Raw genomic sequence first — 288,358 nt, forward strand, 5'->3', positions numbered from 1 at the left:
GCGCCCGTGTATCAGACAGATTCACACAACGCAGAAGGTGAACAGAAGGAAGTGAGCTGACGCTTCCTCGGTTCTAGATGCCACAACTAAAAGCGGTCGAAGGCTGCCATCGAATGCACGTCGACTCGAGAGTCAAGTTCTGCTGAAGTCAATGGGACACCTCTGGACAAACACGTAAAGAGTTGCCCTGATTCAGAGCAAAGGATGCTTCCTTTTTGTTTTGTTTTTAAACCTGCATACAGTTCAGTGTTGGATGTACTTGACATTATATGTAGATCGCGGGCAACTGGTTGGGGTTTTTGTTTTCTTGTTGGGGTTTAATTATTTACTTGTGTTCCATCTTGTATTTTATTTTGTGAACCGCCCTGAGACCTTTTTTTTTTTTTTGAAGGGCGGTATATAAATTTTAATAATAATAATAGGAATCCAACCTAAAGGAGACGACACTTTTAATTATCCACTGATAATATTAAACCTTCTACTTGGATTTCAACACCTTACTTAGGAAGTGGAAGGGTGTCTGACTTACTTTACCAAGAAAGAACCCTTGTCACGTGCACATAAAGTCTTTATTTGCTCCCCAGTCTCGTATTAAAACAGAGGAACCGGATCGCACATTCCGATGGAAGACGTTTACTGGCAAGTTTATATACAGACCTTGGAAAGTTTTTCCAACGCACTTTTATCCAGAGGAATGACTGAACAGCGCCAAGCCCAGTTCCCCATAGAAATAACTTCCTCTCTAATCATTTCTCTATTTTAATGGGGATCTGATAAATCTCTCGATCTGGCGAACGGGCCAGATTCAAACTGCACTCCTTGGCAATCTCTCACCTGGGAGCAAGCGAGCAAGGCTTGCTTCGGAGGGCAAGATGCCACCGAAGAACGGCCTGCTGGTTTTTCCAGGGCGGGGAAAAGGCGAATCTCTCTCCTGAACCCAGACCCGAGTTCTGCGGACCCGTCACGGAGTTTGAATTAAGCGAGGGATGTTTTGATTTCGACTCCTGCCTCGTGGCAGGCTGATTACTCCCGGAGACCCCAACACGTTTGGAACCGCGTTTGGAAAGGCCTCGGAGGCAACTCGTGAGGTCTTTTCTTCGAGGCTCCTCCTTCTTCTCAGCCATGTTGTGCCCTTGCCTTTCCTGAAGACCAGAAGGTGCTGCTAAGCAGCCCGTTCATTGGGGCTTCCCTCGAGGCTCTTTCCCATCTGTTCTGCCTGCCCCCACACAAAAAACCCTCACAACTCCTGTCCCGGGAGAACCAGTCCCAGCTCCGAGTGGAGCAGCTGGAGCCACAGGAGCTTTTTCGCCAGGAGCCCCTTAACCCTCAGCCCCCAGAGTCCCGTCTAATCTGACTGAAGTAGCTTGAACCACAAGGGAGGAATAGCGACGCAGGAAGCGGGGGGAAAGTCTCGTTGGTGCCAGAGGAATTTGCGATCCATCATAGAAGTAAAAACAAAAAATCTCTCCTGAAATAAATGGGATGTGTCCTACTCAGAGTAGACTCATTGAACTCAGTGGATATGACCAACGGACCCATTAATACCTCCTCGGCTGTTACTTTTGGGGGACCCTTTCTTTCTATCCTGCCTCCATTATGGATGCACGCTTGATGAGGCCACCAGAGAGGGCCTTTTTATGGGAGAGGACATTTTCCTTTCTCTCAGACTGTGGAACTCCCTTCCACTGGAGGCTAGGCTGGGTCCTTTTATGCTCTCCCTTTTCCCAACAAATACTTTTTTGCTCAGGCAGGCCTTTGGCCACTAACTAGCTGGCTGCTGTGGCAAGGCGCAGGGAGGGTGCTGTGCCTTTTCCCCCTTCTGCTGCTAAATGATTGTGTTTAAAGTGCTTTATTATTATTTTAAAATAATATTGATTGGTTTGTCTTGTGTGTTTCATCATCATCATAGAATCATAGAGTTGGAAGAGACCACAAGGGCCATCGAGTGTTTGTTTGTTTGTTTGTTTGTTTATAATATTGTGAAAACCAATATTTTTTTTGGAAAAATAAAAAAATAAAATCATATTGGTTGTACGTTTCTAGCTGTGTCTGTTTTAATTCATGCTGCAAGCCCCACCCCCGGATCCTATATTAGGAGAAAGGCGGTATATTAAATACACAAACAAATAAATAAACCAATATCCTCCATGGAGTACAAGGGCTCACATCAACCTTTTTGCGTCGCTTAGACTGAGAGATAGATACTGGCCTAAGATCTGTCAATGAACTTCATTGCTTAAGCAGGAATTTGAATCGGGGTCCCTCTGTATTAAAATTAAGCTTAGGCTCAGACTGCTTGTAGGTAAAGGATAATGAACCTCAGGGCATTGATGGGGAAATATTTGTGACTGGGAACAGGCAAGGCGCCCCTTTGCGGAAGGCAAACAACATTCAACCATTTCCGACCTATAAGTAATTCTTATTGGGAACAGCACTGTGTCTTTGTCTCATCTGAGGCCTAAAATTAAAAGCCATTAATTTTTTAAACAGTCTTAAAACGCGCTGTTTTTTTTTCTTTATGTAGAAATTTCAGATATGACTAACATGATCCGAACGTCATCTTGCCCTCTGCTGAAATCTCAACGATGCACTAAATGGAGCCTGAATTTGGCTGGGACTATCCAGGGGGAGGAAAGGATCTCGAGGTCGTTTGTGGACATCTCTCTCCACGTTGAAGCAACATTAAAAACGGGGAGTGGTGGCGGTGGGAGACAGAGAGAGAGATTGTTAGGAACGATTCAGGGAGAGGGTTGGATAAAAATCTGCTCGTCTCTGAATGCCTTTTCCTAATAACAGAATTCTGAGTTCCCCAGGGACACGGGTGGTCCGTAGGGCTAGGGTTCAAAAGGAAGAACTATTGCAGAGTTATTGTATGGAATTTACTAAAACAAAATGTGGAGATAATCAGGCTGATAAAAAACGTTAGGGCACATTAATGGCTGATCAGCTATTATCAGCAGTTAACCATAATAGTTAAAGTGTGGGTTAAATGACAGGCCAAGTATTTCTGAATGCTGGATGACCGTGACAACCTATAATGGGCAGGAGGTCTCTTGAAGACAGGTTACAGACCCGCCTACCAAACAGGTAAGGGAAACACCAGTCCCTTACCATTCCACTTCTCCCAACGGGACTTACTCGCAGGTAAAGGGTTTAAGGTTGGGTACTATCCTGAAGCTGAGGCATGCAGTGCTGCGGAATTTTACATTTGTGACATGGCTCCTATGCATTCAGAAAGAAAGCCCCCCTCCCCTTCCCCCTGATGTCATCCTCAAGTTGAAGTCATGAATTGAAAAGTGAGTCCTCTCAGCTTCGAAAGGGCCTGGCGCCGCACTCGAAATGTATTTCCACTGGACATATGGTTTGTTTGCTAGAAATGCCTGCAAACTGGAATCTCTTCGGAGCCACAAGACTTGGAAATAAAGCTCGCTGGTTTCTGCCTAACTTCCCAAACGGTGCGACGGGAAGAGCGATGGCAGCCCGCTCTTGCCCCGTCCTTTTCTGCTCACTCGACTGCACACATGCTATAAAGTTCACCCCCGTCCAAGAATCTTGGGAGCTACGATTTACTGAGCTTCGATTCCCAGAACCCTTAACAAACCACAGCTCCCAGGATTCTTGCGGGGGTGCTTTAAATGTAGGCCCCCTATGCAGTCTTTACCCTGGCTTTTGACTCTTGAGATGCATATTTTTAGGACACTACCTTATTGTATTGTAAGTTGCTTGGAACGGTTACTGCATTGTGTTTTAATTTTTGCAGAAAGGTGGGACTATTATTATTATTATTATTATTATTATTATTATTATTATGGCGGCAATGAGGTCTGTGTCACAGAAGGCAAGGCGAAGGCCTGCCTGGCTCAAAGTCCCAAGGCAAGCCCAGCAAGTTAAGACCCGTGATAGGTGCAAGGCCCGGCCGGTTCTCGGCTGAGGCCAGGGCGCATGTGGACAGTTTTCGACGTCAGAGGCGCTTGCGTGCGAGCCGCGGCTCATCCGCACGCAGGAGCAGCAGCCTGTTTCTGCAGGCGGATTTTTGTCTTTTCTGAAAGCAGCCTCTGGCTCTGGATTTCCACTTTCACCCGCCCATCAAAATGCCTGCTGGACACTCCTCGTCCTCTCCTGCAATTCCCATTCTTTCGAGAGCCTCTGTCTTTGTTTTAGAAGTCCCTTACCAGGAGCCAGGAATAAACACGAGGCGCAGCTTTCTTAGTGCATCTGGTGAATTTCCTCTGGAGGAGAAGCGGGGCGGGGGGAGTTGTTTCAGGGGCTCGCAGAGCTCCAGCAGGGGAAAATCCCAGAGGAAACACTACAGACCCACAAGAAGAGCTGCAGGAGCATCTGTGCGAGGCGCATAAGCCGATGGCTGTGAACCACGACACGATTGCAACTGAAAGCCATATAAATAAACCATTTGCAAGTGTGCGGTTTGCATGCCTTTCTCTTAGTCTCATCAACTGATTCCCCATCCGCTACACGCCGATCTTTACACTAATCGCTCTGCATCTGGCTCTTGTTTATTGTAGCGGCGCAGATCCAACATTAATAGCTATCAGGCCTTGTTTCATTGAGAATAAAACAAAGAGAAGAGACGTTCAGGCAGATGTGGACGCGTTTCCTCTTCCTTTCTCACGGGCCCGGCATGGGAGTGGGAAGATGCCACTAAAATCCAGGAGACTCGTGTTCAAAGTCAGGGGACAGGAAGGAGCTAAGCCTGATTCGTCTCTGCAGTCGCGCATCAGCAAGGAGAGGTTCTAACCACTCACCTTCGCTCATGCGCAGCTGGATTCTAGCTAGGCTGCCAGGATGAAAAGCGCCCAGGACCTTGGCAATCTCTGCTCCTGTGAGTGCCTCCCTCCTCCGCTCAAAGTCAAAGTGAGGGGAGGTTTAAAAGCAGCTGGCTGTTCCCAGAGAGTGGGGGGGGGGGTGTCACTTTTTCTGCAGGTCAAGCCTCTCGCGAAAGCGCCAACGTGGAGCCCCACCGCACGCTTACCAGAAAAAAAGCGAGTTTCCAGCGGGCCTAACTTCCGAGTAAACCTGCACAGCGACACTCGCTGCTGCACGGTGCTTTTGAGATCCTAGCGTTTCACACACCAAAGAAAGTCTGTGTTCTGACGGCTTAATACTTTTTTTTTTTTAAAAATAAAAATCGCAAGGGTGTGCATTTAGGAAATGGTGGAGTTTTAGTCTGAGGCCGGCAGACTCAAACAAGGCAGGGAGCACAAACTGAAACCCACCTGCCTGCGAAGAAATACTGTAAAAAGTCAAGCCTACGCGGGTTATTTATAGGCTCGCTCGCCGCCGCTTAGCCATATCATAAATACGCGTCTCCAAACGAGAGAGTCGACAGTCAAACTAAGCTAGGTAAAGTGGGATTGAGTTATGGGGACATAAATCCAAACTGGAAGGAACAGATGGTGGCCCTGATCGCGTTTTACACCCACCCCACCCCGTTAAATAATGATAACGCCTTTCAGTGAAGGCGACAGGAATACTCACGGGGACTGACGCAGGAAGGTGTTAAAGGCTGGGAAGCGGAAACGGGGCCTCTTCTCTCTCTCTCACCGGCGGGGGCTGAAGAAGCTGGGCGGGCTTTCCTAGGCGATCCTCAGGTCGCGGTGGTGGAAGGAAGGAGATCTCCTAGTTCCGCGACGCAGTTTTCTTTTCGTCCCAAGACGGCGACCTCGCCGAGTCCGAGCGAGATCCGGATCCACAGGCGAAGGCTCCCCTCCGACGTGGATGAAGGAGATAACTGAGAAGCTAGAAGGTGCAGGCCGTTTCCTCGTCCAGAAGGCACCTAAATCCTCAGGAGAAGCGGCAAATTTATTAAGCACTAAGGACTCGCGGGCGTGGGGTGGGAAAGAAAAGACAAGCCTATCTGTTTACGCCATACTCATAAGAAGGACCGTTATGGCCCAATAGTTGTCGAAAAATAACCTGCTCGGTTAAGCGGATACACATATTGATAGGGAAAATCAGAACCACCCAGTTTAAGTTAATCAGAAACATAGGAATTTACCCGTCCTCGATGCTAAGCACCTGGAATGGACGTCAACTCTAAGGATTTTTGAGGAACTTTCCTGCCAAAACAAGAAGACCTCCCGAATCCACAGTTCCAAAAGAAGTGTGACTTTGATGGCAGTCAAAACTGCACACATCCCAGTTTAGTCATTCCCTTCTCTCTTCCCAACCCCCGCCATTCCACCTAATGTTTCTCGCTCGCCGTAAACCCCGTTTCTGTGGGAGCTCAGCTGGCGAATAACGCGGACCTTTTTTTATAGAGAACCATGGATGTAACAAAAGGGAAGAAGAGCCCGGCACGTTGGGGAGAATTGCGTTTTTAAAAGCAAACTATGGACAATATTTGGGGGCGTCGAGGGAGAAACAGCAGCCTAACCGAACATGAATAAATCACAGAACTATTTAGAAAACAGCCCCCCCCCTCGCATCCATACAAGTGGAGAGAAGCCTTGCTGGTTCAGAGGCGCCGTGTGTGGCATTCGTAAAATGCTTGCCTGCCTACAGAAGGGCTTCATTACGCTCCCAATAGATAACATTTGGTAAAGTCCACCCCCAGATTAAAACGCTACATAATGGCACCGTAAACGAAGTCGTGGCTTTTTGTGTGGTCTTTGTGGGGGGTGGGGAATGGAAACATTAGCCTTTCCCTAAGACCAGCCATTCCCTCCCAATTCAGCCCCAGTAATTCGCCTTCTCTCCGGCCCGCGGGGGATCTGATGAAGGGCCGGTGGGCGGCGAGAGGAAGGCGGGTGAATGAATCCGCACTTTGTACTTCGGAGAGAAAAGAGGAGGAGGAGGAAGGTGGGCTGCGAGGGCGCTTTGACACCGTCCCACCAGCTTGCTTTTTAGGGCCCAAGCCTCTCCACCCGGCTTGATCTCTTTCGCTGCGCCTTCAAAGCGAAAGGGGACCCCGGGGTCCATTTGCATGCCAGTGGGGAGCCCCTGTTCAAACGAGGTTGCTCCGAGTCCCATCAAAGGATGCTCGGCCTTTGTTGCAGCAGCACCTGCTTGGGCAAACAGAGCCAGCCAGCCAGCCAGCCAGCCAGCCAGCAGCCACAGCCTAGCTAGGCCCTTCTTGCTGGCTAAACTACCCACCCAGGGCCGCCAGCCAGTAAGCAAGGCAAAAGAGAACGGTGCTGAGAAGCCGCCCCCCCCCCGGAGAAAGCCCAGACATAACAAACACGACAATGTTGCGTCGGCCAGTTTGGAACCAGACTAAACACTCGCCTGCCCTCGTTTCCCCCGTACCAGCGGTTGCAAAGCAATATTTCCAACTCCGAGCTGCTCGTCAGGTGGAGGCCGCTGTCCAGATTGCACAGCCAATTGCTGATATCAGAAATGCAAGCGAGCGAATGGGGGGGGGGGGGGAGCTCCCTCGCCACAAACCTTGGAACACGATTTGCCTCTTAAGGAACCCCAGGGGGAAACGCCAGGCACGCACATCCCGAGCATCACTGTGAAGTCTCACGCCCTGAACCCAGGAGCGTTTTCCTGCCTCCTCCGCCTCACCAGGGGCAAACTAGGCTTTATTTTACCCGGGTCAAAGACCCAGTTTGGCACAACCCCCCACGTGCATTTGCGTGTACACACACACACACACACAGAGGTTGGGAGCCTCAGTGGCTAGTCCCCCGTAGCTATGGCTCTGGCCTCACTGTTTTGCTGTTCCTGTTGTTGGTAAACAAAAAAGAAATATAAATAAATATAAAATCACAAGATAACGAACTGGCTTGTGGAAGCCTTTTTTCAGGTTTGTGTGTATGCGTGTGGAATCAGATTCTTACGGTACTCTGGCTCTTTAGGAAATAATAATGTTTACCCAAAGAAAGGGGTGCCGAGGCTTTTCAATAGAGCATCCTAAACATGAGTTACCCATGACTTGGCAGGGCAGAATCGCATTGATTTCAGTTGGGGACATCCTTGCAGGGAAGCATCTTAAGACCGGAAACTTATTTAGAAGCAAGTGTCAAGGGAGAGGACGGGATGTTTTTACTTCCAAGTCAACGTGTGCCGGAGCGAGGTATTGAATTTTCAGAAATATCACTATCACCTTCTAACTCTGAATCCTCCCGGTGAGTCGTTACAAATGAGGCACCCAGATCTGAAGTTTTGCGGGACAGCTCCTTCAGGAGGGCGGTGGAAGTCAGCCGCGTTGAAGTCTGTGCAATTTCACTTCCAGGCGAACGAGCTAAGGGCAGGCAGAAGGGTCCGCTTCCTGTTTTCGCCGGCTGAGCACCTGCCACTTCCGGTATGCCACCACGTTTTTACAGAGATGATATGGAAAGCTTCCTTGAAAATCTGTGGCTGCTGCAAGATTCCAGGCCCTGCGACCTTACCTAGCTGGGAGTACGTCTCAGTGGGTTCAGCGGGATTTACTTCAAAGTAGACATGCACAGGATTGGTAATGTATTTCTCCTAGCACACGCCTTCCCCAAGTGCCCTTTGATATTCTCCATTGATTACAATAACCTCACGATGCGAAAAAGAACTTAAATCGCACCACCTATTTGTGCACTTAAAAAAGAAATAAACATAGACCGTAAACATTCTTAAAACGACTTCATAAATCACCTATAACGATGTGCAATACTTTCCCAAGTTTTTGTTCTGCAAGGAAATTAGTTGGAGAATGTTGTTTATTTGCTTTCCTGAAAGGAGCACTATATGCTGATCTTGAACACGCCTCAAAATCTCACCGACTTTTAGCACATTTTTTTAAAAGTTGGATTTCGACAATTACTGCATTAATTCAAAATAATAATTCCAACTCTGCGCTCCTAGGAGGCTAATCCTGTCTTACAATCTTGTAAAATAATAATAATAATACTAATATATGCATTCGCAAAATCCTTAAAGGGGAGTATTCCCTTCACTTCAGTAAAGTAGTCCTCTCCAGGTTTGGGAAAAGTAGTGTCAGAACCCAAAAAATACTTGCGGGGGGGGGGGGGCTATTCTTATTTGCAATGGAACTAAAATGTAGAACCAGAGTATTGAAACCGATCATTATGAACACTGATTTATATATATAACGTTTTAATTGTTCAGCATTCTCATAAGTGACAAACCGCCTCATACTTGTCTACCATTCTTTCAAATATTTAAAAGCAAAATGTGCGATACTTATTGTCACCCTAAACTTTAGCATGACTTCTTTTCTCTTTAATGCAATACTTTAATGATGCCCACATAGCGCGGTGACTGCAGTTCTAGTGTGATTACCTTGCAAGGTGGGCACTTATTTGCGACACCGTCATAAAAACCTAAAAACCACAAACAATACCACCCCCCTCAATTATCTATTGTATAACCCTGGAACGGGAGGAAACCCATAGCAATTGTGATGCGGTTGCAATGTAAAATACACTTTAGAAGTTCTTAAAAGAATCTACATTTATTTGATTCAAATACAAAAAAGGTGTATTTATAGAAGATTATAGCCTGCAGAAGGCTGAAATTATCCATCACCAAAACAGTTACTTTGTTTTCTTTGGTTAGTCATTGCTCGGGTTTACCCAGGTATTTTTAAAATTTATTTGTGAAGGCTTGAAAATCGTATTAACACTGTTTGGAATACCATAGCAGTTCCTAAACCAGGTTCCATGAGTGAGGGAAGTTTAATACGGTCCAGAATTTAAGCTGGTTGGCGTCATGTCTGACTAGAAAGCAAGTCCCCTTAATTCCAGCTGAACTTCCCCAGAGAGAATTTTCAAGATGGCCGCGATCCTGAGTACCTATTTAGAAGCCCAACTGAAAGCAAAGGAAAACTTTCTTCCTACTAAACCCGCATGTTTAGGGTACCAGTCCCATTGAGCAATATGGGGTACAACATTAAATGAAGGGGTGGGGTTCTTTTTTAAGTAAAAGGGGAGCCCTCCAGCATTGCTAGACTGTGGAGGATTCTTCTGAGTTAATTATTTGGTGGAATAACATTTTGCACTCTTTCTTTTCAACCACAGATTATTAATCTACCCTGGATTTAATTTTTTTTAAAAAAATCCTATTCCCAGGATCATAATTATAGGTTAGAAGTTCATAGGGCAAAGCACTAAATAGTTGAAGGTCTAAAGCCAATTGTGGAATTAATTTTGTTGAAAATTTATTGCTTTATTTTCAAAAATGTGTAAAAAAAAAGTGGTTTTTTGTTGTTTTTGTTTTACAATTAGAATGGTACAATAATACTCGGCAGTAATTTTAACAATATTCCTGGTAAAGAATATGCACAAAGTATAAAAAAAAAAGAAAAACTCCACAAGCCTATTATGATACAAAAAACAAACACAGGTTAAAATAAGAATTGATAATCTCGACTTTCTTCTGTGTAAACATGTTAATTTTTTTTTCATATATAAAAGTACATAAGACAAGTGAACTACAATGAAAGAAGATGGGTAAAGCTTCTTTTTGTCGTCCCCCCTTACTCCTATTCATCGTTATTTTTTGGGGGGGGGGGAATTGTTGTAGTTTAGCTGTAATTTAATTTAATCCTTGGACCCGGCAATCTCTGCCTTGGAATGATTTATTTAGAATGCGCGCGTCTGTTAAAGGAAAGAATTAAGGGCTACTTCTTTGCCATTTAATCTTTCTGCCTATGCAGCATATCGAAATGGCTTTGCATAAATAGGAGGTACTGAAGAGGACCGAGCCAGGTGGGCCGAAAGACAAAACAAACAAACAAAATATGGCCTAAATAAAAAATAGAAAAGTTTCTTTGCCTTCTTTAGCCGGGAAAAAAACAGCAGAAACAGCCCCACTGGTTCCTACCTTCGGCAAGACAGTTTTGTGTGTTTTGTTTTTAACAATTGGAAATCCTAGCAGTAAAGTTCTCGACGTTGGCCAAGGCTGCCCCTTGGTGCAGAGTCCCCAGCGAGGCGGCCACGGAAGACGATGGAGGCGGCGGCGAGGCGAGCGCAGGCGACGAGGCCATCAGGGACCTGGCCAGGACCGGCAGGACGGCCGCCTGCGAGGCGCAGCTGCTGGCGGCCAGGGGACTCAAGCCTCCGCCGCCGGCGCCGCCGATGATGCTCTCGATGGAGAAAGGCGACCTGGCCAGCGCGGAGCTGCTCTTGGCGGCCGCCGCCTGCAAGGAGGCCGCGAGAGACGGGCTGAGCTGCGCCGGGTAGCCGAAGCTGGTAGTCCTGGCCAGGTCCGCCGCAGGAGACGCAGCAGCGGGAGGCAGCAGCGCGGGCGGCGCGGCCGGCAGGACGGGCCCGGCGGCCGGAGGAGGCGGCGGCCGCGCCTGGGGCTGGAAGGCGAAGAGAGCCGAGGGAGGCGGGTAAGGCGGCAGCTGCAGGCCGTAGGCGCAGCTATAGGGCCCGTAAGCGAAGGGGGCAGGCGGCGGCGGAGGCGCGGGCGGCGGGTGCTGCTGCTGCCGCGGTGGCGGCGGCGGAGGAGGCGCCTGGTTGGGGTGTTGCTGCGCCGCTTGGAGGAAGGCGGCTGCGGCGGCGGCGGCGGGCTCGAGCCCCCTGAGGAGCAGGTCGGGCGGCTGCAGCATCGGCTGCCTCTTGAAGCGCTTCCTGCGGCGCAGGAAGGAGCCGTTGTCGAACATGTCGGCCGACTCCGGGTCCAGCGTCCAGTAGTTGCCCTTGCCCGGGTTGCCCGGCTCGCGCGGGATCTTGACGAAGCAGTCGTTGAGCGACAGGTTGTGTCGGATGGAGTTCTGCCACGCGGGGAACTTCTCGCGGTAGTAGGGGAAGCGGGCGCTGATGAACTCGCAGATCTCGCTCAGCGTCAGGCGCTTCTTGGCGCTCTGCAGGATGGCCATGGTGATGAGGGCGATGTACGAGTAAGGCGGCTTCACCAGGCTGTTCTTGGCGCCCGCCGAGACGCCGGCGCCCCCTGAGGCGCCTCGGAAAGAGCCCTGAGGGGAAGAAGAAGAGGAGGAGGAGGAGGAAGGCGACGACGACGAGGAGGAGGAAGGCGACCCGGAGCCGGGGGACTCTCCTCCTGGCCCGCGCGCCCCGGGCGCCTCAGGCAGCGAGGCGGCCTCCTCGTCCTCGTCCTCCTCGTAAGGCCGGCGGCGGAGGGGCTCGTCGTCGTCGTCCTCGTCGTCCTCGTCGTCTCCCTCGTCGTCGTCGTCGTCCCCCTCGCCCACCACGTCGATGTCTGTCTCCTCAGCCAAGGCGGACGCGGCCTCGGACATCTCCGCGCTCAGAGTCATCGCGGGGCGCAGCCGGGCATGGGAGGAGGGGGCTGCCTGGCACAAGGCTGGCGGGGCGGCGAGGGGAGGGCGCCCCGGCTGGGCTCACACGCTTCGCCCCCCGCCGGCCCGCCCGCCCGCGCTCCCGCCTTCACGCCACGGCCGGAGAAGACAGCGGCGCGAGCGAGGCCGGCGGCGACGAGGCTCCCCAGCTGGGCACCACCTCGGCGCTGCCCTCTTCCTCGTCGTCCTCCTGAGGAGAAGGCGCTCGCTTGCTGCTGCTGCCGCCGCCGCCGCCGCCTCCGCCTCCCTCAGACATGAATGGGTCCAGGGTGGGAAAGGGAGAGCGACTACTATTGGGGAGGGAGAGCGGCGGGCGAGGCGGGCGGGGACGGGGTGGGGGGAAGAGGAGGAGGAGGAGGAGCGGGCGGCGCCCGCGAAGTCTTGAGCAAGATCTTGGCAGCGCCCGGGCTGAGGCCGAAAGGGGGCGGCCTTTCCTCCTGCCCACCCGCCCAGGAGGGGGCCGTCACGTGGTTGGAAACGTCAGAGCCGCCGCTGAGAAAACATTCCAGGAATAAAAAAAGAAAAGAGGCGTGCGGGGGGGGGGGAGAAAGAGACTCGGAATTGCGAGCGGGAGAGGAGAGCAAATAAATAAATAAGCGCCCATTTCGCGCCTTGAATAGCCCCATTGTTGAGCTTTAGGGGTGGCCGAGGGAGCCGGCAGAGGCAGCCCTTCCATCTCCAGCGGGCTACTGCTTCCCAGTCAGCCTTGATCTCCCGTTTCACGACCCAGCTCCACCTCGACGGACCTTTCTGGCTTGGAAAGGGGTGTGTGTGTCTAATATACAGGTCCTGTATACCTGAAGAAGCGTCTCCACCCCCATCGTTCAGCACGGACACTGAGGTCCAGCGCCGAGGGCCTTCTGGCGGTTCCCTCATTGCGAGAAGTGAGGTTACAGGGAACCAGGCAGAGGGCCTTCTCGGTAGTGGCCCCCGCCCTGTGGAATGCCTTCCCGTCAGATGTCAAGGAAGTAAACAACTATCTGACTTTTAGAAGACCTCTGAAGGCAGCCCTGTTTAGGGAAGTTTTTAATGTTTGATGTTTTATTGCGTTTTGAATATTCTGTTGGGAGCCAAGCCACCCAGAGTGGCTGGGGAAACTCAGCCAGATGGGCGGGGTATACTTATTATTATTATTATTATTATTATTATTATTATTATTATTATATCCGCCTTTGGAACGCCAGGACCTCACCGACACTATACGACCTTCCCCCCAGAGAAAGAGAAAACGCTCGATCTGACCGAGGTGAGAGAGGTCTCCAGGCTCGCCCTGCGTAACGCAGCTGGCGAGGAGGAGGCGGGCAGGAGGCGGCCCCGCGGAGGTGCACCCCTGGACTGGACAAGCGGGTTTCCTGGTCCTGGGAAGCTGGACGGAGTGCCGTCAGAAGCCTGTCCTCCTCCTGCCGAACTGAGTTTACGCCGGGGAACCGGGGACTGCCGTCTGCGTCTCCGGTGCGCTGGTGCGAGCCAAGCCTCGTCGCTTCAAGGGCTGCAGCTACACGCTTGCTGTCGAGGAAAGTGAGGAAGGCGCACGCAAACACACCAGGGAGAAAAGGTTTTAGGTCCTGCAACAAATCGCCGCGGAACTGATTTCTGGGGGGACCACAGCATCCATTTGAAAGGTTGCTCCCAGTCCCCTTAAGTGATCGTGTGTAAATAATTCCAGTGAAATTCGTCAAGAACTTTTCCAAGCTTGGTCCTCCGCATAGGCAGCCGAAGGACACGATTCTGCGGGGAGTTCTCCTGCGCAAGCAACGCTCCCCATTCATTTCAAGGAGGGGGCGTGCGCGGGAGAACTTCCCGAGGGCTTGTTGTTCCGAAAGAAACCGCTCTTAAAGAATAACAAATGATTTCCCCGCACAAACAGATGACGGGGATTCGAAGCTAGAAATGTTCCAAACTGAAGAAAAGAAAATTAAACGGAGAATGTGGGAGATGAATAAGATCCTATTTATGTGAAGCACATGAAAGTATTTGGTTTACACACACACACACACACACACACACACACACACACAATTTTACACCGAAGTGAAAGCAAAACAACGCAATAGAAGGATTTCAAAATAAGAGCTCGGCACTCTGATCCTAAATGAATTCCCTCAGAAATTCCAATGGAATAAAAGAGAGTCCGCCAGAACAGGTTTGGGAGAGCAGAGAGCGCCTGATATTGTCATTCCTTTGAGGGAAGGCAAGATGAGCCGGCTTCATTTTCCCCCGCGAATTTTTCCTGCTGGGTGAAGCAACCTGATCGTCACCGGCATCCTAAAGTTCAGGACCTAGAACAAACCTCTCGGAAAATCTTATTTATTTCCTTGCAACTTTTACTTCCGACCAGAGGTGCTTCAGAAATTAAAGCTGCTTCACTGTTCTTAATGCTGCACGGTCCATTAAGGGTGATTTAAAATATGGTTTGTTTGGGGGATTTAATGAATAATTTATCACACGAGAGGGGTGTGTGTGTGTGTATAATGGCCACACGGGATTATTCAGGTTTTCTCAAAAAATAACTAACATATGTAACACGTTTCTTTTAAATCAGAACATTATTTACATAACACTGAATACAATACTACCCGCACAGCACAATCATTTGCCATATTTTTGGGGTGTGTGTGTGATAGTTTCGCATATAAAGAGTTTATCCTGAATAAAATATAATGATAGGAAACTTTCCCACATATTCCTACCGCCCCTTATCGTATGACCAAAGGTTCCTGAAGTGAAATGCTGCCCTCGTACCGGGAAGCCTAACTATTTTCTGTAGAAAGAAGATGCGCTGAAGCTATTTAGCAAATGAGTGAAAAGACAGAAGTCCCGCTCTTTCGCAAAAGTGTCCCAGGCGGTTTACAACACTATAATTTGGAGCCATCTAAGTTGTGGGATTCCCCCCTCCCCAAAGCAATGGGCCTAGAAACATGGGACGTTCGTGTCCCACTGATTTCACTGCAAATTACGCCTGTAGCCTGGCCTTAAGATCAGCCAGAACTCAGGCTGTCAAAATACAGTTAAGAATTAACAGATGTCACGAAAGTCGGGGGCGAAAGTCCCACATATCTTAACCGAGCGGGTCTTTAACATCAGGTCTTTCTACTCAGGCTTGTTTGACAACTAGTTTTATCACCAAATATTTTAGATTAAAACATCTACTCTCACAAGGAGGCGGGCATGGAGAAACGAACAATTTATAGCTATTTAGGATGAGTAAGAAAGCAAGACGTTTATTTCCTTCTTATACAGCTTTTTAAAAAGAGATCTATCAAGTTGAAAAGTCTTCTACAGTGATGATGATGATTATTTCACTTTTCCGAATGTTTGAGCGTTTAGGTTGGAATTAGGTGACCTGTGAGAAAGCAGACTTAGAAGCATTTAGTTGGAAATGTCTGATATTATGGGGTGCTAAGTAACTGCAGAAGGAGACTATACCAAAGTCTTTAAATGCAAATGAAGAATGTATCTAAATTGGGATGGAAGCGGGTGCATATTTGCTTGGAAAGTAAGTCGCATTGCAATCAGTAGGACTTACACCCAAGCAAGCAAGCCGGTCTCAGCTTTACCGCCTGAGAGTGAAGCCTGAACTTATTCACATCGCTGAGACTTGAAAAGGTTCCCCTGGAAGTGGAAGATGTCTAAGAGAGCCAGGCAGGCGTAAGTCCCATCATCGTAGCCTCAACCTGAAAGCATTTAATTGGGCACGAACCTCACCGATTTCAGCAAAACATCCCTCCAAGTAAGCGTGCTTAGGATCGCAGCCTAAACACCAAAGAAGAATAGCCAAGATTAAAATACTGAGCGATCAGGGGAAACCCACCAAAGGCCCTCAGTCAATCAGAGACAGAAATTCAGCCCATTTCCTTTGGAAAGCTGCCTGCTTTTAGGTCAAGCCTGATCTCACCCCAGGTCGTATTTCTGGGGAGGAGAAGGTTGTGTTGCTTTAGCAAAGCTCTCCAGCTGTTAAATGCGGCTGGAGAGCCGCTTTTGCCAACCGGGCGCCCGCCAAGAGTTTTGGACTACAACCCCACCAGCGGCTGGGGATCATGGGAGTTGTAGTCCAAAGCATCCGGAGAGCTCCAGGAAGGCTGCTTTGGGGCTCCCTGTTGTAGCTCATCGATCACATCTGTCTCTCACCCTTCCTCCAAAACCTCGGTGGGGGAGGCGAGGCAAACACCCAAGGCCACCCGCCAGGAGAGGGGCGCGCAGAGGGGGAGGCGGGAGTGTGGAGAGACGGGGAAAGCCCCGCTGCCCAAAGGAGGGCACTGCCAGGCTCTCCAAAAACTCCCCGCGCAAGGAAGGGAGCAGCGTCGTCATGGCCTCTGGGCTAAATCTTTGATTGCTTCAGACGGTACCTTGCGAGTGATCTTGCATCCTCCCTCTAGTGGTTGTCTTGCGCAATTACCCGCCTTCCCTCCTTGCTCAGCAAATCTCTTTTCCCCCTTATTTTTTTCCGAAGGTCCGACCTAGCAGGTGAAGAGCGCCATCTAGAGGCCACGGGCCCGCAGGGAGCGACGGGCTGCTGCGTGAAACTTGACCGGTCTCTCCTAGGGCAGATGCAAGTCAGACATTAAAAAGCATGGCCATCAGGCGTCCGCACGGCAGGCTTTCGACGCCTGTTGAAAACCGTTTTGCTTCTGTCAGCCTATCCAGACGCACGATGGGAGTTAGTCCGGGAGTGTAACCCGAGAGCTTGCCTAGCATATTGGAGTCAGAGTGGTGTGGTGTTTAGAGCGTTGGAATAGGAGATGGTCAATTCTGCCCTCAGCCAAACACTATATTCATGCGTAAACCAGGGGCGAAACGAGGCTTTATTTCACGCGGGTCAAAGACTCAGTTTGGCACCCTCCCACGCAAGGGGGAACCTCTGGAGGCTTCACCCAGGGCAAAAAACCTGGCTAGCCCCCCCTACCTTACAAGGTTGTTGTGAGGATAAAATATGTGGGGCTTTTTTTGGGGGGGGGGGGGAGAAGTCATTGGAGGAAGAATGCATGCAAACGCCTCCTGCAACATGGTGATGAAACATTTGGACAACAGAGTCCTTGTCTCTTCTTTTGACTTGCTTCCTATTCCTTCATCCTTAGGTATGTGAGCTACATTATTTTCTTATTAATAGAAATGCAGAAACAAAGTAGGACATTCCAGTTTTCACAAAGTTTACAAGCAATTATTTCACAGGAGTTATCAAAGCAGAAAAGTTAACTTAATTTCTCTAATTTCCAACCTACTGCATATAAAAATGTTACAAACTGACGAAAAACAGTATAGCATATTGGGGTTTACTTCTTCCGCAATACTTCATTAAATGTGTTCCAACCCTGTTTTTCTTCTTGAATATGTTAAGTTTGCCACGAGAGTGTAGTAGTCCCATAAATATCCAACCAGTCCTTCATAGTATGCTGACTCCATTCTTTTTGCATAAAGTATTGCTGTCCACGGGACGTGGGTGGCACTGTGGTCTAAACCACTGAGCCTAGGGCTTGCCGATCGGAAGGTCAGCAGTTCGAATCCCTGTGACGGAGTGAGCTCTCATTGTTCGGTCCCAGCTGCTGCCAACCTAGCTGTTTGAAAGCCACCCACATGACCCGGAAAAACTGTCTGCAGACAAACGCCGGCTTCCTCGGCCAGCAAAGCGAGATGAGCACAGCAACCCCATAGCTGTTCGGACTTAACTGAATGGACTTAACTGTCAGGGGTCCTTTAAAGGTAAAGAGACCCCTGACCACTAGGTCCAGGCGTGACCGACTCTGGGGTTGCGGCGCTCATCTCGCTTTATTGGCCGAGGGAGCCGGCGTACAGCTTCCGGGTCATGTGGCCAGCATGACTAAGCCACTTCTGGCGAACCAGAGCAGCGCACGGAAACGCCGTTTACCTTCCTGCCAGAGCGGTACCTATTTATCTACTTGCACTTTGATGTGCTTTCGAACTGCTAGGTTGGCAGGAGCAGGGACCGAGCAATGGGAGCTCACCCCGTGGCGGGGATTCGAACTGCCAACCTTCTGATTGAAAAGTCCTAGGCTCTGTGGTTTAACCCACAGCGCCACCCGCATCCCTCAGGGGTCCTTTACCTTTTATTGCTGTCCACACCCTAATCTCCTACCAGCAAGAGACTCCAATGGTTCCAGGGTTTGGTTTCCTTGAACAGAAGGTCAATAGAGACTGTGGTGTCTTAAGGATAAATGGTTTTATTTACACATATATACAACCTGAGGAGGCCCAGCCGATCTTGCTTCCCTATTAAGTTTCCTGGGAACCCCCAACCACAGCCAACCCTAACCATGAACACATGTACAAACTGACACACAATCAAGTTACAAAAACATGTAGAATTTCAAGCACTTAATGCACCCCACCCCATGGATCTACTCCTGAATAGACATGCATAGAATTATGTTGTGAGGCCATTTTATGCAGGCCCTGATGGTCCTACGAAGTTTTACTCACAGTGTGGGAAGATGCTCATAGTAAGTAAAAGAAAACAAAGTTTTCAGGTCATAAGATAAAGATAGTCCAAGTAGTTTTAATTGCTTTGTAGGATTAGGGTCAAAGTTCCAGCAATGCTGTTCAGATACTCCTAGGAAACCCAAAAGAGGAATAGGATGGAGATATGCACTCCCTTGTTTGCCATCAACATCTGGTAACCAAAGGTGCATTTGATTATCTGTATGGAACATTAATACATAGATGATTCATGTTTGATGCTTGTGTCTGGAAGTCATTCCAAGTCTGAGTGCATTTCACTGAAAGTACTATTTATTTTCCACAGAAATTAGCTTGCAAATAAGCATTTCAGAAACACTTGGTAGATATTGTTACTTGCATCTTATGTTTATATAAGGAAAAGAGAAACTCAAATAGGAACTAAGAACTGTTGTACCAGTGTTGGATTGCATCTCATTAGTACTGTACTTTTTGCATCTGGTGATTCTGGCTAATGTTTTTGTTTGTGAGTTTGTAACTCAGCCACATTCCTGTACCCTCGAGAGCTGTCCTCAGCATGCACAAGAAAGGGGGGGCAGATCCTAATATGATCTAGTAGACTGCACTACTTCTGGATGTAATGCTGGGCTGCCAGGTGTTTCTGCCTTCCCAACTCTCCCTGCAAGGAAAAAAGTGAGTATCAGGGAAGAAGGTTCAGCTTGCTTATTGCTGCGCCTATTTTTTTCTTGCATGGAGCTCTTTTTCCATAGGAAATATTTAAAAAGTGTGCATGTGGACTGAACTGATTTTACCTTTAGCTCTAAGAGTTCTGACAATTGCTTTGATTAAAGCTCTTGATGATGATGCCAACAATCACTTTCATTTATTGCAACTTAGGTCTGTGTGGTGTGAATCAGTTTACCACTGGGATGAAATTCTAACTCAAGGTGGTGATATATGAGACACCAAAGACATTACAACTATCCAAGGCACCTCAAATGCCACAGGACTCAGGTTCAAATCCCCACTAGGCTATGAAGCTGAGTGAGCAATATGGGACCAGTCATTCTCTCTCAGCCTAACCCACCCGCACAGGATTATTGTGAGGGTTAAATGGGCAGGGCAGGAACCATGTGCAATGCCAGACCATAGCTGTCAACCGTCCCTTATTTGGTGGGAAACTCCCTTATCCCAGCACCATGTACTGCTGCTGTCCCTTATTGATGATGTCCCTTAAATTTCCTGAGTTTCAAAGGAAGCAGCTCCTCTCCCTCCCTCCCTGCCAGCCAGGGAGGAGGGAGGCTCCAACTGTGTTGCTTGGCTGCCCGGCCCACCCCCCTCCAGCCTCCTCTCACCAGCCTTGGCCCCCAGGAGCCCCTCCCCACCAGGAGTGGCAGGAGCCTCGGGCCCTCCCGCCGCCATCCTCCTCGCGGCCGCCGAACTGAGCTTCTCTGCCCGGGGCCTCCCCTCTGCCAGTCGCCACCGCTCCCGCTAGGCCGTACTGCAGCTGCACCGCCAAAGGACCTGGATGAGATGGGCAGCGTGGTGTGGCCTATGAATTGCTGAGGAGCCTTGAGAGGAAAGCGAGGGCAACCATAGAGAAAGGAGGAGGAGGCGCGGGCAGGTGTTCCAAGGGCTAACCATAGAGGGGGAAAGTGGAGGAAGGACCGCAAGCGCTTCTCCCATAGATTTGTAGTGGTAGACTAACATAGCTGGTCTGCTCTGCGGGTTTACTTCAGGCACTATTCCTCCCCCCCCTTCCTCCTGATGGAGCTGAGAGCTGCAGATGGAGCACGAGAGAAAAGATACAGAACCGCAGCAGCATCTTCGTAGCTTGGACTTCGTTTTGAGTGAAAAGTGGTTGCTGCTTGTAGTTATTTAATTGCAGTGTTTCATCAGCTGGTGTCTTGAGCAGCAACCTCTGGAAACGAAGGGCTAAAATCCGGAGCTGCTCTCCAAAATTATCTGGTCCCTTTTAACTTCATATTTCCGCTGGTTGATTAAAATCCCTTATTTTGGCTGCCGATCCCTTATTTTCGAGGCTGCCGGTCCCTTATTTTCAAATCTGTAAGTTGGCAGCTATGTGCCAGGCCTATTTTTCAAGAAAAAGAGGGGCTGCCGGAACCCTTGTGCTCTTATAATGGGCAATGGTGTCCACCTGAGAGGTGCTGTAACTGAGTTCCAGTGAGTTCTGGCTGAAAAAAAAATGCCTGTGCAAATGCCTTGTGCTTCCTGGAGGATAAACAAATGTATTAATTCTGGAGCATTCTGAACCCTGCTGTAGTAAAGACATTAAACTGTATAGATATATAAAACAGAAAAGTAGACAGAAAGTTAATTATGTAAATACTTCAATTGTGCTCTATTAACACAGAAACCTCTCAATAAGAACTAGATGGCCTTCACAATAAATAGGTAGGCTAGGTGACCAGTTTCACTGGTTTTCCTAATAGTAGTAGTAATTTGTTTATTTATTAAATTTATATGCCACCCTATACCCACAGGTCTCAGGGCGGTTCACAGGATAAAATCACAAAATACATAATAAAAACCAACCAACCAAGAATAACTCAATCATGCACCCCTGCAAATAATCAGAGGGAAAACAGAATTTAAAACACACACGCACACAATATTTGCAATGAAACATATAAAAATAAGCACCCATCTTTGAAAAGGTAAATTTAACTGTTTTTCAAATCCAAAGATTGTAACCATTCATAGAAGCTCTTTGATCAAATCTGTTTAACACCACGATATGCCACGACCAGTCGTTGTTTTTCTGGGCGGCGCGGCGGCAATCCACAGCCAAGCTGAGCCACGACCAGGACCTTCGCTTCCTTCTGGCCCCCGGGAGCCACGCGCCACACCGCCCTGCCTGCCTGCTCCCTCCTGAAGGCGGGAGCAGAGAGGAGCGCTAACTACGCTCGCGCACGCGCGCTAAAGCTCAGACTCCGGAGGATGCGCATCGAACGCTGGGGTTCTTCGTGCGCGAGCGCGTAAGGACGTCTTGCTTTCGTCACGACGGCGCCGCTGCCGCCTCCTGTTTTCCTTTCCGGCGGCCATCTTCGTTCCTTTTCCGCGTGCGCGCATCAGGCTCCGCGCTTTCCCGGCCGCAGCCCTTCAGCTCCTCGCCCTGCCCAGGTCGGGCCGCTTCCTTCTGAGAAGGTACAAAGGAACAAACACCCGAGGAAGGTGGGGGGAGGGAGATAGGCAGGCCTGGAGGTGGGAGCAGCGGCCGCAGGTGCGCCTGGAAGGAGCCCTCTGAGGCCTTTGAGCCGGGAAGAAGCCGCGGGCCCTGGGTTCTGCGTGCGCCCGTCTCTCTCCAGGCCTCCGGGGGGTGTCTTGGGTCCCCTTTCGGCCTAGCGGCTGCTCTGGCTTGAAGGCCATTCCTCGCGGTGGCGCAGGCTGCCTGCCTCAGCTCAGAAAGCTCCTCACGGCCGGAGCCCGGCCGAGGGTGAGGCGAGGCCTCTCTTCCCTCGCCTGGGCCCAAGAGGGTGAGGAGGCTTCGGGGGCGCCGCCCGCCACGAGAACCGGGCTCATCGGGCCCTCTCCGCCCTCTTTGGTTGGGTGTCGCCCGCCTAATCGCCTCACGGCTGTTCTTCTTCCCTTAGATGAAAGAAACTATCATGAATCAAGAAAAACTAGCTAAGCTGCAAGCTCAAGTGCGCATCGGTGGGAAGGTAAGGTGGCCTCGTTTCATCTTCGCTGCCTCTCCAAAATTCGTGTTTCCTTTCACCTTGGCTGCGGCTGCTGCATTTTACAGTACTTGTACAGGCCTATTATTATTACTATTATCTAGCAACGCTGCATTTATGTTTTTACAGTTTTTCTGTAGCCTGTATTTTGAGGAAGACAATTAGGATTTTGTTGTTGCTTGGAGGGGAAGAGGAGGTTATACCCGAACTTAGGCATATGTAATATATCGTTGCATCCCACCCCAATCTCAGAGAGATTTCAGGGGTTCCAGGCACTTACTGAAGGTCTGTGTTTCCTTTTGGAACTGGGGCGCATAGCGGAGACTGTGGCATCTTTATGATAGATGGTTTTTTTACACATGTATAGAGACTGCCCCTATGATGAAGAGGTTAACAGCATCAGCGACCCAAAGGAGTCCTGTTTCTCCCATAGCTGCACCTTGGAGTTAAAACAGTCATCAGACATTGCTCTCCGACTCTCTCTCTAACTAGCTGCTTTTTCCTGTAGGTCACATCTCTGCAAACTCTCAACTCAAGCTTTTCCCTTCTAACTATCTGAGTTGAGGTTGGGGCCCCACCCATTTGTTGTCTTACATAGAGCCCCATTTCCTTTGTTCTCTTAATGACACATCACTCAGGTGCTCGCCTCAACACAGGAAGCTAACCTGGTTTATATTTCAACACTTCCTGGATCTAGGGTTTAGAGAGGATTTCGCATACAGGAACTCAGCTACTTCCCTCCACCCCAAACTCATAACGCTGTTGATGAATTAATGTAGAGTAATGGTTAGCATGCAGGACTTGACACAGAGAGACATGTATTAAATTTTTACACAGCTGTGAAGCTCACTGGGTGCATCTGGGCCACTTACCACCCTTTAGTTTAAACTGTATCGAAGGATGCTTGTAAGGATAACAAAAAGAGACGGAAGAAGCTGTTTTCCCTAGGGAGGGTGGTAGTAAGAAATAACAAAATAACTAGTTCTTAAATGTTTGATTAGTTAGCTGACTTTAAACATAATAGCTCTTCTAATGCACACTCTTCACAATATTACTAATGCCTGAACGAGCACAAAGAATGTAACTGTGTTCAAATATTGATGTTGATAAGTTTGGTAAAAGGCTGGCAGATGAAAATGCTTTTACTCATGGTGTAGGATTGCCATAGGATTTTGTGTAACAGCAAAATTTCCTGTAATTTACAAGGCTGCAGTATGAAACACATGGCTTGAGAGTGAACTCAGACTTGGCTTTTGAGGAAACATGCTTGGGATTCTGCTGTAAAGATTTAAACTACCTAATGTATATACAGCCACCAGTTTTTTACCTAATACTTTTGTCAGCTTTTATTATGTACAACTTGCATCAGAAACCTATCTTTAATCAAGGTGGAGCCAGTGGAATTTCAGGTCTGAACATAAGTGCCTTACTGCTGGAACCTATAATTTTCATTATGCTAACTACTTTAAGGTGTCTGTCAATGTAATTGAAGTAAAACAAGCTTAGCCTTTAAAAAATAGTACAAGTAATTACTATTGTGAGGCTTAAAAATGCATCAACCTACAGATCTTGTTGGTTTTGTTCTATTTAAAGTAATTTCTATTTTCTTATGCTTGCACTAACATTAAAATTTCCAAAATTTTTATTAGCTATAGCAAAGCCATGATTTTATTCTTAACAGTTAACCTGTATTTGCTTAGGTAGTAAACATGACAACCTGTTCTGGCAAATATTTATGGGCAACATAACTTTACCTCAGATGTAACTTCTTGAAAATTTTCCTAAAAGTTCTTGAAGATGACTTGTGCTGACATTTGTCTCTTTATCTTCTAATTCTGGACTGTGGTATATGAGACACATTCTGTTGTTAGTAAACAAACAAGCCTAGAGTGTGTGGCGACGGTTATGCTTAATTCTTTTTTTCTCTGGAGAATGTTTGTGTTCCCGCCTCCAGCCAGACATCTGCTCAGTTAAATTATTCAGATTAAAGAAAATGACCAAAAATGAAAAACAAAACAAAACTAATCTTAATTTGGTGTTGCAGCAAAATCTGTAGAAACAATTCCCTGCTATCCAAGAAATATTTTTTAAGGTATTTGCCTAGATATACTTGTGCTGCTCTTTTGTGGGATGTTGCTTGCTTTAGAAAATAGTAAGTGACTCTTGAGTGTTTGAAAGCTACTCTGCTTGCTTTCTGGGGGTAGATTCTTGCTTGCCAGAGGCCACCAGACAAATATCTATTTTAGGCTTTGCTTTCATAATTCCTGCGCACAGAAATTAGTTCGTTAGTGGTCATTCACTTCTCTTTAGTAGCCAGTTTGGTATTGTTACCTAGCTTCTGAAATAGACATTTTTATTATGTTACAGCCAGGAATAGAGTTGCATGCCATTTTGCTACTTGGAATTCGTACATTTTGAGAGGACTTAACATTTAGTCTCCTTATTCCTAGGGTACTGCCCGTAGAAAGAAGAAGGTGGTTCACAGAACGGCAACAGCAGATGACAAGAAGCTTCAGTTTTCATTAAAGAAACTTGGAGTAAATAACATCTCTGGTATTGAAGAGGTAACTACTTTTTTTGTTTTTATGGTGCTTTCATAAATTCTTTTTTCTGAGAAGTACTGGTTTTAACTCATTTGAGAATATTATCACTGTAGTTTTCGTATTAAAGTTCATTGTGATTTCAAAAGTTGGCTTGCTCAAAAAAAATTGTGTTGCTTTGCAGGTGAACATGTTTACCAACCAGGGCACTGTCATCCACTTCAACAACCCTAAAGTTCAAGCATCTTTAGCAGCTAACACTTTCACAATCACAGGCCATGCTGAGACAAAGCAGCTGACTGAAATGCTGCCTAGCATCTTAAACCAGCTTGGTGCTGACAGTCTGACCAGCTTGAGGAGACTAGCAGAGGCTCTGCCCAAACAACGTGAGTAGAACTTGGAAGACTCACTCTGAGAATTAAAATTATTGCACCAACATGGGGCTTGCAGTGTTTGCTTGCTTGCTTTATAATGTTCTTTTTGGCTTTGGGTGTCCACAGGAGTGACCTCTCTTAGAGAAGCCACAGAAAATACCAGCCCATCTAATTTCATTTGATGTGTGTGTGCTACTGTTGCTGGTGGTTGGGACAGCCAGTTGCTTTTCAGAAACAAGACATGATATCAAAGCTGCTTAGTCATAGTGTCATAGCCCTGATTTATACTAAGAAGGATATTATTGGTGTAAAGAAGTGTTTCCCAAATTTGGGTATTCAGCTGTTTTTGGACTACAACTCCCATCATCCCTAGCTAGCAGGACCAGTGGTTAAGGATGATTGGAATTGTCATCCAAAAACAGCTGGAGACCCAGGTTTGGAAAATGCAGTTCTCACAGTGAAATAAATAACCTGTTCAGATGTTGTCCTTTATATAACCTTCCACAGAGGATTGTACCATAGGGAGAGTGGATCCCTCCTCAATTGAAAGGGTTTTATTTTCTAGCATTAGAGGGAATCTCACTTGCGAGGGGATGGGTAGGAAAAAACTGTTTTCTGCCAGTCCCATAGGGAAATACCTGAACAAGTACTGAGAAGCTTAACCATGGCTAAATTGGCTAATTAGTACCTATATGTGCATGTAGCTAGGACAGGTCATATTTAAGTAAAATATATTTTCAGCTGTTATATTTAGAAACAAATGGTGCATGGGGTACTCTTCATTCTGTGCTTCAAAGAATCTTAGATTGAAATGGCTATTCTTCGAAAACATTTTATTTGTTACTTCCCTGAATATGAGAATGAGTTCAGAAGCTCCTCCTCTCAAAGGGATGGCTATGGGACTTAATGCCTTTTCTTGCTTGAAGGAACCTCTTCATGACTGAAGTTTGACTGCTTGTTTCTGCTTTGTCAAAAAATTGTTTTGGGGTCCTCTGCTTAGGCTGTATTCTAGCAAACAACAAAGGCTGTGGACTATGGAAGGGAGTGGTTGATGAGCACGATATTCTAGAGTGGGTACTTAGGGATGAAGCACATTTAGTAGAAGCCAAGATAATTAGAAATAAGTCATGCTGAGTTCAGTGGGACTTACTCCCAAGTAAGTGGGCACAGGGTTGTAATCAGTTACTGTGTTTTGCTGCAAATTTGGCTAGTTTTGGAAAAGCCTGTCTTAGAAATGTCTCATTTGTGTTAATCTGCTTGTGATTACAGCTGTGGATGGAAAAGCACCTCTTGCTACTGGTGAGGAAGATGACGATGAAGTTCCAGGTAAAAACAAGTATTCATTTATTTTTTTACAAAAGTAATGAGTGTGAGGAATGAACAAGGTAATGAAGAGAAAGCGTTGTGGCATTTAGTTAACAATAATAATGAAACAAAATACATCTGTGCAGGAAGAATGGTCAGTTCTCTGGTTTATGCTTAAATCTAGTGCTCTAGGTCTTGATGTGTTTTCTTCTGTGCTTACCTTAATGGATTTGGGTAGTTGACTTTTTAGTTGCTGGTACCACACTGCATTTCAAGAGCAGAGCAGAGTTCTGGTCCTGGAATGGGGTTTCCTTATTTTCTCATTCTCTTTGCAGTGTCAGAAAATCAGAGGGTTGGAACTACTGGATGGTGCATAGGGGCTGTAGTAAGAAGGGGGAAATCGCTAAAATTGTATGAGTGGAAGGGCCTTTTCACTCACACAGGACACATTTGACTTCTAGTCATTATGTTTGTTCCTGGGATATCTGATGACAATGAGATACAATAGAAAAACTGAAATAGGCCTGTCTATGGGGCAATGACTTTCCAGGTGCCGGCTGTTCACAAGCAGATCCCAAGAACCTACTTTATCTTTTAGACCTGATATCTGTCAGGTTGAGGAGGAGGAGGATGGCGAGAACATGGTGGTGGTTTACCTGTCGGAGTACATTTTGGCTAAATATAAAAACCACTGTTCCCTCATGCATAGAGAGGAGTGAGGATGAGTGTGCTAGATCTGTCTCATTCTTGCTGTTCCTGTTGGCCCACATGAGTTGAGGTATAACATCTGAAGTATGTAGGCTCCCTGTGTGATTTTAGAGACCTGGAAAAAAATCAGGTTTAAATCGCATAGGGAGTCTACATGCATAGAAAGGATCCTTACTACAGAACTGATTCCTATGGCTAATGGAGGGTGATTGGGTAGGGGCAGAGCTAGGATCCTCATCTTAGCTCTCCCTCATCATCTGATAAATTTAAAACTCCTGAATAGAGCTTAAGTTTCACTTCTACTTGCTGGATTGCAGAAAACTGGAAGGTTACAGATGGGTATAGTTGGGTACTTGTCCAGTGGGCTTTAATGCTTAATGTTCTGTGGTAGATAACTTGTTTATAATTCAGCAAACTCTGGATTTTAGGATGAAAGACTTGGAAATGGCAGTGCGGTTTATTTGCGTGTTAAAAGCCTGACTGTTGTTAACTCTCCTTTTCAGATCTTGTGGAGAACTTTGATGAGGCATCAAAGAACGAAGCAAACTGAACTGTCACTTTGAGTAAAACTTGAACATTACATGGAGCTGCTATTTTATATTGTGACTTTTTATTTGTAACATTTTTGTACTGATCTTAAGAAGTCTAAGATCTCTAATTGGAAACTCCTTCAAATTGCAGCTCTCTTCAGTTATTGCTAGTGCACGGAGCATTTAATTATTCATGGCTGGGTTGAAAATACACAAAATTGTAAAGTACTACATAAAAATGCTAATAAAGACTAAATGTTTAGGCAAATACTTTTAGTAGTATTTTGTACATAGATAAGATTGTATTTATTGAAAGTTCTGATGTGAAGTTGAACACCTTGGCTTAAACCTAATCAGAAAGTGTTACTAATTTACTGAATAACCATAATATTCCAAGTTCTTCTATCCCCATTCCTGTTTTGCTTTGTATAATTTTCAGTGATTGATACATATGCCAGCATATGTAGTACAAGCAGAGCTCAAAAGTGAAGTATGTTTAATGTCAGAAGAAGGCAAATAAAGGAGAGTGGTCCAAATCTAGCCTAGATCAAATACAGGTCACTGGCAGAAACATAACCAGATTGTCAAAGGTAAAAGCATTAATAGTTCTGACAATAGGCTGGCAGATAGTATTCCATTAGTTACAGGCATGAAGACTGGCTTAGAATAGTTAATTGACACAGGACCCTACCTTTCTGATTTACTTTAGGAACTCTCTTATTCATATGACAAGAGTTCCCTATCTAACCGCTATAATCTGTCCTTATCAAAAGCAACCATAATGTTCAGAGTGCACAAGAAGCTCGGTGTCACAACAAAATAATTTGTTCAGGAGGTTGACTTCTACAGTACACACATGCAGAGAACAATTGTGTAATCTTAGGAAACTTAATTGTGTCACTTTAAAAAATGGGCAACGTATTGTTAATTCTGTTAGTGGGAGCCGCATTGCTTCGAGTGTGGAAATAAATAGTAAACTTTATTTGCAATTTAATACAAATGTAACTCCCAGTGTCAAATTATATGAACAATTGCCTCTTCCAGCTCCTCCCCCCCCTTGTTTAAACCGTAAAGGCAGCACCTGAGTGTCAAGTTTGAGTTAAATGTTATCAACAAGGTAGTAGATGGAAATGAAGGGTGGCTAATCTTTGGCCTCTGGTGCTGTTGGACTCGTTTTCGTCAGCCTTGGCCAGTGTAGCCAGTGCTTGGGGATGATGGCAGTCTTGCTCCAGCACCATCTGGAGGACCACAGGGTAGCTTGCCCTGCTGTAAAGTGACTGCTCTTCTTGCAGCAATGGCTTGTTAAAAAAGAAATGGAGTTAGATTCATTGTGCTTTTTCTGCAAGGAACTGGAATCTGGTTTTGTGAGCCTCTGGAGAATACTCACTGCTCCTTATAGAAAAAAAAAACATTTAATAATAACTTTTCTCTTGTGTCTGAACTGCAAATACATACAGTAGGAGCTACTAGTGAGTACCTGTGTGCCATGCAAGTTAGGTTCCTGTACCTTAGAAATTGATCTTAATTTTTTTCAGCAGAACAAATAAGTTACTGTGGTTTAGTTAGCCAGGCTGTGGCACTTGGACAAAAAACAACACCCTGATGCTAAAACCCCCTTTATCAGATGGAGTACGGACATTTTGTTGTTTATTCAGCTCCTTTCATTTGAAAGCAATTTACACAAAAGGTGGTATCCAATTGTATATAATAGGTAAGGGAGCTTTTTTTTTGGGGGGGGGGTGTCAATTTTCTCCAGATCCCTAAATCTGCTTCAGTGGATCTCCTAACTTTGGCAATAGATCTAGGCCCAGATCTCTAGACCCTGAGAGCTCCGGGTATAGGGTGGTATATAAATTCAATTAATAATAATAATACATAGTGATATGGAGGATTTGTCAAAATTGCTTCTCAACCCTGTTCTGATGTATTCTTTCTCTCAATGGACTTGCACCATTAGATACCAGCCTATGATCTTATCTATATAAAGGAGACAGGAACAAGCCTAGCTATAATTGTCTTAAATAACAGTCATGGCACTTATAGGAACAAATTGAATGACTTGCATATACCAAAAGGATGAACACGTGAAGAATATCCCATGGAATAGCAGTACATGTCAATTATCTTCAACAAGCAAGAGCACATTAAAATGTCAATGGAAAGGTGAAAATGGTATAACTGCCAGTTAAGTAATAGTCTACAAAACCTACTCTGCTGATATTGGCCATGGTTATGCCCAATATTAAGTGGTTAATTAGTCTGCCTGAGCTGTTTGCTGCTGTCTAGTTCTTCTCAAACCCATTCTCCTTGCTCCAGGAGAGAAACAAGCTGTTGCAGCCAAAGCAGTGCTTGCAGTTTTATTTCCCTCCAAACAAGCCATGAGTTGAAGCTATGGTTTATTCTGACCTCTGCATCATGGCTGGTTGGGGAAAAACAGCATGAGCACTGATTATTCAGACATAAGCCTAAACTGCCCCAGGATTTGTTTCCTAGTGGAATAAACGAAGAACCCAGTGGGTGGTTCAGTTTCAAAGGAATCAGATGTGCATGTTTAAGTGCACTCACATTTCTTGCTTAAAAATAAATTCAGTACTGACTGAGAGCTCCCAAGAACAGCCAGTTACGGCAGGGCCACTGCATTTGCCACCAAATGCGAAATGCACTGAATGAAAGCCCTGCTTGCAAAGGAACAATTCAGAGTAAACTCTTAAGGGGTTCCCGGTTGCTCTTTTGCAGTTGCAGCTTTACCTGCTCCACAGTTTAAGTCAGATGTAGAGGCAGGAGGATATGATGGGGGGGGGGGGGAAATGGCCATATAGGCCAAATTATGACCCCTGGGGTGGTCTCATCTGACCTTTAAGCTATATAAAACAGGCATGGGACACCCCCCAGCCTAATGTTGCATAAAATGCAACCATTGACAGTTACAGAGGGAAAATGGTGTGTGTTTTTCATTTAGCATGCTCCAGAAGAAATCAAGGTAAACAATTTCATTTAAAAAAAGTTTATTTGCACTATATGAAGAACTCTCAAAATAGGTAATAACACCTAAGACATAACTTTACAAGATCAAAACAATAGTTTAGCTGAGCAGCTTGAGCAAAAACTTGGCAGACACATCCTAATATATAGTGCATCAAAGACGACATTTATAGAGGGGTACACTTGCATAGGTCCATGGGGGGGGGGGGGAGGAATGGAGGAATTTAAATAGTCTGCTTTGGCTAATCAGATTCTTGAGAACAGGGAACCTATTGCATGTTCAGTATTGCACAATTACCCCTCAGAGAAAAATGTTTATTTTCATTACTGGAAACATGCATTTTAAACAGATGCTAAATGCTTTTAACTTTATAATAAAACATAACATGGTAGCAAGCTCGTTTTCATCGGTTGTAACCACAAAAGGATGCCCTGTTCACAATCTGCCTTATACTAAGTCTGAAACACTTTTTACTTGGAAATAAATATTTGTTTTAATTATTATTCTAGCTCTTAGGCTTTGAGCACATTGTACTACCTAACTTTCATTTAAATACATTTACAGTTCACTCTTACACATTTCAACCTTATTTAGGCAAGCATAGGAGCGGAAGATAGTCCCACTGCTGTTTCAGACAGCTTTTAGGTACACTGTGTGAAAGGGAAAGGGTTTATTTACATTTATACAGCATTTCATGGTAATCTGTGCAAAATTCTCAGTAATCACAAGTTCACAGTATTGACCATTTGAACGTCTTGGCTCTTTGGGTATGACAAAGTCATAATGCAAGACAAGTACCATTTACTTGTCTACATTTTGGGTATAAGTCTTGACCTGTAGCAGAGGATCATGTCAAAGTTTGTGGTTCTCAAGCCTTTCAGAAAGGCTGTTAAAAGGTTTATCTTGTTTGTGTACCAGACTACATTCTCCACTCATAGTTTTAAGATCTGCCCTATATGCTCAGAAAACACAGGTGTTTCATGGAATCTAACCATTTCAGAATTAAAGGGACATGATTCAAACCTCTCATGTCAAAGAAATATTGGTTCATAGAAATCCAGCATATTGGAGAAAAGTACTGAAAAACATTTCTCACTGTTGGCAGATATTTATTTTTTAAATAAAAACAAAACAAAACATCCAAACAGGAAATTTACTCACTTATATTCTGAAGTATAACCTTGAAAGAACTTCACTACTTACAGAACAACTTTCGGCTCCAAGTAAACTAGCTAATTCAGATGACTTGGGTGGCAAAGTCAGAAATTCAGAGGTAGAGCAGCCTTGTATTTAAGCATGAGACAGCACAGAAAGGAAGCAGGGTACAAATGGGATGAAACTCTCTCGACACTCTGCCATTCACCAGCAAACAAGTAACGTATACATATAACGTAACACAGTTACATCTGTGGGCTGATATACAAGCTGATTGTAGAGTACAATCAGGGAGAAAGCCTTTCTACCCTCACCTAAGAGTACCTAGCCAGTTCTTAACTGCAAATTTTAATACATATGCTGCATTCCCTGGCACCAGCTGACTCATTTCAGTAGCATATGCACTTATGTAGTGCTCCAAGTAGACTTCTAATAGATTATGAAGAATAAGGAGGTATGTTATTTTATACGAGGTTAAATTCTCTCCAATTCCTTTGTCAAACGGAATATTCAATATTGCATGAAATATTTGCAAGTAGGATAGATGTGGTTTGACAAACGCCAGCCAAATACGTGAAACTGAATCATGTTAAAATCTTACCAATGAGAGAAGTGTTGCCTGAGCAAAGCCTCAGAAAGTTTTCCTGAATCCAAACGTCAAGCACTCTCTTGCCCAAAAATGTAGCTGAGGAAGTTTCTTACACAACAGTCCCCGTCATGTGATTTTGTACACTGTCTTTTCCTGGTATGATAAAGCAGCACTGCTGCAAGGGAAAGGCTTGCTGGTAGCAGGCCATGCTCAACACTGCAGCTTTGGTGCTGCTAACTTTTCCATCTGCACAACCAATAACTGCTTAAAACGTGCAGGCCAACAGATACTGCCAAAATCCCTGGTTTGGGTGGCAAACTAGGACCGCCTAAAGTAATGAGAGTCTTCCCCACCTGCCGTCCTCCAACAATGGTGGGACCACGGTACTGATTTTTCAAAAATCAAGTCTTTTTCATGTTGATCCATCCTAAAACCCAGTTTTTCTTCACGTACGAAGTCTTGTCTCATGAAGAAAATGTCATTATTCTTTGATGTTTTGAAGGAGTGTTAATAAGTGTGACTCAATAACCTGTTGAACTGAATCGGGGGAAAAAATATGATTTAGTGTTCAGCTCTTAAGTGGTGATCTATTCTATTTTGGAGATGTAAATAGGAGAGCTGAAAAAGTGGAAATTGCATAGAGTTTGTAGTAATCCAGAATAGTAATCCGTGTGTGTGTGTGTGTTTATGTGTGTATGAATATGTAAAATGCTTTTGGCCCCATTCACTATTGGTATATCTGATCACTGCCTAAAGCAGCACATTAAGGAAAGGCAAAAACTTCCATTGGAATGTGGCCTGCAGAACGTTGGCCACATTTCAGTCTGGCCCTTCTGGTTCCCTGTTGCTGGTCTGGCATGGCCAAGAAATGGAACTTGGCCTCTTCATACATAAATAGGGGCAAGCTCATTTGTTAGTCCTATCCTGCCCCCACCAAGTTCTAGGTAGCAAAAGAAGCAGCTATCAATCTACAGCATAAAGGATAACAGTGAGATGATCAAGGAGTGGGGGAAGGGAGCGCAATGCATGCACAGCACTAGGCTGTCTTCCCCCATATCTGCATAAACTACCACTGCTGTAAATGGTGATAAAGAAGGCCTCTCCAGAAGCAACAGTAAAAGCCTGTGAATTTTGTGAACCACCAACAGGTAAAGCGGCTGATACAGAAAAAGAGCACCAACCCTTAAAGTAAATCCTAAAGTGCTTGAATACTCACCACTACGATGGCCCAGGGCTACAGCCAGATCCATGGAATTATATCCGGAGTCTGTCTCTATAGTAGGATCAGCACCGTGCTCTAGTTAAAACAACAGGAAACAAATCGTTGATTTGCTAACATCCTGCTGTTCTTACAGTCCTTACTGGCTAATAACTGCCTTCATAATACTTACCTAAGAGTATTTTGACACATTTTACATGGTTCCCATGCACAGCATAGAGCAGAGGTGTACCACCATTCTGAAAAAGAAAAAGAAAAGAAATAATAATATCAGAATTCATTTGCACAGTTCAGTAACCCAAGCAAGCTGTATATGAACAGGGGTCCATATATTTTGGCTCCTTTTACTACCCAAAAGTTTGTAATGTGGATAGTAGCTCCAGTAAAGGGCTTACCCAGTCATACTCATTTACATCAACTCCGCAGTCAAGCAACATCTTGACAATGTCTGTGTATCCTTTACTGCAGGCCAGTGATAGTGCACTCTCTCGCCCTTTTCCAAGGATCTGTGGGTCTGCACCCTGACAGAAAGAGCAGTGGTTTAAAATGTGTTATGGGTTAGACTAATAAAAACCCTGACGGATAGAACCCCATGTGTCCAATTATATACTGTCCAGATTCTAGGTACTAGAATCAGCCCAGCCATTTAATTCTTTATATGGGGAAGAGGAGATTCCAAAAGTTCCATGGACAATTTGTACAACTAACCAGCTGTCTACACTTCTTTTTTCCTTATGTACAGCCTAAGCATGATTTGTTGCAGCTCAAACTACTGCTTCTTTTCTTTGTACCTGGCAAACAGTTCCATTGCTTATGGACTTGTTCATTCATGCCCTTTGGAAAGGAAGACTGTTACAGTGCCCATGGGCAGGGGCGTAGCTAGCTGCTCCGGCACCCGGAGTGGGGGGGCGCGGGGGGCGGCGGCACAGTGAGGTATGCACCCCTGCACCCCCCTTCCTACGCCCCTGCTCATGGGCTATCAGAACCTAGGATTTGTAGAGGTAGAACAGTTAGCAACAGATGTTCAGCCAGGAATTGTAAGTGGAAGAAATGGGTATCATCCTCAGTGGCTAGATAAAAATAAAAAATAGCCCTCAGACCTGATTTTCCTTCAGACTTTGTGCATAAATCATGCATTAGTGTTTCTCCTCTGAATCTTTTGTAACATGGCTAAAACATGGTGTTGACCAGATCTAGACAGAAAATTACAACCTGGGATTGAAACGATAGCGTAGCATTGTTACCATCTATGTAGGGCTTCACAAGAGGTCTTCAGACAACTTTCAGAGGCTACAAGCATTGTTCTTGATGGATTTAGAGCACTACAATTGTTGACTATCACTACAAATGCATTGGGGGGGGGGGAACACATATTTTCACTCACATTTTGAAGCAGAAATTCTACCACTGCTATCTGCCCATGAGCTGCAGCCCACATCAGAGGGGTAAAGCCTTCTTCGTCCGTATGGTTGATTACATTTTCTATTTAACAAAACATACAGATCAACCATCTCACTCCTGTTGTCTCCATGCGATGCTGGAATAAAGTTATGAATATTTGGGGGGATTGGGTCTCAGCTCACTATGCTGGGATAAAGAGGGATGCAGAAAAGCAAAGAATACTGCCCTCTGCTCCTTTTCAAAGGTCAGTTTAAAGTGAGAGACATCCTTCCCCCATCTTTTGAGTCCTGCAGGGGAGCGGAATTGGTTGCAAACAAAAATAACAGCTGACTACTAAGCCAAGACACAATTTGTGGATCCCTGTTATGGTGGAAATGCAAAGTAAACAATGCCATGGAGTGAATGCTGTCAGAGGTGGGTGAGAAGGAACAAGTGAGTCAGCTTCACTCACTTTTGGAAGCAAATTCTGGATGCCATAGGCCCTAAAAATGAAGACAAGGCTTGCTACAATAAGGGGCCAGGGCGAACACCTCCTACTATCTGAAATATGCCCCTTGCCCTGTTACGTAATTCAACATTAGCCTGTTTGGCTAATGAGCAATAAACATCGCATAATTCAAAGAACAAATATCACAGGATAGCTTGGATAGGAGTTATAACCATAGCATCACAGCACTAAAAAAATAGGTTTGCACTATGTTTCTTTTTTTAAAGAAGAGTGACTAGAAAACAAAAAACCTTTCTATATATATAATTTTCTGCAGTGCTGATATATAAGTTTTGACATCATGATCTACGAGGCAAAAAACATTTCAGAGCCATTTCCACAGAACAGAAATGTATGAAATAAAGCACAAATGCGAATAGGGCCAGTTGCAGGACCCACCCCAACCTAGCAGCTGATCATTTTTTGCCAGAAAAAAAAGACCAAAATAAATTCTCACCTTGCTCTATGCGTGTAGCTAAATACAGCATTTCCCCTTGAGCTGCCAGCTGGTGAACGGAAAGAGCTGCAAAAACAGCAGAAATATATCAACTTCTGTGGTGCAATGCTGCCATGATTTAGGACTACAATACTGACTGCATGTTGTTAGAGAAAAGTAACACATAGCTGACACAACCATGCAGCCTGCTACTATTTCTGGCACAGAAAGTTACTTTACAATTAATTTACCTTCACAACCATCCAATAAGAAGGGTTGTGTGTAGACCCTGATCCCAAAGGAGGCAAGAATGTGGGACTGGGATAAGAAAAAGCAGCTTGCTGAGAATTTCAGCTTTCAATGAGATAGACACAGCCCCTATGGCTACAATAAGTCGTCTTGAAAGTATATGAGCAATGCCTTACTTGGAATTTCAGAAGTGTACATGAATAAAATTTTCATTGGGTGAGGATAAGGCTTACATGTCTTTTCCCCCAACACGACTAGCATGAAAAATAATGTAGGTTTGCTCAATGTACAAATGATGAATTGGTTTACAATTTCTTGATGTTCCTTAGGCAACAGAATATCAAAGACATTATGTGTGGTGCCTTTTGCCTTTCTATTCCAGTATACTATCATGCCTAGCCCTTTTCTATTTTGAAAGAAAGCTTGGCAACCCAGAATGACAAAGTCAATGCTTTCAGTTAAAGAGATCTTACCCCTAATCAATTTAGAAATAAATAAATGACTGGCTAAGTGAATGCAAATACCAGTTTCTTGTAGTAATCCCAATGGAGGATCCCAAAATGAAAACTTAAATTTACCATTCCACGAAGAATCACTTACAGTTTACAAGCAAAGGGGTTGTAGAAACTTCATTTCCCCTGTGCTTGTTAGTTAATGTGGTTGACTGCTTTATGGGAGAAAAGTGCTTCGTAGTTGATGGGGTGTAGACATGTCTTACTTGAATTCCAGGAGAAGGAGAAGTATGGATATTGCATTCAGCTACATGAAGAAAGCAAGAAAAAGTAGTGTTCAGAACAGCTTCTACAAATTCACTTTATTTATAAAAGGATTTATATACCACTATATCATAGAAAATCAAAGTGGTGTACAATATTATTTATATATAATAATAACAAAAAATCAGAGGCCATCAACTAATCGTTATTGAAAAATGTATTCTTATTAATTGCTGTCATAAGCCTGGTGGCATAGAAATGTTCTCAGCAGGCAGTTAAAGGCTGATACAGAAGATGCCTGCTGAACAAGAAAGATGTTAAGATATTCATATGTGTGTATGCATTGTTTTGCCAATATAGCATTTTCCTGTTTATCCATCTATCCAACAGTAATAGTTAAAGCTAAAGATAAGTTTTAAATCACAACCTTTAAATAATACAGATGCCACTTCAAGGTCAGAGTTCACTTGATCCTGAATGTTTTTGCTGTCTTCTTCATTCAATGATTTGACAAACCGAGAACACACATTCATATCAAACCTATTGGGCAAAATGAATTTCATTCCCATGGCAACACTCTGAGCTGGTCCTTCTTCAACACTGGAATCGAGGTGAGGCTCCACTTTAATATCTGGCATGTGAGACAGGCTATAGCTGCCCGAACAGTCTTCCACAATTAACTGGGTTCCAACATCTAGATTTGTAGATGATTCCATCATTCAAATCTCAGTTATACGATGTGTTTTCTTATGGCTTTTATTTCAGTTTTCTTGAAATAATTAAAATAAAATCTCAACAGCCAAGGGTTATGACCATCTGCAATTGAACATAAAACAGTAATATGCTATTGACTATAATGCCACAAACATATAATGAAAATGCAGTAAAGTCCATTATTCTGAACAGATGTGATTATTTATTCTGGGGTGGTCCAAAATCCCAAGATTTTGCACTAGAACTTGGTGCAAAAAAATTACTCTTAGAATTAAATAATTCAGAGTCTAGCAATTTGTTCTGAGTAGCAGAACAAAAGCGAGTTCGCAACCCTTCAGAACAAAAGTGCTCTTAATTTTAGTAATATATATTTAAGTGGTGGTGAGTCATCTTGTTGCTGCTACTGTTAAACAACTATGAATCAGAGATCCATGCTAACCTATTGCAAATCACCTACAGATCTAGCAGCAGATGCAGATCTACTTACCTCTATCATAGAACTACCTTCTGTGCATAAGAAAATCCCCAAACAGCCACACAAATGTTGATATAAACATTTTTTTTTGTATTGCATATAAAACTTTAAATCACATTGCCTTCAATTTTTGATGACTGGGTAGGGGGCAATTTGCACCCCCAGTGCTATGCATACTTGCTTTCTTTTTACCATTGCTACCAAACTGGTGGGGTCTTGCAGGGTCAGGAAAACTTGCTGTGTGGGGAAGGGGAGGGCTTGATTAGGTCCCCAAACTGGGAGTTCACCACCAACCACTGTTAAAGCTTCTTCAACATTATTGTGCATAATTCAGTGATTTTAATGGAATGATTATGGATGCTCCTAGCCTTTGGACAGAAAACCGAAACAAATGCGTGAGTGAGTTTGGCAGAGCGCACGCTTTGTATCCAATCCCTGGCAACTCGTTAAAAAAGATCAAGTAGCAGCTGCTGAAGAAGATCCCTGCACGGGACTGTGGAGAGAGGCTGCCAACACGAATGGAATCGGACACGGCAAAAGGCAGCTTTTTATATTCGTGCTTCCTCAGACAGCACAGAGCTTACTTATGGAATTTGCTGCTTCAAGGCGGGGCCATCAGTTTCAACTGCTTTCGAATGAGGGATTCAATAAATCCATGGCTACAATTACTACGATGCAGGGGATGGCCTACGTGCAGTATGAGAGAGGCGCTTTTACTCCTGCAGAGCAGCTGCCGGGCGCTTCAGTCTCGCTCGGATGCTGCCATTGGCCATGGTGGGAGACGGGATGCTGGTGCAGATGGAAAGGGCTTTGCGCCTAAGCGGGGATTTGAACCCATGTCCCTCTAGGCCAAGAGTGGCGCTCCAGTCTGCACAACTCCCAGTCTACCCGCTCCCCGTCTCCGCCCTTTTACCTTCCTATTCTCTCGTCGTTCCTCACTGACATCTTCCACCGCGGCGCTGTTATTGTTGTTTTGTTGCGGCCCATATCGTCACTTCCGCTTAGAACCGGAAGGAAAAAAGTCAAGCTGCCTCGCGGAGTACACTTTAGGGGGAAGAGGAGGAGGAGGAGACCGGTGTTCTACGTCACCACAAAAAGCTCCTCCCTCCGCTTTCCCGACATAGAGATAAGGAAGGTGGCAAGATAAGGAAGGTGGCAAGCCCCAGGCTCTGTGGTTTTAGACCGCAGCGCCACCCGTGCCCCTAAGGGCGGGAAAAGGAAGGCCTGATAAAATTCCGGTTTCAGGATGAATTATAATAATGTTGAGATGATATGAGCTGAATAGGACAGAATTGTGAGCACCGCCAGGCAGCTCTCTTGCGCTGGGTTATGTTTGTGCCCCTTTCCGATAGGAACCCGAAGTTTAGTTGGTGTTATTTTCTTCCTATCTCTAGGACGGGGATCGTGAGTAGAACACAACGCGCCGTTGTTGACGGCAGGGGCGGCGCGCTGCTGATGACGTAAGCATCCTATCCGGAAGCTTGAGCGCGGCGATGGCGGCCTCCATAGGCGGCAACGTGACTCAAAAGCGCTGAGGAAGAAATCTTCAAATTCTGAGGTAAGATTAGTCCCTTGGTTGAAAGGCTGGAGGTCTTGGCCCGCAGGAAACATGCGCTGGCGAAACTGCCCCTCAGTTTCAGGGAAAGCTTCAGGAGAACCCTGCTAGACCTAAATTTAGTCCATTATCTTATTTTCAACGAAGACAGAGAAGCCCACAGGCAAGGGATTAATGGCAGCAGCATCTCTCCACAGTTGTCCGTTCCTAGTATCCTGATGTATAAGTGAATACTGCCTTTGAATGTGGACATTCTGTTGAGCTATCCTGGCTCATTGCTATTGATAGCTTTCTGAACTAGTGACCATCTCCAGCACATAAAGAAGTACTTTTATTTGGTCTATTCTGAACCTCCAGTCCAATTTCATCTGGTGATCCTAAGATCCTAATATTATGAAAGAGGCAGAAAATGTTCTATTTACTTTCTCCACGCTATACATAACATGTGTTTCTTTCTCTCTCTGCTCCACCTTCACCTCAATTACATTTTTTTGGGGGGGGGGGGAGAAATGACCCCAAAAGCTTCTCTTTTGGCTATGCTGAATTGTAATTATTGAAGCTGAAGTCCAGCAATACCTGGAGTATCCCAACACATTGACTATTCCTGGTTTGTGAAGTCAGGAATGTTGTTCTGTCTTGTAAATAATAATAATAATAATAATAAATTTTATTTATACCCCGCCCTCCCCAGCCGAAGCTGGGCTCAGGGCGGCTAACAACAATCAAAATAATGCAACATTCTAAAAACCTTTCATTATAAAAATTAATTAAAATCAAATTGATGGCAACCATTAAGCAAGATTCTGTGCAGATTGCCAGAGGAGGGGGTCAGGCTGCGCCCTGACCAAAGGCCTGGTGGAACAGCTCTGTCTTACAGGCCCTGCGGAAAGATGTCAGGTCCTGCAGGGCCCTAGTCTCTTGTGACAGAGCGTTCCACCAGATTGGAGCCGCGGCCGAGAAAGCCCTGGCTCTAGTTGAGGCCAGCCTAACCTCTCTGTGGCCTGGGATCTCCAGGATGTTTTTATTTGCAGACCGTAAGCTCTTCTGTGGGACATACCAGGAGAGGCGGTCCCGTAGGTATGAGGGTCCTAGGCCGTATAGGGCTTTAAAGGTTAAAACCAGCACCTTAAACCTGATCCTGTACTCCACCGGGAGCCAGTGCAGCTGGTATAGTACCGGATGAATGTGATCTCGCAGCGAAGACCCCATAAGGAGTCTCGCTGCGGCATTCTGCACCCGCTGGAGTTTCTGGGTCAGTCGCAAGGGCAGCCCCACGTAGAGCGAGTTACAATAATCCAGTCTGGAGGTGACCGTTGCGTGGATCACAGTGGCTAGGTCAGGGCAAGAGAGATAAGGAGCCAACTGCTTAGCTTGGCGGAGATGAAAAAACATCAAGTTCTTTGTAAGCTGTAGTCCTAAACATGCTTATTAACTATGATGTACTTATTGACTGAGAGTTTTGTTTGGATTGTGCTAATATTTACTCTACCACCCTTAAGAAACTCAAATGGCAGTGCTCTGAGTTTTTTCTTTTCCGTAGTTTTATCAAAGGGCTGTAGCTCAGTGGTAGAGCATGGAAACATAAGGTTATTGATTCAACCTCTTGCATCTTCAGGTAGGGCTGGGAATGTCCCCTGTCTGAAATTCTGAAGAGCCAGTTACTGTGGACAGTACTTGGCTAGATATGTCAGTGGTCTGACTAAGTATAAGGCAGCTTTCTATACTCCTATGATCATTTACTCCCTAGTCTTCATGTCAGTTCAGTTTGTGATTGCTTTGCACAAGATCCTGTGATCCTGGAGAACCTTAAGACAGTTCAGAGTTGTTTTGAAACCACTTGTTGCTTTACAAGTTCAGGATATATAGGTTTTGTTTTTGAGGCACAATACTGATATGTACTGAGTTCCGTTAGAAGGGTTTGGACAGCTATTCTAGTCTGCTTTAGATACAGGATACTGCCAAATATTGAAGCTGTATAATGAGGAACAAAATACTTGTTTTAGATGAGGATTAAAATGTATCATGTCAGTCAAAATGAGGGAGAGTAGGTTAGTTCATAGGGGTAACGAATAGTTTGTGAATTGCTTTAAAATTTGCAGTACATGTTTGCTTAGTATTATAGATAGATTTCAGTGTTTTGTGTACTCTTGTTCTCCCCTCCTCAGAAGCCTGTTCTACTTTCACCATATGAAATTTGCAACGCTGGAAGATTATATTTTGCTACTTGAAGAACTTTTACTGTACTTAAGATAAAATGGCTGAGTACAAACCTGTTAAAGTTCAGTCTTTTCCAAAGCTTGGTGAGAAAGTAACAAAGGATACTTCGTACTGGAAGAATTTCAAGGTAATAATACATTGTTTCAATCTCACTAATTTGACTTGGAGATTGAAAGAGAATGCATGGAAACTTTGCATTTGAGTTCTGTACTTCCTTATATTAGAATAATATGTGGGGTGTGTGTGTGTGTGTGTGTGTGTGTGTGTATATATATATATATATATATATATAGTTTTCTTAAATAGGTGTACCTCTGCCGCAATTATACTGCTTTGTTATGACACTAGAGTGCAAAGAAAAATTTAAAACCTTTTAAAAACAGCTATAATGAAACAGAGAAACAACAATGCAAGAATCAGGAGTACATGAATTAAATAATCAGATGAAATCCTGTACATTCAATTCCATATAGGAGTTATAGCACTAAAACAAATAAAACCTAGTACATTTTTGAATGGTTTTTAAAAGTTTGTAATCTAATAAATATTTTAACATTTTGATGTTCTTCTCTCTCACTTTTGTAAATATCCTGTTAAAGGAACTGTCTTAAGAACACAATGTTAATTATGTTACCATTTTTTTTAGGCTCCTATTCAGATAAAGGAGTTTGGTGCAGTGAACAAAATAGACTTTTCTCCAGTTCCTCCATATAACTATGCTGTCACAGCTTCATCAAGGGTAAGGTTTAAAATATAGTCCAGTTTTCATAGCCTCTTCTTGTACTTGTCTTATATAGGGCTCTGCTAAGTTCGCTTGCACACTTATTTTGTCTGCTTCTGTTGCAGCTGCGGAAGTAACACCATAGGACTGTGCTGCCTTTATCTTCAAAGGGCCTTTACAATCTCGTTTGCCTCCATAAAGCCCTGTTGAAATTTTTGTTGTATACAGATAATTATCACCTGATTGTTTGGGGCATTGGGATACATGCATTATTTAGAAAATAAACTTAAAAGGGATGAAACATATGCTGGAAGTAAAAGCATTTCTGGCAATGGAAGGATGGGGGAAAACCTATTACTTAAGCAGCAAACGTTTATTTATATATTGTAATTCTTGATGACAGGGATGCGGGTGGCGCTGTGGGTTAAACCACAGAGCCTAGGACTTGCCGATCAGGTCGGCGGTTCAAATCCCCATGACGGGGTGAGCTCCCGTTGCTCGGTCCCTGCTCCTGCCAACCTAGCAGTTTGAAAGCATGTCAAAGTGCAAGTAGATAAATAGGTACCGCTCCGGTGGCAAGGTAAATGGTGTTCTCTCTCCCATCCCTTGCAAGCCAAATTTGACAGGTAGGTGGGAGCACCTGTTTGTCAATCACCTGACATCACAATGATGCTTGCATGGTTTGAAATCAAATCAAATGTATAGCCTGGAAGTGGTTCACAAAACCCAGTAGTCCACTGAGTGTTGCACTTTTACTTTGTCCCGTGTAAGTAACTGGTTGCCATTCAGACCAATGGGGTGGGGGTGGGGAATGAATTTTTCAGGGCTGTCATTGCATTAATGGAAAACCCTGCCCCTTATCATCATCCATTTTTGACACTTTATGCTCAAATTCCATAGAGGAATATACCTTTGTGCACAGAGCCTACAGGCACCAAATCTCCCCCTCTCCATCCTTGAAGGGCCTTGTGCTAACAATAGATGGAATGAATGGCTGAAGTCCAGCAACAATACTGCTATTGGGCAAAAGAGATAGTTTGGTATTTCAGTTGCTTCTGGTTGTCATGCTCTCCATGTACACATTGCATTTTGTTTTAGATCCACATTTATGGTCGATACTCTCAAGAACCAATCAAAACATTCTCTCGCTTCAAAGATGTAGCATACTGTGCTACGTATCGAGATGATGGGAAGTTGCTGGTTGCTGGCAGTGAAGAGGGCAGCATTCGACTCTTTGATACCAGTGGGAGAGCAGCGTTGCGACAGTTTGATGGACATACCAAGTAAGAGAGCATATTTTACTTAAAACAGGTCCATTCTGCAAAGATTTGTGTTACACTCTGCAAGGTCACTGGGTATTGAAAATGCATTTAATGAGTGCTTTTTGTGTAATCACAATGCATCAAGCTTGTAGCCTGCATTTTGCACTGAATTTTTCTTTGATGACTTCCCATTTGAACCTTCCTGCCAACTTGAGCTTTGTGTGCCTTCGTCTTGAGGGCTTTGATTGCTAGAGATCCAGGCAAGGCTTTGTCAGTTATGGTCCTGCTGTTCTGGAATACTAGTCACCTAAGGAAACTGGCTCACACCTCAGTCCATTCCAGGTGGCTCACTTTAATATGTCTACTTTTCTTTTTCATGATATACAAAAGCAGGAAATTTCATTTAGCTTTCTGGTGAATTCGTCACATCAGACCACACATCCAAGGTCATCTCAGCAGAATATTCTCAGGATTTCCAATTCCTGGATTGGCCTTGAAAGCTTTTGTGTCTAGGTCCTTTAGACATTTGTCAGTAGTAAACTGCCTTACAGGCTTGTTGTGAGGATAAAATGGGGAGCGGAGGCCCATGTATGCCTCCTTGAACTTGGAGGAAAGGTGGGATATAAATGTAGCCGTCATCACCATAAATAATCCTGGAGATGAATGGAAAATTCATGTATGTGACCAAACGTTCCAAAGGACTAATTTGGGGAACTTTGAATCTTTCTTTTTAGAGCAGTACATGTTGTGGGCTTTCTATCCGATAAATTCCGAATAGTATCTGGAGCAGATGATTACACATCAAAGGTGTGGGACATTTCATCCGCATCAGAAATTGTATCCTACAACGAGCACACAGACTATGTGAGATGTGGCTGTACTAGTAAACTGAATGCTGATCTTTTTGTAACAGGTTGGTGGCTCACTTTCTACTTCTCTGTGTCACTGCTGGGCACACTTTTTTTACAGATATTGCAGGTTTACCATAAAACAGAGCTGGAGAATCAGGGCTGGAGGCCAAATGCAACCCTTCTTGTCACTCTATTTGGCCCTTGGTTCTCTCTCCCTATGCCCCCCCTCCAGCACATGATCTGGCTAGGCCACACCCCTCACCAGCCCCATTTCATGCCCTCCTTGAGTGCTTTTGCCTGGCTGGAATATGTCCTTGAACTTTGATAATGGCCACTTTGTTTCCTGGATGGGAGGATAGAGAGGTGTATATGTGAGACAACTAGCCTGCTCTGCACAAAGGTACATTTATTGCTCTGCCCACTTTTGCCCCTGACCCCACCCACCACTGGCATTTGGCTCTTGGGAGGTTGCCCAGAAAAGAATGTGACCTTCAGGCTGAAAGAGTTTCCCCATTCCTGCTATAGAAGGCTTGCTTTCCCTATTGCTCTGTAACCGCCATTTGCTTCTCTAATTTAATGCCTTCTTAATACTGTGTTAGGGGACACGGGTGGCGCTGTGGGTTAAACCACAGAGCCTAAGACTTGCAGATCAGAAGGTCGGCGGTTCAAATCCCCGCGACAGGGTGAGCTCCTGTTGCTTGGTCCCTGCTCCTGCCAACCTAGCAGTTCGAAAGCATGTCAAAGTGCAAGTAGATAAATAGGTACGGCACCAGCGGGAAGGTAAATGGCGTTTCCGTGCGCTGCTCTGGTTTGCCAGAAGCGGCTTAGTCATGCTGGCCACATGACCCGGAAGCTGTACGCCGGCTCCCTCGGACAATAAAGCGAGATGAGCGCCGCAACCCCAGAGTCGGTCACGACTGGTCCTAATGGTCAGGGGTCCCTTTACCTAATATTGTGTTGCTTGCAAATTTTTGTGGCTCTGTTCAGGCAGAATGATTTTCTGCTTAAACTGAATTTTTTTTTGCACTTGCGTTTCCTTTTCTTCATGCTTCATCTAAGTAGAAGTCATTGCATAAGAAGACATAATTGTAGTTGGCTCATTTAAAAATATTGCAGCCCAGACATTATGGGCGATGAGAGAGGAGTCACTAAATGGCTTCTCCGAATTAAAATCACAAATCAAATGAACACAAGATTCAAACCCACAGGTGTTTGCTGCACTCTTTTTAGTGAGCAATTTATTTTAGACTCTAACAGTAATTTCTGGAATCATGCTTGGGTAAAGTGGTGTGTCCCTTCAGAACAGCTGCTTTCAGTGTGATTTGGTGTGGAGGGGCGAGATGTGAGTTGATCATTGATGTTTTATATTACTCCCATGGCTGTTTCAATAATACACCGTGCTTTGGGTCTGGGCAGGGTGGAAGTTGCACCTAGAACAACATTCCATTATTCTATCTCGGGGTTGCATCCAGCTAAGTCATATGCAGTACAGACTCATTGAAATAGTAGGCTTGTAGTCATGATGTCAACTGTTACAACCCTCAAACTCTTCTTTTTCCTTATTTCTGGGATGCCTTCTAGGTTCATATGATCATACTGTGAAAGTGTTTGATACACGGGCAGAAAAAAGTGTCATGACGATAGAACATGGGCAGCCGGTTGAGAGTGTTAATCTCTTTCCTTCCGGAGGTCTTCTTGTGACTGCAGGTATTTTCTCAAACGGGCAGTTTCCCTCCCTCCCTTCCTCCCTCCTTCGAACCATACAGCTTGTTTCTAGTTCTATCTGCAATGATTCTCTTATTTATTTCCCTCTTTGTAATCGATAGAGGGTGCAGACCCTAGTGACAAGAGTGTGCTTCTGCAAGGTTCTGTACTATTTTTGGCTGAAGCCCTGTGCTTGCTAGATAGTAGCTTCTAAGTCTTTTGTCTTTTTTCAAGGGTATATTGAAATGCTGTTTTCAGTTTTGGTTTTCCATCATCCTTTTAAGAAAAAAACATGCAAGATTGACTTTGGAGTGTCAGAGGGAGATATGTGTGTCTTTCCTTTTGCTGCTGTTCATGTAGGTCTCTGTGTATAATGCAGTCTGTATGGGAGACAAGTGCTTCCTACTGTAAGGGGATGTTTTATCTTCTATTAGATCATATGTTCTGGGTGGGGAATATGTGGTCTTCTAGAGATTACTGTGCTACAGCTCCCACCATCCCTGATCAGTGGCCATGCTAGCTAGGGCTGATGGCAGTTGTAGTTCAGTAACATCTAGAGGGCCATAAGTTCCCTCACCTATCATCCCTAGCTAGCAGGACCATTGGTCAGGGACGATGGGGATTGTAGTCCCCAAAACAGCTGGAGATCCAAGTTTGGGAAACCCTGGCCTAGAGGGAAAATTGTGGCATGCCTATGAAATGCCTTGTTTACTATTTGTGTACAAATAATCATTTCTTTTTAAAAGGTGGTCGTTATGTTAAAGTCTGGGACTTCCTTAGAGGAGGACAGTTACTAGTGTCCTTGAGAAATCACCATAAGACTGTAACCTGTTTGTGTCTGAGTAGCTCTGGTCAGAGACTGCTTTCCGGCTCACTAGACAGGTTTGTATTTTTCAGTTTCTCTTACTGGCTTTTTAGAGAGCTTTCCATGTAGAAGTGTAATTCCATACACAGAGCTGTGTGTTTTCTGTTTTGTCTTGCAACTGGTTAAAGGTGCCTTTATCACCATTAGCTTTCAGAAGGAATTTCAGAAAAAATTCTTTTTACCCAGGAATTTGGTGGAATTTTGCTCCTGGCAACACGAAGATCGCTGGATGGAAGAATGGTTGTTGTTGTTTTTACATGCAATTGTTTTCAGAAAGTTTTTGCTTTGTTTTTGTCTTTAAATTGTGGATTTGTTTGCTGTCTTGGGCTCCCTCGGGAGGAATGGTGGGTTATAAATTCAATAAACAAGCAGACTGCAGAATGTAGAGCTGGATATACAATTTAGCAGCGTTCCTAGAATATTGACTTGAGTGCATTCTTACTCTACTTCTGGTTTCCCCCCTTCACTAAAAGATATGACTTGAAAATATGGGTTTAGTCACATATTTTTTAAATATGGGGTTTTTTTGCAGCAACTGGGTGCAAGTCACATTTTCATGAAATATTTAACCTACTCTGAAATCACTATTTTTGTTTTTTCTTTGTAGGCATGTGAAGGTTTACAGTACAACTTCCTACAAGGTCGTCCACAGCTTTAACTATGCAGCATCTATTCTCAGTCTTGCCTTGGCAGTAAGTACTAAAATAAACCTTCTGGCAAGTGATGACTACCTGACAATTTGAAACTTGAGCTTAGACACACACTAGGTCACACACTGGCTTCTTGGATTGGTAGGCACCCCAAGAGGTTTCTTTCGGTTGTGCTTGCAATAATGGTATGGAAGCAATGTGCACCCCCCCCCCCCCGGAAAGGGGTCTGTCTGGAATGTATTGCACCAGGTTTTCTTTCATATGGATATTGTTTGCACCAGACAGGTGATTACAAGTGAGGTGACAGTACTGCCCAAAGCCATCTTAGATCGCCTTAATTGTCAATAGGTACATGAACCATCAAATTTGGCAAGTTAAAGGCTGTTGGCACCAATGCCGATCACTTCAATCCCTCAAGCACTGGACAGCACAATCCTATGCATGCTTATCTTTAAATAAACCCTGTGGAACTTGCTTTCGAATAAATATGCATAAGATTACATTATTAGACTAGAAGAAGTTGCTGGGGCTTAGCCTCACCTGGGTCACAGCTCCATCATACATTTAAAGCTCTCTTGTTCCTCTTTAAGAGTCATCCCCACCCCCAAGAATGCTTGGAGCTATAGTAGTTGTTAAGGGAGCTGAGAGGTGTTAGGAGGCCTTTAAACGGAGTACGGTACCCAGGATTTTTTGCAGGAGGGAAGCTATGACTTTTAAAAGGGAATGAGAGTGCCTGAAATATGTGTTGTGGATGTAGCCTAGGCCAGGTAATTAGGGACAGCCTTTAACTTGATTCCATTCTTGATGTCTTTTCACAATTGCCCTCTGCTCAGAATAGGATATTAGAAGCCATTGTTTCCTTATTTTATATACTGCCCTGATACCTAACTGCTGAAGGGCAGCTAAAAAAAAAATCTCTTAATAAAATAAATGTTACCCAAGGCAATTCTTCTTTGCTGTAAATGGGAAGCTTGAAACTAAAGACAGAGAACTAAAAATGTGTGTCTGAGTTACAGTTTCTGGGTAAGCAAGCCTGTTTCTCTTTCTTTTTAGCCTGAGGATGAATCTCTAGTTGTAGGCATGACAAATGGAATACTGAATGTTAAACACCGGAAGCATGAAGGTGCAAGAGAGCTTCTTCAGCAGAGGAGAAGGCCCGCCTATAGGACCTTTGTGAAAGGAAAGAACTACATGCCGAAGCAGGTATGGAACAAAAGGATGCACAGAGCAAGTCCTGTTTTCTACTAGCCAAAGAGGTGCCTTAACAGATCATGTTTTTGAAACTGAGTAACAAAGACTTAAGGGGAAGTTAGTTAGGCTGCAACATTTTATTGACTGATCAGCTGGAGGAATTTAGGAAGCTGCCCTATACTGAATCAGACCGTTCCTTACTTTTAGTGTACAATGGTACCTCGGGTTACATATGCTTCAGGTTACAGACTCCGCTAACCCAGAAATAGTGCTTCAGGTTAAGATCTTTGCTTCAGGATGAGAACAGAAATCGCACAGTGGCAGCGGGAGGCCCCATTACCTAAAGTGGTGCTTCAGGTTAAGAACAGTTTCAGGTTAAGAACGGACCTCCGGAACAAATTAAGTACTTAACCCGAGGTAACACTGTACTGGGTGTAGGGGGAAATAAACTTGACAAGAACAAAATGTATCTGGTTTTGCATTTCTATGGCAGGATAAACTATGCAAACAATACAAAGGTGATATTGAAGTAGGTGGGATGGTGATTTGTGGGTTTTATCATGGATTGTCTCTCCCTTCATCTTTTAGGAGGATTTCATTGTCAGTAGGCCTGCCAAAACCTATTTGAAGAAATATGATAAGCTCCTGAGAAGCTTCCAGGTTTCTAAGGCTCTTGATGCTGTACTTGAGGTAAGCTAGTAGGACTTGAGTCACCTTTTAGATTGGGTGATTCTGTTTCAGTTACACTATTGTACTGTAAAACTCTTTCCAGTGAATCTGCCATAAAATGATCCATAAACAAAGGCCTTCTATTGTTCATAGGGCTGTGTACAACTAAATAATTGTGCAGAATGACTCCCACAAGTACAACAGAACTTGCCCTTCCTCTGCTCTGGGGTCCCTCCAGCTCTGGATCAGATTTGGGGGTACGTGGAGGGAGGAGAGGGAGAGGCTGTTCCATTGTGTTTGCAGTAGTCATCATGTACAGTCAGTAGAGATAAAACCCATAGTTACAGCATGGATGTTAATGCCAACAGTGGGAAATCTCATGAAAAGCTTGTTGTGTATTTTTGTTGTTGTTGGCATCCATCTGTCTTGAGAGACAGTGGCGTGCACCTTCGGGGGTGAAGTCAAACTCTTGTGTCAGCAACACCAAAGGGACCTCCCCGTGGTGCAAGCCTGAGCAGGGTGTATGGAGGTCCTGGGCTGCCCAGGCAAAAAAAGACCGCCCACTCAGTCTCGCTGATGTGGTCCAAAGCACAGCGAAGCAATACGTTTGGCACCAGCTGCAGGAGTTGTCGGAAGGAGGCGTACAAGGCGCCACCCAACTGTCTTAGGGACCCCACTCCATTTGTGTAGGGTTTACTCCTGAGCCTCAATGAACTAAAAAATACTCAAGTACCTTTTTATATTTGATGAGCCATGCTTTCTTCTGTTTTATATACTTACTTATACCAGAAAGCAAAACTCACAAGTGCTAGTCTTGGAGCAACTGTAGAGTGGTCCTTTCTGCCTGGCCGATGATGGCCCTCCAGACCTTTCCATCTGGCCCTGGGACTCTTCCCAGGCCACACCCCTCACCAGGTCTGCTTTCCTGTGTCCTTGAGTGTATTTGCCTACTAGAATGTGTCCTGGATCCCTGATTATGCCACACATTCTTGGACAGAGGGAGATGAATGAGAGTATGTAAAACTAATCTATACATGTCAAACTTTTCATTGCTCTACCTATTTTTCTCTCTGGCCTCACCTAGCGCTCATATGTGGCCCTCAGAAAATTGCCCAGAAAGAAATGCAGCCTTCTTGCTGAAAAACATTCCCCAGCTCTAGTCTAGCCAAAATCTACAGACTCTTATCACCACTGCTGGGCATGGGCTCTGTTTGTAGAAATAACATCTTATTTTGGTTGGGAATAGAAGCCAGAGTTTCACTTGATGGTCCTTGAGCAGCTCCTTGCTATTAAAGGACTGACACAGGAACTGGAGGCTTAGAAGCCCAATGAGCTGTCCCGTTAATGAATTTTAGATGCATTCTGAATGCATTCCCTTTTCTTTATGGACAAGGCATGATTCAAATTGCTTAAGTTCATGCAATCCCCTTGCTTTGTGCTTCTAGGATTCTGCGAGGAAAAGGCCACCTGAAGTTATAGTCACGGTCTTTCAGGAATTAAACCGCAGGGGAACCTTGAAAAACGCACTCGCAGGGAGAGATGAAAAACAGCTCAGTGTCCTCCTTTCTTTCTTGATAAGGTAATTGCTTTCGTAATTGTGTTTTCTGGGCCAAAAAATTGTGCTACAGATTGGGAGAAATAGCACTGGGCATTCTGCTTTCTAAAGCAAGGCTTTCAGACAGTTCTGCTATGTCAAAGTGGAACAAAGAAAGGTCAGCTTGTGAAGGTTTGGGTGGGATGATCACAGGAACCCAGTCCTGGCAAAGCACTGCTTAGCTTCTATGTACACATCTGAAATAGATGCCTACAGCCAGAGAGCCAGCAAGTTAGGTCAGATCGGCACATGCAATTCAGTCCCACCCCCACCCCACGCTTTTAGCTCTCACCTCTCCTCTTCGGATTGCTGCAGCTGGCAGAGTAACTGGAGGAGCAGAAGGAGCTATTGAGACGTTTACTGGGCAACAACTCACCTTATCCTTGGTCATTGGCCATCCTAGCCAGGGCTGATGGAAGTTTGAGTCACTGCAGCATCTGCAGTTCATAGTGTTGGCTACCCCTGCTTTTTAGCAACTTTATAGCCCCATAACTTCCTTTCCCTGCCTGGCGCATGGCATCTGTTCCTTCTTTTCAAAAGTCATTGCGTTTGCAAGCTTCTTAAAAAGAAACCCTTTGCCTGAAAGTTGTGGCTCTCTTCTCCTTTTCATGCATCACCTCTGGTTTCATGAAGCCCAACTATCTAGCTGTTTAGAGGTGGAAGTCCTCCATGTACATTAGTACCTCGGGTTAAGAACTTAATTCGTTCTGGAGGTCCGTTCTTAACCTGAAACTGTTCTTAACCTGAAGCACCACTTTAGCTAATGGGACCTCCCTTGCCACCGCTGTGTGATTTCTGTTTTCATCCTGAAGCAAAGTTCTTAACCCAAGGTACTATTTCTGGGTTAGCGGAGTCTGTAACCTGAAGCGTCTGTAACCCAAGGTACCACTGTATGTGATTCTTTTATGGATGTTGGAATGGTATAATCCTTAATTCTTATTCTGAATACCTAGCTCATAGAAGAGAGGTGAATATGATTGGTAGAAGTATCCTCACTTCCCCTCTTGTTAACAGAAGTAGGATGGAAGGGAAGGAACTTTGGTAGCCAGCAGTTGTCCTCTATTTCTCACTTGCATCTCACCATCTCCGTACAGCACCTTCTCCCTATGACAGAGAACATAGCCTTCAGTGTGTTTCTTCTACAATAGTGAAAATTGCTAACATCTGGCTATTGACTTGCAGACACGTGACTGATGCAAGATTTGCTCCTGTGCTGATAAACATTGCAGAAATGATTATAGGTAAGTACTAAAATCTGACAATACTAATAGAATGGATTCATACCCAGGTAACCCAAGACACCCTTTTTCTGTTCACAAAGAAGGATGCCCATGCTGTGTATTGGTATGGCCTTTGCTTTGTGTACAAGGCTTTCTTACACTACCATGATAACCAATTGAATAGAAGTTTGTGGTCTGAAGGCGCACGATGTGGGTCGGAATCTGGTTAGTGACTGGATGAGAGATCGTCTGATCGCTGCATGTGCCATCCTGAATTCTACTATAGAAGAAAGATGGAAAAGACATGGGGTCAGGCAAGGGGCACTGCAGTAGGAAAGAGGAAATTGGCTGAAACCGAGCGGAGACACCTTGTGCAAGGGGCCTGATTTTTATTTCCTTGCTCCCACTGCAGCACCACTTTTCATCCCATGGCATTTCCCAGGGGGCCCCGAATCCATAGTTCGTGCATCTTCAGAGGGCCGCAGTGGAGAGGAGGGGATGGGGAAATCCCCTTGCATGAATGTCCTTATGCTGTTGTGCCTCTGGATGCAAACCAATAATTAAACTTTACTTTTTCTTAAAGGCCTATGTATATTAAAAGATATTCACCTGGTATGTAAAAAGTGATTGGCTCTGGGGTCTTCTTTGAGCAGAAGACCAAGGACAGGGTGCTTCAATTGAAAAGATGCTGAGTTCACTTGCCACCTGCCCGATCTCTGGGTGGCTGAGGCACCTTGATGGTCTGATGGAGATCATAGTTACTGGGCAGTTTGCTGTGTGAGAAGCTGACCCTTTTAAAGGCGACACACACAGTTTTGCTTGTGGCTGGATTTAAGCCCTTTCATAGAAAGCCTTCCATGCCAGTCCTGTCCTTTTTTTTGCTTTCCACAGAGACTAGATAATTTATTACGGTCAAAGACCAGCTCACGTAACATAACAATAAAAACAGCATTCATAAAGATAAAAAATACAATTGGAGCAGATTGCAGCAATAGCTCATGAGTTAAAATTGAGATATATACATACACCCATACAACTGAGATTTGGGCTACCATAAAAAAAATTGACCCTGAGACTAATTGAAAGCTGGTTGTGACTTACGTTGCCAGCTGCTTTGGAAGCTTGAGCAAAGCACTTTTATAAATGTGTTGATAATAATAAAAGGTTTCCTTCTAAAAAGCAAAATTAATAAAATATCTGCTTATAACAGTTATAAGGGTAACTGTTAATTGAACAATTTTGAAAGCACTTTTAGACCTCATTTTATTTTATTGAAAAAGCATTGTCTTTTTTTATAAACAGTGACCGTCAGGATGATCATAGCTTTTGTATTGCATTTATTAAACTTCTCACTGCCTCTTTCATTTGATGCAAGATGCCAGCCTGCAAAACCTTGCTGTCTTCAATAAAATGATTTTAGACTTTTTAAAGGTTCGGCTGGAAACTTGTTTTAGGCTTATAAGATGTGCTAAACCCCATTAAGCAGGGAAGTTCCATTTTAACTTGTATCTCTTCCTTCGCAGAAATCTACATGCCTGTGGTTGGACAGTCCTCGGTTATTGACAGGCAATTTCTAAAACTTCAAAATCTCATTGAAAAAGAGATTGATCTCCAAGAAGAATTACTAGAAGTCTTGGGGATGATGGATGCACTGTTTGCTACCATGGCAAGAAAAAAGCCCATGGGACTGGAGAAGGACAGTACTGATGGTTTATAGAGGGCACTGGAACAATGTCCATTGCTGGACAACTTCACCTGAGAGTTCATTGCATTTGTTTCTTATTTTCACTATACCTTTCCTCCCAAAAAAGTATTGCTTTGAAGCAGGAGAAAAATGGCAGGGTATCTTTTCGAAGGGTACAAATTACTGGTGATTGAAGAACAAAGACCCTTGGGAATTATTATTTTTTGCCACAAGGTTTTTTGTGTTGTTTTTTTTAATCAGAAGCAATTTAACTTAAAATATTTCTGCCTATATTGTGTAAAGTTGGACTTTATTTATACAAACCCATTGGGCCCTCAGTTATATGGTCACGACAGATAATTCAGGTATCTTCAGCTTTTTCTCCTTGCTTTCTTGAAGAGACATTTATGGAATACCCAGCTATTCAAATAGAAAGAAATATGGCAGTTTCAGTGAAATTAGATGGCGTCGTATCCGATTTTAAATTTCTCACATGGAACCATTGGTGGTCAGTAAGGCCTGATTTCATGTTGGAAAACTATATGCGTGTTCTCAGCTTTTCAACAGAATTCGTTCTATGTGTGTTAAATATGAAAATGACATCATGTTTAAATAGCATCTGATGCTGCTTATGATGAATATATTTCCCTTTTTTAAAATAACTTTAAATCCTAAGGATAAATTTTTTAACATCAACACTGACTTTGGCTACATTATTTATTCCAACTGATTAAAACACATGTTGAGTATTTGCTAAATACATGGTTGATTTCTCCCCCGCATCACATCATAGGAATAGGAGCAGTGTGTCGACGAAGGGCTCTGGTTATTCATAACTCTTTCTAATCCAAATGACAAGTCTGTATTGTACAGTGATGCCAGGATTGCCCAATGGTGGCTATGTATGTTGATAATTGCCAAATATGTAAGAAGTTTACATTTGATCTGTACCATGATACTGTGCTTCAAATCAGCAAGTTATAACTTAAGGTCTGAATATACTCGTTTTACCAAAATAGGAATATCATCGTTATCAGGGGAAAAATGTGTGCCTTTTTAAAGGTGAAAAGGCTCAGAAATGGGACCACCTCTTGTAACTTTCACACCAACAAGCAGCCTCTTCACTTTTAACATCTTTCAGTGCAAAGAACCCAGATGCTGGAAGCTTAGTAAATTGAAGAGGCTATTTCTGCTTTTGTTCTACACTGGTGGAGGCACATGATCACTGAATAAGAAGCAGTTACTACCTAGCAAGTTAGTACCAGCTGGGTCCTCATCTCTTTTAGCCAGGGTTCTGGTTTAATCTAGTATATTTATGTTAAAAAGGTAATGGTAAAGGACCCCTAGATGGTTAAGTCCAGTCTAATTCGACCATGGGGTTGCAGTGCTCATTTCACTTTCAGGCCGAGGGAGCTGGTGTTTCTCCGCAGACAGCTTTCCGGGTCATGTCGCCAGTGTGACTAAACTGCTTCTGGCACAATGGAGGACCGTGACGAATGCCAGAGTGCACGGAAATGCCGTTTATCTTCCCGCCTCAGCGGTACCTATTTATCTACTTGCGCTGGTATGCTTTCGAACTGCTAAGGACAAAGCAATGGGAACTCAAACTGTCACATGGATTACAATCAGCTGGCCTAAGAGGCTCAGTGGTTTAGACCACAGCATCACCTGCTGTTAGCAAGTTATATGTTAGCAAACTAAAAGCAAAACATGCTTTTTATATATGGAAGATTTTTTTCAGAGGTTGGATGCATTGAAGAAGATCTTGCTCAAACTAGAACTGCAAGCCATAAGGAAAATCTTCATTTGTATCCCTTCCTGGTATGCTTTTCTTCGTTAATTACATTGGCAGGGGGAATACAGTGGTACCTAGGTTTACAAACTTAATCCGTTCCGGAAGTCCGTTTTTAAACCAAAGCCATTCTTAAACTGAAGCACGCTTTCCCTAATGAGGCCTCCCACCACGGGTGCCCATTGACCATTTGGATTCCGTTCTTAGACCGAGGTAAAGTTCGCAAACCGGGACACTACTTCTGGTTTTGCGGAGTTCGTAAACTGAATAGTTTGTAAACAGGGCTGTTCTTTAACTGAGCTACCACTGTATCTGGATTTCCCCCCTAGAAGGCAGGGCTGATGAGAACTAAATGTGAACCTATACATCTGTTTAGAAAATATATGTGAACAGAGCTTCTGGAAGTAGCTCTTGCTGTCCATTGTGCTGTGGTCTATTGCTTATCTGTAGTTTTACTGAAGGGCTGTAACTCAGTGGTATCTTCTTTGCTAATGGAGCTTGTATGTGTTTGCTACCATCTTTGCTTGTGCTGAAGCCTGAGATGAGAGCTTCCCTTTTTTTGTAGGTGCTCATGCCACCTCTGCAGAAACAGAATGCTCACAGGTAAGTCTGAAACCTTGCCTTCTGGTGCCAGTAACCTGATATAGTTAACACATAGCCTAATTGCCTGTTTCAAGGTGAGTTATTCTTAGCTCAACTATGAGATGACGTGGCCTCCAGATGAATCTCAAGTCCTGGGTCACAACAATGTTATGTTCTTTTCATAGGAAACCTTCAAACTTCTTCTAAAAATTATGACTTTGCAGTGAAACAGGTGGCTGGTTTCGTTAGCGGTGGTGTAGTCTCTTCTCTCCGCCCCCCCCCCCACTCCATTGCGCAGTAACGCAGAGAGATGGTTGTGAAATACAACCCAAGCAGTTTCAGTGAGAGAAGGAAATCCAAGATGCTTCCAGGGTCATTGGGAAAGCTTGCGTATGGACTTGGCATGTCAGTTGCGAATTCACCAGGGCTAGCCGTTCCAGTAGTACAGCTTCATGACAGTTACAAATCACACAATCTTAAAGCTTAATTTGAGGTTTTCTTGCAGAGAAACGTGTTTAAAAACATGTTTTATTTTGTGAAAGTATCCTTTTTTTTCTGGAGGCCTGTAATCTTTCATTGGTGCAATTGTCAGATGAATCGATCACCAGAAAACTTTAGTTGCTTTCTCAATGGGGGCTAATTTTAGTTGGTGGGATGGAGAGTTAAGAGCGCAGTTGGAAGCAGGCCATTTTGGTTCCCGTGTACTGCTTAAACAGATGGGCGGTGGGTGGGGAGGAATGTGATGATAACCTTACTTTCCAACAATCGCTAGGGGTCCTTGTTAAAGTCATACATTTATCTCATACTGCTTTCACTGTCTGAAAAGATACCTGCCATGAAGATCCGTAATTTGCATATTTATTTAAAGATAATAAACTATAATGGCCTGTTTTTTTGAACCACAACCATCACCAATTTTATCTACTACATGCATTTTTAGAGAAAAGTGCAGCCTTTTAAAAATAAAAAAAGTTGCATTACTTTAAGTGGCATGTCTGTTTCCAGTAATTTATATACAGATGCATGATGTTGGTTTCACTCCTTTGATTTTCAAAGTCCCAGCTTAGGAATGGGGAAACTTTGACCCTCCAAATGTTTTGGGGCCACAGCTCCCAACATTCCTGATCATTGGCCATGCTAGCTGGGGCTGATGGGAGTTGGAGTTCAGTTACCTCAGAGGGCCACAGGTTCGCCATCCCTCTCCTAACCACACTAATAGATTGCTTGATTGACCCCCTAAGATACCTAATTGAATAGCCTGCTGTTTGAAAGCGATGCTTATATATCTGATAGGATTCTTTATTAGAATGCTAAGTCTTTTGGGAAAGAAATTCAGTCTTACCCAAATGGCTTCAGAAACGTTTCAAAGAAATCAGAAGTATAGATAAACAGGAGTGAGATTTAATAAAGATAAACTGAGATGGAGTAGGAAGGAGAAAAGTAAATTAATTGTAAATGGAATGACTAAGAATAATACACTTACTGCTAGTTAAGTTGCTCAAGGCAGGAGATACTCCTATTGAGATTGATGTTTCCCATGCATCACCATCTATGTGACTAGGAATATTTTTATAACTTGCTTCCAGATGAAAAGTTTGACATGGAGTAATACTGATTTATGGTGCAGAACTTCAGTATACAGTGGTACCTCGGGTTAAGAACTTAATTCGTTCTGGAGATTCGTTCTTAACCTGAAACTGTTCTTAACCTGAGGTACCACTGTATACTGAAGTTCTGCACCATAAATCGGACCCAAAGGGTGCTCATCAATGGTTCCTCTTCATCCTGGAGAAGAGTGACTAGTGGGGTGCCACAGGGTTCTGTCTTGGGCCCGGTCTTATTCAACCTCTTTATCAACGACTTGGAGGATGGACTCAAGGGCATCCTGATCAAATTTGCAGATGACACCAAACTGGGAGGGGTGGCTAACACCCCAGAGGACAGGATCACACTTCAAAACGACCTTGACAGATTAGAGAACTGGGCCAAAACAAACAAGATGAATTTTAACAGGGAGAAATGTAAAGTATTGCACTTGGGCAAAAAAAATGAGAGGCACAAATACAAGATGGGTGACACCTGGCTTGAGAGCAGTACATGTGAAAAGGATCTAGGAGTCTTGGTTGACCACAAACTTGACATGAGCCAACAGTGTGACGCGGCAGCTAAAAAAGCCAATGCAATTCTGGGCTGCATCAACAGGAGTATAGCATCTAGATCAAGAGAAGTAATAGTGCCACTGTATTCTGCTCTGGTCAGACCTCACCTGGAGTACTGTGTCCAGTTCTGGGCACCACAGTTCAAGAAGGACACTGACAAACTGGAACGTGTCCAGAGGAGGGCAACCAAAATGGTCAAAGGCCTGGAAACGATGCCTTATGAGGAACGGCTAAGGGAGCTGGGCATGTTTAGCCTGGAGAAGAGGTTAAGGGGGGATATGATAGCCATGTTCAAATATATAAAAGGATGTCACATAGAGGAGGGAGAAAGGTTGTTTTCTGCTGCTCCAGAAAAGCGGACACGGAGCAATGGATGCAAACTACAAGAAAGAAGATTCCACCTAAACATTAGGAAGAACTTCCTGACAGTAAGAGCTGTTCGACAGTGGAATTTGCTGCCAAGGAGTGTGGTGGAGTCTCCTTCTTTGGAGGTCTTTAAGCAGAGGCTTGACAACCATATGTCAGGAGTGCTCTGATGGTGTTTCCTGCTTGGCAGGGGGTTGGACTCGATGGCCCTTGTGGTCTCTTCCAACTCTATGATTCTATGATTCTACCACTTTAGCTAATGGGGCTTCCCGCTGCTGCCACGCCGCTGCCGCGTGATTTCTGTTCTCATCCTGAAGCAAAGTTCTTAACCCGAGGTTCTATTTCTGGATTAGTGGAGTCTGTAACTTGAAGCATCTGTAACCTGAGGTACCACTGTATAGTTAAGAATGCTGAACTCTTTTAACAGTAGACAAGATACTGTTTTTGTTTATTTATAAAGCAAACAGAGTGTTATTATAGAGCTGTTGTTGCTTGTGCTTCATTTGTTTGTTAAACCATCATTTGATTAAATGCTATTCACTACTTCTTTTTTTGGTAATGCTTCATAAACTGGCCCAACCTGTTTGATTAGCTGTAACAGTGGCCAAAAGAAATAAGTGGTTACTTTCAACTGTGGAAAGGGCCTTTGAACACACAAATAGGTTTGGGTGGTTCTTTTGTGTGAATACTGGTCATTGACCATAATAAAGAGACTGGTTGATTGGGTCATAATGTGAGAATCCATGCCCATATCAATTATTTGATCATAATTTAAGCCATATTAACTTTGAGTACATAGTGTAGGGTAATTCTTCTTTCTCCATAAATGCTTCCACAGCTGCATCAGTGTCCCTTGTGCATCTTTGTGGCAGTGCTCCAGGGCTGCAATTACGTGCTAGCAGCAATGCTACGCAATCCAGTGGAACAATCCTAATATTTTCCAAGTTGTGAGTCCCATGGATGTCTGTAATCAAACTAGGGAAGTCCCAACTTTATTATGGGATGTCTTGCACTTGTATCCCCCCCCTCCCTCTTCCTCCCTGTGAGGCAGATAAGCGCATGAGGAAAGTGGTCTCCTCTTCCCCAGTCATTTAACCTCTACCCTCAATGGTGCGCAAATATTCTTTTGTTGTGTCTCTTCGCAAATAACAGGAACAATCAGACAACTGCAACAGAATCCTCCAGGTTCTCTTTGGACTATCCTTGACCGTCTCATGAAGTCCAGCCTGGGCTGGCCTTAAGCTTATGCCCTGTGTCTCATAAACCGCCTGCTGCCCCCAAGGGCGCTTCAATGCAAGAACTGGAAGCAAGTTTCAACTGGCAGCAACGAATTTAATCACATTTATATCTCAAGGTGGTGTACATGGTTCCCTTCCCCCCTTGTATCCTCACAACAACCCTGTGAGGGAAGAATAGGCTGAGAGGCAGTGAGCGGCCCAAGATCACCCAGAGTGGATTTGAACTCTGGACTCCCAGTCTGTGGTTAGTATGACACGCTAACCACTACACTGAACTGCCTCTTTCTTGAGCCAAGCCAGCCCTGCTTCCAGAAAATGGCCACAAGCCTGCCTCTTTCTTATCTAAGGCTGGATTCCCGGAAAGGAAAGAAGTGCATGTGGAAGGCCCCAGGTTCGAGTCCCAGCATCGCCAGACAGGGCTGGGATTGGGCGGGGGGGGGGGGACACGCCTGTCTGAGAACCCTGGAGAGCCACTGCCAGTCAGAGCCGGCATTACGGAGGTATAGGGGTGAATGGGCATGGACCTAATCCACGGGCACTAAGTACACTTGGCCTGAAAGCTTCTCCCTCCCAAGCCACCATTTTGGCAGCAGAGGCGACTCCACATTTTGCCTCAGCTTGTCCCGGCACCTTTCAGGGCTTTTTCGTCGCCCGGGTGCAGCCGTTGCGTGGCGCAGGGCGGCCCGCTAGAGGTCGCTGCCCGGCTCCCGTCAGCGGCCCGGGAGAGTTTTCACACGCGCTCTGGGGAGCCGAGAAGCCCAGCCGCTCCCTGGTCGCTTGGGGCTGCCTTGCCGGCGCTCGGCAGCAACAAGTCGGATGGGGAGGGAGGGAGGGAAGGATGGGCGGGCAGGCGGCGCCCGGCTCCGCCCCTCGGGAGCAGCAGTAGCTGCAGCAGCAGCAGCAGCAGCCGGCGACGGTGCCGGGCAGGCAGAACCCCTCGAGGGCGCGCCAGCTCGGAGGTGGCGCCGGAGCGCTTCTTCGGCCCCCGGCTGCGCTCCAAGGGCCACTCCGGGACTCCTCTGGGGAGCCAGCAACAGGTAATGCCCACACCGGGGGTTGGGACTCCGCTTTCTGGCCGGGCTGGGGGAGAAGGGACTTTTCCAAAGTCTGGCTTTCTGCTGTTTTTCTCAGCAGGTGTCTTTCATCTCTCTCTTTCCCATGGCGCCTTTGGCTTTAATAAGTGTGAGATACAGCAATTCAACAGGCACAGCTTTTTTTTTTTTTTTTGCTATGCCAAGGCACTGTTTTGGTGGTTTGGTGCCTCTCCGCCCGCCCGCCCGCCCTCCCTTTCCTTCCCCTGGCAAAAGCTTATCTGCCTTTGTTGACAGTGAGAGGCAGAAATCCAACCGATGTAGCTTCTTGCTGCGGCAAGGCGTGATGGGGGAAAGGCTCACCTCTGCGATATCTGGCTGTCACGTAAAACGGTGGCACAACCTTGTCAGTGTGTGGGGTGCCAGGGAGAAAAAGGACTCTCTTCAAAAAGATTAGCTGAACTTTCAGTGGGATATGCGTTGCGGTGGTGGCATTTTGTGTTTGCAGCCAAGTTTGCCAGGTGTATATACTCTGAAACAGGGGCGGGCAGACGGTAGATTGGGATCTGCCTGGTGATCTGCTGTAGACTGGGGAGGGTTTCTGATTCCCAGTAACAATTAACAATAGCAACAAGAAAAGCAACTTTCCTCACCTAAATTAGGCTGCTGAAATGAGGAAAGCCAAGCAGGTGTGGATTTTTGTGTGTAAGGACAGTCAGCTCTGTTCAAAACAAGTACTAAAACACCTTTCTAGGCTTAGCATTTGCTCAGAGGTGTTATTTATTTTCTGTGTGTCTTTTGCATAGGATTCTGGCTGGTGGCTCTCGGGGTTGAAGTTAAACACAAACAAAGCTCTGAGAAGCCTGAAGTTTGCCCAACTCTTCTCCAAAAGGATTAGCTACTTTCTCATTATGTCTAATGAAATGTTCTGTGTAATTTGAAGGCTTGCATGCACACATCTACGCAACAGAGTGAATTTCGTTTAGAAAAATAACATATTGCTTTATCTTATTTTGCGGATCCAGGAGAAACTCAACTGCTTAGTCTAGGAATGGGGTGCTTGTGGCCTTTCAGATGTAGTTGGACTACAACTCCCATAATCCTTGACCATTGGCCAGGCTGGCTGGGTTACAGATCCCCTACCTTTGACCTACTCTAAGGCAGATTAGGCAAGGTGCATGTAATAGTCGTGGTGGTGTTTGGGTCAGTGTGCCTGTGAACACCTACTTTTTCCTTCTGCCTGATTAAGAGTTCTGTGTGACTCAAAGGGATACATAGATGCATATGTCTTTGCAGCACCTATTTTCCAGGTCCAGTACAGCCACATCTGCTAGCTGGTCTCAGTCTTGTACCATATAACCTAGCTTTTCTGACTTGGGACTTGTCTGCACTGGTGCCATATGTAGCATGTCAAACTTGATTTCACAGTGAATTTCATGCATGGCTCACCTGTGGTATCTGCACAATGCAGCTGGCGTCTCAAAATGCCTGCGCTAAAAACACCACACCACCTTCCCAAAGAGGTGTTGAAGAGGCTTTGAACAATTTACAGTGCAACAAGTTGAAATGCAAACAGATTTTGCAGTTGACCAAAATGAACTTGCAGCCCTAAGGAGCCTCCTCTGGTGTCACCTTTGTTGTAGGATCAGGGCTCGGCCATCCCAAGCCCTTATCTCTTTGCCTCCCTCCGTCCCTCAAAGGCATATACTGTTAGGCCTCCTTACTTTGGGTGGAGTTCTCGCCTGTCAAGTATCTTGCAGTCTAGGTTGCTGGCCAAACTAAGGGTTGTTGTTTCACTTTCTTTATTTTATTTGGCATACTGATTTCCACCTAGAACAATCGCCACCCTTTCTGGTTGCTTCTGACCATGGACTCAGAAAGGGTGATACCTGTCAAGCTCTAGCACACTCAACATGACCTCAAGCCCGACATGTCAGTCATTCTCCAAACTGGCGTTGCATGAGAAATAAACGAATTAAATTATTAAAGGAGCTTGCAAGGAGAAGGCTGCTCGTTTCATCTCTGCATGTTTGAGCGGCTGCTTTCTCTCCACCTGATTCCTGTCAGCATTGTGGTTAGGTCATTCTGTCCCTTTTGCAGGGCCAATTCAGTCATCCAGTGGCTCTCATTGCAAAGACATAGCAGAAGTATCTCCCTCCCCCCCAGTGCTCATTGAGGAGGAGGAGGAGGAGGAGGTCTGTTGCATTTCTGTATGAGTGACCAGTGTTCGAAATTAGCCTGGCGCCAGGTGCCTTTTGCACCTGTCTATCGGCCGCAGGCAACTAAGTGAAGATGCCTGGGTGCCAGAATGGGTCACCATCTGGAGGTGCATGCCTGGGGATTGTTGGATCTTGACTGTTTTCACACACAAGCAACACATCCTGTAGAATTCTATTTGCTATATTTCATTTGAATGCTCGGAATGAATTTTGGGCACCGAAATGCTTTTTCTGTGCAGAAAAAGAGGTAGATGTAGACTGATATATATGTGGACTGTCCTTGGATCAAGTGACTTTTCTTCTTTTAAGTTCTCAAAGTTCTTAAGCGAGCTCAAGGTTGTCATCTGAGCTAGCCAGATGTTTAACTGAGAATCAATCACAGTCAGCCCATCATTTGAAAAACAAGACTTTAGAGCTGTCTTGCTCAAAAAATGACAAATAGACATTCCATTTTGGTGACTGTATCCTTGGTATAAGGAGCCATTTGGCCCATAGCTTATATATCTGAGTTTCTAACACTGTCAGAATGACTGCTCTGTGGTTGCCTCCTGCCAATCAGCATTTGCTATGGGTTGGGTCGTTCTGTTTCAGCTCTGAATTGAATCGTTCAGTCGTACCTGATGTAGAGAAACAGGAGACTAACCTGCCTCCAGGTTAGGCAACCTATTGTATCTCTGTATGAGCCACTGCTTTGCGATTACCATATCCTAGTCAGGAAGCCTCCCCCCCCCCCGTGCCATGCCCAGAAATGCCGCATACCCAACTCCCTCCATCAACAGCCACCATTGCCAATGGTCAGGCATAATGGGAATTGTAGTCTGGCAGAATCTTGGAGGGCCATAGGTTCCCTACCCCCGATATAAAATAACCACCCACTGTTCATGTTGCATTTCTGCAGAGTTTGCACCCATCTGTTGAAGGTGATGCATTCTGTGTCCTGCTGTAGAGACTGAATTCCAGGACATGTGTGCTTGCGGCTTTCCCCTTTCAAGTGTGTGTAAGTTATTAGCAACCACACGTGTACAGTTTGAAAAGGGAAATGCTCTTAATTTTATTGACTTTTTCATCAATAAGTTTTCCCCCCTGCCTTTCACTGTAAAGTGACCTCAAGGAGGCTTATAATAATTAAAGCATTATGCAGTGCTGGGATGCAGTAAATGCAGTGCTAGCAAAGCAAGATAAAGCAGCGAAACCTGCAGATAAAAACAGCAGATAGAAGTTTCCACTAGGAGCTCTTGTATACCATGAAAACCTTGAGAGAATTTAGACATGGGATGTGCCCTGCAGTACTGATGCAAATGTATATGGTTTTTATTTTGTTTTTTAATAGAGTTTGCAGTTGGAAGGTATCTTCTATGACTCCTGCAACCAGGCAGATGCTAAATGTATTGCTTTTCCTTTGGGTCACATCAGTGAGGCCCAGAGGGTGGGGTGTCTTGTCATCTGGGCAGTCCAAGACCTCCTTAAACACTGCCCAGGAGAGGTCACTTGCTGTTACCCAGGGGCGCCCAAACTTTTTTCAAAGAGGCCCAGATTTGATGAAGTGAACATGCGTGAGGGCCGACCACAGTTATTGAGCCTTTTTAAAAACAATTTTACCACAAAGTTGTTGAGCTTTTTAAAGGCTTTTACCCCAGGACATATACTGCCACGGGGGCCGGATTGAATCGACCGGCAGGACAAATTGGGCCCACGAAGCGGACTTTAGGCATGCCTGCTGTTACCCAAGTATAAAACCTCACTGTACGAGGTGGTGCTCAGATGACGCAAATCGAGTAACAGAATAAAGATGCATGCTTCTTTAGGAGTCAGCCACATCAAAATGATTGCATAATGTCTATAGATTTGCTGGTCCATTAATTAAATGCTATGCAAATTCTCTTGGCACACGTTCGCTAAGCATTGCTAGTTGGAACGTAGGATTATGTTACAGCACATTAAACTGTAAATGAGAATTATTGCTACTGAACCAACAAGTTCAGTTCCCACAGTTAAAGGGGGAAATGTAAATGAGGAAGCTATCATAGTTAGAGAGTTGTAAAACACAACCCTCAGCCCCCAGTCTACCTGGTGTGCTTTTTCTGTGCTGTTTGGCTTGTTCGCAAGATTTAAATTTCTGGCTTGCTTGTTCCTTTGAGCAGACTAGACTTCCCAGACTGATTTGCTGATCATTATTTCTAGTATCCAGCGTGCAAAACTGTTTCCTCTTTGAAAGGCTTGTCGCTGCTGCCCCCCCCCCCCAGGAGACAGAAATGGGAATAACTTAAGATGCTTTTATGTGTGATGCTTCTGTTGTTGCTGTTAAAAGAAGGGTTGAAGTAGCAGGATTTGAAAAGGAAGCAATGTGCGTAACAAGTGGCTTGGCAGGCTCACACCGAGGATCACTTTTTGACCTAGAAGAAGGAAGTGTGGAAAAAGATAGAGCTTTGAATGGAAACATGAACCCCCTTATAGGAGACGCAGGGAAGGGGGGAAATACGATGCTATGGCAGGGGGGGGAGTCCAGTGAAAGTAGGTAAAGGTAAAGGGACCCCTGACCATTAGGTCCAGTCATGGCCGACTCTGGGGTTACAGCGCTCATCTCGCTTTATTGGCCGAGGGAGCCGGCGTACAGCTTCCGGGTCATGTGGCCAGCATGACTAAGCCACTTCTGGCAAACCAGAACAGCACATGGAAACGCCGTTTACCTTCCCGCCAGAGCGGTACCTATTTATTTATTTGCACTTTTGATGTGCTTTTGAACTGCTAGGTGGGCATGAGCAGGGACCGAGCAACGGGAGCTCACCCCGTCGCGGGGATTCGAACCGCCGACCTTCTGATCAGCAAGTCCTAGGCTCTGTGGTTGAACCCACAGCGCCACCTGCGTCCCTCCAGTGAAAGTGGGCAGTGCTAATACGCTGATCTGTGCATTGCAAAGGATACCTCTATTGCATTAAGAACCACCAGACACCCATATAGATACCACACGAGATGTTTAAAGACCATTTAAATCTCCCATATGAAACCACTCATAGAGTCAGGTCAGCAAAACATTTGCTATATAGACTGCCAGCACAGGGAGTCATTGAAACAACTCCTTCCAGCACACTTGAGTCAGCAATGGAGAATGTTAGAATGGTATGTTCAGAATATGAAAGTCAATCCATGCATGTGTTTTGGCATGGATAGAATTGTGGCATTTATTGAATGATCCCAACACATGATGTGGGATAGCCATGATTTCCCAATATTTTTTTAAAGCTACAAAGCAAGCAGGTGGATGGCCTCAAAGCAGTAGAACTTGGAGAGGTGTTTAGCCCCCACCCCTATGCTATCGTCCCAGTTGATACACCTGCTTGTTCTTCCCCTTCAGTGAGAGTATTAGTAGCCTCAAAATGGGGGGGGGGGAAGGTGGAGGAGAAAAGGGTTAACACTGCCCTCCTCACCCGCAGCCATGGTGCAGTTAGGTCATTATAGACTATGGGCTTAATAGACTGGGGTGCTCTTTAGATGATAACATACATTATTTCACAATGTGGCAAGCCAGCCTTGGTTCATTTGGGGACCCCCCTGTTCTGCCGAGTGAGGGGTTCTGTATTCCTGCCCCTAAGTCTTGCCTTGTTAAGGCCACATCTCCAAGTGAGTTTTTCCAGGCACTTGCAGCTGCTGCTAAGCACTTAAAAATAGTTGTCAGGAGTCTAATCACAGGTAGTTTGGTGCTTAGCAGCTTTGTAATTTTGGACAGCTCTTATTAAAATTTCCAGGAACTGATCTTTAACTTTAGGTTCCCCCCTCGTTTACTTGTTTTCAACATTGGGGTGATCCCTCAGGTGAACTCTGATGTGTTTGTATTGTGTTTGTGTTGTGTGTTTGTATTGTGTTTTCGTTAATGACAGTACGTGAAACACCAGAAAAGAAAGAAAGGGTAAGATGTGTCTGTTGGAGTACTTCTGCTTAACTCTTAGCCAATAAAAATGTTCCTGCCAGGTTTCCCCCCTGCTAATGTGGCCATGGGAGAATGCCCAGAACCCTTTCCGCTTTTACATATTGCTAATGCAACTGTCAAGTTCTGATTACAGAATCTTTATTATTAGTGGCAGCCTGTGAGCTTATGAAATGCCACACCCTTGGTTAAGAAGCTATTGCTGATTCACCAATTGGGTGTGGTGGTGAGGAATAGGACTCCTACCTATAGCTAAGCAAATTTGGTCCTAATTCTCAGAAGCAATCCTTTATTTCTAATGTTGAGCAGTGTTTTTGTGAACATTTTTGGTTAAAAAGCAAGCTCCCGCCTTCTTCATAAGGTGGAAGTAAATGCTACAAGGGGTATGGGGCTGCCTCCTCCCACTTGTCTAGTACAGCTGACTCCATGCTCTGATGTAATTGCACGGCAGATGGAATTCAGCCTGGGGCTGCCATATTTGATGGTAAACCCATGCCCTTTGTAATGTTCAGTTACACCCTGTGATGATAAGGGTTGAATGCATGTGGGCAATGCCTGGTGAAAATTCAGAAGGCAGAGGTGCAGTTTGGAGCTCAGTTAAAGGTAAAGGGACCCCTGACCATTCGGTCCAGTCGTGGCCGACTCTGGGATTGTGGCGCTCATCTTGCTTTATTGGCCGAGGGAGCTAGCATACAGCTTCCGGGTCATGTGGCCAGCATGACTAAGCCGGTTCTGGCGAACCAGAGCAGCGCATGGAAACGCTGTTTATCTTCCTGCTGGAGCGGTACCTATTTATCTGTTTGCACTTTGACGTGCTTTCGAATTGCTAGGTTGGCAGGAGCAGGGACTGAACAATGGGAGCTCACCCCGTCGCAGGGATTCGAACTGCCGACCTTCTGATCGGCAAGTTCTAGGCTCTGTGGTTTAACACAGTTACTCTTCCATTTTTCTTACCTCTAGAATTTTTTGCAATACCGGTGTTTTATTTTTATAAATTTTCAAATGCCATTTTTCTTATGTGGCCAAATGGGCAGGATGTGGAGGAGAGGCCAGACTCCATGTATCCCTCTTCAGAAGTTATTTTGCCATCACTGGGATGTTGTGTTTAAATATCTGTTTTCTTTTGCCTTTCGGTTTACGAAGCAGCTGGCAGGTGGTGTTGTGCAGTTCCAAACAATAGCAGCATAAATGTTTCTTAGGGGGAAGAAGGAAGGATAAATAAAGTTAATCTGTACATGTGATCACTTAGCCAAGTATTCTTCCTTGTTGTGTACTTTGCTTAATCTGATTTCTTTAATGGTGCACAAACTAAAATAATCTTCTAACTCATTCTTTCCGTTAAAAAATTGTTCTCATTTAGTATCTCATCACAATGTGCTTTGTTTGACACTTCCAGTCAAAACGTACCCTTTCTTGGGGCTCTGGCAGTGGGGAACTTTCCTGATACGGAGTGCTTCTAGAAAACTTTAAAATCCTTCATCCTGAGAGCAAGCCCCAAACTGGTCTTCTGCTGAGCAGTTTCTCAGCCCATAGCTGGCCTTAACATAAGTCACCCTGAGCCACTTGTCTCAGGTGGCAGTTTGGTGACAGTTTGCCCAGACCCCAGCCTCATTGCCAGCCACTGCTGTGCTTCTGGAATTCCCCTGTTGGTGGCATCTGCCTCAGTGGGCATCTTGGCAAAACCTTGTGAGACCTGGGGTGGCTTCTCTGTGGTGCAGTAAGTAGCAACCAGCAGTGCTGTGTGGTGTAGCATTGGCAGGTTCTGCCTTGCCTCAGGTGGGAAGTTCTGCCTTGCCTCAGGTGGCAAAAATGGTTTGATCTGGCTTTGGTCAGGCCTGCCATAACTTAGCTTTAACGGGAAAGGGGCTGCTTTCACCCTAAAAGGCAGGCAATTATGGCAGCTAAATTGCTCCATACAAGCTGTGGTTTCATGGCCTGGTTAAACAAGAAGTCTGAACGGCAACAAGGGATGATGATGAGAGGAGGTGAGAGGAGGGAGAGTACATCCCCAGAGGTGGCCAACAATCCTTTCAGCTGTGATTTTATTTATTTTTATTGTATTTTTATTTATTAATTTTATACACCGTCCTTCATTCATAAATCTCGGGGCAGTTCACAACATAACATTACAATATAGAAAACACAAACTTATAAAAATAAGAACAAAAGCAAACCAATAATCCCCCTCCCATAGCACATTTAAAAGGGCATTGGAGGGCAACCATCCAGTGGCCTGACTGAAGAGGAATGTTTTTGCCTGGTGCCTTAAGGTGTGCAATGAAGGTGCCAGCCGCAACGCCCTAGGGAGAACATTCCACAAATGGGGAGCCACTGCAGAGAAGGCCCATTCTTATGTTGCCTCAGAGGATGATTGACCCCCATTATATCTGCCCTGTCCTTCCCACTTCATCTGTTTCATGAGTTTCTCCATCATATGTTCCACAGGCGGAAATTGTGTGGTTTGAGAGTTCTGTAGCCTGATCTTTTTTCACAGTCTTTTTAGCTGTTTCTTTAGAGTATCTTCATTTCATCTCTGAGGCAGCACATGCAATCCCCCCCCCTTTTGCTGCTGTAAATGTCCCCGAAACAGCATATAGATCAACACTGCTATTTTTCTTCAGATGTTAGTAAGATCTTACACAAGAGCAGGAAGCCAAAGAGGATCAATTATGCGTCCTGTTGCACGTCCCTTTCAGGAAATACCATTATTAATGTGTGACTCTACGGGTGCTTGCTTAAGTGAAATAATGAGCATGTTTTTAAACAATGGTTGCTGTCCTTTTGCGTGGAAGACATAATATGTTCCTGAGGGTGCTTGGTGTGGGGCTTAATGCTGCTTGAGATGCAGGCGAGTGTAATGTAAGAACAGCTATCACATGTCTGTTCCATTGCCAGGATATGGGTGATAACTAACTCTAGCTATATTCAGAGCTGGCCATTGAAATTAATGGTCCATTAATTCCAGTACTCTGAATATCACAAACATAGGGTGATGTGCAAAGTTGTTCTTGTGTATGGGATTTGTTTGGGCAAATAAATTATTATTATTATTCAAAGCGATAAACAACTACCTGACATTCAGAAGACATCTGAAGGCAGCCCTGTTCAGGGAAGTTTTTAATATGTGACATTTTAGTGTATTTTTCATCTTTGTTGGAAGCCGCCCAGAGTGGCTGGGGAAACCCAGCCAGATGGGCGAGGTACAAATAATAAATTATTATTATTATTATTATTATTATTATTATTATTATTAAGCAGCATTGTGGCTGTCAATAATTTTAAAGTGTCCCTAGTTGCATATCTTAAAGAGCAGAGTCGGGTCAAATGGCTTAAGGATGCAATCCTAAAACCATCTCCTTTGGGAAAGGGCCATGGCTTAGTGGTGGAGTGCATGCTGGTAACACAAAAGGCCCAGGATTCAATCCCTGCCATCTCCAGTTAAAGAGTTCAGATTAGCAGGTGATGGTGATAGACCTCTGCCTGTTACCATGGAGAGCCAGTGAGAGTCAACTAGTGTTCAGCTGCTGTATTGGGACTAGGAGTGGAAGAATCTGTGTTAATTTCAGTTCTCTCCACTTCTCATCCTTTCCAGTGTTAAATTTGGTTTCCGTGCGCTGCTCTGGTTCGCCAGAAGCGGCTTAGTCATGCTGGCCACATGACCCTGAAGCTGTACGCCGGCTCCCTCGGCCAATAAAGCGAGATGAGTGCCGCAACCCCAGAGTCGGTCATGACTGGACCTTATGGTCAGGGGTCCCTTTACCTTTACCTTACATTCCTGCAGCAGTCTGAAATTTTCTTTTTAAAAAATCCTCAACTGTGGTGAAATGGCATTGTATTTCTATTTAAATTATAGTAATTTTTTAAAATATGCATCTACACCTATAAAGCAGCACATGCAAAATTTATGCAAATATGCACCCTCTTTTCTCCTTTTTTTTGGTGAGGCACTTCTCTTTTGGGCAATGTTTATTAGAGGCTACCATAATAATAAGGAACCCTGCACTCAATATATCTGGACGTGATCAAAGCAGAGGCATGGCGCATGCTTGGGTGATATTTAATGGTAGAGCTATACGGAGTAGACCCAGTGAAGTTAATGCACATGATGACAACGCTAGGTTCATTAATGTCAGTGGGTCTACTTTAAGTAGGACTTTACTGAGTACCACCCTTTGTTCTTCGACTTAGAGTTCTGCACAGCATTCGTGGTCTGTTTGCTGCAACTTCGTTAATTGGGCAGCTGCTACTTCTGTTTGCTAGCTTGACAATGGCCTCATGGTGAAAAGAAAGTTTGCTCTGGGCTTCCTCCACCCTATGTGGAGCTTACTTCTGTGTACATAAGTAATGTAATGTGTGAATCGGTCCTTATTAGCCCTTTGTAGCGTTCTAGCTGGGGCTGATGGCAGTTGTAGTAAAAAAAAAATCTGGAGGGCAAGAGTTTAGTGAATACTGCCTTACAGAAACAAGGAATTAGTCATAGAAACAAGGAATCAGTTTTGTTTTGTTGCAGTGGAAATGGCGCAGGTAGATTTGCATCCACAAGAGAAGAAATGTTTAAACAATTTCTGACTCATTGATGCCACATGGTATGAAATAATAGACTGTGCAAAACAGAAGCATATTTATTTTGGAAAATGTTCAACTTGACTAACAAATCCATTTCTGAATGAAGGTGACCTCCTTTAGGGCAGACTTTTTGTTTCAGGTCCAATTTTTGTTCCTTTTGGTGAGAGTGTTTTGCTTAGTATATTTATCAGCTAAATGATAAATCATTCCAAATTTTGTTTCCACACCCAACCTGAACGAATTTCAAATAAAATATTTTTGAGGCTGCCCACTGTGGCTGTGATGAGAGAAGGAAGGCAAACTGTTCAACGTCTTATAACTGTTTATATTTTTGCCGAATGGGAAGATTAAGTTACTCAGTTGAAAACTCAGTATTGCAGTCAACAGGTCTACACATCCTGGAAATGCTACTCCTTGCCATTAGGTGAGGAGCTTCAGATTGCTTTCCATTGCTTTCTGAACATTTGCAGCTCAGGAATTACTCATGAGTAAATGCTCAGCTTGTGGGACTCGACAACTTGTAAGTACAGTGGTACCTCTGGTTGCGAATGGGATCCGTTCTGGAGGCCCGTTCACAACATGAAAAGAACGCAACCCGCAGTGGCGCATCTGCACACGCGTGGGTTGCGATTCGCTGCTGCTGCGCATGTGCGTGACATCATTTTGCGCTTCTGCACATGTGTGAGTGGCAAAACCCCGAAGTAACCCTTTCCAGTACTTCTGGGTCGCTGCGGGACATAACCTGAAAGAAGGACGTAACATGAGGTATGACTGTAGTGATTATAAGTAGATTAGCTGCTGGAATAGAATAGCATGGCAAGCTGGGAATCTTAGAATCATAGAATTGTATCACTGGAAGGGACTCCAGGTGTCATCTGTTCCAACTGCTTGCAATGTAGGAATCACAACTGAAGCATCCCTGACAGACGGCCTTGCAACATCTGCTTTAAAACCTCCAATGAAAGAGGTTTTCCGTAAGCTGATTCTGGCAAGCAAGAAACCTGTGGTCTAGTCCAATATCTCTCTTGGGAAAGAGTCTAAAGAAACAGACCCCCTTCCTTGAATGAAATCAATTGTATGGGGATCTGCTTTGCAGATCAGCAGGGGGAAAGGACTCTAGGTAACTTGTTATTTGAAGCAGGAGGTTCCTACTTCAGCCTAACTGTGAGTAGAATTACTTACAAATAGGGATAAGGGAGAAAAGTGTGCCTACCTAATGTGAACTTTCCAAAACAATATGCGAATCTTTCGAAATTAAATCCTTATTTGAATTTTGCAATGCAGTTTTCCTGCTGAGTAATGCTTACAAAACTGGATATACTAGATTAGTGTGTGCTTAATATAGGTATGTTACTGAAATTAGCATACAAAACCACATCATATTAGGGTAAATTGTTTTGCAAATATGTGTATATTAGACAAAATCCACACACAATGGTGGTTATATTAGGAGAAATTCACACTACAATGCTGATGAATTTTCAGGAGGACTTAAAAAAATCACAAACAGATGTGGAAATATGGAGAAAAATGAAGAAGTGGCAGATTCAACCATACCTACTTGCAAACAACCACCCTGCTTTGCTGTTTGAAGTGTAAAGCTTGCTGGGGGCAGTATAAGAGTTTGTGCAAAATGATGGGAGAGGCAGCAGGTGAAATGACAGAGCATGTTGTGATAATTGCTGAAGAACTGCCGACTTCTCTCAACTTATTTTAAACTGTAAGTTCAGAGCAATAGTTTACTCAAAATATGTTCGCTCAATCTATTAATAAAAGCAAGCACCCCTATCAAAAATATGGTCAATTCCTTTTTAAAAAATGCAATGTAATTTATGTGAATGAACACCAATGGATAACTATGACAGGTGAAAAATGTATGGCATTATTAACTGAAGAATTTTAAACTGATTTAGCATACTTTTCACCTGTGGTAAGGAAAACAAGAGCAAAATAATATCGATCCCTGGATTTTTCACCACATTTACTGAAAGTATCCTATTTGTTCACTTGGTTAGAGCGTGGTGCTGATAATGTCAGTGCTGCAGGTTCAATCCCCATATGTGACAGCTGCATATTCCTGCATTGCAGGGGGTTGGACTAGATGATCCTCAGGGTCCCTTCCGTTGCTACAATTCTATGATTCTAAACTACAGATAACAATGTACAGGGCTGAAATAAGCCAAGGTACAGGTTTATAGTGAATAATTTCATGGAAACTGAAGCAAATATATATTGATGCTCTGCAAATGCATTTAAATGTAACCAGTTGTTTTTTAAACTGGTATAACTTCCCCCCTGTAATTCTACTTTTGTACCTGCCATGTTCCCTTGGTTATGGAGAAATGCACAAGGAGGCGTGGCTTTTACAGATTGCTTGCTTGGAAAGCAATTCAGATGCCATGGTGATAGGCTGAGCATTGGATTCAGAACAATGCACAGAATAGTGTCAATGCCTTGAATTAAAGTGTGTGCTAATTACTTTGGTTTCCTCTATTTGTAGATGCTGCAATGATGGAACTGAGCTGCACTGAAGTACCTCTCTATGTAAGTTCCAATGTGTTAGGCTTCTGCCCTAAAAGGTCCTTTTGTTTTCAGGAAGGTCTTACTGAGAAGCAGTGTGAATGAAGCAGAAATTATGTTCCCTGCTTGACAGAGGCTTTAAGCTACTGAATGCTACTATCTCATTTGAGCTGGTGTAGCAGTAGCAATATTCATGCATATTGGGGCATGTGTTTCTGAAGTAGCTTTGAAACAGTTTTCACATTCTGACATAAATATTACAGCACTTTTCTATCCTTTCAGCTGGCAGAATTTGGAATGGATATTCTAACTGTGGCAGGAAAATAACCTCCCTGGTTTTAGAAGATAAACATTTCTATTATGGTTGTTTTTCTTCTTCTTTCTCCTGTCAAAATAGTTCTATATGTCATGCTAGTGACAAGTAAAGGGTATTGTGACTGAGGTTGGCATACAATTGTTAAACGTACAGGCCTTGTTCAGACGTAAGGGCAAACCATGGTTTCTCCGTACAATATAGGGGGCAGCCAATGTGGTGACAGCCAAATGTTGCTGTACTACAGTTCCCATTAGCCTGATGGGAGTTGGAATCCAGAAACACCACCGTGGAACAAGCCATGGAAAGGCTTGAGATTCTGCACTATCATCTCATTTCTACTCTTCTTTTAGGTACCAGAAGTGGAGACTGGGAGTTTCTGCTCCCAGTTTAAGCTAAACCCAGTTTCCCATAGTGTTCAAACTCTGAGAACTTTGGTTTGTTTAAACTGTAATTTATTATACAGATCAGGATTGGAAACCATGGTTTGACCATGGTTTGTTCTCACTAACTAGAACAGGGATGAGAAGCCTGTGGTCCTTAGTCCAATTTTATGCACTCCTCAGCAATTTCAGGAGGTGTCAGAAGGAAGGTGGGGTTGGTGGCAAAGCCAGAATGGATGGAGCAATTGGAAAAGAGGTAGTAAAACCTTTCTAAAGAGTTGTCTGTATAATTATTACACAACAGCTTTGATCAATAGTTTTGGGTTTTAATGTATGTTTTGAGTTTAGTTTGCCGGTGGTTTTTTTGTTTTTTTGTTTTTTGTTTGCTTTCAGTCGGGCTCATGTTGAGTTCAAGACACCTTACAGTGCAACGCTATGCATTCTTACACAGAAGTAAGTCTGACTGATTCAGTGTGATTTGCTCCTTAGTTAGTTTGCATAGGATTAAGCAGTGGTGTCCAAACGTTTTCCAATTTGATGAAGTGAAGGGCCATGAGGGCCAACCAAAGGGCTGTTGAGCTTTTTGTAGAGTTGGAATTGTTGAGGTTTTCTTAGGGTTGGAATTGTTGAGGTTGGGTTTTTTTTTAGGATTTTGCCCTAGGAAATAAACTGCCACAGGGGCCGGATTAAGCCAACCGGTGGGCCAGATTAAGCCCCCGAAATGGACTTTGGACACGCCTGGATTATGGCCTTTCAAAGCAATCCTAACTATAGGAAGCCATCTTAACAAAGACTGGCCTAATTTACCCCTATTGCAAACTCCATTGAGGAGCCTCTGGGAGGGGCTACTGCTGGATGTGCTGGCGTGTGAGTGTGGGCCTGAGTTTTGAGGATTGCTCCCTAGGTCACATGACTGATGTGAGCAGGTTTTGGAATAGGTGCAAGTCTCTCCTTACCCCCTTCCTGGAATGCCGCCTTTCTTGAGACTTTCACTAGCATAATTTATGCTGGTTTAAGTTCTGCTGCCTGAGCCTATGTCCCTTACATACTTTGTGCCCTCGTGTGCTGGCCTAAATGCTGGAATAGGGCTTTAAAAAAACACCAAATAAAAAATGTAAATGCTATAAATAAACCATTCTCTAAAAATTTCCAAAAACAATATCATCGTTTTATAATTGTAGGCATCCTGGTTTATTATGAGCAGGTGTACACAGGGAATATCAGTCACAATTGCCCCACTGATGAAACAGCAAAAAGTTGTGCCAAGGCTGGCCCATTGCTGGCTTCTAAAGCAGTATATAAACCACTTGGGAGTTCCTTCCATTTGAGAAACTCCTGCCTTATTAGTGTGCCTTTCATGGGATACACAATCAGACCTGTATTTAAATTAGGCACTGAGAGTGGTTCCTTTGTCCGTTCTCATGGAATAGATTTCTGACCTGTTGTGTTTGGTTGAAATTCTATACATTTGGGTTTCTGAAGACTACAAAGTGTCACGATATTTTTCTAAGGCAGATGATGAAAACGTTCTTTTACTTGAGTTTCCATCCTTTTTGTAAAGTGGCGTAGAATCCACATAACTTTGAAAAAATTGATATTTTCGAACCAGATGCAGACAGGACTTCAGATTTGATTTTTCAGCGGAGGCAGATCATTTTAGTTGAGGCTGATTATTTATGTTGACTTACTGCACCAGGAAGAAATTGACCTAAATATAACTCGATGTCAGGTGAGTCAATAAAAATATTGTCTTGAAAGCTAGCAAGATGGAAGTCAAAGGAAAGTTGTTGAGTTCAGTGTTTTAAGTTGAGAACTGTGTTGAATGTGGAGTGCACGGGTTTTGAGTCAACTTCAGCCTTAAACAAGCGTCATTTTATGAGGTCTGAAGGAGATTATCTGCAACAGACTGGTGTTATAGATTGACAGTGTTTGAAGTGAATAATTAAGACAATAAAATATTTTTATATAAGCCAATAACTTCATCATGAAAAACTGATGCTTTTTATTTTTATAACTGTCATGCTTACTGAGGTAGTCAAATTCTGATTTTGTTGTTGTCACTATAGAATTCATGTATTTTTCCAGAAATCATGTAGTTACAGTGGGCACAATCCACCATGCAGGCAGAGGTTACTGATAGAACTGTATCTATACCTACAAACATTCATGGATATGTGTGTCATGGAAGCAGTGTGATGGGAGAGAGAAGAAACAAGAGTCTAAGGAAGGGATAGCTAACAACCATTTAGGACTACAACTCACAGCATTCCTGCCCATTGGTTACACTGGCTGGGGCTGAAAGTAGTTGTAGTCCAAAAGAGCTGGAGGACACCAGTCTAAGGTCTGTGCACAGACCCTTCATATCCTTATCCATCCCTCTCCCTGCCTTGGAGAACAATTAATTTGGAAGGCATGGAAAGGGAGGGATATAGAAGGCATGGACTGGTATTCCTTCTAACATCCATTGTGTGGCCTTTATTTGTGTGTGTGAGAGAGAGAGAGAGAGGGAGAGGGGGAGAGGGAGAGGGAGAGGGAGAGGGAGAGGGAGAGGGAGAGGGAGAGAGAGAGAGAGAGAGAGAGAGAGAGAGAGAGAGAACAACCGGGCTCCATTGGATCCTTCCATCTGCTGGCTCTGCAGCCACAGTGCAAGTGGATTATGGAATCAAAGATATAATTAAATGGAGTTGCTTATGCATCACATATCATGCTGTTAATTGTGGCTCAGGAGAGACAGTACTATTTGCCACAATCTAATTAACCCAGAGACACATATAACCATCTCTTTGGTACTGAATTCATCATAGCCTTTCACCTCCCCTTCAAGCTGTCTGGCAAATTGCTTTAGAAACTCATGGCTGGTTCACATCATTCCCTGATATATCATGGTGGTGGGCAAAGGAAGAAGTTGTGCATTCCCACTGGCCACATAGAAGAATCTGAGTGCATGGAACAGGTTTTCCCGATTGTGGTCACTCTAAATAAATACTGATCTCATAGGAACAGATGAAGTTGGTCAGACTACTTGTTCATCTAGCTCAGTATTGTTTAGTGCAGCCTGCGGACCTCCAGTTGTTGTTGGACTCCAGGTTCCATCAGCCTCTGCCAGCATAGTAAATGACCAAGGATGACAGGAGCTGTAATTCAGCAACATCTTGAGGGTCATTGGTTCCCTATTCTGCTTGTTGGCCTTTGGAGCTAAAGCTCTCCTCAGAAGTTGAACTTCATACTTAATCCCTGTTGGAGGAGTGTGTTTTACCCTGGATAAAAGCACGCTGAGCCCCTGAGTTTAGGAAAGTAAGAAATCTTCATTTATTTACTAGAAAGGCATGCTTGATAGGAAAGTTCCTAGTTGTATCTAACTGAGGTGGAGATTCCTTGAGCTATGCTTTCTCTTGCGTCTCAGCAGCAGAGACACACAAAATGTCTCCTCTCCCAAGGTGAGGATGAAGATGGAAGTAGAAAATGAGGTCAGTAAGAGTATCAGTTTAGCACCTCATGGAAGGTCAGCACTGGCTAGGTCAGAAAGAACAGTCTAGGAAACTTGGAGGTTTCTTTTTCTGTCTTCTACTCTTTCCCATACAAACACATCAGTGTCCAGTACAAACTGAGTTGTACCCCAGCACTTCCAGTACCACTCTGACTGTCACCAGCGGCCTAGAATCTTGTAGATTACCTGCTGCCACCTCTTTTAGCTGGAGATGCCCATGACTGACCCATTAGCTTCACAATGGAGCTCTGGTCCCTCCCCAAGGTTCCAGTCATTTAAAAGAGTCAATTGGTATAGTAAGACTGATGAGAAACCCAATATAGTTTTTCAAATCTCTTTAAGACAAGAGGAGTACAGTCAGACCTCGGCTCCTGAATAGCTCCGTTTTGGAACGTTTTGGTCCCTGAACGCCAAAAACCTGGAAGTAAATGGTCCGGTTTTCAAACGTTTTTCAGAAGCCAAATGTCCGACGTGGCTTCCTCTGAGTGCAGGAAACTCTTGCAACCAATCTGAAGCCACAATTTGGTTGTCAAATGTTTCAGAAGTCTTCCGGAACAGATTATGTTCGACAACTGAGGTTTTACTGTAATGAAAAAGCCTTGGGCCACCTCTGGCCTTTCCACACAGATCAGACATCCCAGTGGGTAAGCACAAGCCCCTTGGCATGCTTGAATCCCAACACCAACCTGCTATTATGTAAAATGCCTATTATGTAAGAGGACTTGCACTGCACTTAGCAATGTTCACCTTGTTTTAGAAACAGCATCACCCCATTTTAAGCTCTCTAAAACTATTTCTCCAAGGATTTGGATAAAATTTGGCCCCGGGTTGGGGTCATTTGAATGCTGGGCCTTACAGGAGAGGAGCTGGAGGCAGAGAAAGACCATCAGTGTGCAGTGAATGCTCGGTTTGTGAACGTGATCCGTGCGGGAGGCACCTTTGCAACCCGCAGTGCTGCGTCTGTGCACGCGTGGGTTGCAATTCGGCGCTTCTGTGCATGTGCAAAGCACGATTTAGTGCTTCTGCGCATGTGCGAGCGCCGAAACCCAGAAGTAACCCGTTCTGGTACTTCCGGGTTCGGCGCGGTGCGCAACCCGAAAACACGCAATCTGAAGCGCCTGTAACCCAAAGTATTCCACTGAGAGATTTCTGTTATGTACTGTAAATAGGGAACTGGCACCATAGACAGGCCTTAATATGAGTTAAAGCTGATGTAAACCCTATAATCACTTACCAGTGACAGATGGATGCCAACACCAACAACTTTTCAGTGTGCTATGTCCAAGACCTGGAATGCATGAATAATAAAGGAGGGTTCTTAAGAACATAAGATGAGTCTGCTGGATTGCAACCAGGTCCAGCATCCTGTTCACACAGTGGCCAATCAGATCCCTGTGGGAAGCCTGCAAGCTGGGCATGAGTGTAGCAGCACTCTGTTCACCAGCACTTCCCAGCAGCTGGCACCCAGAGGCATGTTGCATCTGACAGTGAAGGTAGGACTTAGCCATCATGGCTAGAAGCTGTCAGTAGCCTAGTTCTCCACGAATTTGTCCAAACCTCATTTAAAGCCATACAGGTTGGTAGGTACCACCACCTCCTGTGAGAGCAAATTGTGTAGTTTAACTGAGTGCTGTGTGAAGAAGCATTTTTTAAAATCTGTTCTGAGCCCATGCAAAGTGCTTTTCCTTAACTACTGAGTGACTGCAGCTCAGCCTACACATTTGGAATTAGGAAGGCTTTGTATTCATCTACACAAAGTTAGATTTTAATTCTCAAGCTCAGTCATGGGCACTGGCGCACGTTTCAGAGAATGCAGTTGGCCCTTTCAGAATAATGTTAAACTTTCATGGAACAAATATTAGCAGCTCCTGTCTGCTGGGCAGCCATTCTTGCTCAAGCCCTATTGAAATGAATGTGAGTTGTACAAATTCTAAAGAGTGCCCTGGCACTCCCAAGAGGTGTGAGTTTTTAGTGTGGACTGGTTAAGCCCTGTATCATTACTAGCAGCAAGCGGGCTTATCAGGCAGTGGGAAATGTGTGAACTAGTTTTAGAAAGGTTATTTTATCAGATGACAATATGCATTTATTCTACAATGACAAAGGCACACATTTATTTTAGTGAACTATTTTTTGATATGCCTAATCTGTTTCCCCCCCTCCTGTACTTGTACAGGCATTGTGAAGTTCTTTTGATCCCTTTGTACTTGGCAGATAACTTACCTACCTTGTTGGTTTTGGTTGGCAAATTAGAATTGTAACTATATTCTTATCAGAGTATTTGTACAGTTCAGTCATGGAGTTGTCAAACTTCACTAGGACTTTTCATTTGATCTCTCTGTTCTAGTTTACGCAGAGTTCTTTTGTGGTGTGGCAGTTATTACTGCATTATTTCCCCCCTTTTGCTTTTTATGAAGATCCTAGTGAACATGTAGAAATACAAATCTTAAATTGCAGAAAACCAACATGTATTGCAATTCATTTATTAGACTCTTCTTATACGCACCCAGATGTAAGTTTTATAACCAGTTTCAAACCCTAAGGTTTCTGTCTGTCCTCAACTACAAATGTGTCTCAAGTGGCCTTTAGCTCTCCTTATTGTCAGCTGGTAAGGAGAGAAATTAGTAGGCCTGGTCTCTGTTACCCCTCTCTAGTGAGTTCTAGTTACTATAAATTGGCCCACCCTTTTTGGCAAGAGTGTCACATGTCAATATCAGATTACTACTATATTCAACTATTCACTATGCTTCATAAGATATATAAGAGCCCAGTGTGAAGTGGTAAGAGTGTCAGACTGTGACCTGGGAGGTAAAGGTAAAGGTAAAGGGACCCCTGACCATTAGGTCCATTCATGACCGATTCTGGGGTTGCGGCACTCATCTCGCTTTATTGGCCGAGGGAGCCAGCGTACAGCTTCCGGGTCATGTGGCCATCATGACTAAGCCGCTTCTGGTGAACCAGAGCAGCGCACGGAAATGCCATTTACCTTTCCGCCGGAGCAGTACCTATTTATCTATTTGCACTTTGATGTGCTTTTGAACTGCTAGGTTGGCAGGAGCAGGGACCAAGCAACGGGAGCTCACCCTGTCGTGGGGATTTGAACCGCCGACCTTCTGATAAGCAAGCCCTAGGCTCTGTGGTTTAACCCACAGCGCTACCCGCATTCCCCGTGACGTGGCAGACCAGGGTACAAAATTTGAGTCAGACACGAAGCTCACTGGGTGACCTCTTGGGATGTGGGATAGTCATGGTCTCCTGGCTTAACCTACCTCACAGGGTTGTAGTAAGATAAAAAGGAAGCCATATATGCCATCTTGAGCTCCTTTGAAGAAAGGTGGGATATAGATGTAATTTAAAAAAAAATGGAGACATGCAGCTCTCCATATCTGAATGATAAGTGGACCCTTCCCTATGAAAGTTTGTGCTGAAAGGAATTACAGTAGGTGTTAAGTTAAAGCATTGAATGTTTTTGCCCTCTCTTTGTGACTCTCTGGGCTTGGCTTGGTAGTGTTTTCTTCATCACCACCCCATTTAGGTCATGGTTGTTTCAATACCTGCTTAGGTTTGCTGTATCAAATTTCACTCTATTCATACAAGTAGTCACATGGCTTTGCTTAAACAAAACATCAGCAAATGTTCCGTAGGCTCTAATCTTCCCATGTATTGACTCACAATTGTAAATTAGAGGCATTTTGTTTAATTCTTCTCTTTGTTTTATTCTTTCTTCTCCGTGATATTTACAGGCTGCACGGTTGCTACTTGATTTGGGTTACTAAACTTCCACTCCTTCCTTCTTTTATTTCACGTCTTTGATGGTTCAGGTTTTTCTATTCTTGCTCGTAGCAACCACTGGGCTTATTAAATTGTTCATTGATTAGTCTACATATGTACCGCATGCACGCAATCACAACAGCTAATTATTTTTAAAGTATCACTAAAGCAATAAAAGCAATCAGTTAAAACCAATTTCAACATGTTTACAAATCAGCTTATGGGCAAAAGGTGTATTTCAGTAACAACGTCATGCTGGCAAAAGGGCTTTGGAGATGGGGCTATCCAGGCACCAGTTAGCACAAAATTCTAGAGCCTGGGAGCAACCACTGAGAAGGCCCTATTCTGGATTCCTGCTATAGGTTGTTAGGACAAACAGAAGAGTCTCCTCCAAAGATCTTAAAACCTGGGCAGGCTCATACGGAAGTATGGTGTCTTTCAGATAGTCTAGTCCTGTTCTGTTTGTATTTTCCATTTCCTCCCAGGAGCTCACGTTTGTAACCACCTTGCTTTTGTCAACACAACAACCCTGTGAGGAGGATTAGGCAATGAGATAGTGACTTGCTCAAGGCTGCTCACATTCATGGTTGTGTGTGTATTTGAAGCTGTCTCCTAAGTCCTAAAAAGGTAAAGGGACCCCTGACCATTAGGTCCAGTCGTGACCGACTCTGGGGTTGCGGCGCTCATCTCCCTCTATAGACCAAGGGAGCCAGCGTACAGCTTCTGGCGAACCAGAACAGCGCACAGAAATGCCATTTACCTTCCAGCCGGAGCGGTACCTATTTATCTACTTGCACTTTGACGTGCTTTCGAACTGCTAGGTTGGCAGGAGCAGGGACCCGGCAACGGGAGCTCACCCCATTGTGGGGATTCGAACTGCCGACCTTCTGATCAGCAAGTCCTAGGCTCTGTGGTTTAACCCACAGCGCCACCCGCGTCCCCTCCTAAGTCCTAGTTCAACACTAATAAGTCTACCATACAGATGTCTTACCATAGCAGTTTAGGTAACTATAGGTAACTCTAAGCTAAAGCCATAGTGTGTGTTTTATTTGCTAATCCTGCACAGCCCTTATTTGAAGGAAATGTCCTTTATTCTATAGCAACAGAGATCCATCGAGAAGACACTGCAGTTCCATAGTAATGGTTGCTAAATTTTGATCTGGCAGAGCACAATGCCCTCGGTTGAGCAAAAGGGGTAGGTATCAGCTTTTAAACGTGTCAAGCAAATATGACAGTATTGAATACTGAAAGATTTTGCCCATCTGCTGCTAAGCCTAAAACTTGGAAGGCCACTTTTGTCCCTGGCTGGTTTTGAAATTCCAGGTAATATGTTTGGCCAAGGCAAACTCTCTGTGTCTTCATCTGGCTAGGCATTGCAAACTTTTTATTCTAGATCTGGGAAGACCTTGCGACAGCAATCTCTGTGACTATGTGATTTTTTTCCAAGCAGGAAGATGTCAATAGGCTTCTTAAGACATATCACTTTCAAAGAGTGTTCTCAATTAAACTCAGCCTTTGAAATTACTTTGCCTGGAGCTCAGATTTAATTATAATTTAATTATAACAGAGGTGTGATGTATCAAGATCTGGCTTGGGACTCTGTTATGATCTCAAAAGTAAAGTTGCATCAGAAACCAAGTGTACACAATTCAGTTCCAATCCAGTCTTTGTAGCCAAGCTGAATGAAAACCAGGTGGTCCCATACTAAGCAGATGCCAGATGAGGCAGTTGGAGACTTGGTGAAGATAAGATCAAGACAAAGTGTGAAGCTGGAGAAAGCAGGGAGAAAGGGCGAACACTGATCAGACCAAGCAGAAGCAGGAGGAGGAGGGAGAAGGAGTGCTCTCTGCCTTATTACTTCCTGCTGCTGCTGCTGTTTATTTTTTGTTCCTTTCGGAGCTTCAACATCTCATCATAAGCAAAAAGAAAAAAGAAACTGGACCATGCAGGGTTTTGCTCTTTGAGACATGTGGTCATGGTGGTGTGCTTTACCAGGGAAAGGGCCTTCTTAGTGGTGGTGCCCCAATTGTGGAATGCTTTTCATAGGGAAGCTTGTCTGGTGCCTACTTGAGTGTGGTTCAGCCCCAGGCAAAACCCTTTTAGTTTTCTCTGGTCTTTTAATTTGATTTGCTCTGTTTTTCCTTGGCTGGAAGGTTTTTATTTTATGCTGTTCTTATAGATTCTTCTGGTTTTGAAATCTGTAAGCCCCCCTGGGAATTTGGGTAGGCTGTATACTTACTCAGTTAACAACAACAAGAACAACAACAACAGGGCTGACTATATTGAACCCACTTTTCCTTTTCTTTTTAAGTTTGAACTGGTGGGGTTCTGCACAGTTGAATTTGGGTTTGTAGACCCAGTGAGATCTAAATGGACCCCTTGAGACACAACAGAATAATAGAATCATAAAATTGTAGAATTGGAAGGGACTCTGAAGATCATATAGTCCAGAGCTTCCCAAATTTATTTGGCCTACTGCCCCCTTTTCAGAAAAAGCTAGCCAAGTTCAGTTCCTGGCGTTTCCAGTTAAAAGGGTTAGAGTAGGCAGCTCCTAATGCCTGAGACCCCCTAAGAGGTGCTGCCAGTCAGAGTGGACAATACTAGGCTAGATTATTGGCCTAGAATAGATAAAATTGTCGTCTCCTGTTTCTTAAAAGCCACTGAGGGTTATTGCCAGGTGAGCCTCTGTGGGTAGAATTTCCTGCAGACAAGGCACCACAACAAAGAAGGTCCATCCCCTGTTCATTACCCACCCGGCTGCCAAGGGCAGAAGAACTGGAAATGGGCAGGTTCCTGTGAGAGAAGGTGCTACTTTGGATGGTTCCTTGTAGGAGTCTTTCTTTTGGCCCAGAGAAGTCCTGAGGGGAATACAGAACAACCTCAGGAGGTGCAGGTGGTGTTAAAACAGGTATGGCAAGAACAGGGAGTTGAATATGATTTAGATCAGCCTCTCTCAGCCTGAAGCGTTGGTCTGTAGTTCCTTTCATCCCTGAACAATGACCACAATCGCTGGGGCTGATGGGAGTTGTAGTCCAAAAGATCTGGAGCGCATGAGGTTGGGATGTATCACTGTACATGAAGTAGAATTACAGTACTCTTACGTAAAGTGGCAGGATGTGCTCTGCTCACCTGTAGGCCTCAAAAGCATTTTCCTGTGTATAAACACAGATATGAAGGAGATGTAGGGAAAAGCTGATTCCAGGTGCAAGGGTGTGTCAGCCTGACAGAAATGGAGTTAGGTGTCACCTCCAGGCCAGGAACAAACACACACACATATCACACACATACATTCTAATTATGAAAGTCTTTTATTACTACTGTTTGGATGCCAGATGCCAGCATTCATGAGATACTTGGAGGAATTTGGATATAAAACACTTTGCTGCACGTATGGGTTGTTTTTTTTGGGGGGGGGGGTTAATATTTGAAATGATTGTGTGGTGCTTTGGTGTTTATCCTGTGAGCACTTACTAGGGAAAAAAAAGAACTGCAGTTGAGATACGTATGCCAGTTAACCATGTAACACTGTGGGATGGCATTTGGGAAATGTATTACCTAAATTTATTAGTGAGGTGCCCAGGGTTGACTTTAGGTTTGAGGAAGTGTTGGGCAAAGTGTCCTGTAGCGTTCAGAGTGCACTACTTGTTTATTTTAAAAACTTACATACTGCTTTTTGTTTATGAATCTCAAAGTGATTCAGAATATACATATGACCCTTTGAAAACAAAAAAAATTCAGATAGTCATACTCATGATATAGAATTTCAGCAACTGTAGTAGCCAGAACCAAAAAAGAAAACTGTATCAACAGTCGAGGAAGGTGTAAACAGAAAATAGTAACTATGGTTTACCATGGCATGTGATTGTATCCGATGCCTCTGAATTAGCTTTGCTTGTGTTTGATGATGCTGCTACATAGACAAATCTAATTAGCTGCCTGATAGCTCTCTTACTAGAAAGTTGAAAAAAGCTGTTTTCCAAACAAAAATAGTGCCAAAGCTGTAGCCATTTGGCTTGCAAAGAAGCAGCAAACTGGTGTGGGAAAGCTAAACACACATGTGCACACACTCACACAGAATATTTTGAATTTCCATGGTGAAAAAGCACTCCTCCACAGATTAACATCCAGGTACATGAAGAATCACTCTAGTTATGCGTATCTGCAGTGGCGTAGCGTGGGTTGTCAGCACCCGGGGCAAGGCAAGTAATTTGCGCCCCCTAACCCCCAGATGTTGCGCCTGGTGCGGCCGGCCCCCCCTGCACCCCCCACGCTACGCCACTGCGTATCTGATATATGTGCTAGGAAAGGCTTACATTATTGGTATCCTCTGCACTAGTTTATAGTCATCATTTCCTGATTCATTATCCATTAGTGCATTTGCATCCTATTCCCTAATCATACACAGATAGAAAATGAGATTGCATGACCAAGTTTGGATAAAAACTGCAGTTATAACTGAGTGTTGCCTTGGTGTGGCACTTTGCACCATGTTTTTGATGACTTTACCCGATGGCCTCAGGCCCAAACTACATATTGCAAGGAATCTGTGGCTGCTGCTCACCTGTATCTCTTTAGTAAACTTTTAAAGGTAGCAAGATGTGACATCTTCACAGTTGTTTTTTTGTTGTTGCTTCAATTTATTTGATATGCTGTTTTCATGGAAGAGGCTTGGAAACCCTGGATGCAATGATGTGATGTGGAGCATTTTTAACCAAATGTTATCAGGAGACCTGAGGAGATGGTTTGGACTTCATGGATGTTCAAAACACAATTACGTAGTACTGATACACATCCAATGTGATAAGTTCTAATTAATGGCGGAAATGGATCCTGCCAAGCTTAATATTCTCCCCAAATGGAGGTATCTATCAAGATTGTTTCTTCCAGCAGCTGGCAGTGCAGCCCAGAATTTGGTATCACCTAGCAGAGGCTAATCTGATTAAGTCTACCCAACTCCCACAACTTTCCCCATGTTAAGACTGCTTTAGCATAATGCCAACTTTTGCTCTTTCCTTTCCTCTCCCTCATTTTGCTCAACGTTCTCCTTGATAGCTTGTGACTTTTTGGTTGATCCGAGTAGGGATTTCACTATAGATTTGGGGAGTATCACAAGATGGATCTATTTCCTGTGCCTCAGGCATGATGCCACAATAGCAATACCAGTGCATTCAGTTCATTGTGTTGCTGTAGCATCTTGTTGGATTGAGATGCAAGCTAGTGTTTTGCCTTAAATTTCTCATGAAAGCTCTTTTCTGGTTCATTGACCTACAGCACACATGGGCAACCTGCGACCCTCTAGATGTTGCCACTCCAACTCCCATCAGCCTTAGCCTGCTTGGCTAATGGTCAGGGATGGTGGGCATTGTGCCCCAAGAACAGTGGAAGAGCCATAAATTCCCCTTCCCTTACCTAGGAGAACTGTCTTGGGATGGATGTGCTAAAATGTTATTTTTAACAGTGAATTCCTTGTCAACTCTTTACGCAGTTTGTTTTCCTGACCAAGCTGCTTCAGTCACTTCAGGACAATTCTGTCTGAGGTTTATTAAAAGTAACTGTAGCAACCAGGAACTCTTTGTGAAGCAAGCAGTTCTTCCCTTAAGCCTTAAGGAAACATAGTTCCATCTGAATTTCCTCCCTGAAATATTCCAGATGTTTTGCTGTTGTATTCTGACTTCTTCTTTTTTAAATAAATCTTTTTACTGTGCTTTATTGTTGTTGCATGAAGGGCTTGCCTTGACTTGTTAATTTCAGTTGCTTAGAAGATGTGTGGGTTGATCTCTGTTAGAACTAGCATAAATTTAGAAGTGTTAATATAAAAGCAGCCAACACAAGTTTTATCAACAAAATGTTTAGGATTTAATCAAATCATTTGGAATAAATCTAATATGTTTTATATATAAACGTATATGCTGAAGGTATTGTACTAAGTGAGCCAACATATTGTTTTTACTTGTTTATATGTGTTTAACAATTTTTTTAAAAAATAAATCTGCTTTGAACTATAGTGGTAGGAATTGGTTTGAACTGAATTAAAAATTGTTTACCTATGAGGAGGCATAATCTAGCTGAAATCCCATTGATTTCAATAGGAAAGTTTTATGCAAGTGTTTTGAGTTTTCCGATTATATCAGTAGAAGTTCAAAGTAGATTATTGCCACCTCACACATGTTACCTTTTCTTTGAACTGATAGGTTATTTATTTATGTATTTATTTAAATATTTATAGACCACACTTTTCATAAGAATAATTTTCATGATGTAGGTTTGAAAGAAAGGCAGACCTATACTCTATGATACAGCTCAACAAAGTTGCATTGCTTTTCTAGGGACAGAACACTATATATGGAACGTTTGACAAAAATCTCCCGGAGGATGCTGAATTCTACTTTGTTTACAGTGGCTCAATCCAGAGACATGTGGTTTTAGCCAAGCACATTACTGATAAGTCCCTCGAATCTATTGTTCCAGGTGAGTCTTGCAGTTACACCACACATTCTGACTGTCTTCTCGGTGTTTTTATTCTTGCAAGGGATAGCCAGTGAATTCTGATGTTTTTATGTTTATTGTGACAGAAGGCAGTTAGGGAGCTGCCACAAAAAGAGATGCTGTGGCTTCTCCTCACATAGCAAAGTCACTGTGGCAAACTCCACTTCACTCAGTTTGTGTATGGCAAACAGGCAAATCTGGTTGCTGTTGTTATTAATAATACTGATAATAAGTACTGCTTCTAGTATATGATTTATTACTATGAATACTGATCTTATCATCCCTCCAAGGGAATGCGTGGCTCATCTCTGTATCCTCACAACAACTCAGAGGTAGGCTTTGTATGTGATACATGTTGCTTTGGATATAACAGCTCTGCAGAACTGCCACAAATAATGTTTTTGGCTTCAGTTGCCCTCTCTTGTACTTCTGGCTGAAGCAATCATAGGAAAGGCTCCTCTGCCCTCACTTGCCTCATGCAGTGGTGGTGAGCTGAGAAGCAGGCAGAGTTCTGATCTGGATGGCTAGACAGCCTCCTATTGCCTGGAGCAGGTTGGCTTGCTCTTTAGCAATTGCTGCTGCTGAGCAAAGAAGAGGAAGGTACTTTTGTTTTTATGTGAAGCATCCTCATCGCTACTGCAACTTTTTGTGTGCTCTGCATGCTTCTTGGTTACACACTCACACCCAGTGCTTTTTTACTAAAAAAAATGTTTAGGGGTACTCTCATTTTCCTATTCATATTGAAATACTGCCCCTCAATGAGGCCAAACTTAGATTCACAAAATGATTAGGGGTATGCGTACCCCTGTATCCCCCCCAGTAAAAAATCACTTCTCACACCTGTAGGAAGACATATTTCTATAACCTGCCTTAATCCATGAAATCAAAATACCTGACAGAATTCTCTTAATCATGGCTTAGTATGCATTGATTTCAAAGGGGGGGGGGGGACTGTGCCAAGGCAACTGAAGTTTCTTTTTACAGGTAGGTAGCCGTGTTGGTCTGCCATAGTTGAAACAATTTTTTTAAAAAAACATTCCTTCCAGTAGCACCTTAGAGACCAACTAAGTTTGTTATTGGTATGAGCTTTCATGTGCATGTATCTGAAGAAGTGTGCATGCACACGAAAGCTCCTACCAATAACAAACTTAGTTGGTCTCTGAGGCTCCCTTGGCCAATAAAGCAAGATGAGCGCCGCAACCCCAGAGTCGGTCACGACTGGACCTAATGGTCAGGGGTCCTTTACCTTTAAGGTGCTACTGGAAGGAATTTTTGTTTTGTTTTGTTTTGAAGTTTCTTGCTCTTTACTTAGTTTGCATCATGCAAACTGTCATGTGAGTAGCATGCATTTTGCAAACTCAGTTAATGGGTTTACAAATCTTATAAAATCTATGCTGCTTCTGCTAATCATTGGGAGAAAAAAAAGCATTGAGGCATTGAGGACCCAATTCCTGAAACCACTGAAAAATCTGTTCCGCTTGCTCTCTCCACTGCCTCTCATTGCCCTAAGCATTGGCTGCATACTCTAAAGCACATTGTTGTAGTCTTAAAGGATAGAAACTTGATTTATTCATTTCTTGTGCTTTTTTAAAAAATGAAAAGATGGGACTTTGTGCTGAGTACAAAGTTTTGTGCTTGCTCAGTATGAAAACAAAATTATAGAATGAATGAGCAAGGAGCCCTTCATGAACCTTGCAGCAGTGAGCCCTCTGTACCTGGGTCCCAGTAAAAAAATCCAGAAAACTTCCCTTTTCCAGCTAGCTAGAAATGTTAGAAACTGGGTGGGGAGGAGAGACAAAAACCTTATGAACAAAATAAAAATAAATAAAAATACTGACTTCACTTTTGAGCACTGTTCGAGAACAACAAAGAGTCTCTGTTCTCATTGAAGGCTAAGACAAAAAAACAAACAAAGCAAAACTGGATATGGGGAAGCCACTTCCACAGAAGGGACATTATAATTTCTTGTTCCACCTCTGACTGGAGAATGGACTAACCCAGGGATGTCCTTCTGGGTGTTGAGGATTCCAATTCCCATCAGCCCCAGCCAGCAAGGCCAAAGATGAGGGGAGTTGTATTCCAGCACTAGTTGGTGGGCTACAAGTCTCCTGTCCCTGGGTTAATGCTTTCCTGTATGATGTTCTGCCCTGGGACCTCGTTTTCTAGGATTCTGCAACTTCTGCAGCTGTCTGGTTATAGGCCCAGGAAAGGGAGGATGTTAAGGAATTGCGGCTTGCAGGAGAGATCCCTGCCACACTAGTAAAAGCTTGTCATTTGGGGAGACTCTGGATCCTTTGTCATCTCAGTTGTAGCTGCCTTGTTTGACTTGAGCAGTCCATCCCCCCCACACATTGGGCTTCTGGTCCATGAAGAGGTTGTAAGTGGGCCCTCTTTACCACCCATTATTCTCTCTATTGGCTTAGAGGGAAATGAGATCAACGAGGTCCTTGGGGATCTACAGTAGGTCTCTGAGCTGGTTGTTGTTGTTTTGTATGGCTGAGGTCATGTCCTGAGTATGGGAAGAGCCTCCTTTTCAGGAAGGACATCAGACTTGCTGGCCCTGCTTTCAGCCAGAGGATGGGTCAAAACTTTCTTGCCTGTTCTCCTGCTTAGAAGTTCATGATAAGTCTAACTTTCCATTATCTAAGACAGTGTGTAGGAATGAATCTGTTTGTCTACCTCCTGAAACCATTGAGTGTTTAATGGCTAATATTTCTTGTACTTTTTCCCCAGCTCATGGAGAACAGGAAAATGTTTCTGTCTCTGCGGTCATGTACACAAAAGAAGGCATACTTGTGACTCTGGGCTTTGCATCTGTCACTTTCAAACGGGACACGGCTTATGAGCTAGCATGTTTTCTGATGAGCCAAGCTGATTGCCTCACTCCCTCCAGTCACCAGACACTTCTCAGCAGGTTTGGTTTAATGGAGGAGGATTTTCAGTCCCTGGATCATGATGTCATGCTAGCTATGGCTCATGGAGATTTTCCACCTGCTTGGAGCACTGTTGGGAATAGTTCTGGAGATGGTAAGTGGTTCTCCCTCTTTCTCCCACTTTGTGCCTGATTCTCTATAATACGTGCCATATCTCAGGGGTTCAGCACATGCTTTGTGTGAGTAGGTCCCATGCTCAATCTCTGGCATAGCCAGAGGGTTGAGTTTCCTGGTGATTCCCTCTGGGATCCCTGGAGAGCTGCTGCCACTGTTGATAATACTGAGCTAAATGGGTCCATGGTCTGGCTTGATATAAGGCAGCTTCCTGAGTTTCTTATGTCAGAGTCATACTTTTTTCGTATGGCTACATCCTCAAACAATAAGAGCTTCAGGGACAGCCACTTCAGGGTTTGGTTTTGTTGTAATGTCAGATAGTTGGAGATGCTAATTTGCAGTTCCAATCAGCCCTAGCAAGCATGGACCATGGCCAGGGAGGATAAGAGTTCAGCAGCATCTGGAAGGTCAAAGGTTTCCCACACCTGCCCTGAGCTGCCAGCTACTTACCAAACACAGTTTTCAGCTTTGCTGGTTGCATTCTGTAACGCCCAATTTGTTATTTCTCTAATTCCCCCCCCCCCCCAAGCTGGTCATGTGGGATGTGTCATAGCCCATGCACACAGCCTACATTTAGAGCAACACTCTCCCCTCTGAATCCTGGGAACGGTGGCTTGTTAAGGGTGTTGGGAATTGTAGCTCAGTGAAAGGTAAACTACATTACTCAGGTTTCTTGGGCGAAGAGGATGTGCTTTAAATGTGTGGTGTGTGCATCATAGCAGCTAATCAGAAATGTTCATCAAAGAAACATCTTCTAGCTAATGAGGAACTATCGTCAGCTAACACTGGAGAGGTTGGCTGATCATAGCGGCGGGGTAGCTGTTTCCTTGTGGTTGGACAAAGGACATAATTCCTTTCCCATACCAGCATTGCTGAAGTGCGAATTAACATTTAGAAATGAAATTGAAGACTATAAACTGACTGTCTTTTATGTTTCTGCTACTATGTGAACATTATCATTCAGATAAGGAAATTTAGTTGTGTATTACAAAGCCTTTATAATTACTACTGTAATTTAGTCTCTCTCCTTTTTTAAAAAAGCAACAACCACCCTTTGTTTCCTTAGTGGATTTTATTCAGTTTATGAATAATGCTTGTCAACAACTGATGAAAACTTTGAGCTTCCAAACAGAATGAAGATGTTGGTAATAAAATGTCTCCACCTTGATTCCAAGCAGTTGAAGTGTTTTTATTCAAAAATTGTGATTACACAAACAAAAGGAGACCTTTATTGTCTTTGAAATAGCCGAGGGAATGTTGTAGTACAGGAATTTTGGCTAGCTAGCAGCTTATTTACTACAACACTACCCCCAAAGATCTTCCACACTGGTTGTTTTAACCTTATTGGATATGATTCACATTGAATCATGTTACAACAAAGGCATGGAATATAATTAAAGGCTTATACTTATGTAAATAAGTTTGGGGTTATTTTTTTTTGTTTGCTTTAGAGGAAGTAGAATTTAAAACATTTGAAGTGTGTTTCTTTTTTCTTTTTTTTTGAGTTACGCTTCTAACAGGCAACATCTAACAGAACATGGGTGGAATCAAAGTGAGATTACTGTATTTTTCGCTCTATAAGACGCACCAGACCATAAGACGCACCTAGCTTTTGGAGGAGGAAAACAAGAAAAAAATATTCTGAATCCCAAAAGCCAGAACAGCAAGAGGGATCACTGCGCAGCGAAAGCAGCGATCCCTCTTGCTGTTCTGGCTCCTGGGATAGCTGCGCAGCCTGCATTCGCTCCATGAGACGCACACACATTTCCCCTTACTTTTCAGGAGGGAAAAAGTGAGTCTTATAGAGCAAAAAATACAGTAATCTATGAAACTGGGTTTCTGAAGTTTCCAGCTCTCTATGCTGCCCCAAAAGCCGCTTTCAGATTTGAGGACTATCTGGAGTGACACCTGATGCTGTTTGAGTAGCTGTGGATGGAAAAAGAGAAGCACAGGTTTTTGTGAGTTTGTGACAGCACTCGGGTGCTCACAGGAGTCTTTGGATCCTGTGCCTTATGTAATAAACACGAGGTCAAGTTTGTTTGGTTCCAGGTTAAATGGGATGTTTCTCCCTAGGTAGACTACTCGATTCTGTTGAAATTGCTATATGGAGCATAGTTACACAAGTTTCACTAAACCCTTATTGGGTGTGATGTGACTAGTTATGAATGACACAGTTCCCCCCCCAACCCCCTGCCTTGCCATGGCATGTTGCAACACTCACTTTTAAATTGGTTTTTAAATCATTTGGAAGTGGTGTGTTCCTTGTGCTGTATAATATTGTGGTGAGAGATGAAACTGACAAGGCTCCCAAGGAAAGTCTGGGTAAGCCCTTTGTCAGTTTTGCTTCAGCAGAGGCACTCTGGCAGAAGTCTTAAGGCAAAATCTAGGTGGTGATATGAGTCAAACCCTTTCCTTGCTGTGGCATGCCACCACAGGAGTGCTCTTGGCATCTGCCAAACACCACCAGTGCCAAATCTGCTCTTCCTAGTCCCCTGCCTGTAAAATGTGTCCTTATTCGTGAAACCTTTTATCTTGCCATTCTCTCTCCCCCTCTCCATTTTCTGAATAATGTACCAGTTGCTAGAAGCCACAGGAGGGGAGAGAGTGTTATTGTGCTCAGGTTTTGCTTACAGGCTTCCTACAGGCATCTGGCTGGCCACTGTGAGAATAGGATTCTGGACTAGTTGGGCCACTGGTCTGATCCTGCAGGCTCTGCTTATGTCTTTATGGAGGCGGTCGGCTCTTTCTGTTGCACAAATCTAGTACAAGGGACAGGCAGAGATCACCTGCATAGCCACATGCAGCAAAACTGCTCTATTCCTAATCTAGGCACACGGCTGGATTATAGGCCCTGAAGTATCTGTATTTGTGGGGATTTGTGGGCCTGTCAAGTGGGGAAAGAGAAAAGTGATTGGTGGGGCATGCTTTGACTCCTTGTGTGCGGGAAAGCCCTTAAGGTTTTCAATGGAAGCTCTGTAAAACTAGACTGGCATGTTTTTCATGAAAAGCAGTGTTGGTGGAGTTTTCCCCCCTGTTGGAGTGGGAGTGTTCAAAGATTAGGTCAACTAACAAGCCAGCAAGCCTACAGGGGAAAAAACCCAAACCCCTCCAGGCCTGTCTTTCCGGCCCTTGAGCCTGTCCCCAGGCCACATGGCTCACCAGCATCCTCGAGTGCTTTTGCCTGGCTAGGGTATTTTGTGGCCTGTGATAATGCCTCTTTCCTACCATGGTGATGCCCGATAGGCATGTGAAAGTATGTGTGTTGTTGTTTAGCTGTTTAGTCATGTCCGACTCTTCGTGACCCCATGGTCACACACCAGGCACTCCTGTCTTCCACTTCCTCCCACAGTTTGGTCAAACTCATGCTGGTAGCTTCGAGAACACTGTCCAACCATCTCGTCCTCTGTCGTCCCCTTCTCCTTGTGCCCTCCATCTTTCCCAACATCAGGGTCTTTTCCAGGGAGTCTTCTCTTCTCATAAGGTGGCCAAAGTATTGGAGCCTCAGCTTCAGGATCTGTCCTTCCAGTGAGCACTCAGGGCTGATTTCCTGAAGAATGGATAGGCTTGATCTTCTTGCAGTCCATGGGACTCTCAAGAGTCTCCTCCAACACCATAATTCAAAAGCATCAATTCTTCGGCGATCAGCCTTCTTTATGGTCCAGCTCTCACTTCCATACATCACTAGTGGGAAAACCATAGCTTTAACTATACGGACCTTTGTCAGCAAGGTGTTGTCTCTGCTTTTTAAGATGCTGTCTAGGTTTGTCAAAGTATGTGTAGCAACCTCTGAAAAAGTAAGTGTCACTTGTGTTCCTCCACTCAATTTTGTCTCTTGATCCATGCATCATTGGCATCTATTCTCCTTCCCCCCAAAAGGTTGACCCACTATTGGGCTCAAAATGGTTCCTCACCCCTGGGGCACTTATTGAAGTCCATAATATTTTTTGAAGCTTACTGAACCAAGAGGCTCTGCCTCCTTCTGCATATGCTGTGCCTCTGTTATGGAAAGTCATTTGAAGCCAATATTTTTATGTACAGTGGCATGGTGGACTACAATGAACTCTGGGTCTGTGTTTGTCTTCGTTTCAGGCACCACGCCAGCAAAATAGCAACTAGTTCCCTTGAAAGGAGATCATGGCGTCCCTTTTACCCTCTGAGTCCTGCTCAGGGCCAGGCAATCCTGTCATGGAGACAGTGAGGATACTGCTTGGTTTTATTTTGGTCATGGGACATTGAATAGGATTAAAATGGGACACCTATTGATGGCCAGGCCAGGAAAGTTATGGTGTCATGGTTGGATGGACCTAGCGAGTAGGACACACCCTTGCCCTTCTATGAAATGCACACCCATTGTTTTGTTAAACAATGTAAAGGAGCAGTAATAATACAACCACGACTTTTGTTCCTGCTTAGTTCTCCATCCAAAGTACAAAGGGCACTGGTTCCTAGTCTGTTTCCAGGCCGAATTTAAAGTATTAGCTATAACCTTTGAAATCCTCACTGCTTATAGGAAGAGGCCATTTTTTATTCATTGTAAGGAATGTTTGCCGCAGAGAGTAGATGCAAATGGAAGGTGAGAGTACTAGATTGTGTGATTTCTTTTCCTCAGTTATGAATGTTGCGTGGAATCACAGAGTTGTAGACTTGGAAGGGACCCAAGATGACTTGGGAGGGACATCTAGACCAACACTTGCAATGTAGAAATCTTTTGCTCTACATGGGGCTTGAATCCATGACTCTGAGTCCCAGGCTCTGCTGACGGAGCTATCTAAGTATGATAAGGGTAAAAATTTAATAAAAGTGTTAAAAGGGATTAGAAGGCTGGGTTTTTTTAAAATAAAAATAATAGAAAACACTGCTTAACTTTTCCTCATGTTTAGAAAATGCCTTATTCATTTCAGAAGTCGATAAATGTAGCGAACTATTTCTGCTTTCAGAAAAGTGGCTGTCTGAACTTGTTGTCATTGGAGTCCCATGGAGAGACTGTGGTCACACGCTGGTATCTGTGGTTGTGGTGGTGGAGGCCAAACCTCTGGGGCTGGGCAGGGCAACCTTTTGTCCTCCAGATGTTTCTGCAGCTCTCATCAGCCCAAGGTGGGATGTGTAGTTCAGCAACATCTGGAGGGCCAAAGGTTCCCCACATCTGTTCTTGTAGCATATAAGTGTTCTTCATTATGCCCCACACTCTTAAGCACAACTAATCTTACTTAATCGTCATACTTCAGTAACTTTGCTGCAAAGTAGTTATTGCGGACTGTAGCAATGTCAGCTGGCTCTACATTAAGATTATTTGGGTGGCTGCAACTGCTTGCTAATCAAGTAGATAAGCATTTGCTGTTTCCTCTATCCTAGGATGTTGATTCATGCTTGATAGGAATTTATAATATTTCAAAATTAGATTTTTGCTGAGTTTTAATGCATGCTAAAATTAATTATAGACTCTAACTAAAAATGTAAGTAGGAAATGCTGCCTCTTATTTAATTTTCTGCCAGAAATTCAATTGATTTCCTGTTTTTCACTAATGCAGCATAATGATTTCTTCTTAAAGCACGCTGCCGGCAAATCATTGCCGAGTGTATTTATCGTTGGGTTCTGTGGGGCTCTTCCAGTTTCTCCATATCATTGCACACCCATTCTGTTGTAGTTTAATTGTTCTAATGTAATAACAAGTTTTCAGTCCAAGTTTTGAAATCTGGCTTACTTCCACCATGTTTCGTTAAATAAGAAACCAGATCCTGCAGCTTCTATGCACACAATGCCCGCTTACATCAGTGAATGGTGGAAGAATCTCCTTATATGTTGTCTCTGTTGCCTATCTTTTTATTTCTCTCCCCTGCAAAATCCTTGACCTCCAGCTGCATTCTTCTCCCCTTTCTGCTAAGCACTACCCCACGTTCTCTAGCATATGAACAGATGGGTCATTTCTGGTCTGTGTCAGGTTTGAATATATTCATCCATTTGTTCTTGTGTCGGCACCAAGCTGTTGTTTTAAAGAAGGTCATAAGCCTCCCCCCCCAATATGCATTATTTGTATGCATTTTATCCTAAAATACATGTTTGGGTGCATTCTTTGAGCACAGAACTGTATTGCAACATTAGAACCATGCGTGTGAAAAATCATAGAATAACTACAATTTCTGGTCCACCACCCCCCAGTTACAGTTTATAGGTATAATGTAGGACTGTGAAGTGCAAAATAGGAAACGAGAGTGGCAGAAATAGTAGTAAATGCAATTTGCAGTTGCTGTGGATTATTCAGACGTGGGCCAACCAAGCCAGGCACATCAGTGGAAATCTTCCCAGTGTTAAAGCACTCTTATAAGAATTCTTGGGACGGGGGATTAAGAGCAGATTGAGGATGGCCTCAGGTATATATGTGACATACCAGCCTGCCAGATCTGCTGTTTTGTGGTTAGCTGCCTGGGTTCGTATGATCTAGGAAGACCACATACATGGCAGTTGCATCCTTCATGACTTAGAGGTGCTGGTGGCCAATTTAGATTCAGGTCCATGGAAGGAGCCTGGTGAAGAGCATCTGCTAAGTTCATAGCTATGAGATCTGAGTGCCAACTTCTGTTGTTCGTCGCGGATTAGTACTAAATTAATGGCTCCAACGAGACAAGGCTGTTGACATGTTTTCTTAGGTTTAATTACTAGCTGCTCAAAAGTAATTATTTTGGCACAAATACTTTGATGTTCTAATCAGCATTACTTCTGCACTCAGAAACTGGAAAAAAGAATGTGAGTTGGCTCAAATAAATAGAGGGTGTGAGGGAGCGTGGATAATATATACTTTACGTCGTCCCCTTCGTGTAAATAAAGGCTTTCATCTTGCAAATGTTTATCTTTATAAAAGGCCATGCTGCTTATAGTGGATTGTTCTCCCGCTGCCCTTGTTCTTGGCAAATGTGTCATCCTAAACAGGGGTGGCCAGCTGTTTTTCTGTCAAGAGCCATATATCGGGGATAATCTTATCAGGGTTACATGCTGGTAGTGAGTGGAGCCAGAGCCAATGGTGTGTGATGAATTAACTAATCTGGAACATAGGGTGCCCTCCTTCAATTTTCAACATGGCTACCTCAGCTCAGAATCCCCAGTTTTAGGCAGGTTTATCCAGGTCTACCTGGATAGCTCAATTGGTTAGAGCATGGTGCTGATAATGCCAAGGTTGCAGGTTTGGTTCCTATATGGGACAGCTGCAGGGGGTTGGACCAGATGATCGTCAGGGTCCCTTCCAACTCTATGATTTTTCATAAGTTAGTTCCATTGGGCTTGATGGGATAAGTATAAGTAAATAAGTATACAAATGATCTTTTTCATATGCCAGGCCCAGGGCCGACCCAAGATACTTTGCTGTTGTAGGCAAAATGCTCCGACGCCCCCCTTCCTCCCCCAGCACCGCTTGGCAGATCCTGGTCCCTCACTCCCTGTCCTCATCATCGAACCCTCACTGCTTCCAGCCATGTCACTGTGACTGTACCATGACCCATACCTATGCTGCTGCCACAATTCAATAGCAGCAGCAGCAGCACCACCACCAGCAAGGGTATAGCAGTGAGTGCAGTGGGGCTGTGTTGGTGGCATGGGTGGGTCTGGCAACAGCACATTGGCGGGTGTGTGGAGGAGGTCAGATCTGCAAATGGCTCTATCTTGCCTAATGCATGGGCTGCCCCTGGACAGACCAGTGCAGCTGCTATCCTAGAAAGCCAGTGAAATAAATTCCTTTCTGACTTCAGTGTGCTATGCACAGAGACACATGCATGTGTAGGGAGAAATCCCCCCTTTCCCCAAGCCATACTGACAGGAAAAAAGGTTTTATTTTTATTTTCTCTCTCTAATAAAACACTACTCACAATTTCTTTGAAACAGTTTTAAAAGCCAAGATAAATGACCCAGAAAGGAGGAAGGAAGGGGTGTAATGGAAGAATGGGGCAGCTTCAGGAGGTTTGTGCAGGGCCCGTAAAAGAAGACTGGGCATTAGGTTGCCCACATAGGTCCCTAAACCAGATTCACTTCTCCTGTTTTGACTACCAACATAAACCTTTCAAAATAAAAGGACTTAGTGCTGGCATGCAAACTTATAGCCTGTTCTCACAGCAAACCATTCAGACGACCTGTTTGCAATGAGGAAAGGCAGCTAACTACAAACAGCACCGTCTCGGTAGCAGGTTGGGTGCCTGTAGAATCTGTGGGTTAAATAATGTCCAGATTAAAAATGTGTTATTGGATGGGTACAGCCTGTCAACACAGTCTGAAGGAAAGCTTTAAGCCTGGAACAACTGGGAGCTGTCAGCCTGCTGTGATGTCTTGTCTTCCCTCCAAGACACATCCAGAGTTTTCAGCTTCCTTCCTGGAAATGAATGAGCTACAATCATCCAGGGAAATCTTAGTCACTTCTGTCAGGAGAAATATTTGTTTGGTTTTCAATTGTGTTGGGCAGGGGAAAGGATTCAGGTGCAAGGAAGAATAGAAAGACTTGTGTAATGGGTTAAACAGACTGGTTTTAGAGCTGATATTATCACTCGAATTGTATATTTTGGCTACAGGCTTGAGAAATGATGCAAAGCAACGTCTAGCTACTAGAGCCTTGCCTGGCTGCACACTGCCTTGCAGTGTCTCCAGCCCTCTATAATAAGAAGTGGCTGGTTTTATTTTCCCAAGGAACTGTTTGATGAGAAACAGTGCTTTGAAACGGGGAACCCTCTAGCTTTCCAAAATGATTATTTATGTTTTTACTTTTTTACTTTTTCTTACCGCCAGCTCTGAACTGCTGCCTTGTTTTGTTGTAACTTTTCACTGGATCTCTTATAGTTTTGATGAAAATGTACTTTGCAGGTGCCTGGAAACTTATTGATCAAGGGGACTTGCAATAGTTTTTAGGTCACTACTTCCCAATTGGTGGTCTGTGGACCCCAAGGGGGTAACCCATGTAACCCACCCAGGGAATCCGTGGCACCATTCACTTAACAAACACTACCATAGAGATATCAAAAGTTTCAAAAGTAGCAGTCCACTGGCTTGGCTTTTGAAAAACAAGGGGTTTGCAGTACTTAGCTAATTGGGAACCACTGCTCTAGCTAGCTTAAAGTCACCCTGAAAGGAACAGTCTGACCAAAGGCCTTTCAAGACACGAGTCTGTAAGCCAACAGTGTGTTCCCCAGGTTTACTGAGTGGGGGATATGGCAATGAAACCAGGTGTAAACTGTGATTCCTTGTTGGTACTGCAGAATACATGGCTGGAATGGACGCAATATAGAAATGAATACAGGCATACCTTGGAGAAATTGCGGGTATGCCTGTAAGGTAAAACAATTAATTTGTGTTATGTTAACTTTCTGGATGTTCTTTTAAATATAAAGTTTTCTTTCATAAAAGTTGAGAGTAGGTTCTGTTTGGTTGGAAAACCAGGTTTGATTGATGATTTGTATTATGTCCATGGAATACACATGAAAAGACCCATATGCTAGACTTAACCTTATTTGACTGCAGCTTTTATCTGGCTTGCTTTACAATGGCATAATACAATATGGTTGAAAAGGCAGTGGCACAGTGCCAAAGCGAGAGTGTTGAACGGTGTGCATGGATAAGAATAAAATTTGCCCTTTCATTTCCCATGTATTGTGTTTGTAACGTCACTGTTACTGTTAATATTGGCACATGCCTGTTACACTGGTTACAAGGTCAGCTTGCAAAACCTCCTTATTTTTCATAGAAGCTTTGATTACTAAGCTGTATAACTGGGAGGGAAACACATGTACAGTTTCACTATTGATACCTATATTTTCTTATAATAACTGAGGAACTGGCCCATAACATAGCTGGGAGACATGGAAATTTAAATATTGCTGTACCTAGGAAAGCACAGAACATATCTGTAGTCAAAATTAAACAAAGGAATATACTACATTGCACCTTACTTTTGAGATTGTTGTTATGTTTGCAGTATTAACCACCTCAATCCTGCAAAGCTAATGGAAGAATCGGCAATGACCAATGGTAACTGTCTCATGTCTAAGTTGACACCATGCACTTCTGCCAGGAAAGACTGATAGTGGGGTGCTTAACTCAAAGGGGTGCCTTTGCGTTTGGTTTTCCCCATTTTGAAGTTATTCTGCATTCTAAATCCACAAAGACCTATCCCATTAGCCTGTTCCTGGCTTCAGTGTGGGAGCTTGGGGTGAAGTTCGGCATCTAGCCCTCGTGGAATTTCATTGCTCTGACACAAGTCTATTGTGCGAGCCTCTATACTTCCCATTCAGCTTCCTGGGCCTCAGGCCATGCTTGCAAGTGGAAGGCTAAAAGGACACAGGCAGACAGAGCAGAATGAAAAGAAGCATATGGTCCACTATTTGTTGTACACCACCAGTTGGGCAACCCTGATTTAGCATTGTAAACAGTGCAGAAGCCTCATGAATGCAAGAGCCAAAATAGATGCAAGAACAGAACCTTAGAGACTGAGGAAGGGCTCATTGGACAAGTTAAAGTGTCGGATTACTTACATGCAGAACAAGGACAGCCCACCAAACTAATTTGGTTAAAGGCTGGAATAGGAGGCATTAGGGAAAACAGCACCGAGTTGCCAGCTAATGTTGACATGGGTGTTTTTATTTTAATAAATAAGTGGCCCCTTTGTTCTGTATAAAGAGCAAACAATGAATATAATGAACTCTTATGAAGAGGAAAAAGGAAGCATTCTCAACAAATGCAGTATAAATTATAACCAACCCTAGTTAAAGATCTCATCCTAGAGTTATTGTGGCCCCATACACCCACTGAAGTGAGTGGGAATCTTGGAAGAATGAAGAATGGGCACAATTGCATGCTTGCCTGTGATGTTATGCTCCCCCCACCCCTCTCATTGGCCATTATTAACTTATTTTCTCTTAGGCTTTTTTGAACAGTATGATGTAATGTGCATACCTAACTCTGCAATTGTGATTTGAGGTGGTGCAGAGCCTGCCTCAGGTGTGCTGATTGGGTTGCAGCATCTTCCTGATTTGTGTACTTGTGGCAAAAACCTCTAGGTTGTATCCAGTTGTGTCCCTCTGTTCACAGAAGGCTCTTTAGTCCAGTGGAGGTTTCTGTGAATGAAAGTAGGAGAAGCCATTTTTTTTAGGGTGGGGATGAAGAGTCCACTGCACCCTCTCCAAATCTACTCTGGTAGCCTGGGAAACTCCACAGAACAAACAGTTGGGATGGACCTACAGCAGAAAGGGGTGATCATGAAAATCACATTCCTCACCCTTCTGTCCATTGATGTCTCTGTTGGAGGAAAGAGTCTTCTATGGTTGGGTAGACACAACTGGATACAAATCTTTGTAAAGTTGCCATTCAAGTGCTGCAAAGTGTACAAGCTCTCTCATAGGGATTAGTCTCTGAGTTTGGAAAGTAATGTTTAAATTTAATGTATTTGCAACTGCAGTTTCAGTACAGTAAACCCGCAGTTTTTGTGCATTTACCTGTAACTTACCTGCATTCAGGTTTACACGCTTGGCAATTTTTTTAAAAAAAAAGTGGAAAGGGGATGCAAAGGCGGTGGCCGTACTCAATGATGTTCTCAAGTGTCCCAGCAAAATAGGAATAGAACAGAGCATGGAGATTCTGTATAAGTGGAATTTTATTTTTATAACTACTCTGGGTCTTAGTAGATGCTTGTTGTTCGATTGAAACATGCATATGATCAATAAAAAAACACAAACCTGGCTTGATTTGTTATGCATTCATGTTCATTTTTAAATTTTAGAGTCTAAATGCAAAGAAACACTTCTTCATCTCGCAATGAGACTGGGGTTGGTTAAACTTTCCCAGTTCCTGTTATGCCAGCCAGGTGGGACAGTTGCAATCACTCTACCTAATGAAGATGGGTTCACACCTTTGGACTTGGCTTTACAGAATGGGCACTTGAGGCTTGTTGAGCTCATTTCCAGGTAAGTGGTATGCCTTCATATGAGTTTTTAATGCTATGGGCCAGATTTAATAGCTTCTATCATGTGTATGCTTCTTTCATGTTCAACCAATACCTTGGATTGGATACTACATAATATGAAACAAGTATAAAAATGAGAAGGGGGGAGATCCCATCCTATTCACATTAGGAAACAGGGCAGACAAAGGGGGCATCAAAGGAGAGGCAGATGAGGTTAATTTTAGGTTAATCCCCTAGCAAATGTGCTTGATTTGCACTTAATTTATTTTCACATGTTCCTACAGGAAATTTAGAGTTTTTATGGACACTTTCTCACCATGATACGTGGATAAATGGATTGGATTTTTAAATTTCATTATCAGCTCTTAGCATCTGATGAAGTAGACCAGGCATAGGCAAACTCCGGCACTCCCTGACCACTGGTCCTGTTAGCTAGGGATGATGGGAATTGTAGTCCCAAACATCTGGAGGGCTGGAGTTTGCCTATGCCTGAAGTAGACTCTAGTCTATAAATGGTTATGCCAATTTGACATTTCTTAGCCTTTAAGATGCTATTAAGACCTTTTCATTTTATTGCAGCAGATTAGCATGATGTTTGCTAGCCTATCTCACAATCTCACCCTACTGACTACTCAGTTATTACGCAGCTCTTTTTGTCACTTTATGTTGCCTCCTTCCATTGCTATCCAATCCTCTCAGCTGTTCACAAAAGACATTGGGACAGAATAGTTTTTAGGCTCCACGCAATGTATGGCTGCTGATTTGGTCTGCCACATATTTGCCTCTGTCCATTGGTAAATCGTCACATGACACTGTTAGGAAATATATACAAAACACACACATACAAAAACAAGAAAAGTAATTTAGTTGCTCCCCCCCACTCTTTCAACAACATTGCTCTTTTATTTCTGGCTTTGCACAGTACACAGTTTGTATGAGACCTTATCCATACTTTTATTTGCATGAGAAAATGACTTAATTCTGTTATCACACATGTTGTTATGAATGTCTCACTTGTTTGGAACATTCAAACAATGCTGTATTCCCCCGAGACTCTCTGTTGCGCACTGCAATATGCTAATAAGCCTCCTGGCTGCCAGTTCAGCTTGATTGCTGTAAATGGCAATGTTCATGTGAAAGTGAGCTGCGTCTTCTCACAAATAATAGAGAAAACCAGGCATCAAACCTCCTATTATTTTATTCTGTTAGGGTAAAGGTCAGTTTGTGGGTTCATGGGGAAAGGTTTCCTGGAAAAACAGTGCTCGCTGTGGTTCCTTCATGCTATTTTGATCTGAGATTTTTTGCCAAGAATAGGTTAGGCACTGAAAAGGTGGAAGCCACGGAGACTGAGGAGTTTCGTGCCTTCTGCATTACATGCTTCCTGAGCTTTGCACTCTTCTTTTAATCTACTGAATGTGTTGTTTTCAGGAGGCAGCCCAGCCATCCATCTGAGACTTCTAAAGTGGAGCTTGGTGAGACTGCAATCCTACAATTTGCTCATTCATCAGGAACTCTGACACTGACACTTAACTGCGCGTCAGACCATTTGCTAGAATCTGATGTTCAGCTCTTCAGGAAATATTTATGGGATAGAGCTTTTCTGCACAAGGTAAGTGCCAAAACAGCAGTACAGAGAAGTGTATTTTTCTTTTCGTAGAATTTTTAAAGATTGTTTACTCACATATGGTAGTTGAATTGCTCTTCCTTGGGTAACGGAGTGGTAGGAATTAGTTCCTGTGATTTTTTTGCACAGAGTGCTGCAGGGAACTGGGAAAAGAGACAGATTCCTTGCTAGTTTCTTCTTTGACCCAGAGACAACAGCGGTGCAGACTTCCATACCAGCTGTTATGTTAGACTTCCTGGAAAATTCGTTGACTTTTTTGGCCTTAAACTGCCAGTAGCACTTACTGCAGAGGGAAGAAAGAGCATCATGTTGGATGTTTGTCAGTCTCCACTCCTTCTCCATGCAAAGCTGGGAGAGGGAAAGCAATAACAAGCAAGCATTTCGTAGCTTGTTACATGGATGCTCATTGAGAGGCTTTTGTGACACATCCTAGGCAAGTAAACAAATGGTAATTCACGAGACTGTAGCCCAATGCTTGCTTACCTTTGCAACATTTTAATTGTCATATAAAATACATTAAAAACAATTGGCCTCTGTGATTTCGTGGGTTGTTCTTGTTGTTGTTGTTTTGCGGCTGTTCAGAAAATTGTATCCTAAAATGATTGCAATGTATCCTCAAATCAGAATACTGTAGATGAGATTTCTGTTGTAGTCAGGTACAGTGACTTAACTGTGTGTTCTCCCTTCCTCTTGTCCCTTAGATGAGGGGAAACCCTACTTGTTGACTTGGGCCATGAGATGTGTTAACTAGTTAAGATACAGACATGTATGTGTGGAGCCTGAATGCAATGGCCAAGGTTCAAAAGATTAATCTATTGCGTAAAAGCCATAGAAAATTACTTCCCAGAGAAGTAGGTGATACTTAGGTACAAATCCTATTGATTCCAGTTGAGAGCCTGATTTTCTCTGGACTACCATATCTATCTACACTGGCACAGATATTTCCAATTGGAACAGAAGTGAAAAGCAATAAACATTTCATAATAAACAGTTCTATGAAAATAGGCTAGATGCAGAATTTTTCTTGGGTACTGTGGTAAATATTGAAACAGCTATTGACAGAGAGTATAATTGCAGCATAGATGAAAATGTTGCTAATGGAAGGCTGAGGAGTTGGTATGCAAATTACGGTAAATAAAGCACTCTTGCCCCTCATGTAGGTAAAGTACTTTGTGCAGCATGCATATTTTAAGAAAAAGAGCTGCACTATACCCAAGCCAACAATATGACTTCTACAATACAGTTCAAGAAAATTAGTAGGAAATGTCTGACTGAGTCCATAGTACAAAGAATAAACAGGATGTCCTGGGCAGACAAGCAGCAAAGGCTGCTCAGAATTTGGAAGAGAGAGATGGTAAATAAAGACTCATTTGGCTGCCTAAGTTTAAGAGTGCCCCTGAGAAAAAGCTGGCAGGAGCTGGGAGAATCGGGTGAAAATGGGTTTGGGATAGAATAGGCAAAGAGGACAGGACATGAATGGGGAAATTGTAGCTCTCTAGCTATTGCTGGAATACAGTTCACCCTTGAACATTGGCCATATCAGAGATATTTGGAGAACGATGCCATTTTATTGATTGATTGATTGATTGTATGTGTTACCTCCTCTTCGTTGCCATAGGCAATCTCAGAGGGAGGAGTGTACCAGATCCAAGCGATCTGAATCTACCCTGACTTCCAGCAAAGTACGTGTCTCAAATAAAGCACGTTTTTAGCATTCCCAAATTAAGTTTCTCCCATCTTCCCAAACATTACCATTTTTAAAAAATAAGAGTAATGTGATGAGTGGCCCAGACATCCCCTGAACTATGCCAAATGAGGCCTCCTTTTAAGTAAGCAAAATCTTGGGCAACACACTTTCTCCTTTTGGTCCTTGGAGTGAAGATGCCTGGAAAGGCTTCAAAGAGAGAGAGGCTGTTTTCAGGGCTTTATGTAACTATGGTGGTTGCTTCCCTCAGTTTTGAATAGAGCGCCAGTTGTGCTTTCATCCTTTTTCCTCCTCAGCTTGTAAATAAACAGATTTACACAGAAATCCTGATGAAGAGTCCAGTCTTTCCAGCCAAAAGGCAAAACTGCCTTCCAAAGGCATTAACTTTCCTTCACTCAAGGATGGAGAGATTAATGGCCTTTTGCTGGCAAATGGACAAGGGCCAATACTGCTATTGTACAAACGTCTTAACTGATTAAATTCATATCCATTCCTATGATATGAATGGGTTAATTAATTTGTGGGGCTCCTGAGGAAGCCATAGAGAACTAAAAAAAATTGCAGCATCCTTGTAAAATTACTTACTTGCATTCTTTGGGGGATACTTATTTATTCATATATTTAAATTTGAAGTATATCAAAATAGGAGCTGGAATCATATTGACATAGCTTGTCTTTTTAACTATTGCAGTCTGGCTGTCATTACATGCAGTTCTCATAACATGACATTTGGCCACAGGTGAATGGCTATAGCTCAGTGTCAGAGGATCTGCTTTTCATGCAGAAGGTTCCAGGTTCCGTTCCTGGCATCTTCCAGTAGGGCTAGGAAGGATTTCCTGTCTGGAGCCCTGGAGATACACTGCCAATCAGTGTAATCAATACTAGGCGGACTGTCAGTCTGACTCTGTAAAAGGCAGCTTCCTATGTAAGTTCTTTTTGCTCTTAACTTCAGTGAGGTTGCTGTATGCTGGGCCTTCAGACCATGGCCATGACCTTCTGGAGCATGTTAAAAGTATTATTCTCTGAGTTCGCTTTGCGTATGTGATATTGGAGATACAATTTGTTTTATCTAAAATTTATGTGTGGTTTGGGAGCTGCACGGCCAGGGAAAGAACAATGCTGTCCAGGGTTGTAAAGACTGCAGAGAGAATAACTGAGTGCACTCTTCCCACCTTAGATCAAATCTATGCTGCCAGGTGCCATAAGAAAGCGGCAGAGATAGCACATGATAGTACGCACCCCGGAAATGATCTCTTTCAGCTTCTGCCTTCTGGAAGAAGGTATAGGGTTATAAAGACCAGGACTAGCCGCCTGAGAAACAGTTTCTATGCAAATGCAATTCTGGTTCTAAACGCAGCATAAGGAGTCTCTATAGTATATTGTCTTTTAAAATGGGGTTTCAGAGTTTTTAGGGGTTTTTGAATGTCTTATGTAGATTTTTCAGTTTCATTGTTCTGTATGGGACAATGACAATAAAGATATCGCATTGTATCGTATCGTATATAGTATGCATGCACACAATATATTTTGTTTTGTTTTGTTTCCTGTGCTTTTAAGATTTTGTGGTATCTTACTGACATTTTGTTGTTACCCATCCTGAGGTCTTTGGATTAAAGGTGGGATGTGCATCTCTAAATAAATAAATAACAAGTTGGTTATTTGTTTTTTATTTTATTTTAAAGAATCTTCCTCCAAAGCAAGCTGAGACCTTGAAAAGAGTGCAGATGCCTTGCAATTCTACAGCTTCTGAAGAAGGTATGGGTTTTCTGTCCTTACTGTGGCATTTTCACAAATTAGGTGTGTAAAATACATTGAAATAATTTTTGTTTCATGTGCAGCCAGAAAACTGTTCAGTACATAGGCAATGTGGGGTGAAAGCAATCTCATGAGTAAATGTCAAGGTTCTTGCTGTTGAGTTGAATAGCCTTTAATAATTTGACTGCAGGATGGTTACAAGGAAGAAAGGAGAACAGCGTTATAAAGCACTTTGTGTATAGAAAAGATTAAGAAAGTCATTAAAATATACATTCTATTGAGAAAATTAAGTTTCCTGAAGCTGACCAGGTGTTGAACGCTGTGATATAACTGATAAGATTTGTTAACTATGACCTAGTCCCAGTAGAGGGGACCAACATACACTAATAGGTGTCTGAGCGCAGAGCATCCTGGTATACTATATGAGCAAATATGAGCAAAAAATGCTGTGGGACAGAAAGGGGCAGGAGAATCTCCAGCAGTTTGGCTTGGATTGGCTGCTCTCTTCTCAAACCAAAAATTGCATTTCTCATGCTGTATTTGTGGAACTGAATCTCCCGTATGTATGGAGAGAGAATTTCACGCACATACGTTCTTCCCCTTTCCCTTGATAGAGAAGGGGTGAGGGGTTTTGATGCACCTTTGTGATTTCTATATTTATTTATTAAAATACTTGTATACACCACAATTTCATAAAAACCACCAAAGCAGTTTGTAACAATACACAGTGCTTTCTTTTGTTAAAAATAAAAATAAGGTGCCGGTACTTGTACGTTACTAAAAGTGTTGTATGTGCCAGCATAAAATGGCTGCCATGGGCAGCAAAGGAAGAGGTGCTGGTACTCTGTGCTAGGGAGAACTGTCAGAAAAAATGGCCCCCATACATAACAGTAAAAATCACATGAATATTTAAAATTACATAGCATTAGCGACCCTGTTGGCAAAGAAAAGTTTTTGGCAAATGTTTAAAGGTGATGGTAGAAGATGCCCACTGAATTAAAGGCTTGGTTTCATGTTGATGTCAAATGAACCTCACCAACTTGAGGCACAACCAGGGACACTCAAACAGAGCTGGGATATAAGGGACAGATTTTTGGATAAGGCAAATGGGCTCTACACAGAAATCTGTAGATGTTATACCCTTGAATGAAGTGTGAAGGTAGTTAGGATCTAAATATTTTGACTCCGTATACTAAAGGTAAAGGTAAAGGGAGCCCTGACCATTAGGTCCAGTCGTGAGTGACTCTGGGGTTGCGGCACTCATCTCGCTTTATTGGCCGAGGGAGCCGGCGTACAACTTCCGGGTCATGTGGCCAGCATGACTAAGCCTCTTCTGGCGAACCAGAGCAGTGCATGGAAATGCCGTTTACCTTCCCCTTGGAACGGTACCTATTTATCTACTGCACTTTGACATGCTTTCGAACTGCTAGGTTGGCAGGAGCAGGGACCGAGCAATGGGAGCTCACCCCGTCTCGGGGATTTGAACCGCTGACCTTCTGATCGGCAAATCCTAGGCTCTGTGGTTTAACCCACAGCACCACCTGCGTCCCTGCTCTACACAGAAATCTGTAGATGTTATACCCTTGAATGAAGTGTAAAGGTAGTTAGGATCTAAATATTTTGACTCTGTATACTAGCCATCTGTAAATTCTTCAAAAATGCCAGAAGAGGGCAGAATTCCACTGATGCTATTTCAGTGTAATATATATATATATATATATATATATATATATATATATATATATATATATCACTTTTCCAGGTAGCTTTGATAATGAAGTTTTTGCCTCTCTAATTTTGAGGGCATATTTGTAATTTTGTGAGACTCACTCCTATCACTTCGAAACTCGATTTTCACAAGCAGAACTGATTCCATCAAGATTCTGGGTGTTTGCTGCATTGTCATACATCAGAGTTTTTGTAGACTGATATCCACAAAATATTATAATGTAGAAACAAAGAGGGGAAAATAATTCATAGTTATTCATTTTCCATCATTTGCATAGGAATCTTCTTCACTTTACATTCCTTTAATGCAGCAGAAAAAAATTATAGGGCATATAAAGAACACCCTGCGGATACAGACACAACACATGTTACTCAGAAGCAGGCCTCACAGTGGGACTTAAATATACTTGGGTTAAGTGTCTATAGAAGGGCAGCTTTAGATGTTCTAACTAGAGATGGTCCTTCATTTGGTTTCATAAAGGAACTATCTTGGATCAAAGGAGATGTGAAGCATTATTGCAGAGAGTCAGTGTAAGTTGTAAAGTAGGCTTGCCCAGTGGCGTAGCGTGGGTTGTCAGCACCCGGGGCAAGGCAAGTAATTTGCGCCCCCTAACCCGTGGATTTGTGCCCCCTAACCCCCAGATGTTGCGCCCGGTGCGGCCGGCCCCCCCTGCACCCCCCACGCTACACCACTGGGCTTGCCTGACACCTTCATTGCATATCTTTAGGCACCGGATGAATACGTTTCTCTGTATCCAGGCCTTTGACTGATTAACATTCTATGGCCTTTTAAATATGTTTGGGGGCATTATTGTTTTGTTTTGTTTTTGTTTTGTTATGTATTTTGTATTATGCTGTGAACCACCCTGTGATATTCAGATGAAAGGTGGTATACAAATTTCAATGATGATGACAACAACATGTATGGTCCATGGTTAGTGATTATGGGATGTTGTCCAGCAACATCTGGAAGGCTTCAAGGGCATCATTTCTGTGTTGTTTCTTTCTTAGAAACAACGCAGAAGTAATATGCTTAGCAATTGTTTTCCCCTTATTATGAGAGTGAATCTCCCATAACTTAATCACATCCAAAATGAGTGAGGCTGAAATTCCAGTCATACACTTTTAATTAACAAAACACTCTGTTTGCTAAATGAGTCCTTTAAGGGAGAGGAAATCTATGACAAATAGCAATTTGGTTTAGAATTTAGTCCTCAGGAAAGTGTTTAGAAGAACTTAGTAAACCATTCTCTGCGCATTAAAGATTAGCATTTTCTTTTTTGTCTGCAAGCACTCTTTTATCTCATTTTATCCACTGTTTGTGGCACTTGTATATTACTGTGTCAGACTCTTGCAGTCCACCCCCGTCTAGTTGGTGGATATAAAAGAAAAAGAATAAAAAGCTTTTTAATGCTCAGAAGCATTTCAGCATTGCTGTCTGTTGCACTTCCAGCAATTTGTCACTAGCAATTCATTTTGGTGCTTTTCTTGCATCCTGCCTTAGTCTGCCACCTTCAGGCTTCTGGAGGTGGGAGAACAAAACTGAATCTGTCAGTGTTTAGGAGGGAAGCCTGAACATGGAATAAGATAACAAGTGTTCTGTCCACTAGATATGGATGGCAGAGCAGTCTGCATTCACCCCTTGTTGGCTTGCCAGTTGGGCGGTTCTACATTGTAGAATATGATTGTTAGATGTAAACCTTCCTGTAGCAGGCGATTGCTAAGTGACTGCGGTGCCTTGAGTTCTGGGACACTACAAAAGGTCTAGTCTTTAGAAATGATGCTATTGGCTGTTGGCTCTGATAAAAACACATTGTGGAGAAAAATTGAATACACTGTCATGAGCATTTAATTTTGTTGCAAAAACATAGGCCAGGAAGTTGATGTAAAATAAAGCAGTGTTCAGAATGGAGGTAGTATTCCTCTGAAGGAAAGGTACGAGTGCTTTGTTACTGTGGATCAAACAAGGGCTGAAAAATCATACACAGACACTAAAGCACTAGTTTTTATAAAGCAGCACATTTCAGATATTTTTTAGAGCAGCTTTACAGGCAGAACGTCCCCCTCTTCTTCAGGTCTTTGAATTCCCAGCATTTTTCCTTGGATATTGCATAGGAAGTTGCAAAGAAGCAGTATGATTCATTTGGGCTTCCTCCACCTGCCTGCTTTTATATAATATCTGAAAGTGTTGCTAAGAGTACCAGTATTTGTTAAAAAATGATAGATTTCCATCCCATGAAACAAGAGAAGTATAATAAAAAATAACTAAAAGAAAAAATATTTGTTTGTTTAATAAAATGTATATACCGCTTGATTGTAAATAGTGGTTTACAAAAAACTCCACCAAACATTAAACAAGGTATCCGTGAAGTTTATTCATTTATTTTTAAAAACTCCATTTATTTTACCTACTCACATAGGTTGTAGGGTGAACAGGAGATTACACAAAATGTGCTTAGGCACAGAATATTCATGTCCCTCTTTCATAATGCTGGCACTGTCTGTGGCTGGAGGAAAATGAATTAAATATGGATTTGGTGCAGTATGTCCTTCCTTCACAGTTTTGAAAAGGAGCCAGGAAACAAAATAATACTGTAGTCACGATTGTTCCCTGTAGTCAAAGGGAAAGAGTTAGCTTTTAAAATGCATGAAATTGCCTTCCCTTTTTTAAAAATCAGGATCCCATGTGTATTATAAAATGCCTGTGGCAGTCTGTGCAGTTCGACAAGTACATATTAATCCATAAGGCTAGTTTAGGGTTCAGCATGCATTTTCACAGCACGCCCCTTTAAAGGAAAAAAGAGAGCTTGTTTACAATCAGCCCATTAAAACAGCACAACAGCTTGTTGAAGAAATGTCTAGTATTTCAACCACAGGCATGCTACTTTGGGAGCCGTGCTTATATCGTAAAAGAACATTGTTAGGTCTATGTATATGCTTCTATTTCTCACTTTCATTGTGTTTGGGGGGTGGAATCAACTTCCGCAATTGGCAACCACCAGATCCTAATGGAAGAACGGATTCTCTTTAAACAGATCCCATGGACTTTGTTTCTGAAGAGCCAGCTTTCAAAAATGAAGATTCAACGGTACAGTTCTATTATCATTTTATGAATGGCTAAATCCATGGAGGTTCTTCTACAGCACCTTCCAGGATTGAAAATGAAGTTGGCTTATGCCTTCCAAACAGCAGTTCTTTCTATTCTTCTTCCAAGAGAAATATCTAAGCTGCCTGAGTAATTTCAACATTCAGCCAGACAGTATGGTTTGCTATGGGGGAAGAAGTAATTTTATTTTTATTTTTTGCCTGGGATACAAAGCTACGATAATTGTGACCAGTCATATTTTAGTTGGGCATATATGTTGCAGGAATAGCCTCTGAGAACTAGGGGCTTTTATGACTGCAGCTCTGTTCTGCAGAGACTTCTATTTATCTTGTTGTGACATAAAGTCGATGGCAATAATTTACTATGTCCAAAATCAAACGTGCTGTCTTACTGATGATGAATGCAGTTAACTCTGCTTTGTGGGAGAACTAATGAAACACAACCATCTTATTCCATGCGTCTTAGAATACGTGTCTCTGTGGAGCTGCTTTGTATTTAGTTGGACCCCCCTCATTGGCACTCCTTTGTCTTGAAGCTCAACATATATCCCTGTTACCTGTGATCCTTTTTCTGCTGGTGATTGCATTGCAAACAACATGTTCTGTCACTCAGCTCTAGTCCTTTATTTTCTGTAAGAGTGCCTTGCCTTCAGTGGTGGCTGGTGGGGCAGAAGGCAGGGAGCCCAGACGGTAGATTGAGCCAGAGCCAATGGCAGGTTGAGCCAATTAATTCTAGTTCCATCTTCCATCTTCTTCCTTGCTGAGTTCTACAAGGGCAACACTGTGATAAAGGAAGGCAAGCAGGCAGGGACTGGCTTTGGGGAGACTGGTTGGTGGTGCAGCACCAGACTTGCCCTATTGGACTAGCCTTCACAGCTTGCATTTATGGTCATTTGATGGTTGCCCCTAGTTAACCAGAACAGATATCTCCAGCAGGCTAACTATGGGCTGGATTCTGGCCAATGTGTTTGCATCTCACATGGGAGTGAGTGGTTCATAGGAGAGTTCCCATGTCTTTAAATAACACTGGGGAATGAATTAGACTACACAGGGAGCAGATGGCTCTGATGTTCTGTGGTCTGCTTTGATTTTGTTTTCTTTTTGAAAGTAAATTATAGGTTGTTCGCCTAAAAGCTTTGGGGTGTGTTTTTTCTTTATCTGATGCCTATAAAAGAAAAGAGCTGGTCAATGTCAACCCCCCCCCCCCAGTGACATCCCCCTGCATTATTTGAAATAAAAAATTCCCAGTGGCCCAGAATAATGGTTGAAGCCCTGATTTTTGCTGTTTGGGAAAATTAGGAGCTTACTAAGGCAGACGGTCATCTTTTATTCTTTGTGGGTGGTTTTGCATGACATTAAAATAAAATAAAATAACAATGAGTGTTTTTGAAATACAGTGAGTGTTTTTTGAAAAACACATTGCATTCTGAAATTTTCCAAGCTGGAACAAAATCTATTTCCCATTTGTTTTGTAGTTTTACAAAGATCATGTGATTCAGCCAAGTGAAAATGAAGATGATTTAGGTAAGGAACAGCTGTGTTTTTTCAGCCCCCCCCCCCCATGCCTTATAATGTTCTGGTTATCACTCTCTCTGGTGACAAGGAGTTGCAGGTTTGGAGATGCAGTACAGAGACCTGTCTCCCTTCTCTGTCTCTCTCCCACTTTTTCCAGCTGCCTTAAAGGACCAGTACCTTGCTGTATGTTTCTGGGCTGACCACCAGGGGGGAGGTGTTGTGTCTCCGGGCCTCTTCATGTTCCGACTTCCAGCCTCCATTGTTTTCTTTCCTGGTTCAAAGTGGAGGCCGGCTCTGTCCTCAGCTCTGCTTGCAAAACAGAAATCACATGGGAAATAAGGTGCTCGAACAGAGCATGAGCTGAATGCCTCCTTATGGATGCTAATTAGTAGTTCTGTGCAATCTCACATTTAAGCATGTAAGATTAGACCATTGTTGTTTTTTTGTTTAAGCTATTTTCAGTCACAAGAGACCAATGTGGTATTAAGCAACATATTAATGGCTCATTTCAAATATTAACATAAATGCTCGTTTACATATTTTTCAGTTTTGAGAGATCAGATTCATTGAAGGTATAATATATTTGCAAATTTGTGTCTCCTTCTGAGGCGGATTGGGAAGGTTTCCCTGCCTGCAGAAGCCTTGCCTGCCGGGGTTGCATGGCAATGGCAGCAGGGGTGGGTGGGGGCATCTGTGGGTGCACCGCTCCTCAGGATTCTACCACCTAAGGCGGATGCTTCAGTCCACCTCATGCGCAGGCCGGCCATGGTAAGGCCTGACACATAGGGGAAGAGTTGTCTCCTAACACCTCTCCATCCCTGGACTCATCTGGTGCAAGCAGCGCAGAAGGCAGTGTGTAGAAGTTCTTAAAAGTAACTGAGCTGTTGCAAAGGAGTAGGGCATGGTGATGGTTTATTTGTAATGGAAAATATGCCGCACATCTTTTAAACTGAGTTGTTCCTTAATAAAAGATGAATGCTGCAGTGTTATCACACCAAATAGCTTGACGTTTTTTAAAAAACAATATTGTTTTGGGTTTCTTTCTTTCTTTGGGCATTGTTATATAAATAAGCATAATTGTTTTGGCAAGCAAAGAGCACAGCGGGCGACAGGACTGGGGGGGAAATGGAAAGATGACAATAATCAGGGGAAAGGAATGAGGAAAATGAGAGATAATGGCATCAGGGGAATGTCCAGAGAGAAAGGAACAAGAGAAATAAATAAACTAGGGAGGGATAGGACAAAGTATCTGTGTCTATGTCATAAAATTAATATTACAAGTCAAGTTATTATAAATTGTAAAGCAGATAAGGCTCTCCTCTTCTTCTGCATTACTGTCTCACTTAACAGAACATCTTTTGATTAGAAGGAATTAGAAAGAATATTAGGAATTGAAGGCATCTTTTGAAAAGCTTGTCAAGATCTCTTCCATTGGATTAACAGTCTGCTGTTATGACCTTCCGTCGCAGACAACAGCAAGACTTTTCTGCCAAAAGGAAACTCTTTATACAAGGAGGGCACTATTCATTTATACAAATGCAAGAAGCCCCTTTTGTTTTACTTCAGGTCCTTTATTTTAAGGGTTGTTTTCCTCCTATGTAGGGATCTGGAATAAGACACAATTTTTCAAAAAATGGCCTCAGGCAGCAAAAGATCTTGAGCTAGCTCTCCAAAACGGAGACACTTTCATGATCTCTGATTGTTGCAGCGACATCACTGCCTATAGTCTATTGCCACATTGTTATGCCATTACACAATGCAGGAAGTTATGTTCTGTAAAGAATCAAGTTATAAATGTGCAATTGTTTCAGTGACATATCTTTGCTTTTACTCATATATGGAAAGTTGTAGCTCAGTGGTAGAAAAATCTGCTTTGCACACACAAGGCCCTAGATTCAATCCCTGGTGTCTCCAGGCATGACTGGAAACGTCCCCCTTCTGAAACCCTGAAGAGCCACTGCCAATCAGTGTAGATCAGAGGTGAGCAACATCCAGCCTATGGGCCAACCTTGACTTGCCAAGGAGTCAAAATAGGCCTGTGGGGCCATTTTGTCCAAACCGCTCCCACTTGCCCATCCGTTGATGTCACCTGTGACACCAGCTGATGTGTAGGAGGATAGGGTTAATTCCTGCATCAGCTGTACATCCCCTTTTTCTCACCAAGGAACAGGCATGCGCAGCCAAAGCAGCAAGATTACACTCCCATGCATCAGCGGAGGAGCGGGGCTTAAACCTTGCTCAGTTCAGCAGGATTCCATGCAAACCCCTTCATGATTGTTGCAAACCCATAACTACAGAATAAGACGGTATCTTGTGTGGGGCCTTTTTCGTGAGGGCTCTGCAGAGACTGAGGGAAAAGAGAAGACGTTAATTTCTGATTTAATTACTGAAATGAGCGTGTGAATATTGCTCTTAATTGATGTATTAGGAAACTTGCTTCCATTGTATTTTTTAACCTATAACGTATAGGTGAGATTTTTCTGTTCTGTGGGTCCATTATACATTGAATTGCATTGATCTCTTCATCAGAATTGCTTCCTGCCATGAATAGTTCTGTGTAGGATAGGCCATATTGCTCAGTGTTGACTACTCTTTCTTGCACATATGTGGCTCTTTGATCGTAACCACTGAGCCTCTTGGGCTTGCCAATTGGAAAGTTGGCGTTTCGAATCCCTGCGATGGGGTGAGCTCCTGTTGCTCTGTCCCATCTCCTGCCAACCCAGCAGTTCAAAAGCACACCAGTGCAAGTAGATAAATAGGTACTGCTGCAGCGGAAAGGTAAACAGCAATTCTGTGCACTCTGGTTTCCGTCACTGTGTTCCGTTGCACCAGAAGCTGTTTAGTCATGCTGGCCACATGACCTGGAAAGCTGTCTTTGGTCAAATGCCGGCTCTCTTGGCCTGAAAGCAGAGATGAGCGCTGCAATCCCATAGTCACCTTTGACTGAACTTAACCGTCCAGGGGCCCTTTACTTTTACTGTTCTTCCTTGCAGCGATGCTTCAGAATCTTTCACACCAGCTGCATCTTAGAAATGGCAAGGCTTGATCCGGGGATCTCTGCATGCAAAGTTCATGCTTTGCCACTGAGCTATGGTCAGTGCTTCTTTGGTGTGTGCTTTCAGAAGCCCAGATTACATGTGAGGTGAGATGACGGTACATTGAACTGCATCCATTTAGAACTGAGATAGCCAGTGAGGTGCCCTGCAGATGTCTCAGACTACAACTCCCATTTACCCCAGCCAGGATAACCGATGGTCAATAGCGTTGCAGTCCATAGCATGTGGAGGGCACCATGTTTTCTACCCCTGGTAATAGATTGTGGGTAGGGAATTTTGCTAACACAGTGGCTGAGCAAGAGCTCTTTCCCCCGTTGAACTAGTTTAGCTTGCAGAGAGTTGGGTAGCATTCACAAATGGACAACCTCACAATGGCATTTCTGCAGTATTGGAAAATAGGAAGTTGCCTTATATTGAGTAAGAATATTGATCTACTGTGCAGATGGCTGTGGTATCAGACAGGAGCCTTTCCCAGCCAGGGAATGACCATGGGACATTCTGCATGCAAATCATATGCTCTGTACCACTGAGCTATGGCCCTTTCCTAGGAAGATCTAGAGGTCAGAGTTTGGATAGTGGCTTGAATTACTACTAACTTTTATCTAAGTGCTTGAGACTCGGTGTCGTGGAAGATTGCATAGTTGGTTATACGTAACAGTATAATAAGAGCAATATGTTTTTAAAAGAAAAAGTGACTGCCCTCTCCCGCCCCATCCTAAGGCTGAGGATGTATGCACAATACCTATTTTCAAAGTTGCAAAAGCTTGTTTTAACTGGAAAAACATTCATTTTCCATTTTTTTTTTTTAAAAAATGTGTTAATTGAAGTATCTGGGGGAGCGCACAGTTTTAGATAATAGCAGCCTGGCGTACAGAGTTACATTGTTCAAGTGACCTGGCAGCTGATGTTTTTTATTTTGCTGAGCTCCCTGGCTTGTATTACCGAGGAGGTGAGAGATTCTGCCGACCACAGCTTGCACTCCAGAAGATAAAAAGCACCGAGGCCAAATTTTTGGCATGCTTCATGGTGTGACCAGGGTAGCAGCAGAAAACTTAAAGGATTGTGTCTTTTGAGTTTTTTGGTTTCCTCAGTAATTCTAGTTTAATCGCTCAGCACTCTGAGCTATTCAACAGAATGGTCTGCTGCACTTTGTGAACCTCTGGGGTGGCAATGTAATTTGTGTAAACTCATGGTTTCAGTACTATATTGTATTTTCTTACCTTTATTTCCTACTCGTGATACAAAAAACTAAATCTGCTTCCCTCCTCTTCGAGTAAATCAGTTAATCCGTTTTAAAATGTTATGGGTTTCCCTGTCCCCACTCTACACAGAAGTCCTGTGTCATCCTTACACAAATGAAATACTTGTTTACTTCTCATTTGGTTTGGAAGAGAGTTTTAGGCTGCAGCTCTAACCATGAGCTACTCAGAAATGGGTTACACTGAATTCTGCGAGACTTACTGTCAGGTAACTGGAGTTAAAACTGCAAACTTAAGATAGCTGTGCCTCAGTCCAGATAGTGTGGAAAGTTGTTTTGTAGAAGAAGACTGGGAACAGATGGCTGAAAAGGGACTTAGAACAGGCCATTTCCATGGTTTCCTTTAGGGTATAGGGCAGAGCAAGCAAGCCAAGAGGAATCTTTATGTGCGTGGCTTATCTTAATGCAGTGAGCTTGCAATTGGCAAGCAGCAGAGCAAAATAGGCTTGTTGAGCACAGGCTCCTGCTCTGTCTGTGCCAAGAGTCTTTCTGTAGCACATTTAGTTCAATGTATGTTGATACCCCCCTCCCCACATAGAGATGTTGACACCTGCATTGGTGCCATTCTGATTTCATCTTTCGCCTCTCTTACACACTGGTCCTGTTTCAGAGTTATTAATGGAATCGGCTCTGGAGCTTCCAAGTCCTGACATGCTTATATTTTCAAAACAATGAAAACTGTTTTAAAATCCAGAATGTTACAGTGGAGTTTGTGAATCTTATGCTGTACTATATATAAAATAATCAATATGGGGAGTTGGGTTGCAAGAAAGCAAGTTTTGGATTGCAGAGAGACATGAGAAAATGCTCTCTTTTATTGTCTGAAAATTTATGGTTATGCAAGCGTAAACAGAGCTTAAAGAAGTTATTTCCAAGAAAAATATTAAGTGGGCACTTTATGTTCTCTCTTTTCTTGGCTTCCTTCAAACCTCAACACTGAAGAAAAGAGAGGTGAGTAAATGATGAAGAAACTGTAGCCATGCACAGTTTGGGTTCCCAGAACTTTACTAAAAACAACTTCAGGAGTGTTGCATAAAGAATCCTTTTAGTCAGATAATTCAGTCCACTTCTTTGCCAGGCTTTCAATCCCTCTCTCCTTCCATCACATATGTGAAAATACCCCGAATGAGAATGTGTGGGAAATAGATAATCCATAGTTCTGATGATATCGTAAAATAATGGAAATTAGCCTCCTTCTCTCTCAGTCATTCCTTCGTGTCAAGTTCGTAGTTTAGCACTAACCATGGTTTGCCGCTATGATTAGTGCTTGCCCTCTAAACCAGAATTGTAATCCAGGCTTTGAAATGGGCTTCTAGTTCTAACTTAAGGACAAATGTTAACCATGGTTTGCAGCAAACACTGGTTAGCACTAAGCTGCAAACTGAAGGTGGAGGCACGTTTTGAGAGAGGAATTGAAGCTCATTTCAAAACCTTGACTTGGAGGGTCATCTGAACAGAGCCAATACCTTTATTGTATATAGTAGCTGAGGTGTTTCTGTTCATGTTCCCTATCTTTTCTACTTGTTCATATTGTGTTTACCTTTGACTTACTGACTTGTATTAAATGTACATAAATTATTCTTTTTAATTGACCTTAACATTTTGAGCTGCACTATTCTAGAGAGCTGGCTGTGTCAGCAAAAAGGCCCACCCACTTAAAAAAAAACTCCATGGGGGGGGGGAGACTCCTTTGGCCCCTATAGAGCTGGGGCCTATGCAAGGAGGCCAGGACCCGCTAAAACAGCTGAATTAGCTTCATGAGTGGGACCAACTTGACCCTACATTTTTCACCTCCTTCTGGAAGCAGATGTTGAATTAGGGTCTAGGATGTTGAATTGGGGTCTAGGGAAATGTTGGAAGCGGTTTTCCTGTTGTTGGAAATAGCAAAATGCTCATAATGAGGCTAAAGCTGAAACTACAGGGAACTGGTCTGAACTAGAGACTGGATCGCTTATGCAACTGTGCCCTTAATTCATGCTGAGAATATTATGTAACCGCAGTGGAATATGCCAAGGCTTGTTCGCAGGATGTCTAGTTAATCTTGAGTTTGTTGAATAGAATCAGAGAGTGACAATAATTGACGCAGACCTGAAAATCATCTAGTCCACTCTGAAACTCTGCCCCAAGGCACGATCCTCCATGCTGCACATTTAACAACACTGTGCACTTAATTTCCACAGATTTACTGATTTAATATTTAATGCTGTAACCTACCTTCTCACCCTGCCTTCTCAAGGTGTTGTTCAGTAATGGTGCAGCTTATTTTGATAATGCAACCAGCAAGAGAGTGGTGGAAGCAAGGTGCTCTGCGTTAAAAAAAAAATCCTGCCCGGAACAAGAAATTATTTGAGCACAGTATTTTTTAACTTGGACCAGAGTGTTCTTGCCGTGATTCCTTTAAAGTAGGAGTGGGGGACCTCCAGCCCACAGGCCACACTTGGCTCACCAGTTCTCCATTTGGCCCATGAGGCCATTTTCAGGAAGCCAGGCTTATTTGTCCTACACCACAAGTCAGCTGATGGGTGGTTGGAGCATGCCTTGCGGAAGGAGGGGAATCCAGAGCACAGCGCTGAGAGGGAGAGGTGAAATCCCACCCCCGCGGGCCCTCAGAGCACACCTAGCATCACTACAAGTAGGAATGAACCTTGTTGAGAAAACCACACTGATTGGACACACAGAATTTATAAAATTCTGGGATTAATAATGGGAACAGTTAACTCCCATCATTTCATTATTAACATCGGCTCTATGCTCCATTTAAGTAGGAAAAGGACTGAATATGATATGTGAGGGCGGGGCGATATATGCTTATGGATTTAGTTATAGAAGGTAGACGTAATTATATAATGTAAAATGTAACATGGATTAATTGCTCCCTGCCATCCCTCCCCAAGTATTTACAAATTGCCAGTGGCGTAGCGTGGGGGGGTGCAGGGGGGGCTGGCCGCACCGGGCGCAACATCAGGGGGGGGGCGCTCGCACTCGCAGTGCTAAAATCCAGGGGTTAGGGGGCGCAAATTACTTGCCTTGCCCTGGGTGCTGACAACCCACGCTACGCCACTGCAAATTACAAGTCAAGTTCAGGAAACTATAAATAAATATTGACCTGGTGAGAAGATCTGAGTAGCTCCTATTACTTCCCTTTGCAAGTAAAGAATATTTTGATGGAGATTGTGTTTACAGGCAAAAAGACAAAAGAGGAAGGGATTGGCAAGTGGCAGTTTTGAACTTGCAGTGGATGTACTTTGGTGAAACTGGGCCAAGGAGTAGACAACTTTTACAGATAGCTGTGTCAATGGTTGTATGCTCTTTCTGGGATTAGTTAGACTGTGTCAGCTAGAGATGTACTCAAACCAGTGCATATTTTATACAGTACACGTATCATAGACTTAGAGCAAGGCTGAGTTAATATTACAGGAACATTGTTAGAAAGATCAAAGACATAGTGGGGCACAGTATGCAATTAAAACTCTCCAGCAAATCTCTTTGGTTACCTGAAGCCCTATGTTCTGAAAATACATAAAACTCCGAGCAAGTTGCTGATAACAGCACGTATTCTTTTAGCAGTGTATGGGGGGAGGAAGGAAAGTTTTACCTACAATAGAAGAATACTTGTACGGAGTCTGGCAAGCTATGTTAATGAATAAGCTGACCTTTCGGCAAAGCATCCATGGGAAGGAACAAAACCGACGGGATACTCGGTTGATCAGTGGAGAGCATTTACTATATACTGCTAGAACCAAATAGTCCCAATGCCAACAAAAATGTTGGAGATGTATTGTCAATAGGGTACTACCGTATTCTTTGCTCTATAAGACTCACTTTTTCCCTCCTAAAAAGTAAGGGGAAATGTGTGTGTGTCTTATGGAGCGAATGCAGGCTGCGCAGCTATCCCAGAAGCCGGAACAGCAAGAGGGATTGCTGCTTTCACTGTGCAGCGATCCCTCTTGCTGTTCTGGCTTCTGAGATTCAGAATATTTTTTTTCTTGTTTTCCTCCTCCAAAAACTAGGTGCGTCTTGTGGTCTGGTGCGTCTTATAGAGCAAAAAATACGGTATTTTTGGTAACACGGTTTTTTGTTTTGCTATATTATATCTGTTATTTTGCAATATTTTCTAAAAAACTATGTTTCAATAAAAGATTCATACTTCCCTGAGAGGTAGCAAGGTAGATTATTATAGGATTGGTCAAATTGATGGAGTATAAGGCTACTGCCATGATCTCTGTTCTCTGCCTCCACTGTCAGGTGGCTCAGAGAATGGCCCATTTAGTGAACCTGTGAAAAACAAGTAGAGCACACTGAGACAATTAAAACGAAGAAAATATCAATTTTATGTAATAATAACCGTTTTTTTAAGCTCGTGAAACACAGATTTTAGTTCCTGGTGCCGCCTTCCAAACCATTATATAATTCCATCTTTTTAACTGTATCTGAATTATTTGATACCAGCGAGTGTTTCACTGATCTGTTAACAATATGCAAGTTGGGGAATCCTTTGATCCATTATGGCCCCTGCATATTTTGGTGGTTGTAAAAATAATTGATGTGGGGTAGAGGAATGTTAACAAGTTCATATGCCACCTTCTTTTCTGAATTGATCCCCCTATGCACATTCTCCTCTCTGTTAGGCAGAACACAAAAATGCACACAACGTGAGGTGACTTTCCATGGACTTTGGTTAAAAACAATAACAAGCAGTGGACTTGTTAGTTTTGTGTCTGCTTTTGTGTTTCCACATTCAAACCGTAAAAAAAACCCCAAAACAAAACATGCAGTTTGTGTAGCGTTAACGATGGGGGAGGGGTAATGAGTTTCTGCTGAATACTAATTGCTGATGAGTTGTTCAGGGAGACTGCAGTAAGAATGGGAGACTTGTTGTAAATTAGTCACTAGCTCTATTGTAGACTGCTGGGAGGGCAGGCCAGTTCTGTAAAGGTGCCAACCTTACCAAAATCTTTCGGGTTCACTGTCAAACTGAGAGTTACTGTGAACAGAAAGCAATCGTTTTCATGGCATGCATTTTTAGAAAAAGAATGTCTCAGGTGGGTCCTCTGTCCAGGTAATAATAAGAGGGAACTATGCCCCCTCTTTAAATTTAGGAAGGATAAGAATTCCATCATTTAGCTGCTGCTTCACCCACAAATGTCTCTGATCTACCAATGCTATAAATTATAAAGGGAAATTGTTATGTGTGTGGCAGGAACAGAAGCCAGGGAAAACTGTAGCTTTCACAGACTGACTGTAGATTTTGCCTTTGGACTTCCTCAAGGCTTAAAATAATTTTACATGCTGCAAGCCAAATACAGGTTAACATTTTAATATAAAGAAAAGCTTCTTTTGTTATCTATTTGAGAGAGAGAGTCCGAGAGAGAGTTCGCCTTCTCTCGCAACTCAGATTATTCTTCATTTACATTTGGAAAATGAAAAGGTGAGTTAATGATTCATTGGCACACAGTGACCTTTCCTATAACTGCAGTCCAGGATGCAGTAGCCCCACTGCAGGCTGTTCAGATTTTGACTTGGCTGTGTCTGCCTTAATATTTGCCCACATACTTGATGCTTGTAGAGAACAGACCCCAGCTGCCTCTCTTTCTTTCTTGGTTTAGTGGGCAATTTGATCCTTCCTTCTTGGGTCTTTTTATTTTCTGTCACTTGACTTGCTGTTCAACACAACAGCAGCAGCAGCAGCACTCTCTAAAGAGGTGTTTGCTTAGCCAAAATAAAAGTAAAAAATGGACTCGGATTCTGATGCACCTTTTAATTACTCTTGGCCATCCTTACCTAAAATGAGAATTAGAAAACGGACATCCAGACCAAAAGGTAGACAAAATCTTCTTTACTTAATAATTTACTTATCTCTTAACTCTTCTTGCTGGTTCATTTTGTTGTTAGTCACATGCATGTGGGTATAAAAAGTTTAGCATTTTTCCTTTTCAGAAAAGGCTTTGAGAGATTGTCTGTGTCCCAGATACAAATTGGTTTGAAGAACAAAATACCTCTATCCTTATGAATTTATGGATGCTCTTTGCTTCATTTTTCAGCAAGTAAATGAATTGGTCTTCTGCTAGTTTTTTAGCTTCTGATATTTCTGCTATGCATGCACTCTGATCATAAACATATTTATTTGGAAGGAACTTTCCACAGTTTCAGTGGAACTTATTTTAAAGTAAGCAGTTTTGAGCAAAGAAAGCAAAAACAAAACATATGCCAGAAGTCTTAGGAAAGGATGTTCCATACAGATACAATTTGTGGAAAGTTTTCTATATGTGACTTTTTGCTTTAACTATTCGTTGTGTTGCATACAGGGTTTGCTGAAAAGAGAGCTCACCTAATTTTCAGAATACCTAATACATGAAACAATCAATGTATTCTCTCTTTCTGTCTCTCTGGTGGCTGCTTTCTCTACTTGGAAATTCGGGTTCTAGATTGTTGTAATTCTCAAGTATTTTGCATAGAAATAATGACAATTTTATAGGAAGATGTATTTTTGAAAGCTGATAAGTACCAAAATACCTTATGAAAAGCCTACTTTACTGTGATAGAATGAGAAGATAGAAATGAAGAGTACAAACTCTTGGGGATTTTTTAAAAAGTAAGATTAAGAAGAAAGCAACCCTATACACCCATGCATAAATATGTTGTGTAAATATGTTTGTTGCAGTGAATAAACTTTGAATGTTGACCCTCACATGTGAATGTTAGCATAGATTAAAAAGACACTGACAAAAGCATAATGTTATTTTAGTTAGATGCTGTAGCTTCTGTCTCCATCAGAAACATGAAGGTTCTACCGGCCAAACTAGGTATGACCTTGATTGATCAAGAGATCCAGAGCTGGATTTCCCAAGCATTTTGCAAGGGCAAATGCAGCTCTCTGTGTGAGAGAGATTTGAACTGGGACATAGTGGCAGGTTTTATCTCCTGGCTACCCAACCCATACGCCATTCATCCCATTATGGGAAACTAACAAGTACCAATATATCAACTCTGAATGTGGATATGGAAAATAATGGGAAGATGCAACATGCACTGTGGCTGCTGTTGGGGTGGGGAAAACCCCTCAAGAGATCCATTTTTAGACCTCCTGTTGTCACACATCTAGTTTATCCATATGGAGCAAGTAGAGATGGAAAGAGTTTTCAGGAAATTATCTGCTATATAGGAGTACAAGCAAGCTTTTTTAATGTAAAAGCATGAGTTTCCATATGAGCAGAAAGGCACTCTTTAAGCTGCTGATTTCTGCCAACTCTTTATTTGTCAACACCATATTAAGTACCATTCTGGAGGGTCCTACCCTGAATAGCAGTTTGGGGGTTTGTATATATGTTTGTTTTGCAGTGGGACGTAACAATGGGCTAGAATAGAAGTGAACAAAGGCCTCTTCTTCAACTGCATGTCTGCTGGCAGTTCTTGGGATCCAACCCATGAATTCTGTAGCTTGTGTGTGCCTCACCTTGGCTTATCCACAGTATACCCTAATTAATAGAGACACAAAGCAGCAGATAATCTTGGCTGTATAGATGGTCAGCTCACACTCACTTGTAAGGAGGTGGGGCTGCAAAAATAGTTTAGCCAGGTTGTGTGTGGGATATATAAGGCAAGAGACCTGGAAAGAAAGAGGTTTGCATTTGGACAGAAAGCAAAAAAAGCAGCATGAAGTCATTGGAGGTATCTGGCCAAAGCATATGGGGTTTGCCTGTTGCTCTGAAATTGAATCTGGTATTAGGGGATAATTTATTTATTTTTTGCAAATTTCTTCAGTGAGGGGGTCTTCAAAATACAATTTTGCGTTTGAGGAATTCAAATCTGTGATTATTTTTGTGATTAGAAAACATCCAGCTTGGTAAATCTACGTTTGACTAAAAGCATATCAATTGTTGTTGGAGGAAAAAAATTACCTTATGTCAGGCAATGCTATAAAAATTTTAAGATTCTCTGCATAAAACATATCCCACTAATCATATAGCATTACCTTGTAATAATAAAACATTAATGCCATCAGTTAATAAGAAATTTAAACAAGATGTTTAATTAAGTCTTGCTTTAATTCATTCTTGGACAGCATCCGCCGACTTGATTCTTGGCCTCTGATGTAGACCTCATGTTTCTCATGCCTGCTGCCTCTGTGACTTGTTTCACACACACCTCTATAGACTGAGCATGATAGGGTCACCATTGAACTTGCATGGCTCATCAATGAACTTCTTTCCTTCCAGTATAGTAAGTTTACATGCCAAAGGAAATTCATAAAGCCCATCAGATCAGGCTATCAGCTGTAACAGGGTTGATGGAAGGTGTCTTTTTTGGATGTACGGAAAGATATCCCAGTGTGTCATCATCTCCATCAACAATGTTTTGGATACCAGCTCTCCTCTCTTCACTGTTATCTTAACACTGTAGTGTCTGGATTATCATTTTGTTGAATGCATACCATGCTGAGTGCTGGATGGTTGGTAAAACAGCATCCATTACAGCCTTCTTTTGGAGCCTAATTTGCCACAGTTGAAACAAGATGTGGCTTGAGCCGTCTGCCCAATAGTGTTTTACTTTGATGTTGAACCAGCAGGGGTAGTACACATAAATTATGTATCCCACTATTGGTCTTAGTTCATTAAGGGTTTTGCGTTTAAGGCCGTGTTTCAAAACCCATATGTTTGCTGCTGTGAACCACCTTGAATAGCTTACTGGGCCATTTTCCTGTCCTTATGGCCTGTGTGATATGATACCCATACACTTGATCAGCACAGAGATACTTTATAACACTGTCACCCAGTGAAGTAAGATTTCCGAAGGGTTTTAGGAGAGAAGAAGGAGTGAAATCCTGTTGCACAAGTGGAAATCCTTCCACTGATGGAATGTGGTAATTGAATTTACTATGAGGTTGGAAAATAGCTGAAAAGCATGCGGAGGGTCTGGCAGAGAGGGCAGTGAATGATGGCATGGCGAGGTTGGGTCAGGCTGGTGAAGTCCCCTTCAGAGCCTCAAGGCACTTGGCTGGGGCCTCCACCTCTTCAACTGCCAGACGCAGGTGTGCAAGCAAGAGAAGATCAGCCTAACCCTAATTGGATGTCAGTGCCTATTAATAACTCACCTTTGGTTTTGGCATTTTCAAACTGATTTCCCTCTTCTACCATGTTCCTCTACTCATCTTCTCTCATGTGTCCTGTGCTTGAGCTTGGAAGCCTCAGGATAGGGCCTGTGTATTATTTTGAGTTATGCCCAGCACTTCATTAATTTTGGCACTCTAGAAATAATAACAGTTCTCTTAAACAGGGAAATGGTATCTGTAAGGCTGTCCTAGAGCTTCTTATGGTTTGGGAAATAGGGAATGTGAAATCAAATATCTCATTCCCTCAAGCCCCCTGCCCCCCTAACACACTTAGAGTTCACCCTTAATCCTTTCCTGTTTGCTTCTGGCTTGGAATATCAGTCTAGCATGGGTGGACTTGTGTCTTCCACATGTTTAGAGTAATGGAGAGAATTTGAGTGAATTTCTCTTTCTGGAAAGCAATTTTGCTGTCTTTTTGGAGACACTGAACTAATTTATATTTATGTTTATTTATAGCCGGTCTTTCTGTGACAAACGCAAGGTGGCTTGCGATAAAAATGTAAGTCAAAACAAAATGAAAAACAAAATTAATAACAACAAAAGACTGCTGGAATATGTTGTCATGGAACAGCATAATAAAAACCATATATCAACAGTAGCAAATGAAAAATGTATCAAAGGCTCAACTAAAAATACCCACTGGGATAAAATGTTCTTAAGAACCTGTTTAAATGCTGGCAGACAAGGAAGCCTGGTGAATTTCTCTTGAAGGGCTATTGCATTGTTTCGGTGCCACAACTGAAAGGCCCTCTTGCTTGAACCCACAAGTGACATATCTGCTACCAAAGGGACAATCAGAGGGCCTCAGTAACCAAGTGCAGATCTCTAGCAGGCTCATATGGGAGGAAGTGATTCTTGAGTTAACCTTGCTCCTTGGCTGTTTTGGGATTTTAAAGGTCAGAGCCAGCATCTTGGTTTGATCCCAGAAACAAATTGGAAGCCAATTTGATTCCTCTTAAAATCAACCTAAGCAGGCTGACCTGTGAACTCCAAATCTGACCGCCACTTTCAGAACCAACTGACATTTCTGAACTGCGCCGTCCTTGAGGACACGCCCACATTATAGTAATCTGATGTCAGCTGGAGCTGCCCTGTCCAGAGGGAAAAAGCCATCACCAGGCCCAAACTCAAACAGCTAATACTTTCTTTGAAATACGTAAAAGCGCTCAATCTGCTTTTGTTTTGTAGACCACTTAGGGCTGTTGTTTTGTTACTATATGAGTCATATGACAGTTACTGTACAACGTTCCGCATATAATAGCCTACCCAAACGAGATACTTTTTGTCAACAACTCGCATTCAGCCAGCAGATCCAGAGAGCACCATTTTGGGGAAGAGTGGTACATAAGAACTCTATCTGGCAGTCTCAGAGTGCTTGAGAATGTTCAAAGAGTTTCACGTGCAATATGTCAGTTGTTGCTGCCCATGTGTAGAAAGAATAATAGCTGAACATTGCAGGAATAAAAACAGTGAATAATATTATGTCACACCCATTCTCTGATGGTTTGGGGCTTTCTGTAGCCATGGAAGCAGAAACAGAGGTAGACCAATTTTGAACATAAGACTTTTAAATCTAGTATTGATCTAGCTGGTTCTATGCCTGGTGCAAGCTCATACATTTTATCCAGTGTGCTTAATATTTAGGATTTCTCCCTTTTTTGGTTTCATAGCTTTCATTATTTCAAGTTATATATTAACCCATGTTCAGTGTACTGAAAGCAATTCTGGGAAGCTATTTGAAAACTATTTGCCGCTTCCTCCAAGTGGGAATTAGTCATATTCCTTCTTGGCTTCTGATTTGCTCATGTTTGTATTCATTACTGAGTTGTTAATATATGTGGCATTTTAAAACTTTTTAAAATGGGCACAAAGATTCATTTATTTATGATTCCATTTTTTAATCACATAAAATATCTTGAAATGATTTCAAAGTATTTCTGTGAAATGAGTCAGCCCAGGGCTGGATTTAGGTTTGATGAGGCCCTAAGCTACTGAAGGTAATGGGGCCTTTATATAGCAGGTGGGGCCCATTACTTACATCATAGGAGCCTACACAACACAAAGCACTGTTGCTGTACGTAGGTTTTATCTTATTTGTTATTTATCTTATATTTTGGAAATGTACACCCAGTTGTTTTTCCCCTTTAATTTTCTTGGGGGCTCCCCAAGAGAGTGGGGCCCTAAGCTATAGCTTGCTTAGTTTATACATAAATCCAGCACTGAGTCAGGCTGGCTGCTCCCGCCTTTTGGTGTTCTGTAGCTAATGAGTGAAGTCAGAGCTGTGAATTATGAATGTGCTGTTTGGACACCAGGCAATAGGAATCTGTGTGATCCTAAGGAGCTGCCACTTCCCATTGCTCTTTGGTGTACTTTTCCTGCTTCTGTTTCATTTACTAGCCAATGAAATCTCTGCAGTTTGCCTTCTTTCTCCCCTAGCAATGTGGAAGCATCTTTCCTGGGTTCATCGGACATCAGCTACTCCCTAGTAGTTATTTTCTGCTAATACTACTTACACAGTAGCTGTGGGCAGATATTAAAGAATCCCCCATGGCAAATGCAAAATATGAAAACTGCAAAGAGGCATAGAATCATAGTTCTGTTTCTTCATTAAAATATTTATGTCCCACCTTTCAGCCTTGAGTGGCTCACAGCATCACTTAAAACAAATATACACCAGGAGCCAGATGTTAAAATCACAAAAGGCAGCTGGGGCGAGAGGGAGGGACCAAGCCAAAGATGCAGTGGTAAAATGACAAGAAGACAACAAAGTGAGGGAAAGCCTTGGTGCCACAACTGTAAAGGCCTTGTCCTGCATCCTCCAGTGATAATTGGATGCAAGGCAAGGTCTCTGAAGAAAATTGCAGTAGGTGAGGATGCTTGTGAGGAAGAAGACAGTCTTTCAGATATTCTGGTACCAATGCACATAGGGCAGGCCTGGCCAAACTTGGCCCTCCAGCTGTTTTGTGACTACAGTTCCCATCATCCCTGACTACCACAGGTCCTGTTAGCTAGGGATGATGGGAGTTGTAGTCCCAAAACAGCTGGAGGGCCAAGTTTGCCCATGCCTGGGCATGCACATACCTATACCTGTACATAGCACAGGTAATATATATATATATTCTGAAAATATTTCTCTCTATTATTAGAGCATGCAGATCAACCACAATAGTTGATCTCCCTTCTCTTTGTTGTATGTTTTCATACAAATGCACAGGGGGGCATATATGTATGTAGCACAGGGTGCACAACCTAAAGCTACAGCTACAGGGTTCCTCACATTAACCTCTTAAGAATGCCTTGTTGGATAAGTCCATGGTCCATCTCGTCCAGCATTTCAGCTGCAAGCAACCAGGGAGTCTTGCTTAAAATGCCTGCTATATTTGTTCTGTTTTCATGATTGCAGATTTTTGTGTTAGTAAGCGGAGTTAGACAACATCTGAGTTGGTTTCGCCTTAAATCTGGACCTTTCTATTGATTTCATTGGAATGTAGATAAAGTACAGTCTGTGAGTCACGATTTTGCCGGAGTCATGCTGAAAGGAATTTGTGGAACTGTAGGAATGTGATTTATAACCTGTATGTTTGATGTTGCTTTGTCATTTTTTAAACTGCGTTGTTTCTTTTGGTAGAAATAAATAACTGATGGAGTCAATATATAATTAAGTGTGCTGTCTTGTGAGTTTGGTGAAGTCTTGAAATACCTTTCTAGTTACAATATTAGTCTTAAGTTATTTATGCGCATCGGAAACTTGTGAGCCATTCTTTGCAAAAGAATTCCTGGTGTATTAGAAAGGGTAAGGAATCTTCTTATAGACACACAGCTGCCAAAGTCTACTGGAACTGTCAGTGATTTTAGCTTTGAAGAGATACCAACAAAAAGCATAGGTTTCTTATGATGCTCCAACTGTATTCAGTTACAGTGAATTACCCCTTTATTAAAAGATGCTTGCAACTTGATTCTCAGAGAGCTCTGTTGGCCCTTTGCATTTCAAGGATGTTTATAATGATCCAGGTCATGGTGAGCCAAAGCAAGTTCATTACGGAAATCTTTCAACTAAAAACTGGGAAGGGGTGTGTGTGAAAGGGCCCTCTGAAACTAGGGGTGAGGGGGGAGATATTGGGAGGTACAAAATTTACTGAAAATTTAAGGGGGGGAGCAGCTTTTTTATGGATTTTATAATGTCATTGTTGTAGGGAGTAGCAGATCTTTTATAATCAGTTAGTACTGCCATTCCCCTAAATACCCTGGAATGACACTACATCATGACAAAAAGTAAAAACAACCACCATACTCTTAAAAAACAACCCTAAAAATGCCATTACAAAATGGTATGCTCCCATGAAACTTTCAGCAGCTTCTGCTCCCCTGCCCCTAAATGACTGAATTCCCTCCCCCCCCCCAAAAAAAATCACAGTCTGGGAATAAGGAAGGATTATTTTTGTATATCTGAAGATTAATGCTCTTTATGTTATGGGATTCCCAGTCAATCGTTGGCTTTTAAGCATTTAGATGGCTCTTCCTGTTTGAGTTCTACTAAATAAAATTGTTCCTTCTTAATATTGTTCTTGTGCATGAAAACTTGATTAAAAAATCACTTATAGCTGTTTAGCATCAGCCACCAGTAAGGAGCATGGAATAGTTAAACAAATAAGCAATTTCAGAAGCCAACCATTTTTGTAAACTCTCTTCCAAAAGAGAGTTGAAGTTGTATCAAGGACTCTGGGGACAGCGAAGCATCATGGTGGCTGTGCCTTTGAAAGTACAGTGGTACCTCTGTTTTTGAGCATCTCGGAAGCTAAATGTTTCAGAACCTGAATGCCAAAAACCCAGTAGTAATTGCTTCCATTTTTTTCTTTTTTCTCCATTGACTTTGGCAACCGCCCTTTGCGCCTTGGTTGTCGAACGTTTCAGAAGTTGAACGGTCTTCTGGAACAGATTACGTTTGACAACCAAGGTACCACTGCATACAAACCAGCAGTTTAGGTTGAATACATTGGCTCATCACAAGGCTAAGAACCAGAAGTAAAGGAAACGTCATGTTAACAAAGCTGAAGATTAACTATTGGTGATGTCCTAAATAATGAGTCAATACAAGCAGAATTGAGTTTTACTGCCTAGCTGCTGGTGGGCATAAACCCACATCTTTATGTTGTAGAATATCATGTTTCTCCCAATCTAGGTTCCGTCTACATGATGGCTAAATTTGATATTCTCCAAAATACACACATATAGCAAGCAGCTATTGGAAAATTAATAGTAGGATAGTAACCTGGTGAAACCTGACCTCTTTTTCAATAACCTATGAAATGTATCCTAACGATAATATTTTCCATATGCCATCTTAAGACAGGCAGACTTTCCATCCTGCTTAGCCCACTTTTCTTTCTTTCTGCTGAATATCCAGCATGAGGGAGACTTATTTGGAACTCAAAAACCTGCTCACTTTGTGACCTCTTAGTCTCCAGCTCCCATTATCTCTGATGATTAGCCATGCTGACTGGGACTGATGGGAGCTGGGAGTACAGCAATACCTGGAGGTCCACAGGTTCCCCACACCTGCTTTAGCTGGTTCTAAAAAAGGCATTACTCTTGATATCTATGCTGTGTACAGACTTCTTTGTCTTTGGGAGTAGCCCTGTGTGTTAACAGGCTGGCCAACCTTTTGTACTTAACCAATAGTAGTCCCCAAATCTAATGGGTCAGAAACAGAGTGGGGAACAGAAAACCATTAAATACCAACTGATAATTTCCTGTGGTGAGCACCCAAACAGGTAGAAAGACAGGGGTCTAAATAATCCACTCACAGGGTGTATGATTTTACTACTCAGCTGTATCTAACCAGAAGTCCAGAGGAGCGGTGGAAATTTTAGCAAGTGGGCAGGCAGCACAGACTTGCAACAGGGAAGAGCACTTGCAATGTCTCACGTTTGAGGTTGTAACATGGTGTTTGCAATTACTTCATTAATAACATAGTATTTAGTCTTGCTTATGATGTCATTTTGTGGGATGAGGCATAGCAAATGCCATTTAAAGCTGACTGTGCTTTTCGTATTCCTGGACAACTCAAATGTGTACAAGTCTGTAGCATGTCGTGTGATACAAGCTAGAGGAAGGGAGGCCTGTGGCTTTGGCATTTTAATAGCTTTTTAAAAAATTAATAATTACACTTGAAGTCATTTCTGGAAGGAGAACTATGCACAACCTTCACTCCCAGCATTTCACAGTTAGCTCAGATCTTAATTTATTGGAATACGTAGTACATGATCACTTATTAACTCTATTATGTGGGTACTCTCAGGGAAAGGTTGATGTTGTCTCTATTTCTGGTTAGTTTCATGCTGGTTTTATCCAGATTTGCTTATGTCAACAAGATAAAGACTTGTGTTTGCTGCTATTACATTATTTGATAGTGTTAATGTGTCAGGTTGTATTTTTGTTTGTTTACCATCTTAGGCCTCTAGATTGGCCACATAAAAAATCTTTAAAAAATAACAAAATCAGATATCAAAATGGAGTTTGATAGAATGTTTCTTTCTGTAGTTTAAAACAGGCCATCATTGTGAAAGCTTTTTTTTTTGGAAAATGGGGGAATTGAGGCTCTTAGGTGCAGCTTGGGCTCCTCTTCAATATTTTTTAAATGCAGACCAGATATTGTTGATGTAAGTTCCATAGGTTGCATTTAGAACATTTCATGGGCTGGAACCAGCGAAAACCACAAGTTGTCTCCACCCAGTTTTGGGGGATCCCCCTCAGCCCCCTGAACTACAGCATTCAGGAGGTCCTCCTGATTCTCAGAGGAGCTGAAGAGAAGGGGGCAAGGAAATAAATTCCTGCTCCAAAGAAAGATGTCCTTTTGTTACAGAGCCTAATTAAGATGGAGGCTTGCTGTTTATTTGTGTTGATTGCATCCTGAATGAACTGTGAAAGAAAATGTGTTTGGTAGGGGAGGAATTGAGGTTATCAGGAGCTGCTGCTACATATTTTACCTCCTTTTCCTTTTTCTGTGTAATTTTTTTAAAACCACATTCACTTTCCATCTCCTCTCTGAAATACTTATAGAAAGAAAAAAAAAGCAGGTGAGGCAATGGTGGTATTTTTGTATCCTTTTATCACACCATGACATAGTCAGGAAGGTTTTGTGTGTGATGCAAAGAGCTGGAACAGCCAAGATCAAGGAGGCACAAAAGCTTGGCTAGATTACAAAGCAGGATCCTGGAAGCATTCTTCCTTCCAACAAAGTGTTTTCTTTTGCACATGCAAGGGAAAGCAGGAGACCGGGATCTATAGTTCTTTTGGAAGATGCCTAGTGGGGAGGAAACTGGCAGGCTGTTGCTCAGATTCCTTGGTCCTACTCCATTCATTTAGTTGGCAAATTGTCACATGAACAAAAAAGAAAAACCTGGTAAACCCAAACACTCTCTGCTTGGCACGCCTACAATTTGAAGGACACATACTGAGATGGTGTGTGCAGAGCCAGTGTGGTGTAATGATTAGGGTGTTGGACTAGGACCTGAGAGACCAGGGCTCAGATCCTTACAGCAACTGGAGGACCACACATACTCCATGTGTGCCCTAGTTACTTCCAAGCTAGGTTGCTGGAATTTTGTCTATATGGGGCTGCCTTGAAGGACAGGCTGGACACTCTAGTTAGTCCAAAATGCAGCCACCAGATCTGGCACCTGAACACCAGCTCACACCAACCCGAATTTACAGGATCATCATTGATTGGCTATTCCAGGGGTAGTCATCCTTTCTATACCTACCGCCCACTAATGCATCTTTCTTGATGGTAAAATTTCCATACCTCCCACCAGTGCTCGATGGAAGGACGATTCACCTTGTGCCGTAGAACCCCCTACCGCCCTCCTAGAATCCTGAAACGGCCACTAGTGGGCGGTAGGGACCAGGTTGACAACCTGGGCTATTCATTTCCGGGCTCAATTTAAAGTGCTTGTTTTAACCATTAAGGCTCAGATAACTTTGGACCTGCTGCAACATGAGCTGCCCCTCAGTTAAGTTGACCCAGTTTCCTAAAGTGAACCATCATTGTTTCCTAACCATCATTGACTCTGTTTCCTAAAGTGAAATTAGACAGGTAGATTCAAATTCACAATTATGGATTACCCTCCCACTGGAAATCTATCAGGCACATTTTCACTTAGCTGCTGAAGGTCATGCTTTTAGCACTGATGAATATTTTGTCTTGTTTATCTTGTTTCATTGAATATTCGTTTAACTCTTGTAAGCTGTACTGTGTACTTCTTAATAATAAAACAAGGTTGTATTATTTATTGCTGGCTGCCCTGTGCTCCCACTGGGAGGAGGTGTGTGATATAACTATGTGGAAATAAAATACTAAGTAAATAAACAGACAGAAGTGATATTATTGTGAAATGGCTTTATGTTTTCTTTAATTCTCATAATGAAACCAGCCCCACTTTACTCTGAATGACTATACAGGAAATAAATTGTTTGTATTTATGATTCTATGAGTCTATTCTATGGTTTATTCCAGTTCAACAACATTCCCCATTTGAGGCTTATCGGAAAACCTCAAATCCCTCCACCTTCTTTGCCGCAGCCAGACTTTCTGCCATGCTGAATGGAAGTGAAGAAGTCTATGCAAACCGCATGGTGGTGGATCAGGTAAGTCTGACAGACATGGACTCTGCTGACTTCTTGTAAAATGGGCACACTAACATCCAGACCCAGGAGTTGGAGGAACTCCACAATTGCCTTTGCCGTTTTCTTTCTTTCTTTCTTTCTTTCTTTCTTTCTTTCTTTCTTTCTTTCTTTCTTATTATATTTCAGTTTTCTAGGGGTGTGTGAAACTAACAGTCTGATCTTAGTTGTGGTTCTAAAAAACCCCAAATTTAACGATGAAGATGATTATTAACAAAACTAGCTTTCCTTTTCTCTGCATTACTGGGGTTTATATTCCATTTCTTTCTGCTTCTGTTGGTTACAGATGATATTTAATAGCATCTTAATGTCTGCTCATCCGATTACTGTATTTTGGGGAAAATGAATAGGTTTTTCTCATGCTTGTTAAACATAAGTATAACAAAATAAGAAACCTACAGGGAGATCATTTTTCAAATGGCCTCTGTTTAGCTGCTCTCCGTCTCCCCCCAAATATCGGACTTCTAGCAATAATTAAAATGACAGGAAAATGCACTGCAAAGGGTGGAATAATGGTTGCTTGAAACAAGGCCGTGTAACCTCCCCACAAACAAATCAGGATAAATGTTCAATAAACAGGTAATCTGGAAGCAATCCTAGAACACATCCTAGGTTGTGTTCCTCTAGCCAGTTTTGTATTTGGACCTCATACTAGTCTTTACAGACTGGATTCAACTTCATTTCATTTTGTTTTGCAGCTTTTGAATATCACCTAACATGTTTGGATTTCTTGCTTTAGATGGAAGACATGGGCGTCAAGTACATGAAGGTAGACCAGTCTGCTCCTGAAATGTACAGAGACCGCGCAGACTCAAATGAAGATCCAGAAGCATCAGCAAATAGCGGGGACAGCAGAAACTCCTCCCCCATCATTCAGCCTAATTTGGATGCAGCAGGTCCATACTTGTCTATCAAGAAGACACATGCATTTAGCAATCAACGGAATCAACGCTATTCCATCATTAAAAAAAGGAGGTGTGGATTTAATTTTAGCAGCGTTGTTTCGAAAAGAACCCCCCCCCCCATACAAACATGTCTTGCTCAAAAAACAGAGAGAAAAATGAATGTCAAAAAATTGTCTCCTGAGGAAATAAAAAGATAGCCGTAGGCTGCAGTTCTAACTATGTTGACTCAGAAATGAATTCCACTGAATGCAAATGGGGCTATGATTCCAACCTAAGGCTGTCTGCAAGCCCCCCTTTCCAATCCAATCCAATCTAATCCATAGCCTTCTCTTGGATTTGTGAAATGTTGCCCTTCATCCTTGTATTTTTCTGAACCTTGGTTTTCTGGATGGAAATCAGCTGATTGTCAGGACTGCACAGCGCCACACATGGCTCTCTGCAATCATTGACTACCAGCTAATCATCATTGCTCCCAGAGAGCCCTTCATGGTACTTTAATAAAGGGTTGCCCCCTCATGGTTTGATTTCAAACCCTGTGAGATAAATTGGATCACCCGACAGATAGGTGCCCCTCCTGTCGAATATGGCCTACAGCAGGTGGGGGAAATAAAAATCTGATGCACTTCAACTTCATATCCATATCCCCACTCCTGGCTTAGCACATGCCTCTAATTTCTTAGATATTTGAGCCATGCAGAAGTCTTTGGAAGGTGGCTGGGATACTGATCATAGACAGTGTCTGTAACACCCTCTGTTTAATGTTGAATAGCCGGCTTAAGTTGCATTTGTAATTTGCGGTCTCTCTCTCTCTCTGTGTATGCTTAGTTCTAGTCTTGATGACTTGGATGTAGACAATGGAGATGAAAGAATTTCTAACCGATCCCATAACTGCTACCCTTCAATGTCCTTCAACTCTTCTGCAGCCTTGGCCAATAGGGATGGGTTAGGTTCTTCAGAGACAACAACAGAACTGGATTTTAACATGAGCAGGGCTGAATCCCTTCCTTTGTCCAGCAATCTGCAGTCAAAGGTATTTGCTTGTTTTCCTACAAAGTTAGTAACTCATCTTTTCTATTTCCAGTTAGCCAAATCAATTACATTTAGGCGGGGTACCATTTTTCTTTAAACTCATTATTAAATATGGGGTTGGATGCAACCTTTAATTGATGTGAGATCGTATTTCCCAAAATTTGCCATGCCATCTTTTCATCAATAGACAAGAGTCTAGCGGAAAGCAATTTCACATAAGTACCTTTACTTACAGTGGCCATAAATGAAATAAGTGGATTGAGCATTCATCTAGCTTAGCAAATGTTAATTTGAAAAACATCAGCACCTACCTAGCAGCTAGAAAAAGGAGGAGGAAATCTGGACTTATACTGTTGTTGTTGTTGAAGATCAGTTCTCTAAAACATTGGGTGTATTTTAGGAATCCTTACTGTCTGGAATTCGGTCTCGTTCATATTCCTATACATCACCCAAAGTCTTATTAGGGAAATCACACTGTGCACGGGACTTCACAGTAGCCGATGCAAATGACGGTAAGCATTAGCCCTGTTTTCACTTGTCATGTTCCTCCTCCCCTACTCCCTGCAGAAGGATGAAGTTGGTGTCCTTTATTCAGGCCAAGTCTAAACTTCCTTTAGATCTTTAGGAATGCAGGTGCACTTGCTTAAAACTTGGGGTGATTAGAAAAACCTTGCTGCTTAATACAGTCAGGGAGAAAGGCTCCTTCTGAGTGATCCTTCATCCCTCTATATCTGGACCCTGAGCCTCTCTCCAGGCTCCAGCCCCTCCCTAGCCCCTCCCCCCCTAAGAACACCCTCCTTGTGTGTTCTTGCTTGACTAGAAAGTAGCCTTGAACTCTGCTTCTTGCTTGCCTGTGTGGAGGAGACAGAGGGATGCGTGAGTGTGTGTTGAAGCAAGTCTATTTGCTGAACACACTGAACAGCCAATCTGGCATTCGGCCCCCCCAGAAGGTTGCCTACGAGCAATGTGAAAAAACCTTGAATCTGCAATAGCTGAGGCAAAATAGATGCAGGTGGACCTCGTCCCCATCCCCATGATGTGCTGGTTTTTCCTTCTCCTGCCTTAGGAACATGCCTTCAAGCAAATTCTCTCAGCTAAAATAAGTCACATTATTTATTTATTTATTTCACAAAGTTTATATACCTGAATGAGTGCATAAATTACTGTTGATATTGACTTCCAGAGAGAGAGAAAGAGAATGGATATTTGATAGATCTCTCCCCCCCCCCCATTTGCTTTTAAATATTCAGGCATGTTAGCATGCAGTAATTGAAAAACAATAATTGGAAGTCTAGGCCTGAGGAAAATGAGTGAATATTGTGATATAGCTGCTTTAAACTTATTATTGTTTTGTAGAACAATGTGCATTCAGCTTGCCTGAACAGTCAAGAGAGAAAAGGTATGGACTTTTTAAGGGCATATTTAAGAATAAATAGTTATTTGGTTATTAGCAATAGCTATCAACCAACTGCAACTGTTTTACTTTACAACTAGATTTATTACATCATAAAAGCACCCCAGTGCCAACCTGATTAGTATTTGTTGGTAATAGCTATATAAAGTACCACACCTCATTTATGTAAAATTATGGTTCTATATTCAGATTTAGGAAATATATTTATTCTCTTCTTGTCTCCAGTAACACAGTGTATTAATTAGATACCTGATTTCAAGAAATCATGCATAGCATAATGAAACATTTCCTGGTGTATTTTTAGGATTCCGGAAGAAGAGTGGGAAAAGTATATAATACCTACAAAATCAGAATCTGAAAAATATAAAGTCAGCCGTACTTTTAGCTTTCTGATGAATAGAATGGCCAGTACACGAAATAAATCCAAGGTAATTCAATATGATGTGTTCTAGGTGACAGGTTGTTTATTTTAAAAAATATATCTTATGAATGCTGAATAGATTTTGAAATGAGAACGGCTTCTAAATGTTTGCAGATGTAACCCTGTAAACACGTATTTTCCCTGGGAAATGAGACATTTCTGCATTTGATGCAGAGGGTTGCCTTGCGTGGTTTTTATTATGTTAGTAACATAACATAATAACTTGCAGATTGCAGAACCTGCAATCTGAAGCCATACAATCTTCTTCACTAACTCAAGGCTCTACCCTCTTATTCAGCTACATGTCTCATTTCTGCCTTAAGTGAAGATAAAGAGAGAAACGGGCAGGATTTGATACAAGTAGCAACAATAATAGGACTATTTGTACAGCTGCACAAAACATCCCTCCCCTTTTAACTTTCTTTCTTTTCTTTTTTTTGCATGAAAGTAGCACTTTGGGGAAAAGTATTTTCTGCCATCTCCCAGTGATGGAAATGCTACCCCCTGCCTCCAGCCTGTTTATTGCCAGCTTAAACTGTTTTGGTCGAATTGTTCTTATAATTATTGTATTTTCTCTGAATCTTCCTATTTCTGGGGAGAATCCCATGGGGGATCCTAGCCAATCAGGTGTTACATAGTAAATAGGATGACATCACAGTTCTACACAGGCAAATCTGTCTAATGAGTTGGCATTTCTGGAAGTAAATGAAGGAGCCTTCAGCAAGCATCACTGTAACTATAATGGGTGTTTAGTCAAGGTTTAGAAGGCGTGAGACCTGAAAAGACCCCATAAACCAGGAGGGGTGCAAGGAATGTCTGTTAAATGGAAGCATGCATTTGGAACGTTGTGTTCGGAATGTACTGCCTTTATGCACATCGTCTGACTGAATGATGACAAGAGATCTGCATTTGTTGAATTGTTGTTCTTGTTGATGCTTTCTTGTGCAAAATTACCGTATTTTTTGCTCTATAAGACTCACTTTTTCCCTCCTAAAAAGTAAGGGGAAATGTGTGTGCGTCTTATGGAGCAAATGCAGGCTGCGTAGCTATCCCAGAAGCCAGAACAGCAAGAGGGATTGCTGCTTTCACTGCACAGCAATCCCACTTGCTGTTCTGGCTTCTGTGATTCAGAATAGTTTTTTTATTGTTTTCCTCCTCCAAAAACAAAGTGCGTCTTGTGGTCTGGTGCGTCTTATAGAGCGAAAAATACGGTAACAAAATGAATGTATATAAAAGATAGAAGAGTGGGGAGATTTTATAAGATGCAGCTAATTTCTCCACTTCTAAAGAACAAGGCAGTAAGTGACATGGGAAAGATAAAACTGCTGCTGGGTTTAATAATACTGGAACATTTCAAAAGCTAATGAACTTTTAATTCTTTTGTTTTTCATTCGGCTTATCAAGGCCAAAAATAAGGACGCCAAAGAGAAGGAGAAGCTTAACAGGCACCAGTTTGTTTCTGGGACTTTTGGTGGGGTGATGCCATGCTTCTCATGTGAGAAAGCACTTTTGGGGAAAGAGGCATTGCAGTGTTTATGTAAGTACCTATGTTTTATGCTGAAGACATTTGACACCCACAGATTCCCCCATATTCCATAACTCTGATTGAAAATAGCCTTAATCATATCATAGGGTTTTTATACCTCACAGTAGCACTTCTATAGATTGCACCGACATTCCTAGAATCATAGGGTTGTACCAAATTGTGTTGCTAGGCTGATGGTAAGGCTTCCATCAACAGAACAAGAAGGGAAAGAGTTTTCGGAGATTCTCCCCCTGCAGCCTTCCCAATCTGTTCCAGAGGCTTAGCCCTCGCCGCAAAATATGTTTGAGGTGTTTTAAGGTGGTTGCAAGGGAGGAGGAATTGCTGAAGAATGCTTCCTCCCTGTTCCATGGATGGAAGCCTTGCTGCCAGCTGAGCAACACCATCAGACACAACCCCACATAATCATACAATAGGGTGGGACCTCAAAAGTTATTTAACCCAATTATATTCATGAGAGGTGCCACCCAGCCTCTGTTTAAAAATCTCTAACAAATGATAGCCTACCACCTTGCAAGGGAGCTTGGAATGTTCTCCCTAGCAGGGCCTGCCTGGTGGTGGCATTAATATCCTTTTAGTTGAGACTTACCTCTTCTGCCAGCATTTGATAGACCTTTATAGAATCTGGTGTGCTGGATAGCCTGGTCCATATACTGGTGACGCTTTACTGCTGTTATTAATGTATTTTTTGATATTATTGTTTCTTGTCAATTTACTGATGACTGTTATTGTTTTTTTAATCTTTTGTACATTTTATATTAGTTTGTGAGTCACCTAGAGTGGTGGGTCAAGTTAATAATAATGCTCCCGTGTTGTGCTCAGAAATGGACCACTGTTTCCATATGTGATTGGTACAGACATGAATTTAAAGAGAAGGTCTGCTGCCATCCCATCTAGTTGGGACCCACGGGATAAAACGCACATGATGGCCTGAAAAATCAAGAAACACATTTTTCAAGGAATGTGTGGCTTCTCTCCTCCCCATGTCTCCCGGGTAACATTTAGTTAAAGAAAATGAGGGATGTGACCTCAACATATTTAATGCTTCCTCACCTCTGTTCCACTGCATTGGCTAATGTTTGCATGAGGCAGGGAAGCACTGTGTGTGGTGACATTCCAACATGTACCGTATTTTTTGCTCTATAAGACTCACTTTTTCCCTCCTAAAAAGTAAGGGGAAATTCTTATGGAGCGAATGCAGGCTGCGCAGCTATCCCAGAAGCCAGAACAGCAAGAGGGATTGCTGCTTTCACTGCGCAGCGATCCCTCTTGCTGTTCTGGCTTCTGAGATTCAGAATATTTTTTTTCTTGTTTTCCTTCTCCAAAAACTAGGTGCGTCTTTTGGTCTGGTGCGTCTTATAGAGCGAAAAATACGGTATGTGCTTAAACTAAGTGTTACTGGGGAGAAGCGGGAAAGAGAGTCTCTTCTACGCAATGGGTGCTGCTTTGGCCTTGTCCGCAAAATACTATTTCAGTATAAGATGGAATATGTGCTATACCTTTTGCTCAAGCAGCTGACTTTTTGCTGGCCCCTTTTGTAGAAAGCTACCAATCATCACACCAGGGGAACAGATTGTGTCCTGGATTAGATTATCTAGAAATAAACCTTTTAATGTTGGGATGCTAAGTCATAAACTTTACATTTTAAGAGATTTTTCTTTCTTTCTTGTAGATTGTAATGCACTTGTGCATAAAAATTGTAGAGAAAGTGCTCCTGGGTGTCCAAAAGTAAGTTTTGAAAGGGTTTGGAGATATCACTGCTTGTTGTTTGATTGCCCTATTTAAATTCCCTCCTTACTGTGTTTTTCTGTACGCTTGTGTCATTTTGCTTCATGTAATCCATAGGGTGATGAAGCTTAGAGAGTTGTCTCTCAAAATGACGTTTCATATGTTACTTCAAAATAGATAAACAACTAACGAAGGAATAATTTATTTGAATATGCCATATTCATCAGTAGAAAAACCAAGGCGTTCTTGGGGTAATAGAAAATGTCTAAAAATAGTGGGACGACTTAAATTTAGCATTTTCCTATAGCCTCTTGTTTCTACTTTTTTGGCAGAAACTTGTTGAGCTTGTTTAGGCACTGAAGGCTGTGTAATTTCACTAGGTCTGTTTCAACTTCCCTCCCCTTTCCCTGCCTTTATTTCTTACTATCTTTTTTGTTGTTGTTGTTAGATCTTGGGAAGAGGTGTGGATTAAGGTGGTTGAGATAGGGCTGGTTCTTATGATCATTTTAGAACCTTGCTATATGTGACTTTTCTGGTCACAATAAATGGGAAACTGAGGAAGAAGAAGGATGCAGATGAAGCCCACTGATTGGGAACTGAGGTCCAAGTGGAGCATTTGAATTGTAGCTTCATCTGCTCTGTTTTTCATCTTTGCTAACAAATAAGAAGAGTGGATATTTATGAAAGATAAGCCCTCAGAGTATGTACAGCTTTCCTTCATCTTTGAAATCCAGCGGCTGAATCCAATGTCCTCAAGTAGTACCAAGGGGAATAGCGCCTCCTGGTGTCCACCAACGAGGATGCAATAGCAAGATTTCCACTCAACATTACTGACCACCAGCATTAATTTTTTCAGTTCCCCACCCTCCCAAATCTAAGCTACCCTTTCCCTCTTACTTCTGAACACTTGCCACACAGATACAAGCATAATTGCATTGAGAACAAATGCATATATTGAGGATTTATTTTAATTATCTGAAATTGCTACAGCAACATGTCATAGTATTAAGACATTCTGACAGAACACCATGGGTGTATAGTGGGGTTGAGATTGTGAGTTGTGGAGAGAAGGGACTCTGTTCACTTTAATGGGCATCCAACTGCAATACTCTGAAATTTAACAAGAAAAATTTCATGGGTATATATGTTGAGGTTTGAGTCTATGCCAGCAATTGGCATCCTTACAATAGGGAAAGCACAGAATGTGAAGTGGCATATATTGTGTTGAGGGGCAGCCCTAAGCCTAGGAGTGTTAAATAACGTCTTCAAATGTTCATACTATTAAGAAAGCATTCTTCTTTACCAGAAATCCCAAGAGAGGTGCCATATTAAGAACAGGATGCAAGCTGTCCAGACAAGTAAGCACTCTAGTAAGAAAGCTAAGAGATGTAAATCCATTTTTTTCATTTGTCAGTTCACCTGTCAGTTAAAATTGTTGAATACCAGCAAAATAAGCTTAAAACGATACAACTGAGCTTCTACACAATTTGTCCCTGCATACGACTTTATCCTGAATACTTGTGAAGATGCACTCAGTGGCTGCATTCAACCAATATGCTCAACCATGGTTTAGAGAATTTGGGTATAGGCCTTGGGCTTGTGGGCTCTTTCCTCCTCCTCCCCTTGTACAAGCACCTTAATGAATCACTTCTTGGTTTCATCAAACCATTGTTTACTTATGAACTAGGATAAAATTTTAAATGTGGACATTATCTGAGGAAAACAGATATTGGTCTTTTTGAGAATGCACTAACGTCAGGGTGAACCATTCAAAAGTTTTGAGCTTTGTTGAAATTGCTAGAAATATTAGCCTGACTGAATTAAACTGTGTGAAATTCTATTTTAAAAACTGTATCAGCCTATGAAATATGAATAATGGAGGTGATATGGTGTCTAAGAACATAATTCACTTAGTATCATAGCTATGAGAAGTAATTTAACTTCATCCTTTGGTGCTGTTCACCCTTTCAAAATTCTAAATCCTACAACAATATTTTCAAAAGTGTATTTTAATCTGCAAAATATTTTTTACTGAGATCATCATTAATTACATAGGCAAGGATCCAAAGATTCATTTAGATACTTCCAGGGATGCTTCAATGTGTTCCTTGTGCAGTAGCCCTCCATGATACTTTTGATATGTTGTAGTGGATTGCAACTCAAAATTATTACAGTGGTACCTTGGTTGTTGAACTTAATCTGTTCCGGGAGTCCATTTGACTCCAGGAACCATTCAAAAACCAAGACGTGGCTTCTGATTGGCTGCAGGAGCTTCCTGCACTCAGTCGGAAGCTGTGGAAGCCTCATCGGACGTTTGACTTCCAAAAAACGTTCGCAAATCGGAACAGTTACTTCCGGGTTTGCGGCATTCGGGAGCCAATTTGTTTCGGGAGCCAAGCCATTTGACAACCAAGGTACCACTGTATTATTATTTAAATCAGCTGAGTGAGATATAAGAGCTCTTGGTATCATAGCCATAGTTTGCCATTGGGAGATAGAAAACTGCTTTATAATAAATCAAATCATTAGTCCAGGTATTAGTCCAATATTGTCTACACTGACTGGTAGCAGTTCTCCAAAGTTCTCCAAAGCCTTATGTGGAGATGCTGAGAGTTGATTCTGGAACCTCTTACATGTAAATCATGTGCTCACCCTCTAAGCTGCAGCTTTCCCCCAAAGACACAGAGCACTTTGTTAAACTTGTCCAATATCTGAAATACCTGAAACTTTTGACTTTCCAGATCCATCATTCAGAGATATTCCACAGCCAACAATGTCCTCAATGCACCCTTCTACCTCAACACCCATTGGATTATCTACTGTAAAAAAAGATGTATTGCAGCCATCAAACCCCTTATCCAAAAGTGTTCCAGGTACCAGTTTTGAAAGGTAAAATGGCACTCTCTGATGTCTTGCAATAAACATGATGCTATCTAAATGAGTCACTACACCTGCACGGTTTTGCTTTACCCTAGGAAATCCATGTCACCTTTGGAATCAGATGCCGATACCAGCAGCTGGAGATCTAGGTCTCACTCTGAAGAGCTGTTGCAATCAATAGGGACCGCTTCGTCAGTTGACTCTTTTATAATTGAAGGTATATGGGGAACTCAATGTGATACTATCGACATGTGTAAATGTGTAATATATTAACAAGAAGTGTGTATAAAATAGTACCACTTGTAATGACGAATAAGTAAACATCTGCTCCCATTTCCATTGCCATTATTCCTAATTCTGCAGCAAGGATCACAAGAGCTTTGCAAGCTTTATAGTTCTTGCTTGCAAGGACCAGCTACCTTTTCATCTCAGCATCATGCTTTTAAAAATGCATATCTATCTATCTCTTTTCTAGTGGTTTTCTTGTCTATATGGATTTATTTATTTATGCACCACCTCCTATGAAACACCTCAAAGTGATTTAACACTAAAAACAATTTAACATATTTATGTATGCCCACCTGCTAACATTCTTTCCTAGACAGCTCACAACATAGAAATGATAAAACAGCATGAAAATTCATTTGCATAAAAGTAGTTTCCAGCATAATGCTTCTTCCAGCAGAGAGAAATGCAAAAGCATATAAACTATGGTTCAGAACAATAAGACCACAGATTTATTAAGAAGACGTGGAAAAACTAAAAGGTCTTCATGCTGAAATGACCATAGGGAAGGCGTTATGTGAGCCTCTCTAGGGATTAATTCTATCATCGGAGGGCCCTCTACCAGCAGCCAACACACTTAGAATCATAGAATCATAGAGTTGGAAGAGACCACAAGGGCCATCAAGTCCAACCCCCTGCCAAGCAGGAAACACCATCAGAGCACTCCTGACATATGGTTGTCAAGCCTCTGCTTAAAGACCTCCAAAGAAGGAGACTCCACCACACTCCTTGGCAGCAAATTCCACTGTCGAACAGCTCTTACTGTCAGGAAGTTCTTCCTAATGTTTAGGTGGAATCTTCTTTCTTGTAGTTTGGATCCATTGCTCCGTGTCCGCTTCTCTGGAGCAGCAGAAAACAACCTTTCTCCCTCCTCTTTCTCCCTCACTTGGTGCATGTGTTTGTGTGGCACACCCGCAGCAGGGTCTCTGAACAGGATCTCATTACAGTGGTACCTTGGTTTATGAACTTAATCCGTTCTGGAAGTCTGTTCTTAAACCAAAGTGTTCTTAAACCAAGGCGTGCTTTCCCATAGCAGCGGGGGATTCAATTTACAAATGGAACACACTCAACAGGAAGGGGAACATGTTCTGCTTCCAAGGCAAAGTTCACAAACCAAAACACCTACTTCCGGGTTTGCAGCGTTCTTAATCCAAGTTGTTCATAAACTAAGCTGTTCTTAAACCAAGGTACCACTGTATTTGAGTCCGTATATATGGAAGAAGGCCTGAGATGCAGAATCACACATTTTCAGCCCTATCTGTGACTTCCCGATTCGCGTCATGTGCTCATGCAATCTCATAACTGAGGTCCATCAGTGTTGCTTGTGTGCACCAAAAAAATCAACCCTACGTCTGATTTATGTTATTATCTAATCACTGCCTGAGTTCCACCTTCACATGCTCATATTTATGTGGCTAGTATATTAAATACTGTTTACTTTGATAGCTACAGACGACGTTGATGCCTCTCTGTGGAGCGACCTCAGCACCGATGCATTAGAATTTGAGGCAGAATCCTGGAGTCTTGTTGTCGACCCTTCATTTTGCAATAAGCAAGAAAAGGATATTATCAAACGGCAAGATGTGATTTTTGGTTAGTATTCTAAAATTTAGTCTAATGTTCTGTATAACTAGATACAGATGATGAGGGGGATTGCTATGCCATGCCGGGATTGCTAGTGAGCACAGAAATAAGGAACCTGCTGTATGAAAACATACACAAACAGGAAAAAAAAAACCCAGGGGTTCAGGCCAGCATACAAAGACACAGTATATGGCAAACAAAGTACAACTAGTGTGTTCATCACAATGTACCCACATTTTTTCTTGCACCGGAGATAATGAAAATGTATCATTAATTGCTAAAATTGTACTTATTTTGATGATTCTGGAGTACTGCTTGCATGTACTACAGTGGTAACTTGGGTTACATATGCTTCAGGTTACAGACTCTGCTAACTCAGAAATAGTACCTCGGGTTAAGAACTTTGCTTCAGGATGAGAACAGAAATCGTGCATCAGCAGTGCGGCAGCAGCGGGAGGCCCCATTAGCTTAAAATGGTGCTTCAGGTTAAGAACAGTGTCAGGTTAAGAACGGACCTCCAGAACAAATTAAGTTTTTAACCTGAGGTACCACTGTACATGCCTTTAACCTGAGGTACCACTGTACATGCCTTGTAATAGCAGATACATTCCTTCTACTTTGCTTACCATATATAGTTGTACTTTGGAAGTCGAACGGAATCCATTCCAGAAGTCTGGAAGTCCATTCAACTTCCAAAAGTCTGGAAACCAAAAGTGTGTTCGGAAACCAAAAGCGTTTGACTTCCAAAACGTTCCGAAACCAAAAGCGCGGCTTCTGATTAGCTGCAGGAAGCTCCTGCAGCCAATCGGAAGCCACGGAAGCACCATCGGACATTCAGCTTCCAAAAATAGTTCGCAAACTGGAACAGTCATGTTCGGGAGCCAAAACATCCAAGAACTAAGTTGTTCGAAAACCAAGGTACGACTGTATTGTGTCCTTGTATGCTGGCCTTAACCCCGCTTTTTTAATATGGGATTGTTAGTTTATTGGAAGTCAATTTTGATTTATTTAATTGTGCACTTTCTTTTTCTTCACTGCAGAGCTGATGCAGACAGAAGTACATCACATCCATACCCTATTCATTATGTCTAAAATATTCAGAAAAGGAATGAAAGAAGAATTGCAGCTGGATCACAGCACTGTGGACAAAATATTCCCCTGTTTAGATGAACTGCTAGAACTTCACCAGCAGTTCTTCTGCAGTATGAAGGAAAGACGACAGGAATCATGTGAGGAGGGCAGTGATAGAAATTTTGTTATTAGCAGAATTGGAGACATCCTTGTGCAGCAGGTAAGACACTGAACTGAACAATTTTATTCATTTTTACTCTTATTAACTTTACTGTGCTCAGTGGGACTTACTATTTAGTAGGGACGGAGGAGAAATGTAATTCAATATTAGTAATCTGCAAGGTTTACAACTTGAATATCTAACTAGGAATGGGAGGAAAATTTTGATCCCGTCTGTGAAGTGAACCTCCGTAATTTGCACTTTGCAAAACGAAACGTCAACTGAAACAGCCATATTTCAAAATTCTCACTTCTCCAAATTTTGCAGTGCCTTTCTCCTGCCCAGTAATGTGTACCAAAATGCATATACTAGTGTACACAATAAATGCATGTACAGTGGTGCCTCGCAAGACGAAATTAATTCGTTCCACGAGTCTCTTCGTCTAGCAGTTTTTTCATCTTGCGAAGCAACCCTATTAGCGGCTTAGCGGATTAGTGCTATTAGCGGTTATTAGCGGCTATTAAAGGCTTAAGGGATTAGCGGATTAGCTGCTAAAAGGCTATTAGCGGTTTAGCGGCTTAGAAAAAGGGGGTGGGGAGCGAAAAAAAATCTCAAGACTCGCAAGACATTTTCGTCTTGCGAAGCAAGCCCATAGGGAAATTCATCCTGCGAAGCGCATCGAAAAACGGAAAACCCTTTCGTCTAGCGGGTTTTCCGTCTTGCGAGGCATTCGTCTTGCGGGGTACCACTGTATTAGTGAAAATAACATGCTGTTGCACGCCACTCCCAGAGGTTCCAGGATTTGGTTTCCTTCGAATGGGGGAGAGCAGAGACTGTGGTGTGTTTCAGATATATGTTTTATTTACACATATATACAACCTGACCCCAAGATGGGGAGGCTCACAGCACCTTAGAAGGTCTTGTGTCTCCCTTGGTCACAGCCTTGGATTCAGACAGAAGTCAAGCATGGCTCTGTCTCCCTGGCTTCTCCCTTCTTCTAGCCCAGCTCTCAGCTCACGAAACCCTGTGACTTCCGTCTTTCTCATTATCAGCCAGGTGAGGGAGGGGGCCCACCCTTTTGCCCTCTGGCACAGAGCAACTTCCTTTGTTAGACCATACTTAGGTGGTACCTATGGTGACAGCTATGACCTTTATATCACAAAGAACCTGCCTAGCTAATTCAGCAATGGAATCCTCATGAGATTTTAACCCCAGGAATTACAAGGGAGTCCGGTACCATGCAGACTAACCCCTTGAAAACACACACACACACAAATATGAGGGGAAATTGGTTTCAAAAATGTGAATATTATTCAAAACAGCATACAAAATGCTGGTGAATTTTCATGAGGATTTTGGGGGTGGGATGGGATTTTATTACTTAAGTTCATAATGCAGGACATAACCAGTCTCCACATCTGACCTATAAATGGCTTTACTTATTTCCTCGTATAGTGAATTAGTCTTTGTTAAAAATAATCCTTTGGATATCTTTGGCCACAATTAAATATTTGAGGTGGGGTGGCCTACATCTTAGTCTTATTACTTACGTGAAAACTCTCCACTGAATACATAAATTATAGTCAGACATGTGTAGACTTTATTTGATTCCCACTGCCTTCAGAGGTTAGCCATTAATCTGACTGATGTGCATGACTTTGTATGGTTTAGTAACATTTTCAATGTAAGGCATTTGATATTCCATGAGTACTATTTTTAATTGCTGCTTTTTATCAGTTTTCAGAAGAGAATGCAAACAAAATGAAGATGATATATGGGGAATTTTGTAGTCATCAGAAAGAAGCAGTGAGTCTTTTCAAAGAACTGCAACAAAATAAAAAGTTTCAGAACTTCATCAAAGTAAGTTGGCAATAGCAGGTGAGTTAGAATCATAAAAGTGTAGAGATGAAAGGGACCCCAAAGGTCATCTAGTCCAACTCCCTGCAATCCAGGAATCTCAGCTAGTTCTGTAGAAAAAATGCTGGAATGAATGAATCCTTAATAGTAACATGCCTGAACAAAGCTGGCGTAGCACAGAGGCTCGAGTCTGAGCTGCAAATCTGGAAGTCACTTTGTGTGCCTTGAATTCACTAGTAGCCCTAAGCAAGTCATTCTCTTTCATCCTCAATCTCCCCCTCCTCAGTCTGTACGATGAGAGATAATGATCATGGGGATACTGGATCATGTATGTGAAGCACTTTGAACACTTGAAAGTCCTATGCAAATTATTATTATTCATTAATTATTATATAATTAATTTTTCTTTAACAGAGGTTTCTTTTAAAGAACTGAATATATTACCTTGTGCAGGCACAAAATTAACCGGCATAGGTCATTTATGTTGTTGAGCTAAATTCTATTCTAAAAACAGGCCCATAGCTGTAAGTGAGGCTTTAACAAATGTAAAATTTAACAAATTGAGTGTAAAATCACTTTAGTAAAGCTTACAATGAATTTCAACTTACTATCAAAATACAGTATCAGATTTGGGGGAAACCCCCCTTGCCAAAGAAATCCACATAGTTTCTTACAAAACTTAACAACAAATTCAAATACGACAAAGTCAACGTATTTAATATTACAATAAAATCTAAATTTAATAACAAATGCAAATCAAGATTAGCAACACAAAGCAAGGAAGCTAACCCGACCCCCTTAGTGCTGAATTTTGCTGTGTTCTGATGACCCACAGATGCCTAGCTTGAATATAGTTCTGAGATATTCAGGGCTAGGTCTTCTCACTAGGCTCAGAAGGAGCAAAAGAGATATGTTGGACGCCACCAACGATAGTTAGTTGTCCTCTGCAGCATCCCAGGTCTTCCAGCCACTAGTGCTGGTCTTCTTTCGTTGGATTATTTTTATTTCAAAACCACCACAATAACCTTTCAAACTAAAGTAATAATTCACACTAGTTAATCCATTGAAGACCTTGTTTTCTATTGACCAGATTGATGATGCAAACGCTAAAACTAAGATAAGTAAAAATTACCTTAATCTGGCAGGAGATATTCACAATGTAAAAAAGAAAAGAAAAAAGGTATCACAGGTAGGAATGCTTATTTACATAAGTGTTATAGTTGCATTCCAGAAAGCATCTTCCCCCTGGATGTTGTTGGACTCAACGCCCATCAGCCTCGGCCAGCATGGCCTATGGTCAAGGATGATGGGTGTTGTATTACAATGCCAGATGGGAAGCAATGGGTTAGGGATGGCTGCTCTAATGATTCACTGACTTGGGGAACTTATCATATCCTTCAGAACAATTCAGTTATATAGTTAGTTATCTTATTGACTGCATCATACAAATGTTGTAGCTAGATAAAGAGAATAATATGAATTTTCATTGGATTTAATCAGAAAAAGAGGACCCTGTTAAACATAGGCTAAACATAACCTGCGTATCAAATACATCAAACAAGGGCTGTATTTAAAAATTCTATCTGTTTTTAAAGCTACGGAACAGTAATCTTTTGGCTCGACGTAGAGGAATCCCAGAATGTATTCTGCTTGTTACTCAAAGAATCACAAAGTACCCAGTTCTGGTGGAGAGAATATTGCAGTATTCCAAAGGTAAGCCATAATTTTAATTCACATGCCATCAGAAATTCTCAAGGTTTGCTCTGCTGAATAACACTAGGGGCACCAAAGATTTTCCCTAGTTTCTCACATTGAGAACAGGAAAATGTCCACCTAAAGTAAACAACAGGTGGATCAGAATTTCACGTCTCCCTTCCATTTGCTTTTATAGGAACCCATTTCGTCAAGGTGTTTTTTTTTCTTGAATGAAAGCAGTGGCAAGAACTGGCCTGGCCATTATATCTTCGTCACATTGATTATTACTGGGACCCAGAAGGGCAGAAGCCATATTTTCAGTAATACAAAGCAAGCATATGTTGCATGGAAAAGGAATGCAGATATTAATTCTGGAACAGTTATGATCATTATATGTGCTTTCGTCTCAAACCACATACACGAAAAGCCTCAGAACCACATATTTAATCAGAATTTTTTAGGGTGGAATTCATAGGCCATGAACTATGTACAGAAATAAATTGAAAAACATGCGCTTGGGCATCTCTTGTGAAAATCCACTCCAGTTATTTAAGGAGAAATGGTTTCTCTTCTTTGCTTATACAGAGTGTGTGTGTATATATTCTTATATTTGTGTATATATATTTGTTTGCTTCTCTATAGAAGGAACTGAAGAACACCAGGACTTATGCAAAGCCCTTTGCCTAATCAAGGATATGATTGCAGCGGTTGATTTGCAAGTCAATGAATATGAGAAAAAACAGAAATTGATGGAGATTCTCAGTAAGATTGAAAACAAAACATATACCAAGCTGAAAAATGGCCATGTTTTCAGGAAGCAGGATCTGATCAAGAAAGAGAGGACACTTCTGCATGAAGGTTTAGTCTATTGGAAAACGGCTACAGGACGCTTCAAAGGTCCTTGCAGTTTTAAGTTCCTTGCATGCTTTTGAAGAATTGTGTGTTGTTATTTCTCTTTGGCTTCTAAACAAGAGACATGGGTTTCTGACTCAATGGCATAAAAAAGTATTCTGCAGGAAAAGGTGTCTCATATTTAGGCACTGATCCATATACATGATGGAAAAGAGAACACAGTCCTCTGGTTTGCCTTTACAGATTTGAAACACTGAGTATTAAACAGATACTCGCACCATTTTCTTATATTAAATTTCCTCCTAAAGTTAAGATTGTTCGATCATTTATCCCTTTCCACAAAAATAAGGAAAGATAACAAAAGTAGTTCTGGTTGTAACATATTTGACATGAGTGGCTTGCTTTCTAATGTGATTCTTAAACCACAGTTTTGAAGAGCTTTAAACCTCCTCAAAACTGTGGGTTTAAATGTATTTGTTTTTTCACATATTTATATTCTGTATTTCAGGGTAAAGCCTTCACAAGGCAGCTCACAGCAGTTAATAAATACAATATGTCAAACAATATAACATTATAAAAAATGTAGTCAAACAAAGCCATCAATGGAAGGCGCAGCAAATTAAAAATATATATTTTAAATCCACTTAAAAGCCACCAATAAGCAGGCATTTCCTTTGGAATTTGTGCAAAGGGAATTCCAGAGTTGTGGGGCCATCACCGAAAAGTCCCTGTCCATGGTGCCCACTAATCTCATGGTTCTTAGTGGTGGGCCAGAGATCAAGACACTCTGAGATTGATTTCAGGGCAGGCAGTCCTTCTAGTAAAGGTAGCCAGACTTCAGGCTAGTGGGATATTTGTGCTGAGGTCCACCAGTCTGAGCCAAGTCTAACAGTGGCAAAGACAAGGCAGAAGTACATAAAAGTATTAAGTAACTGGATGTTTTTGAGCCTACTATATGTGCAGCCTAGAAATATGTGATCAATACTTGAACCAAGCTCACAAATTATTTCCACACAAATGTACTCCCAAGCTATTTGCAGGATGGGGAGAGAAGGCTATTTAGTTGTTGCTGCTGTTGGACAATTGAGTCAGAAACCCTTCTACTATAGGTGATCTGCTACAAATCTCCTAGCAATCTTCTAGTAGATAATGATTTACCTTCTTCCCAGCCTTGTTCTAAGCAGTCTGGTCCCAAACCATTCATGTGCAATTTACTTATTTAAAGTAAAGTTTCTGCCGAGGCCTTTGGTGGGGAGGGCAGGGGAGAATTTCCTCGAATGGTGAAGACCTTGGTAAAAATTGTTTTATCTTGAGCCTAGTGCTGGAAAATCAGTTGTAAGGCAAGGATTCTATTTGTTTCCCAAGATAAAAGAAGAAATGTTTTAAAGTCATTTTTAGAATTTTAATTTAGTCTTAGTGGTTTAGATGTAGGTGCCTTTCAGACATTTTTATTTATGTATTTTAATTGTGTTTGCTTCCATTTTTTTAATTTGTTATGATGAAGTAAGAAATTAATTGGTGATACTTATTTCCTTTCTTTTTTGAAAGATATATTAGCCCTCCTTCTAAACGACGTGATGTTGTTTTTACAAGAAAAAGATCAAAAATATATTTTTGCAGCTGTTGTAAGTATGATTATCTAAAAATGTTAATTTCACTTTTGTATTATATCGTGTAACAATGCCTTTATCCGGATTTCTTCTTTTGGTACCTGCATGTTAGTTATATCAGGGTTTCTTTTTGGTATCGGGTCTAATCATAAAACCTTTTATCAAGGTTTATTTATTTCAAACATTTATATGCTGCTGTGTAGTTTAACAAAATCCCAAGTATGCTGTGAATAAATACTTTTTTTACACAAGGGTTAAATACTTTATTTATAATATGTGAACGTAATAAACACTGGGCATGATCCAGCCAAAGTTATGTATTTTAAAGCCCAGTGCATTTAAATAAAAAGTATCCTAAGTATCTCACCCCAGAAGTCTTGGAACATGTTTATTATTATCCATTCAGTAATAAGAGTTTTTAGTATGCAAGAGACATTTTACCAGTGCATTCAATGATTTTATTCTGCAACACAAGCCACATTAAAGGAAAATGCAAGGCACATTCAGTAACATGAAAAACCATGTGCTTTCCCGAATAAAGCGAGTTATACTAGTCCTGATAGATACTGGTATCTGCAAAGACCTGCAGTGCATTTCAAACATAATTGTTCTCCCAAAGTTTCCATGATTAAAACTTGCTCTGACATTCTACCGACAACACACCCTTTTACTGTGGCCTTTGACACCTGAAATGTGTGTTTTCAGGGCCTGCCCTATTCCTGTGACTTTAATCTGTTTTAAATTCTTAATTTTAAATGTTTGTAACCTGCCCTGGGACCTGCTGTTGTAGGGTTGGTGGTGGTAGTAGAAGTAGGAGTAGTAATATAGTAATGATGATGATGATAGTAATAATAAATACTTTGTGGTTTCTTCTGTGTAGGACCAGAAACCTGCAGTTATAGCCCTCCAGAAACTTATTGTCAGAGAAGTAGCCAATGAGGAGAGAGGGATGTTCCTGATTAGTGCCTCGTCTACTGGGCCCGAGATGTATGAAATTCATACCAGTTCCAAAGAGGAGCGCAGTCATTGGATGAGGCAGGTTCAAGAGGCAGTGGAGAGGTACAGACAGACCCCTTCTGCATTGCTTTTTAAAAAACATTTATTTATTTACTTACTTACTTACTTACTTACTTACTTGAGTGTAAATCATGTCTAGAAATGCTGGTTCAGATTTGATTTTGGTTTGGCAGATTTTCTTTTATCGACGTGATTTTCTTAAGGAGACATATACAGGTAGCATGGCAGATCATTAAACTGTAGTTACCAGTGATAGAAAATACATAGCTGTTAAGGCTGCGATCCTGAACATGCTTAAGCGCCAGTAAATTCCATTGAATACAGTAGAACTTGCTTCCAAGTAAACATTCATAGGATTGTCCTGCAAGCTTATTTGCTTCATATTGTGCTCCATTTTAAAAAAACGAATCAGTTGTCACATTTCACTTCACTTCACTTTTAAGTTATATACTGCCTTTCTATATTACTATACACAAGGTGGTTCACAGCAACAAAATAATCTGATCCAATACATTTTCTCTGAGGTTATTCTTCTAAACATGTCAAGACCAGGAATAGCCATTGTGGAATGACACAAATTGAGATTTTGCATATACTCTTAAGTGGAAAGTGCATATGTTTTGCTTCTTGTGGTGCGTGTGTGTCTGCACATACACACCTCTATTTATACATTAATTGCCTGAGAGGGAAGGAGAGAGAGAGTTGGCTGTATTCTCTTTGTTTACATTTCACCCAGTTGTCCAGAGGAAGAAGGAAAAATGAGTGAATCTGATGAGGACCGAAGAATAGCTGAAGCCAGAGCAGCCAAAATTCAAAAATGTCAAGGTATGGGATTTGCCCTATGTCAGGGGTTCAGGAGAAGAGTCACAGGAGAGGGAGGAAACGGAGAGCGAGGGGGAGGAGTCTGAAGGAAATGTCAGCGATGACAGTAGTCCGAGGTCTCTGAGTCTCTCCAGTGACTCGGAGGATTCACAGAAAGGGGCCCCCATGGTCAGGGCAAGGGGAGTGCCCAGGGGGACACCTCGGGAAGAAGGGGGCAGAGGGGACTCAGAGAGTAGCAGTTGGAAATCAGGGCCCACGTCCCCCCCAGAGTGCAGTAGGGGGGAGGAGTCCCAGGCATCGGGATCAGGTGGAGCGCTGCCAGCGGGAGAACGTGAGGCAGGATTGACCACACCTCCGTCGGGGAGTGAGGAAACGGTCATTAGGAAAGTTAAACGCGCGCGCGCGCCAAGTTCAAATGTACAGGAGGGAGGCACAGTGGGCAGCCCGGGAAGAGAGCCAGGTCCTAAAGCCCGCCGAAGAGAGAGGGAGGAGTCAGGGGGGTCATCGTCAGCCTCAGAGGAATCCAGGGAGACAGGGGCCCCGGAGGGCAGCAGGACCCAGAGGAGAAAGAAGAGGTGGAGTAAAGCCAGAGTCTTAAACTGGTGTACAGGGGGCGGGGACTCAGATGGAGCTTCGCCGGTCTAAAGTCTAGACGTAGAGCTGGAGCGCTGCGGCGTGGAAATGGAAACTGTACTTCAATAAAGACTTTTGTACATAAATACCAGCCAGCGTTGGTCCTCTGTGAGCTGGGACCAGGAGCCAGCTCTGACAGTAAGCTCCATCCCAGAAAGATTTTCCACCAAGAACCTCGCAACGTGAGTCTACGTAGCGAGGGGAGAGAAGTGGTGCTTTGCGAGCTCACAAGAATCAGACAAGATGACTACAGAACAGGAATGGACAGACCTGCGAAATGCTGTGGTTCAACTCAACGCAGAGGTGCGTGCCTCCAGAAAAAGGGAAGAGGAAATGGATACAGTCTGCAAGGATCTCCAAGCCAGGTTGGACATGCTCACTAGACAAGGGCAACCGGGACACAAACCAGAGGGCATAGGGCTGGGGAAAAGGGGAGGCAGTCTGGTATCCCATTTTGACGGGAGTTTACCACAGTACCCTAATTTCCGAGCAGACTTGCTCTTTGCGCTGAATCTGCTGGAAAAGGACTTTAGAGATGAAAGAGAAAAAGTGGGGTTTATCCTATCCCATTTGCATGGGGAAGCCAAAGCGTGGCTGAGAAATTTATGGAGAGATAATGATCCGGCGCTCCAAGATGCGGATGCGTTCATTAAAGCGATGGATTCATGTTTTTTATCGAAGATAGACGTCGATCTTGCCAGAAGAGACATACATGGTCTCAAACAAGGCAAAGCCAGTGTAAGGCAGTATCATGCCCGCTTTTTTGCATTAGTCCACGCGCTGGGGTGGGAGAAGAATTCTGCTCCAGTCAGAGACCTTTTCTGGGAAGGATTGAATGCAAATGTGAAAGATGAGATTGCAAGGGGAGAGAGACCTAAGACCACTCAACAAGTGGTTCAGAGGGCGCTGGAAATCGGCGTGCGTTTGGAAGAACGTCCATGGAACAGAGACGAAGGGCGTTGGGGACGTACACCAGCGAAAGCACCTCCCCTTTTTCCCAAAGATGCAGCGCGTGCGCAATCCACACCCCCCCAAGGAGGGGGGGAAGAACCGATGGAGATTGGAGGTGCCAGGGCTCAGTCAGCTACCAGAGCCTTCCCACCGGGAGCAGCCAAAGCGAAGCTTCCTAGAGGGAACAGGAAGTGCTACATCTGTGACAGTGCCCAGCACATGGCGAAAGAGTGTCCCCAGAGGCTCCATAAGCACACTGCAGCCTCTGCAACAGTATCAAACCCAGCTTACCAGGGAGAACCACTGCAGGGAAACGGCAGAGTCTGGCTGGAGGAAGAAGCACTGGGGTCCAGCCAGACAAGTCAGTGAAGCAATCCCCAGAGATTTTGCAGCCCACAGACCCCCTCCCACCCAAACCAGTGGTGCAGCTTACAGCGTCTCTCCAACTGCCCAACGGAAGCACTCTGGAAGTGCCGATCACCATTGACTCCGGCAGCAACGCCGACTTTATAGGACTGGATTTTATTCAGCAGCACAATATACCACTGCTACCAGCCACGCTGCCCCTGAAGGTTGTCACGGTGGATGGCAGAGACTTGTTAGGGGGGCAGGTGGTGCAACAAACGCAGCCACTGGTGATGCGGATTGGAAATCACCAAGAGGTCATCAGCTTCAACGTCACCAAACTGTCGGGCACGCCGGTGGTCTTGGGCATGAGTTGGCTGCACAGGCACAGTCCAGCATTGGCGTGGTACCAGCGCCAACTGACCTTCGGTTCCTCCTATTGCGCGGAACATTGCATTCTTCCTAGCCCGGAAGAAGGAGGGGAAGACACGCAGCTACAACTAAGCACGCTGCAAGCAGTGCCACGCAAGTACGCAGCGTTTTTGGAGGTTTTCTGCGAGAAGGAAGCGGACAAGCTGCCTCCCCACAGGCCCTATGACTGCCAGATTGACCTCCTACCAGGGGCGACGCTGCCAGCCGGGAAATTGTATTCCATGTCTGAAGACGAGCTGCAGGAGCTCAAGGAGTTCATAGACCTCAACTTGAAGCGCGGTTTCATCCGGGAGTCGAAAGCAGCAGGGGGCAGTCCTGTATTCTTTGTGAAGAAAAAGGACACGCCCCAAAAGAGGCTTGTAGTGGATTTCAGGCTCTTAAATTCAAAGACCAAGCCCACAGCCTTTCCTATGCCCAAAATAGATGACCTGCTTGCAACGGTGAGGAAAGGACGCGTTTTTACAAAGTTGGATCTGCGAGGGGCGTACAACCTGATTCGCATACGGGAGGGGGACGAGTGGAAGACTGCCATGTTCACGCCCCTGGGCACATATGAATACAGAGTTATGCCCTTCGGTTTACAAAATGGCGCCCACTGTTTTCAAGCCTTCATGCATCACGTCCTGGCGGGTCTCCTCTACAAGAAATGCGTCTGCTTCTTGGACGACATCCTGATATTCTCGGAATCTGAGGAGACCCACGAGGGGGACGTCAAGGAGGTTCTGCAGCGACTGCAGGAGCATCGGCTATACGCCAAGCTGGAGAAGTGCCAGTTCGACAGGAAGGAGGTGGATTTCCTGGGCTACAAGCTGTCGGACAAGGGGCTCGCCATGGACAGCGCCAAGGTTCGCGCAGTGTTGGACTGGAAGAGCCCGCGCAATCGGAAGGAGGTCCAGCGGTTTGTGGGGTTCGCCAACTTTTACCGCAAGTTCATCAAGGGGTTCGCAATGCAGACAGCGGCCATTACCGACACGCTCAGCTCCAAGAAGAAGAAGTTCATCTGGACGGAGCAAGCGGAGCAGTCCTTCCAGAACCTTAAGCGTCTCTTCTCGTCCGAAGGGCAGCTATTGCATGTGAATCCCGGCAAACCGCTGAGAGTTGAGACGGACGCCTCAGACAGAGCCGTGGGCGCCGTACTGTTGCAGGAGGACCCGCATGGGGACTGGAGACCGTGTGCCTTCTACTCTAGGAAGCTCAGCAAGTCAGAGCAGAACTACACCATCTGGGACAGGGAGTTGCTGGCCATTCATGCAGCATTCAAGGCGTGGCGGCACTTCCTCATCGGGGCCAAACACACAGTGCAGGTTCGCACGGATCATAAGAACCTAGAGTACTGGCGCACGGCAAGGTTCCTGAACCAGCGGCACATCAGATGGGCAGAGTTCTTTGCAGATTTCAACTTCAGGATAGAATACATCCCGGGCGACAACAACATCATGGCAGATGCACTGTCCAGAAAGCCGCAATACCTCGAAGAAGCGGCACCAGCAGCAGCCAAGCACATTTTCACCCCGAAAGCGTGGGCGTGCGCTTCCGCAACCGTGGACCTGGAGGCGGTCCGTCGAGCACTGCAGGAGGACTCCTTCGCACTAGCCAAGATGGAGGAGGTGCGCAAGGGAACGGTGAAAGACAACGAGTTCCAAATACGGGACGGATTGCTCATCCGCAGAGGAGCACTCTATGTACCGGGAGACGAACTCCGTGCGAAAGTACTGCAGCAGTTGCACGACGCGCCAACCGCCGGGCACTTTGGCAAAGAGAAGACGGCAGAACTCGTTGCCAGAGATTTCTGGTGGCCCAAGATGAGGGGGGAAGTCGCGGAGTACGTCTCGAGGTGCGACACCTGCCAAAGGGCCAAGTCAGTGCACAAGCCTCCGGCAGGACTGCTCGAACCGCTACAGACCCCGAGCGAACCGTGGGAGAGGGTGGCCCTGGACTTTGTCACGGATTTACCCAGCTCAAGGGGTAAAACGGCAGTGCTAGTGGTGGTGGACATGTTCACTAAAATGGCCCACTTCATTCCGTGCGCGAAGGTGGCCACGGCAGAACAGACCGCCAAAATGTTCATAGACCACGTCTTCAGGGTGCACGGGCTGCCACGGTCTATCTTGTCCGACAGGGGGCGCCAGTTCATTTCGAGCTTCTGGCAGAAGCTGATGGGTTTCCTGAACGTCAAGATCAACCTAGCGTCGGCGAGACACCCGCAGACCAACGGCCAAGCGGAGCGCGTCAACGCCATCATGCAGCAGTACCTGAGATGCTATGCAAATCAACAGCCGACGACATGGGTGGACTACCTGCCGCTCGCTGAGTTCGCTTACAACAACACGAAGCACGTGTCCACAGGGGTGACGCCGTTCTTCGCCAACAACGGGAGGCATCCCAGAACCTTCCCGGGGTTAGAGAGACTGGGGGAAGGGGAACCACAGACAGCGGAAGTCTTGGCGGCAGAAAGTTCACGAGCAGCTTAGGAGGCAGTTAGAGCTTGCAAAGCACGCATACAAACTGCAGGCTGACAAGCACAGGAGGGTTGGGGAAGACATACAGGTGGGAGACTGGGTGTGGTTAGCGGCCCACGCAGTGCCGACCAGATCCTTAGCTAAGAAGAAACTTGGACATAAGCAGCTAGGACCTTACCTAGTTGAGGCACAGATCAATCCGGTGGCCTTCCGGTTGACACTTCCGGAGGGATCCAGAAGGCACCCAGTGTTCCATAGGTCGGTGCTCACGCCCTACAAAGCACCTCACCGATTTCAGGCGCAGGGCACGGCACCAGACCAGTATAGGGAGACCCCCCCGAGGAGGGAGTCGCCAAGAAGGGAACCCATCAACCAGGTCACAGAGATTTTGGACTCGAGATGGGGGGAAGAGGGAGTAGAATATTTTCTCGCAAGGGAAGGTACCCCGGCCAGCGCCAACAGTTGGGTGCCGGACTATGCCCTGGACGAGCCTCTCCTCAAAGAGGAGTTTCATGCCTTGTTCCCACACAGGCCCATGCCAGCCGAGTATTTCGACGACTGGCTTTTCACACCCACGCTTTCTACCAGCACATTCCAGGGATTCACCTCGGACGAAGAACCAGCATTAGAAACACGTTCACCGGAGGGTTCGCCCTCGGGGTTTGCCTCAGATCGCTCGTTTTGGTGGGACAATCGAGGAGAGGAGAGGTGGTTGAGGGGCCCTTGGCAGGCAACGGACCCAGAGGGGAACGAGGGTGTGACGGACATGGACGTGATGGGGGAGGACGTTGGGTTCGAGCATGGCGGCACGGAGATGGAAGCAGAGGAGAACGAGGTGGCCGGAGACACGGAGGACGAGCCGGATTTATCTCACTGGATGCACGCCACGGGGGACGAACCGTATCCACCATTCACCCCCACAACGACGGAGCACCCAGCACCCCCGCCGGAGGAAGGGGAGGGGGGAAGGGGGGGCTTCGAGGGGGGGATGGATGTCAGGGGTTCAGGAGAAGAGTCACAGGAGAGGGAGGAAACGGAGAGCGAGGGGGAGGAGTCTGAAGGAAATGTCAGCGATGACAGTAGTCCGAGGTCTCTGAGTCTCTCCAGTGACTCGGAGGATTCACAGAAAGGGGCCCCCATGGTCAGGGCAAGGGGAGTGCCCAGGGGGACACCTCGGGAAGAAGGGGGCAGAGGGGACTCAGAGAGTAGCAGTTGGAAATCAGGGCCCACGTCCCCCCCAGAGTGCAGTAGGGGGGAGGAGTCCCAGGCATCGGGATCAGGTGGAGCGCTGCCAGCGGGAGAACGTGAGGCAGGATTGACCACACCTCCGTCGGGGAGTGAGGAAACGGTCATTAGGAAAGTTAAACGCGCGCGCGCGCCAAGTTCAAATGTACAGGAGGGAGGCACAGTGGGCAGCCCGGGAAGAGAGCCAGGTCCTAAAGCCCGCCGAAGAGAGAGGGAGGAGTCAGGGGGGTCATCGTCAGCCTCAGAGGAATCCAGGGAGACAGGGGCCCCGGAGGGCAGCAGGACCCAGAGGAGAAAGAAGAGGTGGAGTAAAGCCAGAGTCTTAAACTGGTGTACAGGGGGCGGGGACTCAGATGGAGCTTCGCCGGTCTAAAGTCTAGACGTAGAGCTGGAGCGCTGCGGCGTGGAAATGGAAACTGTACTTCAATAAAGACTTTTGTACATAAATACCAGCCAGCGTTGGTCCTCTGTGAGCTGGGACCAGGAGCCAGCTCTGACACCCTAGTTCTCTTGAAATAAAATGGCTATTTTTAAAAAAATGCTTGGTGTAAAGAACACCCATCTACCTTGAGCACAAGGCATGCCTCCGACATTCACACCTGTGTCTGCCGCCACCCCTCAGTTCACCCTGACTTCTGAGTAATAGGAACTGCCAATGGCATTCCAGCAGTGGGGCACCTCTGGCTTGCAGGCAGTTGACAACAAAGACCCTTTAGTCTACCTTCACAGAACTCTTTCACAAGCCCCTATCGCCACATGGGAGCCATTTCTTCATGGTAAGGTACCACATGACAACTGGGTGAGGTTGCACCACTGAGAAATGGCTGTGGCTCTGCGGGAAGGTATTCTGACATAGATGTACAATGCCTCTTTAGTGTTCTGGGCTTAGCACACTAGCGTGATGCAACTGTTGAAAAGCAACCTTATAATGATAATTATAGGCAAAAAATGGAACAGTCAGAAATCAGTTTCATGAAGCCAGATGGGGTCCCCCCTCCCAAAAGTGATTCAGCATACAGAGTAGTAAGCAATAACAATGGTGGTTGTTGGCCTAATGCATGGATTTGTATCTTGGCAGGAATTTTGAGTAACCAGGACCAACAGATCTGTAGCTACTTAGAAGATAAGCTGAATATCTATGCAAAACTTGGAGACATGAGTGGCTTTGAAGATGTCCATGTAGAACCACACCTGCTCATAAAACCTGACTCCGGAGAAACACCCCAAGTGGCCTCACTCCTGGCAGCTGCTCTCAAGGAAGGTAAGGCTCCATCCATGGGCATCCCACTCTTCCCTGTGGGCATGTCCTCTCCTTTGTTGCTTGTCACACTTTCCCACATTTTTGTTTGTCTCTTGTAAAATCATCACATTCAGTGACTACTGTGTGGTTGGTCACTATAGTACAACAGCTGCTATTAAGCCGTGGCTCAAAGTACCAAAGTACCAGTTATGTGAATCTAAACCTGGGGAGCCAGCATCAAAGTGCAAAAAAGGTCTCTCTCTCTTCATGACCCTTTCTTGATATGCACCTCTTGAAAGTATGGGAGAAAGACCTGTTTCGCCTCTGGTGTTCTAGACCAAGGCTTTAAAAGACGGTTGGCTAAACTGTGGCCGTCCAGATGTTATCAAACTACTGTTCCTGACATCTATAACCATTCACCATGCTGGCTTGGACTGATGGGAGTTGTAGTCCAACAACATCTGGAGAGCACCAGCTGTTTTAGGTAAAAGGTTCAGGAGAACAGCCTTCTTGCTAAATCTGTCACATCATCAAATTACTACAGTGAGTTTTCTGATTCATTACTCAGTTTGTTCACTTCAGATTTTAAAAAACATCATGCTTATAAGCTGCTCATTAGAAAGTCGATACACCAATAAAGGTTAAGGAATGCAATGTAAAAATAACTTTAAACGATTCCAATAGTCACTCATAGTTGTTTCACATGGAGAAGAAGAAATAGTTCATAATTGATATAAGGGAAACATGCATTCACCAGCATTAATTAGAGGGGGATACCTTAAATTATTGACTGAAAGCCTAAACTTACTTTCTTTCTACAGCGGAAAACCTCCATGCGGCTGTAAGATTATCACAGATGAATGAAACAGACCTCTCAACAGAAGAGAGTACTGAAGAATCGAGCATGACAGAACGTCTTGGTGAAGCTGAAGACTGCGAATCTTTCACTGATTGTTAGTAAGCATTAATACCTTTTAATTGTCCCAATGCTAAATTTACCATGCTTATTCCTTTAATCCTTTTCAAAATGTAATGCAAAACAGGATCAGCAAAGAAAAGTGCTGCATATTCTGTATCCTTACTTGGGGCCAGTTCATCCAATAAGAGGAATCTCCACATAGGAGTCATTTGTGGAAATACGTTTTCAGGACTGTCCTGTAAATCAGTGGCAAATTTATATTGCTTTTAAAATATTTCCTCTTGTTCTGTGTTGCAACTTCACTAAATAATCTGATGTGTAGTGTGTGACTTTCTGATTTGCTTGAGTGATGTTACTCAGATATTTAAAACTATCCCTTTAAAATGTGCATGGCAATTTATTTTAATACCTTCTATTAACATTTATTTTTTAAAGGACAGATATTCTGATGAATGTTACAGTACAGGATGGGGCCAGTTCTATATTGTGGGCTGCAGCTGTCATAGTAATGTCTTCTAGGCCTCTAAACACTTGATGTGGTAGTCTCCAGTTCAAGCACAAGCTCCCATGGTTTATAGAGGGTAGGGCTCTTTGTGTCACGAATGTGTTTACATACAAACTACAAGCACACTTTGATAAATCATGTGGACAACCAATATTAGGCATGGATGCCTCAACAGTCTGCATGACCCTGTCCTCCACCGTTGAAAAACAAAAGTAAAATTATTCAAAAACAGACACATAGATTTGTGTATCTTTTCTTAATTTGCATACTTTATGCACATCACAAAATTCCTGTTGGCACAGAATTACCATATTTGTTGTTGTTGTTTTTAGAAAAACAAAAACAAAAATCAAGAGAGTTTGCTCAGTCCTCAGTTGCATCTATCATCAATCTATTTATTATTTGTTTTGGTTTTAAAATGTCAAATACAATTGATTTTTGAAGATAGTGCAGAGAGACAAAAAGCTGAAAATGCAGGTATCACAACTGGGGTAGTAGAACTCAAGAAAATGAGTTGGAGAAGTGGGACAAAAATGGAAAAAAGGAGGAAGATAGAAAAGTGCAGGGGAAAATCTACGAATAATTTATGCTGAATAGTTACATACGTGATACACTTAATTTTGTACATCTGACTCCTGTCTTTTCCTGATGGTTTAATCATTAGATACAGAACTGAAGGGGGAGAGAGAGCCTTGTGATTCAGATGTCAATGATGCAAACAGCTTCACAGAAGCTCACATGCTGGATCAGGTAAGCTACTTGATCAAAGCCATGCACATGGTGTTTCTGTTCAGGAATATCAAGGCGCCAAATCTGATACACGCAGTGCCCAGTCCTTTCCCCCTGGTTATCGCCTTCTACCCTAGGGGTGGTGAATCATTTTCATCCTGATGGCCATACTCCCCTCCAGGCAAATTCCAGGAGTCACATGCCATCAGTGTGCAGAGCCACACTGTGGGAAGAGCAATACGTGTTTGCACATGAGGCTGTTCTTTTCCACATTCGCCCATTCCTTTCCATGCTCTGTCAAGGCAACCAAGAAGCCTTGTCACAGCTCCAGGTTAGTTCAGCCAGGCAAATATATGCACGGAGGGTGTGAAACAGGGCTGATGGGGGCGGCGGCAGGGGGCAGCTTGGGAAGCTTGTGACCTGGGGGAATCCTGAGGGCCAGATAGAGCAGCCTGGAGGGCCTGAGTCCCCCCCATACTATACCCCCTATAGCCACCTTCTCCCATAGCTGTCAACTTTCAATTTGAAAATAAGGGATCAGCAGCCTCACCTGTCCTGGGGACAGTCTACGGGATATCTGACAATCCAGGATAGCAGCAGGAAGCAGCAGGAAACGGCACTGGAATAAGGGAATTTCCCGCAAAAAAAGGAAGGTTGACAGCTATGCCTTCTCCAGACCCCCTACTTCGCCTTGCCACAGCACTTTCATCGCCTGAGCAATTTAAATAAGCAACCACCTTAAACAATCCTGAAATCCACTTACTTCTTTCGTACCAAGAATGCATGATTAATTTTGTAGCACACCATTTCTAGCACACTCCATTGCTTAAAAAAAACACCCCACAACCCCCTGACATTTGCAAAATACAAGTTTTTAGACATTGTAAGAGACTTACCAGAAGGTGGCAGTCTAGGTCTACTACAAAAAAAGCTAACCTCATTGTATGTTTGTAGGAAGGAGGCAAGCATTTTGCTGCTTCTGCGCAAACGGAGGTGAGTTGCTTCCATTACAAAATCTACTAGTATTGTTTGCCTTGGAACTTAACTGTATTTTGTAAACAACAACGACAAACATTTCTTTTCTTTCTTTAGATTGTACAGACTATCCAGAATTTAACCCGCCTCTTGTACAGCATCCAGGTATTGACGAAATTGTGTGTTTGTTGCCCACAACTATCTTTTTTTTTTTTGAGAATTAGAATGAAACAAATATTTTGGCAGAAATCTGTCTGTTTATAACACCCCCTTCACTGGTCCTGGAAAGTATGGGCCTGATCCCATCCTCGCTGTGCAGGGCCCAGCAAATGGAGGTACAGAGCTGTCCAATGGCCCCTTGCTAGTTGCCGCAGGCAGGGGAAAGAGTAGCTCACGCATGGGCTACTGCCGGATGTCCCGCTGGCCGGAGCAGAGGGCATCCCATTGCCATTCCGTTTCTCCCCTTGCTTCTGCTTTGGTGTTGCTGTTGGAAGTAGTGTGACCAGATGCAAGAGGACACCTGTATCTTTTAAGAGTTGTGCGGAAGAGAGAATTACAGCAGGAGCAGTTTGCAGAGTGAGCTGCACTTGCTGAAATTCCCTCTTCCGCACAGCTATTAAAGGTGCAAGAATCCTCAGGCCCAACTGGGAAGCAAATTGGGATGATTTTCTGGACCCAGAGATGCTTCACATCAGCAACAGCCTTCTCTGCCACCCACGCAACGCTTCTACTGGGCTATCCTCCACTCTGCCTCCACCCTCCTAGAAAAAAATGTCAAGATGCTTTTGTTTCATTTTGACTGGGTACTAATTTAAAGTTACTTGTATGCCTCCTCCCGGCAACTCCTCCAGCCGAGCTGGAGCCAAACATATTGCTCTGCTTTCTTGTGGACCACTGAGAGGGGAGTCTTTGTCATCTGGGCAGCCCAGGGCCTCCATGCACACTGCCCAAGCTTGCACCCCAGGGAGCTCACGTTGGTGCTGTCAATGCAGCAGTTTGACTTCAGCCCCTGGAGGCGCACTCCATTGTCCCTCGAGACAGACAGATGCCAGCCAGTTGAAGTCACCACTTCCACCACACTTCTCAGTGTCTGTCTTTACTCTTACATAAATCCGCGTCTAACACAGGAGTGGCTGGTGAAGAGGGGGAACCACAGTACACCTGTGCACTACCAGAAGCAGCATCACTATGGGGTGTGTGTGCAAGGTGATGGGGAGGTTGGTGCTATGTGTGCACACTGGCAGAAGCCTAGTTTGGCCCTGTGGATGTGCCTGCACAGTGCTGACCTCCCTGCCACCTCACCTCACCTTCCCTCTCCTCTCCAGTTAAGCAGCCGTGACACCACAGCCAGGAGGTCAGGCACATGGAAATTCCCCTGCCTTCCTACCACACCTGAGCTAGCAGGGCATATAAAGGAATGAGGCGGAAACAATTTAGCCAGAAAGCGGTTCTGCTTCTTAGCAAGCAACCTGTCTCGCTTGAAGGCTGGACCATCTGTTCACACCTCTTGATGTCTGTGGGATGCAGGTGATGGGAGATGTGCCCCTGTCTTCTGAGAGGTGGGGGGGTCAAGCACAACATCCTTCTTTGGACAGACGGGGATAGACTCTGCACCTGACTCCAAAGGTGGGGAGGGTGGAGCAGTAGGCATAGTGGGAGCTTCAGAGCCAGACCCTAACAGATGCGCAGAGGGATGTAGAGCCTTGGCGACTGATGGAGTGTGAGAACAGGTTGAGGGAAATTCACCCCCATTTGGATCCTCCCCAGAATTGACAGGATCAAGTGCCCCTGGATGAGGCAGTGACCTCCCAAGCCCTCTGGAGTCTTTCCTAGGGTCCCCCCCTCCAGCTGTGGTCAACCCATGACATTGATTGCACCTGTCCACTGGGAGCAAGGTTTTAAATGCTGTCCCTTCCATTTGCACCTTGAAGTCTACTGGAAACTGATGCTCTGTTTGTCTTTTGGGGAAAAGGCAGCCGTAACCATCCAGGACAGCCACATTGAGATCCATAAGCTGCTCCTGCAGGAACACGAAAGGTCCAGCTGGAGTCCCAGCTTCCGTAGCACCTCCCTCCCGGAGCAAGAAAAGCACCGGAACTTCAAACCCAAAGAGGAACTCGCGAATATCCAGAAGCTGAAGCATCAGTTCCAGCAAGAGCAGCAGCGCTGGCACCGCGAGTGTGAGCAGCGGCAGCAAGAACACCAGGTGAGAGAGACCTGCTTGCTGGAGAAGGAGAAAGAGTGCCTGAACCGAGAGGAGCTGCTTTGCAAAAACCAGGGAGAGCTGGACATCCAGCTGCAGGATTACCAGCAGAACCTGGAGAGGCTGAGGGAGAGCCAGAGGATGGTGGGGAAGGAGAGGGACACAGTCAGGCTGCAGCAGAAGATCTTGCGCCACTGGAAGCACAGCCGCCAGAGCAGCCTGCCTGCAGTGATCTCCCCAGGGAACAATGAGGTATGCATCTTCTCCAGAAGAACATTACTTGGGCTATCTAGCACTTTTCCTACTTGCCTGGCGCACATTAGCTTAGGGATCATCACCCAAGCCCTCTGAGGGAGGACAGTTTCATTGCCCCTGCGTGGCAGAGGGGATGCTGAGGCTGAGAGAGAGCCGTGTGCCTCCGAACCAACGTAGTGAGTTCATGGCTGAGGTGAGGTGTGAACAGGGACTTCTCCTCTCTCATCTCATTCTCTCCACTACTGCATTTGCCCCACTTACTGTATCTTGTTTAGGGCAGCCTTGGCCAAGCCGGTGTCCTCCTGATATTTTTGGTCCCAAATGAAAGCTGAGGCTGATGGATATTGTTGTCCAAAACATCTGGGGGGGGGGGCACCAGGTTGGTGAAGGCTAGTTTATGCCATGAACCACCCTGTGAAATTTAGTAAATAAATAAAATAGCGAAACAGGAAATCAGAAAAGGATATTGGGGAAGTACTAATGGTTGAGATGACTGATTCGAGGCCAAGGCCTTTTTTGCAACATCCCTACATCTATGCAAGTGTGGCGTTCATACGGAGCCCCCGGTCGTCTCATGGACTATTGACCAGTACACCACTAATCTGCCACCAACCAGGTCCTACCTGGTAAAATCACTTCAGTCTCAGTCAGGTTCTCAAGGTAATAAAGAAGAGTGTATTTTATTTCAGACACAAACAAACTTTTACAGCATACCAAACGTTGTTACTCTTTACTTTCTTAGTCCTATTTTCCTCTCTCTATCTCTTCTACCTCCCCTCACTCAAGAACCCACTGCCCTATCCCTCTATTTCCAACTGCCTGCCAACTGCCTGCCAACTGCCTTTCCCAACTAGCCAACCCACTAAAACCAACCAACTACCCACCAACAACTCTAACAAACCTCAGCTAAGCCTTTTATACACATGTAGGCTCCACCTCCAGCTTTCCTATTGGTCTACACTTTTAACCCTTTCTTTTCCCCCTGTACAGACAGGCTCTAAATGAATGGGCAAACACCACAGCAAGTATGAGTAGTACCATTCTGACAGGCCTTGCTGTTTAGAGAAGAGAGGGTGATGGGGAGCAACCAGAGAACAATCCTAAACATGTCAATGCAGAAGTAGGCTTCCCACAGAAATAGGTTATATTTTCTCTTGCACCATGTAAACTTTGCTTCTCTCTGATTCTCTTCCTGGAAGCAGATGGATAAGACTGGTTTTTCTTATGAATCTTTGCTCTTGGGGGAAGCTGGTTGATGATAACCAAGGTGTGAGAAAGGGATGTATCGTCAGAGGATAGGATAGAGCTTTGAGTTGCTTAGATTTCCCTTTTCATTTTCTTTGCACAGATCATGGGGCACAACCAGTCGGACTGTTTTTGTGGTGAGAATTCAGTCTTCCTAAATGAAGCCATAGTACAGATGTCATTAAACCGCCTCAACAGATCGAACTCATCTCTAGTTTACCAGGACAGTGTGCGTGGCATGAACCTGCCAAATTCAGATTTAACAAGGACTCCTGAAAACCAGGTCAAACTCAACATGGACATTTCTTCCCAGCAAGCATTCATGGGTGATCCCTCAAAATCCAGTAGACTCTGCCATCATACTCTCTCCTTCAGCGCAGGTCACACAGATGCTTGTAACAATTGTAAGTGATCCTTTAATTAGCTAAATCTGGTGAGCGACATTAGACAAAAAGCCGTATTCCAAATGTTCTGTGGTCTGGCACAGATTGAAAAACCCTGAGACTCCCTACTTAACCTACTTACGTCGAGCTTCTGCCTATTATGGCTGCTGAGAGAAGCATGAACTCAGGACTCCTTTCACCCAAAGTGAGAAATATACTAAGGACCAGCACTTGACGGTCCTTGTAGGGCAGTGCTTGGCCCCTGGATTCAGAGGGTGGGTGGGGTGGGTGTAGCAATGTAATTTAATAGCAGGCTGCTTTGAAGGTGTGAGGTTGTAGCTGTGTGTAGGGCAGCGTTTCACATGAACTTCAAACTCCCATCCAATTTAAGAAGTTGCTGTTCATGGGTAAAAGGGAGAAAACCTTTTGATATGCATAAGAAGAATTCAGATTGTGAATGTGGAGTGCTTAAAGAAAAGTAAATTAGTTATTGACTTCATGGCAAATTGTTGTTTTCGGTACAGAAACTTTATGAAGGGCCTTGGGGCAAGTTTCTACAACTGCAAAGTGGAATACTAGATATTACATGCTTTGCTGAAAAGGCATGTCAGTCAACTTAAGAGCAGGACAGAAAACGAGTGAAAGGAGATTACATTCATGCTAGGCTAATCATTGTCTTCTCTTGTGCAGATAAATTAACAACCAATTTGGATAATTAGAAAAAGGAAGGAAACGAAAGCTTATATCAATGTGCCTTGAAAACAGAATAAGTTCTATTCAATTGACATGTCTGGCTGGATGCTCAGTGCAGTAACCAGATATTTAGCCAAGACATGGGCTGAAAATGAATCACATGCATAGTTAAAAACATAATGGAAATTGGTACTTTTTTTGATTGCCAAATGAACAACTTTAACATTTATTGGTATTCAGCATCTTGCTATGGTGTTTTAACTGAAAGCTTAAGAGAGAGAGTCTATTGTGAAGTATAGGCTTTATGGAAATATTTATGTAGTATAAACTGGATTTTCAGAATTACATAAACACAGTGTTGCAATGCCTAAGGAGTTCTCCATGTGTTGGTCGTGCAGCTTTCTGAAGCTGAGTCTGCAGTGCTGAAAGGGGATGGAAGCTATTTAAATAGGGCTACCCTTAACAGAAGAATTCAAACAGAATTCATACATTTTGTTTCCTAAAACTGAATAGGCTAAAATGTACCACAAAACCTATCACTTATACAATCTTTTTAGACTTCCATCAGCACCTCTGATGATCCACCATTTTAACCACTTCTTATGCATTTCTTAACTTTATATTGCCTTTACATCTCTTAACAAATCATCCTTCCCCTTCTCCATTTTTGCAATACTTCCAATAATACTCCTCACAAAACTTCTTGCAAATCTACAAACGTTGTCTGCTCTTCACAAATACTTTTCAAATAGTCTGTAAATTTACTCCAGTCTTCCGTGAATTTCTGGTCCCGCCGATTTCGAATCCTTCCTGTTAGTTTACCGTGACATGCTTTTTCATTTCTGGGATTGTGCAGTGTGTCCTCTGATGCATTTTTCCTGTATCTCCCAGTGCTGCTGCCCTAGAACAACAAAAAATGGGAGAAAAGATTCTGGGATGCACTTTCAAACAGGGAAATGGATTTGCAAGACAAGGTTATGTCAGTCCCAGCCCAGAAACTTTGCAAGCCATAGGATTGTGGTTACGCCGGCAGTTCTGTGGTTCGGGTGGCATGTAGCTTCTGCGTCAAAGCAAAACTGTACAAGCCAGTTGTGCATTGCTGCACAGCTAATGTTAACATGATCCCACCTTTTCCAGCCAATGTGGTGCAGCTTAAAGCAGCTTTCCTCAACCCACGTGCTCTCCAGATATTTTGGACTACATCAACCCAGACCATTTGCCATGCTTTCTGGGGCTTATGCATATTTTAGTCCAAAACATCCGGAGTTGTACCCAACAAAGTTGTCCCCATTAGCACTAGGGTATCTGCCTATACAATGGAGCATCCTCTCGTCTCCTTGCACCCCCATAATCTGTTGTCGGGGGGTACCCAGAGCCGATTGGGGAATATATGAAGACAGCAGGGAGAAGGTCCCATTGCACAGGCAGATTCCTTGCACTGACAGGACAACATTGTTTTATGCAGCCCCTGGCAGTATGTCTTTCTGTCTATGCATTTAATTGAACAGTACTAAAATTTGCAGGTAAACGTGCTGTCTAAGGAGCAGGTGTTTGTGCTGCCCATACACAGATAGAGCACTGTGGAAGTATCTCTGTATTATTTATTGGTGATGGTAAATCTGAGCCACGTCTCAGACCTCAGAATACAATGTTTCATGTTCAGCTGTAATAAAGCATCAGTTGCAGGATTTTTAGTGGAAATGAATCGGGGGGGAACATCTCTTGGGGAAGAACATCCCTGTTTGTTTAAGACAGATGGCAAATTGAATTAAGTCATATGACATTTCAGTCCCAATGTGCAGAAACATTATAGTCACACGCACTGGGAATATTTCAACCAGCAAAACTATTTCTATAGGGTGTTAATTTGTAGTGGATCCCGCTTTTCATGCTAATCTTCATTGAAAATCCTTCCTTCAGTCATTCAGGTTAGCCTCAGTGGATGAAGCAATATTATGCAGCTTTTATCATTATGGTACTGACCGACATGTTAGCTGCATAGACTTGGCTTATGTAAATAGAGGATTTCCTGTGCAATTTTAACCTTCCATTTTCTAAAGACTTTTAAAACATTATTTTTTTTTAAAAAAAGGAACTAAGAAAGAAAGTTAAACTAGTATCTTGTTTCTCTTGGAGGGAAAGGGACTGAATGATCATATTGTGGTTTTTGAAATGCTTTCTGGCCTCTTTACCATAGCAGCCCATTAGGTGTTTGCAAAATGTATGACTTATTGATGTGGTATGAACTGTTAACTTTTTTAAAAAGAAAAACAGCACAATGAGACAAAGCTTCCTCAAGTGCATTTGCAACAGTAGTTTCAATGATGTCAGTATTTCAGAGGGAATCATTAATTGCCCTTTAGGCTGAAGAGACAAAGGTAACCCTATATTTTAATGTATTACAACCATGTACATTTGTTAAGATCACATTATATAGAAGAGCCATGTGGGCGCGCATAGAAATTATTCATTTCCCCTCAGCGTTTCTTACATTGCAGATTTTAGTCTACATATTTTAAAAATCACCCAGAAAAATAAGAATGATGTGAACTTAACTTATCCCTTCCTTTCACACTGCTGGGTTTTATTAAATTACGGGTGAATCGATTGGCATGCTTGATATATATGGTTGTATTATAATCTTCAACAAAAGTAACACAACCAAGATGAAGGATTTTATTTTGTGATCATTTCAGAACTGTTCTTTGTCACAGAACTAATAAAACTAGGCTGTGGCATGATCTACTTAATCAGCTGTGTTTTGTAGAAGGTTCACAGCACAGGAAAGAGGCATGCATAGTTCTAGAGAATTTACTAAAAAACGCCCCCCCCCCAAAAAAATCCTAGGTTAACTTTACACAGCAAATTCTCTAATCTTGATAACTAGTTCCTGAGCATGTAAATTGAGAGTACAGTGGTACCTTGGTTTATGAACTTAATCCGTCCCAGAGGTCTGTTCCTAACCAAAGTGTTCTTAAACCAAGGTGCACTTTCCCATAGAAAGTAATGCAAAATGGATTAATCTGTTCCAGACTTTTAAAAAGAACCCCTAAAATAGCAATTTGACATGAATTTTACTATCTAACGAGACCATTGATCCATAAAATGAAAGCAATAATCAATGTACTGTACTATAAAATAAATAAAACAGTATAGTAGATGATAAAAATGAAAATTAATTTTTTTTCTTACCTGCACTGATGATAGTCATTGTTTGGATGGGGTGCTTTTATCCATTTCCGCAGTCACACAATCAATCAAACAATCAATCAATCAGTAGCTGAATTGGGATCCACACAGATTCCTCCCCCGATGCGGAAAATGCTCCCTAGAGCATGTTCCTCCCGCAGCAGCACGGGGGGGGGGGGAGAGTTGCGCGCCCGCAAACCAGCTGGTTTGTGGTTACGCAGCTTCCCTCGCAGCTGTGGGAAAGGCCGTGATGACCCCTTCTCCGCTGCCGGACAACAAAAGTGTGGCACTCAAAACAGAGGTGCACCCCTGGAGTACGTTCGGATTCCAAAAAAAGTTCGCAAACCAGAGCACCTTCTTCCAGTTTTGAAGTGTTCATATTCCAAATAGTTCATGAACTAGGCTGTTTGTAGACCAAGGTACCACTGCAGATACATCAGGGTAGATATGAAAGTTCTTTGGCATTGCATCTGTGTCATAGACCATCACTTAAATTTCCAAAGGCGTATGTGCAAAATAGCCCTTACTTATTGGACAGTGCCATAGGTAAAGCTGTACTTTTTTTGTAATATGAAAGTTACATAACTCAAGGGTGTGAGTACCATTATTTTTTCGGTTTTTAAGGTTAAACTTGCTGCACTATTTTGAATATTACGGACAGACAATCCCCAGTGTCCTGTGTTGCTGGGCAATTGCTCCACTTATTTCATCTTTCCTAAGTCCCTTATACAAAGTGTTATGAAGTGTTGGTTGGCACTGAGGTCTCTAGTCCAATGCTAAATAATGAATACCTTCTGAGCCTACAGAATATGCCTGCTAGGTTTCATTGATAATGCCAGTGAAAGTTATTGCACCTTACAAAAGTGGCTCTGAATATTCCCAGCACTGGGATTTCAATTGCTGTTTTTCTTGCGTGTAAACTCAAAATAGAAATTGAGTGGTATTTGTATGTAGGTGGTTGGCTCTAGGCCCTAGATGACCAATTGCCTGAGAACCTCTGTTACGTAACTGTTGAAAACAATGGGTGAAATATTGAGCGGGTTTTTTTTTGCCATGTCTTCAATAAAATTTGATAAGGACTCAGCTTCAAGATCAGTGAAAATAAGACTCATCTTATGGGAAAGCTAGAGAGAATGCCGGAAGCAAGCTGTAAATATGCAAATTGTTGGGATAGAAAGATATGGTGGAAACTTGTTTCTCAGATATTACACCTTTTAATGGGAGTAGTATCCATAGGTTTCTTTTAATAGTTTATCAAAGTTTTATGCACACTTCATAATGCACTTTAGAACTTGGAACAGATATACGGTGAATAAATAATTCATCCTAATGGCTGGGGAAACCCTTTGTGGACTATGAAATTTTAGAAAATAGCAAGTAGGCACAATATAATAATAAAACCATGATACTTAGTCACAAAATGTACTTAGCTCGTTTTTTAAAAAATGCCATTCAGTTTCAATTATTTATGTTAGTATTTTAGGATATTCCAGGAAATGTCCTATTGTTTTCAGTATACAATAAGGAACTTGGGTGCAATCCTGTTGACTTCAGTGCATTTTACTATTTGGCTGGAGTCCTGAAAAACCTTATTTTATGACAGCCACACTGACCTCAATAACCCACTCTGGAGTGGTTTGAGGACCATAGGGTTGAGTGTTCCCCTCATTAAACTTAGAACACTTTTTATTGTGATTTCTGAGAAAGTTGTACTATTGCTGACATTTGGGGTATATATGTGTGTCTTAACATTCATGAGTTACTCCCATACTCGGAGACACCCAACATAATTTTTCACTAAAATAATAAAATCCATATAAAAACATAAACAAACAGGAGCAGCACAAACAAACATGCCATAAAAATGGTACAAAATACCATCACTAAAAATGGCTGGCTACAAAAAGACTCAGTGTTAAACAGCCAGCCATTCAATAAATAAGTAGTGAAAACAGTAGTGAAAAATTAGCATTTATAAAACCTGGACCAATATCAGCAGCAACCATATCACAACCTTGACCTGAAATCTTCCTTGGGTGTCTCCTGCCCTGATGATCTCTTGCTTGTGAGCCTCCTGCTGGCCATTGACTGTGCTGGAGTAATTGGAGACTCATGGAGATACTGGAATAATGGGATTTTGGTGTAAGCCAGCAATTCTGCATTTTTACAAACTTTGGGCTGTATCAAATATTAGTTCTGCAAGGAATATTGAAATCGGCTTCATTAATTTTAGTGGGTCTACTTTGAGTAGAACTTAGTTAGATGTAACCCAGTGTGATTAAATCCTTTTAAGCACGTAACTATTGGACTCAAATCCATAGGGAATGCAGGGTTTCTGATTGTGGGGAGATTTCTAGATGGATTTGGCCAAATGCCCCCTTCAGGTCTTCTGGCTCAATGCCAGGAAGGGAGCGGTGGAGCAGACAGATGTTGCTGGGTGGTGGCATGTGTCTTCTCATGGCCCCTACTTGTTTTAAGATTTCCTCTACAGGTATAATGATGGAAGGCTAGAGGGCTTATGTATATTGTTGGGAGAAACTATGATCTAAGGGTTGTGTGTTACCATGGCAGTGATTTAGGTTCTACTACTGAGAAATAAAACACCTTTTCAGCTGCCCCAATTCCAGGCATGGTCAGCTCTGCCATAAGTTGGAACGTTGAGATACAGGGCAGCGTGAACAATGTCTGTGGCTGCAGAGTTAGCCAACAGTTGTGATTTCAGATCAGGGGGTCAAGTTCTCTGTCTTCTTTATTTTTTCTGCTTTAATTCAGAAAAGCTTATGTGCTGGGTATTGTGATCAGCAGGGCATCCCATGGCATGGAAAGCCATCCCCATACCCTGTGATAGATGTATAGAGATGCATTTAAACATTCCCCAGTTCATTCCTTTATTATTACTGTTATCCCTTATTGAAGCCCAGCTGTGTTTAATGAGCTGGAAATGAAGCAAGCCAATAAAACATGTGTTCATTGTTAGAAGAATAGCAATTGGACCATGTGCATGCGTGTGATTGCACAGCCAAAACTTCAAAGCTTAATATAAAGGCAGTTTAATGGAGGGGGTCATGCTTAATGAATTTGGGGAAGCAGGAAAAAGCCAGCTGGTGGGCAGTGTCCCATATGAAGGTGAGGCCAAAGGTGAGTCACGTCACAGCAGAGCAGGGTTTCAAGGAACACTTAAATTGCTCTTGCTGGTGCTCATTGTGTGGATGAAACACACATTTTCTTTAAAAACCTATTTCCAAATTCCCCAAAGAGCCGTTTGTAATCTGCGCATTGCGGAAAGATTGGTTTGGGCCTAGGCTCTGGTAAATTTCTCTTTAACAATTGCTATGGGGTTTAATTGCAGGTCACCTCCAAATGTTAGTGGCATCAAAATCCACAGCAAGCATTGTATGGCAAACAGTGAGCTTCAAACATTACAGACTTACACAATGGATTTTTTTCTTTCTTTTCAAGGAGCTTCTCTAGATCCTATAGAAAATATTCAACATTTGCATCTGGAATGCTGTCCAAATTCCATGCTCTCTAATCATCAAGTCACTCTGCACTGTGCTATGACTGTGTCCTTCCATTCCAAGAACATATAATTTATTTTCATTCATTTTTGTTTGATTAATGCACTCCCCTTTTCTAGCACACAGACGCACCTCTCCTGTCTCCCCCATTGCAGCTAGCCTGCCATAACTGTCCTGCAAATAGTGGCAAAAAAGCAAAGGTGAAAACATATTTATCATTCCAACATGCTTTGGGCCTTACTGGCCCCTTTTCAGGACAATTCAGGAAATAAAGATTTGACATTTAGATGTGCTGCCTTTTCTTTTCTCACGCTACCTTAGGACGGCCTTGCCCCCAAAGCTTTTAGCTTGTATTTCTAATCCCTTTTCTGGGATTCCCATTTTTAGCTGCTTTTTGTTCTAGCTGCAGCAAGGCTCCCACCTGCCTCACTTGCTTTTGTACGATTGTTAAGTTACTGAATCAGGATGGGGGCTGTTGTCATGGTAACGGCAAGAGGCAAGTTGCTTCCAATTCTCCGCAGAAATAATGGTCCCTACACAGCCTTAGGGCCAAACGGCACATTGCGGGAGACATGGAATGACTTGGAAATTACACACCTGTTTTGCACTTTCTCCCCTCTCCCCTGTAATGTGTGGTTTCCCTCCCCCTCCCCCCAGCGCTTGCCCGTGATGTGATATCTTCACGCTGTGCATTTCCCAGGCCCTGCGCAACATCATTAGCTGCTGATGCTGCCAGAGGGCTTGACAGCGTGATGGGTAAGCGAAGTCACATTTGTTAGGTAAAGAGAGTAGAACGTGACACAGGGAGGCTGTCACCTTGGGACTGCACGCAGGTTACAAGTATGTATGTTGAATGCACATAAGCAGAATGAGATGGTGCCCCTATTCCTAAGACTGATCAGCACAACCTCCACAACTGAGAACTCTGCCAAAAGCAGAATTCCTTGATTGTGCTTACTGTATGGATGTCTGTTGCCCTTACGCAAATTATGCTGAACGCATTTCGGCTGGGAGCAGGGCCAGTAGATCAGTGCTGCTTCCCCACCACATATGCATGTTTGCAGTGCAGTGTAACATATGTGCATGACCAGTGCTGTTTTTCTAGAAAAAGAGGTGCCGGAGCTCAGCATGAACGCCTCCTTTGTTCTCTTAGAATGGGAATGGTGACCACCTGAGAGGTGCTGGAACTGAGTTCCGGCTGAAAAAAACACACCCTGTGCGTGACCCTAGTGTCTACTCCAATGTAGGCTGTTAGGTATAATAAGAGTTCCTAATGCAATATGGCCAGCAGAGGGAGAAAAACGTTCTGTCATTCACACGAGGCTAGAAGCTGACTGTGGAGGAGATGAAATGGGAGATGGGTTTTCAGGAATGCAGTGGGAATGGCAAGAGTTGGGTGCATTATTACTCACTTATTAACAATTTCTCATTAAAAAAGAGCTTCATCTCCAGATGAGAAGCCACAGCTTGAAATAAAAAAACAAGTATCCAGCAATGTTCAGTTGCGTGATTAAAATAACAAGTTAACAGAGATTTGAAACCACATCAAAAGCCAATATTCCTTTATAAACAGTGATATTTTAATAGTTTCTTTAAAAAACCAAAAACATTCCCTCTGTTTAGCAGTGAAAGATTAAAAAGGCAGATCATTGCCAGGCTTACAGCCAGTGGGACCCCATTTATTTTTGTGTCAGCTAAAGACTTGGTCCAGAGACCTAGTTTTCTAAATAAATGGGAAGTAAAAAAGAAAGCAGCCATGATGCTTTTTTTCAAAAGCATGCAATAAAACAGGGTCAAGCATGTTGGTCTGTGAATTACATGTGGGTTATATCACTAAAGACTACAGGTGGGGAGGGATCACGTGACTGAATATGTCTCTGTAGCAATTAAATTCCATGCACATAGAAAACTAGTATTTTAAAAATAGTTATAGGGCAGTTTACAAAAATAAGATAATATGAAATATAATACATTATAAGCAAAATGTTTAAATAATTCTAATCATAGAATCATAGAGTTGTTGAGTTGGAAGGGACCCTGAGGATCATCTGGTCCAACCCCCTTCAATACAGGAATATGCAGCTGTCCTACACAGGGATCGAACCTGAAACCTTGCCATTATCAGCACCAAGCTGCAGAAACATTATTAGCAGCATTAGTGAAAATGACGTATCTGACTCTAAAGTTAGGGCGAGGTGCACCTTGTTAAGAAGGCCATTCCACAGATGCAGAGCCACCACCAAAAAGGCTCATCCACATGACCCCACACTATGCATCTCATTAAATATAGTGGCTGCCAGGAGAGTTTCCTCCATTGATCTTAATGCGCAGGCAGGTTGACTCAGAGGAAGGCATTATCTCAGATACTTTGAACCCAAGCTAGTTTTTGTGTGAAGGAGCATTCAGTCATGTGATCTCAGTGGAACAGACCCGGCAGAAGTCTTTCACCTCCGTGAGCACTAGACCCAAGCAGTGCTGCATAAGGATGGGCAAATCTTAACAATTCCATACATGTTTTTGCAAGCAGTTCCCCCTAATATAAATGCATCTGTGTCTGTTATTTTCACCATAAATAGCTGCATTTTTACACACACTTTCCCCTAATTATGTACCCTTTGTACATTTCTTTGATGGGAGGAACTGCATTGAAAAATAAGAAGTGTAAATATTGAAAGATAGTTATGATTCAGTTCCAGCATAGTTTCAGGAAGTGAAAATCAGGTATTTTAATTGGTGGTGGAGAGGAATGAACCATATTTCTCCCTCCTTTCTAGTGGTGCCATTAGGTAATTTTAGAGTGGGGATCTTCTGGGGAACTCTATAGATGACAATGTACTTCATGCCACAATGTGCTTAGCCAGCCCCACTGCGTTTGGGGCCCCCTTGCTCATTTTGGTGAATGGACCCCGGATTTCTTTCCTGAACTGTTGCCCTGATTGACAGCACTACTGTGTCCAAGTAAGAGAAGAAATCTCTTCTTGCATCTTCCAGGGTGACGGAGCCCCTGGGAGGAGGTCTGCATCTGTCCTCCATGCATCCAGCTGAAGGTGAGAACCAACTCTCTATGTTCCATTTGGAGCCTTGATTTCATCAAGAGTTTCCAATAATGCCTACAGAGTATTCACATACACACCTGTATGCATGTGGAGTCCATTCTTACCTCTGGCTGATCATGATAAGGTTTGGTGGAGACACTGTGTATGTTCCTCTTCCTGTTCCACGTTCTCAGTCAACCTGGGTTTTAAAAGGGAGAAAATGGCATATACCGTATTTTTCTGTGTACAAGACGCCCCCTATTTTGGAGGGCTCAGATTTAAGAAAATGGGGGGATGTACCTGTGTATAAGACACCGCCTACTTTTTGACATTATTTTTAAGGGAAAAAAACCTAGTCTTATACATGGAAAAATACGGTAATTGTTAACGTGTAGTTAGTGACAAGGCCTCTTGCACAGGAAGTTATCTCTCTCTTATGAGATTTGGTTGCTGTCTTGCCCCTCACCGTGAATGGTTAAAATTAGGAAGTAGCAATTTAAGGCTTGTGCAAATCTCGGTACCAAACCAGTGACATGTGGGAAGAGCCATATGTACAGTGGAGATGTTTATTTTCTTCTCTGCACAGATACCCTCTTCCCTTTCTTAGTACAGTTTTGGAAGATGCTATTTAAACTCTCCCAAGTTTCAAATACAGTTTCTGATAAGTTGGGAGGGGGGAAGCCTAAAGTTGATGCTGTCAACTTATGGCTGCCTGGTGGTAGTAATGCCCGGATGGTATTGAAGCGACAGCTGAAACATTTTAAGCTTCTTGCAACTCCGCCTGTCGAGCTGATGGGTGTGCTGTTGAGCTAGAAGGAGAACTCAGCCGTCTCAAAGTCATAATAAGCTGCCCGATGGAGGAAGACAAATTAAGAGTGAAATCTAAAAGTAAATTGAGAAATATTAAAACATGCACACATATAAGCTTCAGGTGGACTTAAGCAACCCAACATCCCCCTCTCATTAACTGTTATATTCTTAGCTTTATGACATTTATATCCTTACCTTCCTTGGAGTGTTCAGGGAGGTTATACGCTCTTTCACCAGCAGCAAGCACCTTATAGGTGATGCTCATCATCCTCCCAGATGCCCCTATCGGACTGAATGCACAGCCACCAAGGCCAGTGCAGCTTTTGAGGGTTGAGCCTCCAGCACCCTGTGCAATGTCACAATGGATCCTGGGATGCACCTCTCAGTTGGTGTATACTGCAATGCTATCCCAGGACCTTTTGCTGCCCAGATGCACTTTAGAAAAGCTTGCTATACCATTCAGCCACCAATTTTTGCCTTCTTCCCTCCTAAGGCTTCAACCATGCCCACATTTACCTGGTAGTATTCTCCGGAAAAATAATCTCTCAAAGGACCTGTTGATGGCATTTTACCATTGTACTGTTGAGAGTGTATTAACTTATGGTCTCTGTGTGTGGTTTGGGAACTGCACAGTCAGGGGAAATTTTTTTTTGTCCAGGGTTGTAAAGACTGCGTAGAGAATAATTGGGTGCACTCTTCCTACCTTGGATCAAATCTATGCTTTCAGGTGTCACAAGAAAGCTGCAGAGATAGTGCAGGATAGTGCGCACCCCAGAAAGGATCTCTTTCAGCTTCTGCCTTCTGGAAGAAGGTACAGGGTTATAAAGACTAGGACTAGCCGCCTGAGAAACAGTTGCTATCCAAATGCGATTTTGGTTTTAAATGCAGTGTGAGGTAGTCTCTATGGGAGTATATTGTATTTAATTATGGGGTATCAGAGTTTCTAGGGGGCTAACCAGGCTGGGATAGCTGGGATAGCAGGCTTGTTGGGTTTTTGAATGTCTGATGTAGATTTTTTCAATTTCATTGTTCTGTATGGGACAATGACAATAAAGATTATTGTATCTTAGTAAGTCCCATTGAACTCAGTGGGACTTACTTCTGAGCAGACCTACATAGGATCACTCTGCGCACGTATGCACATACACACACACACACACACCCTCTTAACCTGCTTGAAGTGGGAAGAACCACTAGGTTAGAACAGGGCAGTAAGGAAGGAGAAGGGGTAAAAGATAAGTTATCTTAAAATTAATAAAGAAATTTTGACTACAAGATTCTGGCACCTTTCTGTACAAATGTTGGCATTAGTATAAGCATTAGCTAGCTGGGCTGAGCCCATAACATGACACGAGGGTTTTTTTCAACCTTCATAGGCTATACTAAAATACAGAACTGGAAAGAATTGCTTTCAGCTTTGTCTAGCTCTTTCTGTTAGGCTGTTGGGGGCACTGTTGAGCTAGATGAGATGTGCCAATTTCCATTTCTATAATGCAACAAAATAATAAGGTAGTCTACAGCAGATTGGGGGAAAATTAAAATCCAATCTAAATGTAACTTTGGAAGCGATGGAATAAAACCACAAGCAGTTTTGCAACTAGTTAGATGAGCAGAGGGAAGATGGCATTAACAGCTATTTTTTAAAAAAAGGGCAAGGTAGCCTTTTCTGAATTTAATCCCTGTTGTAACAAGATTTGGCGGGGGGGGGGGATCTATTGTTCATTCCTAACAGACGATGTAAGCAAAGTTCATGCAATCCTAACCATATTTACTCAGGACAAAGTCCCATTTAGTTCAATGAGATTTTACTCCTTAGTAAGTGTGCTTATGGTTGCAGCCTAAAGCTAGCAAGCATATTGTTCCTACTGAAAAAAATATCTCAGCTATTGTACTCAAGGTTTATAACAGTCCTTTAAAAAACCAACCAACCAACCAACCAACCAACCAACCAGTGAATGCATAGGGGAAGATGGCTTGGCCTATCATAGTCCCATATGTAGGCTCTGACCACTGTACCCGGACATATCCCTGATTGATTTCACAGTTCTTCCTTAGCCATGTTCAAGCGTTTGCCTGAACATGCAAAACATGAAGCTGCTAGCATGAGGAACAGGGAAACATATACAAGCCCAGCCCACAACATCCTTGAGCGCACTAGCAGCTTTTCAGACCTTTGTGCAATTAGCGTGAAAGCATGAAAAGGGTGTTTAATAAGCATGTTCCACTGAACACACTTGGAAACTCTCTCCATGATCAGAAACCCCAGTAAGCCAAGGTTCCCACATGCAAATGAATTGCAAGTGGGATTGAACCAATTTGTAAAAACCTTTGCACTAATCACACACAGATATCAAGAGCAGCTGTTGATCCCAGGGAAGTTATGGGCAAGGCTTATATATGTACACCCCTGCCCATGTGAACTGAACAGGGCTACCGTCTCTGTGCCATCTCACATATAGAACCTTGCACACACAGACCACATCTCTGAACCTTCCAGCACAGGAGTAAAAAATGTAGTGTAGTCCTGGTTTTATTGCACTACAGCTCCCATAATTCCTGGCTATTGGTCATGCTAGTTCATGCTGATGAGAACTGTAGTCTGGAAAAACATCTGGAAGACACAAATTGGTTATTCTTCTAGAACTTCTGACAGGAATGAAGGTCCCCCTCCTCCTCCTTTAAGGTCATGATGGACTAGAACACAAGAATGGCTTTTTCTTTAGAGGCAATCCCACTAAATTGGAGGTAGCAGCTCAGGCGGAAGGTTATGAATGCCATTACATGAGCGGTAGCCAATGTGGTGTCCTCAAGGATTACATCTCCCATCAGACCCAGCCAGCATGGCCAATAGTTGGGGATGGTGGGACTTGTAGCCCAACAACACCTGGAAGGTGTTGACTACTACTGCGTTATATCACAACAAAGATGTTTATGAATTCTTGCTGGGAAGGTGCTTTGAGGATTTTCTACTGCAAGTGGCAACATGCCTTGGGCCGACCTTCTGCCTGGAGATGCTGCATGTGAAATAGCTGTGGTTTTATAATCACAAACCACTAATTGCAGGCCACATGGTTATTGGAACTATATACTGACCCGATAACAAAGTTACAGCGTTTCATCAGCCTTTGAAAGGAAAGCATTTTCCTAGGAAACATAGTCAAGAGGTGTGGGTGTCTCTCTCCCCCCTTTCCTGCTTTTAAGCCTCAAATGAAGAAGAAGAAAATCTTTACCCATGTCATCCTTTTCCTACCCACCCCTTCTCCTCAGAGGTAGCATTACGTTTCTACAAAGTGGGATTGTGAGGCGTGCCTGATGCCAATGTTTCCAGATGAGATGATGAGGTGTGCACTATTCTGAGCAATATTTCTGGAGCTCAGAATTAACACAGACAATGGGTGCCACCCACTAAGGCCTGATTTAAATGCCTTGATCAAATCCCCTTGATCACAGAGATTGGAACAGCTTGGAAACCGAGTAGTGATTTTCCGTGTTCTGTCCTGAGGTTATGCAATGATGTCCCGGAAGAACAATATCAAGAAACCCTCCCCTTTGAACTTTTTTAAAAAGAGATCATTTTGGGTTTGTTTGTTTTTTAAGGAAAGCTTTTGCTACTAGTTGTGCTAATTCTCATTGATTTTAACAACTGGGTTTTTCTCTTGCTTCTTGATATGAGAGTGGTATTTTATTGGGAGTTTTGTGAATTGTATGGTCTTACGTTTTTATTAAGCTTATGGAGAGGCAGGAGGGGGGGAGTTGATGAAAGGCTACCTGTAAAATTGTTTTAACATTTTGAAGAAAATGACACAAATGTTTCTCTTTATTTCAAGTTTGGGAAATAATGGAAATTTTAAAAAGGGATGTAAAAGAAGAATAGTAAGAACATTTTAAACATTACAGTGGGAATATGGGAGTAACAAGACTAATAATGCATGTTGTACACAATAGGGAGTAATAATAAAATTTAAAAACCAACTGAGAATGCTTTTTATAAAATATTTGATAATGTAAGAAGAATAGAAAACTCATTTCATTTTAAAAATACTTGGTCCTATAAAGTTGAAACTCATTTAAGTATAGCTAAAGTTTGTTACTAAAATTTCCCAATTCTTATCATACTATCTCTGAATAGTTTTTCCCAATTATTAACTCTTCCAAACAATTCTAAAAGGATAGTGAGACAAGACTTAATATATTCAGAAGCCACATTCACCATGGGGGGGGGGGGGCAGAAAACGTTCTTCCTCATGCTTGATAATTGTATTTTGCCCAATGCTTTCCACCAATTTATAGGTATAAAATGGAAGTCCAATTATATTCAGCCTTTTTTTTTTTGGGACAAAGCTACCATAAATGAAACATATGAACGATTGTTATGACACTTCGTCCAGGAAAATCGCAGGCGCTATTTACAAATATTGGTGGTGCTTCCCTGTGGCTGCTCCCCAAGGCATTTTCATAATGTACAAAACTTCTGGCCTGCGTGGCTGAGGCAGATTGCATTGTTACGAGCCATGCCTGCAACGCGAGTGACAATGGGTTGTAAAAGTTGGCCCTTAGAGAGAGAGGGGGGGGGGGGGCTTTGCTGCAGAGCCAGGAAAGCCCTGGACTTGGAGGTTTTCATAGCACATAAATATAAAGATACGAAATAAGTTGAGCGCTGCCCACACCTGAGCTGCTGATTTGTTGCTCCCAGTTAGTGCTTGTCGAACTATCTGTTTTCATTGTGGCATTTAACAGCCTGCTGTGCGACCAGCTGCTGCTGCCTGGATTGGACCCAGAGCCTTGTACCACGTCCAAGCTGAGTGCGGAAAGCATGGTGACAGCAGGCCTTCCTGCTCCACTTTCAGGCTGACGGTGTCGTCTGGGTGACACACTGTGCTTTTTTGTGAGAGGCAGGCCATGCAAAGTTGTACTTGCTCACTCAAACGGCAGCCAAGGGTTTGATGCTTAGAGCTTGTCTGGTTCTTTTGTTCCTCAGTCTCCTTGAAATGCTCTTGACTTTCTCCCTTGGGTGCCTTCCGTGTGATGGAAAATCCACAGCTATGTGGTAGAGCATTTTTTTGGGGGGGGGGGGTAGAACATGTCACTCAACTGTGGAACAGCTGCTTTGCATGTAGAAGGAGCCAGGTTCAGTCCATGGCACTTCCAGCAAAGCGAAAGGAACAAGTGATGCGAACAGCTTCTATCCAAGCCCCTAGAGAGACATTTCCAGACAGACAACACTGGGCTAGACAAATAGGCCCCATCCGCGCTATAGATTTAAAGCAGTATTGATTGATTGATTGATTGATTGAATTCATATATCACCCTATACCCGGAAGTCTCAGGGTGGTCCACATAAAAAGCAATAACCCAATAATAATGCCCCCCCAAGAGCCACATTTTAATTGGTATGGGATGTTGATTAGGTCAACTAAAGGCCTGGTTAAAAAGGAATATTCTTGCCTGGCGCCTAAAGGTGTACAATGAAGGCACCAGGTGAACTTCCCTTGGGAGAGCATTCCACTTAAACAGGCAGGGCTTCCCTGAAAGAATCCCATTGTTGAGTGTGCTGAGAGTTAACCACTCTGAGAATTATAGCCCTGTGTGGGGAATAGGGGTCTCCCTAACAACTCTCAACACCCTTAGCAAATGATATTTCCCAGGATTCTTTGGAAGGGAAGTCATGACTGTTGAAAGTGGTGTGAAACTGCTTTAATTGTATAGTGAAGATCAAGCCATAGTCTGGGCTGGTATCTTCCTATGCGCTTTGCACATATTAAGTTCTAGCAGAAACACGCTACTCTCCAGTTCCACAGGAAACGGCCTTATAGCAGCTCAGACCACTAGTCCATCTAGCCCTGTATTGTCTACACTGGCTGGCAGTGGCTCCCAGGGTTTGAGACAGGGAACACTCCCAGCCCTTCCTGGAGAAGCTGGGGATTGAACCAGGGACCTTCTGCACGCAGAGTGGATGAACACTGAGCTATAGCCCTTCTTCTTAAATGGTGTTCGGGTGGTAGAACGGAGAAATGCTTTTACCCGAGGAGCTGATTCTAATCTGGGACTAGCTTCGTTGGTCTTGCCCCGGCATCAAAGTGACTGGTGACACCTTCATATTTCAGTCTGCGCATCTAAAAACAACAACCCATAATATGAAAATTTTGAATGCTGCCAGGACCTCCTTTAGATCATGTTATCCGGAGAGGTGTTACCATGGCAACCCCTAGGAAAGGTACAATACAGGCCTCGCTGGATCCGTTTTCTTCTGATGTGCATTCACCCTGATTGCAGAAGGTGCGCAGGTTGTGCTGCTTATCAGTTCATCACGTATCGCTGGGAAAGTGCGCTGTTGTCTGGTACCGTATCCCGGGAGGTTGCTGGATGTTTACTTCAAAGCATGCAAAACAAAGGGTGTGAGGTCTTTTTTTTGCATTTAGATGCCGCAGGACGTAATGGAGTCTAGGTTTTTCACTGGAATTCCCAAGAGAAGCATGAACGCTCAAAGGAAAAGCACCTGCACAGACTTTGTTCAGGCACTAACCCTTCCGAGGCCCCTGGTATTGAGAACACAAGATAAGGCGCACTGTAGCATAGTGCCTTTCCCAGGTGCTGAGGTTTTCCCAAGGGGACTTTGCAGTCAGGACCAGGGATATAATTTTCTAGGACTAGCAGGAGGAAAGCGCTAGCAAATGCAGACGGCATCCTCCGGGAAAAATATATCACATCTGGAAAGATACACAGGCAGATTTTCAATAGGCCTTTGAAGCAGGTTTTAAGTGCCATTAAATGCAAATACAGTATTCCCCCCAAAAAACCTAGTGTGCATAGGATTTCTGCTTTGCAATTTTATGAATCTGAGTATCCAGCTATAGTACAATAGGACACTGCTGCGTGCTGTGACAATCCCTTGGTGTGGTCCATCAAGTTTATCATTATCTACTCTGACTGGCAGGGACGTGGGTGGCACTGTAGGTTAAACCACAGAGCCTAGGACTTGCCGATCAGAAGGTCGGCGGTTCAAATCCCCGGAACGGGGTGAGCTCTCGTTGCTCGGTCCCTGCTCCTGCCAACCTAGCAGTTTGAAAGCACATCAATTTGCAAGTAGATAAATAGGTACCGCTCCGGCGGGAAGGTAAACAACGTTTCTGTGCGCTGCTCTGGTTTGCCAGAAGCGGCTTAGTCATGCTGGCCACATGACCCAGAAGCTGTACGCCGGCTCCCTCAGCCAATAAAGCGAGATGAGCGCCACAGCCCCAGAGTTGGTCACGACTGGACCTAATGGTCAGGGGTCCCTTTACCTTTACCTTTACCTTTACCTTACCCTGACTGGCAGCAGCTATCCAAATTCTGGAACATATGTGCTGCTTACAATAGGGTTTCTTCCGCACTGGAGTCTTTTCAGCACCACTGAGGCATTGCTTTCCTATACTTATCTCAGGTGTGGTAGGTTGAGGATGCTGTCCTATCACTAGTGTTCAAATACAAATCATAGACTTGTACACTTGGAAGGGACTCTGGTCATCTAGTCCAACCCCCTGCAATGCAGGAATATTTTGCCCAACATGGGACTGGAACCCACAACCCTGAGATTAAAAGTCTCATGCTCTGTCGACTGATCTACCCCAGCAATTCATCTCATTAGAAACTGCAGCCACCACTTCTCCATCAACAATTGGGTGGGCAGGCTCCCACAGGGGCTCTGCCTCTTGGTGTTCTGCTGTCTAAGGCAGCTGCCTCAGCTTGCCTTATGGGAGGGCCAGCCCTGCTCTGGTCAAGTTGTGGGAAGGTGGAGGGGGGTGGCGCCAATTTGTCCTTTGCCTTAAGCAGCAAAATAACTTGGGCCAGCACATAAACATTTGAGACTACTGGTCCACCATTCAGTTGAGCCTTCTGTGATAAAAGTTCACCCTTACTTGCCCCATATATTGATCCATGCAGTTCTGAATTTATTGTTATTCACATTTTACACTGTATTTTATGCTGTTTTTTGTTGCATCAATTAAGTGTTTTAAATTTGTTGTTAGCTGCCCTAAGCCCGGTTTTCTGAACCGGGAAGGGCGGGGTATAAATAAAAAAATATTATTATTATTACTCCGATGAGTGGGGTTGCGGGGGAGACCTGGCTTCCTTATTTTTTCTCCTGGCTCCCTGCATTAATATTTTGAGAACCCTGGAGGTGCACATGACATTGCTAAGATTGGAAAGACAGGAGGGGAGCTTGTGAATTCCACTAAACCCACAGTTCCTCCATAGGTTGGGTACCAGATTCACTATTGTTCACCCATTTATTGTTGCTTTTCCAGAATAATATCGGGACACCTTTCTTTAAAAGTAGGTAACATCTTTTTAAATTACAGGCAGTCTTCCAAAATGATGATAGTGTTAAGTTCTGCAATAACTATATATATATATTGGTTATATTACAGGCCAGACTTCATAGATATAATACCCTGGTTCTTTTGCCATATGAACCTGAAAGACTTAGGATGGTACTATAGTTATCCAAGGACAGTGTCCATAGGTTTGCTCTCAATGATTTGGAGAGAACAAACAGCTTTTCTTCCTGAGATATTTGAACTTTAAGCCGTAAGAGTGTTTCTTAATTGATTAAGTGCAATTAACATCCACACATCTTTTTCTCATTGCCTTCGATTAAGAAATGGTTGTGAATGCAGTAAAACAATGCTATAATAACACCATTGTTGGATTTTCTCTTACTTTTTCCCCCTCTTACTTTTCTGCCCTTTTGAAATCATGGTCAAGGAAAATGTTGGTCAATTAAAACAGCATTGCTTTGTTTCACAGGCAGTTGCACAGAAGCCATGAACAGCAGGATGAACACAGCCAGTGAAGATTTTGTTAGGAATCCAGGAATGAACTCGGATCTATCACTAAAAAGCCAAATACCCAAATATCAAGGTGAGGTGTGGAACTCCAAGCAACTTGCATCTTGTTGTGTTAAACGGAACCTCATTTGAGGAATTCACACACACAATTCAGTATTGCCGTTGTAAGAAGCCAGAACGTACCTCTTAAGTTGTATTGTGACTGACAGACTCTTGGGCATTGTAGGCAGTGGCTTCTGGTCCTGTTGTCTAAGGACGCATGGCAAGGAATTTTTTGTCTTATGCTTCTACCAGTCCCATTTGTCCATATTACTTGCATTTATTTCCCCTTTGCAAATAGCATGGCAAACCACCTACACTGCCCTAAGGTTAGATTACTGGGTCCTAGCTCATTTTGTGGGATGAGAAATCATTAAGTAATATTCTAAGAGGGAACTTTCCTACAGAGCCTTGCTAGGTAAACAGCTTATCTTCCAGTAAAATTGTTTCTAGGCTGTGCTGCTACAGATTGCACAATGGGGATCCATCGTTTGAACTCCCCCTCATATAAAATAGTCCCTGTGTATAGAAAAGTAACATGCCAGGAAGAAGGGTTCTAGCTTTCAACCTGATACTCTGCTTTTCTATGTGCAGAGTTTTTCCTTTACAAAAGGAAGCAATTCCTCTGTCTGAACTCCAGAGTGGTATAGTCTGGGTACAACAGCAAAGTTTTAGGAGGGATATTTTTGGAACTTTTCAGAAACCCAACAAAGCTGAGCAACGTAGCCAAATGATTCCTAAATCATTCAATCTGATTTTATTATTCATTTATATTGTGCCTTTTAAAAAGCATGTGTTTTTTGACCTTTTCTGATTATTTTCTTCACTCATTCTAGCATTACGACAGGGTTTCTTAAATCCAGGCCAAGAACGGCCCTGAGTAACACTATACCTGTTACTTGAGCTGGCTGTCCTGGCAATTGAAATGGTTTAGTGACATGATCTATTGCAGTTTCTTTGGCTTGTTTTAATATATGTTGTGGCTTTATTTTGTATTTAGGCTCTCACACTGTGCTGTACTACACTTTGTGCCTGAATTCTTCTTGATTTCAGTGAGAAATATTCAGTTCACTGGCCAACCAAAAAGATTTTAACTCTTAGGAAAGATTAACTTATGTGCTTTGCTCTCATATTTAAATAAAAAGGCTTAACCATGGCTAGAATTTAGTCCAAATTTTTTAAAAAAATGGTATATACATTTTAAAACCTACTCTCAGGTTGCAATTATGTGATGGGTACGTGTGACTTTTTGTACACTAGTAACCAAAAAAGGGGACGCGGGTGGCGCTGTGGGTAAAACCTCAGCGCCTAGGGCTTGCCGATCGCATGGTCGGCGGTTCGAATCCCCGCAGCGGGGTGAGCTCCCGTCTTTCGGTCCCAGCTCCTGCCCACCTAGCAGTTCGAAAGCACCCCAAGTGCAAGTAGATAAATAGGTACCGCTTTATAGCGGGAAGGTAAACGGTGTTCCGTGTGCGGCTCTGGCTCGCCAGAGCAGCTTTGCCACGCTGACCACGTGACCCGGAAGTGTCTCCGGACAGCGCTGGCCCCCGGCCTCTTAAGCGAGATGGGTGCACAACCCTAGAGTCGGACACAACTGGCCCGTACGGGCAGGGGTACCTTTACCTTTACCTTTAACCAAAAAAGAGAGAGACCCATTGTATGGGGAAAAATGTATATCACTTCCTTAATTATAAAAATACCTCCAACTGATGCAATCATTAGTTAATTATATAGGTAATACAGAAAGACTGTCACAACATTATGGTGACATTGAGGACCAGATTATAGCATGCACATTGCTATACCCTGCAATCCTCTAGATGTCGGTTATCATCTGTCTCAGCCATCATGACCAGGGATGATGGGAGTTCAGGAACCTGCCCTGGACTATGAGTAGAGAGAGAATCCTGACAAAGCATTTCCCAGGGAAAGTGTTCACCTCTGTCATATTTTCTTCCCACCCTTTTTGGCACACCGCCTTTCCCAACTCCTTCCTCCAAAAGCGTTGCACCCAGCAGAGTGTCAGAAACACTCCAGGACTTCTGCCTTTATGCCTTCCATAGTTCTGCCTGGGAAGTGTTGCCATAACAGTGGTTCTCCACTGAAGTGGCCCAAGGATGACAAGCTTAGTAAGAGCAAGTTAGGGCAGCATTCAGCGTTTGCAGTTCTGTGTTTGGAAGGGGACCAATATCTGAGTCCCTTGGCGACTTGTTGCTGAAGGCTCCCATTGAAGAGTGTTGGGAGTTTGCCACATGACCCAGTTGTAGCGCACCACCTATTTTCTCGCTCCCCTGGCACCTGCTGTATTATCTTTCAGGTGCCAGATTAAGCTGCTTTTATTTTCTCAAGCATGTTAATGGTTTGTATTGTAAAGGACTGGAAAGAGCATATAATTTTGAACTGTGGAAGTGAAGCTTTTGTGCTGCCGTTCTAATGGAAATTTAATGGTGATGCCTACTGATTGGATTTTGTTGTTGCAATCTGCCTTGAGATAAATATTAGGAGAGAGGCAGTATACAAATGCCTTAAATGACTAGGTAAGCAATATGAAATGGCCACTGTTAGAACACAACACTGGGGTGTATCCAATGCTACCATTCTGCTTGAACAGGAAAACCCTCACCTCCTCCCTGCAACCCCCTGCACATGCCAAAAATCTGTTCCAGAGGGTTGGAGGGAGAGGAAAGGGGAAGTCAAATTGTGCAAACAGGATGTTGCTCACTCAACATTGGATGCAACAATCTGCGCTTGTTTGCTGCAGGTAGTGTAGGCTCAATGGTGGCATTGAAAGGAGAAACTGGTGTGGAAAGGAATAGTTCAAAGTATTGGTATATGACAAATTCAGGCCTCTCTCTCTCTCTCTCTCTCTCTCTCTCTCTCCTCTCTCTTGGTCCTTTGCTAGGGGCATGTGGCAAGTGGAGCTACAGCTTTTAACTTGTCTCTGTTTTTGTGTTCTAGACATGAATGCATTGCAGAGCCAGTGCCCAAGACCACACAGTTCAAGTCTTGTCACTATCCAGCCTCCACACCCATCAGATGTTCTGCTGCACAGTCTACCTGGTGATAGGGGACAAGATTCAGAAAATGGAGACACGGAAGAAAATATTGTTTATCTCTAAAACCTTTCCTTGTTTACTACCAGTAGCACTTTAGGATGGTTTTTCTCATTGTTCATAGTTGGTCTTTGTCCAAATTACTTTGAAGACATCTTATTTATTGTAAAACAAAAGTTTTCCAGATTCATAGGATGCATATTAAGTTATTTTTAAAAAATGTGTCTAATATTTATCTTGTGACACACATATTACATCAGAAATGCTCTACAAGCAACATCAAACATTGTTGGACTAAAATCTGCAATGACTTGTGTATGTGATGTGAACACCACAATTAGACCTTGGGTGGAAACATTTCTGTTCCCAGGCTAAGACTGTACAGCCTTTGTGAAAGTAGTGCTGTGTGCAATAGGAACATTTGAGATTTCATAATGCAACTCAGTGACTTAAAAAACAGTAGATGCATCATAGTAGACCATTCTTACCCACATGGGTGTCTCTCATGGGTTCACCACCATACCAGCCTTTGTCTCTGGATGGGGAAGCATACCTGAAATATTTCTCAAGTGACTTTCTGGATCTCCTTGGTCTCACTATGGCCTCCTTAAATGGTGCATTGCCACTATCGAAGATCTTTTGCCAAATTAACACTTTCTTTTCACAGTGAACAATTTAGTGGCCCAGTGTTGTCTCAAGATTTTATTGTAAAAGTGAGGAGCTTCTGGAAACAGATCCACATCTGCAAGCTAGATTCTTGGTGGTTTCAGATTACTCCTTGGCAGATGTCTATATCAGAGACCTAAGTCTCACCTAGCATGTATATAACTTTCTTTTCAAAGCATTTGAGGTCAGTTTTGTGATGTATTGCTTTGTAACTTGTTCTTGGCTACATCAAGTGCCCCCCTTTTTTATCAAAGCACTGAAATTCATCACATAGACATTTCTATCCCTGTGGAACGGAGAGGAGGATAGTGAGAAAAATGTAAAGTCCCCCCCTCGCCGCCTAATCCAAATCTACTGCTTTTACACACACACGGACTACAAATCAGTGTGCTTCTATCAGGACAGAGCTTTGATAACATTATAGAGGAATGAATGAAGGTGTTTTTTTCCTGTGCATTTTTCATACATAATTGTATACTTTTTTGAACTTAATAAATATTCTATATCTCCAAGATAGCTCTTCATAATTCCTAGCGTTCAGAAAATGTGTTACTTTGGCCCATTTCTGTTTCCACTATTACAATCACTACAATGATCTGACCCATGTTTTGAAGCATATGATAGTTCTTGTTCAGCAGAGGGGAAGGACCTTGCTCGGTGCAGATGCTCTCACACTCTTCCTGCATGTGAATTTCCAGGGGCCAGAGCAAACCAGTGCTAGTGTTTGGAGGGAGTTATATGCAGGCTGCTGTTGGTTTCAGTGGCCCCTTAGGTTGACAGTGACAAACAGTAGGTACTTGATGTCTACTCACTCCTATCACTTAGCAGTTGCTACTAGTGAACTCTCTTTGGCCATATCTGTGGTAGTGCAAATAGCCACAATGGCTGTTATAACAAATTTGGGGTGGCTGCCATTGCACAACACAACCAAGCAACATCAGTTTCCATGCACTGAAAGGCAACAGTGACTGGAACTTACTGATGGTATCAGTACACAGTGTTTCTTTACTACATGATTTCTGATTAAAGATGTAAAGCCTGTCCTGCAACCTCTTCTCCTACACTGTACTGTGACTGACAGATTTTGAAGTCAGTGGCTGTTTTTGGATGTAATGCTAAAGCATGGTTTAGCACTGTGTGATGATGATGATGATGATAATAATAATAATAATAATTTGTATACTTCCCTATACCCACAGGTCTCAGGGCAGTTCACAGGATAAAGTCACGATATAAAAACCCAATACATAATAAAAATAAAAACAAGAACCATACAATACCCCCCCAAACACATTTTAAAAGGGCATTGAATGTCAGTCAACCAAAGGCCTCCTGTCCTCTTCATGTTGTTTCCCTCCTTTCTCCTCCTTTGGTATTTACCCTGGGTTTAATTTCAGTTTTAAACAACCTTGGTTAAGCATTATGTTCAAACCAGAGATCCTGGGTTAAAGTCAAGCTCTGGGTTATGAAAGTAGCTTCTCAAACTAACCAGAGTTTATTTCAAACCAGGATCTCTGGCTTGAACATAGTGCTTACATCGCTATTTAAAAGTGAAAGAAAACCCCGTAGAGAAGGGACAGGGACAGTGCAAGACGCTGAAGCTTCATATGAGCTCATTGAAGCCTGTCCACATAACATGGCTTAGTGTTATGTTTGAACTAAGTCAATGTTGCTATCTTTTGGATCATGCAGTTATAGTAAACTCTTATTTAACTGTACTTTCAAGGATCTTCAGACTTTGTACATAAAACATTATCTACGTCATTCACCCATATTCCTGGTAAAAATAAATCTTGACAGAATAAAGGAGATTCTGTATTAGGAATGCATTGGCCGGGGGGGGGGGGGGAGGGAAGGAAAGATTTAAAATGTAAACCAATAAGCTAGGCAGTCCTTAAACCAACATGCATCCTGTAACTCTATCCATCATTTAGACATTTTTAATGTTTAGTTGAATTAAACATGAGCTTTTGGAAAACATTAAGGATTCAGTAACTCAGGATAAGAGTTGCACTTCTTGCACTCCCCCCCTCCCTGAACTGCTGCTGCATTAGAAAATACCCCCATCATATGGTCAATATATACTCATGCAATCCCTCTCTGGGTAGGTTGACATGTGCACTTGCACAGGGTTAAGGGCATAGGGAAAGACTGTCAAAGCAAAAATGTCTTGCAACTGCTTCCAGAAAGTGCAGATTGTGGGCGTCTGTCAAGAGGGCTGCTATTCCACAGAACAGGGGCAGCCACACTAAAAGCCCTGTTCTGAGTTAGTGTGGAACAGGCTTCTGAGATCTTTGGAACTTGCAGGAGAAACTCTCCTACTGACCACAGCAATCTGCTGGGTGTACGAGGGATAAGGCAGTCACGTAAGTAAGCTGGTCCTGAGCTGTACAGGGACTGATATCTTAGGTACCAACACACTGAACTTGGCCCAGTAGCAAATGGACAGTCAGTATATATTGTGCAAGCAAGGAATTACATACTAGTGGTATTTCCCCCCACAACCAATATAGCCACTATGTTCTGTACCAGCTGCAGCCTCTGGGCAAACCCAAGGGGAGCCCCCCATAGCATGCATTGCAGTAATCTAAACATGAGCCTACCTTGAATCCTTGCTGCCTGATCCCAGACATGTTTTATTGTGGTACTAACCAGCTTTAAGACCCAGAAAGCTGACCCACATTTTTTCTTTAAATCACTTGCTGCTGTCTGTCATGTTGTGCAAAATCCTTTCCAAGCAAAATTGAGAGAAGCTCTCTCTCGGTATCGGGTGGAGGAGGAGTGTGTGTGAGTAGCAATTTGACAAAGCAACTGCAAAAAAAGGTATTCATGCAATTATATACTGGGGGCAAGGGAAGAAGACAAGAGCAGAGGTCAAATGGTAAATCCACATCAGTGTGGATTTTTAATTTTTGACCAAAAAGAAAAGGTGTCTTTTCATGAGACTCAAATAGGTTTCAGAGAATGGCTTCTTGTTAACCTTCATCGAGTTTTCTGGGATTCCAGAGAGAATCAATTGCTTCCTGTATTTTTTTAAATAAAGAATCCAAGTCTGTTCCTTGCTGCAGTTGCTTGACAATATGGTATCCTCCTATCAAAGGAAGCAGCAGTACACAATCAGCTATGGGGTAATATTACAGTAATTACCAGGCTGATGCTCGGGTCCCTGAAGGACAAATTAATGACCTTTTCCATCTGGAATGCTCATCCTGTCTCCAGCTGGAGCCCCCAGTGTATTGCCTTAATGTGTTTCAATTAATTTGTCCGTTGTAATTACCCACCTGTAAAAGCAGGATGGAATAGCCGGAGGCCCTGACTTCGGCTACTTTTACATATCACAAAATTAGCCTCCAGCCTCATTTACTGATAAAGTTATTCAAATATATAGGAACAGGTATTAAAAGTGGACTATATTGCACCGTTCCTCTAAGCTGGTTAGAGCATGGTGCTGATAATGCCAAGGTTGCAGCTTCAGGCCCCGTATGGGGCAGCTGCATATTCCTGCATTGCACAGAGATGATCCTCAGAGCCTGAGCCACCTACACAAAAATTATCATCACTAACAATAAAATAAATAAATAACCCCAAAATCCAGGACATTTGCTTTAAAATGTAAAATCCCCCCCCCACATGGGGGTGTAGGACCCCCCAAAAAGGACATGTCCAGGAATTCTCAGATGTATGGCAACCCTATTTAGACCCAACTCCCATCAGCCACAGCCAGCATAGCCAATGATGAGGAATAATGGTAGTATTAGTCTCTTAACATCCAGAGAAAATCATGTTGGCTAGCTGTGGGTTCTCCTTCATGGATCACTGCCTTGCCGTGGCGAAGGGGCTTGAATAACTCAGAGAAGCTATGAACTATGCCAAGCGGGGCATCCAAGATGGACAGGTCATAGTGGAGAGTTTTGACCAAACGTGATCCACCCGGAGGAGGAACCGGCAAGCCACTCCAGTATCCCTGCCAAGAAAAATTACAGATCCTGAAGCTGAGGCTCCAATACTTTGGCCACCTCATGAGAAGAGAAGACTCCCTGGAAAAGACCCTGATGTTGGGAAAGATGGAGGGCACAAGGAGAAGGGGGCGACAGAGGACGAGATGGTTGGACAGTGTTCTCGAAGCTACCAGCATGAGTTTGACCAAACTGCGGGAGGCCGTGGAAGACAGGAGTGCCTGGCGTGCTGTGGTCCATGGGGTCACGAAGAGTTGGACACGACTAAACGACTAAACAACAAAGCTGTGGGTTAGGCTACAAGTCTTATCCTGTAGAGACTTAGGTTTGATTCTTGCTTGGCCATAAATGGAGAATTATTGCCCAACAATATTTGGAGGGACACATACCTGGTATTGGGCTGGATGCACGGCCGGCCAACACATGAGACAACGTGAAGTGATCACCTCAGGCGGCAGGATCCACAGGAGCATAAGATCCCAATATAGATCTTGATTTCCCCCTTCTTCCTGATATAGATCTTCACTCACACTTTCTTCCTTGGCAGGAAGGGGGGGGGCACAATTTTGTGGTTCACCCCAGGTGCCAAACTATCTTGGGCAGGCCCTGGCTAGATGGATAAACAGAAACTATGTCAGATGAATCTCCTGAGGTAAAAGAAAGTTTCCCCAAACCACCCCATCCCCCCAGTCATTTAGAATGACTGGTTATCTTAACTTTTTTAGCATGGCTTTTTTCCTAGCCTGTCTCCCGAATTCACAAAATGCCTTAGCTCAAAATTTAACAGAAGAGCTGTTTTGTGTCCTATATGTCCTTTACAGTTTCTTACTGAAATGCTGGCAAATTTTCATGGTTCATTACAAGCCTTTGAAAATGACAGCGTGCAAACACTCTGCTGCATTCCCCCTCCCTGAAAAGTTCATTCATATGCAGCCTGCGCACAAAATGATCTCCGACAGATGTAAAAGAAGTAGAGCCCCAAACGTCCTGTTATTCATTTGGAACTTGAAATATTAAAAGTGGCTGAAATTACAAAATAAATAAATAAAAAATAAAAAATTCTTGCCATCGCAAAATCTCAATCAAATGTCATTTTATTTCCAGTTTCTGGTTTCCATAATTCTGGTTCCCATGTAATTACAGAGATGAGCAGAAAAGCAACATCGATGGTCTCAAAGTCCCAGAGACCTTAGCATTTTGAAAAATTCAGATGTAAATCCAAATGTTGTGTCTTGGGACCATTTTGGACTAATTCACATAATCTAAAACTCACATGAACAGGCTATCTCAGTAACATCCAATTAAGGTGTTGAATTCATTTTTTCACTTCTTTTTCAAACACATCAAGCCCAAGTGAGAACATTTGAGTGGGGGACGTAACTGGCAGCAGAATGTAGGCCTATTCTAATCAAATGCTACAATCTGGCATTGTACCTTCTGGACGTAGACCCAGAAAGATAATTTGTCTCTGTAGTGAGGAGAAGTGATGGCAAGGAAAGATGGGCAAAAGTAGGAGTTCTCATTCCTTTATCTTATTTTACTTGTGAATGGGAGGGAATGCATGAATTATGGGAAATGCTTCTAAAAGATCTTGGGTTGGTCATCAGCTTGAATGGCTTTAAAAAGGGATTACCGTATATACTCGAGTATAAGCCGTCTTTTTCAGCACATTTTTTATGCTGAAAAAGCCTCCCTCAGCTTATACCTGAGTGAGGGTCCTTTGGGGCTGCTCCTTCCTCCTCCTCCTCTGCCTGTGCTGCTGTCGGCGGTGGAGGAACGAGCAGCCCAAAAGTAGCCCTTTTGGGCTGCTTGCTCTTTCTCCACCACTGCCGCAACCAGCCTCTGCCTCTCAGCAGCACCCTAGATAGGCAGGGGGACGGGAGGGGCAGGGGGGAGAGAGAAGCCCCCTCTGCCATGTGCGCACACACGCGCACATGCACACACTCTGGCCCACCAGGTGGTTTGTGGTGTGGTGAACCAGCTTATACTCAAGTCAATAAGTTTTCCCAGTTTTTTGTGGTAAAATTAGGTGCCTCGGCTTATACTCGAGTATATACGGTAGATTAATTCTTGTAGGATATGACTCTCAATGGCTGCTAGCCACGTGGACTCTGTTTTGCCTCCACTGTTGGAGGAAATATGCCTCTGAAAACCAGCTGCTAGGAATCCCAAGTGGGGAAATTGCTGTACATTTGGGTGCCGCTTGCAGGCTTCCCATTGGCCCCTGCGACATCAGGATGCTGGAATAGATGGGTCTTCTGATCCACCAGGGCTCTTCTGATGTTCTGACTAATGTCCATATTTGGAGTTGGGAAGGAATTCTTCCTTGGGTCAGATTGACAAATGACTTTGTTGTTAAGTCTTGTTTTTCTATGCCGCAATGCATGGTTTGACTTACTGGAAATTTTCCTCATTCTGATTTCATTACACTTCCCAGAATGACTTTTTTTTTAGATAGGTGAGAAATGAGGCATTGCATAAGCTTGGTTGCTCAAGTGGTGCCCATCCCAGAGTGGTCCCTCCCATGTGTCCTTGCTCCTGTCCCAAACGCTACAAGAGAGGCTCTTACCTGAGAGTAAGTCAGAAAGCTTCATCCAAGGCTTGCTATGGTACAGGTATAAACCAGAGAGTTTAAGAACAGCATCTGAGGTCAGGCAAAAGCTGTGAAGATGTCTCAAAGGGTCACCCCCCTCTCACCAGTTTTTAAAGGTGAGAAATGGCACACTCACTTGCAAGACTCTTCCGAGGAGACTGGTGAATTTGTGGTGCGCTTCTCCAAGAGGCCTTGGTGATGGAACAGAGGTCAACGCCTCTGACTCCTCCCCTTCCAACTGGCCAGCCTCCTCTCCTGACTGGTCCATGCTCTGCCCCATTGCTATGGAAGCTCTCCACTCCATGGATGAGGCAGGAGAGGGAGCCAGCAGGACTGCTTCTCAAGACAAAGGGGTAGGGGGGCCATCTTCCCTCTTGGGCTGCTCTGCATTGATGGTCCACTTTGTACCCTCTTCCTTGTCTTCCTCATCTGACAGGAACTGCCACACCAGCCTTCAGCCAGTTGGGATCAGGAGGCTCATGGCACAATGTGGACACTGGTGCTCTCCTTACCCATTTCCATTTCTCATCTCGACTCATACAGAAGGCAGGGTTGGCTGGAGGGGATCTGGAAACCACATGCTACGGTTGTTTAGAACTTGGAGGAATAGTAGCACTAGCTTTTCCTGGCACAAGGAACATGGTGTCAGGCACTAGTTCAGAGATAAAAAGTTGCTGCTTGTCTTACAATGGTAGCACTGGAGGCTACAGGGGAATTGTACAAAAAAAGCAGGGTATATACTATTTGCAGAGCCAACACCACATCCAAAATACCCAAGTGCTCAGGGTGGGCCTTGTTTCCAGGCTAAGCCATAGTAACTGATGTTCCCCATCATGAAGATTTATAGAGGAACACAAGACCATCTGTTAGACATGGCTATGAATGCAGGTATCTCCTCCCCTACAGAAGTCACATTGCACCAGGAGGATTATTATCACCTTTTTATTAAAGCAGCAGAATCAAGGGCATTTTTCAAGGTGAAACCCCCCCCCCCCAAGCAAACCCTAGTGCATAAAGTTATTGGAACAGTATGTTTTGCTGCTACATTGCACTACTAACTTGCACCTTAAGTCGAGACATATTCAAAGGATTCACTCGGCATTCCCATTTTTAAAGTGCATTAGGTAGATTTATCTGCCATGCAAAATAAAGCTTCCTTGTTAATTTCAAAGGGGGAGGGAGAAAAAAGAACGAAAGCAAAGAAAAAAGAAAATGTAGTATAGTATTAACAGCATGTAAGTTGCTTAATCTTCAAAGCTAGCTTTACCTTGAAATTTCCATAATCCATTCAGTAAATATTGTTTTGCATACTTCAAAAGAAAAAATAATAATTAGATTATCCTACAGCTGAGATTAACAGAATTTGTACATACCTTTGGAGTAGCAATTTTGTCTTAGTACAATAGGAGTATAACATTCTTTTCAAGTTCAGGGACATGGTGTACTTGTTCAGTGAAAATAATTAAATATCGAGCAGAAGAGAGACATTGTTTATTCAATACAAGCAAGTTCCAGATCTGCAAAGACTATGCACTTTCCATTCTGATGTCCCATATCAAGCTCATCAGTGTCCTATTGTACCGGTACTTATTAGAGCACAAGACTGAAATCTTTAGGCGTGATCTTTAAGCTCACAGAAGGTGTGCATTGATTAGTCTTCATTATACCGAGTGGATTTGCCCTGACACAATATACTGTACTTCTGTCCTACTAGTTACTTATTGGGAGATTCCCAGGCACACTAATTTGGGATTAATAAGAGAGAGAGAGAGAGTCTGTCTAGTGCCTGTCCACTGGACACTGAAAAATTAATATTGTCTTTTTAGAAATCTCAGTTGGCACAGCATCCTTATGACATCATTATCCATGAGTGCAGGGGTTCTCAAACTGTGGTCCACCCATCACCATTGGCTGGCAAGTTTCACGTGTCTAAATATATGATTCAAAGCCATAGAGCATCCAGCACAGTAAATTAACAATTGCTACAACAGGCAGAAAAATCATTAAGTGGTCTGTCAAGACCCGCAACAATTTTCAAGAGGAAATAAGTTTGGGAACCAGCGGAGTTCTCTGCCCAGGACACCTGTGCTCTTCATGATCTGGATAGGACACACCTACCTGGCCTCTACATTATTTACCAGAGGTGTTTTGGGGGGTGAGGGGGAAGCATCCCTCAAGTTGCTTTTGGGGAAACTCATTTCTTGTATAAATAAGCCTCACGCAGGTGGGATGTTTCTCAGCAAGATACATTGCATCTGTCTGCAAGCGACGTAATGAGGTAGCCAAGACCTATGCAGGGCTATATCAGAACCACATTCTTCTACAGATACATATGTGTTCACATGTGCACAGATATGACCACTCTTTACTACTTTGCATAGGAAGCCTGTCAGAGTGAAGTAGTTGAAGAGCTGGGGAACTTGAGAAATTTTGTCAGTCTGCATTTTGAAGCAAACCAACCTGACCAAAGTCTTCTGTCTAATGTATGGATCAGAATGTCCTCTGCAAGTGCATGAATGCATAAATACTTATGCATAAATACTTACTAGTGCCCAAGGAGTATGTAGGGGCAGCCAATGCTGTCTTTCCTTGGACAATGTCCCTGTGAGGACAGGTTGTCATAATATCCTGTCACTCTCAGAATCCCATCTTTGGAAACATGCAGCGGCAGCAGCTTCAGCAGTGCCAGCAGGTGGGTTTTCTAGCTGCTTAGAGTGGCTCTCCTTTTTTAAAAAAGAAAAGAACTGAACAATTTATAGGCAGCCCTTAGACTGCCACATAACAATGTAGGCTTTGCTAATTTTAAATATGAATTTCAGTGCATTTTTTTAAAGTGAATGCCAACGGAAACAGATTAGGTAAAAAGTATGTACAAAAAAACGAAAGTGGAAATGGAGCGATCCCTCCCTCCCTAGTTAAGAGGAAGTGTTGTAGCAATTGCACGATCAGCCCTATAGTCTCATTTTGTTAATTGACATAAATTATGCAAAGCAGGTAGATTTGCATAAGCATTAAGTTGTATTGTTTGCATAATAGGATTCCCCTTTCTCTAGGAAAGCTTCTGTGTCTGCACAGTGCTAGGGACAAGATGATAATGATGAGATAATGACACTAAATGTTCTCAGTGAAGAAATGAAACTGTCAGATAACAAGACCTTCCCAGATTCTTTTTGCAAAACAAGAGCTCTAAAACCAGCAAAATGTATGCTTTTATTCGACAATTTTCTGGTGGTGCAATATGCAAGCATTACAGTAGCTTCATTTTATGGAATGTGCACATTAGTTATCTTCAGTTTTCTGCTTCTTTAAATCCCTACATTTAAAAAAGTCTATTTCAGCTGAACTCTGTGATCCCCTTTTTGTTCAAAACTATGAGGCTGATACAAAGTGAGGTATCAGTTTCTGATTCATAAATCACAAGAAACAAAAGGTTATATGAGATACAGTCCTTACAGTTCTATGCATTGCTGAATTGCTATAATTCAGGCACACTTTTGAAAATGATACATTTTTGAAAATGAAGATGATGTTTCATTTGCTCCCAGGAATATTCATTGGACATCAAGAAAAGGTGGCAAATTTTAAATGCAAGGTGCCTTTAAAGAGAATGTGCCTGCTTTTATGTTCTCAAGCATGAATGCCGTTCTGCATGACAATAAGGCAATATTGTGAAATAAGGTCACCTATATAAAGGGATCCTTCTGTTACCATCAACCCTGCCATTATGGAGCTAATACAGAAATATTTCAGTAATGACTGTAATTTGAATAAATATGTAGTGCAAGGCTTTCTATTGAACATTCTGAGTCAGCATAGTCTGTTAAGCATCGTTGCTATGGTGACGGTGTGGAGGTTGAATTAATTAAGGCCCTAACAGATGCTGTGAACTATGTAGTATCATTTGTGCTTTCTACTTGTAATTAGTATATATGTGTTACACACACACTCAGGAGCGTGTGAGGTGGAAACTTGACATCATTCATGCACTTGCAAATACAATGAACAGCAATTGCAAAAAGTCATTCTCTCTCTCTCTCTCTCTCTCACACACACACACACACACACACAACCTCAAGAGAAATGTAGCCAAAATGCTGAGTTCCAAACAAGGCTTCCATATCAGATGAAAGAAAAATCAAGTTCTTTCTGCATTTCTCCTCACTTGAAATAGCTGGGGATCAAAAATCATAAGCATGCCTATTTGGTTCAAATCAAATAAACAAGTGAATTTTGAACATCATAGTGAGCCCTCAATCTTTCTGAGTTGTATTTCTGATTCTTTGTTTTTGTATTTTGGACATAAAGACACACACACACAGAGAGAGAGAGAGAGAGAGAGAGAGAGAGAGAGAGAGAATTCCTGTCTTTCCCCTCGCATAATGTCTATAACCACCAGTTCCACTGGTAAGTGATAGTGGATGATACTGGATGAAGTGGTACTGATTTTAGGGAGGAGAAGCAAGATTTCTTAGCAAGGGAAAAGACTGGCTGTTAAATATATCCACAAATAAATTGCAAAAAGGCAGCATATTTACTTAAGAGAATTTGGTGTGGCTATTTTTCCATATCTCATCATATTGACAGCAATGCTACTATAGCAATTTCAGTGATACTATCAGCACAGCAGTCTGTCCCCCCCGGCCCTTTAAAAGGAAAGTCTTTGGCACTGACGCCCAGTACCTAGGCCCATGCAGCTGCTTATAACAATGATCATTCATTGTCCCTATTTGTTCACAATAAGGAAAGGTATTCATGAGGAATAATCATCTGTGGTCTGATTGGGTTCTATCACAGACCAGCTCTAGGCATGGTTAGATATTTGTGGAGTTGAAAAATGCATGCAATACCATTTTGCATGTGTGGTATATATCCACATGTGGATATAAGTGCATTGGATCAGAGCAATTAAATACATGGCTAGAGTTTGTTTGTTTTAGATTTATATACTGCCCTTCATCAAGACACCTCAGAGTGGTTCTCAAGATAAAATCTGGGACAAAATCCCTCCTGCACAAAGAAGCTACCTTAGGGAACTACAGCTGGGCTTTGCATTTTGCAACATTGAAGGCCATGGTGTGATAATTCCTCAGATGCCACCACAGAAACTATCAGAAGATGTCATTTAAAAGCTATTCTTGCAAGCAAATCCCTTGGGGTCAGCTCCCATTTGGCATTCAGCAGCCCCATGCTGACTTTGGAAACTGTTCCCATGAAACACATGAAAACATTTTTGTCAAAAGGGATGTAAATCCAGCACTCCACTAAGACAATCTTGTGAACTAGATTGTATTTGGGCCGGAACGAGCCATAAGCAACATCAGTCCCCATCTTGCTAAAAAGTGCCTGAGAAGGTTTTGATCTCAGATGCTGTTTTAAATAAAGATGCTTCAGATTCATGTTGACTAGAGTCACTAGCTAAGCAGTATGTTAGAAAGAAAAGTAGGAAGAAATAATTGGTGCAGCTGGTGAAAAACCACACCAGCAACCTCTATTTCTTTCAGGTTCAAGAAGAAAATTTGCCCAGCCAGCAAGAATCTGTTGGGAGAGTTTGGCTTCCACTACAACACCTTAAAGTAGACATGGTGATAGGAACAGGAGTATCACTCCGAGTTTCTCTGCCTCAGGAGCTACTTCATGGTGCTGCCTCCCACTTTTGTTTCAGTCATGAACAAGTCTTTTGAAGCCCCTTATCTACAAGCGGCAACCATTCTAAACTGGCCATGCCATATTGTCAACTTGTCTCCCATAATTTCCCTTCATAGAGGGCACTTGTGATGTGAACAAGAGGAAGATCTCAATGCCAAAGTCAGAATGACACTGTGCATGTGTGTTTTTCCCAGGAGCAAAGCCCCCTGTGTTTAGCACAGGATAAAGACCTGAGTGATCCAAACATAGCAGCACTGACATAGACAAGATTATAAGGTCAGCAGAAAGATTTCTACAGTTGAGCTTCACAGCAAGTCTGTTATTCATTAAGCGGACAATTGGATTTATTGGTTTTCCAGGGCTCCCCCTCCTTTGGGTGATGTGTGCCTGATATGAAAGTGGGCTCTTTTTTGCAGATTTAAAAAAGAACAGGACAATTCTGTTGAAGTCATTCACATATCCCAGTCCAAAGCTCTGTAGCCAAGAACTGGTGGTAGGATGTCTATAATCTTTGAGAATTCTTGAAGAAGAAGTGAGCTCCCTATGGACTGTAGGTGGGCAAATGTTGTCCCCCTCTCCCAAAAAACGATCAAGTGTCTGGAAACCAGTCTTATGAGGAACGGTTGAGGGCAGAGGCATAGCTGGGGGTGTGTGTGCACTGGATGCCACACCACTTACTGTGGGGCCTGCAATGTGCCCGAGCCACGCGTCTCTCCTGGAAGTGACACGGTGGCTTGGGCGCCTGCAGGCTCCACACTGCCCATCTGCCCGCCTCCTCCCCCCAGCGGCTAAGGAGGAAGTGGCAGACGGACTCCATGGAGGCTCTACACAGCTTGCTCCACCCCCATGGGCAGCTTGCCTTGCTCCCGGGCGCCCGAGTGGCTAGCTACGCCACTGGTTGAGTTGGGTATGTTTAGCCTGGGAAAGAAGAGACCGAGAGAAGATGTGATAGCCAAAAGGGCTGTCACATGGAAGATGGAGCAAGCTTGCTTTCTCCTGCTCTGGAGGGTACGACTTGAACCAATGGATTCACATTACAGGAAAGGAGATTTTTTTCTGTCAGTAAGAGCTGTTCGACAGACTCCCTTAGGACGTTGTAGGCTCTCCTTCATTGGAAGTTTTTAAGCAGAGGTTGGATGGTCACCTGTCCTGGATGCTTCAGTTGAGATTCCTACCATGCTGAGTTGGACTCAGTGACCCTCAGGATTCCTTCCAATTCTACAGTCCTATGATTCTATAGTTCTGAAATTCCTCCCAAAGATTCCTGGTACATTAAACTTCAACTTTAATTCAATTCATGAATGTCTATGTACACACGCCAGAGCTCCTAGATTCATACTGTATTTTGGTGAGATGTAAGGTAAAGGTAAAGGTACCCCTGCCCGTACGGGCCAGTCTTGACAGACTCTAGGGTTGTGCGCCCATCTCACTCAAGAGGCCAGGGGCCAGCGCAGTCCGGAGACACTTCCAGGTCACGTGGGCAGTGTGACATCGCTGCTCTGGCGAGCCAGAGCCGCACACGGAAACGCCGTTTACCTTCCCGCTAGTAAGCGGTCCCTATTTATCTACTTGCACCCGAGAGTGCTTTCGAACTGCTAGGTTGGCAGGCGCTGGGACCGAACAACGGGAGCGCACCCCGCCGCGGGGATTCGAACTGCCGACCTTTCGATCGGCAAGCCCTAGGCGCTGAGGCTTTTACCCACAGTGCCACCCGCGTGAGATGTAGGTATGGACAAATTGACCTAAGTATTTCCTCTCCATCTTAGTTTCACATACACGCAATCCCACCCCATTTCCATTTTGCTGCAGATTCTTTTTTATGTATAAAATGTATTTAAACCTTTTGTATGTGTATTATATTATCACTATATTATTCTGCACATGTTCTTTGTTGAATATGCACAATTTTGAATGCTTTTCCGTGTTTTCCCCTAAAATACACATTTTTGCATGCATTTTCTCATGTTTTTGTGAGCAATGGAAAACTGAGAGGTTTGTGCATTCCGATATACACCTTTGTTCAAATTCACATACAAGTCTGTCACAGCAAATTAGGTGACTTTGAATCAAACAACATTTTCCTCCATTCCTAAACTGGCATATATAAAAAAAGAATGATAAAATGCTTAAGTCATCATCAAATACAGGTTTAGGTCCACTGATTTCAGGGAGTTTAAACATGTCCCCCGTTTTGTGCTGGACTGTGGCCTTAACCATTTTAGTAATTTATGTTTAGGGGACTCCAACCAGCTTTGGCCAAAGAGGATTAATCATCTCAATGACGACTTGGAGGATTAGGTAGAAACAAATGGACAAAATTAGCTGTTCTTGGGAGCTGACACAGTGGGGAAGCGCATAATGGGGGCAAAGTAAGAATCCTACCCAACTCCAAGCTCATAAACTGTAAAATATTGTAGTGTCTTTTATTCTCATCTTGTTTCCATAGAATGACCCAATCCCAGCCCCCCTTCAGTGAAATTGAATCCCAAGCATTTGCTGCCCACCTAATAATCGTGGTGTTGAAAAAAAAGTTATGAAATGGAATTATCTGCAGCTTAGAAATCTGTCTCCATGCTCTGCGTGGCTTTGTGGTGAAAGGCGATCTGCTTTCGTTCAGCTGGTGAGAAACGCCATTGAACAATGCAATGAAAGCAGAAGCATGCCTCCTGCTCATGTGCCTGTTTGCCTTACATCTCCCCATGTTACGAATTCTGCTTGCATTTTCTACCCCTTCCTTAATATTCAAGGATTATCTTGGCTCCTCTCATGGGACAGCTTCCTTGGGGTTATGGAATAATTAGAAGAGATTATGGTCTGCTTTTTGAGCGCGGCAAGATTGATTTCTATTTTTCTTCTAGCTAATGAGAAGTTTGCTTGTTCTCGTTTGATTTGAATAACTATTCTCCTCCAAGGCTCCTCACTGAACCAAGATAAAAAAAAATACAATCTGCCACAAAAAGAGGAATTGCAAGCAAGGGCGATAATACAAGACAGGAGTAGGGTGGGGGACTCCAAATGCTTTTGTTAAAGCCTAGCCATAAATGTTTTTGTGCGTTTTTTGGCAGCTTTTTGAGTTGTTGACTGGGCTGGGGACTGAAGACTGGTTCACACACGCTTGCTCCTCACTGGACAGCTGTGTGGCATCGCTGGAAACTGCAAGTGTCAATGGCTCATCACAGATTAAGCTCCATAGAATTTGTGCAGCATCTTATACAAAATGCTTTTCAACATAGTCCAATAATTCCCCTGTAAGCAGTGAAGTGATGGCCATATATTTGTGAAGCGGCCTTCACAAATCAAGGGTGGGACACCTGCAGAGCCGTGTTTGCATCAAAATCGTTACGCTCGAACCCACTCAATCGCATCCCATTCTGCATTCATTCCACAAAGTACATACTATAAGCACAGCACAATGCACCAATTGTTGATCCTGCACAACTCGTGTTTGTTTTGATGGGGTCTGTAACAGGAGAAATGCTCAGTGAAAGGCATTTGTTTTCAGTATGTAGAAGTTCTTTCCCCCTCCAATTGTTACCTCAGTTGCAGAGGCATTAACCTCAAAGGTCTTATTTTAAATTTGGGAAGAGAAGAATGAACCTGAGTTTACTTAGCATTCATGCCCTGCCTCTCTTTACAACCCACTTTCCTGAAAAATACCCTTCTATGTCCTGTACAGAAGAGTTGGAAGATCTAAAATAACTCATACAAGACTTACCCACTTCCATATGGGGCATCACCCCATAACTCCCAGGTCAGCTGCCAATTTATCCCAGAGAAAATAGGCTCCAGACCACAAATATGAGAATCCGTTAGACCCTGGAAGAGAATGAAACACATCTCATTGACACCATGGCTCTTTGGCAGAAGCAGTCCACCCTGAGTGATGCACCATCTCTGGCCATCCAAATAAGGTCAGTAGATATTATTTGTAGTGAGGCACCCTTGATCTCTGGTTCTCCATTTTGTCTTGTGGACAAGTCGCTTTGTCCCCTCAATCCACAACCAACAAGATAGGTTCTGTTTGACAGTGACATAGAGAGTTCTAGTGATAATTAAAACTGAGGCAGTTTCCTCACTCCTGAAGAAACCACCGTGAGGTGACACTTACTGTAAGTGGGTGGCGGCAGCAGAGAAAGGGGAAATGGGACCCCCCCCCCCAGGCTACTAGGCTACATGGCATTGTGGCCCTGGAGAAGGGGCCACCCTATTGTTATACCACATCTGCTCCCTTCAAATACCCAGTGTAAATTCTTTAAATGAATTTAAATGCAGCGGTTCTCATCCCCTGTAAGCTAGTACAAAATGCTTTCAGTCTGTGAACTGGAAGGATTCCACTCATTTTTCTGAGCAAATATTTTTTGCTTCTTAACTAAATTACAGCGAATCACCATTGAAGAGGGCTTGCCAGATATTGCACAAAAGGTTGTATCATCAGGTGTCCCTTAAAGCAGTAGTTCCCCAACCTTCCCCCCATCAATGACCACTTGAAAATTGCTGAGAGTCTTGGCAGACCACTTAATGATTTTCCTGCCTGTTGTAGCAATTGTAATCTGCATTCTCATTGCTTCTTTTATTTGCTATGTATTACAATCTGAAATTCGCAGAGCTGAAATTGCAGTACAATGAAAGAAGTAAAAGAAGCAATAAAATGCAATTAAAAGTTAGTGTGAATTTTGAAAGCAATAGATGTGCCGTCTCCCACCTTCAACCACAAATCCACAGACGTGCAACGGGCCACCTGAATAAAGCTCATGGACTGTTAGCAGTCTGTGGACCATGGTTTGGGAACCCCAACCTTAAAGATTTCTCAAGCCACATAGAAGCTATGTATTAACATAGCCAGGGGAACATATAGATGGCCTGTACAGTGGAGTGGGACAAACTGGGTGGAATAAGCACCTAACCAGATGGGACTTCTTATTTTCCTCTCACCAAACAGGATAGCATCTAGTAGGAGGGTGTAATTTTTAGTAAAAAGGGCTAAAAAGCCCCTTTACCACTAGTCTTCCACTCTAACAAACCATGGGGGGGGTTGTTTTCAAGCACCCAATACAAAGGCTAGGAAGACCTGTTGGCATCTATAGGACAGAACAAAGGCTGAGATTGAAAAAAAGGAGGGAGCTGTGATGATTTAGTCCAGAGTGGACCTCAGCACTGGAGTCACCGAATTTGGATGCTTGGGAGAAGCTTGTAGTGCAGGGGTGTCAAACTCAAATTCATCGGGGGCCGCATCAGCAGTTTGGTCACCCTCAAAGGGCCAGTTGTATCTGTAGGACTATGTGTCCACTCTTTATTATCATAAATTATTGTCACTGCATTCAATTATTACTGTTTTTTGTAATAATGTAGACGGTCCACTTCACATTTATTTTAAGGGTGTTTGGAGTGTGTGCGCGCGCCTCTCTCTCTCTCCCACTCACCCCACCACCACCACCACCCACCCCATATTCCCAAAGAACAACTTGATCACGGGCATCGTCGGTCCTAGAAAGGCTGGCTGTGCAAAGATGGAGAGGGAGGCGAAATGAAGAGGAAGGGAATCCCCGGGCTGGTGAAATCCAGTGCGGAGGAGAAGAGGATGCCTCCCACAGGGCGAGTTTGCACGCCAGGAAGGATCGGGAAGCAATAGCAGGACGTGCGAGGAGAGAGGGGCTTTCGAAGCCACCCACCCTGGGAGAGGACTCTCCTTAAAAAAAACAAAAAAACGCTTCTCTCCCACCAAGAGGGATTCCAAGGTGGCTGAGGATTGGAAGAAAAGGGGAGTTTGGGGGGCGGGCGGGGAGGATCCAGCATCCCCGGAGAAGATCCAAGGCTGGAATAAAAAAGTTTATCCGAGGAGAAAGACTCCCCCTGCGCGGCGCGGAGAGACCTGACCTTCCGCCTGCTCTTTTTGAGCAGTGAGCGGAAGAGAGAAGCCAGCTGCCCGCCTCGCTTTGGCCCCCGACGACGAAGGCGCAAGTTGAGAGACGCAGGGACATTTGAAGCAGCAGCCACGTCCTTAAGAGCGACGGGGGGAGGCGAGTAGGGAGCCGCACCATGTAAACTTTCTTGTGTCAAAAAAAAAATTAAAAAGCGAGAATAAAAGGTGAAGGCCGGCGGCGGCTACACGGGCCACATGACGAGGTCTGGCGGGCCGGATTTGGCCCGCGGGCCTTGTGTTTGACACCCGTGTTGTAGTGTATTTAGTGGTTTGCGGTTGTAAATTTTCTTTCTTGCATTTATATGGTTAAACTTTTTGAAGCCTAAACACAAGCAGTTCAATAAAAGAGAATAATAAGGGAGTGGGTGAAATCCATTAGGATTCCCCCCCATACATACATATTTTCCAGCGAAAGAGAAAATTATCCCACTGGAGTAAGTGCTGCTGAATATGGAAATATTTCTTAAAACCTTCATGGATCAAAAATGTATGTGCTATTTATAATAAGCGTCAAATTTCTCTTCCCTCAGAAAACAGTTCAATCATACTGGAAAAGTGAAAGTGGGTAGCTAAACTGGTAAACATATGGATATATACTGACAAAGACTTAATAGGCAATTCCAAATGTAGCTGGTATTTTAAAGACAAAGGTGTGAACTGTGTGTGTGTGTGTGTGTGTGTGTGTGTGTGTGTATTCTCAAGGCACTGAAGGTTATAACCATATTGAAAAGTAATGAACACTCTGAAAGAATGGTAGCAACAGATAACAGTTCCAGGGAAATTAGAATAACAAATGCCTCCATTCTCCGTATGAGAATCATGATGGTATGCTGGGGTTGCAGATCAGGCACAGCTTTGTATTTCCCTATCTTCTTTTCTCATTAATGGTGACAGTTTGTTTCAGGATTGTTAAAATAAAGAGCAAAGGCTGGGAAGGCATTTCTTGCATCTGTCAGTTCTAAAGAAGACTTCCCCGTTCATTTCATTTGGCATTTTAAATGTCACCGGTGCTTCAGACATTTCTGGTGTCAGGATGTAGGAGGCCTGTCCTGCTGACAGCCTCCCCCACCGCTACCTCAATATATTCAGCAAAGAAATGCAAATTATTGTGTTTCTGCTGAGAAGGAGGGTAGAGAAGCTCTGTCAAGCGCCTCTTTTTACTCAGCTTCAAGAAGATTATAAAATGTAGGGCACTAGGTTTGCTGATACACTTATTTAGTTGCACTGTGTATATTCTTTTGATCATTCACACGAAACATCCACATTTTGTGGGATATGCATGAGGCACAAGGAACTTTTCTGTCTCTGCACAACATTGTTCAGGAGCAGCCCAAAGAACATGAGAGCCCTGGACAGCAGCTGAAATCTGCTCTTGAGTGGCAAGACCAAATAAGAGTAGACCCACTGAAATGAACGGACCAAACTTCGTCGTGTTCATTCATTTCAATGGGTATACTCTGAGTAAGACCTCATTGAATACCACCCCATGTATCTTCTCATGGTGTCCATGATGCCTTTCTCCACCCTATACAATTTCTCCTTCTTATTTTTCCCTTCTCACCCACCTCTTTCCTGTGCTGAGTAACAATGCTTTTCTCCCAGGCCTACCAAACCTTCCTTTGACACCATGACACTTTCTGCCCCCTAAGTAGCCCTGAAGTTCCCACACGGCCCCTTTCTCCTGACATTATCTTTTTTTTTTTTTTTGCTCTGAGGATCCAGGTTGTCACCCTGCCTTCCTCTCAACATTTCCTTCCAAACCTGGAGATATTTAGGAAGAGCTTTCTGTGGTTGCCTAGCAACCATATCATGTCAACCCGAACCAAGCTCTGGGGAGATCCAGCTAATCTGTATGCTTAAGATGGCAGCCAATTTTCCTGCATGAATTGCCCATCAAGCAGAAGCAGCACGACAACAATGGCTCTCAACAGTTGACTTGCCCTGACTGCTGAGGGAAGATGAAGCCCTTTCTTCCCATTTGCTGGACACACCACAAAGCATCTCTCCACAAAGCTTTCTATCCACAAGTGTGTAAAGTTACATTTCTTCACAAAGATTCATTCTGGGGGTGGGGGAAAACCTAGACAGTTAATAATGTAGTTTGAGCCAGAAAAGCATATTGTTCCTTTAAAAATAAATCACAAAGGTACAGTAAGGTCAGATCCAACTTTGTTACATTGGTGGAAGTGACAAAGCCTGATAGGCCAGGCATCAACCATTGAAACAGCAATGGCTTCCTCCATCTCCTCCCCACACCCCTTTCCAGTTTCCAATTACCTTCCAGAAACCCATCTGGTAGAAATGGAACAATAAATTTGTATACAGTCTTGTCATTTTCCTCATTCAGCCATTTCCAGGATCCGTCTCAGCAGAACAGAGCCTGGGGAATTTATTTCAGACTGCTCCATGGAAAAAAAGGAAGGAGGGGGGTGAAGAATTAATGACAATTGTTTCTGTTTGGCCAAGACTTGGCTCTGTTGCCTTTGAACTGTGTCTGAAAACCAATACCTTTCTTCTTTATTTCCCCCTTAGGACTGTCATTTGGTCTGCTTTCAGGTGCTTAATGAGAAACAAGCCTCTGTCGACAGAGTTTAAGGGCCATGATTAAGTGGCTGGTTGACTGGCTGCTGGGTGCCTTTTGGGGAAGCGAAGGGCTGCTTGTCTAGTGTTGTGCCTCCTCAGTGCCATGCGACTGTTCCCTGATGCTGCAAAATAAAAGTGACATTCCTCACCCCACCCAGTTCCTGTTTTCTTCTCATTTGCACAACACTTTTAACTTTTGTACCTGGGAAAGAAGCCTCGCTTTATCAACTCCATGCTAAGCTTGACACTTAAGATGTTGTAAAGGGGAAGCCAGCGGCAGCCATTTTCTGGGAGTGATCACTCCCACTCCTGTCCATAGATGCCCATGCCCATGTCAATGACTTACTAAAGCATGTTTATCATTCTCTCTAAAATGGCACTCTAGACTGCTAAGCTAACAGTGACTTGAAGTCTCTGGCTCAGCTCACTTGCTTGGGTGATGTGCTCTGCATGCACTTTGAATTCTTGCCTTCTGCTCATGGTGCGGTTGTTTGGGTTGCCATATTTCAAGAAGTGAAAATCCAGGCACAAACAAATTTCCTCGAGTTGTTGAGCTTTCTTTAGAAGAATGCCAAAGTTGTTGAGCTTCTTCTGGAAAAAAAAACATGATTTTTTCCCAGGACTAACCACTGCTTTTTGGAAATTCCCTCCACATGTCACTTCCACCACTTCCCACATTTTCCTCCAAGGAGCTCAAGGTGGTGTACATGGTTCCCCCTCTCATTTAATTCCCACAACTCTCTGTGAGGTAGGTTAGTCTTAGAGTCAGTGACTGGCCCAATATCACCCAGTGAGCTTGGCAGCCAAGTAGGATTTTGAACCCTCATCTCCTTGACCCTAGTCCAACACTCTAACCACTACACCACCCTGATGCTCATGAATGGACATATCACTTGGCAGTTGGGAAGCACCTACAAAAGCATTTTCTGTGGGCTTCCTGCCCTTTACCAATGGGCCCTCACTCATAAGTGGCAAGTCATGACTTTCATTTCTAACAAGCTCTGCTCTGGGGTCTGCCCCAGTACTGGTATTGCTTCTTCCAAAACAATGTAATCCTATCTAATCCAAACATTCAAGATATATATATGACTAACTTTTATAGCAGAGATTTTGTATTTATTTCTTCTACCGAGTCTTCTCTTCTCTGTAGTTTTAGGAACACGAGTGCTGTTCATATTCCATTCAGCTGAGTGGTGCCCATATCTATTTTCTCATTATGTTGATCCAAGGTTCACCTACAACTGTTAAGTGAGGAAGTTCTTAGACATCAAGGATTCTCCTTGGACTTGGATGACAGGGATTTATGACTCTCAGAGGATTAACTCCATTTGAAACCTAGCCAACAGTTTCAAAAGGTGTTCATAGAGCTAATTCCTTTGTCGAGCTATAAATAAAAGCCAGCTGTTCTGTGGGGCTTTAGACGATTTCCATATCTCACAGTAATTTTGTGTGCTCACACCTGCCTCATTCCTCTTTAGTTATTTTCCAGCTGTGCATCCTATTTAGTAAACAGATACCTTTTTTTTTATTTGAGAAAATATATATTTGCAGGCTAAATGATATTACTGCAAATCTACAGATAGAGCACAATTTTAGAAGAGGGGAGAATGATGGTACTTAATATGTGCATGTTTTAAGGCTCAATTTCATACTAATAAAGGAGGGAATAACTGCATGGCTCAAGGTAATGAAAAAGCCAGAGGTGACCAGAACAATAACATTTAAATGGAGCAAATATGGAAATTCAGTCAAGAGGGAGCTATGAAAAATGATTGTTTTTCAATCAAGAGAGAAGCATGAAAGATGTCTTTACAAAATAAAGTTTACTGCCCCGATACACCACTGAAGTAGCAATATGTCTATTATCGTGGCATAATCTTGCAGGGTTTTTTTTGTTTTTTTTTTAGATTGACAACATTCGATTTGAGGATTACATTCAGCTTTACCTTACCATACATGTAGAGTGTTTTGGCTTTGTATATGTTATAGCCAACCAGGAGACTTCACAGAAATGTTGGCCCAGTCCAATGGCTGTGGACTGGGTCTGAGGGGTGGATGGGATGTAGCTCATAATTCTTAAATCACTACAAACACTTGAAAAACAAACAAATAAATGTGCCTCGTGGCTCTATTCTTTCATGACAAAGGCTTTGGAAGTATACCCTGAGGAAAAATATATACCTTCTGCCTTGTAGGGCATCTTCAGGAGAAGAAAAGGCCAAAGAGTAAACCCTACGGAAATCCAGAGTGGAGTCCCTAAGACAGTTGGATGGCGCCTTGTATGCCTCCTTCTGGCAACACCTGCGGCCAAGTTGGTGCCAAATGTATTGTTCTGCTTTCCTTTGGACCACATCAGCAAGGCTGAGAGGGGGAGGGTCTTGTGGTCTGGGCAGCCCAGGACCTCCATATACACTGCCCAGGTTTGCGGCCTACTAGAGAGGTTAACTCCATTGTTAACCAACAACCACCCCCATATACAGTGGTACCTCAGGTTAAGAACTTAATTCGTTCTGGAGGTCCGTTCTTAACCTGAGGTACCACGTTAGCTAATGGGGTCTCCCGCTGCCAATTTCGCAATTTCTGTTTTCATCCTGAAGCAAAGTTCTTAACCTGAGGTACTATTTCTGGGTTAGCGGAGTCTGTAACCTGAAGCGTCTATAACCCGAGGTACCACTGTACTAGAAACAGCTTCCCCACTCTAAGAAATTTGGAGCTTATTGCACCACAAGTTTTTAACCTCCTTTACGAATCATCTCCCTGAATACAATACACATCACATCAATTTATTCATGGCGACCAACAGAATGCTATTCAGCAGAGCATAGCAGAGATAATAAATGATGACATCCATGAAAAATCCTAAAGTTGCTGAGTCTGAACAAGAAAGCAACTTGTATAATAAACTATTCTATTAAATTACATTTCCTCTCAACTAGGAAATAGGCTCACACCAATCACATGCTTAAAATCATTACTAATTCATTTTAATTAATGTTTCCAATACTTGTGACAAGCAGGCGATCATTAAAGCAAGGGAACCCTGGAGCTGGCTGCATTTCTCATGCTGTTCATATTTCATGCTTTAAATTTATTATACACCCCATATTTCTTTACTGAAAAACATACAACATGTGCCTTGCATAAAGGTTCATTTGCTGCATCCATTAAACACCACATGCCCCATGGTATGAAATTATCTAAAGAGAAAAAAAAAGAAAAAAGAAAATAGTGGGCAGGAGAGAAGAAGCATGATTTATCTATATGAGATCTTGTTTCTACTCAAGGATGCAGGCAGCATAAATTTTATTGTCAGGTGAAATGTGGCCCACTAATCTACTAACTCCCTTCAAAAGAACTACACAACTGTTTCACACAATACACAGAAGCAAATCCATGTTTGCACTGAATGTCTCCTTAGCAGGGAATAATGGCCAGTCCTGATTCTCTGACAAGGGTATCTGCGTGGTCAGGGCTGGATTTAGGTTTGATAAGGCCCTAAGCTACAGAAGGTAATGGGGCCCTTTATATGTCCAGCTGTCCTTTGTCAACAACAAATTGTCGCTGTTTTTTTGTGTTGAATATATGTTGTATGGTAATTTATGGACCAAATAGGTATCTAAAGCCACTTGCACATAACAAAATACATAGTTGCTGTATGCAGGTTTTATTTTATTTATTTTTTATCTTATATTTTGGAAATGTACACCCATGGTTTTTTTCCTTTAATTTTTTTTGGGGGGGGGCCCAAGAGAGTGGGGCCCTGAGCTACAGCTTGCTTAGCTTATATGTAAATCCGGCACTGTGCATGGTATGTAAGTTTGCAAACACATCTGTTGCATCCCTCTGTATCTTTAGAGATACACATTTACAACCTCTTAAGTACGCAGCCAAAAACACAGTGTGGAAAATGGCCATTTAATGACTTAACACCCAGCCTGGTGTCAACAGCAGCCCTGTGTCTTGTGGGCAATTACAATGGCACCTGCCTGGTGCTCATAGGAAAAGGCTCTGTTGCTACTGCTTCCTGTCTCCTCCGGTGGGCCTCATATAACCCCCTCATAGCTGACAAAATGAGGAAAGCGGGAGAAGGGAAGGGCTTTCTGCCCACATGGGTGTGATACCCACCAATATACCGTATGCCTTCTCCCCCAAATTATCTGGAGCGGCTCACAGAAGTACTGTTGAACCACGTACTCTTGGTTCAGCACAAACAAAATTCCATACTACAAATGGTCCATGGAGAGCCATACCCTCCAATGTTCCTCAGATGAAAATAGGGACATTTGATCTCCTGCACACATAGATGTCATATACACATATACATCTGTCACCTCGAGCCAATTACAACCTCTCAGCCTAACCTACATTGCAAGATTGTTGTAAAGAAAAAAATACGTGTGAAGGAATGGATCATGTCCAACACCTTCAACAGATAAATGGAATGAAATAAAAAATTAGCTGTAAGCTGCCTCGAATTCCTGTCAGAGAAAAGGTAGGAAGCAAAGCAACAACAACTATGAGAATGTTTGGGGGGGGGGTGATCTGATCTATCCACCGCTTTTAAATGTTCTCCGAGACAAGGAGGGGAGGTAAAAGGAAAACAGGGATGTTCCAGACTCAAATCAGAAAGTGGGATGGCGTCTATAATTCTGGGACTGCCCCTGGAAAATCGGGACTTGGAGGGTATGGAGGTTGCATGGACATAGATACTGGGAGAAAACTGGGAATGGAGTTTCCTGGTGTGTTCAGACAGATGCACCAGGGCCCCTTTCAAACACCAAAGGACTATCACTAATTCTGAAAGGCTTGACTCCAACACCATTTTTGTACTTGGCTTTGCTACCTCAGCATTGTTTCAGGGCAACCAATGAAGCAGGCAGATCAGGAAGATCTGCACTACAACCAAGAGAATGGGATTAGGATCAAGTTGGAAGTCTTCCAAAGCCATAGTGTCCATAGCAGGGGTAGGCAACCTAAGGCCTGAGGGCCGGATGCGGCCCAATCGCCTTCTCAATCTGGCCCACAGACAGTCCGGGAATCAGCATGTTTTTACATGAGTAGAATGTGTCCTTTTATTTAAAATGCATCTCTGGGTTATTTGTGGGGCATAGGAATTCATTCATTCCCCCCAAAAAATATATATATATAGTCCAGCCCACAACATGGTTTGAGGGATGGTGGAAGGGCCCACGGCTGGAAAAGGTTGCTGACCCCTGGTCCATAGGCTAAGGGCAAGAGGCTCACTACACGGAATAGACAATTACCAGAAGAGAGCCTTCAGTAAAGGGCTCAATAACGTTTGAAAAGCACCCTACTAGATGATCTGCCACTTCCCTAACATGGGAGGATAATTCCAGACTAAGGAGATTATTGACAGCAGCTAATTACATTTGAGTTATCTGGCCGTTCACATGGAGCAGAGAATATATTCCTTGGTTGTGCTGCAATGCAAATTATTAATGCATGCTCTCAAGTTTATCTGCTGTACATCAACACAGATTTCCCCTCTCTCCAGAAATGGCCACCTAAATTACATACATAAATTTTGCTGGTGGGCCTGTGCAATGCACTAAGAGGTGCAGTGCAATAAGAGCTAAATTATCAGCCGTTGCTTCATTTCCCCATGTATGCAAATGCATGTGCAATCTATGGGGCGTGCAGATGGGGAGACCCTGGGTAAGTTGTGACACTGAGGCCCACCTGAAAGGAATTCTGCACCTGCTGTTTAAGAGAACATCATGCTATGAAGGGTTGTTTTTTTTTTAACCCATGTATATCTTCATTGGATGCGGGTGGCGCTGTGGGTTAAACCACAGAGCCTAGGGCTTGCCGATCAGAAGGTCGGCGGTTTGAATCCCCGCAATGGGGTGAGCGCCTGTTGCTCGGTCCCTGCTCCTGCCAACCTGGCAGTTCAAAAGCACGTCAAAGTGCAAGTAGATAAATAGGCACCACTCCGGCGGGAAGGTAAACGGTGTTTCCGTGTGCTGCTCTGGCTTCACCAGAAGCGGCTTAGTCATGCTAGCCACATGACCCAGAGGCTGTACGCCGGCTCCCTCGGCCAGTAAAGCGAGATGATCGCCACAACCCCAGAGTTGTCTACGACTGGACCTAATGGTCAGGGGTCCCTTTACCTTTTTTTATATCTTCATTAGCATGTCCATTGACCAGAGTTTCGTAGTGTTCCCTTTTTTCATCTGCTGTTGAACTTTCCTTGCTCTTTTCTCAGTTTTATATTAGTAACTATGGAAACATGAATGTCACAGTAAAGGGCAGAACTTAGCAAAAATATATTATAGAATGATTTTTGAAAAACTGCTCAAATCTCTGACGGCCAAAGCAGATGTGACAAAGGAGATCTGCAATTGTTGCTTCCAACTTTAAAACAAAAAAAAACTTCAAATCAGCTTTAAGGGGCTCCATTTACCTTTCCTATTTTCTTACTTAACTCTTCCATAGGTAATGGCTATGGCCCAGTAACAAAACATATGCTTTGAGTGCATAAGCTGATTCCATCTCCGGTTAAAAAACTCAGGTGCTGGCAGCAGAGCCCAGGGCACAAACCTAAGGCCCCAACTCAGCAGAATGGGATAGCTGACCAGAAATAAGCCTGACAACATTCTGAAGTAAACGAGGTGATACCATCTAAAGAGCCACATAATATTACTATCTCCATAGCCTAAAATTACCTAGCTGTACTCATGGGTGTAAAGACTGGGAAAGGTTCTGGAGAACCTCTGCTAGCCCCAGTGTACCATACTGAAAGATGGATTGATTAGATGAGGGTGGGGAACCCTTTGCAGGGTGAGGACCACGTCACGTTCCATTCTGGGCCACCTTCCAGGTGGTGGGCAGGACAAGAGGCAAAAGCAGGTGAAGCAATGCATGTAAAATTTTACCTTTGCACAATTTCTACACACATTCACACAACCCTCTCTGTCCTCCTTCCAGAGAACTAAGAGGCAATATCAGAGTTCAAGGACACACTTCAGCCAGACAAAAACACTTAGGGATGGTATGAAGGAAAGTTGGTGAGAGGTGAGCCGTGTTGTCATAGCCTCGTTGCTGAGCAGCAATGTGCAGAGCTGAGTGGAGTGGAAGTCGAGCCAACCAGAAGGCTCTCTGAGGTGTACTTGCCTGGAGGCAGAGTCTGCATCCAAAGTCAGGTCCAGTCCTAGGGTTGGGTGAACAGCAGTCCATGTGGGCAGATGGTCCAGGAGTTAGGGAATCCGATGACCGTGGGGTCAAGATGAGTAGGAAGCAGCAAGGTAGGACCAGAAACTACAAGCATTGTTACCAACATCAGACTGCTGCTGGAAGGAGTCTGAAGCCAGCTGGTTCTCATCAGTGCCTTCCCCTCTGTGTCCTTGAAGGCTGATCAGCTGCAGGTGGAGCCATTCCACCTTCTCCCCCTTCAGGCTGCTGTTCAGCAGGCCAAGCTGACTCCTGGCCCATGACATGTGTATGGTGTGGCTAGAGTCACCAGGGTCAGGCAAAGAGGCCTACCTACCACATTTGACCTATCCCTGGACTAGAAAAATGCCTTGTTACTCCGTGGCTCTGGTTTTCAGCTGATCCAAAGTGGGATGGAACAGGAGCACTACCATCATGCAAATAGATGGTAAAAGATTAAGAAACGGGTCCCCTGGTGCTTATTTGGGTTAAAAGTGGGTCCTGGATCTGAAAAGTTTGAAGAAACTTGTTCTTTGAAATACTTCTACCACTTTATCACAAATGCCTATGCAAATCCTTCATGCTTTGTTAGCCTGCTTCCTTAACCAGCCAGTAGCAGAAGATCAAACCTATCCATTCTGAAGGAAATCAGCCCGGAGTGCTCACTGGAAGGACAGATTGTGAAGCTGAGGCTCCAATACTTTGGCCACCTCATGAGAAGAGAAGACTCCCTGGAAAAGACCCTGATGTTGGGAAAGATGGAAGGCACAAGGAGAAGGGGACGACAGAGGACGAGATGGCTAGACAGTGTTCTCGAAGCTACAAACATGAATCTGACCAAACTGCGGGTGGCAGTGGAAGACAGAAGTGCCTGGCGTGCTCTGGTCCATGGGGTCACGAAGAGTCGGATACGACTGAACGACTAAACAACAACAGCTTTTTAAAAAATGATGAACACAAGAAAATGCGGATTCAGGTGAATTTTGTTGTGATCAGGCTAGAATTTCATTGGATACTTACCAATTCCCCCGCCCACAATTTGCATTGCAATTTCTGACTTGGTATTCATCCCGCACGAAAGAAAACCAAAGTGCTTAGTCCGAAACTTCCATGTGAATAATATTGATTAATTATTGACTTTGTTACTCATTGTATTTCACCAGTGCTGAACAGCATTAATCTTCAAGAACAGCAACAGCAAATTGATAAAGCAGCATATTAATCTCACAGTGACATTTAAAACCCATCTTGTTCCTTTGGTGGGGAACCTCCTTCCTTCGGAATCACTTCTAAGTTTGGGCTTTAAAGTGCTGTGCTTCACGGGGATCTTTCTGCGGTGCATTTTTAAAGAGACATTTAAGTTCTCAATCCTCATATTTCTGAAGCATTCTCATCAAATTATCACAGCTCTGGGGTGCAAGAGAAATGAGAGCAATCAGTCACTATAATTAAATGTTCTATATTTTATAAGAAAACGCAGAGCGAGGGTTTGGAGCTCCACATCACTCAATATCTGCAGTTTACACCTGTCATACACTATCAAATCAACTCAGACAAGAGCTACTCTTTGTATGATTTCTTCTCTGTTTAAAAAGCTGCGTCGACAGGTGAGATGTGTACAAGGACAATCTGTCCTGTGTTCTGGATGGCCGCAGTACAGTGGTACCTTGGGTTACAGACGCTTCAGGTTACAGACGCTTCAGGTTATAGACTCCGCTAACCCAGAAATAGTAGCTCGGGTTAAGAACCTTGCTTCAGGATGAGAACAGAAATTGTGCGGCGGCAGCGGGAGGCCCCATTAGCTAAAGTGGTACCTCAGGTTAAAAACAGTTTCAGGTTAAGAACCGACCTCCAGAACAAATTAAGTTCTTAACCTGAGGTACCACTGTAATGAAATACAATGGAATACGAAAGCTTGTATTGTGCTGAGAATATGCATCTATTGTTCCCAATATGAGTGAGCATAACAAAAAGGGCAACTCTGCAAAGCCTCTAGGAGGATACCACGTTTGCAAAATGCAGGGTATGTGCAGTTATTCCTGGCAGGGTTTTGAAAATAATTGAAAGGAAATTCTGTTTCTCTCTTTTCTCCTCCCACCCACAATCTGGCGATCAATCATCTGTGCGATAAACAATTGAAATGATGGCTCATGCAAAGCCCTGGCAGGTGCCAATAAGACAAGAATTTCTTATTAAAAAGTACTGCTGAAAGTTTGAGCATTGCAGAATAATTTGGTCTCCGCCTTCTGAAACAAAGGTGCCTCCTTTGTGCTTAATGTAGTATCTTGGCCCATTGCCTCCCCCTGACCCAATTTGAGATTTATGTTGACTATAATTTGCTACTGATTTGCCATTTGTGGTTTTTTAGGCCTAGGCGGAGGAAGCTCAAGGATAGGCAACAGTTGGTGAGGGTAGGACTGGCATGAAGCTGGTGGATGTCCTCCATTAGTAGAATGGGAGGAAGAATATGGTATTGGGTACGGGGAAAATACTGTTAGTGTAGGTAATGAGGGGCTTTCCTTTTTTCTGGCTCACCACCCAGTTGCCAAATCACAAGGAAAGCTGGTTGGTCTCCATTAAGATGAACTGGGTCAATTACCTATTGAAACCCTTTTGGGTGCAGAGTGAGCACCCAAATCTTGGTTAAAGAGTAGACTTTACTTCTTGCAATCGCACCCTCAGAGGTGGTTGTAGAGTAAGAAAATAACAAAGTTTTACATTACAGGAAATACATAACTCTGAGAGGAGAGTTTCTCGTCCTGGTCTAGCTAACTAGTCTGGAAAACAACAGTCACGCTTGCTCCTTTGTTCTCAGAGAATAGCTTCAAGGTGACCTCTCATCTTGAGGTCCAAAACAGGATGCAACCTGAGACACATGTCTAAATATCAAAGAGATAGAGAGGTCAGCTCCAGAGGTGAAAGTTACAGCAATAGTATGGGAAGTTGGAGGTCCCTAACTATGTCCATGCAGAAGCCCCCTACTACAAAGAGAGTTGCACTCAAACTTCCACCCGTCTCCCATTGATCCTCTCTAAAGATGTGTTCCTCTCTAAAAATAGTTAATCCAATTGGATAATATTGCTCTGGTAGTTTCCAGTGCTGAAGGGTAAAGTGCAGGTGTTCTTAATCATTTTAGATGCTCTTAATTAAAAGAAAAAAAATGTTTTAAATGTGTTTTGATTTTATATTTAAGCGTCTTGTTTTGCTAGTTATGTTTTGCTGCCTGCGGCTCCTTTGAGAGGAAGGGCAGGATAGAGATCTAATAAGTAAATAAAAATTATTATTAATAATAATAAAAGACATGGTTCTCCATCTGTGTTCTTTCTTTGGGCTTACGAAAAGGGATTCCTCAGTGAGAAAAATAGTAATAGGCAGAGAAGCTTCCCTAAAAGGAAACTCATTCATCAATGATGAGCTGCCTTTGCAATGTGTAGCCACAGGGGATGTTGGGTGTTCCCGAGTTCATATGGGGTGACTCTGGAGCAGTGTTATCTTAATGAGTGCCAGAGACTGCTGCGCTGGGTTAATAGTAACTCTTCTTTTGTCTAAAGGTCTATACTACAGCCCTAACAAACGCACTAATGGAGACCTTCTTGTGCTTCAGTCCTAGCTCTTATTGTCAGTTCCAGTGGCGTAGCGTGGGGGTGCAGGGGGGGGGCGGCCGCACTGGGCGCAACATCTGAGGGTTAGGGTTAGGGGGCACAAATCCACGGGTTAGGGGTGCAAATTACTTGCCTTGCCCCGGGTGCTGACAATCCACGCTACGCCACTGGTCAGTTCTGTGCCACACCAAATAAGGTACTGCCTGTCTATTCCGGATCACAATTCACCAGAGTTTTTGTTTTTAAGGGGCTATGGGCAAGATGCTCCCATTGCGGGTCCTCCTCTTCCTCCTCACAGCTATTCTTGCTGCCCATTCACTTGCCTCTCCCTCTGGACCCAGTTGGTGCAACCAGTGCTTTTGGGGTAAAAAATGAGGTATTTTTGTTGTTGTTGTAAATTCTAAAATATTTTATTTTTATTTTTAATTGTTATTTTATTGATTTTCTGAATTATTACAAATTAAACCAAATTATTTTAATTTAACACAATTTTTTAAAAGAAAAAACACCCCAGGTTTCCTGCTCCCATTGCAAACACATGTCCGTCTCTGCCTGTTGTTGCCACTTCATTTCACCCCCTTAAAATCCACTTAAAATCTTCGCTAGATGTAAGCCATTCTCGCAGCTGCCCAGTATGTCTTCCTTACAAACAGCACCATTTTTATTTTCCATAAATATGAGCTCCTTTTCATGTGTGTAGTCTTTTGAATCAATGTTCTCAGACCTGTTGTAAAGGGATATTTGGTTTATTTTCTCTTGCTTTGTTCCTTTGTTTCATTCCTTTGGTGTGGGTGCCAACACAAAATGGCTGCCAATGGGCAACAAAAAAGAATAGCTGATGGTACTCCCTACAGGAGAGGACTGTCACAAGGTACCTGGATACAGTGGCGTAGCGTGGGTTGTCAGCACCCGGGGCAAGGCAAGTAATTTGTGCCCCCTAACCCGGGGCAAGGCAAGTAATTTGGGCCCCCCCCGCTGCACTGTCCCTCCCCCAGATAGTCCCTCGCTCTCTTTCCGCACCGCACCGCACGCCTGGCACCCTCCCCTCCACAGTGGGCGGCGACCCGGCGGCTCGGATCGGATTCGCACAGCCAGCACTGCAGTGAGAGAGAGTGAGTGAGCCAGGTAGGGGCAGAGAGCTGCGAGTGCGAGCGCCCCCCTCCCAGATGTTGCACCCGGTGCGGCCGCCCCCCCTGCACCCCCCACGCTACCCCACTGCCTGGATAGGTACCACTTTCAATAGAGTGGGGAAGAAAAGGTATGGAGATGGCTGTGGCGATAACACAGGGTCCCTGGACGTTTCACCGTCTATTGATCCCTGTGCCACCACTTTATTTATCGCTGCCACCACCTAGGCTCTACCTGGTACAGTGGTACCTCAGGTTAAGTACTTAATTCGTTCCGGAGGTCTGTTCTTAACCTGAAACTGTGCTTAACCTGAAGCACCACTTTACCTAATGGGGCCTCCTGCTGCCGCCGTGCCGCCGAAGCACAATTTCTGTTCTTATCCTGAAGCAAAGTTCTTAACCTGAAGCACTGTTTCTGGGTTAACGGAGTCTGTAACCTGAAGCGTATGTAACCTGAAGTGTATGTAACCCGAGGTACCACCGTACAATACTGAGTCCAGTCAGGGTTAAATTGGAACATAAACTTCTGTTTATTTATTGCAGCTTAACAAGCGTGTGGTTTCATAAACGGTATCCCAGAGCTGGTTTTATAGTCCCTCTGACTCCACCCCCCTGGGTTCTGATTGGGTAACCTGTTTAACTATTTCACCTCTAGCACTCTCATATGCTAACGTCACTAGGGTACTGGTTCTTCTCCCTGTTTCTACTGCTGCTTATGGTAGCAGAAACTGAGGAGGCCACATGAATTAACCGTAGGCCCCCTTCTATAGTACTCCATGAGCCTCAGTGGGTGCCTGGCAATCTCTCTGGTCTTGAATGTACAGAGTGAACTGACCATGTGTCCTAAAACACCCAGAATCCTTTCCAGGGCTTTGGTGACAAGTCTCTGTAGAAAATAATTCCTGAATGTAGAAAGTTTGAACACAAAAAGCAGTGGCAGGATTGTGTCCCAAAAGGTCTAGCCTTTGGAACCTCAGTAATTGCAAGCTCCCCGCTGCCCCCCCCCCCAGGAATTGGTAGTGTTGGCCCTGTTCCTGTCCCTCCTTGTCTTTTTCTTCAACAAGTTATTTAATTTCCAGACCCATTTTTCTTATTTCCTTGGGCAAGAAAATAAAAATGGGGATCCTTGTGAGAGCAGCATTAAACATACCATATTTATTGAAACCCTGGTGTGTCCAGAGAGAGATAGGGGAGAAACAATTTAAGAAACCATATAAAAATATATATAATGTATTTTTGTAGCATGTGGGGAGGGAGCGGGGAGGTAGTCATAAAAAACAGCTGAAACAAAAGACACACATGAAATACTTATTCCAGCACACAGGGAGGAATAGAAGGAAATGAAGAATAGAGGGGATGCATATATTTTTTTAAAAGGTTTCAGCACAATAATGTCTGCAAATATTAAATTAGGCTGCGTTGCCTAGGAACCACACCCTAGGTATCGGTGCATTAGGCACTGGATATTGTACTGGAGAAACCTGAACAAACCAAGATTACAGGAACAAATATCTGCCCTGTTAGAACCCAGTAATTAATATCTCTCCGTGCCGTGTTTTTATTATACCAAAATTGCAGCTCATGAAGTCCACTATTCCTTTAAATGCTGCAAACTTTAAGTACACCTTTAAAAACCTCAAGCAGCAACTGTATTCTATTATTAGGCAGCTTGTGACACCTTAAAGACTGATAAATTTATTATGGCATAAAGCTTTCATGGAAGAGAGTCCACTTGATCAGATACCATTACACTGTAAGCCTGTAGGCAGGTCTGCCATTTAATAAACTTTTGAGTGGTGTGCCAAGAGATTTAATTGTTTTAAATTGTCCTGCACTTTTCTGATATGTAAGCCACTTTGCATGGGCTGTGCCACAATAGGGGGCCAATAAATACTTTATAAACAAACAAATCACTTACTCGCCCCCAACAGGTTGAGTCCCAAAACTGGGATGCACGTCTTCCTGGCTGTACTCCTGCACGAGTAATCTGACCCATGTGAGATCACAGAGTCCAAAAGATGCGTTTTTTTGGGGGGGGGCTGTGCTCTCACATGAGAGCATGGGCCCCTAAAAAGTGTGAAATCGTTCGAGATCACGGTGTCTAAAATGGCTGTGCTCTCGCACAACCCCCCCCCCCGATCCTATTTTACTGAGACACTTGCGGGATATGAAATCATAAAAGCAGTGAATAAATGTGATAGTGAAATACAGGTTCTACTTCAAATACAGCTTGGGTTTTTTTATTACTTATTTATCATCTTTGCATCTCATCCTTACATTTCCCTCATTTTCTCCCTGTGAGATAGGTTACATAGAGAGCTTGTGACTGGATCAGAGATTGTGTTTGGCCCAGTTTCTTTGGCTAAGTTGCGATTTCCAGGTTTATTGCTTTATCCAGTAAACCACACAGCCTTTCTTTTTCACCGGAGCACTCATTTGTAGCTATCTCTGTCTTGGCTTTCTTTTTGAGCTTGTCTTTTGCAGACTTTTTGTGTTTGCTGCCTAATTAATACACGAACAGGTAATTATTGCATTTTACCTCTTGGAGACTGCTTACCTGTAACTTCCATCATGGAGATAGCTTAGATAAAGGAGTACAACAAGGCTGTATATTGTCTCCCTGCTTATTTAGCTTATATGCAGAATTCATCAAGCGAAAGGCTGGACTGGATGAATCCCAAGCCGGAAATAAGATTGCCGGAAGAAATATCAACAACCTCAGATATGCTGATGACACAACCTTGATGGCAGAAAGTGAGGAGGAATTAAAGAACCCTTTAATGAGGGTGAAAGAGGAGAGCACAAAATATGGTCCAAAGCTCAACATCAAAAAAACTAAGAGCATGGCCACTGGTCCCATCACCTCCTGGCAAATAGAAGGGGAAGAAATGGAGGCAATGAGAGATTTTACTTTCTTGGGTTCCATGATCACTGCAGATGGTAACAGCAGTCACGAAATTAAAAGACACCTGCTTCTTGGGAGAAAAGCAATGACAAACCTAGACAGCATCTTGAAAAGCAGAGACATCACCTTGCCGACAAAGGTCCGTATAGTTAAAGCTATGGTTTTCCCAGTAGTGATATATGGAAGTGAGAGCTGGATCATAAAGAAGGCTGATCGCCGAAGAATCGATGGTTTGGAATTATGGTGCTGGAGGAGACTCTTGAGAGTCCCATGGACTGCAAGAAGATCAAACCTATCCTTTCTGAAGGCTATCAGCCCTGAGTGCTCACTGGAAGGACAGATCCTGAAGCTGAGGCTCCAATACTTTGGCCACCTCATGTGAAGAAAAGACTCCCTGGAAAAGACCCTGATGTTGGGAAAGATGGAGGGCACATGGAGAAGGGGGCGACAAAGGATGAGATGGTTGGACAGTGTTCTCAAAACTACCAACATGAGTTTGACCAAACTGTGGGAGGAAGTGGAAGACAGGAGTGCCTGGCGTGCTCTGGTCCATGGGGTCATGAAGAGTCGGACACGACTAAGCGACTAAACAACAACAACATTGAAAGCAGGATTGTGTATACCCTGATACCATCATGAGCACAAATAACCATGAATGCACAAAAATGACACTTCGATCCCCCCATCAGTTGTGTGAGCTGCCTTCCATCCACATAATGTTGGCTACAACCCCCAGGACCCCACAATACCCAGGAGGATTTGAGGGCCTCGGGTCTTTCAATCAATATGTATAGAAAGCAAAGAATGACACTACTTGTAGGTCACATTGAAGGCTACTCTACACTGGAAGCAATTGGGAGGCCGAGCAGACAGTCTCAAAGCCTCTAGGCAGGCTGTCTATAACAATATTCTTCTCCATATGCTATTTCAAGATAAAATCATATTCCTCCACCACACAGGAGAATTATAAGGCTCCATCCTGACTACGGCCAGAATATAAATAGCCAGGCTAGCGTTTGCATTCTAAAGCTAGGGACCTTGAGATAGACTAGAAAAAACAACAACTTGAAAGCAGATTTCATAGTAAGAATCTATTAGGCCAGATGTGAAATGAAAGGGAATCAGCTTATCTAATCTCTCCAGGAAAAGCATTTCAGCACAAAAGAGCATGGACGTGAATGCCTGAGCCCAGACTGAAGGCCAGTTTCCATAGAAGGTTGTGGAGAGAAAGACAGTACCTGATGATGACTGGAGATAAGGCCAGGATAAAACATGGAGACCGGCTGAGTGTTTAACCTCCTGGTTTTATAGTCAAGTCTTATCGCTTGGAAAAGAAAATTGAAGTGATTATATAGTACTTTGAACTAAATGGAAAGACAAAAGATAACAAGTGGAGGATTAGCTTCCCCTTGAAAGTATTCAACCTTATTAAACGCCTGCCAAGGCATCACTGGAGAAGACAACTTGTTCTGCTGGAAGGATGGGGGCAAAATCCCTGGAGAGAAGGAGCTAAAGTCTGATGGTTATGATTGCCATTATTATTGTAGATTTGTTCATCACCTTCTAAGCCACCATTTCAAGGCAATGTTACACACAAAACAATTAGAAAAATAGCAGATGCATTTGAGCCAAAACTAGAACCTTAACAAATGGACACTTGTAGTAAAAACCCACTTATCCTGCTGGAAAAGTCTGTTTGAACAAAAATATCTCCAGCTGCTCTGTTAAGTGCCGATCGTGGGCACCTGTTGAATCTCAAAGGGGATGCTATTCCACAGAACAGGGGCAGCCACACTGAAAGCCCCAATCTGAGTTACTGTGGAGCAGGCTTCTGATATGTTTGGAACTTGCAGGACCACAGAATCTACTGGGTGTATAACAGATAGGGAGGGTATCTTAAGTAACCTGGTCCTGAGCTGTATAGTGACTTATAAGTTAGTGCCAACACCTTCAACTTGGCTCAGTAGCAAATTGGGAGCCAGTGCAAATCCTGCAAGCAAGGTGTTAGGGAGTGAGTCTTACAAGGATCCTGATGACCATGAAAAGAGACACGTGTGTGATTCTAAGACTGCTGTGTGTAGTGTAGGGACAGAGGAGAATGCAGTTCTCCAGCCAAGTAACGTATAAAAGCATGCATATATTAGGCTAAAGTGTGCATAAAAATGCATACATTTGTGAAAATGACATACAAATATGCATTCAATTAGGGGAAATTGCTTTGCAAAAATGTGCATATTAGGCAAGAATGCATACAAAAGTGTGTATAGAATATAAGGTGTAAGTCACACTAAAATGTTGATGAATTTTCATGACGACTTAAAGAAATCACAAACTGATATAGCAACGTGGAGAACTGAACTCAAGACTCAAAAAATCAGAACTTGAGAGAAACTGAAAATGACAAATTTGTCAATCCCTAGCATAGCAAGGTGGGGGTAAGGTTTCACCAGCAGTTCAGTTACAATCAGGAGAAGCTAATGGTGCAAAGCTGTAGGATTAATTGATAGGTATCTCTCTGGTGACATATTACATGTCTACATGTTGGGTGCCTTCTTGTGTGTATATTTGTACAAATGATACTTGACTGTTCTTGTGTTTCTTGGGTCGCTGGTAGACAGTGAATCCTTATCTCTATAATTTGCTTGTTGTGTGCTGCCTGTGCCTTGATAATGGGACCAAACAGATACAGTTGAGCCTGTGTCCGATACATCATTTGTCATGCAACGGAGAAATTGGATAGATGCATGGGACAAGTGTCTGGTGATGGATGGACGATCTGAGATTCATCACTGCAAAGACAGCTTGTGGCTGATTTGACAATGACCAAATCATAGCTAAATGTTTCATGTAATCTGACCTTAACATATCGCTATATCATCCATAACCAAATGGTTCCTTGAGCAGAGTGTTGTGCCTTTTCAATGTGAGGTAACTGGGGGATGCCTGAGGGTGGGATCTGGGACAGAACAATTATTGGCTGCAGGTAAGAGATGAGTGACAACCCCAGGTGAGAGCTGGGAGGGTAAAGAGTGGGTAAACCCAGGTTAGGAGTGAGGGTGAGTGTAGGAGAGAGAGCATGGATGTGTGAGCGAGAGGTATTTTGTGTGAGACAGGGTGGGTGTTTATGTTGGGCTCTGTTTTGTGTTCCAAGTTGGTGGATATGTTACCCTGAGTTTGTTTATTATTTCAATGATTGATATACTAGTTTTCCTAAGAAAAGATTGAAAAGTGGTTTACGTACAAAGGAAATCAGAAAAAAATGCAGTGTATAAACCAATAACCAATGGATACTGTAGTAATCATAAAACAGACGAAAACATCAAAATCCATGAAAGAGGATTGCACTGGCTCAATACCCATACAAATTCCACACAGGTTAACACACTCAAACCACAATCATCCTCCACCTACACACCTAAGGTGAGGTTGGGATGGTCTGCTTCTTGAAATCCTGGGCAGCCAGATGGTATCAATAGTATTGAGGTGGACGGACCAATGGTTGCCTTTTACCTGATTCAGTACAGGTAACTCACAACTTAGGCACATTTAACTTGTGCACATTCAGCTTTAAGTGCTTGACCATTAAAATAAAAATTAAAAAGGGGCAAAAAGAGAATGGGTGTCCAGGAGGAAAAAACTCTGACCATCCCACCTGCCATTTCACCCAAGGTGTTTTGACTATATGCAGTTTTGGCTTTACATGTGTTTTCTGGAATGTAACCCCCCCATAAGTTGAGCATCGCCTATATGAAACAACTTCCTATTTAACTATTTTGTGGTAGTGAAGGAAACTTAGTTCGCAAATTTGACTGCATCCTCAGCCAGCTGTCTGGCAGAAAAGTAGTGAGAGTTTTCTTGCAATTTTTTCAGCAAATGGGATGTTTGAACCTCTGGAAGCTTGCTTTGAATGCCATAGTTGTGACAGGTCTGAATGAGATGCCTGATTGTGCCCAGCCTTAACCACCAAATTGGATCTTAGCAGATGCATGGGAAATTCAAAGAGAGATTTTCCTACTGTGGACTTTTGGAGATTTGCCATGCTTGTTTAAGTTGCATTCTCTATCAAAAATTCAGACTCAAAAAAGTAACTCTGAAAAATTAGCAACATCTCCCGCCTCACCCTTTCCCCATAAAGATGTACAGCCTTTCTGGATGGTTAGTGAGATTCCTTGTCACGAGTGCAAAAATTATTTTATAACACGACAGCATTATTAGTGCAGGAAGGCACTAATTTCAATTAGCTAAAAGCAAACTCTCACAGAATGCTAAAAAGAAGCAAGAAAATGACTTCATTCTGAAAATAAACACTCTTTAGTGCAAAAGGGAGGGGAAGAGAGATTTATACATCATTTCTTGAAGCCAACAACAGGGAAGGTTACAATCTGACAGATGCAGCAGTTAGGTGCGAATATACATCACCTTACAGTTGTAACTGAAAAATAGCTTTCAAGTGCATTATCACTATGCTCCAAAATTTGTGTCTGAACTGGAACTTACTAATGAATCAGCAGTGTTCTGTCAGTCACACAGACTTTCTATTACAGAAGCAGATTGTGGAGGGGGAAACCATTAGCTAGAATGTCATTATTAAAAAATAGATACAATAAGGGAGCACAGAGGGAACAGGGACACGGCTGTTATTATCTCATTATAGAAATATATGAGGTATTTTGACACCCATTCAGCAAATAGATAAGCTTTGTGTTTGGCTTCCACAATACTCTCATGTTATTACACCTAGAAAATCTAATCAAGCGGAAGTGAAGATGTCATAACCCTCACTCATGTAGACATCTAAAGCCTCTTTTAAGGGTGCAGCCGGCTTAAGACATCCTTGCGTGTGGTGATATGCTAGTAATGACATCCTTTGCAGTGTGGTGCTGGTTTATGCTCATGGCGTCTTGCAGTAGCCACAAATGCAGTTCTTTCTTCAAACTGGGCTTTGAAACTAAAGATACTGACTTGGTAGAACATCTCTGAAATGTCAGTGAATCTCATCTGTGGATGAGGAAAGGAGTTCAACTGAACTTACTTTTGAACTTCTTGTTTTAAAATGTTACTGAACTATTGGCTTGTTTTCAGAGAAAGAAATGTAAGACAGGAGAGAGAGAAAAAACTTTCTGAGACATGTATTTATTCTGTAGGGCATGCAAAATCACAGGGGAGCCCTTCCCAATGGTAGCTTTCTTTAAATTATTGCTATCATGGGAATGATTGCAAATTTGATACAATAAATATATGAACCGGGGTAAAATGCACATCACTTGACAGTTATAGTCTTTTGTGAAGGCTAGAAAATAAAAAGGCAGAGCACACACAGGAAATAAACCAAAACCAACAAAATCAATGGGATTTCTGCCATTGGCTTCTTTGGGGTATGGATTCCACTTTAATATGCTGGGTGTTAAATCATCCATTATCATTTAAATCAGGAAGAAACACATCCACACTATAGGCACTGAATTTATATAATAACAATATCAAGATATGCCAGAATGCAAATCTGGGCTGAATCAACACAGATATAAAAAATGGTGTGAAGATGCCATTTGGAATATGGAATATGTCACATTTGTATAACACACTTAAAATGTTATATTTGCAGCTGTATAGCTGAGTCCCTGGAGTGTATTCCTATGAATTTGTCATTCACCTGCAGTTCACTACATAGAAACAACCAGAATATCCATTGCAGGAATTTCCACCAGGAAACACAGGCTAGATCTGTTGACAGCTGTGCAACAAAACAATGGAAATGTTTTGTAATGCCAGAGTGATGCCAAAAGAATAGATGCACAGAAGTAGATCTCTATTTTATTCCCTCGTGAGCTGAAAGTATGCAAATAAAACTAGGCAAATAAAAAGAGTCTGGTCATCTATTCAAATCAAAATTCTAGCTGTGTCATTCTGTTAAATTGCTTTGCTTGGTTGACTATGGTATGGGGGGTTTTTTTGTCAAAAGATGTAGAGATATTGTTAGAGAGTCACAGGCTCATGGGCGAGGAAGGACTACTGACACAGGTGATCAAATCCAACTTTGTCCTTCACGGTAGGATTAGCTGCATCAGCACTGACTCTGGAGCTGTTTGAAGAGGTCAATAATAGGAAACCTATGCCAAAAGCTCTGCTTCACATAAGGGAGCCTGCAATGAAAGATAATCCCCGTATGCAGGGAAATCTCATTACAAAATGCTGCATTATTCCAATACGATCTGCTGCTTCCAGTGAAAGGTGTCAGAAAAATTATAATTGCCAACATATAGTGAAAGGCAAACCTGGCAGATGCTTATGGATGCACACCACTGGTTTGCCACGAGGTTGGATATTGATTCCCCCCCTCCAACATCTTTACTGAAAGTTCAAATAGTACATAATTACATGTGCCCTAAATATGGTGAGTCGTAAATAAAAGAAAGAAAGAAAGAAAGAAAGAAAGAAGAAACAGCACCTGTTTAGAAGGGAAAATAAAGGGGGGAGGGGAACCCCCCCCCCAACCTGTATACTTTACAAAGTTGCTATTGTACTTCACCAGATATTACGGTAACTTATTACAGTATTTGTAAGAATGGATTCCAAATATCATTGATTTTGTCCATGGCAAATCTGTGTTTATGTGCAAGTTGTTCATATATTGTGAGTCTGTATAGGTTTTCGATCCAATCATAGAAGGGAGCCACGTTTTTTATTTTTCCAATTCATTAGTATCAGTCTTTTTGCTGTGGTAAAGGCATGGAGAGTCTATTCGTATTGTCCTTTTGTAAGGTTCCATGTGCTAGGAATATAATTCAAGAGGATATTTTGCTCTGAGGTTGGATATTGATTTGATTTAATATCTGTCTGCCACTTTTCCTACAACCAAGTGGCTTGCAACACTAAACTAAGCATGTTTTCAGCTACAAATGAGCACAAATCTATGCAAATTTATTCAGGACAACCTGATCCACTGTGTAGTGATTTGTAGCTGCTTCAACGCAATCTGGATAGGGTACAAATCAGCACAAATCAGCCTGATTTAGTTTGGGATTCAGCCCAATCCTATGCACAGCCCTAGCATGAACACACAGTCCTCCTCTCTCTCACCTTGGGGCAGAAACCACTTTTCTTTTCGGTCCCACTGCAGCCCACAAGCCGGCATTAGCCCTATGTTATAAGAAACAGAACCTGGAGAAAAAAGAAGAAAATCTTACAAACCTAGCATACAACACATGCCCATCTACTGCCTCCTTCTCAGGACGAGAGGCAAAATCAACAACATGGAACACCTTCTCCCTCTGCTACTGGCCCAGGAACAGATAAGAAACATCCCATACAACTTAGCTTACACACACACACACGTCAACAAAATAAAATGAAAAAAGGAGGAGGTGATCCCAAGGGGCAACCCCCACATGACCAGCTCCTTTGGTATTTGCTGTTCAGGATTTACCCACCAAGGTCAGTCCACCACGCTGTACCAGCTAGATGGTTTATACATCACAACAGTCCAGAGTGGCTTCATTGTCTTTCCAATACTTTGCTTCTGGTGTTTGTCTACAAGCCAAGCAAGGACACAGGGAGCTGGAATCAGAGCAACTGTTTTTAATAGCAAATCTTCACCTTATAGCCAGCAAGCCTAAACCGGGCACAGGCTTTCCAGAAAACCACCACATGCCCAGATGAGCAGGTCTATTGTGTTCACAAGAAGAAGCCATCGACCTCCAGGCCTTAATGGCTGGTCTCACAAAATATTATCAGCTTTTTATTTGTAGCGGCTTTCACAAATGTTGGCAAGTGAGGGAAGAGCTTCAGCGGCGAAATGCTAAGAAACAAAAATCCTTGGGCTTCTGCCCTAGGAAAGAAATGCTGAGAGGAACACAAAGATCTTTCTGCAACAGTAGCTCTTCTGTCTCAAGGGAACTATTATCGAGTAATTTGACTAAACTGTAATAGTAAAAGGTATTAAGGAATGAAAATGCTTCTTTAATCTCTCTAGACTTCAGAATTCTCTTTTAAATAATATTTAAAAAACACTTCACCTAATGTTCACAAGGAAGTCAAAAGCAATATGCAAGGAAGATCATGGAGCCTGAAACTTGGCAGATTTCAAAAGCTGATAACAGCTATTGCAGCATCATCTGTGAGCAAAAATTTCCACTTTATTTGTGGACAGAGAAGAGTGGGGTGGAGAACCATTTAACCATATTTCTTAGGCCAGGAGAAATTATCCCAATAATTTCTCCTGGCCTAAGAATTATCCCAATTATCCCAGGTAAAGATCACCACAGCAGTAGCAAAACTTTTTCCTTTTTTTCGAACTTTGTTGGCGGTCTGACCACCATTTTAACACTATGCCTCAGGCGTAGTGTTATTCCAGGACCTTAGTGTGGAATGTGGGAAAGGGAATATGAGTCAAGACAAAATAATAATAATAATAATAATAATAATAATTTATACCCCACCCATCTGGCTGGGTTTCCCCAGCCACTCTGGGCGGCTTCCAACAGAATATTTAAATACAATAGTCTATTAAACATTAAAAGTTTCCCTAAAATAATTGGTGGGGAAATTTCTGAGAATATTCTGCAAAGGGAAGGTAGAAAAAAGAAAATCTCAGAATAATGTTTGGGAAATTTGGGTCACCTCAAAAATTTATTCCAATGTCACATGATGTCATGTATCTGAGGTTGGCTTTGAGATTTGTTCTGTTTTTCACATTTCTGCATATGCATCATGAGGTTTCCTTGGAGTGTCTCCTCTCAGCGGCGTAGCTGGCCGCTTGGGTGCCAGGTGAAGCGTGCGTGTCCTACAGCCAGGGGCAGGGCAAGCCCACCCATGGGGGTGGGGCGCGCTGCATGGAGCCTCTCCGCCGTCTCCCCCTCAGCTGTGGGGCAGCTGAGGGAGAGGCAATGGGCAGACACAAGTCCCATGCTGCTGTTTCAGGCAGCACGGAGCCTGCAGGCACCCAAGCCACCACGTTACTCCCAGGAGAGACGCGTTGTTCGGGCATGCTGCAGGCCCAGTGCCAGCCACGGGTCGTTACATTCGTTGACTGAACTAAAAAGTTTTGTGAACTTTTTTAAAAAACACACCCTCATATTTTTGTCATTTTGTCACCCCACTCAGTGATGGCACCCGGGGCGGCCTGCACCCCCTTCCCCCGCCACTGTTTCCTCTGAGGAATCTGCCACTTAGACTCCTTTTGGGATCATTTCTGGTGCAAAGACAGTGTTGCAACATAAAGTAGTTCTAAGACTACTAGGTATATTGAATCAGTATCAGCTCAGACAGATATACAGGCTGCTGAGTTAGATTAGATAACCATTTACAGGACCTATCCTTCATCTGGATTCTCCAAGGCAAATAAAAAGGGTATATCTGTGAGCCCAGGAGCCAAAAATGTCTTAGTAGTGCTTATGCCTGAAGTTTTGATCTAAGGCTTTGCTGTGGGTCCCAAAGGCATTGCTGTTTTCTTCTAATCTTTGCCTAATCTTTCACAATTCAGACCATCTTTTCTTTTCCAGTCTCGAAAGTTTACTGGCTATTGAGCAAGAGACAAACTTTCAGACCGTGATCTTCCTTTTGAGAAAAGTGCATTACCAGTCTCCCAACAGAATGCTGTCAGCTTAACTTAGACATTCTGTCTAGTTCCTTTCTTGTAAACAGGAAATGTAGATGCAATAAAGAAGCCATAGGAAGTTCACGTGAACAGTATCTAAAGCCAAGGATTTAAGGAACTTTATTTATTTTAAAGCATTTCTAAACTATTTAATACTTCAGAACTCTCTAAGCAGTAGAAGAAAAAAACACAACATCCATTAAAACAACACTGGGAACTAATTATTTGAGAGGAATAGGGTCTCCTAACTACTCTCAGCACCTTTAACAAACTGCTGTTCCTTAGATTCTTTGGGAGAAGTCATGACTGTTTACAAATAGTATACAGTGGTACCTCGGGTTAAGAACTCAATTTGTTTTGGTGGTCCGTTCTTAACCTGAAACTGTTCTTAACCTGAGGTACCACTTTAGCTAATGGGGCTTCCTGCTGCCACCGCACGATTTCTATTCTCATCCTGAAGCAAAGTTCTTAACCCGAGGTACTATTTCTGGGTTAGCAAAGTCTGTAACCTGAAGCGTCTGTAACCAGAGGTACCACTGTAATACTATACCCCGCATGAGTCCCGGAAAAATCAGGACTTCCTGTTTTTCCCCATGAGAGCATGATGGCCTTTTTGGTCGCCATAATGTCATGCAATTTCGCACCTAGATCTCACTTTCTTTGTGGCCATGATCTCATGCGGCATCCCAAAATGCAAGCTTTTGGGTACCGTGGGAGAATGGCCCTCTAAAAGTGCATCTTTGGGGCTCTGTGATCTTGTGTGGGTCATGTGATTTGCGCGGGAGCACGGACGGGAAGATGTGTGTCCCAGTTTTGGGACTCAGCATGTCGGAGGGTATGTAATACTGCTTTAAATGTATGCCACAGTTGGGGTTTTACAGCCCTTCCTCTACCAACATCACTGAGCTCTGATGTTGGTAATGTCAAAAAAGGCATGTTATGGGGCAGATGGAGTACCTCCTGGGAAGGATCTACAAAATATGCCAACCTTGGAGCTCTATGTTTTTAAACGTGCGTATTATCACAAAATACATATTTAAATACATATCCTATAGCAAAATATAATAAGGTGCCTATTCTAAAATAAAATATGCCCAGAAATTCATACCTTGAGATGTTCATTTAACCAGAACTATAGAATAAATTTTGGGAAATTGTGAAACCAAAATATATTATATTTTGTTCTATGCATTAATTTGGTTGGTGTGAATTAGGCCTGTTCACTTAAAAATACAGACCAAATGAAATTCTTCCCCATCTCGAGATCTGAGAAAAGAACATTAGTGTTTCTTATTGGCTGAGGCTCTTCATGAATGAAAAAAATAAATTCATCTGAAGGAACGGAACAAAGTCCACTGACCATGAGGGGAGATAGTGTGTCATGGACTGGTTGGATTCCAAGGAATGGTGGGAAGAACCATCTTGGGAACCACCAATGGAAGAAGGTTCAGAGCCCAGGGAGTGGTGGCGTGAGGGAGAAGTGGGAGAAGAGGGAGGAGTGAGCAGAGGGAGAAGAAGGACAAAACTAGGAAGAGGAGGTGTCAGAAGCTGAAGAGATAACAGGGCTTAGTGAGCTGTGAGAGTCTGTGGCAGACAGAAGTCCAGAATCAGAGGCAGAATCTGAAGTCAGAGGAGGGAGGCCAAGAGGAAGAGATGAGTCAGGCTGGTGAAGAGTCACAGCTCTCTCTCCCCCCCCCCCCCCACTGCAGGAAGCTCCCCTCTCTCCTTTTCTCCCAGAACCAGAAAATGTATGAAGAGGTTGGCTACATGCAGGAGCTTTCTCCAATTGCTTGGGGAAAACCCTGGAGAGGAGGGGGCTTAGACGGCTGTGGGGACTTTCAGTCTCGGCAACTGACCCATGGGACAAGACCTACCTAGTACTGTGCTCATTAGATCTGACACTCCACTAAGTCTGTGCAGATTGTGTTTTTCCTAATACAGTCGTTCCGGAAGTCCAGTTGACCTCCAAAGCATTCGAAAACCAAAGCACAGCTTCTAACTGGCTGCAGGAAGGTCCTGAAGCCCTGGAAGCCCCATCGGATGTTCGGCTTCCAAAAGAACGTTTGAAAATCAGAACAGTCGCTTCTGGGTTTCGATCGTTCAGAAGCCAAGATGTTCGAGAACTAGGCTGTTTGAAAACCAAGGTATGACTGTAAAGAGTTAACTCCAGCTTGCACAGCTTGATTTACTTCTGGCTCCCGCCTGACATAGTGTGTTGGTAGGAGCTGGCAGTTTTAAGAACAAGCTGCAAGTTGATTTGGGGGTGTGAGGCTTACTTGATGTCACCACAAAACAGAGCTTTTAGTGTCATTGGCCCAGTCCTGTGTTTTGTTTGCAGAGACTCAACAGTCCTGTTTCAAACTTTAAATCTTACATTGGCAATTAATAATACATATTTCCATAATGATTAGCTGATAGTCTCTGTTCTCAAAATTTTATATGTTTTTATATATAGATATAATTTCAAACCCCTTTGATATGTTAAATGATATAGCAGCATGCATATATTGTAATAATTAAATACATAATAAACAAATAAATTAAAATATTTGTAAATAAGGCAAGCATTCGAAAGGTGCCACAAGTTGCCGGTGCTCTTTCACCAAAGGGATGCTGAACCCAGAATGCCTCCCAGGACAGGGAAATGGGAGCTGGGCATGCAACAATTTCCCTTCAAAGTCTTTGAGTTCTCTGCATTTCCCCAACCCAGTAGGAAAGCAGCGTGATAATTCTAGGCTTCTAGTCAACTTACAACATCAAAGCCAGTCTGTTCAGCTTTAATTGGCAGGTAAAACCTTAGGCAGGTGACAACACCTTTGAAGATAAAGATGAAAATCACATATTTCTGGATTCATGCAGAGCTCCCCCTCTTCACCTCAGAAGAATCATAGAATTGTAGGATTGTAAGGTTGTCTGGTCCAACCTCCTTCAATGCAGGCAGTGGCGTAGCGTGGGTTGTCAGCACCCGGGGCAAGGCAAGTAATTTGCGCCCCCTAACCCATGGATTTGCGCCCCCTAACCCTAACCCCCAAATGTTGCGCCCGGTGCGGCCGGCCCCCCTGCACCCCCCACGCTACGCCACTGAATGCAGGGATCTTTTTGCACAATGTGGGGCTCAAACCCACAACCCTGAGATGAAGAGCCGTGTGCTGTACCAACTGAGCTAGCTTGTTTTGGAAAGAGAAGATTGGAACTGGAACTGTGTCAGTTTGGAGGAGCTTTCTGATGGCTGCAAGATTGAAGGCACACCATGAACCCTCCATGCTCCCTGTTCTGCAACAACAAACACATTTTTTCATATGTATTTGTATTTCACTGTGCTAAAGCTGAAAATGCTTCTAGATTTAGGTAGGTAGCCATGTTGGTATGACGCAGTCGAAATATATAAAAAAATAAAAAAAATGTTCAGTAGCACATGTGTGCTCTAAGACCCAAGTAGGACTAAGAGGACCATACTCCAATCAAAACATGGCAAGACAAAACCTACAACTGTTGCCTTTATCACTGCTGGACTGTGATGGAAGATACCAGTGTGGTGTAGTGGTTAAGAGAGCCAGTGTGGTGTAGTGGTTAAGAGCGGTAGACTCGTAATCTGGTGAACCGGGTTTGCGTCTCCGCTCCTCCACATGCAGCTGTTGGATGACCTTGGGCCAGTCACACTTCTCTGAAATCTCTCAGCCCCACTCACCTCACAGAGTGTTTGTTGTGGGGGAGGAAGGGAAAAGGAGATTGTTAGCCGCTTTGAGACTCCTTTGGGTAGTGATAAAGCGGGATATCAAATCCAAACTCCTCCTCCTCCTCCTCTTCTTCTTCTTCTTCTTCTTCTTCTTCTTCTTCTTCTTCTTCAATACCAGTACAGTCCGCCTCAAAAGATGCAAGAAGTGCCATCTTCAGTTGCAGGTATAGATTCATGGAGGTGGGGAGGGGCGTGTAAGATTGTAAGAGGGAATGACCTCACTGCAGCTGAGAATAACACTTCAAGCATCTGATGAAGCAGACTCCCAATAAAATTTGTTCTTGTTGTTTCTTAAATTTGTATGCCAACCTTCACCCACAGATTTCAGGACGGTTCACAACATAAAAATACAACATAAAAGCACAAAATACACGAAAAAAGCAAGAACAAAAAACCCTACAAATCAGTAACTTCTCTTCCCACCACACCCTGCCACGGACACATTTAAAAGGGGTATAAGTTGTTAATTAGCCAAAGGGCTGGTTGAAGACGAATGTTTTCGCATGGCACCTAAAGGTGTATAATGAAGGTGCCGGCCCGACTTCCCTGGGGAGAGCATTCCACAGACGGGGAGTCACTGCAGAGAAGGCCAGTCTCGTGTTGCCACCTTCTAGATCTCTTGTGGAGGAGGCACACAAAGAAGGGCCTCAGAAGATGATATCAGGGTCTAAGCTGGTTCCTATGGCAGTGTCCTAAGACAGGGTCCTAACACTGTGCCTAAGTCTGTGCTGCAGTAAAAACAACAAACATGTCTGGCCCTCTGGAAATCATATCTGTTAGCGGACACATTAACAGAGGCACACAGCACAAGTCGGTGCTTATTAGCCGAATGATTTCACTAGTCGGAAAAAGATTGTACAGTATTTTTCTAAGATGGTGTATGCATGTTTTAAACCCAGTGGTTTAGCGCAGCATGCGGGGACTTGCCAAGTGGGTGGCTCGGTTCGGGGGATGCTGGTGGGCCAGTTAAACAACCCCCATGGGCGTTAGGTTGCTGACCCCCCCCCATGCTATGTGTTTGAAGTCCAGTTCTACAGCCACATGGTAAACATGAGCACAGATGGCACTTACTGCTGTCCTATAACCAGCAGACAGCCACCATAGTGATTATTGACAAGTTGGCATCAGTATTTGTGGTGGGCTCCCTGGACATGCAACCCAAACCACATAGCAAGTGGAGGTTTGCTATTATCCAGAATTGGGGGATCCACAATAATGGGAACCTGTATTCAGTTATCACTTTAGTGCTGCAATTTGAGGATCAACCTTCACTTAAGATACATCTTCCACCTATCAAACTGTCTTCAAACCCCACAGGGAAAAGATATAGATGGAACTCTGGAGTGTCTCTTTATAATCTGCTGTTTTCAGAATTCTCTTTGAAAGAAGGTCATTAATATCACTGATACAATTAGCCAGTGACTTCAAGAGAATTAATAATCAATAAGGGGAAGGGAAGGGAAGCCTTTAAAGTTAATGCTTGTTATTTACTGCACGTTTCATCTTTGCTCTTGAAAGTTCACTAGACGTTCTTGGGCCCTGCGTAAGTATTCAGTTTCAGCTTTCCTTGGCAGTCTAGACTGTTATGACTGGCAGAGAAGTTTTCAATCACAACTGCACACCTTAATCAAGGCTAATCCCCTGAAGTAGACTTGTTTCAGTAACTAGAACAGCTTATCATGAAAGGAGACATCGGAGAGAAAGGAACAGGTATCCAAGTGTCCCAGCTTAAAAACAAATAGATCTATGGATATATATATATATATACTATTACATGCTTGCATCATTCTCCAAATATACTTTTTTTGATTCAGGATTGCATAGATGTATTCAATTTCATCATTGCTAATGCATTGTTGGTGGGTGAATGAGCTGGTTGTAAATTATGTTCAATGCTGTTTTCTTGTGACAAGTGGATGGCTGGGGATTAACTGTTATGGGCATCGTTGGGGGGAATAGTTATGGGAGAGGTTTGTATGTAGAAGGACCGCTAAGGATGTGCTTCGGAAATGTTACTGTGGAAGTACCGGGTAAGTGCAAAGTTGCTAACGATGCTTTAACATGTGGAATTTCTATTGTACTTTTGTGTCCGATTTTTATTTGTAATGTCTTTGATGTTTCTGTTTTTGCAGCTAATTATGCTGCTTTGAAATGTGGATTTTTATTCCTGCATTTTATTCTATTTTGTAGTATTCAGTTCTGATATGTTACAATGTTGCATTTGTATTTTGTGATGTTTTAAGTTATGCTGTAAACCTTTTAGATTTTTATTTTTTTTTAATGTAATAGAATTGTAAAGTCGGAAGGGAGCCCAAGGGTCAGGAATGTCAACTAGATCACCCATGACAACCTCTGCTTAAAAACTTCCAATGAAGGATAGTCCACTACTTTCTGAGGGATTCAGTTCCACTGTCGAACAGCTCTTACTGTCAGAAAGTTCTTCCTGGTGTTTAGTTGGAATCTACTTTCTTGTAACTTAAAGCAATTGGTTTGGGTCCTGTCCTCGAAAACAATCTTGCTTCACCCTCCATGTAAACAGCCTGTTAGATATTTGAAGATAGTCATCATATTTTCACTCAGTCTCCTCTTTACCAGGCTAAACATACCCAATTCCTTCAACTGTTCCTCATAAGGCTTGGTTTCCAGACCCTTGATCATCTTGGTCACCCTCCTCTGCACACGTTCCAGCTTATCCTTCTTAAATTGTGTTGCCCAGAACTGAACACAGTACTCCAGGTGTGGAAATCCAGTGCTGCACTTCTGGGGGAACAAGCTCCTCTTGAGATGTAATGCTCTGAAGTTTCTACAAAGTAGACCCAGGTGTAAATATGTGTTAATAAGCCATTCTTAAAGACACAACAGTCTCTGCTGCATCCTGATTCCCTATAGAAACACAACCTCGGTAAGCTCCTGGAACCCCCTGGAATCTTGCTGCCGCTCAGCAGAGATTGTAACTTGTGTGCAACCTTCATAGCAATATTAAAGATGGCCTTTCCTCATATGGTTCTTTCACGCTTCCTTCAGTCACCGTAAAAGGCACCTTGCCTGAGGATTTTGCGTTGGTAATAAATACAGTGGTGCCCCGCAAGACGAATGCCTCGCAAGACGGAAAACCCGCTAGACGAAAGGGTTTTCCATTTTTCAATGCGCTTCGCAGGACGAATTTCTCTATGGGCTTGCTTCGCAAGACGAAAATGTCTTGCGAGTCTTGAGATTTTTTTCCGCTCCCCACCCCCTTTTTCTAAGCGGCTAAACTGCTAATAGCCTTTTAGCAGCTAATCCGCTAATCCCTTAAGCCTTTAATAGCCGCTAATAGCCGCTAAACCGCTAATAGGGTTGCTTCGCAAGACGAAAAAACCGCTAGACGAAGAGACTCGCGGAACGAATTAATTTCGTCTTGTGAGGCACCACGGTATTGTAATTGATTAATCAGCTAAAAGGTCTTTTATCACAGACGATGGCAAGGAAAGCTGCAATCCCAAACAGATTTGCTTGGAAGTCCCACTGGACTCAAATGGCCCACCTTTCAGAGTAAACATCCTAAGGATTACAGTTCAAGTCCTTTGTATAATTTAAAGGCAGGCAGAGCAATCCTAACCTCTGATATCCCTTGCTGGAGGGAGTTTGGACCTGGCAAATGTTTTCGGCTGCTTGGATGAACAGGTAGCGGGGAGGTGGCTGTCATTGCAAATATCCCCGCTGTACCTGCCAATGGTGCGGATATGTTAACAGGCTACCACCAACGGTATCTGGCATAAGGTCCCAGAACAGGGTGGGGGCAGCCAAGGATCCACTGGATCCTAAACTGGTCCAGCAGCTGGAAAGGAACTTGCTGCAGTAGTCTGGAGGTGGCACACCAAACATTCAGAAAAACACTGCCCCCCAGCTTCTACCCGAGCTGGCATGAACAGGAGGGCTCTGATTCAGAAGCAGTAGTAGTAATGGTCCTGCTGCTGCATTAAGTCTTACTCTTCCCAAACTGGGAGCTGGGATTGTTCTCCCATTGACAGCTTTACAGAGATTGTGGGAAACATACCTACAAGATCTCTCTGCTGGTTTGAAAGAAATTCTCATAAGCCACCTGATCAACAAATGGATGGAATTGTCCATGGCTTCTATACCCAAGTCTGCGCAAAGTTGCGCCCATGAACTTGTCTTTTTCAGCTAGTAATTTCCACAATCCAATCCTCTGCATGTTTACTCATAATATGTACCATGGCGGTCAGGCAGGTCTAGCATCCCCAACCTTCATTTATCGCACCTTATTAACATGGCCTCAGTGTGGAAACTTGTTGCTGTTTCCTTGTTTGGTGGAAATCCCTTACTTTCCCCATTTACTCTGTTTCTGATCTGATGCCGTCTACTAGTATGATAGAACAGGCTATAGATAGTAGCTGCCCTCAAGGTGGCCTAGAGCAAGGGAATCAAGAGGGAGTCAGCCGGATCCTGGCAGAAACTCATCCGAGACCAATTATCGTGAAACTTGATTGGTCCTGCTGGAGACACAGTGACTCATACCCTGCCTCGCTTCCTCTCATAACTCTGCAAACTTCATAAATGTCAGTTAGCCCTGCAGATGTTTGCCTGTGGCTGTGGTCCTTACTTGGGAATAGCTTCCCCTGAAATCAGTGGAACATTTTCTTCTAAGCATGCGTTATATATTGCTTTGCAACAAAGGTAGTAGCTATATAGTAGTGCTGGCTTACCTGGTAATAACAGGGTGCTTGCATCCACCATTTTAATTTCCCACAATGCACCTAAACACTGTTATTACTGTTTTTTTTATTATTGATTAGATTTATATACAGTACTGCTGTTCATCAAAAGACTTCAGAGTGGTTCACAAGAGAAAAATACAGCACCATAGCACAAATAAATAGTTAAAACAGAAACAACAAGACAATAGCCCTGCCTCCCACAAACACATTTAAAAGGTTGTAGAATATTAATCAGCCAAATGCCTGGAGGCATTGTGGGAAATTAAGTGTTGGTTTCCCAGACCCAGCTGGCCTGCATTAAGGGGAACAGGGCAGGTGTTAGCAGTGAGTCCTGTGGGGTCCCTAGCACCTGTCTGAGAATGCTGCTTTTTTTGCTTAAATTCATTTAAGCAAAGAAATGTATCTGAAAGAGGGCCATGAATGGAATTTTTAAAGCTTTGAGAACATCTAGGAGAAAGAAACAAGTTTTACTGCGAGAGCTGTTTTTGCAACATTTGCTAATGTAGCTGCTACCAGCATGACTGTAATAATGCTTCTTTATGCAATCTTGCAATTTCTACAAATGCTTTTGAAATTCCACTGAAAGGGGAGAAAAGGGAAGGTTGAACACTGAAAAGGGAGAGTTGGTGGAAATCACCCCCCCTCCCCTCACACAAATGGAGCAGCAATTAGGACCCAAGCTGCCATATTTACCGTATTTTTCGGTCTATAAGACGCATGAGAACACAAGACACACCTCGTTTTTGGAAGAGGAAAACAAGAAAAAAAATATTCTGAATCTCAGAAGCCAGAACAGCAAGAGGGATTGCTGCACAGTCAAAGCAGCAATCCCTCTTGCTGTTCTGGCTTCTGGGATAGCTGCGCAGCCTGCATTTGCTCCATAAGACACACACACATTTCCCCTTACTTTTTAGGAGGGAAAAAGTGAGTCTTATAGAGCAAAAAATACAGTACATGTTTTGTTTGACTCAATCAAGAGTTAAGCGGCACACAACTATTCACCCAGGATGCAAAGTCAATCAGTAAATATGAGACAAAACTATTTTCCGTTTTTAAAAAATAAGGTATGCAAAGCGGAAAGCTGTTCCACTCTCCCACCCCCCTTCCCCTGCCTAACTCGATGAAAGGCATTCTGGTAAAAATATAGCAGGAAGAAGTCAGTATTATTAGTTGAGTGGCTTTGGGTCTCCATTAAGATGACAGCCCTTTCTTTAAAGATCTCGGTTTTAAAGTGTTGTCCATTTGAAGTGCTGCCTGGTCCCAGTCTGCTTTAAAGGAAAAGAGCCTTGAGAAGGGGAGGCCTTGAAGTTGCCCATCAATGGTCAGAAGCACATGGGCACCCAACTGAGAAGTCACACCTGATCACCATCTCCCCCCACTTGGGTGAGATGTATTTCTATTTAAATTATAGCAATTATTTCTAAATTTGCATCTATACAGATAATTAACACATTCAATTTTTATGCAAATCTGCCAACTCTTTTGTCCACTTTCATGGCAATGCCTAAGTGGCCATCCTACTTATTAGATATTCAAGAAGGTGTAATTTGCGGGGAAACCATGCAATGTGCAGATGGCGGCTGGAAGGGCCCTTCCTTACAAACTATTATTATTATTTAGTGGACTTTTCAGTTGCTTTTTTAATGAATAGTAAACTCAAAGTTTACTATTCATTAATATACTATATAATACAAAAATTTATAATGCACTATAATACAAAAAATTAAAATACAAAGCAAAAACAAAGTAAAAGTGAAAGGCACTGATATACATTCAAAAAATAATAATTCTGACATATTCCATCCACTAAAAGAGGGTGCAATATCTAACACTCTCCAAATTAAAAACCTAGTTGAAAAGAAATCTGTTGTTAGTAACTCAGAGAAGGTTTGGGAACCTTCAAGCTTCCAAGAGATCCAAAGTTTAACCTCAGAGGATGCTGAGCCATGGTTAGATGCCATGAAGGCTAAACTTGATTCCTTAGAGAGGAACAAGACATAGGAACTAGTTCCAGGCCTGCCCAGGCCACAAAAGGTTTACAAAGTTCAGTTATTGCATAAGATTTTGAGTGTTAATTTTATGCATTTTTAAAAATCACCATGGTATTTCACATTAACATATTATGTCATTTAGAGGAGAAATTGTGAATTGTAGAATTTTAAATACCCATCATTATCCTTGGTTTCACTCAATTTTGTTTATAACACTCTTCCATTTTCTTCTAGTCGTGAGGGTGGGGGATGGAGACGGGCCTCACAAGTGGAGTAGCCTAGGGCCTCTCTTCATCTAAATCCGGCCCTGGTCTAGCCTCTCTAGGAAGGGAGTTCCAAAGCCTGGGAGCAGCTACTGAAAAGGCCCTCTCCCATGTCCCCATCAAACATGCCTGTGAGGGTGGACCGAGAAAAGAGCCTCCCCTGAAGAGCTGAGAAACCAGGCAGATTCATATGGGAGAATATGGTCCTTCAAATTGCCTGTACCTGAACCGTATTGGGCTTTATAGATGATAACCAGTTTCTGCCCAGAAACAGTCCGGTAGCCAGTGGAGCTGCTGTAACATGGGAGTTGTGTGGTTTAAAGAGCTGGCTTTCTACCCAGTTAAAGTATTAGCCAACCTTCATTTTTGAATTGGTGGATATCTGTAGGGCTGTGTCCAGGTTTTTCCCCTTTTTGAAATATGGCAACCCGTAATATCTGTCATGCATGTGTTGTTAAAACTAAAGCAACAGGCTGTCTTTGTGAGAACAATAGCAGCAGATGGATAAAACAAAGTCTGGATTTCTTGTTTTTTGATGGTTTGGATTTATTTTATTTGTTTGGCCATAAGCCATACAACGCAACACCAAACACATGGCAAATAAAAACAATAAAAGCACAGCATTAGAAATCCAATTATCATTCAATTAAACTCCATAATATTTGTATTGATGTATAAACACAAAAACAGATCTTCTCATCCCGGCAACAGTCAGTACAACAGTTTCAAAATACAATTGATTCTCACTGAACGTCATAAAGGCAATAATGGCTGCTTGGAGTGTTAAATTCTTATTATCACAGTTAGCAGGTTTGGGGTTTTGCAAGTTATACCATTGTCCCCACTCTTTGAATAAGAGAAGAATATATTTTCAAATGATGAGACAATTAATTGTGGATCTTCCAGTCCTCCCACACTGAAGCTAGACAGGAGACTGCGGAACCTTCAAAGAGCATCTGATGCTGCTATCATATATGATGCAGAAATAAACTCTACTAAACCCTGTGGGACTTCCTGCCAGGTATGTGCGTGTTGGATTGTAGCTTTAAAAATAGCTCCTCCAGATTTGCTGGAAGGGGAGCTATGAAACTCATCCCTGTTTGTATCTCAAAAGATGCCTGGTAGATGCAGGGCTTTTTTCAGCCAGAACTCACCAGAATTTAGTTTCTCTACCTCTTTGGTGAGTTCTGGCACCTCTTTGTTTTTTGTTTTATTGTTGTTAGCCGCTCTGAGCCCGGCTTCGGCTGGGGAGGGCGGGATATAAATAAAATGTATTATTATTATTATTATTATTATTATTATTATTATTATTATTTGTAGTGTACCAGCCACTGTGAAGTGGCATGGCACCCAGAGCTGCGTGTTGGGTTGCGTGCTGCTTGTGGCTTTGTGTTGGAGGCTGTGAGGCAGTAATCATGCAGAGAAGCATTTTCCTCCTCAAAATTATTTTCAACAACTTGGGCTTTGTTCTTGGGGAAGAACTGCAAAATACTACTGTGTATTTACTACTACTGTGTATTACTACTGAGAGCCAGCATGGTGTAGTGGTTAAGAGTGGTAGTCTCGTAATCTGGTGAACTGGGTTCGCGTCTCCGCTCCTCCACATGCAGCTGCTGGGTGACCTTGGGCCAGTCACAATTCTCTGAAGTCTCTCAGCCCCACTCACCTCACAGAGTGTTTGTTGTGGGGGAGGAAGGGAAAGGAGAATGTTAGCCGCTTTGAGACTCCTGAAGGGGAGTGAAAGGCGGGATATCAAATCCAAACTCTTCTTCTTCTTCTTCTTGTATGATTCTACATGGACTAGTGCTGGACTAGGACCTGTGAGAGCAGGGTTCAAATCCCAATCTGTCAAGAAGCCCAGAGAATGACTTTGGGCCAGTCACTGTCTTCCAGCCTAGCCTACCTCACAGGGTTGTTGTGATGATACAATGGAGATGGGGAGAAGTTTGCACACCACCAACTCTGTGGAGAAAAGGTGGAATATAAATCTATTAAAAATAATATAAAAAATAAATGGGTGTTTTTCAACATACAACATACAGCCAGGCAATCCCATAGGTAGGAAAAAAAGTTTTAAAATTGAACACTGATCAAATTAAACATGAGATTAGATTTTTCCTAGATTTTGATGAAGGGCTCTTCCTGAGGAGTTTATAAAATTCTGTTTTCTTCTTCCTCCTCCTCCTCCTTTTTTCTTAAATGACTCAAACCTAAACAAAGTCTGTCTTCTCAGCTAAATTTGACATGCCGAATTATTGAGACAGATGGTTAAAATAAGATTTCCTCCTCCAGTCATTTTCTGACCTCTGCAGGGGCCTGGACTTTGATAATGGATGAAGCCTTCACCATTAATAAGCATTTGCCTTGTTATTTTCTAAAGAGTCATTCATTAGAAGATAACAGTCATGTGCCCATAAAAGTACTCTTGAACTCAGCTCAGGGGATGACCAGAGATCCTTGTTAATGCCTGAGGGCAAACTGTTTGTTGACTTCACGGTGTCAAGATTGGACACAAAGACTTTGACCTCTAATTGTGCCCAAAGGTTCTCAGCCGGAACACTTATAACCTAGAAGGTTTATCCTGTTGTCTCTGCACCAGCAGATTTCCTTCCGGGATAAAGCGGGGCAAACCTATCCATTAATGTAGACATGTCATGTAGAGCTCAGAAAGATTAGCACAAGTCTGTTGCAAGCATCTGTAAGCAGTGGAATTATTACTGGTCTGAGCCTGCTTTAATATTTTATTGGTGTGGGATAGTCTATTCAGGTAGTCAGTTTGCCCCAAGCCAGCTTCACATGCACTGTGTTGTACTGAATACTGGGGCAAGTGAACAGCGTGAGGTGGGGGCCCCTGAGGATATTTCCCATTTGAACTAGGTATTATTTGAAACAATGCCACAATATGGCTCTACCCAAATCTGGAGGGTGTGAACTTGCAGGAAACAACAGGTGGCCAAGATCTGGATTTCAGCATATAGGAAGAGTTGATCTGTTGCCAACCAGGCAAAGGCAGGAGCTATTATACTTGGCCAATCTGGAAGCTGCATACTATTTGCCAATCACAGGGGCTGATGTTGTACAGTCTCATGTAGTTCACCACACTGCATTCCAACTTCAAATCATGCCATTCCTGTTTCATATGTTATAATCCCTAACCCGCCATTGGACTACATTAGACTATGTTTTTCTTTCTTTGGTTATATAAAATGTAGGCACCAGGCACCAGCAGCAATAAGTCAAACTTAACTTGCTTTAAAAATAAAATAAAAAGCAGACAAGGGTTTGAGTTTATACCCCTCCTTTTTGATGGTTGGATGACTTGTTAAACAGCTGCATTCTTTTCATCTACATTTTTGCAACCACTCCTTGGCTGCTTCCTTTCCCACTTTTTGTCTCTGTGAATGTGCCATGTGGCAGTCCTCTCAATTTCACAGCCTGTTGCAGTCCGGAGTTATTTTCTTTGCAACAGTGAGTTGTTGTTTTTTTAATGCCATGAAGTTCCTAGACAATCACATTTTATGTCCTATGGCCCACTGTGAAAGGAGGAGACACTGCAAATCCAAATCATAGTACATTTTCTTTAACCTCTCAAAGGTTAGCAGAATACAGCAAGGATAATTTCATCACTCTCGCTTAGCCTGACAATTATTGCGGTAAGACCGAAAGGGATCACACTTTAATAGGCTTTAAAGATTTTAGTCAATCGGGAGCCTGTGCTTTACTCCCAATTTTGTTAATTAAAGTTGTGCCTCAGTAGCCACAGAGGAGTTGTTCAGGATTATGGTTTATTATTGTCTTGCAGGGTCATGGATTCTTGTGCAAATGTACAGGAGGAAAGCTTGGTGTCAACTTAAATGAGCAAACGATGACATCTGTGAGAGCATGATTTTTAATTCACCATTATGTATTTATCCACAACTTCAGGTAAACTAATTTATACAAGGAGTTTTCTGTGGTTTCCATAGTAAGGCACAGATGTAGCAAAGTTGGGAACAACATACCATTTCCAAACTGTGCCACAAACAAACAGAGTTTAAATAATTTTGTTTCAGTTCCCTGTTTATAGAAGGCTACAAGAGAGGTCATTACAGTGGTACCTCGGGTTACAAACACTTCAGGTTACAGACTCCGCTAACCCGGAAGCAGTACCTCGGGTTAAGAACTTTACCTCAGGATGAGAACAGAAATTGTGCGGTGGAGGCGTGGCAGCAGTGGGAGGCCCCATTAGCTAAAGTGGTACCTAAGGTTAAGACTGGTTTCAGGTTAAAAAAACAGACCTCCAGAACGAATTAAGTTCGTAACCAGAGGTACCATTGTATTCAACTACAAGGGAGTCAAAGACTGCACTTGTGGGTTTCACTAAGATCCTGCCTTCTTATTTTGCAGTAACTGAATCACTGCACCAAACTTCAGATACAGAGAATGATGGCCAAAAGAGCAGTGTAAGACAGGATGGTGAAAACAACACAGACATTTTAATTCTAGCAGGCCTAAAGCAGAGGTGGCTAATATGTGGCCCTCCAGATGTTGTTGGACTCTAATGCCCATCAACCCCAACCAGAATGGCCAGTGGTCAAGGAAGAAGCGAATTGTAGTCAATCAAAATCACCCCAAACCCCAGTCTAAAGAATCTAACCACAACATCTATCCTAGAAACATCAATCATCACTCAGGTAGACTAATATCTGTTTTACTGATATTAAAAAAATGTTTCTATTGCTATTGTTATTTCTGTACTATGTACACAGCTGTTGTTGCTGTTGCTCCTGCAAAAGTGTGTTTTATAAAGAAACTACATTTTTGACAGTTTGTACCCCGAGCTACAAATATATTACAGTTCTGAAGATGAATCTCACAGCCAGCCGCTCCTGTGACCTTTCCTCTCCTTTCCTCTCTTCTCTCCCCTAAGTCTCCGGACCTAAGGAGATGAGATGATAGAAAACTCCACTTTTCTACAGTCCCTCTTTAATGAAAATGGAGCATATCTGAAGCCAAATGCCAGATGGTGCTTGCTGAGACTAAAACTGCAAAGGGTTCCTAATTAAACCATTAAACTAGGGGTTGAGAAACAGCAGCTCCCAATTTCTCTCTCCTCTGCTTTTTGATAGCCACATAGAAGACGCCCCAGCAGGCTGCATAAAGATCCTTTCAAGCTCACCCCTACATTGATCCTTTGGGAACCCAGAATGGCAAGAGGCAGTTAATTTAAAGCTAATTGAGAAATCTCTTTCCTGTCTTCACATCACCAAACAAGGTGTCAGGGACTCAGCTGGTCTTTGTACCCCTAACAGGAAGAAAATGTACAGAATAAGGGAAGGGAAGATGCTACCTTGTTTTCATTTCTCACACAAAGCATTGTGGCCTCTGAGCTTTTACTGCCTGAACAGCAAGTTAGCTCATCACTTAGAGCTTCTGAAGCATGATAGTGGAACCAGAGGTATAATCCTAAGTCAACACAAGCTGTAAGCCTTGACGAAGTCTTCTTGGGGTCACACAGCAGTGTGGTCCAGTGAAAATGACTGCTGTGACAGAGTAAGGGCAGATGCTGTGAGAATGGGCTGAGGAAAGAAAATATTGAGGAACTACATAAGATGCAGGGAATCTAAATCATGGTTGTCAACCACTTTGAGTGAAGATTGTGTCTAGAAAGAAGTCAAAAAGCCTCTTTGTTGTTGTTGTTTAGTCATTTAGTCGTGTCCGACTCTTCGTGACCACATGGACCAGAGCACGCCAGGCACCTCTGTCTTCCACTGCCTCCTGCAGTTTAGTCAAACTCATGTTTGTAGCTTCGAGAACACTATCCAACCATCTCATCCTCTGTCGTCCCCTTCTCCTTATGCCCTCCATCTTTCCCAACATCAGGGTCCTTCCCAGGGAGTCTTCTCTTCTCATGAGGTGGCCAAAGTATTGGAGCCTCAGCTTCAGGATCTGTCCTTCCAGTGAGCACTCAGGGCTGATTTCCTTAAGAATGGAGAGGTTTGATCTTCTTGAAGTCCATGGGACTCTCAAGAGTCTCCTCCAGCACCTCTTAAAGAAACACAAAGAGAAAGGGAGTTATGGGGCACTGGTGCTGCCATACTGAAAGCTCCACTCCTCACAGATGTGGTACAAGCACTATCTGCCACTTGCAAGTTCAGCTGAACAAAGCAGTCAACTGGGCACATAGAGAGCAAGGCAATCCCTCCAGTAACACTGATCCCAAGCTATTACGGGCTTGATATACTAATAGTAAGTCTTTAAACTTGGCTTGGTAGCATATCAGCAGTTGGTGCAGATCTTTAAGCAGAAGAGAAATGTGCTTCCAGGATCTCACCCTTGTCAGCAATTGTGCTGCAGCTTCTGGGCCAACCACACAAAAAGTCCCTGGATGTGCATTTACTTCCATCACAGTTTGGCAAGCTTAAGCTTTGGAGAGGCTCTTTTGCCTAAAATTTCATCTGCTTCTGTCAACAGTGAAAACAGCAGCAGTGTAATATGATGGGAGACAGATATATAGATATAGAGAGAGGCATAGATGGAAGCCATGTGGGAATCAGGAACAGTCATTCCCACCCCTGGCCAGAAGTTCTTCCTTAAGCATGATTCCAAAGCTTTCCCCCACCATGAATGACTTGAACATTGTTGAGGGTCTTCTTGGACCACTTGCTGATTTTTCTAACTATCATATCAGTTGTAATGTGCTATGGTAATGCTGTATGATTTTTAATTCTGTTTTTACAGATATGCCACAGACCACCTGAATGAAGCTTCTTGAGGCCTGTGGGCTACAGTTTGGGAGCCCCTGGCATAGATACCTAACACTAGTCATACAGAGAGCTGACTCCAAAGATGACTTATTTAGCTATGTATCACCCATAGATACTACCCATTCATTTTATCTCCACAGTAATTAGGATAGAGAAGAAAGGATTCTCAGAGATTCGTTTGCTTGCAGATTTGTATGCTGCCTTTCTGTGATAAAATCAAACTCAGGATGGCCTACAAATAAATATATAAATCATAACAAAAATTAAAAACAAACCTCCACATCGGTTTTTAAATAGAATAAGATGTACATGGAATCAAAGCAGATGTAAAGCCCTGCCTATGATCTTTCTTCTAGCTTGTGTGCAGAACAGAAGACAGCAATGTTATTTAGGCAACCAAATCTGCTTTCAATGTGTTTCTGAAATGCAAATGTTGTACAAACATCTTCATGTGTGCCAGGGCAAAAAGTTCGACTTAAATCTGCGTACAGGAAGCAAATTGTAGGGAATCAGGGGCTGTAGGTTGGGATTACCCATCCTGTTACTTTCCTAGTACTTCCTTTCTCAATGAGTGATGCAGTCATAAAGACCACGGGTGAGGCAACACATCAGGAGAGTGGTGATCCATGAGTCCGTCCTGGACACAGGACAGAAGAGTGTTGAGGAAATGATCCAGTCTGCTTACAGGGACTGATTAATGTCAGCCTCTGCTCCCTCCAGCAGATGGAAATTACTGTAATGTACTCTATGTGCAGCTGCCCTTGAAGACAGCTAGTGCAAAATGCAGCCATGAGGGTGTTGACTAGAATGACTGTACAAGACGACACAATATCTCCAAGGTGCCTGAGTTCACCCCAAGGTGTTTATTCTGATATATGAAGACATAAACAGCTTTGGTTCCTTCTATCTCAAGGAGCACCTCCTCCTATATTGTCTTGCCCATGTTTTGAGATCTACCATGGAGCCCTTTGATTTATATCATCACCATACAGGCCTCAGGCTGTACTCAAAACAGGGCCTTCTCAGTGGCAGTACCCTAGCTGTAGGATACTCTCTGCACCCCCACCCCCCGTCACCTTGAGATTAGACTGGCACAGACAACTGGTTAGTTTTGAACACCAGGGCGAAACGCTTCTTTTTCACCTGGCCTTTGTATAAATGTGTGGCATGAAAGCTGCTATAAACAGATTCGCCTGGCACACTTCCGCTGTGCCAGGCATTAGCAGAGTTGAAATACAGTCCACAGCTAAGCTTGAGGAAATTGGCCCTGAGTCTTGATTGATGACTCTTCTAAGCAGATTACTTTTTTGCCTGTCATTAAGCTTAATGGTTGCTATTTACAGAGACTGCTGTGGATCCCCACAGCAGCAGATCTGCTTGCATCTCCTTAGATCAAAACAGAAACTCTCTCTTAGGTACACGCACAAAACGCACTGTGCATGTCCATGAATTCACTGTCTTATCTTTGCACCTGTGTAAACAATCCAGCTTCACAGCCAGAGTTTCATCCTACATGCAGAAACTCAGGAAGACAGTTTTCTGAAAATGAATGACCAATACCCCCAACAAAATGAGGGGTAACCAATGGGACACCCTGAAGATGTTGCTGGAATACAAATCCCATTATCTCTGATGATTGGCTGTGCTGGCTGGGGCTGATGGGAGTTGCAATAAAACAACATCTGGATGGCTATCCTGGAAAGTTTTAACTTTGCATTGTTTCTACATCAATAATTGTCCGAAACCTGCTATTTGCCTCATTTTTTAATATTCCAAAAAGTGCTGGGTTCTGCTCCGTAACTCTCTGACAATTTAATTCCTCCTACTGTGAAAGGACAAGGCCTCTGGGGAGACTTGCCACAGATAATGGATGACCCTCAGTTCTGGAAGCAACAGTGAGATGTGGGCAGGGCAGAGAAGGTGTCAGGAGAGAGAGAAAAGGACAAGACCAGGCCAGCTGGTTGGCTTCCATCAAGTTCATCCAGGTGGAATACACTTCCTCCCCTTGAAGACTTCTTGAACAAGGAAGCTGATACAGACTGGGAATGAGGAAGGTGTACTGGAAAGGAGGGTCAGTAAGTGCTTTAAACTCCAAAAGAGTTACCCCAGGCAGCTCAAGAGAAGTCCCAGTAATTTGTTGGGACCCTTCTCCCTACAGAGGGTGAATTCTGAGTGGGCTTCTGTAAGCTTTACAGCAGACTTTTTATTTATTGACATGCCAATTTGTAAAACTAGGAGATGATGGCAATGAGTTTCATACTGAACATCTTGCTTCACTCTAGATTTTGGCATACCCTCCAAAGTTTGACGGAGGAAAATAGGTACAGTGGTACCTCGGGTTAAGAACTTAATTCGTTCTGGAGGTCTGTTCTTAACCTGAAACTGTTCTTAACCTGAGGTACCACTTTAGCTAATGGGGCCTCCTGCTGCCGCCACACGATTTCTGTTCTCATCCTGAAGCAAAGTTCCTAACCCGAGGTACTATTTCTGGGTTAGAGGAGTCTGTAACCTGAAGTGTCTGTAACCTGAAGCGTCTGTAACCCGAGGTACCACTGTACAGTGGTTTCAATTAAGTAAACAAGAGCTTTGTAGCATAGTGGCCAGCAGCTTAGAGCAAGCAACTCCCATATCTTGGACTGTGATAAAATGTTCACTTCGGAGATGCTTTTCCCTGCAGGCCAGAATACCTAGTTTTTAAATAGCTGCTGCTTGTTCTTTACTTTCATACAGTTTGTTACATTGATAACAAACTTCAGGACTCTGCACTAGCAAAATTGTGAATTTCAGTTCTCAAGTAAGGTGAGCCAGCCAGATTGGTGAAAAAATGCCAATAAAATAAAAATAAACAAAAAATAATAAAGGAAAACAGCAATTTGTAACCCCCCCCAAAAGCTCCAGCATTAGGCACAGATTTGGGGTGCACACAGGCATACTTAGAATGACAAGCAGCAAATGTATTTTGACCATGGGGGTGAGGTCTGTTTCCCCTGCCTTTGCGTCTCAAACCTCATTTTTTCAGCCTTAAATTCAGTTCTCTGTTTCCACTTCAGATTGCAATTTTTAGAAAGTCCTTACAAAAATTCATTAGCATTTATCCTAATATACACACGTTTGTATGCAATTTTGCCTACTATACACATCTTTGCAAAGCAAGTTTCACTAACACGATGCATTTCTGTATGCTATCTTTTACAAATATGTGCATTCTTTGCACACTTTGCCCCACTATATGTATTTTTGTACACATTGGTTGGCTGGGGAGCTGCATCACAAAATTCAGAGAAGTGTGAATTTTGAAGGGTAGCAGTGTTTTTGTTCTCATATAGTTTTGGAAATTGTAAATTATTGCTGACATTATGTGTGCAATCACAGTGGCTTGTGCCCACGGTGAACATGAGTACTTTTGCCTATTAATAGGCGGAGAGGAGTGTTATGAGCTCCGCTGACTGATAATTGTGAATAGGTCTAATCGTGATGGGTTTGCCTTAAAGGGATGCCTGATTAGTGTCTGGGATTTGACAAAAGAATGTTAATATTTCTTAATGGCTGTGGATAGTTCCCTGAATGGGCTATTCACTTACAGGGGTGGGGTCCCAGACACCGCTTGGCAGAATATGAGAAGCAGCAGTTTCAAAACAGCATTAGCCCTATTCAGTTATTCAGGCAAATGCACCCCTCCCGCAGTTATAAATATTCAATATCCAGGATACGTAGGCAGCTGTCTTATACCAAGTCAAAAGATGGATGCTTAACCATGGGGATTGTCTACACTGACCCAACTGGCAGTGGTTCAACAGAGCTATAGGCTAGAATCTTTCCCAATCCTACTTGACAATGCCAGGACTTGAACCTGGGTCATCCATGTGCTCTACCACTGAGCCATAGCCCTCCCAACTGTCTCCACTTGGTTATTGCATGCATGGAAGAAGGAGCAGGCTCATGCAGCCAGCATTAGCCCCATTTCTGATGTGCCCAGTGGCCATGTTTTGCAGAGGCCACATGGTTGGCGATAGTCTAAAAGGGGACGCTATGCATACACAAATGGATGTTTAAGGAAGTTTTTAGTGTTTGATGTTTTATTGTACAGTGGTACCGTTCCGGAGCCCCGTTCGCATCCTGAAGCGGGTCGTGATTTGCTGCTTCTGCGCATGTGTGTGACGTCATTTTGAGCATCTGCGCATGCGTGAGCAGCAAAACCCGGAATTAACATGTTCCGTTACTTTCAGGCTGCTGCAGAGTGCAACCTGAAAAAGCTCAACCTGAAGCAACTTCAACCCGAGGTATGACTGTATTTTTAATATTTTGTTGGAAGCTGCCCAGAGTGGCTGGAGAAACCCAACCCGATGGGTGGGCTATGTATGTATGTATGTATGTATGTACGTATGAATGAATGAATGAATGAATGAATGAATGAATGAATGAATGAATAAATAAATAAATAAATAAATGTCTTGATTAGTGAATGGGAACTCTGATTGGTTATGCTTCCTGCTCATGTGACCAAGAGTCCTAATTTGGCCTGTGAGGCCATTTGCTCCCAGACATGCCTACCTGCTCCACCTCTGACATCACACCTGATATCTGGTGTGGGGCAGGTAAAGCTGTGCCTGCAAAAGAAAGGGAGCATTATAGGAAGCTCCTGACTGTTGCTCCAGCAGTGGGGCTTTCATTCAGCGCTTTTCAAATTTGGCTGAATTTAAATTCAGGGCCAAATGCCTCCCCTGCTTGTGGCAGAGCTCTTCCTTTGCAGACATGGTTCACTTCAAGATTAAGAATCAATACTCCCTTCAGGACCACTTAGACACTAAGTTGTTGAAATAAATAAGAAGAAATGAAAGAACTGAGAGTGCACTCCTGATTCTTTCCTTTTCCGTCACCTTACGTTGTGGTGATGCTAGATGATTGGCAGCCGGACGGCCCCGCCCACCTGTCCAAGTAGCCCACGAGGGTAGGAGGGAGCTTAAGATCCAGTCAGCCATCTGGAGCCAGCTGCTAGAGGCACAATTCCACCCCCTATTTCATGTGCACAGCCAATAGGTGGACAGGAGAGTGCCTCTAGCTCCACCCCTCATGCCTGCATTGAACTGAATGACCAGAAGGGCAGACGGCAGATGTGGAGTATGGGATCCTCTGCCTTGTAAGAGGGCCCACTTGCTTCCAGTTGTTGTCTTCTTGTATGTTTGTAAATGAAGCCAATATCACAAAGGCACCTGGAGTGCAGGTGCGCCAGGTTTTGCCTAACATTGCGGGGCCCTGGTGTGTGATGTCATACGGTGTCAGGCTTCAGGGAATCTGATCCCTCCCACAGTGGGCAACCAAGAATTAGGTAAACGAGAAGAGTTCTTACCAAGTCTTTTATTCAGTATTCACAGAGAGAGGCTTTGAAAAGTGCCTCTATTGCAGTAATGGCGTTACTCCAAGTAAAGCCCCATCCCCTCCGTCTCTCCTATTATACATCATCCCTACGTTGGGTGATCTGTGCTTTCTGCCTCTGAGCTTTCTGTTCTTCTACTTTCAATGCCCACCGGGTCCTGGAGGCACTGGCGGAGGAAGAGGGGTGGGGGGGAGCGCACTGCCCCCGGCAGCGCAATCCCGGTGGGGTGCCATCGTGGCGGCCCCTTGCCCGTGCTGGGCACCATGCCCCTGCAGGGCATGCCCCACGCCCCCAGGGCACGCACCAGCCCTGTCCCTGCCTGCTCTCTGCCCCCCCCCCCGGTGCCGGAGCATGAAGCTTCGCCAGTACCTGGGAGAGGGGGGGTCTGGAATGCTTTTTAAAGACACTGTCTGTCAGCTGTCTCTCCCCTGGGGCTTCTTCTTCCTCCTGCTCCTCTCCCAATATTTCCCAGCTTCTCCCCTCTGCAGCCTCTGAACTGTGACCTTCTGCAAACCACTGTTCGAAATCTATACTGTCTCCCTCTTCTCCGGGAAGTGTAGGAGGGGGCAGCGGTCTCCACCATTCCTTCTCAGTCCAGTCCTTGAAACACAGTAGAAGGAGACCCGACAGGGCCTACCTTGCCCTCCGAAATGAATGATGGGGCCTAGTTGCAGCTGTGGGAGGGCCCCCACAGTGAAAGGGGGGGCGCTTGGCTCCCACGGCCCCACATAGATGGCATGCCTGTGGAGCGTCTGTGTGCTCTCTCAGCCCAAGGAAATGAAACCTGGCAATGTTGCCCATAGAATATCTGCCTGTCCAAGAACTGAAGGCTTGTGTCAGTACCTTTCGTCAGACCGGGGCACTGCAAATGGAACACAGAGACCACTCTTAAAATGGAGCATGTGGGCTAGACCAAAAACAATACCTAGTAATAACTGTTTTAAATATTAGCTTCTTTAAAAACACACACACACCAAAAAACACTTGGGAAACAGGGAGCAGGAGACTCCTGCAGGCAGTTATTAAGCTGATGGGTTAAGACACCATGTGTCAAATGCAGCAGGGAATGCAAAATGGGAATAGAATGAGAGCGTCAAGCTCTGGAAAAGAGAATCTGGGTTTTTCTGCCTCGTGGGCACAGACTGTCCAGAGGGACTTGGAAGCTGCTGCTCCTGCTGCCCGTATGCCCTGTATGAGCCACCAACCATGCTGGTGACTGGCATCATGCCCTACAGCAAGCTTACAGAGAAGCAGGAGGTGCAAGGAGAAGCCAAATTGTCTTTGGGTCATTATTATTAATAATAATAATAGTACCCACTAGCCACCAACTGAAGAGACATCATTTGGTGTTGAAATCGCCTTCTCTCTACCCTCCCTTTTCCCTTTTGCATTCATTTGTTCTCCTTGTGCCACAGTGCCTTCCAGGCCTCAGCCTCCTCGTGCGCATATAAAAACAACATCCCTCTCCAAATGAATTCCATGTCTGCAGTGCTGCTGGCTTGCACACTTGGAGCCGCTTGAATTTTTTTGGCAGCCTGCGTGCAGCTTTTTATGATGGTGGTGGGAGGGAAGCAGCTTCTCTGTGCAGAAGAGGATCCATTAAAGATTCATGGCTGATGAATAATAGAAAATTCAGTCCTTTGATTGCGCCGGGCACACCACGTAGACCTCGGTCCTCATGAAGCTAATTTACAGCAGCTTTTGCAGGGATTCAGAAAACCGCAGTGTGGGTTTTGGATTAAAACAAACACACACGCAAAAAGGCAGGGTTGTGGTCCAGCCCTCTGGATGGTTTGCACATGTCAACTTTGATTTGATAGGGAGCAAAACTTTGGCCCCTTGACACCCCCACCCCACAATTTTAGCCACACTGTAGCCCCCTGCCTCTAGCCTTCGAAAGTCAGTGACTAAGGGGACAACACAAAAGGTTAGGAAACAGGGCTCCCCTTTGATGCCTACCCCACTGCAGTTCAAGCAATGCATTTCACAATTTGTGATCAGCTGGGGCGGGTTCAAAAGCCATTCCTGCCCTGAATATAGAGGTGTCACAAACAAGTTTCTCCTTTCATCTGCAAAATGTCAGAAGGGGATGGGAAGGGCTATGGCCTAGGGGTAGAACAACTGCTTTGCATGCAGAAGGTCCCTGGTTCAATCTCTGGCATCTCTGTTGGGATGTGTCCAAGGGAACGGGGGCAGTTTGCAGGACCCCAGCTGGCTCCAGCCCACCGGACGGCAGCTAGGCGAACTCTGGTCCTTGGAACAGCATCAAAGCAGTGGCACACAGCTTTAGAAGCTTGAGCATGCCTTAATCAGCAGAGAGAATAACACGCAACAGAAGTGGCGGACAGAGGCATATGTAAAGCATATTTACAAGCAGTTTATTCAGCTTAGTTCAGGACAAAGAAAACATGTCTGCTCTCTTTTCATGTCCAAGAGCAGGAAGCATAAGCAAAAGCTATACACAACGGAAGTTCCCAGCAGGCTGTGCTGGAAGTAAACAGACATGTGACATACAACAACTCCACATGCCTGCTTTTAATTTGGAACGGAACAACAATACCCTAACATCCTCAAGGTAATAACAATATTAATTTTATTCCTTATACCCTGCCCGTCTGGTTGGGTTGCCCCAGGTAGGGCTGGGAGAGACCTGTCTGAAATGCTAAAAAGCTGCTGCCAGTCAAGAGACAATACTAAGCTCGATGGACCAGACACAGGGATTTAGTTGGTATCTCAATCCTGATAGATGTGCGCAGAGAAAGTCATTCCCACAAGTGAGATATATTGCTCAACTTTCCTGAAGTTCATCTCCCTTTGTGCCAGAGCCCCAACCCCAACCCTTAAATAATCAATTTGTGAAAGAGATGGAAGAAAAGGCCAATAGGCAAAGAATCTACTGGGAAGTTTTCCGGCCCACAGGCAATGCAAGAGGGTCCAAAGCCAGCTCTAGTTGCATATAACTCTTTGTGCATAATCATTGAGGGCCCCAGAGGGCATTCCCATTTGCAGATGCATCCAGCTAGCTCAGTGGGCCCTGGGCAAGCATCACATTATAGATTCACAGTACACATTTGCATTCATAGGAAGCAGGCTTTATACTGATTCAAACCATTAATCCGGAGTTTCCCAAACTTGGATCTCCAGTTGTTTTTGGACTACAATTCCCATCATCCCTTGCTAGCTAGGGATGATGGGAGTTGTAGGCCAAAAACAGCTGGAGACCCAAGTTTGGGAAACGGTGCATCTAGCTCAGTACCATCGATACTGACTGACAGTAGCTGTTCAGAGTTTCAGACAGGGGTTTGTTCAACCTGGGCCCTCCTGCATGCAAAGCAGATGCTCTACCACTGAGCCACAGCCGCTTCTGCTTCCATTCCCCAAATTGGAAGCCTGTTTCCATCCACAATCAGCAGTGCTGAAGTGGAACAATTATGCTTTGAAGTGAGATATTTAAAAACCCCCAGTAATGGCTGGTGTCCATTGTGACTGGTAGGGTGGAAGACGTGGAGGCCAACAGTAGGTGGAGCCAAAGCTAAGAATAGAGGGAGACAGAGCCAATGGTAAATGGAGCTAGCTTTGGGCACGTTTGCACCACAGCTAAAAATGGACATTTTTATACCTTCCAAAGGCCCTGGAGATCACAGGAGCCATTTTGGGTGCTGTGCTCTCACACGCTCTTGACTGAAAATACACTTTCCCAGGACTGTGATCTTGTGCATGCTGAAAAACATGCGTTTTTGGGTGCCACATGAAGACTCCCCCCCATGCTTGTTTCAGGGTGAGAGTGAGGCGCGGGTCATGTGACACTCCCGGGAGTGCATCCCAGAAGTTGTGTGTCCTAGTTTTGCATCAGAAAAAGTTGGAAGATACACATTTCTCAAATCTGTTTTGTCTCCTGAAGCTCTCTGTGGTTCCACACCTATCTTTCCACATACTGTTGTAGAAGAACCACACACCTCCTTTACCTTTTTTTGGGGGGGGCAGATTTTTTGTGTTGTTGCCTGTTTTGCATATCTTGCTACGGGTTCTGAATCAGCAAGCCATTAACACTCCCTAGACCTTCACAAACAAACACATTTCTGCAACCAAAAAAATTACCGTATTTTTTGCTCTATAAGACTCACTTTTTCCCTCCTAAAAAGTAAGGGGAAATGTGTGTGCGTCTTATGGAGCGGATGCAGGCTGCGCAGCTATCCCAGAAGCCAGAACAGCAAGAGGGATTGCTGCTTTCACTGCGCAGCGATCCCTCTTGCTGTTCTAGCTTCTGAGATTCAGAATATATTTTTTTCTTGCTTTCCTCCTCCAAAAACTAGGTGCGTCTTGTGGTCTGGTGCGTCTTATAGAGCGAAAAATATGGTAATTCAGGAATGGGAATTGCAAAGGGCACACAAAGACACTAATCCACGGTTACGTCAGAGTGCAAGACGCCAGAGGGAACAAAATCTAGACAAGCAGAGGAACGGGAAGTGGCTGAAATTAGAGGAAGGCTCTGCCAGAAATGGACAGCAACCAGGACAAAATGAAAACAAGGAGGAGAAGGGCAGGGCCTTGCGACATGGATGCGCATAACAAGAACTAGGCGTGGTTTGAAGGCGGGGCAAAAACTGTGCCAGTGAAAGAACTGTGAAATGGCAGATTTGTTCTGCCTGGAAAATTGGTTCTAAAACCTGACTGTATTGCTGATGGTTAGTTGGAAGCTGGATTTTAGCCATGCAAAAACCATCATGCCCTCCAATAAACTGAAATGACAAATAGCTCATCAGAGAGAGAGAGAGAGAAAGAGAGAAGCAGGTGTTGGAGATGGTGTGGATGTGTATTAAGTCTTGTTTTGTCCCCTTCCTCCTCCTGAGTTCTACAAGGGTAAAGCTGAGACAAAAGAGGAGGAAGTTCACAGCCAGGGCCACCCCCACCCCCAGGTTGGTTGTAAGAAGGCAGGCAGGTAGGTGGGAGCTGACAGGCAGCACTGAGGTTGGCAGAGCAGTGCCCCATTCACCATAATAAAGGAGCCTCAACTGAAAAATAACAACCTTTCCATTTTTATGTGGTTACAATCATCTGCTTGTATTACAATATATTCAAAGTAATTTCCTAACTCAAAATACATGTCAATCACAGAGTAATTAATTAAGCCATACTTGCATTTGGCAGGGTTAAAAATGATAATTGAATGCCCTTTAGAATTAACTGCATGCTGTACAACTGCTTAGTTATAGAGTTTTAGCTTTCACATCTAATTTCCTCATTTTTAAAAAGATTTCCTTAAGGCTTCCCTCCCCCCCTTCACTTGTGTTGATGGAAGAATACACAGATAAGTGCTGTATGCTTGAATGACAGTTTATATCTTGGATGTCATTCAAACATTGCCTCTGAGATGTTATCCTGGAATTAATTATATCCAATGCAAAATGCCCTTTATGTTTGTTTTTGTCGTGATGACTGTCTTCCTAATTGGATATTGAGCAACTCTTTATGTGAGTTTCACTTGGTATCAGTCTGGTTCCATTGGAACAGCTTTTGCTCTGCACTTGCTGCCAATCTCAGTGACAGCGGGCTCTAAAAAAGGTCAAAATTAACAAAGGCCAATTGACAGAATATCACTTGCAACAGACCTGGGGGTCAATCCACAACATACATTTCAAGCATCCTTATGGCACTTTAACAGTTGTGGCTTCCACCAAAAGAATACTGAGAAACTTAGCTTGTTAAGGATGCTGGGAATTGTGGTCTCCTAATAACTCCCAGCACCCTTAACAGACTACAGTTGTACCTTGGATCCCAAATGCCTTGGTACTCGGACGTTTTGGCTCCCAAACACTGTAAACCCGGAAGTTAGTGTTCTGGTTTGCAAATGTTCTTTGGAATCTGAACATCCCCCGGGGCTTCCGCAGCTTCCGATTGGCTGCAGGAACTTCAGCTGCGCTTTGGTTTCCGAATGTTTTGGAAGTAGAACGGACTTCCGGAACAGATTCCATTCAACTTCCAAGGTATGACTGTACAGTGCTACAGAAGGGGAGGGGTAAAGAAACTGCTTCCTCCCTTCCTCCAAAACAGCTGCCTCTCAAGTTAGGTCAATCATATTCAAAGCTCTGTAAGCTGCCACCACATCCCTCAGAACCCTTTACCACCGGCTGTAATCCCCGAATTTCTGTGGGGACAGACAGCATAGTAGGTCTGCAGGGTCACTTTCATTAACAACGAATCCCATCCTTATATCTCGGGGGTAGTTTTCACTCTGTGGATTATTCTGTAGTTAATACCTCTTGTCTTGTCAGGCTGATTAAACGGATAAGTAGCTGTGCCATTTGTATGTTGTTTGGCCCTCTTGATTTTTCATTACCAGCATGAGAATTTTTTAAGCCTCCTTTCTAAGACTTCTTATGAAAAAGTAGAAAGCCACAGTTAACTTAAAATAAATCTAAAAACAGATGCCTGCTTAATTATACAGTCATCGGAACAAAGGTTAATTATGAAAAAAGACCTTGCTCAGCTATAGTTCAAATTGGCCAGAAGGCTCCCTGCTAAATCTGCAGATAAGCTGGTTTTTTGAGTCTCAAAACAATCTGCAGTCAGAGCTGCAATGTGACCAGTTAGGTTATACTGTAGTTATTCTATGTATGCACGTGCTGACGCTTCCAAGAGCCATTGTAAGGTTGAGGCATTGCCTTTTCCAATATTATAGCTGGTTTAGAGAGCTGTAGAATAGGGCTGCCATACATCCGGATTTCCCCAGACATTACCAGGATTTCAAAGGCGGAATTGACACCCAGGGGGAATTTCTCAAAGGCAGCGCTTTGTCCTGGATCTTAGGCAAGTCAATCCATTTTCAGTGGTTACTTTTTGAAATACAGTGGTACCTCGGGTTACATACGCTTCAGGTTACAGACTCCGCTAACCCAGAAAGATTACCTTGGGTTAAGAACTTTGCTTCAGGATGCGAACAGAAATCGTGTGGCGGCGGCGTGGCAGCAGTGGGAGGTCCCATTAGCTAAAGTGGTGCTTCAGGTTAAGAACAGTTTCAGGTTAAGAACGGACCTCCGGAACGAATTAAGTACTTAACCCGAGGTACCACTGTATGTCAACCCTATGTAGAATCAGGTTGCTTCAATCTTGTTTCTTCCTTCATGGACCCATTCTACCTTTAATCCTGTTGACACTCACCATCTGAGTTTGCTGTTAGAAAGTATATTTATATATGCATGGATATTTGTGTGCTCCTTATTTGTTATACACCTTTTCTACATCTCATTTCAAAATGCTACTTTTGACTAGTGATTGCACCCAACCAAGTTCGACTCAGAATAGACCCATGGAAATTAATGAACCTAAGTTCCATTACATTCAGTGGGTTTACTCTGAGTAGAACTAGCGTTGGGTACAGCCCCCAGGCACTGTTTGATTTTGGCCTGGCAAGGAGGATAACAATGGAAAAAGCTCTGGTCGAACAAGCCCACTGTGGGAACTGAGCATGTCTGGCCCTGTAAGCTGCCTGGATAGAAAACCAGCCTGGGAACCATATGCTCCCTGAGTCACTATGAGCTCCTTATACAAAGAGTATAAGATAAAGCTGCAAATACCAGGCCTATCCTTTTACTGCTGTTTTATGGATTATACCTGACAGGTTGTGCACTCCCTCACGCCAGTGCTTGAGTGTGTATCTGGCATGATGGTTTGGAAGACAAAAGAGGACAAGCACATGGCTATCATTGCTCATGCAGGCTGCTGCCTCCTCCTGCTGCTGCTGCAGCAAGGCTGTTTGCTTTCCACACCTACCCATCGATTGTGCAGTACAGATGGAATACTGCCATTTTGTCACTGGAAAAGGAACTTGAAGGAATATAGTCAAAGGCGACTGAAGGAAGACCCCAGAGCCTACAGAGCCTACAGTACTGAGTGTTATGTCAAAGTTATCAAGAGCTCACAAATAAGAAGTCAAAGGTTAGGTCACCTCAAAGATCATCCCAAACATCTTTGAAATTGAGTAGTGATGTTACTACTTCTCTCTCTCTCTCTCTATCTCTCTCTCTCTCATTGCAGATAGATGCAGACAGGAATAAAGCAAGTGACATTTGGTGTGATGCTGTGGGAAAGAAGATACCGTAAGTATTTTAAGATATACAGTCATAACTCATGTCACGTTTGCTTCAGGCTGCGCGTTTTCAGGTTGCGTCCTGTGGCGACCTGGAAGTACCGGAAAGGATTACTTCCGGGTTTCACCACTCGTGCATGCGCAGACGCACAAAATGATGTCACGCGCATGCGCAGAAGCGGCGAATCGCAAACCGCAGGCGCGGGTTGCATTCTGCTCATGTTGCGAACGGGCCTCTGGAATGGATCCCGTTCGCGCCCAGAGGTACCACTGTACTGCACACATACACACACCAGCAGCCAGTAAACAAAAATCCTACAAGGAAAGAAAAGAACATGAGAACATAAGGAGAACCTGCTGGATCATCTAGTCCAGAAGCCTGTGGGAAACCAACAAGCAGAGTCTGAGCACAAGAGCACTCTTCCCTCCTGTGCTTTCCAGAAACTGGTGTTCAGAAGTGTTACTGCCTGCAACTATGGAGGCAGAGCACAGCCATCATGGCTAGTAGCTATTCATAGCCCTCTCCTCCATGAATTTGTCTAATCTTTTAAAGCCATCTAGGTTAATGGCTGCTCCGCCTCCTGTGGGAGCAGGTTCCATCATTTGGATACGTGCTGCAAAGTTAAAGAAGCATGGGAAATCAGAGACGAAAATTAAATTTCACAATTTATCCCTCACCCTGCAGTTTTCATGCATCATTAGCATACAGCTGGAATCGTTAATGTAGCCTCAAACAAGTGGTCCAATATTATTTCAAGTTGCTCTTTCAAATCACAGGATTTGAAGTGTTTGTCTTTTTCAGTCTTTCGGTAGGGTTTTAAATTGAAATCCGGATTACAGATTGATGGCAAGCAAAATGAAATGAAGGAGGCGTATCCTTCATATATTTCATATATCGCTATCAAAGCTTTGAGAAGAATTTGTGTGGAGCTGGGATGTTTCTAGTTGGCATGTACACAGTTTCTCAAACTGGACTAACAACATAATGACAATGTTAACTTTTTGAGTCAGGAGGAAACATCGTCCACTAGCGTGGTCAGAAAACAGTGAGACACAGTCCAGCTGAAAATGCTCATGCACAAAAGTGCACAGAAAAACTAGATTTGTGCACCCACATGTGCATTAATGCTCTGGTGTATACACAGCCTTAGAAAAACAGATCCCATGGATTCCAGTAGCAGTTTTTTTCAATGGATCACAGTAACACCCGGGGGGGGGGGTGTCAAAGGGAGAAGAGAAAGATGGTGACTGAGGAAGGAAGGCTTATAACACCCCTCCCTATATGCCGCATTCCCAAAGAAATTAATGCCCTTTATGGGGGATCTATGCCAGGGAACAGCATCCCCATGGGCCCACCTGAACAGTAGGTAAGTGGAAGCAGCATTCCCACTACTGGTTGGCAGTAGACTGTGGGGTATTTTATGGACAGGGAAGAGACAGGGTTGAGCTGGCACAAGATCTGTTGGACCCTCCTGCTGTCACATGATGGCAATGGGCTCAATCTGGGCATCTATACTTCATCACAATGAAGGAGCATTTTCCCCTACTGTTGGGCTCCTGGCCAGGTAATGTAGCCACTCCCTCCAGCGCTGCTGCTGCCAGCCAGGTGTTAGGATTGCACCCTTAGTTTCTAATGCCATCTTTGGCATCATGTAGTTTGACCCTCAGGGATGCGGGTGGTGCTGTGAGTTAAACCACAGAGCCTAGGACTTGTCGATCAGAAGGTCGGCGGTTTGAATCCCCGCAATGGGGTGAGCTCCCGTTGCTCGGTCCCTGCTCCTGCCAACCTAGCAGTTCAAAAGCACGTTAAAATGCAATTAGATAAATAGGTACCGCTCCGGCGGGAAGGTTAACGGCGTTTCCGTGCGCTGCTCTGGTTCGCCAGAAGCGGCTTAGTCATGCCGGTCACATGACCCAGAAGCTGTACACCGGCTCTCTCGGCCAGTAAAGTAAGATGAGCGCCGCAACCCCAGAGTCAGTCACAACTGGACCTAATGGTCAAGGGTCCCTTTACCTTTACCTTTAGTTTGACCCTCAGCCCCTGCTCCTTCCCAGGACTGTGCCATGAGGTCCATATAAAATGCTCCCCTCCCCACCCGCCTGGAGAATCATCCTTATTTCTTGTGTGGTCCAATTGAACAAGGCTATTTTATCAAAGTATGTTGGCGGTATATGAATCTAGATGGTTAATCAATAGCTGGGCTGTGCTAATTGCCCAAAGGTAACAGCAGCAGTAATAGAACGGTTTCTTTAGAAAGCCCCACACAAAAGGCTTTCTGTGGGACATGGGCCCAAGTGCCGCCTGACTTTTCAGCTCCACGCTGCTCTAAATTGGCTCCTTTAGGCAAAGGTCACACTGTGGTATCAATTACTTGCTACTACCTGGAAAATTTAATTTCATGCTCCACAGTGGGTCTGCTTTCTTTTCAACAATGATTGGCAACTGTTTGGTAATAGGAATAGCCTTTAAAAAAAAACCAAACCAAAAAACTTGAAGTGATTAAAAGCTAGAAGCTCCTTGAATCATGACGGCAGCTTCAGATTGCCAGCATCATCAAGTCCTCACTGGTACAATGAGCACCATGGCAGCCATTTTGTGCTGGCACCCACAGCACTTTTATCCATATATGAGTGTCGGTATCTCAAATCTAGAGAGATAGAGAGACAGATACTGCATTGTTTCTGGCTTGCCACTGGGCCAGCATAACTCTGAGCTCTCACATAGCAGAAAGATTTCTGAGGAAGGATGTATCTCCTGGAGGTTCAAAGTGTTGATGCTGACCTTTAAAGCCCTAAACAGCTTCGGCCTTGTATACCTGAAGAAGCATCTCCGCCACCATTGTTCCACCCAGATACTGAGGTCCAGCTCTGAGGGCCTTCTGGCGGATCCCTCTTGTGAAGTTACAGGGAAGCAGGCAGAGGGCCTTTCTTGGCAGTGTTGCCCTCCCTGTAGAATGCCCTCCCATCAGAAGTCAAATAGATAAACAACTATATCATTTTCCAAAGACATTTGAAGGCAGCCCTGTATTGGGAAGTTTTTAATATCTGATGTTCTCCTGTGTTTTTATTATGCTGGAAGCTGCCCAGAGGGGCTGGGGCAACCCAGTCAGATGGGTGGGATGTAAGTAATAAATGATGATGATTGAATATAATGATGATGATGATGATGATGATCAAGGAGGGAGTTGCTAGGGCAGGATGTGGCCTGTCTCAAGAGACAGATAGAGTGGCCTGGAGGTCCACATTCCCCCACCCCACAGCCTGAGGTTCTCCAACCTGGTATTTGCAGAAGTGCGTGTTCATTTCTTGACAGCAGCCTGCATGGCATTCTCCTTTAACATGGTGGTGGGGCAGGGGAAGTAACTAGTCCACCTACTATCCATGAATGGATTACAAGAATCTGGGATATGGCATTTATGACCAAATTAACAAACACAGTAAAAGTCACAGAAGGAAGGCAGCAGGACAATAAATTTATAGAGTAATGGGAGTCTATTTTATATTGGAACAATAAAATACAAGATGCATTGGATTCTTATATTCTATTAGGAGAGTTATAAATTCTAGCTTTATCTTTCCTGCCTTATCAGCAGCCATTTTGGCTTATTTTCATCCTTTTAATGGCTGTGATATGTACTATCATAAAGATTGTTCAAGTATTGTTAAATCATTCTATTAGGGCTATCTGGAGTACAAACCATAATTTTTTTACTTATGTTTTGGCAAGAAACAACAACAGAAAACTCGTGTCGTTCTGATGAGGTGTCTTAAACCATTCTGTTTTCTCATATTTACTGGTTTCACTTCATTGTTCTCCACAATATGATAAATATCAAATTTTATCCAAAGAGGGTGGAGCTTTTACGGGGAGCTCTGCTTTGATCTTGCAGCCCAGCTCTTGCCAGCTTTCCCCTAATTGCCAATCATGGACTGTTATTTAAGTAACCTTGGTGAAAAAATGAACACTTGGTAACACTTTAAAGGACAATGCTTGAGAACAGATTCTGGTTCAAGGTGGCAGATCTGCTAGTGGTTGCAATACCATCCAAACAAGTATTACTGGAAATTCTGAACCAACATTACACCACTGATCACCTTTGTTTTCATGAATAGAGTCATTCCCTGTATTCTGCAGAAACACGACATGAAAATTAAACTTTTCGTGGCTTTATGGTTTCGTGCACAGTCATTTTATGTTTTTTTAAAATTACAGGCCTGATTGCAAAATGCATTCAAAAGCTCTAGAGTCCTAATCAGACCAAGTATTTAGGGACTTGCACAGTCATAGCATAGCGTGTGTGTGGTTCGTATGTGGTTTGTTTGAAGTCAATTGAGCGACATCCTTAAAAGTATGCACATGCTTATGTGTTATATCAAAGTCTTAAGGCTGGCACAAAGGAGAAACAAATCTCCTTCTTGCATGTTTTTCTCCACTCTTCTATAACAAAATTAGCAAAGTATTTGGCACGTTTGTTTTTGCGCAGACTCCCCCACGCCCCATATGCTGCTCAGAGCTTTCTCCAGCACCAGCCTTATTCTGGCAGATTAAATCACTGCTGTTAGGAATTGAATTACTCGCTAGTGAACTGGCACTGATGTGTTTGTTGATGTCAAATGCAACACCACTGGCATGCCAAAATTTACATCTATCGCAGCAGACGAGGGCTAACTTAATTTTCTCCATCTAGAGCAGCTGGCCCTCTTTTTTGTAATTCAAAATCCCTCTTATTCTGAACCAGTTGGTTCTTTTGGTCTCTTGTTACTTTGCTGTTTACAAAACCTTCCTGTGTTTCTGGTTCCATAGGACCAGAGAACACCCACATTCAAAAAGATATGTAATAACATTAATTTGCCATAGCCAAAGAAAAGGGAGAGAGCGAGAGGGAGAGAGAGTGCGCCAGCACCTGATTAAGTTTCAAGTTCATTTTCCGCACTATAGCATGTGCTGTACATTATTAGCAATAATTCTGGATTTGTTTTTCCTCCCCATAGAATAAAATCGGGCTGATGCAAAGTATGGGCAGTTCCATGTGGAATGTTCTTGATTTCTAAAACTTAGCCTGCAGTAAAGTCTATCCTGATAGGTTCAGCACCAGTGCCTGGATTCTAGGGCAGTTGATGGTGCTCCACTGCCTCAACAGGGCAGGGACATCAACATTGACACCTGTCCTGGGCCACCCATGCTGGGTGGCTGGGTATGCAACTTTCCATTTTAATTTCCCACAATGCCCTGGATTGATGCTGTGTTGGGCACTCCAACCAGGCTAAGGATTTTTGGTGGGTGGTGGGCAGTTCTATTTGTCTAGAAACTCAGCATAAACACCTCTCTTGTTCTCTTATAGTGGAAATGGCACCCACTTGAGAAGTGCCAGAACCGAGTTTTGGTGAGTTCTGGCGGAAAAAAAAGCCCTGGTGGTAGGCTTTATGCTCAAGCCCCCTTCTAATTCCTGGATCCAGCACCGATTCAATTTCTGGAAAAGCCAGGCTAGCTTCCTGGTGAGGTGATATCTCTAAGTATGGACCATTAAGTTAACAAAGGAAGTGGCTCTGTGCCAGAGAGCAAATGGTTGGGCTCCCCTTCCTGGTAGTTAGAAAGGCAAAAACAGAGTTGAAAGTTGAGATATGTGTGGTAGAACCTAGAAGCTGGCTGACTGCAGGCCGGGCAGCTGGAAGACAGAGCTATGCCTGATTTCTTTTGGAATCCAAGGCTGTGGCTATGGGAGAAGCAAGATCCTCTTGGGGTGTTAATGCTGTGATCCCCTCCATTGTAGGCTCAGGTTGTGTATATGTGTGAATAAAGCATATATCACCCCACAATCTTTGCTGCGCCTCATTTCCAAAAGGAAACACAAATCCTGGGTAAGCACCTGAAACCCCTGGAATCTCACACTGCTCGGAGTTTGGGGTGGCATGTAACAGTATAGAAATTTGGATGAGCGATGGATGGATGGATGCAGAACAAGATAGATGCTCAATTCCTTTTGTTCTCTTCTTCCATTATCCATTTCTGACATGCCTTCACTGCTGCGGGATCCGTTTGTGTGCCATTCCCAAGAGTGCCACTGCTATTTGCATGTTTGACTTGACTTAGGAACATGCCATTTTTAAATTGCAGTTGGTTAGAGCTTGGTGCTGATAACACCAAGGTTGCAGGTTTGATCCCCATATGGGACAGCTGCATATTCCTGCCTTGCAAGGGGTGGGACTAGATGATCCTCAGGGTCCCTTCCAACTCTACAGTTCTAGGATTCTATAACTCCACACACACACTTACACAAAACTCCCAAGGCTAGGTGGCTGAGGGGGTTGCAATGCCCCGTACTTCTCCCCTTCAATGGCATGATAAGACACATGGACCAAAACGGGACCATTGTGTTGTAGAGGGCAGGTGGCAAGGCTAGCTGGAAGCAACCCTTTTGAATTATTGGTGAGAAGTTTGGGGACCATGGTTGGCTGCAACCATAAACACTTTGTGGAGCTTTGTTCAACCCATGTGTTGAGGGGAACAGGCGACAGGGTCTCTGATATCTGCCAGCTTTGGAAATTATCTGCAGGCCTCAAGAGCTGCCTGGGGACACATGTGGTCAACTCTATGGGTAGCAACTGGACACCATGGCTGGCTGCAAGGCTTTTATTAAATCTTGAAGTAGAAGAAGGTGGCAGCAGGTCACCCACTGCTTCCTAGCCCAAGATAAGCAGTGCATTCCTCCACAACTAGCCTGCTTCTATCGTGGGAGCAGGAAGCCCAGCTGCTGAAAGAATCCAGCCCGAACAAAGCTAGAAGGGTGTGATTGGCATCTACTGGCTAGTGTCCATGGCACTGCAAACACACATCTGCACACTTACACCCAAAGGCAGTTTTGCAACTGTTTTTTACTTGTGTTTCTTATCGTGGAAGAGGCAAAGGATAAAATATATGTGATTATAAGAACATACACGTGCCACTTTAAAATATATGTAAAAATGGAAAGGCGGTCTGAGGTGCAAGAGGAAGGGAAATACTGTGAGTTTATCTAGCCCTTGATTTGCATTTATGTATGTTATGTAAGGCAGGGTGCAAAACTGTGTTCACACCACAGGTAGATAACCCACTGGGATTACTGTGAAGAAGGCTACACCTGTCCTCCGTACTCTGTGAAGGAGCCCTGAAACTCTAGATGCTAACAAGAGCGGAAGGACTGCATCCAACCGGTGCAGTTTGAGGGCCGTACAGTCCTCTCCTGCCCCTTTAATGTCACCAATAAAAGCTCAGCGGGGGAGGGGGAATGACTACCAAGTCATGATGGTTTTTCTCTGAGGAACTGAAATATTTGTCATTGGAACTCAAATGAAACATACGCTGGGTCTTTACAAAGTCACAAGCAAGAAACGATAATTGCTGCGTTTGGAGAAGCAGAACGAGAGCTGCAATGTTGTGCAAATTTATTCTGGGGGCTTCTGTGGTAAATTCTTAGCCCAAAATAGTCAGCGACTGCTATTGCCATGACAGCATGAATGATGTTAACGCAACAGAGCTAAGTTGAAAAGCAAAAGCAGGTTGAAGTCCTAGCTTGTACCTCTCACTCTCTTGGGGTCTAGCTCATGTCCTTCTCATTTCAGAGGGAGGCAGGCACCGTTATTTCTCACCCCTCCCCTTCTGTTTCTCAGCCTCATCTTGGCAGTTTAGGCCAGAGATGCACAGCTGGAAGAAATCAAGTGTCTGCCTTGCAACACTTTAAAATAAGCATGGTACAGTTTCATCTTGAATACAAGAGTATCTGGAAGAGATTGAGATGCAAAAGGGGGAAGGGTGGAAGCAATGGTTGCATATAAAACAGGGAAATTCCTTCTTTTTACATCTTCCCTCCGCCCAGAAACCCGTTTTCTTGCCAGTGCAGTAATGAAAGCCAATTCTATCCAATCAACATCACATTATCAAGTGGCTTTAGATTGTTCCTAATCACCTTATTATTTTACGGCTTCAAAGTTCGGGATCGATTTACTTAACAAGTCCCTCGGGGGTTGGCTTTATTAGGATGTAGAGTTGGCCTCCATCTGCTGTAAGTGAAGGGACACCTAGAAGCAAAAGTTAAAGGCTAGTTGCTCTTCTGCAATGAAAGTGAGACTGGAAACCATGGCGATCGCACCAGCAGGCTAATAAAACTTCAACCGCTATCACGCTTCCAATGGAAAGCCAAGAGAGAGGCCTGCCCTCTATTTACAACAGTACCTGGCTGGGTTCTTTTTCAAATGCAGTCCAGATACCCAGCAGAGAACTACTTCCTATTCAGATTATGAAACAATATACAGACATCTCGCCCACAGCTTGGACTCCATCACAGGCTTGCATCACGGCTGTACTTATGCAGTACAGATGTTATCTATTAGGATTAAGGCACCAGAAACCTCAGTCCAAATAATTTGTAAGTAAGAAAGAGTTCACTGAGGCCGCAAGTCTATATGCATGCTTCCTTGGCAGAAAGCTCCATTGAACTCAGTGACTGACTTCTGAGGAAACCTTCCTAGGGTGGTGCTGTTGGAAGAACAAAAGTGGAGCTGAGCCAAACCAACTCCCCCTTTTTTTTGTTGTGGCTGCATACATCTTCATTAGTGCTAAAAAAAAATATCACCAATGTTTGGTCATTTGTAGTGTCTGTTCCAAATAATATTTGCTTATCTCATTGCTTTGTTGCCATCTGCTTTAACTCTCCATTTCCCACATTTCTAGGGTTGCTTCTGAAATTCTCTTCATCTGAATTTCTCCTTGAATTTTAGGCTCCTCTAGGGCTAGACAGCATCTTAAAAAGCAGAGACATCACCTTGCCAACAAAGGTCCGTATAGTTAAAGCTATGGTTTTCCCAGTAGTGATGTATGGAAGTGAGAGTTGGACCATAAAGAAGGCTGATCGCCGAAGAATTGATGCTTTTGAATTATGGTGCTGGAGGAGACTCTTGAGAGTCCCATGGACTGCAAGAAGATCAAACCTATCCATTCTGAAGGAAATCAGCCCTGAGTGCTCACTGGAAGGACAGATCCTGAAGCTGAGACTGCAATACTTTGGCCACCTCAAGAGAAGACTCCCTGGAAAAGACCCTGATGTTGGGAAAGATAGAGGGCACAAGGAGAAGGGGACGACAGAGGATGAGATGGTTGGACAGGGTTCTCGAAGCTACCAGCATGAGTTTGACTAAACTGCGGGAGGCAGTGGATGACAGAAGTGCCTGGCGTGCTCTGGTCCATGGGGTCACGAAGAGTCGTACACGACCAAACGACTAAACAACAAAGGGCTGCGGTCCTCTACATTCTAACCTGGAAGTACCACTGAGCTCAATAAAATGTTTGACAGAAAGAATGTGAACAAGTGAAGCTGAATTTCTGCCTGCCACAGTTGTTAATAAAGGCTCAAGAACCCTGTCACCCACCCACCCCAATTCCATCCCTAAACCAAAGCCTAGGCTGCCATCCTATATGTACTTACTGTACCTGGTAGAAAAATCCACTAAACACAAAGAGACTTACTTTTGAGAAGGCATGTGCCTGATTTGTAGCTGCTGCTCATCAGGAGACAGGCATAAGCCTCTTTGCAAAGTTTTCACATTTCACTTTTTTTTTAGGGGGAGGATCTTTAGCACCCACCTGCACTCACCGTGCAATAGCATTTGAAGAAATTAAACTCTAGGGAGTACTGGATCTCAGATGAACCCACCACAGGAAAGGTGCATCCTGGATGTTAGTGGGGGAAAGAGATGCAAACTACAGAGATTCCAAGGACTAGAAAATGATGCAGGAGCAGGAAAGGGGAAAGGAAATGGCAGCTTCTTAAGACTTTAGGGATTCCTATTGCTAGCGTCTAAAGCCTCAGTTGGCAGTCACAGCTCTGACTTCACTTAGTGGCTAAAAATACCGAAATATGGGAGCAGCCAGCTTGGCTCATCTCACAGGCATCACTTAGAAGAGTGCCTGCACATTTTGCTTCATAACTTTATTTCTAGGATAGAAAGAAAAAGGGGAAGAAATTCAGGGTCTGAGCCTCTTGATGTCTTGCGGGCCTAGTATATCAATACACTAGTATATCAACAGCCCTGAAGAGATACTAGGAAATGGGTTCGCAGTCACTACACCTGCCCTTGACATCCATGCTATTATATCTCACAGCATCTTGCATCAACAGGGCTATATACACATATAAAAAGAGAAGTAATGGGTGGATCTCTTCTTGCCTGACATCTTCTGTTATATATTGAGTGGTAAGTCAATATGATTCTCAGTAGCCAAGTTACAGTAGGAAACCATGACAAATGGAGAATATACTTCAGGTCAGAATTAGTTACACCATAACATGATATCCATTTTACATAACATGATATCCATTCGGCAAAATGAGAAATGATGCTAGATAAGATTCTTTCTTCCTCTCTCCCATTCTCTCCCCTCTTTTCTTTGGCCTTTTTAAATGGTGCAGCTGCTTAACTGTTTGCAAAAAGTCATGCTTTTTAAATAAAGAAGCTTCTGTTTACACAAACCTTTGGATAAAAAAGCCCCCCCCCCCCAAAAAAGTCCGCACAGCACACTGTGTGTTATAGCTTACTGTTTGCCAAGTTGCAGCCATCTTTTTTGAAATATAAAAATCCACACCTGGGAAGAGAAGCTGGATGCCAAGTTTTCAGACTAATGAACTCAAAACAAATGAGACATTCTGCTGCTGTCCAAGTTTTTCAATTGAGTTTCCTGGCAATTCCATCTGTCCTTGGAGGTGCTTGTTCGATACTGATGTTTCCAGCTCTCTAGCCGCTAATTAATTGGCAGGAACTTGGAACAGGCTATCATTGTTTTTTACCAGAACTGCTCTAAATATCTCACCTATCTTTTGTGACACATCATGTCTAGACTTCCTATCATACAAGAAAAAGTTGAAAGGGCTCTCCCCACAAAAAAAAGCCCACCTGTGTTCTGCACATTGACAGTGAATTGTTTTCACAAAGAAACTTGTCAATCACTATCCAGTTCCTTTTTCTTGAACTGAGCCCATGGCAGGTGTCCAGAAGTACACATGAGGGCTCAAACTGGGTAGGGGACATGGCATAGGGGTGTCACTATTGGAAGTGACACCAATACTTCCTGCAGTCAGGGAATCTCGCACAATTAGAGGCCCCATCTGTACTCTACATTAAAGCAGTATCATGCAACTTTAAATAGACATGGTTCACCCCACCAAAAAAATCCCAGGAACTGAAAACCCCTATTCCCCTCACAGAGCTGCAATTATCAGCGTGGTTTAACAGTCATAGAATCATAGAGTTGGAACGGTTATTTAGTCCAACCCCCTGTAATGCAGTAATCTTAACTAAAGCATGCATGATAGATGATCATCCAACCTTTGCTTAAAAGCCTCCAATGAAGGAAAGTCTACTACTTCCCAAGGAAGACTGTTGCACAGTTGGACAGTTCCTACTGTCAGAAAGTTCTTCTGACCCACCCAAGCCAATTTCAAGGCCTCCAAGTGGTGCATGGGCAGAGGAGGAAGGCGAGTCCCATTGTGCTAACAGAAGTCCGTGCGTGGTCTTCCACTAGTAGGACTTGTTAGTCAAATCCCACCCTATAATACTATTCTCAATAGAACTTGGTTGACTCTAACCTAAGGTTACCAGATGTCCGTGTTTCCCGGGGACAGTCCCCGGATTTACAAATCAGTCCCCATACAAAATCCACTGAAGTTGAAAAGTGTCCCCGGATTCATTGAAAAAAATCTGGTAACCTTAATCCAACCCCAAGTTAGGTGTACTTAAGTCCCATTGGTTTCAGTGCAACTTAAGTCATAACTAACTAGGCTAAGTTCAACTGACTTAGTGTGGATCCAATATGATGGTGATAATGCTGAATAATTATCTTAACACTCCAAACTACCAACTTACCAAGTGGTACACTCATCCTTTGATGAACAAACATTGTTTTGATTTTCCCATGTCCTTCAAACTATCTGAAACTGGCTACTGCTACCAATGTAATATTACTATCAAAGAAGGAGGTGCCTCATCCACTTAGGACAACCTACTGAGTAGTTATCAAAGGCTTGCTATATTCAAAAACACAGGCCTTGCCTGCCTGCCCAAACTGGCTTGAACTCCATACTGGAGCACCATCTTAGGCAATGTCTGTAGACCATCTATCTCCCAAACGGATCCTCCACAAGTATCTGGGAATTGTCGCCATCAGCTGAAGGCTCAATCAAGAAGTGAACTTTGGCTGACCTGAGTGCTGTAGTTGGTTGTAATCCCCCATTTCCTTCTTGTCCACAGAGCTGGGTGAATGCTCTGGGAAAGCCATATAAACCCCTGTAAATCATTTATTCAGTAGGCTGTTGGTTCGGGGGATTTAGGGAACAGATTTCAGGAAGTTGCAAAAAATAATGATGTTTTGGGCTGATTCATAATTTTCCATACACAAAAGAGAATTTACACATGTTGTCTGCTATTTCCCAGGTGGGTGGGTGTTTCCTCTTCAGACGGAATGGATCTAGCTCCATATTGAACTTCAGAGTGACATTAATCAAAATTGTATTTTTGAAATTATCAGGCTTGTTATTGTGGGAATTGCCTTTCCCCATCTTTCAGCTGAAAAGGAACAGTCTGTCCATAAAAATAATAGCCCGCCTGGGTAAAGGCTAATTCAATGGATATCTTTTCCTGCTTATGTCATTTTTATGTCCTTTGATTTTAGCAGCTGGCACATATTGAATACACACAAGCACACACACAGGGTCTGATTTTTCAAAGCACTGTCACTATGGTTTGCTGCTCTGCAGATACACAATTAGCTTCTGCACGTGTTTTTGTGGTAGCAACTTAACTGCATGCAAAAACATGTCCAAGAACTGTGCATTATTTGTATACAACTGAGTTGTATTACTGTTGAAGCATGAAAGATCTTTCGAAGAAAATTGCTCATGATATTGTTCTTGTTTGATCCCTTTCCTACTTGCTTGTTCCAGTGATCACTCAGGCAAGGAGTCAACATCCCAAGCCTCTTCTGTAAGGAGTGTCAAATGTTGTGGAAGAAGTCTGGAAATTTACAACACTTTGTATTGTATGTAATAGGAACTGAGACACCATGCTTCGGGATATTTGGAATCACTCCTATAGCTGATACTGAGAAGGATACTACAGTATATGAATTATCCTGTGTTTCTAAAAATGCTCTAGTCATTTGCAGGCTTGAATAGCAGTCATACAACTTTCACTTTTTGTTTTTAGCCACTTTAGTAATGGAACTTTATCCTCCTTTTCTGTTATGGTTTCCTGAGGGTTCCCCATGTAGGGCTTTGGTTTCCCATGTTTCCCTTCTTTATCAATGAGATTTAGAGAAGTGAAGATTTGATCAGCCTTGACTATGGACGGGAGAATTGGGTGATCAGCTTAGGTTGATTTCTTTCCACAATACGCAAAAGCCATGCTGTATTAATCTCCCATCTCCTTCAGATCTCTGGATGTATAGCTTTGTTCATTATTTCCTTGTATTAGTCATCTAACAAAGATATTCTCTAGCAGACATAAAATGGTAATGTGAAACAAAATTAAAAACACAACAAATCCAGCAGTTCAACAAATAAACAATAAAACCTAACCAGCGAATATTCAGCAATAACATCTACGGTAATCCAACACACAAGCATAAGGATAGCCCTATCTAGTCCACCATACTGTTTTCACAATGGCTTAACAGATACCTGCGGGAAGCCTGGAAGCAGGGCAACTTTTATTCAGAGGCATACTGGAGGTAGCACATAGTCATCATAGCTAACAGCCATGGATAGCATTAACCTCTATTGATTTATCTAAGCACCAACAGTTGGTTCAACAGCTGTCTTAGGCCTTCCTATGCTCTAACAGCCCTGTCCCCAGATTTATTGAAAAAGGGCTGTCTAACATCCCCTCCACCAGTAAAGAGAATACCCATAAGTTATGAACCAGCTATAATAATACTAATAATAAATAATAATACTTTTATTATTTGTACCCCGCCCATCTGGCTGCGTTGCCCCAGCCATTCTGCCAACCTGTTAGAGGATGACGCAGCTGCATATGCTTGGAAGAAGTGGTAGGAGAAGATGAGCTGTGCTAGGCTTCCTCTTCTTCTTCCTGCTCTTATCAAAAATCCAGTTTGGTGGATGGTCACACATGCTTAAATTATATCCCTGTGATGTGGATAATGAAAGTGGGCTCTGTAAGCCCTCCTGGTCGAAAAGAAACTTACGCTGTAAGGCTGAAAGGCTACCCATCATCTACTACTCAGTGGTCTGAAGATCTCACTGCCCTTTCTTTGTTTGAACACATAGATTATAATCTCATTTGGATACCCATTTGGACATATGGACTACCTGTCTTAATTTATACATTTAAGTAGGAGTGATGGGTTATTTTTATTGTCAAACATCAGCCAGTGATGTTTTGCTCTTTCTCCCAGTTATATTTGCAAGAATAAAACAAAAACAAAGTAAATGAATAAATCCAAAACCACTCTCCATCTTTCAGGTTTAATTTGAAAGATCTCTTTTGTTATGGGCTTCTTCCTTAGGGCTGTCTCTAAAGCAATGTTGCCAGGAAAAATGTTCTGCAAAGACATAATTTATCTGATTTTAGCTGTATAATGAAAAGAGAGAAGAGAAAGGCAAATACTGTAGGGGGAAAGAGACAGATGATAGCAAACTGTATCAGCAGATATATTACCAAGGCACCCCTTGAGAAGTATTTATTTACCATTCTTCTTACTGAGCAATACTGCTATAGGAAACAAAGGACCTAACATGGAAGGGGTATTATTGCTGTTTACTGCAAACAGTGGTTGTAGTGGTAGCAGAGGTAGCAGACCACACCCAAAGGACAGTTCTGCAAAACAGAAACATGCCCAGTGTAGGAGACAAGTGCATTAACCCAAGATATATAAATCCCAAAACTGTCCTCAAAAATACATTGGGTTGGATGTAAATAACCTGTGAATGGAGTTTTGCTCACAAAAGGGGTAGGAAGATGATATTCCCCATTCCATCTGCAGCCTCCTCCCAAAATCTTCTAAGAGTAGAAGGACCCTGTGAAATAGCATAGGAGCAGAGACAGCAGGGTTGGAGGGGGAATTAGCCAACATTACCTCACATAGCCCTTTTGTCAGCCATCCACAAATTGAAGGAGTCCATCCATTCACAAAAGGGCTACTTTGGACCCAACTCATAAGAAACAGTGAATATTTAAGGGTAAAGAGCTATTACCCTCACGTTCTGCTTTTTAGCTTTCCACGGGCATCTGGTGGGCCACTGTGGGAAGCAGTAGGTTTTTTTTAAATAGGTACATGCAGCACCTCAGTGTTCTCAAGATATATATGATAGCCCGCTGATGTGCACAAAATGCATTGATATGTATA

General features: G+C 43.3%; 5 protein-coding genes and 6 long non-coding RNA genes across 22 annotated transcripts in view; 6 read left to right on the plus strand and 5 right to left on the minus strand.

Annotated features, from left to right (window-relative positions):
• LOC310660219 overlaps positions 1-362 on the minus strand; it is a 2,996-nt gene extending 2,634 nt beyond the window's left edge. Inside the window, exon 1 of the long non-coding RNA XR_014503313.1 lies at positions 1-362. This exon is cut by the window's left edge and continues 151 nt beyond it. This is a non-coding gene — a long non-coding RNA (uncharacterized lncRNA).
• A 9,028-nt stretch (positions 363-9,390) lies between these two features.
• FOXD1 (forkhead box D1) lies at positions 9,391-12,668 on the minus strand. The gene has a single exon (XM_083404525.1). The coding sequence runs from the start codon at positions 12,173-12,175 to the stop codon at positions 10,811-10,813; it is 1,365 nt and encodes a 454-aa protein (XP_083260651.1). The 5' UTR covers positions 12,176-12,668; the 3' UTR covers positions 9,391-10,810.
• A 7,563-nt stretch (positions 12,669-20,231) lies between these two features.
• Positions 20,232-28,051, plus strand: BTF3 (basic transcription factor 3). Its single transcript, XM_083404453.1, has 6 exons — positions 20,232-21,796; positions 22,243-22,311; positions 24,777-24,890; positions 25,051-25,252; positions 26,510-26,566; positions 27,757-28,051. The coding sequence occupies exons 2-6, from the start codon at positions 22,243-22,245 to the stop codon at positions 27,801-27,803; spliced, it is 489 nt and encodes a 162-aa protein (XP_083260579.1). The 5' UTR covers positions 20,232-21,796; the 3' UTR covers positions 27,804-28,051.
• Positions 28,052-30,771: 2,720 nt separating this feature from the next.
• ANKRA2 (ankyrin repeat family A member 2) lies at positions 30,772-39,319 on the minus strand. 2 transcript variants are annotated; one of them, XR_014503099.1, is made up of 10 exons: positions 39,121-39,257; positions 37,446-37,834; positions 36,903-37,061; positions 36,075-36,140; positions 35,114-35,211; positions 34,125-34,250; positions 33,902-33,968; positions 33,727-33,807; positions 32,502-33,047; positions 32,003-32,350 (listed from the first exon to the last, which is right to left on the minus strand). XR_014503099.1 is itself a non-coding variant. In XM_083404319.1 (9 exons), the coding sequence occupies exons 2-9, from the start codon at positions 37,735-37,737 to the stop codon at positions 32,992-32,994; spliced, it is 945 nt and encodes a 314-aa protein (XP_083260445.1). In that variant the 5' UTR covers positions 37,738-37,834; positions 39,121-39,319; the 3' UTR covers positions 30,772-32,991. The 2 variants fall into 2 exon arrangements, 1 of the variants encoding a protein (XP_083260445.1); XM_083404319.1 differs by having other exon boundaries at positions 30,772-33,047; positions 39,121-39,319.
• An 8-nt stretch (positions 39,320-39,327) lies between these two features.
• Positions 39,328-55,086, plus strand: UTP15 (UTP15 small subunit processome component). The gene is made up of 14 exons (XM_083404105.1): positions 39,328-39,501; positions 39,602-39,765; positions 41,928-42,106; positions 42,626-42,718; positions 43,799-43,983; positions 44,697-44,875; positions 46,395-46,520; positions 47,264-47,399; positions 47,990-48,074; positions 49,086-49,235; positions 49,812-49,913; positions 51,338-51,471; positions 52,669-52,727; positions 54,230-55,086. Exons 3-14 carry the CDS (start codon positions 42,017-42,019, stop codon positions 54,421-54,423), a joined length of 1,533 nt encoding a protein of 510 aa, XP_083260231.1. The 5' UTR covers positions 39,328-39,501; positions 39,602-39,765; positions 41,928-42,016; the 3' UTR covers positions 54,424-55,086.
• Positions 55,087-61,375: 6,289 nt separating this feature from the next.
• Positions 61,376-197,468, plus strand: ARHGEF28 (Rho guanine nucleotide exchange factor 28). Of its 11 annotated transcripts, none has more exons than XM_083403621.1 (37): positions 61,376-61,564; positions 74,766-74,809; positions 89,063-89,204; positions 91,956-92,249; positions 104,014-104,197; positions 105,625-105,805; positions 109,208-109,280; positions 114,044-114,096; positions 115,589-115,637; positions 137,567-137,697; positions 138,473-138,708; positions 139,464-139,668; positions 140,068-140,179; positions 141,024-141,066; positions 141,386-141,509; positions 142,907-143,039; positions 144,718-144,773; positions 146,080-146,131; positions 147,515-147,662; positions 147,749-147,870; positions 149,385-149,531; positions 150,563-150,813; positions 152,491-152,613; positions 154,206-154,323; positions 154,948-155,202; positions 156,706-156,782; positions 157,648-157,826; positions 158,521-158,609; positions 165,750-165,932; positions 166,733-166,864; positions 168,000-168,085; positions 169,019-169,057; positions 169,157-169,204; positions 171,012-171,494; positions 172,846-173,146; positions 193,158-193,271; positions 196,196-197,468. In XM_083403621.1, the coding sequence occupies exons 2-37, from the start codon at positions 74,774-74,776 to the stop codon at positions 196,354-196,356; spliced, it is 5,160 nt and encodes a 1,719-aa protein (XP_083259747.1). In that variant the 5' UTR covers positions 61,376-61,564; positions 74,766-74,773; the 3' UTR covers positions 196,357-197,468. The 11 variants fall into 11 exon arrangements, with proteins under 11 accessions (XP_083259747.1, XP_083259740.1, XP_083259744.1 ...); XM_083403614.1 differs by having other exon boundaries at positions 61,393-61,564; positions 146,077-146,143; XM_083403618.1 differs by having other exon boundaries at positions 61,393-61,564; positions 146,077-146,143; positions 149,391-149,531.
• On the minus strand, positions 66,037-69,279 carry LOC310660080. Its single transcript, XR_014503141.1, has 3 exons — positions 69,107-69,279; positions 68,654-68,893; positions 66,037-66,170 (listed from the first exon to the last, which is right to left on the minus strand). It is a non-coding gene; the product is annotated as an uncharacterized lncRNA (long non-coding RNA).
• LOC310660156 lies at positions 173,155-182,009 on the plus strand. The gene is made up of 2 exons (XR_014503251.1): positions 173,155-174,072; positions 175,141-182,009. It is a non-coding gene; the product is annotated as an uncharacterized lncRNA (long non-coding RNA).
• Positions 197,469-199,830: 2,362 nt separating the features above from the next.
• On the minus strand, positions 199,831-212,951 carry LOC310660157. The gene is made up of 3 exons (XR_014503252.1): positions 212,867-212,951; positions 201,359-201,522; positions 199,831-200,047 (listed from the first exon to the last, which is right to left on the minus strand). It is a non-coding gene; the product is annotated as an uncharacterized lncRNA (long non-coding RNA).
• On the plus strand, positions 212,403-217,807 carry LOC310660125. Its single transcript, XR_014503218.1, has 2 exons — positions 212,403-213,062; positions 217,604-217,807. It is a non-coding gene; the product is annotated as an uncharacterized lncRNA (long non-coding RNA).
• Positions 217,808-256,359: 38,552 nt separating this feature from the next.
• On the plus strand, positions 256,360-259,735 carry LOC310660176. The gene is made up of 3 exons (XR_014503274.1): positions 256,360-256,414; positions 256,564-256,685; positions 259,482-259,735. It is a non-coding gene; the product is annotated as an uncharacterized lncRNA (long non-coding RNA).
• Positions 259,736-288,358: the final 28,623 nt, after the last annotated feature.

The sequence above is a fragment of the Podarcis tiliguerta genome (genome assembly GCF_965153285.1).
Source record: "Podarcis tiliguerta genome assembly, chromosome: 11".
Taxonomy (NCBI): domain Eukaryota; kingdom Metazoa; phylum Chordata; class Lepidosauria; order Squamata; family Lacertidae; genus Podarcis; species Podarcis tiliguerta.

Coding starts and splice junctions, on each gene's coding strand:
- FOXD1 (XM_083404525.1), bottom strand. CDS start 12,175: ATGACTCTGAGCGCGGAGATGTCCGAGGCCGCGTCCGCCTTGGCTGAG.
- BTF3 (XM_083404453.1), top strand. CDS start 22,243: ATGAAAGAAACTATCATGAATCAAGAAAAACTAGCTAAGCTGCAAGCT. Junction 24,891..25,050: donor ACATCTCTGGTATTGAAGAG/GTAACTACTTTT, acceptor GTTGCTTTGCAG/GTGAACATGTTTACCAACCA. Junction 26,567..27,756: donor AGATGACGATGAAGTTCCAG/GTAAAAACAAGT, acceptor TCTCCTTTTCAG/ATCTTGTGGAGAACTTTGAT.
- ANKRA2 (XM_083404319.1), bottom strand. CDS start 37,737: ATGATGGAATCATCTACAAATCTAGATGTTGGAACCCAGTTAATTGTG. Junction 35,212..36,074: donor AGCTACACGCATAGAGCAAG/GTGAGAATTTAT, acceptor TTTGTTAAATAG/AAAATGTAATCAACCATACG. Junction 33,808..33,901: donor ATGTGTCAAAATACTCTTAG/GTAAGTATTATG, acceptor TGTTTTAACTAG/AGCACGGTGCTGATCCTACT.
- UTP15 (XM_083404105.1), top strand. CDS start 42,017: ATGGCTGAGTACAAACCTGTTAAAGTTCAGTCTTTTCCAAAGCTTGGT. Junction 43,984..44,696: donor CAGTTTGATGGACATACCAA/GTAAGAGAGCAT, acceptor CTTTCTTTTTAG/AGCAGTACATGTTGTGGGCT. Junction 52,728..54,229: donor CATTGCAGAAATGATTATAG/GTAAGTACTAAA, acceptor CTTCCTTCGCAG/AAATCTACATGCCTGTGGTT.
- ARHGEF28 (XM_083403614.1), top strand. CDS start 74,774: ATGATGGAACTGAGCTGCACTGAAGTACCTCTCTAT. Junction 105,806..109,207: donor ATAGAGCTTTTCTGCACAAG/GTAAGTGCCAAA, acceptor TTTATTTTAAAG/AATCTTCCTCCAAAGCAAGC. Junction 158,610..165,749: donor CAAAATTCAAAAATGTCAAG/GTATGGGATTTG, acceptor GTATCTTGGCAG/GAATTTTGAGTAACCAGGAC.